The 288,358-nt window shown below is 40.5% G+C and overlaps 13 protein-coding genes and 1 long non-coding RNA gene across 18 annotated transcripts in view; 5 read left to right on the top strand and 9 right to left on the bottom strand.

The window, feature by feature from the left end:
* The window catches only part of LOC129181626 (serine/arginine-rich splicing factor 6-like), an 11,217-nt gene extending 8,403 nt beyond the window's left edge, over positions 1-2,814 (bottom strand). The window contains exons 1-2 of one of the 2 annotated variants that reach the window (XM_054777192.1): positions 2,580-2,814; positions 2,089-2,222 (exon numbers count right to left, since the gene is read on the bottom strand). In XM_054777192.1, coding sequence (XP_054633167.1) covers positions 2,089-2,222; positions 2,580-2,686 — 241 coding nt within the window. In that variant the 5' untranslated portion in view covers positions 2,687-2,814. Of the gene's footprint in view, positions 1-2,082; positions 2,223-2,579 lie in introns of both variants that reach the window. The other variant, XM_054777103.1, reaches the window with a different exon arrangement.
* Positions 2,815-6,003: 3,189 nt separating this feature from the next.
* Positions 6,004-27,400, bottom strand: eif2s2 (eukaryotic translation initiation factor 2, subunit 2 beta). The gene is made up of 9 exons (XM_054791152.1): positions 27,255-27,400; positions 15,760-15,943; positions 14,934-15,034; positions 14,702-14,831; positions 13,597-13,697; positions 9,193-9,341; positions 9,044-9,100; positions 8,850-8,935; positions 6,004-6,550 (listed from the first exon to the last, which is right to left on the bottom strand). Exons 1-9 carry the CDS (start codon positions 27,267-27,269, stop codon positions 6,375-6,377), a joined length of 999 nt encoding a protein of 332 aa, XP_054647127.1. The 5' UTR covers positions 27,270-27,400; the 3' UTR covers positions 6,004-6,374.
* A 1,102-nt stretch (positions 27,401-28,502) lies between these two features.
* On the bottom strand, positions 28,503-36,569 carry LOC129171648 (charged multivesicular body protein 4b-like). Of its 2 annotated transcripts, none has more exons than XM_054761784.1 (5): positions 36,222-36,569; positions 33,600-33,777; positions 33,205-33,319; positions 31,462-31,585; positions 28,503-29,753 (listed from the first exon to the last, which is right to left on the bottom strand). In XM_054761784.1, exons 1-5 carry the CDS (start codon positions 36,400-36,402, stop codon positions 29,692-29,694), a joined length of 660 nt encoding a protein of 219 aa, XP_054617759.1. In that variant the 5' UTR covers positions 36,403-36,569; the 3' UTR covers positions 28,503-29,691. The 2 variants fall into 2 exon arrangements, with proteins under 2 accessions (XP_054617759.1, XP_054616897.1); XM_054760922.1 differs by having other exon boundaries at positions 28,503-29,756; positions 36,222-36,565.
* Positions 36,570-37,638: 1,069 nt separating this feature from the next.
* LOC129170634 (vesicle-associated membrane protein-associated protein B/C-like) lies at positions 37,639-48,038 on the bottom strand. 2 transcript variants are annotated; one of them, XM_054758815.1, is made up of 6 exons: positions 46,614-48,038; positions 44,690-44,842; positions 43,331-43,434; positions 41,276-41,356; positions 40,896-41,078; positions 37,639-38,638 (listed from the first exon to the last, which is right to left on the bottom strand). In XM_054758815.1, exons 1-6 carry the CDS (start codon positions 46,669-46,671, stop codon positions 38,474-38,476), a joined length of 744 nt encoding a protein of 247 aa, XP_054614790.1. In that variant the 5' UTR covers positions 46,672-48,038; the 3' UTR covers positions 37,639-38,473. The 2 variants fall into 2 exon arrangements, with proteins under 2 accessions (XP_054614790.1, XP_054615633.1); XM_054759658.1 differs by having other exon boundaries at positions 40,896-41,027.
* Positions 48,039-48,195: 157 nt separating this feature from the next.
* gnas (GNAS complex locus) lies at positions 48,196-100,562 on the bottom strand. The gene is made up of 12 exons (XM_054757554.1): positions 99,058-100,562; positions 96,238-96,310; positions 79,991-80,045; positions 78,608-78,727; positions 64,376-64,473; positions 58,333-58,387; positions 58,185-58,258; positions 55,700-55,758; positions 55,483-55,603; positions 54,620-54,750; positions 53,372-53,439; positions 48,196-50,200 (listed from the first exon to the last, which is right to left on the bottom strand). Exons 1-12 carry the CDS (start codon positions 99,194-99,196, stop codon positions 50,054-50,056), a joined length of 1,140 nt encoding a protein of 379 aa, XP_054613529.1. The 5' UTR covers positions 99,197-100,562; the 3' UTR covers positions 48,196-50,053.
* Positions 100,563-112,634: 12,072 nt separating this feature from the next.
* On the top strand, positions 112,635-188,192 carry si:dkey-11f4.7 (piezo-type mechanosensitive ion channel component 2). The gene is made up of 56 exons (XM_054778786.1): positions 112,635-112,698; positions 115,494-115,589; positions 124,459-124,560; positions 124,670-124,715; positions 128,299-128,458; positions 128,544-128,745; positions 135,850-136,063; positions 136,143-136,308; positions 136,955-137,053; positions 138,943-138,984; positions 139,070-139,202; positions 139,295-139,440; positions 145,096-145,362; positions 148,604-148,712; positions 148,789-148,910; positions 149,030-149,089; positions 151,634-151,782; positions 151,854-152,018; positions 153,405-153,446; positions 153,610-153,642; positions 155,536-155,666; positions 155,741-155,913; positions 155,973-156,149; positions 156,273-156,437; positions 157,139-157,339; positions 157,567-157,771; positions 158,650-158,751; positions 158,887-159,052; positions 159,213-159,456; positions 160,315-160,411; positions 164,441-164,600; positions 164,749-164,838; positions 168,062-168,150; positions 169,360-169,425; positions 170,290-170,402; positions 170,468-170,588; positions 171,714-171,788; positions 172,788-172,954; positions 173,048-173,247; positions 174,271-174,429; positions 174,484-174,777; positions 174,864-175,122; positions 175,793-175,981; positions 177,398-177,605; positions 177,839-177,968; positions 178,083-178,230; positions 180,041-180,255; positions 180,454-180,612; positions 180,696-180,843; positions 181,567-181,755; positions 182,154-182,246; positions 183,319-183,488; positions 183,572-183,688; positions 183,769-183,848; positions 187,458-187,677; positions 187,854-188,192. Exons 1-56 carry the CDS (start codon positions 112,635-112,637, stop codon positions 188,107-188,109), a joined length of 8,193 nt encoding a protein of 2,730 aa, XP_054634761.1. The 3' UTR covers positions 188,110-188,192.
* On the top strand, positions 143,071-143,923 carry LOC129182541 (uncharacterized). Its single transcript, XR_008570661.1, has 3 exons — positions 143,071-143,203; positions 143,503-143,592; positions 143,725-143,923. It is a non-coding gene; the product is annotated as an uncharacterized LOC129182541 (long non-coding RNA).
* Positions 188,193-189,399: 1,207 nt separating the features above from the next.
* Positions 189,400-190,696, bottom strand: atp5f1e (ATP synthase F1 subunit epsilon). The gene is made up of 3 exons (XM_054792684.1): positions 190,537-190,696; positions 190,078-190,199; positions 189,400-189,593 (listed from the first exon to the last, which is right to left on the bottom strand). Coding segments are annotated over exons 1-3 (156 nt in total). The 5' UTR covers positions 190,569-190,696; the 3' UTR covers positions 189,400-189,591.
* LOC129190186 (PRELI domain containing protein 3B-like) lies at positions 190,679-198,471 on the top strand. Its single transcript, XM_054792671.1, has 7 exons — positions 190,679-190,803; positions 191,010-191,171; positions 191,795-191,963; positions 192,044-192,133; positions 194,608-194,678; positions 196,617-196,719; positions 196,821-198,471. Exons 2-7 carry the CDS (start codon positions 191,140-191,142, stop codon positions 196,935-196,937), a joined length of 582 nt encoding a protein of 193 aa, XP_054648646.1. The 5' UTR covers positions 190,679-190,803; positions 191,010-191,139; the 3' UTR covers positions 196,938-198,471.
* A 29-nt stretch (positions 198,472-198,500) lies between these two features.
* Positions 198,501-214,935, bottom strand: bpifcl (BPI fold containing family C, like). The gene is made up of 15 exons (XM_054792659.1): positions 214,649-214,935; positions 214,454-214,568; positions 212,007-212,138; positions 211,440-211,595; positions 211,298-211,361; positions 209,276-209,336; positions 209,075-209,166; positions 208,813-208,989; positions 208,650-208,709; positions 204,565-204,732; positions 203,408-203,475; positions 203,293-203,335; positions 203,168-203,231; positions 200,215-200,291; positions 198,501-200,137 (listed from the first exon to the last, which is right to left on the bottom strand). The coding sequence occupies exons 1-15, from the start codon at positions 214,746-214,748 to the stop codon at positions 200,066-200,068; spliced, it is 1,449 nt and encodes a 482-aa protein (XP_054648634.1). The 5' UTR covers positions 214,749-214,935; the 3' UTR covers positions 198,501-200,065.
* A 3,484-nt stretch (positions 214,936-218,419) lies between these two features.
* On the bottom strand, positions 218,420-223,888 carry LOC129194186 (vesicular inhibitory amino acid transporter-like). The gene is made up of 2 exons (XM_054799218.1): positions 223,177-223,888; positions 218,420-221,845 (listed from the first exon to the last, which is right to left on the bottom strand). Exons 1-2 carry the CDS (start codon positions 223,549-223,551, stop codon positions 220,658-220,660), a joined length of 1,563 nt encoding a protein of 520 aa, XP_054655193.1. The 5' UTR covers positions 223,552-223,888; the 3' UTR covers positions 218,420-220,657.
* A 6,774-nt stretch (positions 223,889-230,662) lies between these two features.
* actr5 (actin related protein 5) lies at positions 230,663-247,949 on the top strand. 2 transcript variants are annotated; one of them, XM_054798689.1, is made up of 11 exons: positions 230,663-230,671; positions 233,045-233,089; positions 234,466-234,822; positions 236,864-237,102; positions 239,357-239,526; positions 239,595-239,812; positions 241,497-241,661; positions 241,730-241,834; positions 244,224-244,348; positions 244,463-244,595; positions 245,526-247,949. In XM_054798689.1, the coding sequence occupies exons 2-11, from the start codon at positions 233,048-233,050 to the stop codon at positions 245,805-245,807; spliced, it is 1,836 nt and encodes a 611-aa protein (XP_054654664.1). In that variant the 5' UTR covers positions 230,663-230,671; positions 233,045-233,047; the 3' UTR covers positions 245,808-247,949. The 2 variants fall into 2 exon arrangements, with proteins under 2 accessions (XP_054654664.1, XP_054654655.1); XM_054798680.1 differs by having other exon boundaries at positions 244,224-244,363.
* A 3,781-nt stretch (positions 247,950-251,730) lies between these two features.
* On the top strand, positions 251,731-255,638 carry ndufa4l2a (NDUFA4 mitochondrial complex associated like 2a). Its single transcript, XM_054781787.1, has 4 exons — positions 251,731-251,876; positions 253,818-253,903; positions 254,870-254,930; positions 255,034-255,638. The coding sequence occupies exons 1-4, from the start codon at positions 251,832-251,834 to the stop codon at positions 255,088-255,090; spliced, it is 249 nt and encodes an 82-aa protein (XP_054637762.1). The 5' UTR covers positions 251,731-251,831; the 3' UTR covers positions 255,091-255,638.
* Positions 255,639-273,586: 17,948 nt separating this feature from the next.
* Positions 273,587-282,632, bottom strand: LOC129193972 (neurexophilin-4-like). The gene is made up of 2 exons (XM_054798820.1): positions 282,493-282,632; positions 273,587-276,622 (listed from the first exon to the last, which is right to left on the bottom strand). Exons 1-2 carry the CDS (start codon positions 282,568-282,570, stop codon positions 275,807-275,809), a joined length of 894 nt encoding a protein of 297 aa, XP_054654795.1. The 5' UTR covers positions 282,571-282,632; the 3' UTR covers positions 273,587-275,806.
* Positions 282,633-288,358: the final 5,726 nt, after the last annotated feature.

Genomic DNA, 288,358 nt, shown 5'->3' with positions numbered 1-288,358 from the left:
GACGTGTGAACATAGAACCAGAAACTAGGGATGTCCCGATCCACAACTTTGGCTTCCGATCCGATTTTTAAAAAATAAATAAATAGTCTAGCTGTGACCAACAATATTGTTTGACTTTTGGAACAAACATCAGTCAGGTACCTAATCCAATTAAAAAAAAAAAAAAAAGAAAGAAAGAAAGAAAAAAAGTCCATCCAAAAAAAGGATATATTTGGAAAAAATGGGCAAAATACTTTGAGTATGACTAATCATTTGACATGGTTATAGATCAATTTGTGGTGTTTTTTTTTAACAAACTCTTCAGCGCAATAGTAATTTATTGACGGCCCCTAGTGTAAACAACCAGGGGTTAGAGCAAAACTTCCTGTGCAAGAAGTGGCGAAGCCACAAATTTTCCATTGGGGCGGCTAAGGTGAGACCATTACTCACACAGGGGTGGTAATATGTTGATAAATGAAATGTCGAGATGGCCATTGGGCTGGCCACGGCCACCACGGAGCTCCGCCACTGCGTGCAAGCTCCGCGCACAATGACACACCAGTCCAGGCACAGTGAGGGGGATCTACAACTGTAGCTACGGAGACTAATGTCAAACGTCCAACGTGAAACTAAATTCACTACAGTACACTGCGGACATGTCTGCATGGCGGTGTTGAGTTTTCTTCTTGTGGGTGGCGCGAGTCGAGTGGCAACCAGCTTTGAGGCGCATGACCGCACCTACCAAGTTGGAGTGTGGCTCAGAGTTAGAAACATTATACGGCAACTGTATTGTCCCAATCTCATGGCGGACGCCGATATTATCCGATCTTCAAAATGCAGATGATGGGCAGCCGATCCCAATCCTCAAGATCGGATCGGGACATCCCTACCGGAAACTAAACAAATAGCTTACCGGTAGCATAACAATGAGGGTAGTTTGCGGCTTGTCTTGGCTGCTCAGTACAATATGTAAAGCAATAAAGCCAACAACAATAGGAAGTCGTTCTTAATTCAAAAAGACTTGCCTCTGAGGCCCACTACGACACGCTAATTATTTGCTTTTGGAGCCAAATCCTTGATTAAGAAAAACAATTGTTTGATTACATGTGAACCACATTTTTTGTTACTACACAAGTGTAGCGCTAATCTTAAAAAACTCTTTATAAAACAGCCATACTGACATAATTGACTCAAGTGTATTACTGCATTTCTATTACGTTATACTTATTACGTTATATTTAGATTAAGTAAGGGATGTTTGGCTTTCAGGTGAACTTTTAGGATGAACTTAAAATGCACTACCATCTTTACAGGTGAACTTTACCTTCTCTAAACTTTTGAATACACATGTCCATTGTTCAATGTTTCCGTACAACTTGGTGTTCTTCGACAAGGGGCTGAATGACAAAATTCACAACAGGTTAGGGATGGTTGATATGGCCTAAAATCCATAATGATATGTATTGCTGCCTCTTGCAATAACAATGTATAGCACATTATACTCTTTGGTGTATTAATTACAGTAAAACAATTTTAAAACAGCTTACAGATTACAAAGGCTCCTCCTTTGGCTGACAAGAAGCAGTAAGATATTGCATTAAATCCCGCTTTCAGACATGCTCGCTCACAATGTACTGTTCTTCTGTGTAGTTGTTGTAGTCTCCCTTTGGACTCATTACTCTACTTGCTAAATTAATGTTCATAGCTGGTTACTCTCGGCTGTAACATGGTTCCACCTCCAATGATGAAGTATTCTTGATCAACCAGGGTGTTTGTGACCCTTAAGGTTCCACTGTACCAATCAAAGCAAAACTAAACCATTATTGAAAATATACTCTAATCAATTGAATATTTAAAATGCTAACACTCTTATGCAACCTGAACTATGAAAGACAGCCTTTTTCTTTTAAGGGTCAAATAGGCTAAAAGGAGAGTGCTTAAAGCAGGATACACCCTTCTGTAATGTGTGTGGTCTACATTAACAAGCATCAGAATATTAAAACATCAATAAAACCATGTATATAGCCCACATCGACAAGGCTCCCTAGGGTAAAGGGTACGCTTGTTGCAATGGACTTACTGCGCCCACCCCACCCCACTGACCCGCACCGTAGCTTTCCCGATCCCGACGCGGTCCCCGGGCATGCTCGACGATCACCCGCTCGCCGCACAGTTCCTTGCCGTTCAGCTCGTACACGGCGTCGTCTGCGTCCCGGTTGTCTTCGAACTCCACGAAACCATATCTGTTGAAATAAAAGCGAGGCCATTTTTAAATAAAAAGGACACACGCGTGTTAACAAAACACAACAGAAACAGGGAGCATCCATGTGAAACTGATGCTAGCTAGCGTTAGCATGGTAGCAAACACACCAGGCGCCATATTGGCCATGCGGCGTTTAACTGTTAACGGATACCATTTAAGTTACGCAAGCGAGTGTATAGTGTGAGACAACAAGCATCGCACCATTTCACACACGGAAACAACTGTAGTAAGAGTAAAAGAGTGTCCAACGGCTGACACAGTAATGGAAAGTCGGACATGTCGGTTAACGGCGAAGCTAAATAGCTAGCTAGCAGTCACGAACAAGCCAAAAACTCACCCATTTTTTAAATCAATTTCCATCAGCTTTCCAAATCCACCGAAGAACCGCTGGATGTCCTTTTCGCGGACATGGTAGCTAAGTCGTCCTATGTAAACACGGGGCATTCTGTTGTCGCTATTGAATACTTCGAAAAGTTCTTGAGTGTTCCTCACTACTATTCCTGTATCCTCGCTAGCTAGCAAGACTGTGAATGTGAACTCGGCAGTAAAAGAAAAAAAATGTAGAGGTGACGTCATCTTATCCGGAGGTTGCGGATGGCGCGAACGGAGCCAACCAGAGAACAGTAAATAGCAGCTCACTTCCGACATCAATACTTCACATTTAAAGCACTCTAAAGGCACTTTCGATACGAATCAAACCTCTCACAAAACGCACAAATATACACTCCTGATCAAAATTGCTAGAATTTGCATTTTGCACGTTTGGATCTTAATGAGGTTTTAAGTAGAGCTACAATAAAAAATGATCGAGAAGCTATTTAATAACAGGTTGGATAAATGTATTAATAAGAATGAATTACTAGCAGGTAGTCAATACAGTTACAGAGCTAACATTTCAACTTCTATGGCACTGATCGAAATCACGGAGGAAATTACTACTGCTATAGACCACAGAAGATGTGCAGTTGCAGTATTTATGGATCCGACAAAAACCTTCGATACAATTAATCACAATATTTTAACAACAAAATTAAAAGGTACGGAATCAGAGGTGTGGAGTACCTCAGGGGTCCATATTGCGACCAAAACGTCGCACGCAACACACGCACACACTCGTAGCACTTTATTTATTTATTTATTTATGTATTTGTATTATTTATCTGTATTAATGTGTCTTCTGTTGTTGTTGCTTAATTTATTGGTATTTATGTTTCTTATGTTCTTATTCATTTTCTTGTGTTTTCTTTCTTTTCTTGGGAGAATGAACAGAATAAGAATTTCATTGCATAGTATAACTGCCTGTTTTACTATGCATATGACAATAAAACTCTTGAATCTTGAAAACTGTTCCATTTATATATCAATTACATTTGTAAAGTGACAAAGGACTTAAAGTTGGTATTATTTGCAGATGATACCACTGCCTTTTGGTCTGGGGAAAGCACACAAGAACTAATTAAAAAGGTCAAGGATGAAATGGTCATATTAAAGTCATGGTTATATAAAAAGAGATTATCCTTGAACTTAAGTAAAACTAAAATAATGCTATTTGGAAATAGCAGAAAGGATACGTACGATCAAATACAAATAGACAGAATTGAAAATACATTTCTGGGGATCATAATAGATGAAAAAATGAGTTGGAAATCTCATATTAAAAATATACAACAAAAGGTGGCGAAAAATACTTCTATATTGAACAAAGCAAAATTTGTTCTTGATCAAAAATCACTCCACACTCTTTATTGTTCTTTGGTATTACCATATCTAACGTATTGTGTGGAGATATGTGGCAATAATTATAAAAGCAATCTTCACTCACTCAATGAACTGCAAAAAAGATCGTTGAGGATAATTCATAATGCCGCATATAGAGAATATAGAGATATTTCTCTATATCAAGATATTTCAGTATGTGGAATTAAACTATGGAATGGATTGGGTAAGGAACTCAAACAATGTACCGAGATGAGCAAATTCAAAAACAATACAGTACAAGCAGTTGATGTTTGCTAAATATAAGGCAGAAGAGTCTTGATCATTACACTGATTGTTCTGTCATGCTTGTTTTTTGATTTTGTATTATTTATTAGTTATTATGACACAGATTATTATATCAAAAATATAACATGGAATGCAGGAAGTGAATAATATGTACTGTACTAGATGTGGAATGGATGGGAGGTAGGGTTAAATAAGCTTTGCTTCTTCCTACTCCTTTTGGACATGTAGAACTGTGAAAGGATAATTCATGAGATATATTCCATTGTAACCTTCATGTGCAAATAAACTAAACCAAACCAAACCAAAATATGCAAAAACAAGAAGGGGGAGTGAGACAAAAAGCATTTTGAAAAAGTAATTTATTGAAAACAACAATTAAACTAAAATTGGCTGTTTATCAGCTGATCTGCTCAAAATTGTCATTTTCTGTCAAGCATTCACACTGTCATGCCCTCCTGATGGTCCATTAGACACAGGGCAGTCTTCCACCCACATTAAGGCCCTTACTGCAGCACAATAACCATCAGACAGCATCTGCGGGAAAAGGGTTTAAAAAACAAAAAAAGGAATTCAAAGACCTCGTGTCCTTCAACGCCACAAAACTGCCCGTTTAGACTTTGCCAGGGAGCATCAAACATGGAACATTGAAAGGTGGAAAAAAAGTTTTATTCTCTGATGAGAAAAAATGTAACCTTGATGGTCCAGATGGCTTCCAACGTTACTGGCATGACAATGTATGTTCGCTTGATGAAGGACTTCTTCAGGGAGAATAACATCACTCTTTTGGACCATCCTGCATGTTCCCCTCATTTAAATCCCATAGAGAACATTTGGGGATGGATGGCAAGGGAAGTTTATAGAAATGGCCATCAGTTCCAGACAGTTGATGCCCTTCATGAAGCCATCTTCACCACGTGGAGCAATGTTCCCACTATCCTCCTGGAAACACTCGCATCAAGCAAGCCCCAAGCAATTTTTGCAGTGATTAACAAGAACGGTGGAGCTACTCATTACTGAGTCCTACTGAGAACATTTTTTGTTCTGGTTTGGGGAATTTGTTATTTTCTGAGCGATGGTCTTAAACTTTTGATCAGCTGATAAACAGCCTATTTCAGTTTAATTGTTGTTTTCAATAAATGGCTTTTTCAAAATGCTTTTTGTCTCACTCCCCCTTCTTGTTTTTGCATATTGTAGCTCTACTTAAAACTTCATTAAGATCCAAATGTGCAAAACGCAAATTCTAGCAATTTTTCAACTGGTCTTAAAGTTTTTGATCAGCAGGGTATTATGGTAAGTTAATATTAGTCCTTCACAGACCCCCAAAAATATGTATGAAAAACTGTCTCAATGAGGTGTCTGTACTGTCTGTCCATTAATGCATTTTCTATGCTGCTTATCCTAATTAGGTTCGCGGGGATGTGCTGGAGCCTATCCCAGCTGACTTCGGGCGTGGTACTGTACTGTATATCCTCATAAAGTAAGTTTCTGCCCATAAAAGATAAAATAAAATGTAGAATGTAATGAACGTTTGTCCTAAATGCTAATATTCTTAACCTGTACTGTCTTCAAATTAACCGATCATTTTTGGGTTTGTACAAGCACTGAAGGCAATTCAGTTAACATTAACAGTCATGTCAGTGAGTGAAGACGCTCCTGAAATTTGGCGCGTAGTTTCTGTCCAGACAAATGAACCAAAACCAAAGCAGAGATTATTTGGGAGATGTTTTTATAGCAGTTTCAACCTCCCTTAACAACACACACCGCTTGCAGAAAAAGTTGTAGGAGAAAAGAACAGTGAAGATTGAAGCTTTGATAAATCAGATTTTAATTGCAGGAATGAACAATTACAGCAAGAAAAAAAAAAAAGCAGAGGGTTCAAATAATCCAAATGCATCAAATAATGTAGCTGGTGGCCATCTCGCCTCGGCCAACGCAACTGAAACAAGCCAAATCCACCCGCACTTGAATGCATTAAGTCCTTTTTGAAAATGGAGGATTCCCTGCCATAGCCTTGACCTCCCTTCTGAGAAGATCGTGGAAAGCCAGAAGACGGGAAGGTGTGTATGGTGGTGGTGGTGGTGGTGGTGGTGGTGGTGGTGGTGGTGGTGGTGGTGGGGGGGGGCGGCTTTCAGTTGGCTTTGGCGCGAAGCTGCGCCCTCTTGCCCGTCACGGCCTGGAAGCCAGTCTTGATGCTAGCGACAGAGCAGCGCGAGTGGCACGTCTCACATTGCAGGAAATAGAGGCGGGTGTCCTTCTGCAGGATGGTCTCGGGGGAGCGGCAGGTGTGACATGTGACGTATTCCTCTGCGGGGGACACAAATCCAGCTGAATATAAAGCATGAAGGTGCATTCACACACACAAAGTAGCTATAACTATAAATGAAGAGCACCCAAAGATTATAAAATTGTGAAAAGGAACACATTTTCCACGGAAAAAAAAAGAGATGTAACTAATAGACAAATCAATAAAATATTGTGCAAGACTTCCAAGAAATGGAGGAAAAATGTGATGACAACCATAGAACTGATAAAGAAACTTGATCATATCTGTACAGTTAAATGTTTTATGATGGCAACAGTTTGAACCTGGAACAGATTATTTTTAATGAATTCATTATTTCCTATGAGAAAATAGTTTCCAAACAACAAATTAGAAGATCATCAGTGTCCCATCATGGTTTGTGGCTCATCATTGGAGGCTCCACTGGAGTCAGTCTGTAGATGACCATAGCGTACCCCTCAAGACCATACCAGAATAGTTTAACAAAAAGTGATTTAGTATTGAAGTTAGTTATTAAAAAACTCGAGTGCTTGAATGAATTAAATAATCATATATGATATTGTATACTCAGAAAGTTGCTAGAGTTGTGGTTTATATAAACTTTAGAATAAAGTTTATTCTAATAACGTAGTTTAGTATAAATAAATTGGAGGCTAATTGGTTAGCTCGCAAGCATCCATCCATTTTCCTCCGCTTATCCGGGTCCGGGGTTGCATCCAATAACATCACACCGCCCGGGTTCAGATCGGGAGGTTGTTTCTCCTAATCACGCCCCTCCAGGTCACACTGTCATTGCCCACATGGGCATTGTAGAACTATGGAGTCACCAGCTGGGGTGCTCTTCAGCACTCCTGTGATGGACCCGAAAAGGCTGGGTACTCTGAACTGCCATTTGGCGCTTACGCACAAACAACAGTCAGGACCCTTTCCCCGACCCGAAGGCGTTGGGAAATTACCCTCTCGTTCACTGGGGATGACTGGGGATGTCCAACCATATTTAGTCGGAATGTATCAACCTCTTGCACAAGTTTGGGCTCCTTCCCCACCAGAGAAGTGACATTCCATGTCCCAAGAACCAGATTTGGCCGCCAAAGACCAGGTTGCCCAGGCGCCCGCCACCCAAAACACATTGCACAGGACCCTTATGCTTGCCCCTGCAGGTGGTAGAGCTACAGGTGGCAGATCCCGTGTGGCTTCTTCAGGCTGGGCCCTGCTGGGCCCCACGGGTGAAGGCCCGACCACCAGGCGCTCGCCTGCGAGCCCCTCGGCCGGGCCTGGCTCCAGGGTGAGGCCCCGGTATCCCACGTCCGGGCGAGGTGTGGTCCCTCCTCTTGTTGTTGTTCATAGGGTCTTCTGAACCAGTCTTGGTCTGGCCGGTCACCTAGGACCTGTTTGTCTTGGGAGACCCTACCTGGGGCATGTAGCCCCAGGCAACATAGCTCCTAGGACACGTGTCAAACTCGTGCCCTGGAGGGCCGAGACGCTGCAGGTTTTCTCTCCAACCAGTTTCTTCAGCAGGTGATTTAATTGATGAGCTCCTTCCCTCAAACTGAAGGTGTTGATCATTAAAATCACCTGCTTTAGTGACTGGCTGGAAAGAAAACCTGCAGTGTCTCGGCCCTCCATGGCACGAGTTTGACACCCCTGTCCTAGGATCACTTGGGCACTCAAACCTCTCCACCACAACAATGAGGTGATTCACGCAGGAGCTCGCTCGCATGCTATGCTTAAAGCAGTGGTCGTCTCTTGTCCTTGCAGTGATCCCGTAGCCTTCGCATTAGCAATGTAGCTTAAACAAAGAATATTATAGGGGTGTTACCTATTTAGAAAGTTATAAAGATGTTTTCTATGCTCTTAACTACAAAAATATTCCATTTATTACTATTGAATCCTACTGAGCGGAAATTCACTTATCACAGTCGGGCTGGAACCAATTAACCGCAATAAACAAGGGATGACTGCATTCAGTTTTGAAAAAAACGACGAGCGACAAATTTAGTGAAGAGTCTTTTGGACACTCTAAAATGAAAGCACGTATCGCTGTTAACAAGCAGCGAGTGCTGCTGTGCAGTCCTTCTCTGGCTGTAAGCACTCACAGGAAGCTCACGTTTGTCAGTTGTGACATTAAAAAAAAAAACAACAGAAGACGACACAGGACAAAGGCAAAGTAATTTTTGAACTAAATTTCTTTTGCTTTTCATGTTTTTACTCAGTTTTTGTAAATGCGTCACGGCCAATTACACAAATGTGACCATTACATCATCACTCCCCCCATGAAAGTGTTTATCCATATTTCTCCCCACATACTATCACTTTACTTACTGATATATCTTCTCAAGACATTTTCTATCTGTTTCTGTTGAAATCTTCCTTTGATCACAAGCTGATTATTTCCGTCAATGGAACCACTGAAAAGGATGCAAACAAGGTGCTTGTGTTGATTAATGTACCTTTGTTCATAAGGACCATTACAATTCACAAAACAAGTGAAATAAATGTAGAACGCAGAAACTGACCTCGTCCCCAGTTCAGCCAATAGGAAGGCAAGGAGATGCTTAGGCTGACGATGCAAGCTGTATGTATGATATAATACACAGAGAGGTCAATACAATATGTACCAACGTGACGATCACAAATCAAGATTGAGATTGCACAGAGGGCTCACAGTTTGCAGATGTCTGTGAAGTTGACAAAGGAGGTTTTCTTGGTTCCCACTCGGACCACCTGAGGAGGCTTCATGACAAACTTCCTCTTCTCTCCGGCCACCATGTCGGGGTTCTTTTCCCTCATGATGTTGAAAACTCTGTTCAGGAGCTGAGATGGGGCAAAATGACACATAGGTTACAACGCTCTTTTTAATGGGACAGTTTGGATTTTTTTACATTAAGTTTTATGACATCCCCATAAGCAGCGTAGTGCATCAAAAGTGACTCTTCCTCCACTTCATCTGTGAGCAGAGTTCTGGTCAGTTTTTGGTGTTAAAAAAGTAGTTCCGGCTAGTTGGCTGTATATACAGACCCTTTCCAAAAAATTAGAATGTCATGGAAAAGTTGTTTAATTTCCATGATTCCATTCAAAAAGTTAAACTTTCATAGATTATAGATTCAGGGCCCACAATTTAAACGATTTCAAGTGTTTATTTGTTTATTTTTACGTAATTTGGGCTTCCAGCTCATAAAACCCACGAAAACAGGAATTCAAAAAATTTAATACTGTGAAGAAATCACCATTTACTTCTCAGTTTTTGCAGGAAAAAAAAGAAAGAAATTAGGATCACATCAAATCAATGAAAATATGGTACTTTCAAAACAATATGTCAATCTTCAATACTTGGTTGGGAATCCCTTTGCCTTAATCACTGCCTCGATGCGACGTGGCATTGAAGCAATCAGCCTGTGGCATTGCCTGGGAGTTATGGAAGCCCAGATTTCCTTGATGCTTGCTGTCAGTGCTTCTTTGTTGTTGGTCTGGTGCCCCTCATTTTCCTCTTGAGAATACCCCATAGATTCTCAATGGGGTTTAGGTCCGGTGAGTTGGCTGGCCAGTCAAGCACTGTGATGGCATGGGCATCAAACCGGGTTTTGCTGCTTCTGGCGGTATGGGCAGGGGCCAGGTCCTGCTGGAAGATGAAATCTGCATCTCCATACAGATCCTCAGCAGAAGGAATCATGAAGTTCTCTAAAACATTCTGGTAGACTGTTGGGGTGACCTTGGATTTAAGAAAGCAGAGTTTACCAACACCTGTACCGGACATTGCACCCCAAATCATGACGGACTGTGGATATTTCACACTGGACCTCAGGCAGCTTGGGTTCTGTTCCTCACCCGTCTTCCTCCAAACCCTTGGACCTTGATTCCCAAATGAAAGGCACACTTTACTTTCATCGGAAAAGAGGACCTTGGACCACTGGCCAACAGTCCAGTCCTTCTTCTCCTTGGCCCGGTGGAGACGCTTCCTACGTTGGCTCAGGTTCAGAAGTGGCTTGACCCGAGAAACCCGACAGTTGTAGCCCATCTCCCGGATGCGTCTGAATGTGGTGGTTTTTGAAGCTGTGACTCCCGCCTCATTCCACTCTTTCTGGATCTCTGCCAGATTCTTGAATCTTCCCTGTTTGATAATCCGCTGAAGCCCACGGTCATCTCTTTTGCTGGTGCATCTTCTCCTGCCACATTTTGCCCTTCCTCTAGACTTTCCATTGATATGCTTGGACACAGCACTCTGTGGACAACCAGCCTCCTTAGCTATGAACTTTTGTGGCTTACCCATCCTACGGAGGGTATCAATGATGGTCTTCTGGCCAGTTGTCATGTCTGCAGTCTTCCATATTGAACCCAACTGAGACAATTGAACCAAACTGAAGCAATTTAATGACACCTGGGGAAGCCTGTGCAGGTGATTTGAGTTTAGTAGATGATTAGTGTGTGACACTCAGTTTAAAACATTCATGCCCTGCAAAATTTGGGCTGATTTCTTCACAGTATTCTAATTTTTTGAATTCCTGTTTTCGTGGGTTTAATGAGCTGGAAGCCCAAATTATGTAAAAATAAACAAATAAATACTTGAAATTGTTTAAATTGTGGGCCCTGAATCTATAATCTATGAAAGTTTAACTTTTTGAATGGAATTATGGAAATTAAACAACTTTTCCATGATATTCTAATTTTTTGGAAAGGGTCTGCATACAGCTAATATATATATAGTGGTGTGTTAAAGTGTTAGCTCCCTTCCCGAGTCCTTATTTTTCACATGTTTGTCATACTTAAATGTTTGACATCAAACAAATTTAAATATTAGTCAATTACAACACAACTGAACACAAAATGCAGTTTTTAAATTGAACCTTTTTTAAGGGAGAAAAAAATCCAAACCTACATGGCCCTGTGTGAAAAGGTGATTGCCCCTCCTGTAAAACAACTTAAATTAACTGAGATCTATCAGTCTGGAAAAGGTTATAAAGCCTTTTCTAAAGCTTTGGACTCCAGCAAACCACAGTGAGAGCAATTAACCACAAATGGCAAAAACATGGAACAGTGGTTTACCTTCCCAGGAGTGGCCAGCCAACCAAAATTACCCCAAGAGCGCAGCGACGACTCATCACAAAAGACCGCACAACATCATCCAAACACCTGCTGGCCTCACTTGCCTCAGTTAAGTTCAGTGTTCATGACTCTACCATAAGAAAGGCACTGGGCAAAACCGGCTTGCATGGCAGGCGAAAACCACTGATGAACTGAAAAGAACATTAAGGCTTGTCTCAATTTTGCCAGAAAACATCTTGATGATCCCCAAGACCTTTGGTAAAATACTGTGGTCTGATGAGATAAAAGTTGAACTTTTTGGAAGGTGTTCGTCCCATTACATCTGGCATAAAAGTAATGCCGCATTTCAGAAAAAGAACATCATACCAACAGTAAAATATGGTGAATGTCGGGCCATCTATTTGTGACTTCAAGCTGAAACCAACTTGGGTTCTGCAGTAGGACAATGATCAAAACACATCAGCAAGTCCACCTCTGAATGGCTGAAGAAAAACAAAATGAAGACTTTGGAGTGGCCTAATCAAAGTCCTGACCTGAATCCTATTGAGATGCTGTGGCATGACCTTAAAAAGGCGCATCATGCTCGAAAGTCCTCCAATGTGGCTCAACTACAACAATTCTGCCAAGGTAAGTGGGCCAAAAATCCCCCGCAGCGCTGTAAGAGACTCATTGCAAGTTATCACAAACGCCTGATTGCAGTTGTTGCTGCTAAGGGTGGCCCAACCAGTTATTAGGTTTAGGGGGAAATCATTTTATCCACACAGGGTCATGTAGGTTTGGATTTTTCCTCAATAATAAAAAGTTTCATTTACAAGCATTTTATGTTTACTTGTGTTACTACTGACTAATATTTAAATTAGTTTGATGATCTGAAACATTTAAGTGTGACAAACATGCAGAAAATAAGAAATCAGGAAGGGGGCCAACACTTTCACACCACTGTAGATTGCGACTTCAAGCATACTCATAAAAATGTGGAGATGACCACACATTCACATAGTTGCTGACAATAATAAGAGTCATCATATAATTATGTGTTACGTAGAGGCTTCACTGGTAATATGACATTCGGTGATTTGCTGCACACAATGTTACTAGCTGATTCTTGATAGCCTGTTCCGAGTGGAATACTGTACAGTAGTCGTTTTAAACTCAACTTTTATTGGATAATACGGTAGCCTACCTGGGTCACTGAGAGGTCAAGAAGTAAACTTCTCTCCTTTAATCAAATAGTCAGCTAGCTAATTCTGCAGAGCCAACCTTTTGGAGAAGAAGATGGTGAAAAGAAAGAAAGTGCAAAACCATGCAGCACCTGAAGTCGCATTAATGGTAAGAAGTATTTTATTTATTATTGGTGAGCCTCAGTATAACGTTACTAAAAAGAACAAATTCAGATACTTATTATATTCTAAAATTGTTGGTCACGTGTGATCGTCACAACAACAGTATGTGCCAACGTGTTAACCATAGCAAGAAGCAGGAGCGATGTCGGCCTTGCGCAGTATTTTTTGTCCGAAGTCCGAAAAAGATGTTGCAGCTGAGTGCAAAAGGTGTCATGCCTATGTTTCCCATGGTAGCACAGAACTGGGGAAGTTTATTAAGACCAACCTCTCGCATTTGAAGCAGCATCACAAAAAACGCCATGTAGATTTTCACAAGACCATGGCTACATGAAATATCCAGCACATTTGCAAAGTGTGACAAACTCCTATGGGTTGGCAAAAAGTCACTGGCTACAAAAGCAAAGAGCCAGCACCTATCGGTGTTGAGTAATGTGGAGTTTAAATGCCTCATTGAGCACCTCAAGCCTAACTACGTTATGCCTAGCTGTCACTACATTGTGGATAAAATTCTACCTCTGATACATAAATAACTAAACGGGTCAGTTTTTCCTCATACCAACTGTTGCTGACTATTGTTTTCTGTTTGAGTAATACCACTTGATCAAGCATTTTATAACATTCCACAATACAAAGTAAGTAATAAAAGTATCATATTGGATTGACATCGGTATCTGTGTGTTTATTACCTCATCATATGTGTAGTCTCTTTCAGAACCCGCCCATGCAGGTCCTGTGCTGGAGCTGAATGAAATGCCGTCATTATTTTTGCCCTCATCATCCTCCAGTACTGCAAAAACACCATCATGCAAACACGACACATCTCTTATTATTACAATTATCTCACAAAAAATGATAATTGCACTTAAATAAAAAAGTATATTTCAGGACTCTGGTGTCAAATGGACTCGAGAGCTCTAAATGAAATATATAGTCATGGAAAAAATGATTACCGTAAAGCACCGTGTATAAACCACACTTTTTTTCCACTGGTAAGCAGCAAAAAATCGGGGTGCGGTTTATACACGATGACAGGTCTGTGAGCAGACGCAGAAACTGACAAGAAGCCCATTTTTAGAATAGCCGTCTGTGGGTCAGAAAGTTGCTTTGACTTTAGCGCCCTCTGCTGTACAGTTGCTGAAAATGCTTGTGTATGCAACTAACTTATCTGACGGCTGTCTGTATTTTCACACAGTGAAACGATCTCTATATACTCTGAAGCTAACCTAAGCTTCCAATGTAAAATACAATACAACGTTGGAGTTTATTCAAATTCACACTGAAGCAATGCAAAAAATAAATAATAGAGAAAAAGAGAAGCAGTGAAACAATAAGATATCAAAACATCTCTGAAAATTGCAAATTTCTTTATTTTGATTTTTTTTATTATTATTATTAATCTGTGTTTAGCCATAATATAAAAGATCTAGATGCCGAAGTTCAGATTTCTTCTTTATTCTTCTTTTTGAAATTGCTTAGTACCTTTACGCATGTTGATTTGAGATGAAAGAGTTGGCAAGCATTTATGAACTAAACATTTTTTTCCCCCCACAGTGAGCCTGAAAATGGGGGTGCGGTTTAAACACGGGTGCGGTTTATACACGGTGCTTTACGGTAGACCTTTTTTAATGACACCCTTTTATAAAGAATGAGCAGTCCGCTGGGAAAATATTTCCCCATGCAAACGTTCATTCTCACTTCAGAGATTCCGTTAATGTGGAAATGATAGGGCCCCTATAGGGCCCCACCTGATGTGTATTGTGTGAGCTAAGTTCTTAGTGACAAACAAATTACCGTCATCTTTCTCCAAAGGTTCTCCTTCATCAAAATCGACTTTTTTGGCCTTTTTCTTCTTGGCGGGAAGCATCAGGTCCAGGCTGTCCTCCTCCAGCAAGTCGCTCTGTTCCCCCTCAATTTTCAGCTCCTAGTTTAAATTAACAAGAAGACCAGAAAAAAGTTAAATGTTGAAAAACAGAAAGTGTTCATGTAAATTAAAAAAATAATAAAAAAAAAAGACATTACGGACTTTCATCCCCTCCTCGATGTCATTGTCAAAGACTTTCTTAGGTTTCTTCTTCTTCTTCTTCTGGTTGAAGAAGTTGAGGTCATTCAAGTCGTCAGACGTCTCTGCGAGATGAAAAAACACAAAATGATTATTCCAGATGACATCCTAATCACAACCTATACAGTGGAACCTGCTTATGTCAACAACCTGTCTTGTCGACCAACTTTTCAAGTCCCAGTCCACCGTGTTATGTTGTTCTTATTTCTAAAAACTGCCCGCTTCAGTCAACTTCAACATTCATGGTGGACCGCTTTTGCAAATCAGGATTGTGTTGTAGTACTGTCAACTTCATCATTATTGCTAAGCAGCGTAAAACCACAGCAACATACTGTAACTACTGTCTAGTTACACAGCATTAAAATGTGCACAGTGACTTCCCGTTCAGCACAAAGTAAGCTTCACAATAAAAGCAGTACTAACCTGGATTCTACCACAGCAACTAACAAAATGCAGCCGTTTCACTTTTTGTCAAGACTGTTAGACACTGAAAGAAAGATTTGTGCATGTACGAAAGCTTTATTCTCGTTGTAGTCAATATAATGACATTCCTGTAGTAGCTCTGTTGGATAAAAGTATAAAATATGAGAAAACAGAAGAATTTAAATAAAAATATGCACAAACGGAGGACAAGTCTGTGTTAGGTTATGTCTCTGGTAAAAGTCACAAGTAAATAAGCAGGCAAAGGCTGGTTCCGATTTTGGTTATGTCGACAACTGCATATGTCGACGTCAGTCAGCCAGTCTGAGGGGCGTCAACATAAACAGGTTTCACTGTAGTTGGTTATAACCTTTCTTTCTGACGTCTTCTTCATCCAAGTCCAGGTCCTTGTCGTCGCCAGCCTCTGGTTCAACCTCTTTCACCTCCACCTCCTTCACCTCCTCTCCTCCCACCCCGTCTCCTCCTTCCTCATCCAGCATGAAAGGCTTCTTCTTCTTTTTCTTTTTCTTGGTCATGTTGGGGTCGAAAATCATCTGAGGGAGAGAAGTAATAAGAAATCATTTACGATTACGACCATCTACTTAGGTTGTTTCCTTCCTTGTAGGCATGGGCTGGAATGAGACGGTATAACCTTAAGTCCTTAAGACCTTAAGTCAAAAGTCATTTTTAACCTATACAATTGAACATGATGAAAGTGGAACGTATGTATTTAATAGGGATGCTCTGATCAGGGTTTTATGCTGCTGAGTGAGTGAGTGAGATCGGCCGATAACGATCACTTGGATTAATTGAAGATTTTTCAATGTATTTATGATGAGTGTTATTGGCCAGGGGCGCCTCTTGACAATTCCAAGGGCTTTTGGCAAATAGGCAATTTTTGCAATTCTTTTGCCTTTATTTGTGTGAAATTATTTTTGTACTATTTGACACAAACCTGAATTCAATTTGATGCATGTTTTGGAGTAATACGAACACATGGGAAATAAACTGTTAAATATATTTTTTAATGAACAGAATAAAATAATAAATACTTTTAAATACAAATCTGTCCAACATTTAAATTATACACTATATTTAGCAAGCAGATCTCCACTCAAAACGTGGCCATTGTCTTTATGCTATTTTGTGCTCGTCTGTCATTATATACACTCAACAAAAATATAAACACAACACTTTTGTTTTTGCGCCCATTTTTTATGAGATGAACTCAAAGATCTAAAACGTTTTCCCACATACACGATATCACCATTTCTCTCAAACATTGTTCACAAATCTGTCTAAATGTGTGATAGTGAGCACTTCTCCTTTGCTGAGAGAATCCATCCCACCTCACAGGTGTGCCATATCAAGATGCTGATTAGACACCATGATTAGTGCACAGGTGTGCCTTAGACTGCCCACAATAAAAGGCCACTCTGAAACACACACTCCTCTGGAGTAACACACGTATCTATACTGCTAACGGAGCCCATCCACATGCATAAAAAAGATGATTAAATGATTCTGACCGCAATCTTTCCGTCATGTCCCAATTCTAAAAGAACCACTACCCCTTTCTTAACATACTCTATGAGCGTAATATCCACACAAAAAAAAGTCATTTGGAGTCCGAAGACTAGAAGCTAGGCGGATAACTCTTGTTAGAGAACTAGCTTGCTAGTTGCTGCCAGTGACAGCTAAGCAAAGCGTGTTCACAAAGATGCAAGAAAAGTCGAATGGCAATACGTTTGATCATGGAGTTATAAAACACAAGGCCCGTCATGATATATTTTGCTGGACGACAACTGTCCTACAAATTATTGTCCATCCTCTTTTACTTCTTCTTTTCCCTTCAGGAGTCGCCACAGCGAATTAATTGCCTCCATCTAACCCCGTCTTCTGCATCCTCTTCTTACACCAACTACCTTCATGTCCTCTTTCACTACATCCATAAACCTCCTCTTTGGTCTTCCTCTAGGCCTCCTTCCCGACAGTTCAAAACTCAGCATCCTTCTACCTATATATTCCCTATCTCTCCTCTGGACATGTCCAAACCATCTCAGTCTGGCCTCTCTGAAATTATCTCCAAAACCTCTAACACCAACATTTTTCCTTGTGAGAGCTACTTTTACAAAATGAAAATGGCCAAGAGCTACTCATTTTTGTAACATTTATTTTCAGAGCTTATTTTAAACCCAAACAAAGCGAATATGCTTTTTTTTTTTTTTTTTTACCAGAACATTAACAAAATGCTGGTGTCCACAACTCACATTTTGTATTTCAGAATGCATTTCTTTCTACTGTTCTTTCATTATTAACTGAAAACCTGAATGAAAAGCAGGCTTGCGGGCACCTCATGTGGTCATGGGGGGTTACCTGGTGCCCGCGGGCACCACGTTGTTGACCCCTGCTCTAACGTGCTGTCCCTCTGATGTACTCATTCCTGATCCTATCCTTCCTGGTCACTCCCAGAGAGAACCTCAGCATCTTCATCTCTGCTACCTCCAGCTGTGTCTCCTGTCTTTTCCTCATTGACACTGTCTCTAGACCAAACAACATCGCTGGTCTCACCACAGTTTTGTACACCTTTCCTTTCATTTTAGCTGAAACTATTCTATCACACCTGACACTTTTCTCCCCCCCACCATCCTGCCTGTACACGCTTCTTCACCTCTTTTCCACACTCTTCATTGCTCTGGACTGTTGACCCTAAGTACTTAAAATCCTCCACCTTCTTGATCTCTTCTCCCTGTAAGCTCACTCTTCCACTTGGGTCCCTCTCATTCACACACGTGTACTCTGTCTTACTGCGGCTAACCTTCATTCCTCTCCTTTCCAGGGCAAACCTCCACCTCTCCAGCTTCTCCTCCACCTGTTCCCTGCTCTCACTGCAGATCACAATGTCATCTGCAAACATCATAGTCCATGGAGATTCCTGTCTAACCTCGTCTGTCTAGTCTGTCCATCACCATAGCAAACAAGAAGGGGCTTAGAGCTGATCCCTGATGCAGTCCCACCTCCACCTTGAACTCCTCTGTCACACCTACAGCACACCTCACCACTGTCTTACAGTCCTCATACATGTCCTGTACCGCTCTAACATACTTCTCTGCCACTCCAGACTTCCTCATACAATACCACAGTTCCTCTCTGGGCACCCTGTCATAAGCTTTCTACATATCAGGGGTCACCAACGTCGCCCGTAAGGACCACGTGAGTCGCCCGCAGGCCTGTTCTAAAATTAGCTCAAATAACCACACGTATCAGTAACACGTATCACGTATCTATTTATTTTATTTTTGCTATTCTTGATTAAATCACACTTACATGTGAACTGGAAATGACAATATATTAAATAATTATTTTTTTTTTTTTAAGTGATTAATATAAATGAACTCTGACCTACTATAGTTCAAGGGTCAGTATTGTGCGCAGGCCCAATACGTAGCGTTTGTGGAGCAGCAAAAAGACGATGATGGCAGAAAAAAAGAATGAAAACCTATCATTTTCACGATGAATGGGAGGTAGAGTTTTTTTTTTTTTTTTAAAGGAGCCTGCGTGTGTTTCATTTGCAGGGCGACTGTAGCAACGGTGGAGAGACATTTCACAACTTGCCACACAAGCTACCATGCTAACTACCCGCCGGGCAGCGCACTACAAGCACAAAAAGCTTGCGATTTAAAGGCAGCTCTGAGTCAACAGCAATCTTTTTTACGAGACCGGTGAATAGCTCCCGGAAAGCAACCGAAGCCTCATTAAGAGCTACGCAATTCTTGATTCAGAAAAAGAAGGCATTTTCAGATGGGGCTGTTGTCAAGAAGCAATGATGATAATTGCTAAAACTGTGCTTGAAGACGAGAAGTACGGAACCGATGTAATCTCCACTCTCTCTGATGTTGAACTGGGTGCATCGACAATGGTAAGAAGAGTGTTCAACCTATCTTTGTGAATCTGCCTTTTCTGACATGCACTTCATCAAGAACAAACACAGAACACGCCTCACTGATGCACATCTACACATCTGCAAGACTCACTCAGAGACGCAGTGTCAAGTTACACACCAGTGTATAGCACACTGGTGGAGAGCATGCAATGCCAGGCTTCCCACTAACTGACAAAGAAACAGATACCAGATTTGGTGTCCAGTTCAAAATGTGTCATTCATGATTTATTAAATGTGTTTGTAAAATGTAACATTTGATAGCACAACTGTTAAGTGCATTTTTTTTTTCTTAGGCTTGTGCAGGGTGTAAAAATTCTCCGGAGGTACATTGTGATTTCCTAGGACTGTTGTAGAAGTGATGATTTGAAAATGTTCAATTTGAAAAACAATGAAACTTGAAAATATAGAAATAAAGTGCTGCATATTGATATTAATTTATTTCCTATCTTGTTATCATTGTTGATATTTTTTGTGAGAAATCATTAACATAATCAGTGTCTTCACATAGCTAAATACCATTCATTATTAATAACAACATATAATTAAAGCTAAATTGAGCAAATTGGCTATTTCAGAAATGTGTATCAAACTGGTAGCCCTTTGCCTTAATCAGCACCCAGGAAGTAGCCCTCGGTTTCAAAAAGGTTGATGGCCCCTGCTCCAGATCTACAAAAACACAATGCAGCTCCATCTGGCCTTCTCTGTACTTCTCTATCAACATCCTCAAAGCAAATATTGCATCTGTAGTACTCTTTTTTGGCATGAAACCATACTGCTGCTCACAAATGCTCACTTCTGCCCTTAGTCTAGCTTCAACTACTCTTTCCCATAACTTCATTGTATGGCTCATCAGCTTTATTCCTCTGGAGTTGCCACAGCTCTGCACATCATCCTTCCCATCTCTGTCTCATGGCATAAAAATGAAAGTACATCATATCTAAAGCAACAAACATTAATTTCTCAAGAGTGTTTAACATTGTAATTGGAGTGTCAAGAGCTTTTAAATAAAATTACTTTATTAATGTTGGCTATTTTTATGACACCCTTATTTTATTACCACTATTAGACAGGATGTGCGCCGCCCTTATTTTGAAGGCCGGAAATGTGATGAAAATGTGTTTTGACTATGGTTAAGTGAGATAGCTATCGAGTGCCTCTTGAAGCCGTGGCTGTTGTCCCTATTTCACACACAACTTCCACAAAGTAAAACTAAAACACTGGGTTACATTAGCAAGCACTAAAGCACAACTCACAGCCTGAATGACACACACACACACAGCCGCATTAGCGTGTGCTGCTAAACCAAGCTAAACCAGCTAGCTTATACTGGCTATTGTTCGTGAGCTCATGCTCACGTTTGGTGGCTAGTAAGAATATCAGTGTTTTTTCGCTGACTTGGCCAATGTTTCCGGTTGCTGCCTCGACATGTTTACTTTAGGAGAGCACTGGTTAGTGTGCACATGCTGCTGTGAATGAGCGGTCTGCTAGGGAAATATTTCCAAACACTTTTCCCGTGTGAGCTCACCGCGCCATGACAGAACAGTTCGGGCACAGTGAGGGGGAACAACCGCTGTTGCTACGGAGCCAAATAACCAACTGACAACGTGAAATTAACAGCAATGGAGATGAATATCCAACGTGAAACTAACATGAAACTAACTTCACCAATGTGCAGAGTGAACCCTCTTGTCATCCAGCCTGTGCGGTAAAGTGAGGAGAGAGAGGAATACAAACACACATGCACAAGTCAATTTATCGAGGCCAACAAAATGACCGACTTCGATTTTTTATTATCGTTCGATTAATCGATTTATCGATTACTGTGACAGGCCTCTCAAACACAGTCATCGATTGGCGTAGCATGTGTCAAGCTGTCAAACTGATGCCAGTGAGGTTTTCCAGGCTAGTTTTGATTCTCGTGGCAATATGGGACAAAGGGTATGTTCACCCTGCAGTGTATGACGCCCAATTCAGATTTTTTTGTTAAAATACGATTTTTTTTATGTGGCCGTTCACATTACCAAAAAATGTGACCTGTTAAATTGAAAGCAAAGCGTCTGGGAAGTGATGTGCATGTGCAAAAGAACAACGTCATACGCATTTCTGGGTGTTTTTACGGAAGTAAAGATTGCAGCGGTGTATGCCCTCCTACATGTTTGTGGCTATTTCAAGAATTTTGTGCATTTTGTTTTAAGAAGAAAGGGGGGCAAGAATTTTGGCCATGGAAGTTCGCATAGAATTTGCTATAACGTCTATTCCAAGGAGCATGTGGGTGGCAGGAGCCACTTCAGACACTTTTTAAAAATAATTTGACTGACAAGAAGAGCTTTTGCCTACATCGAGCAGTACCTTAGTCTTGCACGGTAAACCAAGCCTTTTGATGACATATAGGTGGATATATGCGATCTGACTGTTCACTGTACTATATCGTATACATATCGGATTTATATCTACATACAAACAAGGCCTGAGTCTAGGCCTGTCACAATGAATATATCAATGAATTGCACAATAAATAAAAACTAACTTGATCATTTTGCCAGCCTCAATACATTGACATGCACATGCGTGTTTGTCAAATAGGGCTGGGGGATATGGACCAAAACTCATATCCCAATATATTTATGTTGAATATCGATATACGATATACTGTATATCCCGATATTTTTTCCACAAAGTCAGTTTAGACAAAGTCAAATATGCGTGCTAAGTTGTTTAATTACATTTTTCTCAAAAATTTAAAAAAAACATAGCCGCTAAAATAAAATAGTCCATTCTCTTTTTGAAATAAATATAGATGTAGAAGTTGAAGAAGTAAAACATAATCATCAATTCCAAAACTTTAGCTATGCTGAAATCCTCAGCTAATACCAAAAGCACAAAATATGAAATAAAGTGCCCCATTTAAGAGGAAATGTTTAAATGTCAGCAACAAATCAAAAATACTTTGAACAGTATTTTTTTTTTTTTTTTTTAGAAAGCAGAACCTTGAAGGAGAAAGAAAAAATTTAGCAAAAACACCATTACGTCAAGAACTACAAATAAAAACTTGATTGTTAGTTTGTTAATTTAAAATAGGCCATCCCTTCATTGAAATAAAACAATTTAAATTTTTGATCTCGGCTAGCGCCTCTCCAAGTCTATACCAGGGGTCACCGACGTTTTTCCTTGTGAGAGCTACTTTTACAAAATGAAAATGGCCAAGAGATACTCATTTTTGTAACATTTATTTTCAGAGCTTATTTTAAACCCAAACAAAGCGAATATGCTTGTTTTACCAGAACATTAACAAAATGCTGGTGTCCACAACTCACATTTTGTATTTCAGAATGCATTTCCTTCTACTGTTCTTTCATTATCAACTGAAAACCTGAATGAAAAGCAGGCTTGCGGGCACCTCATGTGGTCGTGGGGGGCTACCTGGTGCCCACGGGCACCACGTTGGTGACCCCTGGTCTAGACAATGTAATAATTCCATCCAGTCTCGCCCCCAGCCTCTAGCTTTTATTTTGTAGTCAGGACTACTTGTTTATTTATCACACATAGTTTCCATCACATGTTCTGACACAGTGACAGGTTAGTGACCCAGTCCGAATGAGGCTTGAATGTAATGAGTAGTCATTTAATGAAGATTAAAAAACATTTATGTTTTAGATCTTGCTCTGTAAAACAGGGCGAGATTCACCCCGGTGGCATCGTGCCTCGAGGATGCGTGGATCTAATAGTTATTAAAATCAATTTAAATTAAATCTGAATAAATGTGAAATTTTACATGTCAACAAGGGGGCGCCGGCATCAGTGTACACAGTGTTTCCGTTTAAGATTGTGGAAAATAAATTTACTTATTTGGGCATTACAGTTACAAAAAAGCATAAGTGTCTTTTCAAATAAATTTTTTGAGCCGATTAAACCACACGAGGCAGTGTCTCACGCAGTGGTCACCACTTGCCACTACTTTGACCGGTCGAATCAATTCCATATAAATGATCATTCTTCCCAAATTTTTGTATTTTTTTCAGTCCATCCCAATTTTCATTCCAAAGTCTTTTTTTGATACTTTAGACTTAGCTATATCTTCCTATATATGGAAGGGTAAGCGTCCTTAATTGAATAAAATCCATCTCCAAAAACCTAAACAAGATGGTGGGATGGCACTGCCTAATTTTTGCTGTTATTATTGGGCAGTCAATATTGGATGGGTTACATTTTGGTCGTATTATCAGTATCATCCAGATCGGCCGATATAGATGGAGATGGAGATGGAGTTGGATATGGATAAAAACGTTTCTATTCCAGTGTTACTTGGATCTGCACTCCCTTTTTCTGTCAAGCAAACGTATTGATAATCCAGTGGTCTGGCATAAATCAAGGGTGTGGGCCGAGTTCAGGAGGCATTTTGGTTTTGTGGGTTTCTGCCTTTTTAGCCCCATTTCAGACAGTCATCTTTTCCAACCCTCCCTGCTGGATCTGGGGTTCCGGGAGTGGCGTAAACGAGGCATAGGACATTTTCGGGACATTTTCATTAATAATACATTAATATAATTTCAGCAACTAACAGAAAATTATCATCTTTCCAAGTCACATCTTTTTGGGTACTTCCAGGTTAGGCACTTTGTTTATAGTCAGTTACCAAATTCCCTTGAGACTCCTGGTACAAACATTGTTGATGCACTTTTTGACTTGCAACCATCACATAAGGAGTTAATCTACTATTTATAACAAACTGTTGGACATAATAAGACAGACCTCTCTTACTAACATCAAAACAGCAAGACTTGAATATGTCTGACAGATGAAATGTGGCATATAATCTTTATAATGATCAATTCAACCTCTATTTGTGCTCGCCATAGTTTGCTACAATTTAAAGTTGTACACAGGACTCAGATGTCAAAATCCAAACTTGCCCGTGTATACCCAGAGGTTAATACCCGTTGTGATAAATGTTAGAGGGAGGATGCCACACTTATTCACGTGTTTTGGTCTTGTCCTAGTCTGTAGAAGTATTGAAGGGAACTCTTTCAAACTCTTTCTGTGATTGTCAATTTAGATTTGCAACCCAACCCTTTAATAGCGCAGTTTGGCACCACAGGCAAACCGGACTTGCATTTGACCCCCACAAGACAACAAAGTTTGCCCTTCGTTTCTCTTTTGGCCAGATGGGCAATTTTGTTAAGGTGGAAGGATGCCGCTCAGCCTACCCACGCTCAGTGGCTGAGAGATGTCATGTCTTGTTTAAATTGGGAGAAAATACATAACTCAATTTGTAACGCTAAAGAAAAATTCCAAAATGTATGGGGACCATTCTTGGTGAGTTTCCATTTTTAAATTTACATGAGCTCCCTTATATTACTTCCCCTCTCTGGCCCATTTACTGTCACCTATTGTTTTATTCATTTATGCATTTGCTTTGGTTGTTTTACATTTAATTGTCTTATCCTCGCAGACTTGGACCTCTGTCTGAATCTCAATTCCATCTTTCTCAGTGTTGCAACTAAAAAGGAAATCACTGACATTTTCAACAACTTTAAGGCAAAAACATCAACCGATTGTTATGGAATCGAAATGGAAACAAAAGGGTTATCAATGAGATTGTAGAACCGTTAACATATATTAGTAACTTATCATTCCAGACTGGAAAATTTCCTAACAAAAAAAAATTAACTAAAGCGGTTGCAATTTTCAAAAATGGAGATAAACACCAATTTACAAATTACCGACCAGTTTCCTTATTACCTCAATTTTCTATAATTATCGAGAGGCTATTTAATAAACAGGTTGGACAAAAGTATTAATAAGAATGAATTGCTAGCAGGTAATCAATACGGATACAGAGCTAACATTTCAACTTCTATGGCACTGATTGAAATCATGGAGGAAATTACTAACACCATAGACCAGTGATCCCCAACCCCCGGTACCGGGCCGTGGGTCATTTGGTAAAGGGGCCACACAGAAAGAAAAAATAATTTCCATGATGTTTTATTTTGAAAAGTGGCCGGATTCTTTCTGTTACATCCGTCTCACTTAATGGCAAACCGGAAGCAATTTGTAAAGTTAGGAGAATACACATCTGGGAGTTGAAATATTAAGTGTGGAGTACCCCAGGGGTCCATATTGGGACCAAAACTGTTCCATTGGTATATCAATGACATTTGTAAAGTGACAAAGGATTTAAAGTTGGTATTATTTGCAGATGATACCACTGCCTTTTGTTCTGGGCAAAGCACACAAGAACTAATGAAAAAGGTCAAGGATGAAATGGTTATATTAAAGTCATGGTTTGATAAAAACAGATTATAGTAAAACTAAAATAATGCTATTTGGAAATAGCAGAAAGGATACGTACGATCAAATACAAATTGAGTGGATATTGAAAGAGTGAAAGAAAATACATTTCTAGGGATCATAATAGACGAAAAAATGAGTTGGAAATATTATATTATATCTCATATTAAAAATATACAACAAAAGGTGGCGAGAAATACTTCAATATTGAACAAAGCAAAATTTGTTCTTGATCAAAAATCACTCGAGACTCTTTATTGTTCTTTGGTATTACCATATCTAACGTATTGTGTGGAGATATGTGGCAATAATTATAAAAGCAATCTTCACTCACTCAATGAACTGCAAAAAAGATTGGTGAGGATAATTCATAATGCCGAGTATAGAGAACATGCAAACCCTTTATTTTTAAAATCACAGATATTAAAATTTGTTGATTTAGTACATTTTCAAACTGCTAAAATAATGCATAAAGTTAAATAACTTGTTACCCCTGAAAACCCACAGCATTTCAGTATGTGGAATTCAATTATGGAATGGATTGGGTAAGGAACTCAATGTACCGAGAAGAGCAAATTAAAAAAAACAATACAAGCAGTTGTTTGCTAAATATAAGGCAGAAGAGTCTTGATCATAACACTGATTGTTCTGTCATGCTTGTTTTTTTAAATTTTGTATTATTTATTAGTTATTATTACACAGATTATTATATCAAAAATATAACATGGAATGCAGGAAGTGAATAATATGTACTGTACTAGATCTGGAATGGATGGGAGGTAGGGTTAAATAAGCTTTGCTTCTTCCTACTCCTTTTGGACATGTGGAACTGTGAAAGGATGATTCATGAGATGTATTCCATTGTAACCTTCATGCATGTTCAAATAAAATTAAACCAAACCAATTCTATTAGTTTATCATTGTTGTATTATCTTCAGTGTGGCATAAATGAACCCTCTGTAGCATCAAAACCATTATCTTTTGATTTTTAAGATGAATTACTACATGTTGGTGATATGGTTCTAAGATGATATACTGACGTACTAATACTCAAGTTATGTATATTATCTATATTATCTTAACCTTTAATCTGATAAATTATCCAATGTCTTACTAAACAGAATGCTCTATTACATTAGTAGTAGTCGCTGTGGAAACAGCTTTAAAATAGGGAACTCTTAAATGAATATCTTAGTTACATTTTTACAGTAGCTTTAATGACGATACAAGAAAAGCACTTTCATTGTTGTTATTTATTCGTTTTCTTCATTTATGATGCTAACACTAGAACACGACTAGGCTACCACAGGAGAGCTAATACTGGCTAACCACCTGATAGGTTCTCCTTCGGTTTAAACTCCCCATCGGCGATGACATCTCATATTTACGCATATATGTGAATACTCACAATTAACACAATAGTGTAGAGTGTGATATCATAATAAATTAAATAATGTCGTGCTGTTGTAGCGTTATCGCGTCGTTGTTAGCTTGGCATCAGCCATGTGAGACCTGCTGCCGGAGGATCGGGAGGCCCAAAGTCATCCTTCTTTCTGGTCGGCACAGTCCACCCCCCAACATAAACGTGAACTATTAAACAACTACTGAAAAGGAATACAAGCATGATAACTTACCTCGTCTCCGGACATGTTTGTTGGAATAAAAGTGATTTAAAAAGCAGTCTACTTTTCTGTTTCTTGGTGGGTTCCCACACACACACAGTAGATATATCTTGCGTCAGCGCTCGAGAGGCAGTGTGCATGCGTGCATGAATCGTGACGTCATCTGTATGCGACATTCCGAGAGGAAAGGGTGGGTGACAGAAAATGTAATGCAAAATGTGGCTTGTTTTATGTTTTTTTTTACATTTTATTTTAAAAAATCTGAATACATTAATAGAACTATAACGTATAGTGAGGACAGTGCTCAAAAGTAAAAAGGTAATTCACTTGTAGCTAGAGGTCGAAATAATAAGGAATAAGTGCCCCTTTTTTTTCTTTGTGAATAACTTAAATTCGGAATTGTTTGTAATTGTTTTACATGTAGCAGCTGGTGACTAAAATTATTTAAAAAATATATATAGTTAAAAGAAGTTACTGCATGTGAGTTATGCTGTTGAAATAATTAGTTTTTCTCCTAAAATGCATTTATTCTTGTACTATTACAACTTTATTCTACTAAAATGAACAATTTTATTTTATTCAGTTTTATTCTCATATTAGAAGTGTATTCTCCTAATATCACTAATTTGTTCTCATATAATAACATTCTTAAACAATGCTAACTTTATTCTTGCTTTTACAATAATTGCATTTTTGGAAATATTACAATTCATATCAGGATATTACGCATCTATCGTCATATGACAACTTTGTTCTTGGAAAATTAGTTTTTTATTACAATTAATTTAAAATATATATTTTTTTTACTATTTTCATGTCATATTAAAACTGTATTCTAATAGAAATTTGTTCTCATATTACAATTTAATTCTTATAAATTGACAACTTTATTCTTTTTTATACATATGAATTTTTTTGATACTTTAGTCATGTTATGGTGTATTTTTTAAATATTTTGTTCTTTATATTTATTCTTACAACTACATTCAAGTTTTTCTTATTAGAATTTTATTCTTGGAAAAGTATTACTTTTGAAATACAGTATTAGAAATGTATTCTCGCAATATTCTAACTTTACTTTCATAGAATTACACGTACAAATGTCAGTTCAAATAAGGCAGCCAAATTTGATCTTATCAAGTCTCCACATAGCGAACAGACAAGATAAAATTGTCAAGACTATAACTTAAGTGTTTGCCCACAATGACAGTATAGCAATACATGCCAAGGTCAAAGGTTGAAAACAAGAGGTCACACAAATACAAGAATTGACTTCTTTTAATGATTTTTGCAAATAATATTTCTATCTGGATAAATTAAACATACTGTAGAACAGCAAACATGCTTGCCTGTCTGTAAATCACGTGTAGTGCTTTTTTCCCTCAATGTATAAAAAAAATATACATCATGAATCTGAAACCGTAGAGGAACTTTGAAATATGAAAATGTAATGGAACCAACATTAAACATGTTATATAGATTGACAAATATATATTATTAAGATTCCTCCTAAAATCTCCTTTTACTGAAAAGATGGGGCTTGATTCTAACATGATAAAATGTGAAATATTAGACCTTAATAATGAATGAAAGTGAATTCCTGGAACAGAGGGTCTCTGGGGCAATAAAGTACAAAAAGTGACGCACGTGTTGTGGGGGGGGGTGTCGTCTTGGGGGGTATTTACATTGAATAACAAACCACACATGGGGGGGAGGGGGGGGAGATCTGGAGATTGTGGCAAAGACGCAGATGATAACCTTTGAAGAATCAGATCAAATCTCCACAATGAAACACACAAAGGATGAAAAGAACAATTAAAATGTATGCAGACTTTTTCCCGATGACGGTCCCACCACAATAAACGTACAAGCTCAGTGCCAGGTGCGAGTCAAATATTAGGTGTTGTGTCGCCAGAAGGAATTCAAAAAGAAAGACTACAGTAGGGGTGTCCAAACTTTTCCCATCAAGAGTCGCACACAGACATAGTCAGGGAAGCCGGGGCCACTTTGATACATTTTAAGTATTAAAGATAATAAAACCAATCCGATATGAGTCCATATTTGCTAAGCTAATTGAAGAAAACATCCACATCTGTACTATAGGTGACAAAGCATATTTGTGTAATATCTAATAACATCGGTCATTTATAATGAATATATTTTATTTTTACAAATATGCCAAGAGCCAACAATAAATGAGCTGTGGGCAGAAATGGCCCTCGGGCCTGACTTTGGACAACCCTGGACGACAGCATTACCTATTGTTTTGGAGTGTTATATTAAGTCCAGGTGCTCCCCTCAGAGACACATGGCACACACACACACACACACACACACACACACACACACACAAACAGCAACGTTATCAGTCCGTTCAGGCCCTCCAGCTTCTGATACAGGTAAGAGTAAGATGCGGCGGCGATGGCAGCGACGACAGAGCGTGACATGTTTACATGGCTTCTGCCCAGCGCTGCAGGTCGTCCATGTCGTCCTCGTCCTCCACTTTCTTTGCTGCTGTGTAGGGTAGAAAGCAACAAGGCTCAAAATGTTTTCAGCTTATACAAACTCTTTTACTCAGACGTTTGTTGTGTTGTCAAAGTACCAGGTGTTTCCACACACACACGCGCACACACACACACACACACACACACAGTAAAGGCACATGAAAGCACCATTATATATTGAAACTGTAAAGTAACGTTACCTGCCTCTTAAACCCATGTCAGGAAGAGGTAGTCCAGCCTAAAGTAAACTCTGTTATGTTTAATATAATACAGTGGAATCCGTTTATGTCAACGGCCCTCATATTGGCTGATGGACGTCGACATAAGCGGTCGTCAACAGAACCGAAACAAGCCATTCCTTGCACATTTACTTGTGACATAGGCCATAAACATAAGGAGAATGGGTAATAAAGTTTTTTTTGGGGAGGTTTTCCTCCATTTGTGGACACAAGTAGACAGTAGTTATGTTGCTGTTGGCTTTTTACGCTGCTTAGCGGTAATGAAGCTAACAATACTACAACACATGTCGACATAAACAGATCTGGCTCTCAAATTTTATGTCTACAAAAGCGGCTGACGCCACACTTTAGTAATAAGAACAACATGATGGACTGGGACTTGATGACTTCTTCGACAGACAAGTTGTCAACATAAGCAGACCGTCTTAAGCGGGTCCTACTGTATTATTAACCCATAATAGATTATAGGACAGGTGTGTCCAAAGTGTGAACTGGGGACCGTTTGTGTCCCACAGCTCATTTTTGAATCGCCCACGACACATTTGCAAAATAAAATTAAGATTAAAAGTTGTAATGTAAACCAATGTTAACTGTTGTGGTTAGACCTTTAAACAAAAAAAGAGGAAATATCTTCAATATATTTCACTGCTTAGCATATTTTGATCTACATGAGATGAAACATTATGAACATTTTATATCAAGCCATTTTGTCTGTGTTGAATGAATATAGGTGAAATTGGCAGAGTATATTCATTTTTAAAACATTTTTGAATTACTGTCTCTGGTCCTTAAATTAGCCTAAAATGGCAATGGCAAAAAGTGACACATTTGTCCCTTGTGCCCTAAAATAAAAACCATTGACAATATCATTTGTGATACCGTATTTATCTTAACATAAACTAATGCAATCCAAAAAGGGTAAGATTTCAAGTTGGATTGCTGGCTTTACATTTTTTAATGATACTTGTCCACCAGGTGGTGCTACTTTTTCCCCATTCAAAGCAAGCAGCAACATTTACCTTTTCCTCTTTTCTGCAAGGGTGCCTTGCTACTAAAATGCTAAGTCTGTCACTTTTGGTGTTGGATAATGGTGTGTATATAAAAAAAGTGTAGATTATTTTAGCTACGTTTTGTTTATTCGATTTATAAATACAGTGTCATTATGTAAGCATACCGGCCTTTGAATGGTTAAAAAAAAAATATATATCTTAATATGTACATTTCAGGTTTAAGTAGTTTTAAAAGAACCCTGCCTCTCGCTCCAAGTCAGTTGGGATAAGCTTCAGCTCACCTGTGACCTGATTGAGAACGAGTGGTATTGAAAATGGCTAATTTCAAAAGATTGACTCATTTAAATTGGAAATGAATCTCAATATCCATCCATCCATCCATTTTCTATACCGCTTCTTCCTCAATATATAATATGTAAATCAAACATGCATGCTTAATAATTTCCTGAGAAAGAAAAAGTCTCACCAGGTCTGGAAGGTAATGAAGTTGAAGGCACGTTGGGGAGGGGGACGTTCTCTGGCCCGATGTCCAGCAGGTTTTTATCCAGCTCTTCTTGTTCCAGCTCATCCAGCTCAGCAAGAAGCTCATCCTGATCAACACAGCAAACAAACAGGATTAAGATTGGGACTAACAATTGGGAATAACAATTGGGATTGGGAATAACAATAAAACTAAATGAGCCCATAGATCCTCATAGATGGTAGAGCCTCGGTTCCCAAAGTGGGGTACATGTTCCCCTAGATTGTCAAGGGGGTATGTGAGTAGCAATGAATAAATAGATATGCAGGCAGAAGCCTCTCTGCAGTTGCACAAATTCCAAATCGCTAAAGCTTGCCCTCTAGTGGTAAACGCGGGGTAGTACATTGCAAGCCTCCTCCCTCTTTTCCCTCTGCTTTATGATGATCATTTTGTAGTCATTATTTGTGATCAACTGTCATCTGTGACTAGCTATTGAATACCATAGTCGCAATATCACACACATCCAACCACGCTTTTATCGTAGCGATATTCAGTGTTCATTTTGTACTTTTAACTTGATGAAGTGCTTTTTTACATCAGCCAATGACAATAGCATTAGACTACTATTAGGAATGTAAATCTCTTTGTGATAGACAATTTGATTCAAATCTAGATACACAGGTAACAGTAAGATTAAAAAATGATATATTTTAAAAACACACGCACACACACACAACACATTTCCAGCCTTCAAAATAAGAGCGCTCTTTCAAGTAATTTTATTAAAATAAATACTTAACATGAAGATGTTTTTTGAAGTTTTAAACTTCATGCAAGATTCACATTAAAACAATCTTATCTAAGAATAGCCGCTAAAATAAAATAGGCCATTCTCTTTTTTAAATAAATACAGCAAAAGTCAAATAAAGACAAAAAAAGTCAAATATAACAAAGCTTTAGCTATGCTCAAATCCTCAGCTAATAACAAAAGCACAAAAGAACAAAATATGAAGATGTTCCCAGTTTAAGAGGAAATTTTAAAATGTCAGCAACTCAAAAATACTTGAAATTGAACGGCAGTATATTTTATTCTTTTCAACATTCCAGGTAGGTGACAAAGGTGCAACATTTCAAAGTAAACAAGATACAAAGCAAAAAAAATAAGTTTCCATACTCGCCTGGGTTGGTCTGGCTGCTCAAGTTTTGCGCCCTTCTTGTAAAACCCAAAGACTTTCCAAACTTTAGTTTACTTTAGCTAGCTAGCACGCCTGCTACCATTTACATCCCTTCTTGTCTTCAGTTATGGCAAGCTATGGACCATGTGCGACAATCCTTTCACCGGCAGCCCAGGCTCTCGCGTTGTTTAAAACGCAGTCCGTCAACCAATTGCTTCTCTCGCGATACCCGGTGCATGTCTCCACAACTGATTATTCTAAACATCTTTGGCTGATTTTTACCGATACAGGAAGTTGCTATCGGCGCACATGAATCGTTCGCTTGTCAACTCGGATATCCGGTCGCATCGGTTTATCGTTCACATCCCTAATTACTATATTAGATTACTATAACATCTGTACATATTTACAAAAATGTAGGTATGACAGAACCATGCATTATATACAAAATAAGAGTAACAGTCAAGGGAGAAGACGCAGACAGACGAGAAGAATGTATGGACCGTTTCTGACTGCCTCTCTGAATGCGAGCCATTAACATCTAATTTAAACCACAAGACACGGTGCCACCCACCTCATCGTAGTCCTCCCCGAAGCAAACGGGTTTGGAGATGGCGTCTGAGATTTCCTGGGCCAACTCCTGCTGCTCGTTTATATCCTGCATCAAGTCATCCACCTTGTCAATGTCCCTAAGATGACAGGGAGATTCAGGGAGTATCAATGAGGTTATGTCGTATAGTTGGTAAGTGTAGAAGCAATGGAGGATTAATGCATGCTGTTGATTGGCAACAACCAGCAGGGGGTACAATCAGATCAGGCCCAACTCGTTTGCAGCCTAAACGGGCTGGTGTAGCAATGTGATGCTAGCTGGATGTACTGTATTAGATAGAAGGAATGTGATATGATGTTAAATGTTATCTGGAAGGAAGAACATTCATTCAGTCAATCAATCAATGGCCAGCTTCTTACATGTCAGCATGGGCAGACTTCATGGCCTTGGCAGCATAGCCCATGTTCTTCAGCACTTCAGTGTTGGTGTTGGCATTCTCCAGAGCCTCTCTCTGGAACTCAATGGTGGACAACGTTCCGTCAATCTGCTCCAGCTGCTTTTCGTAGCGCTTCTTTCGCTTCAAAGCCTGCAGAGCCGCTGTGGAGACAGTTGGAGAGATAACAGTCCAGCAAGCATCAAAAGGACTGACTTGACTTCATAGTCAACACTCTAACACCTCTGTTCTGCAGTCTTCTTTATGCCCTGTCCACACAGAAGCGTTCTTGGGATTTTTTTGGGGTTTTTTTGCCGGGTTGGGAAAAAGAGTGTCACGTCCACACTGTAGTTGCGTCCAGACGGGAATGGATCACAAATGATTTAATACATAAAAGTAAACCTACTTGAGGCGCTGTCAACAGACAGACAGAACCATACGACTCCAAAACTAAAGAGAACGCATGGGCATAAAGTCCGTCGTCTTCAGCTTTTCAAGGCATGTCTCGAGTAACAGTTGTGAGTCATTTTGGAGTATGAGACAAAAAAAAAAAAAATCAGGAGAATATCAACTGGGGTGAGTCATGCCAGCCACATTATTCAGATATTTTGTTGGCTTGTCACTTCTGGTTGCGTGATGCCGACAAGTGGTGACGTCATTTTCAGAAAGTAGTGGTTTGTCTACACAAAAACAAGCCGGTGTTTGCAAATTTTACCCCACTGTGGAAGCCGTTTTCCCAAAAATACACTTTCAGGCCAAACAGACTGCCCTTTCCGTGTGGATGAAAGGCTGGAAGGATAAAATGCTTTGCCATATTGACCTGAAAATGTTTCCGTGTGAACATCCCCTCAGTTGCCTGGTTAAAAAACATTGGCATTAAAAGGGATTGCTTGGATTTTTTCTTGGAAGTTTTATGACATCCCCATCAGCAGTGTAGTGCATCAACAATGACTTTTCCCCTACTATATCGTCTCGAGAGCCGAGTTCGTATTGTATTGTATTGTATTGTACTTTATTTATCCCACAGCAGGGAAATTCACTTGTTACAGCAGCAAGCAAGATACGCAAGTAAAGAATACATAGTGACACATGGTTCAGGTGGTGCAGGTGTTGTAGAGCCTGACAGCGGTCGGTATGAAGGACCTGCGGAACCTCTCCTTCTTACACCGTGGGTGTAACAGTCTGCTGCTGAAGGAGCTGCTAAGGGAACCCACAGTGTCATGTAGCGGGTGAGAGGTGTTGTCCATGATGGATGTCAGTTTAGCCAACATCCTTCTCTCCCCCACTTCCGTCTTTTTATTCCGCCGCATCTGGGCTTCCATCTGTCTCTTGCTTTGTCCATTTTTGTCTTAAACATTCTTCTTTTTGAAAAGGAAAACAAACAGCATCACTCGGATGCTGTGAATATCCAGCAGTAACACAACGTTTCGGCATGACTACTATTTTGATGAAAAATATACTGAACCAAGTCGACGATCTACCTTAAGAAGCGTTGTTTTACTGTGCTCTAGCTGAGAGGTGTCACCCCAGGGATGTCCGTCAGGGGTGGCAGCTTGAGCCATAAATGTAATTTTTGCGAATTTACCGGTCGCTTTCAAAAATCAAACAATGTAGAACATAATGACAATCAATATATAGCATATTTAAAGTTGATGAATCATGTAGGGGACCCTTTAACATTACATTGTCGTGTGTGATATATGGCATGTATTGCGTTGGACAAGTGCAGAGTTACAGTGGCTATGTTGAAAGTGTATAATGTACACATTAACACTTCTTGGAGTCACACTGTTGGAGACAAGTGTGGACAAACACACAAAACAGCACATTCCCAGGAGGGCTTATTACAAGCAGTTTAAAAATGTTTAAAGGCTACATTTTGGGCAACACACTTCCATTACAGTATTGTTACAGTACAGTACTTTTAAATTGGTCAAAAATACTAGAATACAGGTCATTTAACATACTGTTGCAGTTAACTTCTTTCTACACGTGTATAACAGTGTAGAATACTTGTAGAAAACTACTTGAAACATATGTACTACACATTGAAAATATACCATTATAATATCATTATAGAAACAAACAAAAAACTCATGACTCCAAAGAAGCAGGTGATACCACGTTTTGTCTGTGAACTGCATTCTATTCGTTTGTGAGCGTTCGCGTTGTAGTGTGTACTTTATGACTCATTGCATTTACTTTGGACAGTGTTACACAACACGTCATCAGGACTTACAACCCTTGCTCTGACCCATAAAAGCATCTTTTTAGCTGCTATATATATATACACACACACTATATTTGGTGGATTACTAAGATAGCTGCGACACATAGATAGAGGCGAACACATGTATGCTTTTTTTTTTTTTTTACTAAATGACAAATGTTTGTTTGGACACGCGCGTGCACACACATGAAAAAGCTAACACGTACGCCAAGCCAAAATAAGGTCGCCAGGTGAGGCTGCCAACAGTGACAGCGACCAGTCCGCTAGGCTAGGTGATTAGCCAACTGTGCTAAAATGCTAACTCCCAGCAACCGTGAAAGAACGACTTAAGCGCGAAGTGGTGAATAAATGTGTACGAAACACGTCCTGATATCTCACCTCTTTTGTTTTTCACGCCGTTCTTCTTGGCAATTTGTAACTCCTGCTCGATCTTTTTCTCCAAAAATTCCTGCTTTTTGGTGAGCATTTCCTCTGTCTCGCGGAGTTTCTGGATGGCCTCCTGCGGGCTCGGCCCCTTGCCCCCTTTGTTTCCTCCGAATAGCTTGCCGAACAACGCCATTGGTTGCGATGCTAAACGCTAAATAACTTATAAATAAAAAACAAACTAATAATTCCGTCGGTGAGACTTTTGCTACGTCGCAGCTCAACGCCTCGCCTTGGTAGGGTTGTTGATGTTTCTCCACTTCCGGGACAAGGCCAAATAACGTCACGACTGACGATGACGACGTTGGATGGTTGTCAACAAGTTTGTGGCCCTCTGCTGGACACATGTTTGCAACTGCAGCGTTGCAATTATTTTTTTTAGCGTTTGCAGTATTTTTTGTTCCATTTTGAAACGATGTAAAAAGTTGTGAAAGGCATGTTAAAATAATATTACTAGTAATAACAAAGACATAACATTAATACAAAATAGTAATAATTCTACTAGAAATTCTAAATTAAATACACTCCCTATGTCAGGGTTATTCAAGTAGAAGCCCGTGGGACAAATTCTTGAAAACAGCAGAGCACACGTCACAGAGGATTTTGACTAGCATTTTTGCAGTAAGTCATAGTCCTTAAGAACAGCAAGGCTTTGCAGTACATCCTTAAAAACAGCAGAGCACTCATGCCTTACCATATATAGCAGGGGTCACCAAGGTGGTGCCTGCGGGCACCAGGTTTCCCCCCCACGACCACGAGTTGCCCGCAAGCCTGCTTTTCATTCAGGTTTTCAGTTAGTAATGTGGGAACACTAAAAGAAATGCATTATAAAATACAAAATGTGAGTTGTGGATACCAGCATTTTGTTAATATTCCAATAAAACAAGCATATTCGGTTTGTTTGGGTTGAAATAAGCTGATGAAAATTGGCCATTTTCATTTTTGTAAAAGTAGCTCTCACAAGAAAAAACGTTGGGTACCACTGATATAGAGGATCTTTGACTAGTCTTTTTGCAGTAGATCCTTAATAACTGAACACTCATGCCATATGGAACATCTTTGCCTAGCGTTTTTGCAGTATATCCTTAACAACCACAATGTGGTCCTGTCACATAAAGGATGTTTTACTAGTGCCTTTGTAGTAGGTCCTTAAAACAGCAGCTATATAGTTATTAATCCATAAATACACTTTTAAAAATATGAATTTAACAAATTTTGCAGTTTTGTTATTTCTATTGCATTTCACATTTGAATGAATTAACTGGCAATGTAACATATTAATTCACATTTTAATGATCAATTTAACTGACCTGATATGATATAAAGCCCCCACGGTGCAGTGCAGTGATTGAGAGATAAACATACACATGGGTTCAATACAATAAACATGTGATTTTTATAATAAACAGCAGAAACACTGTGGCTAAAGGAGAATGAGTATAAACAACACTACTAATACAGACGTAGACGCAGCAAAGGTTGAAAGTATATGGTTGCATATTAGTGTTCTTTTTTTATTGAAAAGGTCCACATTTTGCATGAATTTTACTGTTCTTAGTGGAGGGGGCCATCACTGGCAAAAGTGCAGTGTGGGGAAAACCGAATAAATCTTTGAATCACACAAGAGGATGTTGTCGTTGGAATTGCTTTGACTGGACAGCATCTGAAACCAGACGTGTTCTTTTATGCTCACCCTCAACACACACACACACACACACACACACAAAACATACATATGCCCGCAATAGAAATCTGCACATCACTAGTGTTCAATCTCTGTGTGGATTATCAGGAATATGTGGAAAAGAGGATGTTGTGTGTTTTGCTGTTAAGTGACACCGCGCAGAAGGAAGCTTGATCAATGGAAGCCTTGAGCCACATCACCACTAACTGTTACCTGTGCAAGCTCATTTGGGGCTGACAGGGATCGACGGAGCCGCTAGATCGGAGGTCATGATTATTTCAAAAAAAAAAAAAAAAAAAAAAAAAAAAAAAAAAGGAAAAAAAAAAAGGAAAAAAAAGAGAAATTCAAGGTTCTTTTTTTTTTTTTCTTTTAACACATTCAAAACCTTTTTTAAGCTCACCTTAAAGGTTATAAAATAAGAGAGAGAGAAAACTTAAAGACATCCTCATGTTGCTGTCCCTGACATGTCCTTCCAGGCTACCGTCCGTCCGTCAGTGTGCTGTCCGTCCGCCCGTCTGAGCATCTACAGGACGAGCTTGCCGATGATGACTCCGATGACGAAGAAGAGCACACACAGCGCCAGCACGCGGGTGCTCAGACCTTCGTCCCTCGTGGACAAGGTCGACATGATGGAGGAGTCGGGTGTGGCCACAGAGGTCACCTTCCTCTTCCGCAGCCCGTCATTCTCCTGCCATGAAGAGGGAGTGGGCAAATGTAAAAAAATAAATTAATTAAAATGAATGTTGTTGTGACATTGTTTGTCCACCAGTGGACAAACTGTGGAAGTTAAATTTGCTGCATTTAAGGATGCTCGGAAATCCCAAAAATACATTACACTCAAAACATATGAATTAAAATTAAGTTTGGTGGTGTCTTTGAACACAACCCTCCATGGCTCATAATAAAGTCTACTTCAACTTCTGCTACTATTAAAAGCGACTAGCATGACGCAAACACATTTTCAGATGTGTGGTATCTTTGAGCTTGATTTCAATTTTCGGTTGATTTGGAGCTGTGAATACATACAAATATATATTGTGTCAAATATTAACTTATTCACTCCCAGCCATTTTTCCCAAAAGACATCCCCCTCCAGTACCAGCCATTTTAGACGATTTTGACTGATCTTTCAAGGCACACAGAATATTGTGCTCTATGGCTATATACGTAAACATGCAACCGACCAGAAGAAAGATTAGAAATCCCATCTTTCATCAGAAAAAAAGTTTGTTTATACCTATAACATAGGTAAGTTTCAGGAAAATATCAGTTCCCAACTAAAAAGGGAGAAAAACTGCTTTTTGTGAAAAGATACATTTCAAGCATAACTTTCACTTTGACACAAATATTTTTTGCTTTTGGGACAGCGCTAATATATAAACAACTATACCAACATAAACAACACAAAAAGGGGTTGTTTTACATCAAAATAACAATGTATTTACCAATATAACACCATGAACTATTTCCAATTTTCACATTTAGAACTGAACTATGTGTCTGCACCTGTGTGCGTGCGTGCATGCGTGCGTTAAAACTTCCTTAGAATGGGTAACCTTCTGTACGCTACACTCCTCCACGCTCTTTCAGGGAACCGGAATTATAAATTCTAAATAATTAATAGTGTATAATTGTTTCTTGTCATTATATTTCTGTTTAAAATACAGCAAAAATGGGCATATTTCACACAGTGGCAAATGGTGATTAACCATGATTTAATTTGAAAATGCGAATAATTTCATTAAAATTTTTAATCATTTGACATCCATCCATCTTTTATGCCGCTTATCTCCAGGAAGGTCGCGAGTGCTGGAGCCTAGGGCGAGAGACAGGGTACACCCTGGACTGGTCGACAGCCAATCGCAGGGCACATATAGACAAACTCCACAAAGAGATGCCAACAGAGATTCAAACCCAGATCTTCCCGATCTCCTGACTGTGTGACCAACATGCTAACCAATAGGCCACCGCGCGGCTAAATCATTACACAGTCCTACAAAATATATGACCGTCGGCGTCTAGCCAAAAGACACTGCCATTAAAGGGATAGTTTATATTTTTTCACATGAAGTTGTATGACATTCCCATCAATAGTGTAGTGCATCAACTGTGACTTTTCCCCACTTCATCTAGAGATGCCAGTTCTGGTCAATTTGTGGTGTTGAAGAAAGTAGTTCTGGCTAGTTGGAGGGGGTCACAAGTAAAGTTGTTTGCTTCTCAAAAAAATATGCACTCAAAAGTGTAATACTTTTGCATCACAGAACCCTTTTCCACAAAAAAGTCAAGCCTCAAAATTTATTTGTGCTATTTTCTGTCCCTTCATATCACTGTGTGTTGCCACCTGTCAACTGTTGTGCATTTTTCCATCACCCGTTTCACAATTTTTACTGCTGGGATAGTGAAAGTAAACATGTCTGACTATCTGACTTTTTCCTCCTCTCACTTTCAACTTAATGGCAGTGTTTTGGTCTATTTGGGAAGGATTTTAAAGGAGGGCTGTGGAGGCTTTCATTAAGGAGCAGTACGGCCTCTGCTGTCTGCCACCATTATTGTTTCATAATATGAAAAAAAATTGACAAATAAGATATTCTATTATTTAAAAATGCATTTCTCAGTTGAAGCTTTTTCTGTTCCAGTACTTGTTTTAGTGTCAATACATCTTTTTGTACAATGCCAAAACATAATGACCGTGTTCTGGCTCCACAGTTGAGGTTCGTAGATGGAGAAACTTTGATCTGCCACTGTTTTGGTTGTGACATAATCGATGACATGTAAATGTGAAATGGAAAGCCGTCTTTCCATTTCTAAAATGCTCTCATGTGGCCCAATGTCCAAAACAACATTTTTTTAAGTTTAAAAAGCTGTAAACAGTCCCTTAGTGTAAACATCTGTTCACCCAGTCTCATGTGGCATCCAGAGTCAGAATAAAATGTTTGGTGTCTCACCCTGATCTGTTTGTTCTCTTCCCGTAGCCTGTGCACTTCCATCTGCAGGCGCTTGCACTCCTCCATGATCTTCTTCACCTCTCCGTCGTCCAGCGAAGCGCTGGCTGACTTTGGCGGTGCGGCGTGCTCCGCCTGAATAGAAGAGGTAGAGGAATCCACAGTGTTGTAGCTTTCGGGTTCATGCTGAAGCCAGGAGTATGGTGGGAGAGGAAGGGAAGATATGCAGGCATAGGGAAGAAAATGGGAGGAGTGTGGGATGAAAGCAAATAAAAAATATAAGTCAATGAAGTCATGGATATGATGCGTTGCTAATGGTGAGGTAAAAAAATTAAAAAATTAGGATGTGTGAGCATGTGAGACAAGGTGACTTTACAACTTACAGCTTTGTCATTTTCTAGAGGCATCTCGAAGGCACATCTCAACTTGGAATCCATCAGCTCTTCTGGCTTGGCATCCTTCCACTGTGGATGAGGAACCCATGACAGATTTGTTAGCATTTTTTATAGAAAACAACCGACTGACAGTAGCAGGTTTCCTGTACAAATCATGTATTTGTCTTTTTTTGGCCAAATTAACAATGGCTTGACGCCCGGCCCAAGCCACTCAAAGGCTGTGACTGTCATAAAGGATAAAGATGGCATCTTTAAACATGTTAAAGAATCTGCTACTCTGAAAGGTACAGTGATACCTAAGCAGCGTAGTGTTCTCCTTATTGAGACTTAAGCCTGTCTCTCCGTCCCTTGCAACGCCCCTTCCAATGTGCAAGCCACCAACAGAGATACATGGGACAGGGATTTTCTTAAAATGTATTAGTTTCAATTAATTATTGTAATCTTCGTAGGGTTCTGTGTACAGTGTGCGTGACTTAGGTGTTAATGTAGGCCCTGTCCACACATGAATGCTCCTGCCTTTTTTTTGGCAGGTTGGAAAAAAAAAATGTGCATCCACACTGTTCCAGATTAGTAAATAGTTGCATCCAGACGGGAACGGATTACTGAAATGAAAAGATGTAATACACAAGCATACCTGTGTGGCGCTGTGAACTTACACACAGACGGAACCACGTGACATACCATACTATAGAAGAAGAAAGGACGCACGTGCATAAATCCGTCATCGTCCACTTTCCAAGGTTTGTCTAGACTTATGACAGTGGAATTACATGTGCGTCATTTTGGGAGTATAAAACAAGAAAATGTCGACTGCGAGTCATGACACTCGAAATATTCAGATATCACGTTGGCTTGTCGGCAAAACTCACTTCTGGTGACGTGACGGGTCGCTGGCGTCATCGTTTTTGAAAAAGCAGCGGATTGTTTGTCCATACGGAAACAACGAGCTGGCGTTTTCAGATTTTCCCCACTCTGGAAGCCGTTTAAAAAAAAAAACAAACAAAACATTTCAGGGCACCCAGAACGCTGTTTCCGTGTAGATGAGGCTGAATAGGGCGATTATCACGAGTCACCGTCTAGCCACGCAACACGCAAAATTAGTGCATGTGAAAGTTTGTGCACGTGCAAACTCTGGCTTGCAATGCGATCCCAGAAAGTTGAAAAATATTCAACTTTTCATAGCTGTCGCCCAAACGAGGACCAATCAGTGGGAGTTTCATTGATCGATCAATGAGTGGAGAGGATGTAATCAGTACGCTCTCGCAGGTAAACATGGAGGAAAAAAAAAATAACACTTTGCCGTGTCAGATTTCCAGGCGTTATTTGACGTTTCTAGATAGATAGATAGATAGATAGATAGATAGATAGATAGAGATAGAGAGATAGAGATAGAGAGAGAGAGAGAGAGAGAAAAGCAGGAGCATGAGAACTTGTTGGCGCCAGAGTAAACATATCGGCTAAGTTTACAGTACATTCAGGCTCATCTAGATTTACGACGAAGTGGAATTACTTCTACGATTCATTTTGGAGAATAAAACAACAAAATATCAGGAGAATGTCGAATGGTGAGAGTCATGTCCGTCGAAATATTATGTTTGGCTTGTCATCAAACCTCACTTCTGGTCATGTGATGGCAACGGGTCAGTGACTTTTGGGCATATGTTACAAAGTCACACAACAGAGCTTAGTGAGCATATAGAGGATTAATTCCACAAGTGTGTTTTGCATTTTATTCTGCTCCTAGTTTGTGCAGAAGTGCAGCAGTGATGGCAGAAGCAAAAAGTGGCGATGACCATAGAGCCTGAAATGAAACTTAGCAGTAGCTTAGCCAGCAAAGTGGTTCAATGTTACTTAAAACATTGCCTGTACAGTCAATAAAGGTTATAGGATGGTGACAGTTTTACAATGGAACAGATTATTTCTACTTATATTATCTACTATTGAAATATAAAGAAAGTGGCCGTCATGCGAAATTCAATCATCAATAGTGCACTATATGTACTGGCACAACCTGTGAATAGAAGGTACTGTTCGGATACTCACAACGCCCTCCATGTCAGTCATGTCATAGGGAGCCAGCATGGACAGCACCATAAATTTGTGTTTGCTCTTCTCATTGGGGTCGTAGTCGAAAGGCTGCAACATGACTGTGGACGGAGAAACACAACAGACAACATCACAGCAATGCTTAATGTTACAAATGATTATATAATGATATACTGTCAATAAATTATCATTAAAAAAATACCCCTGAAGAGATCGCAGCGACATTTTGTGCCTTTTAGTTATTCTATTGTGAAGCCATTTTGACTGTTGGAATTTGCCAGATGATATTCATTTTTAAAACATAATGTTATAGCTACACAAAAACTGACACATTTGTTCCTTACCAAAAACATCCAATTGACAATTTTTGTATCTTAACATAAACTAATACAATCCTTGTAAAAAATGTACCATTTCAAGTTGGAATTAAATTATTTTAATTAAATTGTAAATAAAAATAATTTGATCATTATTATTTGTGCACCAGATGCTACTTTATTCAAAGAATGCAGCAAAATGTCTCGTCTTTCGCTGTTTTCTGCAAAAGTGTCGCTATTCATGTTGGACAATGGTGAGTATGTAAAAAATAAAAATGTGTGTGCATGTGTGGGTGTGTTATGTGGGAAGCTGACATTTTTGTCCTGAGGACCTTGAGTGAGAGTTTTTGTTAAAAAAAAAAAAGAAACTGTATTCAAATTAATGTTACTGACAATTATTGACCCATTTCAAGGCCTAAAATAATCCATGAAGTGTATTTTATGGAAATTAATTTGACATATGTGTTTTTTGTTTCTTTCTTCAATAAAATAAAATAAAAAATAGTTGGCCCTAGAAGTGTTCAACACCCCCCCCAAATAATTAATATTTGAAATTATATTTTCAGGATGAAGTTTTAAAAGGTTGACTCGTAGAAAAAAACATTAATAAATAAAATGTTTATAGTAGTTTTTGGCAAGCTGACATTTGTTGTTGTTAAGGACAAATGAGTGAAGACACTGAAAGGACATTTAACGAGTTAAAACAGTACTTTTTTCCTGAGGGAGATCAGGGGGAAGCAATTATTTGAAGTGATGCCTTTGTTTATTTTGACGACGCACCCTAAGTTACAGCATCTATTAGAGCGGAGGCCACTATTTGAAGAAATACAGTCAAGGATGCCGTATCTTTCTAAGAAGTGTAATGGTTCCTGCTAAGTGAACCAATCAATTGTGGACCCCCCCTACTCAATAGCCATTTTCCCGTTAGACAACAAGTCCTAAACTATAGCACAAAAAGTAGTGATTATTCCATTATAAATCATCTGATTGGTGTCAATATCAATATACAAGCATGGCTGTGCGTATGCCAGATACAAACCAGAAACATTGATCGAGCTTGTGGCTTCAATGACGCCGCTGTTTGGGCGTACGCAGTATCTGCGAGGGGCGGTGGTCTTGACTTTGAAGCACACATTTCTATCTGTGGGGTTGGTCAGCTTCAGAGTGGCAGTGACGACATCTGTGAAGGGACCTGATGACGACACAGAAGGAAGACACTCAAAAATGATGCTTGTAGCGTGATCTAGGCTCTCGCTTCGCCCCCTTGTATACTATAACAGTATTGATGGACTGATGCATGAGATGAGAGCCACAATTTCACACTGGTAATTCACTCACATCTTTTTGAATTGAGGGAAAGGCTTCTTGAGACGTCATCTGTACTTCTGTGAAGAAGGTGTCAGACGTTTTGCTCCTCATCCGAAGAGCTTCGTCAGCGAACTAATAAGTGCTGGTAGCCTAGGCCTTAAATACAGTAAGAGTGGGCGGAATTGGTGTGCCAACACCCTCCTTCTATTGGTTCCTTACACTAAGCCTGGGCGGAGTAGTGGTATAATCCTCTCCTGCTATTAACACCTCCGATAAAAGGGAAGTGTCGCTCCCTGAGTTGGGTATGAACGACTCTGATACTGGCTCGTTAGCGTCTATTGTTCTGGCTCGGCCCTGGCTTCACCTCATTTGCAAGACTAAGAGCTGTGGGTTTTGGTCTCAGTAACCTGCTGAACACAGGGTCCAAATTAAAGGTTTAATTTGGACTGCACATCATTTAGTGTAAGGAACCAATAGAAGGAGGGTGCTGGCACACCAATTCCGCCCACTCTTACTGTATTTAAGGCCTAGGCTACCAGCACTTATTAGTTCGCTGACGAAGCTCTTCGGATGAGGAGAGAAACGTCCGACACCTTCTTCACAGAAGTACAGATGACGTCTCAAGAAGCCTTTCCCTCGATGGACAACTCCTGTACGACTGAGAGCCTACACAGACGCATCTTTTTGAATTAATTTCTTTCATTTTTTTTAAATAATAGCAATGATGAGTCAAAAGTTTACAATACATTTTAGTTTGCAAGTTATAGCTTTGATGTATTAATTTCAGAGGACAATGAAGTATTAAACTGCAAAATTTCCAATTAAAAAAATAAAAACAGGCTACCTCCCAAAAAAAACGTGTGGTTTCAACAATGGCATAGACAGATAAAGAAAAATACATTCTAATAATTTCCAGACCAATTAAATGAAATTGGATGATTTATCACAGCACACAAATGTGTTGCGGCACAGTGGTTGGGAAACTTTGAACTCGAAGCATGTCAGAAGATACTGCATGGCGCTGCAGAATGCTTCAGAAGCAGTTTTGGTTCTTGGTGTTCTAAAACATTTAAACTGTAGTGTTGTTACTTGCACACACAAAATAAGGATATAAAACTTCAAAAAGGTGTGTCTCTGATGACTTTACTATTGCTTCTAAATGTTCTTGGTAGCCAGATTCAGCCTTGCCCACGAACCGAAGCTGGGCCGCAGCACAATGGTTGGGGACCACTGATTAGGCAATAGGAAAATGACAGCTAGCTTGTAATGATGTGCAGAGGAAAACTCGAGAAGGACAACCTTTTTGACAGCTTGCTTAGGAGCAATACGATAGCATGGATAGGTGCACTGAACTAATGTATGCGTTTTGGCAGAAAATAAAAATACATTTACGGATTTGGGGCATGTCCCTGACGCTGCAATGACGGCTAACTAGCTCCTATGCTAGATGGAAAAATGAGCTAGCATGCTAGCGGTAGCACACCTGTGCCATTTCACCTTTCAACCACAACGTGGTTGCCATGAATGTGCAATTTAGTGACACATTATGACCATATCACCAATTAAAAAACCCTAACAGCAATGCAAAGTGGCGGTGTTGAACCACTCAGCTACCGAGCCGTCACTGTCGGCCCTGCCCTGGTTGGTGGCGTTACCTCTGAATTTGAGTTCGTGTTGCGGTTCCAGCACCAGGACTTGCTCTGGTCTGGCCATGTCCCACAGCTTCTTCCTTGTCGGGACAGCGACGACGACAACAATTGGATCACAGGGTAGCCGAAGAAGCGAGGCGGCAGCAACCAACCGAACCGTCCACGACTTCCTTGGTAGGGAGGGGGCGGACTACAGATCTTAAGAAAGCAGCACCCAGTGAAAACTGGCTGACTGCCACCGACAGCTGCTGGGAGCTAACGTGCTAATGCTAGCTGAGCGGAGGGAGGGGCGGGAAGGACAGGGTGTGGACTTGGCGAAAGGGCGGGGCTTAACGCTTGGAGGGGCGTGGCCGAATTTCGACATTTCAGACCCACAGCCTGGACGTTGGACATGACGTCACACATTTAAAACTTGAGATTTTGTGATTTTAAATTTACCTTTTTCAAATATTATAATATACACACAAACCCTATGTTTGAGCCCCATAAATTTGGTTTGAATTATTTCACACAGCACAACCAAAGCACCTACTGTAACTTTAAGGTGTTTCGCCAAATCAACACATTTGGCAAATATCTTTGGGAGTGTGATATTTTTCTTTTGTAATTTGATATTTTTCTTACATTAGCTCCAAATGGCAAAGCTTCACACACACACACGACAAATTTGGTCCATCCCCCAAAATGTCCCATTTTTGACCCATTCATCTTAACGTAAACTAATGCAATACCTAAGATTCAAATGTTAACCACTGGCTCTCAATTTTCATTGATTCCCATTCAAAGCATGCAACAAAATTCATCTTCTCACCTTGTAATGTTTTTTGCAAGCGTGCCTTGCCATTGAAAATAGGTATGTCACTATTCGTGTTGTATATAAGCAATGACATTATGTAAACATAAAAGATATATAGCATGTGATATGTATATTTCAGGCTGGAGTAATTTTACAAGACTGATGGGGAAAAAAAAATACAGATTTGTGCAGCAGTTTCTGGGAATCTGAGGTTTTTTGTCCCATGGACCTCCAGTGTGAGCTTTTACACCTGACACTGTAGAAAAAATAATAAATAATAATAATAAATGTGTTGCTGCCAATCATTGACCCATCTCAAAGACTAATACCAACAAGAAAACACCCCTTAAACTGTATTTTAATGAAAATATTTTTTTACATTCTGTAAACACTGTCCTTTAATATTATCCTTTAATATTGTATTCCCCCAAAATATAATTTCATAAAACTGATTAATTTTAAGTGGAAAATAATTTAATATATATTTTTACAGCAGTTTTGTCAATAGGGCCAAATGAATCTTAAGTGTTAACTCAGGCCTATATGTAACATATCAGAACACAGTATATTATTATTATTACATATATTAAATTAAATGAAAATGCCAAAGTCCACAATTTGAGCTTCAGGCCAATGGTTCACCTGTCATTTTAGGGCATTTTCATGCTTATGTAACGAGTGCATATCAGAGCAGGAAACAGGAAATTCCACTTGTAAAATGACGGGAGTAGCAACATGCAGCCTGTGTGAGTAAAGTGTTATGTTGTTGCACACGTGCAAGGATGGGCCTGGTTCTGTCTTCACCCCCCCAAGAAAAAACTTTATTTGTCAGAGCTCCGGTTCAGAAGACCCATAAATGACGTATACATAAAACGAGAGATGATTCTGATGTGCAGGCAAGAATAGGAGGACCCACTCCCCTCTTCCTCATCTTTCTTTGTAAATAATGTGAAATTGTTATTTTTTTGGTCTTTTTCTGTGTGGGTATTTTGGTAGCAAAAGAATATGACTTGTGTAAAAACAAGGCAATGTTTTGCATCGGTTCATTTTCCCTTTTTAAACCTTCCAACAACAACAACAACAACAAAAATCTGAGAAACCAAAAGAACTTCAGTTGAAAGGATTTAACTTATAAGCAAAATGCACACTTGTCAAGTGTACAATTTGTCATTTGATTCCTAATAAAATATTTTTTCTTCTTCTTAAAACCTATACATTTCATATATTCATCCTTTGTAGGGGGGGGTATATGGATCCAAAAATAGAAATTTAAATCATAAGGGGAAGGGGAGAAAGGAAACTCCAAAAAAAGCTACAAATGGGTGTCCCCCAGGTCCTAAAGAAAAAGAGCGCCTGGATGCAGAGGGAGATAAAGAAAAAGGAAGGAAGTGGTGAAGGGGGTCCAGGGCATTAGTTGGCCAAGCTTTACAGCGCAGTATGACACCCACTTTAGCTCATTACACACGTACAGTCGTGATCAAGGCACAGGGATCTTCTAAAAGTTATTTTTTTTTTCTCAATAAAGTTGTACAAAATAATACATTTTACAGTCTGTACAAGAATAATAGTTCAGCAGTAACGTAAAGTAAACAGATAGAGAGAGAGGAGCAAAGGGAGGGGGATGGACAAGGGCGGCCAGGGTGGTATGGGGCAGAGCGAGGGGGAATAAGTGTCTCGTTTGTTTCCATTTTCTACCTCCTTTTTAAATTTCTGGATTATTTATTTTCTTTTTAGTGCAGATAGGAGGAGGGAGAAGCCGGAACGATAAAGAAAAAGAGAACACACAGGGCACAATGGCACTAAAGTCCACACAGACCCCCCCACACTTACACACACACAGACAAAAAAACAAGTGTAGACAAAATAAAAGATGTGTCTTTAACTTAAAGATACTGTATTGGATGCTCTTTGTCCCATCGTGTGATGATGATATATATGATGTCAAAGCGGAGGAGGGATTGTTCCTCTCGTCGTTGATTTAAAATCTCAACCGGGGGGAAAAAGAAGAAGAAAAAAAAAAAGAAGCAAAACACGCCTCCTTTTCGTGTTTGCTTGTTCAAAAAAAGTCTGTGACCACCTGCTAACAGTGGGTGTTTAATCTCAAAGCACTGCGGAGGCGGAACAACAACAAAAATAATAATAATCATCAGCGGCTTGTCGATGAGGAGGCCACTCTGCAGATCAATGTTTTCACGAAATCCAGTAAATGCACGTTTGATGTGTTTGTGTGGGTTTTTTTTTTAAGGGGGGATTATCCCGATATGCATATGTGATAGGAAGGACTGCAGTGTGTGTGTGTTGTGTTCATTGTGTCCATATGCTTGCAGTCAAATCCTGAGCACGACGCTAGCTATCAGATGTGTCGATACGGGTTTTTATCATCGAGCGACTCCAGACGGGAAGGAGATCTCTCCAAAAAGTGACCGCCCCCCGACATGTCCATCATCAAAGTGAGGTTAGCAGCGAGGGGAAGTTGGCATCATGTACTGTATGTGTGTGTGTGTGTGTGTGTGTCCAAGTGTCTTTTTGGCATGTCCGTGGAAGAGTTCAAAGACTGTTCCCAAGTTTGTTCTGTTTTTTTTGTTTCTTTTTCCTTTTTTTTTTTTTTTTTTTTTTTTTTTTTTTTTGCCAAAACCTCTTTCTTGTCCCATCACAAGAGCTCGTACTGCCGCAGGTGCATCCTCTGGATGATGTCCCGACAGTCGTTGAACACGCGGCGGATGTTTTCTGTGTCGACGGCGCAGGTGAAGTGGGGGTAGCAGTAGTGGCGCCCGTCCCCGCTCGCTGTGCTGATCCTCTGTGGGAGGAACACACAGTGAACACGTCTCATTATTTACAAGCCTTCACAATATTTTATGATGTGTTCACACCAAGCACAAATACCGTATTGTGCCCCCTTGCATCAGCAATTCACATACATTTACAAAAGAAATTAAACGGCATTGTTTTTACCACTGTCTTTAATTTGTAAAACAATGTCTCTCACAATTTTCCATCCATCCATTCTCTATGCCGCTTATCCTCACTAGGGTCGCGGGTATGCTGGAGCCTATCCCAGCTGACTTCGGGCAAGAGGCGGGGTATCCGCCGTGCGGTCCTTCTCCCAATTTTCATGGTTAACAATTATGAATAAACACAAAAAAAAATCTGAAATGCAATATAAATATGCTTACCGCAAAATACAAATTGTGTAAATGAGTGAATCAATAATAGTAATACATTATAAATACAACAAACAATTTAAGTGGTCTCAGTGCCACTGTTTGATCCTGGACTGTCTTGACGAAAGACTCATACTAGCAGAGCAAACGCACCGCAGTTCCTTTTAACCAGATCAACAATGACAAGTGTGAACGTGATAATCCGAACCCAATTGTGTACCAAACAAGCGCACCCAGACCGCTTGAGAGATGGGTCTCGGCCTGCTGGCAAGTGAAGTGCGTTTCGCTTCATTTGAGCTCAAATGTGAACGCTACACAAACCAAAGACACGGACCAGTGTTAAAATGACAGCATAAAGTATGGAGAAATAACAAATATTAATAAATTTTATATTTTATATTATATAATTTTATATAATAAATTTTTGGTGATATCTAAGCTGGTAATATAACTGAATACCTGTTGATACGTATTCAACCGAGGAGAAAGCATTTTGGTTTGGGATACTTGATTTACATCACATAGGATTGTCACGTCACATAAGCCATCCAATGAAGTGCTTACTTTATGCATATGTTCTTGACTGCACAGCCTACGACTCTGTGATAAAACTAGCAGTGTGAAGCCCAGTGAGTCAGGCAGCTGTTACACTGCGTACCACACGGGGAAAAAAATTACGCATTGCTTATTTTTTAAGAATTACCTATTCGCCAGGTACGCTTGGAATTGTCTAACGGGGGCCCTGGCAAATACCATAAATAAATAAATTGAAAATTGGTATCAGTGGTATCATTGGTATCAGTATTGGCCCATCTCACTCATGGTATTGGAATCGGCAGCATAAAACCCTGATCGGAGCATCCCTAATATTTTTGCTTAGGTTTTGGGTAATTCTTATTGATCTTTATTTAAGTCTATGGAATTTAAACAGTTAATTTTTAAGTGTCTGATTTGATTCATATTTATTCAACTTCTAACATAGACCTAATTAAAAATATTGCGTGCAATCTGTTCCCTCAATTTTAATGATTTTTTTTTTTTTTTTTTTTTACAGTGCAGTTAAAGGTTTTATCAAGAGGAGAATTTGACACTTCAACAGATTACAGTCGTAGCTCTCTACATTGAGGTTCGAACATCGCTCCTTCACTCTACTGTGGTTTTTCCAACATTATTTATTTAATAAATGATGGCTGTTTTACGGTTGACTATGGCCTATTATTATTATTTTAAACACGGCGTTTAAAGTGAAATTCTGAGCGGCGTGGAAGCGATGAATGACAGCTAGCGAACACAGCTTCACTAATAAATTGTGGATGCTTGGGCTAACGTGTCTGATGCACTGTTGTTCAAGCTTTCACAAAAGCCAGCATCATTTCTGAGGCGCCGCACGGCAACGAGACTGGCTGACAATGACGAAGGTGTTTTTGATGGAGAACTTGCCCCGCTGTTCATTTGCAATACAAAAGATGAGGACTTTGATGGATTTGTGGATGAGGATTTATCAAAAATAACGTGAGTACATTGATAAATACTTCAAAAAAGTACAACCCAACTAGTTTTGCTCTCGCTGGCTTTTTAAAAACATACAATGGCACGCATGCTAGCATATTGTAGTGTCGCTGGGAGCACTTCCTGTTCCCCAGCGTGCTTTGCGGTAGTGTTTTGGTGCAAATGCTCTTAAAGTTACATGCTTGAGCTACATAGTTGTTAGTTATTGCTCTGCAAAAATAGCGGTTGTGTCTTGTCTGTTTTTGCGTTGCTGTGTGATGTTTTTAGTTGTGCACCATGACTGAGACTGTTGTGTTGAGTGATGACCATCCTGATTTCAAGTGCGTTTGATAAACTGAATGAGAGTTCTGCTCTTAATTTATCGAAAGAAAGAAAGAGTTGTTGCTTCCTCACTGACTTCTGAGCGACATGGCGTGCATACCTGCGCCCTATAGTATGGTGCGCCTTGTGTATGTGTTAAATATAAAAATAGCACCTGTAACTGAGACTGCGCCTTTTAATATGGTGAAAATACGGTAATTAGACCGACCCCTTTCTCCTGATACGCCTCCATGTCCCTTGGACTACATTAAAGACTACCCTGTTTTCTCACTTGATCTACCATCTATCCCTCTACTCTTATTTTTTTCTATCCGAACCCAAACGGTCGAGACAGACGGTCGCCCCACAGAGCCTGGGTTCTGTTCAAGGCTCCTTCCCCAGAGGAAGTTTTCCCTCCCTCCGTGTCCTTGCTCATGTGTGGTTCAGTTGGTTTGTCTTTTATGGAGGAGCGTGATCATAGACTTCATGTGTAAAATGCCTTGAGATAACGTTTGCTGTAATTTGGTGCATTATAAATAAAATGTAATTGAATCGCAGACCACAACAAGCTAAAACTCAACTCTGAACCCCCAACATCACTTCCTGTCCGCCATCGATTCTGCCCCCTTACAACGTAAACTGTCATAAATGGCTTCTTTTCTTCAATTATATCTATTATATTGGGTAATATGAGTGTAAAGGTGACTATATAGGTGTTATTTCATGTCCAGATGGCTCTAATAATGTTGAAAATGTATTTAGAAAATTGTGAACAGGTTGTCTTTGCCATAATTACAAAAATATTACATGTATAAATGAGGACTCCTACTTCGCAGAAATTCTTATTGCGGTCAGGTCTGGAACCGATTAACCGCGCTAAATGAGGGATTACTCTACTTCTATTCAATTTCATTACTTCATATAGGTGGTGGACCTGGGGCATTTAGTGGCTCACAACATATAAAATCCACACCATCCAAAAAAACATTTGTACTTACTAGGAATTCATCTCTAATGAAGTACTTTGCCCTTGTGACACGAGGATCTTCTCCAGCCTCTGGTGTCGCTGCAAGAGTAAAAAAGATGCATGTTCAAAGTTGAAATAAATGCAAACGCAGCTGGAGGAAGGAAATCAGGAGGAAATCAGACCTGCCAACCCTGGAGACCCCTCCGACAACTCTAAACATTTCTGATGGCCAGGAATGTATGACATTATACAGTATGCATATACAGCACAACCCCATGGTGCCAACCCCATTAATAGGGCAAGAAATTCCACTAGGTAACCCTGACATGGTGCACATGTGAAGTGAAAACCATTTCAGGTTATGACCTCATGAAGCTCAATGAGAAAACACCAGGGGTTTGCAGCGCAATCAAAAAAGCTACTTTGAGAATCTAAAATATAAGACATATTTACAGTTATTTTACACTTTTTTGTTAAATACATAATTCCACATGTTCAATCATAGTTTAGATGCCTTCAGTGATGTGAATCTAGTCATGAAAATAAAAAAACTGCATTTAATGACGAGATGTTTTCCAAACCTTTGGCCTGTACTGTATATAGAAAATATATACATAACAAGTTAACAGAAATTCCCTTTAACAATGTTATTATTATTATTTTTTTTTTTACACACAATTAATGTGCGCACGTCCTGTTTGACTCCCGGCCCGCACTGTAGTTTGAGCTCTAGCACAAGCAGTTGTTGTGATCACGTGCGCACTGCATGCTGAATAGAAGGGCTGCTGCTGGATAGAAGGGCTGATGTGGACACTGTAATGGACTGCTTGTACACGTATGAGTGCCAATATTGGATATTTTAGATGCAGACCAAAATAATCCAATACTGTTTTTAATGCTGATATCAGACTGATATTCAATATCAATATCGAGTCGGGACACCCCTACTGCTTTGCTGTGCAGTATACTTGTTCATAAACACCATATGGTCAAAGATAACTCAGTCTTCCCTGTCCACTTTCTCAAGCACTCCAAATCATCATTAAAGTTAAAAAGTGTAGTTGTTACATATTCAACAACATATTTGGGCAGGTTTTGAAGTGGACAAATGCTTTGATAGCATGTTTAGCTGTCCAGAATCACTTGTGTATAGAGATCTACCTCTACATGCACTTCAAAATGTTGCTACTCAGATTCCTGTGTGATAGTCATGTGTGTTACACTTGCCGTAACATTGTTTACAATTAACTCATCAGCACTGTTAATAATGACAGCTCACCATCGTCAGGTGTAGTGTAGCGAGCAAATTCCGGAAAGTATTCCTCGATTTTGGACTTTCCAGCCAGCACTTTCTCCGCTAGGAGGTCCTGCTTGTTTAGGAACAAGATGACAGAAATGGTCCGCAGCCACCTGAAGACAAAAAACCCCCACTAAGACTGTTTCCATTCCAAAAAGTCATCAAAAGAAGGTGGTAGTGCGCCAGCTATTGTGCAACTCCATGTTGTAAATAAATGACGTGACGTACATTTAATGCTGTTATGCGGTGTTTGTTGCTAGGGAACCCTCACACTGGCTTATGTAATCGCCAAAGAGAAAAAGCAGGACGTTTCACAACTCAGACAGGAAACTAGTGGCTTTTGCCAACAGTTCGAGTGCATTGATAAATGTTTTATATAGTACTGTGCAAAAGTCTTACGCCAACATCACATATGTTGTTAATAAGCACAATTTCTCTCTGTAGAGCGCAGACCTCCACCAAGACTGAATTGTTAACAAAATTGAAAAAAAAAAAAAAAAAAAAGGCCAACAAAAATCAAGTAATAATTATACAATGTATTTGTGTCCATTTGTTTGTTAGCAAGGCTACTTTGTGGATCATGGAGGATGACAAAATGTCTGAAGCTTCCACCATTATCGTTCTTGGGGGTGGTGGACCATTTCCCTTGAAGCCCTTGTGACTCAAAATGTAATAAATTCTCAGCACCTTTTTCCAGATCCACACCAAAAAGTAATTGTTTCTTCCCCTCAACAAAGTTTGATGGAAAGTGGTTTTGTACTTGTAGTGCGATCCTGTAAATTGTATCTGTTTTGTCCTAGTTGCCGTTTTTACTGAGTCAGAAAGATTGCTGTGTGTTTTGTCACCTGTTGTTCCAGATGTTCTTGAAGAGATTGAGGGCCTCCTGTAAACGGTTGGTATGATTGTCCTCTCTGATCACCATGTTGTAGCTGCTACTGGCCACCACGAAGATGATGGCTGTCACGTCTGCAGAAAGTAAAGAAGCACAAGGCAAACAACAGTCAAGACACAGCACAGTGAGGTCATCGAGCAGATGATGTGAAGCGAGGGACTCAACATTACCATTAAAGCATTGGATCCACTTCCTGCGTTCATCTCGTTGGCCGCCAACGTCAAACATGCTGTCAAACAAACAAGAGACAAAAGGAGAAATACTGACACCATGTGGACAAACATGGAAGCCTCTTGAAGATGGCATCTTTTATGCTTAAATGTCCCCAACTACTTAAAGTAGGGGTTGCCAACCCATTGATCGTAGGCTACTAAGTCGATATTTGGGGCTTTGTCGATAGCGAGAACATTTTGAAAAAAATGTATGATCACATCAGTGCTCTCACCACCCTGAGAGCAGCCAACAGGCACGCATTTTGTCCACTGAACACGCCCGTACGATTCGCCGCTATCTAGACAGGAATCTGCGAGCCCCAGCAAGGAGCCCAGTCCCCAGAACCCGGCCGGAGGTACAGTAGTACACCGACTTGCCCCCCCGCGCTAGCAAAAAGGGTGAGCGTGAGAGGGAGGGAGTGACAGAGCACTGCAGCAATGTGCCTGCACACAAAACAGTAATTATTGCACGTTAATAGGGGTCAAAGTCTGCCTTTGCTAACGCAAAGGTAAGGCACAAATATCACTCCACAGACGTGCACCTCCAAAAAAGTCTTTGAGCCGCGCTGCCGCCGCTCGTTAAGGGCTGACTGTTGTCGCGCATTGACCTGCCCCCCTCTCCTCAATCTGCATTGCTTGTCCACTACACTGTGCCAACAAGCCAAATAATTGTGGTTTGCTCATGGAGCCGACGCCATCAGCCCACCTGGACCAACAGCCATAAAAGTAGGGGTTTTGGAGTACCCAAAGTGCGGCTAAGGGGCCATCTGCGGCCTGTGGATCATTCGTCAAATCAGTCATCAGTCAAAATGGCCGATACTGAAGGGGTAGTCTTTTGAAAAATGTCTGGGATTGAATGAGTTAATGATGTTGTAACAGTAACATGTTTAAGTTTATCAAGCCTGTTTATGAGCATCAAATGTGAGAAAAATCTCCCTGACTTGTTTGCTGCACTTTTGAGAGATCGCTCAAATTCTGGCTTTTGAAGTTGCAACTTTTCAACATCATGGAGGAGAATCTTTGTCATGGATATAATATCGCCTCTGACCTGCCTCTAACTGGATGAGCCTGCCCCATGTATACTGCCACGACTTCGCAGAGGACAGCTTTTCAAAACGTAGGCTTAACTACACGTCTTAAAATTTGGCCGATTCTGTTAACGCGGAAATCATAGAGCCCTACATGCTGTGGTACACGTGAGGCGCCAATGCGTCAATACAGTGCACCGCCGCACGCAGTCGCCGGAACAACATTTCAACTCTGCTTTTTTCTGTTTTAAATGATCATTTTTACCGGTATAAGTCAAACACTGTAGGCTTGCCTTTCCCCCACTCTGCTCTGTTGACCGTGTTAGCATGTACAGTATGGCTCCCAGGAAGTGTTTGTTTGGTTGTGCCTACAGAGGCAAGCATCAGGCAGAAGTGGTTGGATTTGCTGATTCCCAGCCAGCAAGTGAAAAACATGCTCATCTGTCAACGACATTTCACACAAGTCTGTTTTGTGAACATGGGCCAATAGGAAGCTGGACTAGCCGCCAAACTGTTGCTGAAGTCCAATGCCTTTCCAACGTTACTTGGTCGTGTTGAAGAGTCCCAACAGCAAGCTATAAATAACAATTTATCAGTGTCCTAACTGTGTTTATTTTGTGTAAGTAATCAGACAAAAGGGGTTCGGCAGCTGTCCGGAAGTCCTCGGTAGCACTTGGGAGTGCGACCAATCACGGTGGAGTGGGCTCGGCAGGAGGTGTAGCTGGAGAAGGGCCGAAGGTGGATTAAATTACACAGACCGTTTGGGCAGGAGGCAGGAAACACTGCAGGAAGAGGCGCAGAGTCTGGAAGATCTAGAAAGCTTTCTGTGCAGGTTATCGTGTGTAGCTGCTCTATAAGAGTCCAGAGCTCAATAAAAAGGCCGAAAAATTTCAAATAGAGTTAAATAAAGGTAAAAGCAATGTTCAGTTATCCATTTGTTATTTGTAATTATTTTTGCATCATTTTATGCACGTAAAATTTAAATTGTCTATAAAATGTGTTTTGAGTTCAAATTTTTGTGTGTCTGGAACGGATTAATTGGATTTACATTATTTTCTATGGGAAAACTTGCCTTGGTTAGAGTCAGTTTTGGTTCGAGTCGGACTGATGCTAACCAAGACACCACTGTATATATAAAACATGTATGAAGTGCACAATAGCACTTCTTGGAGTCACACACACTGTCGGAGACCAGCATGGATGAACAAAGCTTATTAGCATTAAAGCTATAGACACACAATACAGCATGTTGCCAATATGGCTTACTAAAAGCACTTTTAAACTGTCTAAATTACAGCATCAAGGCTAGATTTTGGATAGCACACATCCAATACACTATTGTGGGTCCTTTGAGGCCTACTGAAACACATTAACATAATTTGGGAATTTTGGTCTTCTTTAATTTTTTCACGTACTGAAAATTAACTTTGTCCACTTGGAATCTTGTCTCAAAGATCCCTGACGTTAGGACTCTGCACCGCAGCAAATCCTGAAAAAACAAACAAGTTGTCAAGATCATTCATGAGCTTTGGTAACACACAATTTGTGACACAGCAGACCCACCTGATCTGTTGGAGTGTAGTCGCTCTGCTTCACAATCTCGATCTTGTCTAGGAAGCTGAAAGAAGGAAATCAAGTAAAACAACAGTGATTTTTCAAATAACATGTAAATTACTTTGTGTACATCATGTCTTCAAATTGACACTGTCTGATCATTAAGTGCATGTTTGTACAATCTGCACACAACTCTGAATGTTAGCACAGATGCAAGCGCCGACACAACATGAGGTTTCCTGGCTGGTCCACCTATATTGGAGAGAATTAATGAACCAGTACAACAATCCGTTGATCATGGTTAATTGGTTCCAGACCCGACCGTGATAAGTGAATTTCCACAAAGTAGGGTTCCTACAGTAAGTTATAAATGGAATATTTTCACAGTTAGAGCATTAAAAAACTGTTTCTGACCTTCGAAATGCCTTTTTTAACATTATTAAAGCCCTCTAGACTCTGGTCACCTTTGCACTCATATTACCCAATATAGCAAACATAATGAGAGTAAATAAGCCACTTAAGTCATAAATAAGACTTGTGCTCGTGTGTGTTGCTATAAATGTGTTCTGTAGAGGAGCTGAGTGAAATGCAGACAGAAAGTGACATTGAGGGTTTAAAGTTGAGTTTCAGATTGCTGTGCATTATGTCCGCAACAGTATGCAGTGGTACCTCGATACCTCAATTCAGCGAACAACCAAGGACTAAGTCTGTGTTTTGATTTTTCTTTGGCTTCTGTGCAACAGAAGGAGCAACAATTTCAATACAAGCTGTTAAGAGAATATACACAGCAAGCAACGTGAAGTAAGCACCACCAAATGAGTCGTCTCTAGTTACCAAATTTAAAGTAGTGGTTAGATTCTTTTTGCACATCTAAGAAGAAAAAAAAAAGTTGCGGGAAGTGCATCTGTGAAGCACCTTTGTATTATGTCTTTGTTATTAAACCGAAACTTGTTGACTGTTGCTTTTTGTTTTAATATCTTAATTAGAGGTGTCCATTAGGGATGCTCTGATCAGGGTTTGATGCTGCCGATTCAGATACTGATCATTCATGAATGAAATCGGCCGATACGATCACATACATTAACTTTTTCAGTTTATTTATGGTGAGTGCTATTGGCCAGGAGTGCCGTATTGCGGGGGGGGGGGGGGGGGGTTTAAGGACAATTCCAACGTCCCCTGGCAGTCAGGGGGCCCCCAAAAAACAGGTTATTATCAAAAAAATAAAATGAGTGGGGGCCCAATGTGAATTTTTTTAAGCACAGAATTCCTGGTTGCACCCCTGCTATTGACTATACAGTATGATATGAAAAATGGAACCATAAAATCACCTTCATTAGACAAAAACATATTTGACTTACTTTTTCAAGAGAACATATATCATTTGTGAAACTTACAGAGGATGAGACGCCTTCTTTAAGGAGACTTTGGATGTGAGAGTACATTGTCTGATGGCGCTCCAGCGGGACTTCCAGTAGCACGCAGCGGGGCTCCAAGTGAGAGAGCAGTCGGCAAACCCGGTGTCTTCCACCGCTGAGAGAGGCTGGTCATCTAGTCCGATGAATTCAATTATTTTCGGGTTATTTGCTTTAGATTTGTGACTGTCACGCACATACGGGGGAGTGTTGTTCAGTGTTTTGGCTACATTAGCTGCCGGTTGACTGATCACATAGGGAGTTTTGAAAACTCACCATATTGCGTCAAGTGTTTGTTGTTCAAATGCCGTAGTAAACTGAAGCTTTTTAACGTGCTACTTTTTTAACGTGGCATGTTTTTGCAGGGTGCAAAATTTATATCACTCTCACAAAAGGCAGGTAAGTTCCACACGGCAGACATATTTGTTTAGGGTTTGGCATGCCTCCGCAGTGTGAAGGAAAGTGGGTAGGGGACGATCGCTACAGGCTGCAATAGTACCAGCCAGAGGTGATTGGTTTTTGTGATCGCTGTTGAAAGGCATTTATTGGCATATGCTGATCACATGCTTTTTCATGAAAATCGGCCGATACTAATCGGTGGCTGATCGATCGGAGCATCCCTAGTGTTCATAGTTTTTCCACTGAGGGCCACATACTGAAAAACACGCGCGCGCGCACACACACACACACACACACACACACAGGGTGTCCCAAAAGATGTATACACACTTTAAATAATTGTAAACTAGGTGTTTATCATAATGTTAAATTTTATTTATTTTATAAATTTACAAACATCATTTTATTGTTTTGTCACCGACTGATCTCAAACTGACATCCGTTGTGGTCCAGACACTGCTGACAACGCGAAGCAATGGAATCGCACACATCACGAAACAGTTCCCTTGGTTTTTGTGTGCATTCACGTTCAGTGGCTGCTCTCAATCCAGGGACTGTTGCAACTCTCATAGCGTAGACTTTGGTGTTTAGGTATCCCCATAAAAAAGTCTAGTAGTGTGAGGTCTGGTGAACGCGGAGGGTATTCAACAAAACCCCTCCGTCCAATCCACCTGTTTGGCAAGATCTCATCAAGGAAGGATTTAACATCACGAGAGTAGTGTGGGGGTGATCCATCTTGCTGAAAATAAAACTCCTTGACTTCAAAGTCTTCCCTAACATGTGGTATGACAGACTGTTGCAGCAAGTGTATACATTTTTTTGGGACAACCTGTATATACACAGGTACAGCACGGTGGCTGAGTGGTTAGCATGGGTACACAGTCCCAGACCCAGTCCCTGGGTTTGAATCTCCGCTTGGGCGTCTCTGGGTGGAGTTTGCATGTTCTCCCCGTGCGTGGGTTTTCTCCGGGTACTCCGGTTTCCTCGTTTCCTTCCACATTCCAAAAAGGTGAGGTTAATTGAAAACTCTAAATTGCCCGTAGGTGTGAATGTGAGTGTGAATGATTGTCTATATGTGCCCTGCGATTGGCTGGTGACTATGAACACCCCTGTGTTAATCGGAACAGTGGTTGACATCTTATGAATGTTACAATGTTACATTTTTTATGGGGGACAGTTTGACCCAGGAACAAATAAAAGTGTGTTGCTCAAACTTGGAGGTTGCAGTGTACTTTCAAGCACTTTGCACTTTTTTGCATTTTATCCAACATCTTTCAGAACATTACATCACATTTCAAGCATAATGACAATTTGGGAATGTTTGAATGACAATAAAAATATTGAGCGTATCACTGCAACTCTGCTGCTTATCAGTTAAAATCTGGGTGTGTCTGGAAGGAGAAGATATGGCAGTGTGATGACACGGCGTAAGTGCGAGAATGAAAGCGTAGTGGCGTCTGTCTGACATTACTGAGTACATTTCAAAAATAGCTCCCCGGCGCCCTCGCCTGTGGCATCGTTACCATGGAGACTTGACCACAGGTGCTATTAATAGCCTTATCAGCTCCCAATCTGGTGTAGCTCCAGGGAGGACAGACAGAAAGAGACGTGGCGAGAAGACAGATGGACAGCGAGAGGGGAGGAAGACGAGGCTGTTTTTTTTAGTGTGCTGGACCTGACAGTATGAAGGGTGGGAGGGAACAAAAGACTGGACTGTACCATCACAAGGAGGAACACTGCCATCTCCTTGTCTACTTTTTTCTTTTTTTTTTTTAAACAAACCAACTTTTTAAAGTGTTAAATGACATGTAACTTTAACTTAAACATAGTAGCTAACTGCCGAGATACATTCACCACTTCAAGTGTTTAATATCACCCCTATCCTATTCTCAACATCCTCTGGCCCACAAGATGACTCAGCCTCAGCCATGTTTACTCCCGGATGCGGCTGTTACATAAAGCTACTTTTAATCTGGAATGTTCCCACCTTTCTAGCTGTGTTTTCAACTGCGTTTACATTTTTTTTAAAGCTATTTTGCGATGCCCTTTTGCCGCCACAAAAATGAACTTCTGTTGATCAAGAGAAAAGTGTGAAAATAACTTCGTACACATGAAGCAGATGGAACTGGTAAATGTTTCTGGTCAATATCAGTGATTTTTGTGGCTTACGTTTGGACGCTGCTAGGACAAAATGAGCTAGATTGCAAATGCTGACATACAGTAAACTATGGAGAGAGCGCATATGTTCATGTCTGTCACTAGGTGTCAGCAAAGAGTCAAATCTTGCAAGAACCAATATGATCATGATCTTAAAAGGTGCTGTCCCTCCCTCCAAATTACACCTTTTTAAACCAAAAAAATACAATACCACCACCACTGGCTACCATGTCACCAATAGTAGTGTAAAATAACAGATTGTACAAATAAATGTCTATATTTGTCAAATTCCTAGGTTCATCTTTGTAAAGATTTTCTTTCGGCCCAAATAAAATGATTAGCGTTCATGGCTTTTACTCACTGTTGTCTTGTAAGTACACACCTTTATTTAGTGTGTGCATACACAAAAGCAGTTACACCCCCCAACCTCCAGTACCAAACCAACATAGACAGCACCTTTAATGGGTTTCTGACACAATAAAGGAGTTTGTTATATTGTGTTTTTTTTTGTTTTTTGTCTTTTAAATAATTCACGCTGAACTGATTCATTTTGAGATACAACCGTTCTAATGTTGACGACCAGACAATTCTCACAAATGGAAAATAAAGCCTGACTGTGTTTGGATGATCAGAACATGTTTATTTCCAGATATGTTGCCATAACACAAAGCGGTTTTGTTAAGAGTTTAGCACATACTGTACATTCATTGATTTGACTTCTGGAGCTTTTGATCATGTCGACTTTAAAGGTCCCATATTATACTATTTTTCACCAATTTTAAGTAAGTGTCAGATGTCCCACAAGATTGGCTTGAATGTGTGTTGTCCATGGACGGAGTTTGTCCACGCCTGTCTCCGAGAAGCGCTATTGTGCACTTCATCCACTTTTTACATATGCACTGTAACTCTGCACTTGTCCAACTTAACAGATGCCATACATCACATACAACAACGTAACATTAAGTAGTGGGACAGGACACAAACGTTAGCAACACGAACAGAGCTATGTGAGCTACAGTGCCAACATTACACTCACAGTTTAACAGCAACATCACGCTAGGTTAGACTACTCATCAAAAACAAATACCATGATCCAACATGATACATCATACTTACAGCTTCACTGTCTGTGGCAAACTAACAGACTTGGTAGGCTTTATTTTAAGATGTGCACCAAATCCTACTTTTTTCTTTTCTTGTTTTAATGCAGCTGTCCTCCGTAAAGCGGTGGCTATGTACACGGGGCAGTCTCATGGAGCTAGAAGCGGCAACGTCCATTAAGAAGTAGGTTTTTCATTCATGGCGCCATGAAAAGCCGCAACCTCAAAAGCAAGCACTTGAGCGCCTCTTCTGAAAGAAGTGACGGAGATGAGATTTTTCTCACCTTTGGTGCTCATGAACAAGCTCCAGTGACACATATTACTGTTAGAAGTAGGACTGCAACCAACGATTATTTTCTAAATCTGTTAATCTGAAGTTTGGTGTTTCGATTAATCGAATAATCGGTTAGGTCCTCGATGGACCAAATCAATATGAACCAAATACAAACAATTACTCCTTTGGTCCACAAGATAGATAGATATATATATATATATATATATAAAAAAGGCAAAAATGTTGACCACTGTTTTCCAAAGTCAAAGTTGATGTGTGTGAATACTTTGTTTTGTCTAAAATATAAAGATAACAGGTCTGCTTTCATGAGTGACTAACAAAATTAAAAAATATTCACATTTAAGAGGCTGACAGCAGAGGATTTTTACATTTTCAAAACAAAAAAATTAACCAAATTAATTGTCAATTAACTGGACAATCGATTAATCATCAATTCTTTGATTAATTGTTGCAGTTTTAGTTAGAACATCATTAAAAAGTCACTTATGCGTAATAAGAGACCTTTAATCATTTATTTGTATTTACCACAGTGGCTTAAAAGTCAAGTTACCCTCCACCAAACCAATCCCTCTTACTAACACTTCGAACATTTACAATAAGCGGATTGAGGTGCATTTTGAGCAAAAAAAAGTTGAATCACCGAACTGTATTCTCTTACAGTATGCAACTGTAAATGTCTGGCTACTCACTATTGTGCGCAGTCAATGAGCTGGTACTCGTTGGATCTCTCGAAGCACACCTTGACGCCATCGTCCTGCCACAGTGTTTTTGCATGGTCGTAAAACTCCTGCGATGGGAGGGCAGAGTAAAGACAAATGCGTAAACTCATGGTACATGAAGATATTTATTTTGGTGTTGCATAATGGGAAAACTGTGGCCAAATTACAATATCTGTGAAAATTAAAGGCATAGTTTGGATTTTTTGACATGAAGTTGTTTGACATCCCCATCAGCATTGTAGTCCAATAACAGCGACTTACCCCCACTTGGTCTCCTAAGTCTAGTTCTGGTCAGATTTCTGTGATGAAGAACGTAGTTCCACTTAGTTTCTGGGGACAATTAAGTAAAGAGTTTGGCTTCTCAAAACAATATGTGTTCAAAACATTAAAACATTTGCATCACAAAAATGCCTTCTCAAAAAAAAAAATCAAACCTCACAAAACGCCTGTGCATTCATGTGTATGTGACGAAGACACTCGCGTCTACTTCAGGCGACAGTGCGCAGGGATATGGCGGGAGACAGATATATAACGCCAAGCGTTTTGTGAGGTCTGATTTTTCTGAGAAGGCATTTTTGTGATGCAAATGTATTAATCTTTTGAACGCATATTGTTTTGGGAAGCAAAACTCTTTACTTAACTGTCCCCAGCAACTAAGTGGAACTACGTTCTTCATCACGGAAATCTGACCAGAACTGGACTTAGGAGACCAAGTGGGGGGTAAGTCACTGTTATTGGACTACAATGCTGATGGGGATGTCATACAACTTCATGTCAGAAAATCTGAACTATCCCTTTCACATCTAGCTTGCCAAAATTGTTCGGATTCATTTTCCTGCTCACACGTTTGAATGGCCACTTGTTGCTAGGCTGAGTTTGTGCCGCACTGGACAATTAAGATAAAATGGCACATGCAGACCCGCCAACTTTGAATAAATGTTATGAGAGCGGTTCTAAAGCACCATAGTCCCCACACTGCCCACAACATTGCATGCCGAGTGATGATTTGTTCAATGGCACTACATAATTCAGGCATTCTGCATATGCTCGTCACTCTTGCTACGCTGTTTCCTTGCCAAATTGGGGCATAGGGCTGCTCCACACAGCAAACGGACAGAGACAGTGGCCAAGAACACAGTCAAGACAGTTCAGAATGTCAAAATGCGACTTAAGACATTGCCTGTACAGTTCATAACGCTTTTATGATGGCCACAGTTTCACCACATACCAGATTATTTAGAGTTCCTGTAGGAAAGATGGTTTAAAAATATGAATAAATTGAAGGCAGTTCACTAGGAATTCCACTGTAATAAGACTTTTTTTCCAACACCGTGCTATCTTCTCAATGTTTCCAGGCATTGCTCCACCTGTACCAATGGGCTAAATGGTCGTCCCTCGCCACATGGCGGTTTGAATTTTGCGGCTTCACTCTATCACGGTTTTTCAAAAATATATTCATGCGGTTTTGTACAACCTGTCCAGAGTGTACCCCACCTCTTGACCAAAAACAGCTGGGATAGGCGCCAGCATCCCCACGACTCTAGTGAGGACAAGTGGTATAGAAAATTGTGTGTGTGTGTGCGTGCGAGCGACTGATTTTGGCAGCAGGGGGAATGCGCGCCACATGTATCTGTAGCCTCGACGCAGCTCACACGCAGCGAAAGTTCCTCCTACACTAAAAGTGCTATGTCGTATCCGAGTCTGTACTCACCACGTACAGATCCCCAAATTTTGCCCACGTTTTTGCAAGTAGACAGCACACACTTGCAAGTACAGCGGGTTGTGGCCGAGGCTTTAAGTAAATTGTACACATTTTCTTGCCTAAATGAAGCATTTTCAAGCATAAAAATTTATAAATTAACTAAAACACAAATATAACGCATTAAGAATACACATTCAATGTGTGATGTGCAGTATTCTACATTGTCCGTAGGTGAAACAATCACCAGATCATCGTAACAACAGGCTTTTATTGCAGGTTTGAAATATCTCCTCCACACGTCCGGAACACATTTATTGCAACACACACGAGTACAAGTTTTATTTATGTCTTAAATAGCTATTTTCTCTGATAAAATCTACTATATTGGGTAATACGAGTGTAAAGGGGTGTTATTTCAAGTCCAGAGGGCTCTAGTAAATGTTAAAAAGCATGTTTAGGGGGTCCTTCTAAAGAATGAATCCTACTTTGTAGAAATTCCCTTATCACGGTCGGGTCTGAAACCAATTATCCGCAATAAACGAGGGATGACTGTGGTTTGGTTGGTTTGGTTTGGTTTGGTTTGGTTTGGTTTAGACTGTACATCCCAAATGTGACATTTACTAGATTGGAAGTAGTTAATTTGCGACTGATTTTGGCAGCAGGGGGAACGACTCATTCTAGACATTGTAGACATTCTAGGTTAAAGATGCTCACTCTAATTAAAGAGAAAAAAATGATCTAATGGGAATGGAGTGTTCTGCCAGCTTGTTGACACCACCAGCATGTACATTGTGCCTTGGCGACACCTGCGTACGCGTCTGCCAAAGGTAAATAGAGGCGGGGGTGGGCGGGGCACCACACTGTATATAGTACAGTGCAGATGGACTCTGTGACACACTGCGCCAACTTCCCTCTTGGCCTCACATTTTTTGTAAGACTGAACAACATACGACCTCTGTGCGTTTATTTTCAAGGATACAAGGAAGCTACTTTGGAGAAAGAAGAAAAAAAGAGGCCTCGGCTGTGACCGCAAAAGTTGGCTCCATATATTGTGCACAGCATGTTGTAACCTCAATCGAGGTGTTTTTTTGCAGCCTACTTAAGAGCTTATTTGTCTACTGGATCTATTAAAGCATCACTAATAATGTGCATGCATTGATTGCACAATTTGGCTTTTGCCTTTTTTTTTTTATTGTACTTTGTACTATTCTTATTCTATTTATACCTATTTTATACTACGTGCTGTGCTGCTATTGTGTTGTACACTGCATATGGTGGTGTTGCTGTTGGAACCTTAATTTCCCCAAGGGCACACACCCAAGGGATCAATAAAGTGCTACGTAATCTAATCTAAATATTACTTAATTTTGTTTAAATATTAACAAGTGTGGGAAAAAACTACATTTGAGCTTGTATGTCCATTCATATATTAGCAACTTCCTGGTTCTAAGAAGATCATGGCAGATATTAGCGGATGGGACAGTACCACTAGGGAACGATTCCATTGTGACAGCAGAAATACAAAACAACTGAACAGAAATGAACAAGATCCTGAAGCAACACATTTGTTTTTTCCCCCCATTGATATCGAGGGAAAGGCTTCTTGAGACGTCATCTGTACTTCTGTGAAGAAGGTGTTGGACGTTTCGCTCCTCATCCGAAGAGCTTTGTCCGCGAACTAATAAGTGCTGGTAGCCTAGGCCTTAAATACAGTAAGAGTGGGCGGAATTGGTGTGCCAACACCCTCCTCCTATTGGTTCCTTACACTTGTGTAAGGAACCTTACACTTGTGTAAGGAAGTGTAAGGTTTTGGTTCCTTACAGTTCCTTACACTTGTGTAAGGAACCAATAGGAGGAGGGTGTTGGCACACCAATTCCGCCCACTCTTACTGTATTTAAGGCCACTTATTAGTTCACTGACGAAGCTCTTCGGATGAGGAGCGAAACGTCCGACACCTTCTTCACAGAAGTACAGATGACGTCTCAAGAAGCCTTTCCCTCGATGGACAACTCTTGTACGACTGAGAGCCTACACAGACCCCCCCATTGATATGTTAGCAGGTAACTTGCTGGTTGAAGGATGATGGTGTAGCCAGTGGTTCCCAAATTACAGTTGCGTACCCCTTCAGACATTTGACATGAAGCCATGTACCCCCTACTCCTGCACACTTAAAAAACAAAAACCTTTTTTAATCTTCATTAACTTGAAATATTGAATATGGTTAATTGGTTAATTAATTTTACAGTAAGAAATTAATTCTTAAGTGACTGCTCTTAATTCTAAAGATTAGTATTTTGCACGGTCAAATTTTGATAAAAGTTTTACATGATCACTGATGAATAAGTATTGTTCCTACATATCTTTGATTTCAGCCGGATGTTGGGATCTTTCTCTTTGAAAAAGTTGAACTTCACTTTTGCCCACTTGCAATCATGATGACTTAAGTCTGCATATTAATTTGATACCAAATTGAAAGGGAAAGTTGAACAAACATGATACAGCAGTATCCAATGTACACGAATACATACAACCAACGATAAAGCCTCGTTTTCGGGAATCCCCACTCTCTCATCCTGTCACACACATATTTACAGGTTTTCACAGTACAGGGGATTGAAACACCAAAATAAATGAAATCTTCAAGATTAAACACTTGATGCACAACATAACCATCAAACTTACTTATTTGTTCATATAACTCCCACAGAGCAATGAGCACCTTCATGCTGTCGCCGTTCCTTCTTTCTGCTCTGACTGCGCGCTCTGTGCTGTAAGGCATTCAGGCGCTAATTGTTTTTCATTTTTATTCACGTACCCCCTATGTCTACTGGTATATTCATGAGGCTACACGTACCCCACTTCGTGAACATAGGGTGTACACTATTCTGCGGATGGCACCGTACCGGTTTTCATTTCGGCAGACGGGGTTTGTCTCCATACTGACTCAAAGTAAATGTTTGTTAGTTTCTTTTTGGTCCATATCTTACCAGGCAACTTCCTGGTTCCCGTAGGATGACGCATGACACTATGAATGGGCGGATGAACAAGGGTAAAGGTTCTATTGTGACTCAAACAACAAAAATAGAAAAAAAAATCCGTTATCAAAGCGGGAAAAAACAGAGCACCATATTTGAACTGTTGGCATGCGACTTCTTGGTTAATATAGGATGACACAATGTTATAAATGGGAGGATGGGATCGTAGCATTTTCTATTTCGGGGTGCCGAGGGGGGGTGCGACAGTTCCATAATGAAACAGCAAAGAAATTACTCCTGTAAAAGCGAAAAATCGTGGTGCAATGTACTTTAGTGATGTTATGATGAGTGTTTTAAATGAATAAACCACTCAATTGCGTAAAATAGGTCGGACCTAGCTATTTTCACACCTATAGTTCACTTCTTCAAGTCTGACTTGGCTCATATGTCTGTAAACTTGGTCGGTCTCCCTCTCTAGTTCCGTTTCTTTCCACAACAAACCATGTGACATCGCTCTCACCTTTTGTTGGTCGCAATAATGTAAACAGGAAGGTTTGATGTTTGGACTAGTGAGTCTAACAGTTTAAAAAAAACCCAACATGGAGCAAAAACTCCTTTGTCGACAAGGTTAATAAAGATATGGACAATCTAGCAGGCTATAGTTCACCAGAAAAAAAATCAAGTGCACTTTAAGAAGACGTCTTGGTCAGTGCGCTGTTTTAGTAAACACCAGAATTTGATTTCTGTGTTCACACCTGACTGAACAAACTGTTTTTTTGTAATAAAGAACACATGGGCCACAGCATTTTCCCCCAAATGGTTGCAGCTCTCCATGACAGCAGACTCATCATGTGTTTACCAACACAGCCTTCTTTTATAATCAGTCATGTGCTCAAGCAAAAAAAAAAAAAAAAATTCCCCTATCTGTTCTTCCCTCACTCTCTCAAAGCACGTCATCTCCTCGATATATTCATTGGATCTCAAGATCACACATGACACACGTGACATGGCTCTATTATGGCTGTATTAATTAGTATGTCACATTTCACTGGAATGTAATGCTTGATATAAACACAACATTCACTATCACCACAAGTATATTGCAGAACAGCAAAATACCAATGTTGTACAGTACATCCCTGCCTATTAGCGGTTCAGCCTTGCTCCCCAGCATATCTGGTGATTTCTTTTCTCTGCTTTAAATTGTAATTATGACATGATGTAGTGTAACTGCCCGTTTCGTAAGTACAATATTGTATACTGCCTGACTGTAATTGTTTTGTTTCAAAAATAGGCAATGATAGGGATTTTTGGATGCATCCATTAGTCAAGGTTTTCACATTCTCTGAGGGTCTTGGAATGTATCCTTGAATCATCATCTCAACCCAAATGAATTTTCATCGTTTTAGGTAACTTCAATTAAGAGTGTCTAATGACTTCAATTGTGTTAGTGAATTGTTCTTCCTAAATTCCTACAATATGAAAGTGGGGATAAAGCCCGACCCCATCTTTCCGTGTCCGACCATTACTGCTTGTCCCTCACATATCCTCAAGAAGAGAACTAAGGCAAAAAAAAAAAAAGGACTGCTTTGCAAAGACTGGAGTATTTTTGATTGCCACAACCTTCATGAGTATACGGACATTGCACACTCTTACATCAAAAATTGCATGAACACCATCACAGTTAAATGCATCAGGGTTTTCCCAAATCTGAAACCCTGGATGACCAGTGAGATTCACTCTTCTCAGGAAATGCAACACCGTTTTATGGTCAGAAGCCCTGTACAAGCTTGGCCAGGTCTGGACATGAAAAGAGGCATCAGGGACGCCAAGATTGCCTATAAGATGACTGAGGACCTCTTTGCTGTGAATGATGTGTGGAAAATGTGGCAGGGAATAAACCACATCACAAACTAGAGCGGCAGGAAGTTGATGTCGGCCACGACTAAGGGTGTCACGAGATCCTGCAAGATTAAAATGTAACGAGATTTCTCACTCAGAAAAAAAAACTCTTGTGATAACAAATTAATCACATGATAAATGAAAATGAACTTGATAATTTTGCTGGCCTCCATATATTGCCATGTGCATGCGTGTATGACTGATGCCTCGCTTTGAGGTTCAAGGGATTCAAACCACACCCCCTTGCTTCCAGATACAATACACTAACACTTCAGGAACATGAAGTGAGGTGTGTATTGAGGACAGTAAAACCCTGTAAGGCAACTGGCCCTGACATACTACCTGGAAAGGTACTAACAGAATTTGCAGACAAGCTCTCAAAGAGTTTTAACTGGTATCTTCATATCCTGTGCCCCCTTCTGTACACACTGTACATATGACTGTACCTTAGCCCATTTCTAACAACCTGGTAAAGTTTGCAGACAACATCACAGTGATCAGGCTCATCTCTGGTGGAGATGGGTCAGCCTATCGAGATGAGGTCAGGGAACTATCAGCATGGTGTTTCGGTAAACACCCTCACACTGAACACCATAAAAACAAAGGAAGTAATACTGGAAGAACAGTGTAGACCCTGCGTCACTGTTCATTAATGGGGATGGGTGGAAAGAGCCCACTCCTTCAAATCCCTCAGTCTGCACATCTCCGACAACCTCTCCTGGTCTGCCAAAACCACAGCAGTGAAGAAGGCTCAGCAGCGACTCAATTTCCTGAGAGTGCTCAAGAAAAACAACCTTGAGGAGAAAGTGCTGGTGACATTCTACCGAGCCACTGTTGAAAGCATACTGGCAGACTACATGACAGTACGGTACGCTGGGTGCACAGTGGCAGACAAGAAGGTGCTGCAGAGCGTGATCAACACGGAACAAAAGATCATGGACTGCTCTCTTACTACCTCAGTAGAGCCAAAAACAACATCAAAGACTATTCCCACTCCGGCCATCACCTGTTTGTTCTGCTGCCCTCTGGAAGGTGTGACAGGTCACACAAATCAAGAACAAACAGACTCTGGGATAGCTTCTTTCCCAGAGCTATCATAACCTCGAACTGACACAATAAAAACCCAAACTAAATGTCAATGTTGAAAACAAACAAGACAATACCTTGCACATTTCAGCACAATGCTACATTTTTTGTACTATTTGAGTACAATTTTCACTAAAGTGAAAATGTCTACAGTCAACAGTCCTGCCGCACATATTTTACTTAGTGTCTATGTTTCTCATTTTTGCATTTTCATTTTTATTCCCTTATTTTATATTGTGAAAATGCTACTATGTAAGCGCCTCCTAGTTTTCAGTACATCTAATCTTGTTGTAGGAAAATGCAATGACAAAGTGAATCTTGAATATACCGTGAAACCAATGTTCCCTCAAGTTTTTCAAGTGTCTGAGCATACATACAAATGACTTGAGCATTCCTTGGCTCTCTATGAGCGCCCTCAGACGTGCACACTTGTAGTATCACATCCGTCCAAAACCTGAGAACTTGAGGTAGTCCAACTTCCATTCTGTGGTATTTTGTATAGGAGTGGGTTCAAAAGAACGGCAAAGCCTATTTAACAATGTAGCTTTCTTTATTGTTCACCTCAGACAAATCAAGCCGTAGAACTATCTCATCCAATTCATGATCAGAATCTTGTAGGAAACCCCTAGTTTATCATTTCATTTTCCATGGCTTTCTTGTTTACCATTTATTTTGTATTATGTATACTCAAATTTCCTTTCTGTTTTGAAACAGCCTGTTGTGGCACTATTTCATCCTGGAAATTTACTTGAAATTGATGCCATATTTGTTATATATGTTTACTTTTGTCTAAATAAAACAAACTTAATTAAAAAAATGTCACAAAACAATCTCCTGTCTCTTCGGCAACACTCGGCAAAATTTCCTGTTTCCGGTAAATCTGGCTATCAAAACAAAAGCACGCTAGCACTACATGCACGGTTAAGCTACGCATGCCATTCAGTCTACACTTGCTACTTTAGCTTCGCAGCATGTTTTTCAGAGTAGCTCTTTGTCATCTGAAAAACAAAACAATCTCACCCACTTTCACCTCTTCCAGTCTCCCTTAAAAAAAACGCTTTGGCTTGGTGTGTAAATGTGGTACTGCCCGGTCGTTTCGCCCATAACACGGGTTAGCAAGCAGCCTGTACTTCGCTTAACTCCGCTGCCCCATTAGCTATACCTAACCTGGAAACAACAGATGCTTTGATTGGTTGCGTAAGTAAAAATAAATGTTATCATTGGCTGGACAGCATTCGTCATTGTGTTATATGTTGTTAACGCTTGTTGACACCTGTCACTCACGGAGTTGCATTGCAAAATGGCACAGAATAAAGTGTGTGTTTATTTTATTTACAGTTCATGTTGGATTTTATTTCTTGCTCTGAGAATGCTTGAGCAGGCACACAACTTAGTGGGAACATTGAGTGGAACCTTGGTTAGCGTCATTAATTCGTTCCAGAAGGTCTGACTCTAACCGAAACGGACGCTAACCAAATCAATTATTCCCATAAGAAATAATGTAAATCCAATTAATCCGTTCCAGAAAGCCAAATGTTAACACAAAGCATGTTTTTATAGGTTTCCCATGAAGAAAGCACTTTGAAATGCATATACATACATATAAATTATGAATCAAAGGAATAAATTAACAGTGGTCAAGTGGCTGGCATGTTGGGCACATAGTCAGGAGATTGGGAAGACCTGGGTTCAAATCTCCATTTGGGCATCTGTGTGGAGTATGCATGTTCTCCCCGTGCATGCATGGGTTTTCTCCAGGTACTCCGGTTTCCTCCCACATCCCCAAAACATGCATGTTAGGTTAATTGGCGACTCTAAATTGTCCGTAAGTATGGTTATGGTTTAATTTATGTATCCACACACACACACACACACACGTAAAACTATATTTATTCTCTATAAAAAAGTATATTTTTGTGCTCTGGTTTTGGTACCATTCTGTTTTTGTCTGACCTTTTGGAACACATGAATAACAAAAACCGAAGTACCACTGTACTTGAAGTGATTTTCCGTGCATGCAAAAGAGAAACAGAAATAAATCTGGTGTGACACTGATTAACAGTCTCTTTGGCTTGGACAATTAGCTAATGGGAAAATCCCCAGTGAGAAAATTAGGCCCACAAAGGCATTACCCGCCAAGGTCATTAGTACACCTCAGTTGTTGATACTCTTGTCAAGGGATTATCACTTGGGATTTGGGGACATTTACCTAACATCCGCTGCTAACACCAGAGATTCATACCAGTTCATTAGAATGATGACAAGCAACAGTGCTTTGATGTGCACGTCCTTCATTCTTTGCACATAGGTTTCTGTGCGTTTGTGGTGTGTTCACGTTGCATTCACAACTAGTTCACAAAAAATGTGCATGCCACAAATACATTTTTCCAAATTTCTTTGCACACTGGCACACAGCCCCGCACAGTTTACACATACTTCACACCTGCTAACGACCAATTTCCTCATTGGTATGCAAAACTGCGTACCACAGCGGGGACAAAGTGCGTGCAAGTGTAAACGAGGATTAAGAAGGAGATTGACATGACGCTTACAGTGTGAAAAATCTGCAAAATTCAAATTTCGGGACGCTAAAAGAACAGTTGCCATCAATAACTACAGACCAATGCACACTCCATCACGGCACTAAACTTGCAGCCAATTCTACACGGGCTAAACGCATAACTACGGTAATTTCCGGTGTATAAGATGAAACTTTTTTCTCATGCTTTAAACCAGGGTTGTCAAACTCGTGCCATGGAGGGCCGAGACACTGCAGGTTTTCTTTCCAGCCAGTCACTAAAGCAGGTGATTTTAATGATCAACACCTTCAGTTTGAGGGAAGGAGCTCATCAATTAAATCACCTGCTGAAGAAACTGGTTGGAGAGAAAACCTGCAGCCTCTCGGCCCTCCAGGGCACGAGTTTGACACGTGTTTTAAACCCTACGCCTTATACAGTGATGAGGCTAATTTGTGATCGCGTTTTGGTTTTGTGACATCTCGTGTGCTTCAGAGCAGTCACTTTGCGCTTCATGCACGCGACCTCATGGAGAACTCGTGGCATGGTGCATGTGATGCGGCTTTCAGGCTGGAGGCGATTGATGTAGCGGATTTTGCTCGGGTCTGCCGGTGGATCTTGACAGCGTGGAGCGGTGTCGGGAGGTCCCCTGTCGCCAGCGGGTTTTGGGGGACTGGATTGCGGCTGGGGAGGACAACATAGTCTCGAGGAAGAGGGAACTGTCCAGTTCCAACACTGAAGAGGACGACTTTAGTGGTTTTAGTGCAGGAGGAGGAGGAGGAGGAGGAAGACCGCTATGAATGGCTTTTCTGGTGGGCTACATTTTAACCAGCCATTTTACGCGCACTGTTCGGCACAGTCCGGAAAAAAGCATTTATTTAATTAAAAGTTTTAAAAAATCTCTCTGTAACATCTTTCCATGTACTCAATATCCCATGTTACAACTTGGACACCTGCGGCTTATAGACAGGTGCGGCCTTTACATGTACAAATCTTTTTTTCCTCTTTAAATTGAATGAGTGAGGCTTATATTCAGGTGCGCTCAATAGTACAGACAACTACAGTACTTACATTTTACTTTACTGTATTAACTTTTTCACAGTACTCAACTTGAATCTGCTGATAAGCGAGTACATGTGTGTCATATTTTCATTCTCGGAAATGTTCTCATATAAAATATTTATTTTTTAAGCCACTGATAAGTGCGTACTCATGTTTACTTATGTGAACAGATACTGAACAGTTAAATATTTTTAGGCATTGATAAATGAGAGCTCATATTTTCTTTTGTTGTAAGACATGCAAAACCTTCTCAATTTTTGGCTTCCGAGATGGTCCGATTTTTTTTGTAGTCTTGCCGATCCAATCCGATAATTTTTTTTTTTTAAATTATAAGCTTTTGTTGCAAACAAGAATTTGTGAATATGGTTATGAAATAGCTCTTAAAAGCATTAAAATAATTCAACCAAAGTATTGCTGAATTTACTTTTTTATTACACAGCATGACCAACAATATTGTTTGGCTTTTGTAACAAACCTCTGTGAGTCAGGTCCCTAATCCAATAAAAGTCCATCCAATAAAAGATAAAATTGGAAAAAATGGGCGTGCAAAATACGTTTAGGGTAGAACTAATCATTTGACATGGTTATAGACCAATTTGTGGTGTGATTTACAATATATGACTTTTTTTTGTACAAACTCTGTTAGGGCCCTATGAAATCAGTTTTATTTTTTCCCCAAATTCTGTTTTTATTGTTTAGAAATCTGTTTTTTTTACCTTTTCCACTTATTTTACCAAAATAGAGTGTGTGCTATTTGGGTTAGTGAATGTCAGTTTACCTCTGTGTATTTACAATTTCAGAATCACCTGATTTAACCTTATAAAGTCTCATTTTCTTGGCCATAACCAGTTTTCTATCAAGTAATATAACTATTTCTCAGAGCTGTTTGTCTAGCTTATAAAGGAATGTAGTGCATCCTGGAATTGGCACCCTATGTTGCTTTTTGATCCTTCCATCATTGTGAAGCTTAATTCACCAACCATTGGATTGTCACCCACTAATTGGGAACGTGAGCTGGGGTTAGACCGTTGTGAGACAGGTTAGTTTTACTCTACTGATGTGTTGTTGCAATAGTAAACCTTGTTTTTAAATTGTAAATCGAGAACCGAATTGAAACGAGAATCAATTCTGAAACCAATTGTTAGCCAAAGAATCTGAACTGAATTGGGAGTTAAGATTCACATTCCTAAAATTCAAATGAAAGTTACGTTTTAATTCAATTACATTACATTAAATATGAGCAGGAAAAAAATTCCTCACAATTGAAATTGAGAAACTTTTTTTTTCCCATGTTGAGAAGCATTGTTGATCCAAATAAACGTGATCCAAATAACTCTGTGAATAATCTTCCACTTTGAAGCCACTGCCTTTTGAGAAGGCTAATACATGTCGGCTCACCAACTTTTATGGTCTACAACATCTACAACAAGGGTTTATGAGGCACAGCAGCTCGAGAAAAATAACCTGCAAAGCAAATTTCAGATCATTGTTAATAAATTCTAAATTGCTTTTTGTTTCTATGGTAATCGACATAAACAAAAAAGCCACACAATATGCTCCAGAAAATAATTGTATTTATTTGAGTATTATATTCTCTGAGGGGAGGCTCACTGTGCCACACTTTGAAAAACCTTGGTCTATAATATTAGTGGACCAGCCAGGACACAGTCAACCTTACTGGTAGTGTCTGTGCTAATGTTACTTAGTGCAATGTTTATACAAACACAAAAATGATCAGACAAATCTGTTATCGCCAACAACTAACTAGCATCACTTTAGTTAGTTTGCCAACAAATGTATATTTACTAGGAGTGGGGGAAATAATTGATTCTTAGATGTATCGCGATGCGTACATTGTCGATTATTAATTGATTAATAAAAAAGGCTGAAAGCGGAAATGCCGCCCAGGCAATTTATGGTGGCGTACCTAAGTGTAAAACGCTACCAGAATGGCTGAATGTAAACTCCAACCCGCACCCGCTGGATTTAAAGCGAGCGGCTGGAAGCACGTAGTTGAAGGTAAAAATGAGCTGGACAAGAGCCAGACAATATGCAAGCTTTGTCATACAAGCTTAAAATACGTTGGGAACACGACAAATATGACAAACCACATAGCACGTTTCCACCCAAACCAGGAGGAAAAACAGCCAGCTGAAGTTGCTGCCGACCCGAGAACCATCGAGCAGTTGCTAACTAATTTTCCACCCAACTCGGAAAAGGCGAAGCAAATTATAAAGTCAATCACAACTTTTATTCCGAAGGATTTGTGGCTGTATTCGATTATTTGAGAAGCAGGGCTTTCGTGTTTGTTGCGCACTTTGAAACCCATGTACAACGTCCCATCGCAACGTTATTTCACTGACACTGTGACAACTGAATAAGGGCAGCCTAGTTTTTTTTGGTTTATTCATAATATACTGACATCTGCAAGCATTGTCCTTGTATGAGAGCCGCTGGTACAGAAATCTACATTGTGTACAGTATGTTTTTGACTTTGCTATACAGCAAAAATATTTTGGCAAAGATTCTATGCTCAGGATTTTAGTTTGAATTCAGAAGTCTATTTATTTGTGAATAATGGCAGATTTTTTTATGTAGGTTACTCAGAATATGCTGAAGTTTGTTAATTTTATACATGCTGCTACCGGTGCACTTTACTTTTCCTGCTGGTTCTGTGGAATGGGAAATATGTTGGTTGATGTAACCTTACGATTATTAAACGATAATGGAAATAAATTAACATATTTCATGTTTATTTTAATTGTTTTTACATTACAAATATGCTTTGTTTTAGTAGTGTAGTGAGTAAAAAGAAATATATAGAAAAAAAAGATGCATCGGCTGTTGCTCAATTTTAACAGCACTTAAAAGTGAAAACAAGAATTGTTTAAATCACTTTACACAAGCACTTGATAAACGTGATTAAGTGAGTCTATGTTTGTGTCATGTAATACTCACAGATGGAAACTCAAAGTCCTTCTGGTTGACGAGGTTGAGGATGTATTCGATGCGATACTGGTTTTCCGGAGAGGCCAACTGCACGGGAGGTGTCAGAGTGCTCATGGCAGTTACGATGGTCTGTCATAATAAACACACACACTCAGTCACACAAGTCAAAAAAAGTGACATATCATTGTGCAGTATCACAACAAATAAAGGCAGCTAAAGGAAGTGAAGTGAAGCACTTTTAGGCTGCGCTCACACTTGTGATTTGGTACTCTGATGCCGACCAACAATTAAAAAATAAATAAATAGATACATGGTGCGCACTTTGGTGTGATTCACTTAGCATTCACACTGGTATTTTTGTCATGGGACCAAAGGCTGTGTAGTAAAGAACGTCTGCAAAAAGTGAGGACTGGATTAAGCGGCTTTTGTGACATATGTTACAAATTCCAAACTAAAATGTCAACTGCAGGGTTGAATACGGAGGTTTACTAAAGTTTACTAAAAAATGGCAAAATATACTTTTAAAGAGCTACATTGTTGCACGCATGCATGCACACGCCGTGGCGGTTCTAGCTATGAGCCATATGGCCAATTGCCCAGGGTGGCATCCACAAGGGGGCACCAAGGATGAGGGGAAAGAAATCAAATCATATTTATTAGTGTTCAGCGCTCATTTGCTCATCATGTCAGGATATGGCTGGATGTGGCTGATACAACACCCACAATCCTCCATTTTGCTCAGACTTGATCAAACATCCACCACGTGACGTGGCTCAAATCAAAGCAAATAGTGACGTGGGGTGACACTGGTGAGTTCACCGCTGTGCCTCTGCCCTCAGGTTAACTACAAGGTAAAAATGTAAATTACAATAAAAGATATTTCATTCTTATTATTCTATTAATTATATCTCAGACCAAGAGTCTCAAACATATGTTATTTCACTCTGAAAATATTAAATAAACAGGATGGAATTGTGAGTCAATATGAGTTGGTTTAGCCTGGACTGCTTTTTGAGTGACGGTGGAGGATGATGGTTAACTGTCATTTATGTCAACAAAACACAGAAAAGACAAAGTCAAAGTCATTGGGTGCACTTTAGAAAGAAGAGAAATGAAGATGAGGAGATATGGGTCAAAGATAGAGGTATGGAGCTACATCATCACTTTATGTACACCATATTATGAAATGTGTGTGATCAAATAAGCTAAGCGAGCGGAAAGAGATCCATCTCTCAAGTGGTCTTGTTCCATTTGTTTGGTGCATAGCAGAGTTCTGATGATCGTATTCACACATGACCAAACAAACCGCAATACTACACGTAGCAGAGGAAATGCACCGGAGTTCTCACCAAAGTGTGCGGTATGTTTTTTGACCCGCTGATGATCACTCACCTCAATGGCCTCTTTGATATTATTTTTGATGTCCTGGATTTTTTGCTTCTTCTCTCTGAAAAAGATGATTAACAAAGATGAATACAAAATCTCTGAGCAGTAGAAAAACATTTTAAACATTTTGTCATGTCAATGCATGGTTTGTCACAACTGGACGGGAACATCCTTAGAAGAATAGCTGTCCATCATGAACAACCCATCTTGATATATCTAAAACTGTCGACAGGAAGTTGCACACACGATTTCAAACAAGTGGAACTCCACATTACTATGACATGTACACAAGTCAGTTTGTTTTTCCACAGAGAGAAGGTTAAACAGACCTTCATTGGCCGGGGGGGCTGAGGAATTATGTCTGCATGCTTTGAAGGATAGCACTCTGCTATGAGACATTTGGACTGTCTGCCTCCCACTTGCTTGCTCACTCATGGACAGAAATATTTTGAATAAAAGGTGAGCACAGAGCGCCAGCCGCTCTTTCACCTTGAGTCTCTCAGGACAACACAGCATTGTGTTTACAGTGTCACTTTAATACAAGCGACGCCACTCTGAGCCAAAGGTGGTGCAAGCTTTCACTTTCTTTATACAAGTGAAACCTACACTCAAACGTTGAACTCTTTGGATATCAAAACAAAGACTGCACACTTTGTCAACAACTTCACCATAACAACTAAAATCTGCTCTGACCATTCATTCTTTACTAGTTTAGGACCTATATGTACATTATCGCACAAAAGACAGCACACCCCTCACTTGGCCTAGCATGATAATTAATAAATCAATTAATATGATAAACAAAACCAACCAATAATTTTGCCCGCCTCAATATACTGACACATACATGCGTGATTGTTTTCCAAGTAGGTTGAATGACAAGAGGGTTGACTGTGCATCTGTCTCAACACCTGGGATTGTTGGTTCTATAGCAAGTGTGCACTCGCTAGCTGCGTGTGCACTCCCTAGCTGCGTGTGCACTCCCTAGCTGCGTGTGCACTCGCTAGCTGTGTGTGTCGTGTGCTACACGATCAAATACTTTCTTCGTTCCCGTTGTGTATAAAACCCGATCTGATGTCAATTTCTGCCCGTTTACGGATCGTCGTTTGTTCAAATAAATAATACAAAACGGTGGAACTTATGTTTCAGCTGCCGTGATTCCCAAAGGAAAAAACATTACACCTCATTAAACGTAAACAGTGTATTCCACACAAAATGTATGTAAATAAGGTAATGTAGGCACACAATGTAAACTTCAGAGTATTTCTGGGTTATTTCTCCTTATTTTTGGCAATATTCAGACAATAACAAAAGTGACATTGATTCAAAATTAGAAATATGGCGTAGTGTCCATGACACGCGTTTCCGTTTTTTTTTTTTTTGCTAATCGATACACTTTAGGAAACTAAAACTCTTGACATTCAAATTAAAATGTTAAATACTCTTGACAAACGATAGTTTTTGCTTTTGATACAGTGCACTTGCATTATTATGCCATATATTATCACTACATTAATGAAAAAATGGTCTCAAAAAAATCTTAATATCCATCCATCCAATTTCAATGCCGCTTATCCTCACTAGGGTCGCGGGTATGCTGGAGCCTATCCCAGTTGACTTCGGGCAAGAGGCAGGGTACACCCTGGACTGGTCGCCAGGCAATGGCAGGGCACATATAGACAAACAACCATTCACACTCACATTCATACCTATGGACAATTTAGAGTCTCCAATTAACATGCATCAGCAATAATTTGTAGCACAATTATTATCCAGCATAATTTGTAATCGTGACAGGTCAACCTCTGAAATTTCAGAATTTTATGACAGTATATCTTTTCAAGAGATAATATTACAGTAAGTAGGGATGGGAATCTCTGGTCTCTGCCAGACACGATACATTTAAAATAACTCTCTATCAATTGGTAACTCAATTAGATAAGATTTACCTCCGGATCATGAAGCATTACGATTCAACTGTGGAAACTTTACACTGGACCTCAAGCAAAATGGATTCTGTGCCTCTCCTCTCTTCTCTTTTCTCCTCCTCCAGACTCTGGGACCTTGATTTCCAAAGTGATGTGATGGTTTGGAGTGCCATGTCTTCTGCTGGTGTTGGTCCACTGTGTTTTCTGAGGCCCAAGGTCAGTGCAGCAGTCTACCAAGAAGTTTTAGAGCACTTCATGCTTCCAGTTGCTGACCAATTTTATGGAGATGCAGATTTCATTTTCTAACAGGACATGGCACCTGCACACAGTGCCAAAACTACCAGTACGTTGTTTAAGTACCATGGGATGCCTGTCCTTAAATGGCCAGCAAACTTGCCTGACCTCAACCCCATAGAATATCTATGGCGATCATATATTCATTCATTCAAAAAATGTGATAATCGAACCGCAATACTGCGACGGCCGACTGTATATAGATAGATAATCTTTGCCTTTTGGGTTGATCTTAAGTTGTGTACAAAAGCAGTTTTTGATGGTAGCAATGTCACAACCTGGACAGCCAAAGCGATGTGCACTTCATTTACGACAGAAATACACATATACATTCTAAATACATCAGATTATCCCATATATTGCTCGTTTTGACCTCCCTGGTTCAACAGTATAGTAAGATGGGCTGCTGCACTTTGCTAGCAGACCCATAATGAAAGCTAAAGCAGTAGCAACCTTTCCATCTCAATAAGACCACTAATATCACTAATAAGACCACTACGCTGTTGCTGTTATTATTGTCACTTTCATAGGAGCAGATCATTTAACATGCTCCAAGATACTGTAGTGACCTGGCAGTTACGCGTAGTGCTAAAGGGTTTTGTGATTTCCAAAGGTCTATGTACGTGACATGAGTCCTGACTGTGTGGGTGCAGGAGGCTGCGCAGAGGCCACTGCCTATGTGAGAGAGAGCTAAGAGTAAACACGTTGCGGTAGCAAACAAGGCTGGATGTATATTATATTACAGAGCAGTGCAATTCACGCAGAGCAAAGCGTGTGTCTGGCTGGGCCATTAACTGTAACCAAAAAAAACATACTAGCCAAATAATGATCAACCCAAACGAGCCCCGGGAGTTGAAGAAAGTCACACCACTGATGATGGAGAAGGTCCTCACCAATCATTATTATGGATGAGAATCAAAAAACAGTTCCTGTTTAGAACTGGTTCCCGGTGTTTGCCAATTTCGCAAACAATTCCCTTATATATTCCCGTGGGTGCGAATGATGTCAATAATAATATAAATATCCACTATACAAATCTAGTTTTATCATCATTAGATAAATGGTCAACGACGTATGGATAATTAGTTGCAAAGTCTCACCTTCGCAGCTGCAAAGACATTTGATGGCGGTCATGTTTTTGAACTAAATTTGAGACACATGTGCTTGTCAGTTCCTGAAAAGTGTGTGGCAAATTTTACATTTTGTACAAAATTTTATATTCTTTTTTTTAGTGTGTGTGTGTTTGTGTGTGTGTTTGTGTGTGTGAGAAATTTCAGGTCAGGACAACTTATGGGGTCAAACTTTGGGGTTTAATAACCACACTGCCGTGTAACGTTTTGACAAATTGTCACCCTTTGGTGTCTTACGGTTCAAAAGGTAGACAAGCTAGCTTACACAAACACACTCAAAAATATGAACGCAACACTTATGTTTTTGCTCCCATCTGTACACAAAAGGCCGTTCTCTCAAATATTGTTCACAAATCTGTCAAACCGTTTGTGGCAGCGGGATATGGAACGCGGGGGTGATGGGGGCATACTGTAGATGACGTTGACGTTGCAAAACTCAAGTGTTTGTGTGTGGACAGGTGAAACGACGCTTGTTTGGTTTGTGTCATAAAAAATATGGGCCATTATCTCGTGTTCTCCAACCTTGTTTAAAAACAAAACCTGAAGTAGAACATACAAAATACAACAGGTTTCATTTCGTGCAGTGGTGGACGTGCGAGCCAATCCACAGCATCCCAAATATAAGAATTGTGTACAGATCCTTGCAACATGGGGTCATGCATTTTCTTGTTGCAATATGAGGTGATGGTCGTGGACAAATGGTACAACGATGGGCCTCAAGATCTCATCTGTGCATTCAAAATGCCATCAATAAAATGCACCTGTGTTCGATGTCCATACCATAACTCCACCGCCACCATGAGCTGCTCCATCCACAACGTTGACATCAGCAAACCCACACAAGGCTATAAACACTGTCTGCCATCTGCCTTGTAGAGTGAAAACCGGGATTCATTCGTGAAGAAAACACCTCTTCAAAGTGCCAGACGCCACAGAATGTGAGCATTTCCCCACTCAAGTCGGTTACAACGACAAACTAAAGGCAGGTTGAGACCCTGATGAGGGTGATGAGCATACAGATAAGCTCAACACTTGCGAAATCTGCGACATTGTGCTTTGTGAACGCTAACGCTAATTTTACCGGCCTCCACATATTGCCATGTGTATGCGTGTCTGGTTTCCTCATCTTTCGCTCCAAACAGGCAGAAAGAGGATTCACTCCACCAACACGCCTCATAGAGCAACGACGAACAGTGACACCTGTTGTCAGCCATACAGTCGCTTTGTCTCTGTCAGGGAAGGCGGGGCCGTTAGCAAACACAAGAGCTGTACGATCACAGATGCAAAATGGCATGCATTGTCTTATCTTGCGAAAATTGCGAAAAAAATTTTTCCCCATTTTTAAAAAGGAGGGGTCATACACCTCAAGCTATTTAAAATCAATTTTAACACTAACACTACCTTTATCAGTTTATCAGTTCTTGTCATGGTTCGACAAGAACAGATTATCTCTGAATTTAAGTAAAACTACAATAATGCTATTTGGTAATAGTAGAAAGGACACGTACGACCAAATACAAATTAATGGAGTGGGTATTGAAAAAGTGGAAGAATATAAATTCCTTGGGGTTGTAATAGATGAAAAAATGAGTTGGAAATCTCATATTAAATATATACAACAAAAGGTGGCAAGAAATATATCTATATTGAATAAAGCAAAATATGTTCTTGTCCAAAAATCACTCCACACTCTGTACTGTTCCTTAGTATTACCATATCTAATGTATTGTGTGGAGATATGGGGAAATAATTACAAAAGCAATCTTCACTCACTCACTGTACTGCAAAAAAGATCTGTAAGGATCATTCACAATGCCAAGTATAGAGAACATACAAACCCTCTATTTTTAAAATCACAGATATTAAAATTCGCAGATTTAGTACACTTTCAAACCGCTGGAATAATGTATAAAGTTAATAACAACTCGTTACCCAAAAACCTAATAAAGTATTTCTCAATCAGAGAGGAGAAATATGATCTTAGAGGAAAATTAAACCTAAAACATTTGTATGCGAGAACTATGCTGAAAACCCACAGCATTTCCGTGTGTGGAATTAAATTATGGAACGGATTGAGTAAAGAACTCAAACAATGTACAGAGATGAGCAAATTCAAAAAACAATACAAGCAGTTGATGTTTGCTAAATACAAGGCAGAAGAGTCCTGATTGTTCTGTCAGGTTTGTTATTTTATTTTATTTCTTTTTTCTTTTTTTAATTATTTTTCTTTGTTTTGTTTAAAAAAAGAAAAAAGCTTTGTTCTTTTTTATTTATTTATTTAGTATTGTCATTATTATTATTATTAATGTGTATATATATATTTTTTTTTTCTTTTTTTCTTTTTCTTTTTTTGGGGGGAGGGCTATCTTACCGTTATCTATTATGTATTATCCTGACTATCACTGAAAACATGACATGGAATGCAGGAAGTGAACTACATGTACTGTACAAGATGTAGATTGGAAGGGGGGTAGGATTAAATAAGCTTTGCTTCTTCCTACTCCTTTTGGACATGTAGAACTGTGAAAAAAAAATGATTCATGAGATGTATTCCATTGTAACCTTCATGTTCAAATAAACTAAACTAAATGATGTATATATATTCAAAATGATTGTGATACCTTTCTCTGCCTAACAAGAACCCAATTTGTCAGATTTGCCGTGAGAAAAATATTTACAAATACAACGTGACGTTCAAATTTTCAGTAACTTTCAATCAGCTGTGGAAACTCTGAAACCCAGAAAATGGACCAGCTAATGCGAACATGTAACGTATCTGCCCAAAGTGATTATTTCGCATGAAGTTAATAAACACCCTCATAGAGTGACAAAATGTATTAATGCACAGTTGTCGCTTGCGCGCGCACACGTATTTACGCACGCACGCACACACTCCCACACACAGCTCGCAGTGTTGAGGAGTCATTTGCTGGGTCATGCGCTGTAGTCCGCCTAAGGTGCCGATTTTCAACTTCAAACTTGTAATAATTGTCTGCACCAGGGGTCACCAACCTTTTTGAAACCAAGAGCTACTTCTTGGGTACTGATTAATGAAAAGGGCTACGACTTTAATACACACTTGTGAAATAGCCAATTTGCTCAATTTACCTTTAACTATATGTTATTATTAGTAATGATGATAATAATAATGGTAATAATGATATTCATTGCTAGGAACAAACTGATCATGTTAATGATTCCTCACAATAAACAATGATTTAATAAGAAAATAAACAGATAAATATCAATATGCTACACTTTATTTCTATATTTTCTCTAAGTGCAAGTGTTTTCAAATTGAATATTTTCAAATGATCACTTCTACAACAGTTAGAGGAAATCACAATGTCCTATTTTCACTAGCCACTAATATTTTTTCACAAATCATGAATTACTTTGCACCATTTTTGTACAAATAATAAATCATGAGAAACATCGCCGACACTCTTCTTGTAGTTTCCCACAGTTGAACACCGGAGAGAGTGGACGTTACATCGGTTCCATATTTCTCGTCTTCAAGTACAGTTTTAGCAATTAGCATCATTGCTTCTTTGACAACCTCCCTGTCTGAAAAGGCCTTCTTTTCTTAATCAAGAATTGAGTTGCTCTAAATGAGGCTTTGGATTGCTTTTTTGGGAGTTTTTAACCGGTCTCGTGAAAAAAGATTGTTGTTTGCACAAAGCTGCCTTTAATTCGCGGGCTCTTTCTGCTCGTGGTTAGCATGGTAGCGTGTGTGACACGCGAAAGGTCTCTCTACATTGCGCTGTTAAAAAAAAATTAAAATAAAAAAAAAAAAACTCCTATTCAAAGTGAAAATTATATGCTTTCTTTTTTCTGCCCCTTTTTGGAGTTCAGTCATCTCATTTTCGCTGTACCCGCAAAGGTTGTTCCCACCACGTGTGTATGATCTCCACAAATGCTACGTTTTGGCCATGTGCACAATACTGACCTTTGAACTATACTAGGTCAGAGTTCATTTATATTACAGTAATCATTTTTGAATGCTTTTTGATATACAGTCATTTCCAGTTTACATGTACTGTAAGTGTGATTTAAACAAGAACAGAAACAAAACAAAAATGATGATGCAGCTCGCTGTTAAGTTGCACTATTTGAGCTATTTTAGAAAAGGCTGGCGGGTGACTCATGTGGTCCTTAGGGGTGACATGGTGCCTGTGGGCACCGTGTTGGTGACTCCTGGTCTGCACTCAAAGCTACAGGAGCCGATCGAGACGCTTCTTTCGTGTGAGAATTACTCAAAGCTGCCGTTAAAATCACACTGTTAGAAAACGCTTGTTTGCTTTCTCACATGGCACGTTAATGCAGCAGTGTGATTCATGACAGCATTTCGTCGTTTCATAACAGAAAGCATACAGTGTGCAGAACCAGCCTGTTCCTAACTCAATTTTGAGTTAGTCGATCAAGTTTCGAACATCAAGGGTGTCTTTTCCACCGAAGGTCGCAAAAAGAAAAATTAAAGGATCAGGGGGCCAATTTGATACATTTTGTACAGTAAAGTAGTACCCAATCTAATATACATACTGTAGGTCAGGGGTCACCAACCTTTCGATCGTGATCGACCAGTCAATCTTTGGGCTGCATGGGAGGGCAGACTGACGCTGCTGTGTCGTAACACTGTTGTGTTCGGACTAGATGGCCGAACCACCTCAACTGGCTCCTCTCGATGTGAAGGAGCAGCGGCTTTACTCTGAGCCCCTCCCGTTTGACAGAGCTCCTCACCCTCTGTCTTAGGGTGAGTCCAGCCACCCTATGTAGGAAACTAATTTCAGCCGCTTGTAACCGCGATCTTGCTCTTTCGGTCACGACCCAAAGCTCATGACCATAGGTGAGGGTGGGACCATAGATCGATCGGTAAATTGAGAGCTTTGACTTGCGGCTCAGCTCTCTCTTCACCAAGACGGTCCGATACAGCGACCGCATTACGGCAGACGCTGCGCCGACCCGCCTGTCGACCTCACGCTCCAACCTTCCCTCTCTTGTGAACAAGACCCTGAGATACTTTAACTCTTCCACCTGTGACAGGACCTCATTACCAACCCGGAGGATGCAATCCAACCCTTTTCCGACTGAGACCCATTTCCTCATATTTGGAGGTGCCGAGTCTCATCGCAAAAGCTTCACACTCAGCTGCAAACCTCCCCAGTAAACGCTGAAGGTCAAACCAGATGAGGCAATCAGGACCACACACACACTTTCCCCAACCCGAAGGGAAAGGGAAATCTCCAACACAGAGGCACCGAGCCGAAGGTCTATTAATAAGCCCACACCAGCTTGCCGCTTCTCCCCTGCAGAAACTTCAGAGTAAAACAAGGTCCAGCCCCTCTCAAGGAGATTGGTTCCAGACCCACATAAACTGTGGGTCGAGGTGAGTCCAATTATGTCTAGTCGGAATGTCTCAACCTCTTGCACAAGTTCAGGCTCCTTCCCCACCAGAGAAGTGCCATTCCATGTCCCAAGAACCAGATTTGGCCGCAGAAGACCAGGTCGCCCAGGCGCCCGCCCTCGCTTTTGAGCCAGCAGAGCTGAGTCGATATGACATGGCTGAGATCGAGTGGAAAAATAAAGGTTCTCCTCTCATTCCGTCTGGAAGTGGTAATTTTTTATCTTCTTAGTCCTCCTCCTCCACGCCGCTTCAAAAACTTATGTTTACAATAAATAAATTCGAAAGGCTAACTAGTTAGCTTGGTCGCTTGCTATGCTAATGCCAGCCGTCTGTTATGTCCCTGCAGTGATCCTGTAGCCTGAGTAATCTGATGTAAACAAAGAATAACAGGAGGGTAAAAGTGACTATTGGGGTGTTATTTGATGTCTGCACAGCTCTAATAATCTTAAAACTCGTATTTTGAAAGTCATAAATAGGTTTTCTATGCTGCAACTATGAAAGTATTCCATTTATTAACATTGACTCATATTGCGTAAATTCATTTAACACGGTAGGGTCTGGAACCAATTAACCATGATAAACAAGGGATTACTGTACACTATAACTGTGCACTTGTCCAATGTAATAGATGCCATATACCAACGTAACATTGAAGTGCTTATGATACTAGAACATGAAAGGCATATTTCCTGTGTTAGATATGTGCTCGAATGTTGAACATTTTCGTCACGTCATCCGGGACTGGAGGAGGAGGAAGTGACAGTTACCAGTTACATGAGAAGTTCCGAATGGAAAACTGCTGTCCACCCAAAAACTCCCCCATTGTTATGGTCCAGTTCGGGATGAATTTCTTTTTTTTTTTTTTTTTTATGGCTGTCAAAAAATAACACGTTAACGGCAGAAACAAATTTATTCAATTAATTACGTTAATTTTTTAAATGTAATTAACGCATGTGCACAGAGTCTGATGCTCTTATATAACTTTATTCTGCCCTGAACACAACAGCGGTACAAATCCAACACCATATACTGTATGTATCTCAAACTCACAAACATGTCTCTAGTTCATCCATTCTGGGAACGACACTTCCCCATTCTCATTACAGGAACGTGAGATGCATTCATGGACACTGCGAACACCACAACGGCTTTATAATGCTTGTGTATTGTGTGTGTGTGTGCGTGTAAATAAAAAAAAGAAAAACATGAAGTGGATATTCTTATCTCTCTCTTTGTAACTCTTAATTCGGATGTACAATTTGCTACATTTAAGTATGCTGGAAAACACACCGAAAACAAGTAAATGTACCTTAAATTACATGATGTCTTTGAACGCAACCCACCCTTCATTGCTCATAATACCACGGTTTAAAGTGTGACTCAAATATTCTGCTACTGGTGTTAGACAAATAGATTTTGTGGTAGACTTGTGTGGTATCTTTTAGCTTCATTGACATATTCAGTTGATTTGGAGCTGTTAATACATACAAATACACTCCTGATCAAAATATTAAGAACATCTTAAAATCTGAAGAAATATTGCTAGAATTTGCATTTTGAGAGAAGGGCATTCACACTGTCATGCCCTCCTGATGGCTAAAGCTAAGAGGCTTTCTCTTTTTGAACGTGGTCGGATTGTTGAGCTGCAAAAGCAAGGCCTCTCACAGTGTGCCATTGCTGCTGAGGTTGAGAGCACTAAATCAGTCATTCTAAGTTATTTTTAAAGATCCTGAGCATTATAGAACAAAAAAGTCAAAAGGGGGGGGGGGGGGGGGGGGGGGGGGGGGGGGGGTGTTAACCCCCCCCCCCCCCCCCCCCCCCCCAAATCACACCTGCGCTGAGCCGGAGGATCTGATTGGCTGTCCATCAAGACACAGGGCGGTCTTCCACCCACATTAAGACCCTTACTGGTGCCGACTGCAGTGCAATAACCATCTGACAGCATCTGTGGGAAAAGGGTTTAAAAACCAAAAAAGGAATTCAAAGACCTCGTCTCCTTCAACGCCACAAAACTGCCCGTTTAGACTTTGCCAGGGAGCATCAAACATGGAACATTCAAAGGTAGAAAAAAGTTGTATTATCTGATGAGGAAAAAATGTAACCTTGACGGTCCAGATGGCTTCCAACATTACTGGCATGACAAGGCGATCCCACCTGAGATGTTTTCTACCCGGCACAGTGGAGGGCAGTCCAACATGGTCTAGGGTGCTTTTTCATTCAGTGCAACACCGGAGCTTTAGGTGGTGCAGGGTTGTCAAATGGTGGTTGCTTACGTGCAGATGTTGCAGCGGGCATCCCTCATGACTGAGGGCCCTCGTCTGTGTGGTAACAGCTGGGTTTTTCAACAGGACAACGCTGCAGTTCACAATGCTCGCTTGACCAAGGACTTCTTCAGGGAGAATAACATCACTCTTTTGGACCATCCTGCATGTTCCCCTCATTTAAATCCCATAGAGAACATTTGGGGATGGATGGCAAGGGAAGTTTATAAAAATAGCTATCAGTTCCAGACAGTTGATGCCCTTCTTGAAGCCATCTTCACCACTTGGAGCAATGGTCCCACTAGCCTCCTGGAAACACTCGCATCAAGCATGCCCAAACCAATTTTTGAAGTGATTAACGACAACGGTGGAGCTGGTTTGGAGAATTTTTTGTTATTTTTTGAGCGATGGTCTTTAACTTTTGATCAGCTGATAAACAGCCTATTTCAGTTTAATTGTTGTTTTCAATAAATTACTTTTTCAAAATGCTTTTTGTCTCAGTCCCCCTTCTTGTTTTTTCATATTGTAACTCTACTTAAAACCTCATTAAGATCCAAATGTGCAAAATGCTAATTCTAGCAATTTTTCAACTGGTATTAAGATTTTCATCAGAGTGTATCATCCTGGCAGACAGATGTATCATAGGTTATACCCTGGGGAGGCTACACCATGTATCTATGGCCTTCCAAAAATTCACAAGGAAGGGTTTCCCCTCAGACCCATTGTCTGTAGCATTGACTCTACCACGTACAATGTAGCTAAATATGTAAAAACAGTCTTATCCCCATTGGTAGGCAACACTGATCATCATATAGAGAACACAAAAGGGTTTGTGGCGAGTATCAAAGACCTCAGATTGGAGCCAGAGGAAACTTTGGTGTCTTATGATGTGACTTCACTTTTCACATCTGTCCCCACCTCAGCAGCAGTCTCAGTGGTGAGGAAGAGACTGCTTGAGGACTCAACTCTGCATCGGAGAACAAAACTTAGTGCTGACCACATCTGCCAATTATTGGAAATTTGCCTTAACAGTACATATTTTCAGTTTAGAGGGAAATTTTACAGACAAATTCATGGTTGCTATGGGCTCACCAGTCTCACCCATAGTGGCGAATCTGTACATGGAAGAGATGGAGAAACAGGCTCTCACATCCTTCTCAGGGACAAAACCAAGGCACTGGTTTAGATACGTGGATGACACCTTTGTCATAATCAAAAAACAGGAAATTCAGTCTTTCACAGATCATATCAATGCGATGGACACCAATATCAAATTTACTCGCGAGGACGCTAAACAGAACCAACTAGCCTTCTTAGACTGCGAGGTAATTATAGGAGAGGACAGACAGCTACTTACAGAGGTCTTTAGAAAGGCCACACACACTGACCAATACCTGCTTTTTGAATCAAACCATCCACTACAACATAAACTAGGGGTTATTAGGACCCTCCAACATAGAGCGGAACAAATACCAACTAGTGCTGAGGGAAGGAAAAAGGAGACACAACATGTCCAGAGAGCGCTCTCAACCTGTGAGTACCCGCGGTGGGCTTTTAACAAATGTCAAAAGAAGAGAGTAGGGAAAGAAACCCAAAAGTCCACAGAAGCAAAAGGGAGAGGAGGGGTAGTCCCTTATGTAGCGGGGGTCTCCGAAAAACTCCAGAGGATCTTATGGCAACACAAAATTCCTACCTATTTCAAACCAGTAAATACCCTGAGACAAAAGTTAGTGTATCCTAAAGACAAGGCTCCAAACCAAAAACAGAGCAATGTGGTCTATTCCATCCACTGTAAAGATGAGGAATGCAAAGAGTACTACATTGGGGAAATTAAGCAAATGCTCCAAAAAAGGCTTTATCAACATCGCAGGGACAATTCTAGTGGGCCTCAATCAGCAGTACATCTACACCTTAAAGCAACCAATCACTCTTTTCAGGACAGCGATGTAAAGATTTTGGCCAAAGAAAACAGATGGTTTGAAAGAGTAGTAAAAGAAGCTATTTTTGTCAAACAACAAAACCCATCATTGAATCGGAATGGTGGTTTGAGGTTTAATTTGGACCCTGTGTTCAGCAGGTTACGGAGACCAAAACCCACAGCTCTTAGTCTTGCAAATGAGGTGAAGCCAGGGCCGAGCCAGAACAATATATGCTAACGAGCCAGTATCAGAGTCGTTCATACCCAACTCAGGGAGCGACACTTCCCTTTTATCGGAGGTGCCAATAGCAGGAGAGGATTATACCACTACTCCGCCCAGGCTTAGTGTAAGGAACCAATAGAAGGAGGGTGTTGGCACACCAATTCCGCCCACTCTTACTGTATTTAAGGCCTAGGCTACCAGCACTTATTAGTTCGCTGACGAAGCTCTTTGGATGAGGAGCGAAACGTCCGACACCTTCTTCATAGAAGTACAGATGACGTCTCAAGAAGCCTTTCCCTCGATGGACAACTCCTGTACGACTGAGAGCCTACACAGACGTAATCCTGGCATAGTTGCTAATGGTGATTAATCATGATTAATTATTTCAAAACTGATGAATCTGATTACAATGTTTAATCATTGACAGCCTTAGTTCTAAGACTAGATTATAGATTATAGTAGCTTTTCAAACGTGTGGTATCTTTTACCTTGATTTGAATTTTCAGTCATTTGGAGCTGTTTAAACATACATTTCATGTAATTTATCTTGCTGTTCATAAAATTCAGTAAAGATTTCACACATTCAGTAGTTGCAAATGGTGATTAATCATGATTATTTAATTTGAAAACTTTTGAAAAATTTTAACCATTTGACAGACCTGCTTTTTTTTATTATGCCTGCTTGTTGTGTTGAAGGCTTTTGCCTGGAACACTCGAGGAGAGAGTAATTTCAATCATTTCCAAAAGACACCATTCGCCTCGTCTGATGATCGTCAAACTTCACAAACGTTTCAATACTATTCGAGATGGAAATAAAAAACCCACAAGATGTTCGACCGTGGAAAAGCGTGCCAAGGTGGCAGTAATTCAATCCACATCTTCCGCTAATATTCTCAATAGTTGCCAGCTTAATGCTCACAGCTAATGCAGTGTTGATTTGTAACTGGCTTGGGTATGATGAGCTAGCTCGGTGGCTAATGAGCTACCTGTTGTAGGGTGCAACAATAAATCCAAAGGGTCATCTTTGATTACAGCGTAGAATATATGGGTTAATAATGTGGGTTTTCATGCCAAACTGCTTGTTAAACAACAAGTGCTGTCACCTTCTATGCTGCTTATTCTCAAATCTATTGCGTATAACTTGAAAGTGTCATCATATTCATTTCTTTGTGTATTTTCTATGATGGAAGCTTGTCACTACGAATGCACAACGCGTCTACATTCCGGTACTGTAGGTGGCGGCATGCACCTAAACGCTGTTTGAGACCCACCATAAACATTCCGGTACAATAGGTGGCGGTATGCTCCTAAAAGTTGGCTGCGACCCGCCATAAACAAAAAGAAGAACGTCTACATCCGGTGGCCTCTTTTCGGCAGTCAGGGTTATGTGGATAGATTTAGACCTTATTCATCTCCAAGAGAACACCTCATCATTTTGTTTTCTTTTATATGCGTTATTGTATCTGTATTTCTATTTATTGATGTATAGTATACCTAAGCGGATATGATGTGTACGCCTGTGGCGCTACGTACATTGCGTAAGTATTACGTAAGGTCACTTGGAAAAAATTGCTGGATATTACACACTATTTCTGCTGGAGTTATCCTCTGGACTTCATGAGAACCACAGTACAGTGGCACCTTTGTGGCCGCCTTTGAGTCATCATAGTGCGTGGATTCTCCTGGATGCAGGTACTGTACGTCACGCTTTTATGTGTTACATTTCCTTTTTGTTTTCATTCATCATAACAGGCTTTGCAATCTTGGCGGTATATTTTTGGTGTTTATTGAATAATTTCAAATCCAACAATGTTTTCCATTTGGTCTTAGTATGAATTTGCGATTTGGGTCAAGACCCAATCGGCCCCCTGGCTGGTGGGTGATTGCGTTTGACTGGGCTGCTTCGCCCACACATTGAAAACTTCCCTGTTATATATGCCTGTCATGTGCTACTGTCGTGAAGGACATTTAACAAGGACAATTTCCAACAAGTTCTGTCTTGACCAATAAAATTAACTACACAGCATTGTACTAATAATCAGCATCTTCTACATTTTAACATGTTTCATACATTTTCAGTTCTATGTTCAATAAATTTTGCTGAAATAAACTACTGAAAAGGAACGCTACTTTTCCTGCCAATCGCCATGTTATGGTGCTGTCTACGGAAATGACGTCATTTGTGCTTCTGATCGGTTAAAATTGCCTCAACAGTCCATGGCCACCATTATTTTGGCATGCATGTGACAGTCTGTGAATGCGTAAACATGCTACTTTGAAAATATCCGTGTTCTTGAGGACACGGTCTTAGAATAATAGTATGGGGGTCTCATGCCAGAGCTGTCAGTGTCACTTACTGTCACTTTTACTTTTTCACTTTCATTATTAGAAAAAAAATTGGATTCCCGGAAAGTGATCTGGTCATGACGTCACAGCCAAGATGGAGTTGGTTCAGAAAACTTGCTGTTTTTTTTTTTTTTAAATAGCTGACAGCATAAACCTTCAATGTTCCAATCATATTTTGTTAAAATACATTGAACAATACCTGTGAAACAATACAAACTTGTTTTAACTGCACAAGGTAGCTCAAATATAAATGACAAGTTTAGAATGTTACTGTTCAAGCTACTAAAATTATCAGTTATTATTATCAGTTCCTTTCGTCCTTTAATTTTCACATTTTAAAAAAACAAACAAAACTTGCACAACAGGTTACACCTCAGATGTGATTTGAAGCTCTTACTAAAAAAAAGTGTATAGCGACCGGAAAAGGCTGGTCGCCCAATGCCATGAACGGTATCATTTTCCTTGTAGTGGCTTTGTTCCTTTCACTACTCATAAGCGCCAACAACGGGCTCTTTGCTCCGGCTAGCTTTAGCCTTAGCTTGATTGCTAGCTGTCAGTCAGGCAAGGTAAAAGGGGACAGTGGCTAACTTTCAGAACTTTGCAGAGGTAGATAAGAGGGGTGGATAAAATCGGTTTCATATATGAGGATCGGCCAATCGCCGATCTGAGATCTGGCAGCGATGAGCTTCGACCAGGACACATCCCCCCAACCCAACAAGGAGCAACTTCTCTCTCTGCATATTACTCACTCTGCATTGAAGCCATTGACGTGGAGGATTCTCATCTGTTTCACTATTGTGCTCTTTCCTGACTCACCAGCTCCTAAAAAGAGACCAAAAAAACGTTAGGGATGACTTGACGTGCCAACACAAGAAATACGACACACAACGACATTTGTCTCAAAATGCAAAGCGCAGATTTGACAAGAGGAAAGGTTTTGTGTGCTCTGGCTTCATCTTTCCAATGCCAGAAACTTTAAGTGAACAGCACATTTCATTCTTTGCCGACACTTTCTAGTTGGGACAAGTGAAGGCAAGGACAGAGCTGACATGGTCACGGCTGAAATAATAAACTGGATATTTTCCGCTGGATGCAGTGATCAAAAGGACAAGATGGCATATTTAGACTTGAACCTCTTCCTTCAAATGGCTTCACTGATACCTAATGTATTATCAATAACTTCAGTCAACTCCATCCATGCAACAGTTACAGCAGCTTTACATGCAACATGTACAGTATATCAGCAGGCGTCTTTTTAGCTTTAACATTCTCTGAAACAAAAATGTCAAGACCTTTGGTTAAGAAAGCCAAATCAATTATTGTCTGGATAATGGGACATTTGTCGAGGTACAGCAAACGGAAAAGTTTTCTAGTTTGGATTTATCATTACTGGAATTCCTCCATAAGGAAAACATTCCACATTTCAACACAGCTTGTTTTTTAACCAAATATATATTCAACACACAATAGATTTTTTTTCTACAAAAATGTGCGATAACTAGCCGTGTTTGGATGGATGTATGCTGCTTGGGGAGCACTATGGCTGCATACATACACCATGGAGGAATTTACATCACATTTTTTCTACATTCGTTTTACTGTTGACTAAAAACTGTTTTGATATATTTCTATTTGCTTACCCATTTACTTCGTATGGTAATAAAATGTTAAATTAATCTCTACAGATTCTTTACAAGTTAAAAACTATATAAACATTTGTGATAATAATCAGACAATATGAAACATAGATTGTTTTTGCCATGTCGCCCAGCCCTACTAGATACATGTTATTGTTAGAACATCATGAAAAGTCACTTTTGCATAATAGGCATACAGGCGGCCCTCAGTTTACGACATTCCGTGTTAAGTTTCATGGTTAAGAACTTAATTCCATAAATTCATTAAAAAAGTCATATTTATTAATTCATTATGACAGTATTTTATATGTCTTGTGTATTCTGTGTACAATGCGAGTGACTTAGGAGTTAATTTAGGTATAAGTTCTGAATTCCACGAAAACTCGACTTGCATCTGTCTAGGAACAGGACTTGTTTGTTACCCGAGGACTACCTGTAGTCACGTTATCTTTAATGATGACCCTTTTAATCAGAAGAAGAAGAAAGGCGTAAAATAGAACTATATGTTAATGGTATCACTTGACACCATGCAAATACTCCCCGGGAGGCTGTGAACATTATCGGGCCAAGTTCAAAATAACTTGACTGAATGCCAGTCAGTACTTGCGGTGGTGCCTTATAATCAATGGCACATCATTGCCTTTCTATGATCTGTCCTTTCATTTTCTTGTACATCAACAATGACGGCCCGTCACCCAACATCCACAGTGTTAGACGAACGGCTGCCATTTTTGTTATTCATTTTTATTTATTAACATAAATTTGGGCGTGTCTGTCGCACAATTTGCACCATCTGTTGACGATGTGGACTATTAACACAAGTAACTTTGAAATGCCTACAAATGGACACAGGAGGAGAAGACAGACACCTTATTTTCGCTTATGAGACCCTGCACCCCTTTTAACACACACACACACACACACACACACACACACACACACACACAACCACATGTTGAGTGTGTCTGCTCACTTCTGCATGGAGCTACAGTCAAAATACAGTAAAGTACAGTAGGACAACATTCCTGTAAAAACGGCATCTAGTGTAGTAAAATAGGAGACCCCACATTTGCTTCCAATGCAGAGACACACGAAAATAACTGAATTGATGCCATATTGCCAACAAGGCTGTGCTACAACATATCTGGCCAATTTTAAAAGTAGACAAATGGTTTGATAGCATATTTATCTGTCCAAAATTAAATTAACATCCATATCTACCTCTACATATGCTTTAAAATGTTGGTTTCTCAGTGGTGTGATGCTCATGCATGTTACACTGATTTACGACAAACTCATCAGCAATATTAATGCTGGCTGAGTAGCTCGCTCCTTCCAGCTATGACAATACTGGTTCCATCGTTGCTGTGTTGTGCGATATAATTATTAATAAATTCCCAAGTGGTATGTTTTGCTTTCCAATTTCTCATGCAGTCCAAATCATTACTACAGTTTTTAAAAAGTTACATATATTTATTCTACAACATATTTGGGTACTTTTGGATGGTGACAAATGGTTTGATAAAGTATTTAGCGGTCGGAAACATCCAAAGACATAATTTATCTCTGCATGTGCTTTAAAACGTTGGTTGCACTACACTGCTGTCGGTGTGAAACTCATGCGTGTTACTTACTGTGCTGTTGTTTACAATAAACTCCTCAGCGTTATTAATGCTGGCTAAGCGGTTACCACTTACTGCTATTCTAACATTGGTTCTGTTCCAGCTGTGTTGTGCCACATACTTGGTAATAAATGGCCATGTGGTCAAAGAGGTCATTGTTTTCCTTTCCACATTCTCATAAACTCCAAGTCATTCATTTAAATGAGCTGTTATATTCCAACATATTTGGGCACTTTTGATAGTTGATTAATGGTTTGATAGTGTAATTAGCTTGACAAAACAACATCACAGGACAAATGAGCCGACTTACCTAAAAGCAATAGTCTGTGTGTTGCTCTGTAGATTTGTTTGTCCTTTTGGAGCTGCTTCTCTATCTTTTTGTTTGCTTCTCTCTGTGCCTTCTCCTCATTTCTCTGGTCTTCAGTCTTACTGTTGCCCAAACAACCCATCTTCCCACAGGCACAACAGAAAGGGGGGTTCCAAATGGAAGAAGAAAAGAAGGTGGTGCGAAATGTGCAAAGAAATATTTGAAGTGGCTCAAGCTTGACCAACAGAGTTCACACGGAACAAGGTCTTCCCAAAGGCCTGGTCCAAACAAAATCTGTACTCAAGTATAGGCTCTCAGGCCTGGTCCAGAATTGATTTGTAGTCCAGAATGAAGGCAAGCAAACTGTGTTCAGGCCAGATCCTCTCTTTTTTGTGGGGTTTTCCTCCTTCACGTTCACGGTAACCTAACCTTAGACGTTAAAACCCGCAGCGTCCTTTAAGACTGAAACCGTTGGTCGACCACGAAGATGAAAACGAAGAAGATCCAAACACGAGTCTTGCGTCTCACTGCTGCCGGCGACAGGGCACTGAACTCGGCGAGTGTGTGGCGCTCACCCGCATGGTGGCCCGGCTCGGTTCCAAGCCTCCATTTGGAACATGCATTTAGAAAAAAAATACAGGTCCAACTGGTTCGGTGTTGTTAAGTAGGGGGATCCAGTCAAGCAGCAGGAAGTCAATGAATAACACCCAAACGAGCTACATGTGTGATATTTTCATTGCTTCCGGCCCACTTCTCTGCAGCTAGCCGAGTCAGTGAGCAGCCTTCTGGACCGCCGGATCCGAACTTACACTTCTTTATTTTGTCTTGCTTTTATGGTTTTCTCCTTCCAAAAAACAATCATCTCAAATGTGTGTGTCCCCTCTCCGTATGTGTGCGTCTTGTGTTATCAGCCCCTCACATCACAACCGCGACACTTTTCCACTCCGTCTGGAATCCAAATAATCCACAACAGTGACACTTACAACAAAAATGGAGGTTATGACTCCCCAGGTTTGTTGTTTTTAGGGGGTTAGGGGAAAGCAGCTGGTTGTCAAAAGACTGGCCTTGTAGGAGCCTACATGAGGCCTGTATGTGCACGCACACGCACGCTCGTACACATACATGCATATTTCTCCTCCATGGTTGCAATCCTGGGTGAAATAAACTATAGGCTAACAGACTAGCATTTGAATCTAAATCCGGCGGAAAGCAAATAAATACACAGGAAAAACCAATTAGCACCACAAAGCTAGCTAGTCGTAGCAGAACCGAGGCCGCCCTCCTCCTTCTCCTTCTTCTTCTTCTTCTCCTCCTCGTCGTCCTGCTCCTCCTCCGCTACGCTCCTGAAGGCGAAAAAAGGACCCGAAGAAGCGATTCTTCTTCTTCTTGGAGCGTATTCTTTTTTCTGTTCTCTCCGTTTTCCGAGAACAGCAGCCTACATTGAAGCAGCGACCAAGCAAGCGTCGGGGAGAGACGGGGTGGGGCCACGCCACCGCGCTCGGTGAACCCTGGGAAGGCAGAGAGAGAGAGGCGGTGACAGTGTAGTGGTGGAGACAAGGGGCGGTGACGTGGGTACGGTTACGTACTCAGAAGTCAGTTGCGTAAGCTTGCGTCCAAAATGGCGCCCGGTTCAAATGCAGTCGAACCCCTAGAGTAGAAAACCATCTTCTCCACAATCAATCGAGGGTCACCATAAAAACTTGAATGACTGGGCAGTTAATGTACCTGTCATTCAAGTTTTAGAAGAGCTTAAAAAACCCAAAGTGAAGTAAAAAATGACAAGCGGTTTAAGTAGCTGGGTGTAGCAGTTAAAGAAATAGTTCGGCTTTTTTGACTTGAAGTCGTGTGACATCCCCATCAACAGTGTAGTGAATCAACAGTGACTTACCGCTCACTTCGTCCAGTGAGCTGAGTTCTGGTTGGATTTCGAGGATGAGGAACGTAGTTCGGGTTAGTTGGTGGGGCCACTTAAAGGGATAGTTCGGATTTTTTGACATGATGTTGTATGACATTCCCATCAGAAGTGTAGTACATCAACAGTGACTTACCCCACACTTGGTCCCGTGAGTCCAGCTCAAGTTGGATTTCGGTGATAATAAACGCAGTTCTGGGTAGTTATTGGGATTCCTGAAGTAAAGAGTTTGGCTTCTCAAAACAATATGCAGTCGAAAGAGTAATACATTTATACATATTTATACATTAATGCACGCTCTCGGCTGTCCATTGCTGCGTATGTGATGAAAATGGCTGCAACTTTATCCTCTGTGGAACACATACACTCCTCATCAAAATCTTAATACCAGGGGGAGTGAGACAAAAAGCATTTTGAAAAAGTAATTTATTGAAAACAACAATTAAACTGAAATAGGCTGTTTACTGTATCAGCTGATCAAAAGTTTAAGACCACAGGCTATAAAAGCCAAAGTCTGCTCAAAATGTTCATTTTCTGTCAGGCATTCACACTGTCATGCCCTCCTGATGGCTAAAGCTAAGAAGCTTTCTCTTTTTCAAAGTGGTCGGATTGTCGAGCTGCAAAAGCAAGGCCTCTCGCAGCGTGCCATTGCTGCTGAGGTTGGGCGCAATATCACAGTCATTCAAAATTTTTTGAAAGATCCATTATAGCTTTATAGAACAAAAAAGTCAAGTGCTAGACCCAAAAAAATCACACCTGCGCTGAGCCGGAGGATCCGATTGACTGTCCATCAAGATACACGGCGGTCTTCAACCCACATTAAGGCCCTTACTGGTGCCGACTGCAGCGCAATAAACATCAGACGGCATCTGCAGGAAAAGGGTTTAAAAAACAAATTCAAAGACCTCGTCTCCTGCCTGTTTAGACTTTGCCAAGGAGCATCAAACATGCGACATTGAAAGGTGGAAAAAAGTTTTATTCTCTGATGAGAAAAAATGTAACCTTGACGGTCCAGATGGCTTCCAAAATTACTGGCATGACAAGGAGATCGCACCTGAGATGTTTTCTACCCGGCACAGTGGAGGGGGGTCCAACATGGTCTGGGGTGCTTTTACATTCAGTGCAACACCGGAGCTTCAGGTGGTGCAGGGTCGTCAAACGGCAGCTGCTTACATGCAGATGTTGCAGCGGGCATCCCTCATGACTGAGGGCCCTCGTCTGTGTGGTAACAGCTGGGTTTTTCAACAGGACAATGCTGCAGTTCACAATGCTCGCTTGACCAAGGACTTCTTCAGGGAGAATAACATCACTCTTTTGGACCATCCTGCATGTTCCCCTCCTTTAAATAACATAGAGAACATTTGGGGATGGATGGCAAGGGAAGTTTAAAAAAATAGCATCTGAAGCCATCTTCACCACTGGGAGCAATGTTCCCACTAGCCTCCTGGAAACACTCGCATCAAGCATGCCCAAACCAATTTTTGAAGTGATTAACAAGAACGGTGGAGCTACTCATTACTGAGTCCTACTGAGAACATATTTTGTTTTGTTTTTGGAGAGTTTTTTGTTATTTTTTTGAGTGATGGTCTTAAATTTTTTGATCAGCTGATAAACAACCTATAGTCAAACCTGTCTATAGCGACCACTAAAGGGAAACGGCAAAAGTGGCCGCTATAGGCAGGTAGCCGTCATAGACAGGTTGGCGGCCATTTTGAATTTGTGCGCGCACATATTAACATATCTGTGATTAGAAGCTTGTTGTGTTTGCAGATACATATAATTATACTGTTACATGTTGACCAGTAGAGGGCACTGTGGGACTGCGGAAAAACGTTGTAAAGAACAACTAGGCTTGTTATTCTACACCACCCACAGAACAAAGCTGTGCTACTATATACACGGCAGAGTGTCATTACAGCTTTAGTTCATCAGGAAGTGACGTGAAGTGACGGTGCGACGTCACGAGCAGGAGAGCTAGGCTGAGTGCTAGCTGTGAGTGTCGAGAGAGTTGGGAAGTGTGTTTATGTTGGCGTGGATGTAAAGTCCTGCAGTGTTCTCCGCTGTTAATAAAGCGATTAAAGTGCATCGGCGACGTGAGTCTCTCCTTCCCCACAACAAGCGGCATTACAGTATTGACACACATTGTGCACATTGTCTCACACCAGGAAATAAATGGTGTCACTGTCTGCAACAAGCTCCAAAGAAGACGGGTTTTTTTATGTCGAACAACTGACAGTTTGTGTGGATCTTGTGAATGATTGTGACTGAGCTAGGACTCAGTAATTAAAGTCAACACACGACGGCTTCATTGATTAAAAAACAAAACTTTTTTCGTGCATGAAGCTTTGTTTAAATTACAATCTCCAAATGTTTTTTGTCTCACTCCCCCTTCTTGTTTTTGCATATTGTAGCTCTACTTAAAACCTCATTAAGATCCAAATGTGCAGAATGCAAACTCTAGCAATTTTTCAACTGGTCTCAAGATTTTGATCAGGAGTGTACATAAACAAGATGGCTGCGACGTCGCGGCGGATGCATCTTCATCACACACTACAATGGACAGCCGATAGCACGCATTAATACGACGTCAGAGAAACTAAAGCCGAGCCATTTCTGAGGTCTGATTTTTTCGAGGAGGCATTTTTGTTATGCAAATGTATTACTCTTTCTAACGCATAAGTAAGCCCAATAACTAATCGGAACTATGTTTCTCATCACCAAAATCTGACTAGAACTGGACTCACAGGACAAAGTGCGGGGTAAGTCTTTGTTAATTAACTACACTGCTGATGGGGATACCATACAACTTCAACTAAAAAAATCTGAATTATCCCTTCAAGTAAAGAGTTTGGCTTCTCAAAACAATATGCGTTCATAAGAAAATACTTCTGCATCACAAAAATGCCACCTCAAAAAAATCAGACCTCGCAATCGCTTGGCATTTCTCTCCCGTCGTATCACTGCATGCGGTCGCCTGTCCATTGTTGTGTATGTGTTCCACAGTGTTTACGGGGGCGGATGAAGTCTTCATCCGCTGTGGAACACATACACAACAATGGACAGGCGACACCACGCACTGATAAATGGAACCATGAATTCTGCTGTCTACCAAAAATGCTGAAGGAGAATGTCCTCAAGATGAAACCAACTTGGGTTCTTCAGCAGGACAATGACCCAAAACACACCAGCAAGTCCACCTCTGAATGGCTGAAGAAAAACAAAATGTTTGGACTGGCCTTGTCAAAGTCCTGACCTGAATCCTATTGAGATGCTGTGGCATGACCTTAAAAAGGCGCTTTATGCTGGAAAACCCTCCAATATGACTGAATTACAAAAATTCTGCAAAGATAAGTGCTCCAAAATTCCTCCACAGCACTGTTGGAGACTCATTGCAAGTTATCACAAACGCTTGATTGCAGTTGTTGCTGCAACCAGCAATCACTTTTTCACACAGGGCCATGTAGGTTTGGATTGTTTCTCCCTTAATATTAAAAAGTTCACTTAAAACCTGCATTTTGTGTTAATTTGTGTTGTCATTGACTAATATTGAAGTTTGCTTGATGATCTGGAACATTTTAGTTTAGCAAACATGCAAAAAAATATGAAATCAGGAAGACGGCAAACACTTTTACACACCACTGTATGTCACAAAAGACGCAAGAAAGCTATATACAGGTAGTCCTTGGGCTACAAATGTTCCTAGACTGTGATGTAAGTCTTTTACCAAAATTATAGCAAAATGAACACCTAAGTCATACAGTAATAAAAAGATTAACTACAAAAAAAGGAAGAGCAAGTGCATTGGCTTATTGGGAGGAGGAAGTAGAAGAGGCAGGAAAACAAATAAAATAATCCCTTAGCCTTCTAATGAATCAACATAAGGCTCACCATGATATTGATCTGGTCCTCCAATAATAAGAGCACTGAGCAATGCTGAACATGCTCAAGGATATACTTGTAATATTTATCTCTAATAATGACCGCAACAGTTGAACAGTTCAGACCCGAAGACCACCTCTATCTATCTATCTAGCTACAAAACTCCTCACATTTAAGCAAGCATTTTATGATGTCTTCTCAAGGGCCAATACTATACAAAGTAAACTTACATATACAGTGGTGCCTTGGTTAGAGTCATTAATCCGTTCCTGAATGACCGACAAACCAAAACAAACTCTAACCAAGGCAAGTTTTCCCATAGAAAATAATGTAAATCCAATTAATCCGTTCCAGACACTCAAAATGTTTTACCACAAAACACACTTTATTGACCATAATTATAGTTTTACATGCAAAAAAAGCCAAAATAATTACAAATGACAAATTAATGGACAACTAAAAAATGTCACCACAACACACATTTTATAGCCCATAATTATTGTTTTACATGCAAAAAGTAATTACAAATGAATGGACAACTGAACGTTTAACATCACTTTTACCTTTATTTAACTCTTTGCAAACAACAACCTGAGAGAGGAGGGCTGGAGAGGAGTTTGGCAGAGAGGGAGGTGGAGGAGAGGTGTCACGAGTGGCTGTAAGCCAAGTGTTGGAACCTAAAATGCAGACGGGAAATGCGCTGGGTGAAAAAATATACGCTTTATTACCGTAGGTAATAAATATACTAAAATACAACAAAAGTACAAAACAACACAACTAAGAAGCTCAGGGCTAAGGCCAAAAAGTCCAACAAAAACACTGCAAGGCAGGAAGAAAAGACACACGCGATAAATAAGGAAGCTGTAGCATAAACGGCATACAGAGCAGGAAAAATGCACGATACTAGGAATCACAGAGGTAACAAGGCAAATAGTAATAAAGACCAGTTGGGAGCCAGGGAAAGAAGGTGCAGGAAGCAGGGTTGGCAAAGGAATAACTGGCAACTGGTTGTGGTCTGGCAGCAGCTGATAAAGGCCCAGGTAATTGGTCACAGGTGATTCACATGAGTAATTTGGGTATGGTATGCACTGCAACAGAAAACAGATAGGCCGCAGCAAAGTGATAACACTGAACATGACAAGAGAAAATTATCCTTGGAGGTCAATCCTTTTTTTTTTAACTTTCACTGCACTCATGTGGCACAAAACATCTATGTAGCGAAGTCGACTAAAGGCTTTTTAACATGTACAGTTTTACATTCAGAAAACAAATGATGAAATGGAGAAATGAAGATTTAACATTATTTTACCTGTAGTGGACACCCTTTTCAAACAACAACCAGAAAGAGGAAGGATGGAGGAGTCTGTGGGCACGTTTGCAAACTTCTACTACTACTACAGGCTCACGCTACTCACGTTACTCCTTTCGCTAATGTTGCGAGAGGAGAACATTAATTATGTTGTTATTCTTCATGATGGCACTTTCAGGATTGTTGATGAGGGCTTCCAGTACATCCTGGCTAGATTGGCAACATGGATGCCATCTTCGAACTTTGCAATGACTTCTTCCTTGAATTCAATAGTGGTCTTCACCCTCTTTGGAATTGTGCTGTCATTCGCAACCTTCTTTGGACTCATAGCAGCTTATTTAGAGTTTGTGACACTCCATGAAAAAATGCATGAACAGGAGTCATCAATGTTTAAGGTCCATTGTTAGGCCACTTGATTCCAGATGCCTTACATGGATGTGCCTTACAGGCTGCCGTAGTAAAGTGTGAACTAAGTATCGCAAGATTTCGTCTTGGGCGCGTGAGCCAAGAAGATTGCGTAAATTACCAAGCACAAATACAAAAGTTTGTTACGTGTGCCATATTGCACACTTACCAGGCGAGAAAAATAAATTTTAGCATACATGTTGGATGTTGACTGAAAAATGTCTACAAATAGTAGTCAGTGTGCAGTATCAATTTACGATCCACTGAAAATGACTAGACACACAGCCATTGTTTTCTAAATCGCTGGCAACACAAGTAAGTACCAAGGTGGTTGTAGCATCACAGTCTGAGACTGCATGAGTGCTGCCGGCACTGGGGAGCTGCGTTTCATTGAGGGGAAACATTAATTACAACAAGTATTGTGGCATTGTGGAGCTAAAACTGGGCAACGTGACAGTTTGCCAACATGATAAGGAGCCCAAACACACCTCCAAGATGACAAGTGTCTTGCTAAGGAAGCTGAAGGGGAAGGTGATAGAATGACCAACTACTTATGTCTCCTCCAGACCTGAACACATTTAAATGAGCAGTGGGGCATTCTCAAGCAAAAGCAAAAAGTGGCTGCTATATCAGCTGTACACTGACAGGTCTAAAGCCTATCCAAGTTTACTTTTGTCCCATGAGAAGATACACTGTAATTTAAGAAAAAAATGCTCACTAAAATGTGAGGGATGTACTCACTTTTGGGAGTATCAGAGTCTACACTATTGATCCACACTTGGCTGTACTGCAAACAATATAATCTTGATTCCCTCTGTATAATTGAGTTCCTTCATTAAATATTCAGGTTTGAAGAATGTGAATGCTCTTACACAAGGTGGCAGCAGTCTTCCAACTCTGTGCAGAAAAGCACAACAGGAACCTTCAGCAACTTATTGATCCAGCTACATACTGATATTCCAAACGTCAGCATAAGAAATTGTACCTGATCTGCTACTGATGACTTTATTAAAAACCTGAGTCATACTGCCATGTGAAGGGTGTGAGCTCATGCCCATTGGTCCTTGTGCTGGTTTTAGAGGTTCTCAGTGTGACTCCAAAATGACAACACTGGCACGGTTTTTTAAACACGGGCGCTTTACTTTGGCTTATTAAACGCTGTGAAAACTAAGAGGAAATAAAATACAAAGACTTTAGGCATCGCCCCTTGCGCAAGCACGATTTATGGATGCGTAGAGCTCCACTATGCTCTCAGTGTGCTGTGGAAGGTTACAGTGGACTGACGGCTTGTGACTGCTTTGGGGCGGGGTGGACCGCTCAGCAGCACCCGCTGCTGCTCAGTGAGATCAGAAACTGCAGGACAATACGTGCTTTCACTTACAAGTCCCCAAATACCAGAAAACTCTCCAACGCCAGAAAAACTTGCTAGATTTGTCGCTAGTTGCTTTTGAGAAAAAGCCTCACAAGAACAGACCACATGCAACCACACCAGCCCTGTTCCTCCACATCCAGGATGTTCACCTCAAAGATTGTGTGAGACCAGCCACCCGGACAGCTGCTACAACAATTGCTTTGCATAACTAAAGAATTTCTGCACAAATGCTAAACACCTTGACCTAACTGCAGTATGTCATTGTAACTGACTTGAGTGTGTAAAGGCTCACATTCTATGGCATCTGTAACTTTGGAGAGGTGTTCGGACCTTCTGAAACACAGTAAAACTGCACAGTTTGGCTTTTTATTGTGGCCAGCCTAAGGTACACCTGTGTAATAATCATGCTGTCTAATCAGCATCTTGATTGCCAGACCTGTGAGATGGATGGATTATCTCTGCAAAAGAGAAGTGCTCACTGACACAGATTTAGACACATGCGTGAACAATATTTGAGAGAAATAGGTATTTTGTGTACAAAGAAAAAGTTTTAGATCTTTGAGTTCAGCTCATGAAAGATATGAGCAAAAACAAAAGTGTTTTTGTTTATATTTTTGTTTAGTGTAAACATTTTTAGCAATTCTAACAATTTATGGCGGTATTCTACGAAGCGAGTTTAGTGGGTTAGCGAGCCAGACTTGCCTGTTCGACGAAGGAAGCTCTCTTTTACAGCAGCAGTATCACCATGGTAACTTAAGCTAAACTCATAACCTGGTCCCGACCATGTTGTGTCCAGGCTTTCAGCTTAAAATCATTTATGAAAGTGCCACTGTTCACTGTTCATCTAATTCTGAGATGGCGTTTATTGAGCACCTATGAAGCCTGTGAGGGGACATGGAGGAAAAAGAAATTGAAAAAAAAGAGCATTCCCTGATGATATTATCCATATGTAAGCGAGATAGATTTTCAACTGAGTAAATACGCTAGATATGCTCACTTTTTGAGCCCAGCACCAGGAATAAAATGCAACATGAAATATTAATAATTAGGCCAATGTTAGCAGACATATATGTCACAGCAGTCCTTTTGTGAGCACTCAGCCTGTTAGTCTTCTACAATAAGCACTCTGAGGCATCAATCAACTGGAAGACCACCTCTATATGATAACAAGGAAAAGATTGTCACAAATTAAAAAGGTTGCCACAACACGTCAACACTGCCATCTACGTCAACACTGCCACTTAGTGGTCACTTGCGCATTCACACGCTGCATGCTGGCATGCCAGCGGTCCTGTGTCACTCTACTGGCGGGGACACTGTTTCTTTTAGCAGTCATAATGTCATAATGCTCTATAATAATTACTTGTGCATTACAAAAAAGTGTAAAATGCCGCACGGTGTATGAGTGGTTAGCATGTTGGCCACACAGTTAGGAGATCGGGAAGACCTAGGTTCGAATCTCTGCTTGGACATCTCTGTGTGGAGTTTGCATGTTCTCCCCGTGCGTGTGTGGGGTTTTCTCCGGGTACTCCGGTTTCCTCCCACATTCCAAAAACATGCATGTTAGGTTAATTGGAGACTCTAAATTGTCCATAGGTATGAATGTGAGTGTGAATGGTTGTTTGTCTATATGTGCCCTGCCATTGGCTGGCGACCAGTCACTGGCTGGGACCGCTTCACTTTTCAGCGGAAGTATAGAATAAATATGACGTCAAACGCCCCTTTTTATGTGAACATGCACTTAGCACAAAGCCGAAATCGGACTTAACAAAGTAAGTTGATAACCAATTAATTAATGGGACCAATTAAGTCTGATTGCGGATGTTAGGTTCTGGTGTGCTGTGCACAAAGCCTGGGTTGGTTGAGCCACTTTCGCGGAATACCCCCGAAGTCTCAGAGGTCCTACAGTAGTGTTTTGGAAGTAAATCTTGCCATAATGCTGGAAATTAGATACTTTGAAAGTACTTTTTCATAAGCCCTACTGGGAACTTTTGTGTGTCTGTAGCTTTAATGCTCATGAGCTGTGTTTGTCCACTGCTGTCTCCAACACAATGTGTAGTTCCAAGAAGTGCTATTGTGCACTTTATCCAATTTTTACACGAACAGTACACTGCAACTCTGCACTCTGTCCAACGTAATAGATAGCATATATCACATACAGTGGTATGAAAAAGTATCTGAACCTTTTGGAATTTCTCACATTTCTGCATAAAATCACCATCAAATGTGATCTGATCTTTGTCAAAATTACACAGATAAAAAAAACAGTGTCTGCTTTAACTAAAACCACCCAAACATTTATAGGTTTTTATATTTTAATGAGGATAGCATGCAAACAATGACAGAAGGGGGAGGAATAAGTAATTGAACCCTCTGCCTAAGGAGACTTAAAGAGCAATTGAAACCAATTTTTACCAAACAATTCAAGTCAGGTGTGTGCCCAGTCACTGATGAGTGGTTTAAAGCTGCCCTGCCCACTATAAAACACACAGAATTGGTAAGAATTGTCTTGATGAGAAGCATTGTCTGATGTGCACCATGGCTCGCTCAAAAGAGCTGTCTGAAGACCTGCGATCAAGAATTGTTGATTTGTATAAAGCTGGGAAAGGATACAAAACCATCTCTAAAAGTCTGGATGTTCATCAATCGACAGTCAGAGAAGTTGTCTACAAATGGAGAGAGTTTGGCAACGTTGCTTCTCTCCCAAGGAGTGGCCGTCCACCAAAGATGACGCCAAGAGTTCAGCGCAGAATCCTCAGAGAGGTAAAAAAGAACCCTAGAGTGTCTGCTAAAGACTTACAGAAATCACTGGCACAGTCCAATATCTCTGTGCACACATCAACTATATGTAAAACAATGGCCAAGAATGGTGTTCATGGGAGGACTCCACGAATGAAGCCACTGCTGTCTAAAAAAACATTGTTGCTCGTTTAATGTTCGCAAAAAGGCACTTGGACACTCCACAGAAGTTTTGGCAAAATATTTTGTGGACTGATGAAACCAAAGTTGAATTGTTTGGGAGGAACACACAACGTCATGTGTGGAGGAAAAATGGAACAGCTCACCAAACTCAACACCTCATCCCCACCGTGAAGCATGATGGAGGGTGCATCATGGTTTGGGGCTGTTTTTCTGCCTCGGGGCCTGGACAGCTTGCAATCATTCATGGAAAAATGAATTCAAAAGTTTATCAGGATGTTTTGCAGGAAAACCTGAGGCCGTCTGTCAGACAGTGGAAGCTAAAAAGAGGATGGATGCTGCAAAAAGACAATGATCGAAAACACAGAAGTAAATCAACTTCAGAATGGTTTCAGAAGAACAAAATACACGTTCTGGAGTGGCCAAGTCAAAGTCCACACTTGAACCCCATTGAGATGCTGTGGCATGACCTCAAGACAGCGATTCATGCCAGACATCCCAGGAATCTGACTGAACTACAGCAGTTTTGTAGAAAAGAATGGGCCAAGGTTAGTCTTGATCGATGTGCCAGACTGATCTGCAGCTACAGGAAGTGTCTGGTTGAAGTTATTGCTGCCAAAGGGGGGGCCACAAAATATTAAATGTGAGGGTTCAGTTACTTATTCCTCCCCCTTCTGTCATTGTTTGCATGCCATCCTCATTAAAATATAAAAACCTATAAATGTTTGGGTGGTTTTAGTTAAAGCAGACACTGTGTTTTCATCTGTGTGATTTTGACAAAGATCAGATCACATTTGATGGTGATTTTATGCAGAAATGTGAGAAATTCCAAAAGGTTCAGATACTTTTTCATACCACTGTACAACAACAGAACATTAAGGAATGGGACAGAAAGAGACAAATATTAGCAGCACTAGCATAGCTATGTGAGCTACAGTGCTAACATTACACTCACATTTTAACAGCATGCTAGGTTAGCTGAAGAAAAACAAAATGCTCTCATGTCTGTAGCTGACTAGCCGTCAATCCAAGCTTGCAAAGCCTGCTTTTCCTCCTCAGTAATGAAACAGCATGTATAGTTTCCATCTTAATCATTGTTCAAACAAGAGACATTTATACCCAAAAATTCTATAAATAAAGTTTTGTTTTTGTTTTTGTTTTTTTTACTCCGAGCATTGATCGTTCATCTGTAGTCACACCAGTGCTTAATGGCCTGGCAGCCATGAATATTAGATACACTTCCCCTCACCCTGCAGCTCAAATGTGATGAGCCAGCCTTACGGAACTGTAAGCAAATACAAGTGCAGTTTGATTATCAGCCTGGTGTCAGAAATGAACGCAGAAGATTTGCTCATTCAAAGCGAATAAAGACTAAAGTGAAGGCTGGCACAGATATTAGACAAACAGGAGCAGGGAGACGGTCGTAATAGCAAATTCATCAGGTCACTCAGTTTTATGAGAGTTTTATTGACGATTGTTAGCGACGTAATGACAGCAGACCGTCCCTGGAGGGAGATTTACCCTCAGTTTCAGCATACTAGCAGGGATGCTTGGTCACAAGCCATTAGGAGGTTTGAGAGCGAAAGAGGTGAGGGAGGGGGAAGGAGATGGATTGAAGAGGAGCATCCTCACACATGAGATGCTCACTTCTTCTCATTGAGCGCCAAGGAACTTTATTCCGAGTCAATCTCTCCGTGCATGCCACCATGCATGTTTTTAACAATTTGACTGTCTTGCGAGGAAAGCTGTAGTGTTGTGAAGAAGTGAAGAAGGAGCAAAGAGTCATGGCGGGGGACATGGTGGTCGGGATGCTCTACAACTTATTGCTGCCGCTCAGCCTGCTAGCTGGTGAGTCTTGTAATGCTTTTTCTGTAATAGTAAATAAATAACCCAAATTACTTTATGAATTTCTGCAAAATTTTAACAGAAAGCTAGAAATGCATGCTTGAAGAGAGCCACAATGTATCCCACAGTGCATATTCAAGAACATCCTTATGCATTTTTTAAAAAAGTGGATAAAAGTAAAAGATAAATAAAATATAAACACATTTTAAGTGTAAAAAGAAGTTACTGGTATGAGTACGCTGATCCTTAACTTAAATGACACTTAAATGACAAGGCGTAATACAAGTTGTGTGTCAGGTATTGTCACACACGTCCCATGATTTAACAGTCTTGTACGTAAAATAGTACGTAACACGTTAAACACAAGAAGTGAACAGACTACATGCCGACTCATGGAGAAGGTGTAGGATTAAATAAACTCTGCTTCTTCCTTGTCCTTTTCGGACATGTTGAATTGTGCAATTTTGATGTTCCTTAATGTGACTTTGTTAAGCATTTCCTAAACAAATACGCGCATTACCATGACCACAAATGTAAAAAGAAGTTAACCACTGAAAAATGTATTAACAATAAAACATGCTACCGTTACTTTGATAGCAAGAAGTGACAAGCATTATGGTTGAGTGGATGAAAAAAAAGTTTAAAAAGCCTTATCTGACTATGTAAAAAGGAAAAATAATTCGGACATAAAAGCCCTTAATCTGATTATCATCAATGTGTAACGTTTTTTTTGTTTTGACCATGCCGCACCCATCCGCAATGTTTTCTGGAAATTGGTGATACAATTTTATACATAACCCTGCTAATTAAAAGTGACGATAGCAGAAGAGCAAAGAGGCTAAGCTCTAATCTGTGACAGACGCAAAGAAAGTAGATCTTTTTAAGATACAATTTTTGTTTTGACCATACAAAACGCTGCAAACAAAGTCTGCTTTTTCTTACCTCTCCAAGTAAATGCGATTATCCTCCAATTTCGTACTTCCCAAGCGTTTCATTAGTTTTGAATATTTCTATTGTGTCTATTTCTAAGCCTGTGTGTGTGTGTGTGTGTGTTGAAACAGTGTGGGACCAATAATATGAGCTGCAGTGGAAGTTAAGTTAATGTGGCCTTGTCGTGAGTAAAAAGCGCAGCACTGAGTCAAACGTGCTTGTTCAAGTTCATATCCCATGATAGATGAGTTGGCAAGATTAATCAGTTTTGCAGGCTATTGTTATCTATATTTTCTTACAGATTTTCCTTTAGATGTGGGGCAAAAGCCACAGTTTGATTGCCTGAGTGATCCTAGGGGTTTTGTCGTCTGTGGCTATATGCCCCTGGTAGGGTCTCCCAAGGCAAACAGCTCCTAGGTGACGGGCCAGACCAACAGTGATTCAGAACACCCTATGAACAAACACAAGGGGAGGGACCGCACCTCACCCGGATGTGGAATACCGGGGCCTCACCCTGGATCCAGGCCCGGGTGAGGGGCTAGCAGGCGAGTGCCTTTTTCGTCGAGCCTTCACCCGCCGGGACCAGCCTGAAGAAGCCACTAGACTAGACTCACCCTAAGACATAGGGTGAGGGGCTCAGTCGTCTGAGAGGGGGTCAGAGTAGGGGGTCAGAGTAGAGCCACTGCGCCTTCACATTGAGAGGAGCCAGTTGAGGTGGCTCGGGCATCTAGCCTCCCTAGTGAGATTTTCCAGGCATGCCCAGCCGGGAGAAGAGCCCAGGGCAGACCTAGCACACACTGGATGGATTATGTCTCACAGCTGGCCTGGGAAGGCCTTGGTGTCCTCCCGGTGGAACTGCAAGAGGTGGCCGGGGACTAGAAAGTCTGGAATTCCCAACTGAGACTGCTGCCCCCACGACCCGTATCAGCAGAAGAAAATGAATGGATGAATGGATTATTTTTCAATGTGCATTGCATGGCAAACCAGAAGGGAACAGAAAGGAATTCCTGTAATAATTACAACAATGTTACATTTTGGGTTTAGCTTTTCATTTTAATAATTAATTATTTTTTAAATAATAAAAATGTAAGAAAATGTTAAATATATATAGATTAGAATAATCCTTTATTACTCCTGCAATGGGGAAATGCAAATATAATTTATTATACTTCATTAATTGTCGTAAGTGTTTAATTATAGTAATACTAATATTGTTTTACTTGTTTTTGTCATATAATTTCAATAATCTAAATTAAATTTAATTAGTACTTACATTATACATAATAATGGAGCATTATTTTTACTCGCACTGTAAATACTGAAACATAACTGTCTGTTAAGACAATATTGGCTAATATAATTATCATATAATATAATACAATACAATACAATACAACAATATATTTATTGTTTGGGTGTGAATTGTGATGTTTGTAAGTATGTGTGTGTAAATTTATGAAAACATCGATTGTCATTTTCCTCTTGCGGTATGATAGATTTAAATTGCATTTAAAGAAATGTAGCATAAAATAAAATACAATTATATCATTGTATATAATATAATTTACTAAGTTCATATCATCTGCAAAGGAAGTATAAGCATGGAGTAGTGTAGAGCAATCATTAAATATAAAGTGCTGTATGAATATCTTGGGGCACAATGCCAAACCTCGTGAAGTGCCAAAGGTTAATTTTAGTAATGTCCTCTTTGGTGCTGTTCCATGTGATGTTCCAGGAATGGGCTCAGTCCAGCTAATTCCATACTAAGCTGCATGATGTTCTTTCCAAGTGGATGGCCCAATGCTGTCAAAAAGTGTGGTGTTGCTGATTTAATTTAACAGACCGAATGTTTTCCCTTTCTCACATAGCATCCTCGTTCCGTTACAATGGACTGTCGGTGGTCTATTTCCTGTTTCTGCTCACGTTGCCGCTGCTGCCCAACCCAAGTCTGCTCACAATGAAAGGTGAGAGTGTGAGCTCTTTGAAGAAAATCTACGCCTCATTCACACATCACATTTTAAAACAATCACAAACCTTAGCAACACTAGCGTAGCTATGCGAGCTGCAGTGCTAACATTACGCTCACATTTTAACGGCAACATATGTTAGGTAAGCCTATTCTCTGAAGAAAAATAAAATGTTCAAACTTACAGCTCCCACGTCTGTCGCTGACTGACGGATAGTTGACAGAGCTACAGGCTTTATTTTAAGGTGTGTAGCAAAGCCTGCTTAAAAAAAATACGTTTTTTGTTTACATGCATACATGGAGCAGGTCAGAGGTGGTATCATTTCCATGAAGAAGGAAGTTTTTCCTTCATGAAGTCATGAAAAGTTGCAACATTTGAGCACCTATTCTCTAACCTAAAAGCGGTGCAAACAAGTGAGGGCGATAATAAAGTTTTCTCTAGTTTGGTGCTCACTAACAGACCTAGCATCATTAAAAAGTCCCTTTTGCATGATAAAAGGACCTGTAAGCAACATATTTTTTTGATTGTAAACTGTTATACACTCCTGATCAAAATCTTAAGACCAGTTGAAAAATTGCTAGAATTTGCATTTTGCACATTTGGATCTTAATGAGGCTTTAAGAAGAGCTACAATATGCAAAAACAAGAAGGGGGAGTGAGACAATTAGCATTTTTAAAAAGTAATTTATTGAAAACAACAATTTTTCAACCAGTCTTAAGATTTTGATCAGGAGTGCATCAGTGTTGTTGCTGTTGTTATTGTTCGTCCTTCCTACGGGATGAGAACCATGTTCATGCGTCATCCATCTTTGGGGTGGAATGGGTACGAGGATGGATGATGGAGACAAAACCCTGCTTCTTGGACAGGGACGGCAGGGCCATCCAGTCAAAGCTTGTGGTTTGCCGGTAACACAATACTTGTGTGATATACACTTTAACTAAGTTTTGATGCGCTGTGCCTTGTGTGCTGTTTTCCTGATTACCCCTTGCAATGCTGAACAATTCCTGCGCGAGAGTCTCACAGGAGTTGTGGTCTATGTTGAAGTCTTTCAGAGAGGCTTTCAGGGGTCTTGAAACGCTTCTTCTGGCCACCTTGGGAGCGCGCTCCAGCCTGCAGTTCTCCATAAAGGACATGCTGGGGACATTCTTGTGACATGCTCCGCCAATCTAAGTTGAGACTGACGAAGTATGGTGAAGACAGTGGGCTTGCCGTTCTGTTCAAGGATCTCTGTGTCAAGGACTTCTTGCCATTTCACTCTGAGCAACCTGTGGCAGCAGTTTACATAGAAGTGGATGAGCACCTTAGTGTGCCTTTGGTATACAGTCCATGTTTCACATATATACAGTAATGTTGCCTCACGATATTATACAATGGCTCAGCTTTGTTCAGAGGTTGATCCCTTTGCATTCCCACACTGATGAACGCAGTCGGCCGAAGGCTGAGCTGTCTTTGGCTGTTCTGTATCTGATGTTGATGCCTTGGCCTGTGTCATGGAAGGCATCTGTCAGCATTGCTGAGAACATGATACTGAAGAGTGTCGGTGCCAGCACATAGCCTTGTTTTTGTCTAGAACAATGTGAGCCGGTGTAGGATTCCAAACTGAGAGGAGACACAGTCCGATGTGTAACAAAAAAGTTTTAATTAAAAAAAGGGTCTTCACAAGGAAGTAAAGATACATTCAACAGAAATAGAATAATAGTCCGAGTCCAAAATGAACTCACAAAGCAGAGATACTCAAAATACAAAACAGAAAACCATTCCCAGGGAAAAAAGGCAGGCAGGGAAAAAAACTAAGCAGGGAACTGAAGACACTGTTGGAAAAACCAAGCAGGAAACAAGTTTAGCTGAAGCTCAAAAACGAAGCGCCACTGGAGAAGCCAAGCGGGAATCATGTACTAACGAAAATAGAAAACCTAAAAGCCAGAAAGTAGAATCACGGATCAAGTTGGAACCACAAAGCCGAGCGTAGCGGAGAGCAGGTGAAGCGTGAGGTACAATGTGGCAACGAGTGACTCCTGTCGCCATGCTGTCCCCTCTGCAGGACAGCAGTGCACTGCAACAAAATGACAGACAGGCGGCAGCAGAGCGACAAACACAGAACATGACAGTTTCACTCCTTTTGTGACTGAGAAGGGGGTGGACGACTCTCAGTCATGAAGGACCTCATGGAACTCATCATGGAACTGGCGGATGACTTCGATGAAGTTATCCTTACATCCAAATCTACTCATGATTTTGATTCCGACTGACTGTATCAAAGGCTTTTGTCGGGTCAACAAAAGTGGTTCGAGCTTGTTTGGTTTTTGGGTCAGGTCAGGTCAAACCTGTGACAATCGAATGATCATCTCCTCATTGAAGTGAGATAGTCTGTTGAGGACAGCGTCAAAGTGTTCCACCAGTCTCTTCAAGATGCTGGATCTCTCGGTTAAAAATGTTTGTCCGTGTTGAGAACTCGAGAAGGGGTAGCAGATTATGGACCGTAGACTGCTTTGGTGGCCTTCTTCAAAAGCTTCATGTCTTTAATTCATGTCTGCGTGCTGAATTTCCTCTGCTTTCTGGCTCAGCCATGAGTCCTGGATTTGGCAAAGTCTGCTTTGTACCATCCTGCGTATGTTGTGAAAGGCAGCTTTACTTGCAGTTATTGCTAAGACCCTGTGTAATCTGTGTTTTTCTTCCAGCAATTCTGTGATTTCTTCATTTTCTTTTTCACCGAATCTTGATGCTTGCACTGAGCTGCTGCATATCCAGTGTGGAAGTAGAAGGAGGTCTTGTCTTCCACATGGTGATCTGTATGTGATCTATGTGTTTGTGAATTTAGTATATAGATAAATAGATAGGTAATTATGTAGGTAGGTAGGTAGGTAGGTAGGTACTGTCGGTGGATAGATAAATGGATAGATAGATAGATAGATAGATAGATAGATAGAGAGATAGATAGATAGATAGATAGAGATACTTCAGTAGAGTCATCTCCAAGAGAAATTCACATTTCCAGCAGCTCTGCAAAAAATATGTTGTATATTGTTTGTAATTATGTTGTACATTGTTCGATTTTTGAAAGCCAACGGTAAATCCGCACAAAATACATTTATAGTTGATGGCGCCAGCCATGACGATTCTAGCTCGCAGCTCAGCCTCATTTCTGGTGTGACATAATCGGGTTAACACCTCTCAATTAAAGCAGAGTAAACAAACGCTTCTCGAGGTAGATCTTTGACTTGGTTCGGTATATTTTTCATCAAAATAGTAGTCGTGCCAAAATTGTTGTGTTGCTGCTGGATGTTCATAATATCCGAGTGATGCTGTAAGCTTTTCTTTTCCAAAAGAGGGCGGTTTAAGACAATAATTGACGAGGCAAGAGAATGAGAGACAGATGGACGTCCACCTCGAGTTCTGTTGCAGTGTTCATTTCACTGACGACTGCTTCGAAGGAACAGCTTGACAAGAAGCATTTGGCTTGAAAGTACAGTATAAACGCATTTTGAAAAACTATGCTATTCCGCCGATACACAGGAAAAAACAACGAAAAGACAACGAAGAACGAACACTACGTCAAAGTTGACAGAAGAGAGTAAGTCATGTCTTGTTTACATGATGTCTTCTAAACACTATTATACGATAGCGACAATGGTGCAAAGCATTATACACGTTAGATAAACATCTTTTGACAGTGATATGTTTACTATGGGGAGCGGCAGGGCGGCGGCAACGAACATTCATCCTCAACATATATAACAGGCTATAAAAAACCCTTTGCGCTCATTAAGAAGCCGATTTAAAATAATAATGCAATAATAAGCAACTCCAGAGTCATTTACATTTTTCATTTTTTGTTTTTAAGGCGACCGATCTTCATCTCCAAGTTCTCTCTTTCATCTCCAAATGTTTCTTCCTCCTCTATTGACACATCGCTCAAATCTTCGCCACAATCACTGTAAACATCTTTTGTCTCGTACGCTGCTATGTTTGTTTACCTGGGCGATAGTACCCCGATAGCGTCACTTCTGGAAATGAGGCTCAACTGCGAGAACTCGTTCATCATGCGTGGCGCCACGAACTATAAATGTAATTTTTGAGAATTTACTGTCCGCTTTCAAAAATGGAACAATGTAGAGCATAATTACAAACAATATATGAGATATTTAAACAAAGTGGATGAATCATGTCAGGGACCCTTTAAAAATAAAACAAACAAAGCAAGATAGAAGCGATAAGAAAAATCATAGAATAGGAATACATAAATAAATACGGAACAGATGCCTTCAAATTCGTAGTACATACATACTAAGGTCATAGGTCCATCCTTGTGTGTGGTTTTATTGCTCCTCCTCTGTTGTGTCGAAAAGCATAACAGAAAAGGGAAGGAATGATCTGCTCAGTTTTTCAGTGGAGCAGGACAGTGATAGTAATCTGCCACTGAAACTGCTCTTCTGTCGAGAGATGAAGCTGTTGTCCAGCTGGTTGGATGATGGATGGTGCTGGTTGTCCATGATGGAGAGGAGCCTCCTTTGCTCTGCCACAGATGTCAGGTAGTCTAGCTCAGTGCAAATGACAGAGCCTGCCTTCCTCACCAGTTTGTCCAGGTAATGTTCACCACTGTTCCATGTTTTCACCATTTGTGGTTTGCTGGAGTGCCATAGCTTTATAACCTTTTCCAGACTGATAGATCTTAACGGAGGGGGGGATTTTTTTTTCTCCCTTTATAATGAAAATTTTCATTTAAAAACTGCATTTTTGTTCAATTGTGTTGTCATTGTCACACCAGTTTTTGTATTCATCCGCCTGTCCCCTTATGATACATACCACGATGGCCGTGTCATCCACGAACTTCTGTACATGGCAGAGCTCAGAGTTGTACTAATAGTCGAACTGAGAGTCCTGGTGTATTTGTGGCATTGTGGCAATTTCAAGGATTTTATGCAGCCGGAGTCGAGATGTTCTTAACCAAATTATTTTGCGTAGGATATTAAGAAGGAAGAGTGCAAATATTTTGGCCATGGCAGTTTGTGGGGCAGTTTGTGGGGCATTTTGAGGAGCATGTGGTGTGGTGGGAGTGGTGGGACATTGATGTGAGTAATCAGTTCCAAAACATTTTTTTGCCACTGACTGTTTTCTGCCACTTCATTTGCCATTTTTCTTCATGCCTGTCAATTTCGGCGACGAATTGTAACGTTTGTCACTTTTTGATGGTGAGTCATACATGACCCGAATGTTCAGACTGCATTTGAAAAAATCGGAAGTGTACGCTTCACACTGACATGAAAAAAATCAGATTCAGGTCACATTTGAGCTAAAATTGGAATTGAACTGCAGTATGAATGTAGCGATAGAGGGTAGGCTCAGCTCGCAGAGCCTCATCTCAGCTTTCTGCCCTGTATTTTATCAGGAAATGTGCAAATTCAGCGTCATTTTTTACGCCTTACGACTTTTAAAAACACCATAGTTCAACGGAAAAAGAAATTCTACTTATTTTATGTTATCATTATTTTTTTTGTACTTTTTCATGAGGCCTCATCTGCCTCCCCTGACCACACATCACTGGTGCTACACTTCACATAACTTCCTGTGTGTATCTTCTTGATTTACTTACATGGTTTCAAGGACAAATATAATACAACAATGGCTTTATATCATATTAGATGTCATCCTGTTCCCCACAATCAAACACAAAACATCATTAATATTGTTGCGTGTTAACTTAATAGAACTGCATCAGAAGGTCAACTTTACGGTGTGCCAACCTGTTTGTACACTGCATTGTGTGTTTGCCTTTTTTTGTACTGAGGAACCGCAGGGGTGTCCAAACCTTTTCTAGAGAGGGTCACATCCAGAAAAATTGAAAGATGTGCAGGGGCCACTTTGATATATTTTGTGAATTGAAGATGCTAAAACCAATCCATTGTTGGTCAATATATGCTAAACTATCTAAACAAAGTATCCACATCTTAGCTTTTTGCTGTTGCAATGCAAATTAGTATGATATGGCCCATTAATAATGATTTATTTACATTTTTGGAATATGCAGAGGGCCAATAAAAAACGAGCTCCGGGTCAAAAATGTCGCATTTTGGACACACCTGGATTATTGCATTTTGATGAATTAAAGTCTCAGCAGCCCCCCCTGTACACACACACGTGCACGCTTTGTAAAGGGGATGTGGTTTGGAATAGTCAAATCAATTATACATAGCTTGGTAATTACAGCGAGGAATTAAAAGATGTGATGTCAGCATGCTGCGAATCTTTCCCTGGCCATCAAAAAACTGTTTGCCTTTCAGTCTTTGTGTCTCTTAAAGCTCCATCCAGCCCACAATGATGCTCTCCCTCCCCAATATGAGCTCAGCCTAAGTGCTCAAGTGTGCCTGCAACATCCTGCATGCGTGTGTGTGTGTGTGTGTGTGTGTATGTGTGCTTCTTGAGTTTTTGTGCGTCCACCATATACTCAAAGAGTGTATGTATGTTGTTTATAGTGCAGAGATGGAAGTGAAATGAAGCTTTTAGTAAAAAAAAAAAAAACAACCCTCAGCATCAATAGCATACGTGCTGCCTCAGCAATAGACAATGATGGCATGTCATTAATACTACTCATTAGAAACACACAACAACCCCCCCAGTGGAACCTCTAAGGTCAAACACTATCTGTTACAGGACGCTGGTGAAACTATTTTTCCCATAGGATGTAACAAAAATAGAAATGATCTGCTCCAGGGTCAAACTGTGGCCATGATAAAAGCGTTATTAAGTGAACAGGCAATGTTTTAAGTAACATTTTATCATTCTTAACTGTCATACAAGTGTATAAAGAAGTTAACCCTGCTCTAAGTAACATTTTAAAAGATAACAAGTGACAATGCGTATATAGTGCAGACACAATAAAAGTCTAAAAAATAAGCCAACTTCTTGCAGGGGTGTAGCTCCAAATTCTGGTCCTCCTGAAGGGCCCCCAACTCCACTCTAAAACCACCCCGCCCCCCATACACATGCGCTGTAGTCTATCCTCAACTTGTTTTACTGTGGTTTGTGAATTGTGTTGATTTAAGTTTCAGCTCAGCTCAGCTCAGCTCAAACTTAAAACAACACAAATAAACAGTGTGGGCACATTTATTTGTGCTGTTGAACATAACCGCTGCGAAACAATCATTAAATAACGTGTTATTGATCTCATTCACCACTCCCTCTCTTCATTCACTCTGTACCTTGCTCCACCACAGCTAATACGACAGCATCCAAGTAGCAAGGCTAATGTAAGCTGCTCCTCGCCTACGCTGGTGCAGTGGGACATGGGTTCCTCCTGGTCCACGACAATGCCCGACCTCATGTGGCTAGTGTATGCAGGTAGTTCCTGGAGGATGAAGGAATTGATACCATTGACTGGCCCCCACGTTCACCTGACCTAAACCCAATAGAACACCTCTGGGACATTATGTTTAAGTCCATCCGGCGCCGCCAGGTTGCTCCTCAGACTGTCCAGGAGCTCATTGATGCCCTGGTCCAGATCCGGGAGGAGATCCCCCAGGACACCATCCGTAGTCTCATTAGGAGCATGCCCCGACGTTGTCAGGCATGCGTACAAGCACATGGGGGCCACACAAACTATTGAGAATCATTTTGAGTTGCTACAATGACATTTTAGCAAAATGGACCAGTGTGCTGCATCATTTTTTCACTTTCATTTTTGGGGTGTCTTGATTTCCCCCCTTTATAGGGTGATCATTTTCATTTCTATCAAATTATGTGGCATCATTTTGTTACTAATACATCACCCAATTATTGTCAGGAAAGATATTCAAGATCATTTTTCCCCCAGTTTAGATCTGATGTGATTTTGAAGTGTTCCTCTAGTTTTTTTGAGCAGTGTATATATTTTAGTGAGATGTTGGCTAACACAACATGCTAACACTTTGCTAGCTTATTTCATGGTGGACATGAAGCTAGACAGGCTAGGCTACAAAAAAACGGGTCACATATTGACACAATTTTCTTTTGCCTCTCCTCTCTCACGTTTCTCTCTGTCCTTTTTTGACTCCAAGGCTTTTTTTTTTACCAGGCACTGGCAGCATTGTAGACCAAAACCCACAGCTCTTAGTCATGCAAATGAGGTGGAGCCAGGGCCGAGCCAGAACAATAGATGCTAACGAGCCAGTATCAGAGTCGTTCATACCCAACTACAGGGAGCTACACTTCCCTTTTATCAGAGGTGCTAATGGAAGGAGAGGATTATACCACTACTCCGCCCAGGCTTAGTGTAAGGAACCAATAAGGAGAAGAGGGTGTTGGCACACCAATTCCGCCCACTCTTACTGTATTTAAGGCCTAGGCTACCAGCACTTGTTAGTTTGCTGACGAAGCTCTTCGGATGAGGAGCGAAACGTCCGACACCTTCTTCACAGAAGTACAGATGACGTCTCAAGAAGCCTTTGCCTCATTGGCACACAACATTTGGGAACAAATATGACGTAAAAAAACAAACAGGAAAAATACAGTATCGTAGTCTATCTGTGCAGCGTTGGAGAAAATTAGCACACCCACACGCTCTATGGTGCATTCACTGACAGTTGAACAATGTGGGACGGGTCGCAACTCATGGAAACACAATGAAACAAAACAACATAACTATGCAAAAACTGTGGGATATCTAACTGTATATAATTTTTGGAATAAAGTAACAGCCCAAATTTCCAATATTTAAATGCCTTAACATAAAATTTCATGTAGTTATTTAAAACATTTTTTAAAATGTATTTTTAAAAAATAATTCAGCCTGAAACTTTCCTGCGGCCTGATTTGGCACCACCCATGGACTGATACCATCCCCATGGTTGGGTATCCCTGCTTTACAGTGCTTCCTCTTATTTGTGTCTTCAGGTAAAACTGGTCAGTTCCTACGCTGGATAATCTACACTTGTGTGACCTTTGTGACCCTGCAGTGCTTCATGCAGATCCCCTTTGCCTACATCACTCCACAGGGTAAAGCAACATATGGAGCATTGTGGTTTTTCTATGTGTGTTCCAAAAATGACACCTTGTTAGCATCATGTCATTTTTGTGCTCTTTACCTGGTGATTTTTCTCAACAGTGAGTGGCCACTGGGAGGATTTCCTCTACCATGTGGGCATCGTGAGGTATTTATCTGCTGTAGTGCACACAGTAAATTTAAATTCCATCCGTTAGATTTACATATACTGCAGTACGAATGAGGTTGACAATCAGTTGTTTCTATAGGAAATAATGGAACTAGAAATAATCAGTCGCTGTGGCCATCATAACAAACTTTATAAACTGTACGGGCAAGGTTTTAAGTAAAATTCTAACATTCTTAACTGTCGTACAAGTGTAAAAATAAGTTAACCCCTGATTTAAAACAATACAAAATCCCAGAATGGGATGACAATGGTGTAATGTAAACATGACTAGCATCACAGATGCGTCACATGCACTTCAAGTTTCATTGTTAATGGTATACAATTATTAAAATAATTTAACCATTGTTAATACAAGTAAAAGCAACAAAAAAAAACCTTGGATATGTGTACCAACACTATAATCACACCCCGTGCTGGGGGTGCTGATTCTTTTGGAATAAATGTCACAAAAAAGTCCAAAAAAAAAGCAGAACGCCTAGTTGAACTGAGTTCTGGTGAGGTGTGCTGATGTCTGATTAGGGTTTGAAGAACCTTGGAGGTCTAGAGTTTTTGCCTTAATTCTAAATTGAATTTTGCACTGTTGGATCTTAAGGAGTTTCTAAATAGAGTTTCAAAATGCAGAAAGAACAAATGGGAGTGAGACAAAAAAATGAGTAAGCAGTTTATTGCAAACAACTAGGGATGTCTTAGAATAGTCGATCATTCGACGATTTGACTTGGAGGATTTTGATTTGACTATCAAGCTAGGCAGAAGCATATAAAAATGTCATGTGACTACATTGGGGGTAGCCACGGCTGCTGCTGTGCGTACATTTTTACAAAGAATGTCTTTGTTTTTGTTACGAATAGCCTATTTTGATTGGCACCAGTAACAACCTTAATTTGGGCCGAGAATCGTCCCGCGTCTTGACGAACAACTAATCAGATCCTTCAGCTCACGTCCGGTGAAATTATTTTGGGTCTACCACTTCACCTTTTTGTTCCATAATGCTCAGGATCTTTCAAAAAATGTAGAATGACCGTCTTACTGCGTCCAATCTCAGCAGCAATGGCACGCTACGAGAGGCCTTGCTTATGCAGCTCAACAATACGACCATGTTCAAATTGAGAAAGCTTTTTTTGCCTTTGCCATCAAGGGATCATGACAGTGTGAATACCTGACAGAAAATAACATTAGGTCCACATTTTTGCCCAGATTTTGTCTTTTAAAGCTTGTGGTCTTAAATGTTTCAGTTAATGGGTTTTCAGGGTTTTTTTCTCACTCCCATTTCTTCTTTTTGCATTTTGAGGCTCTACTTAGAACCTCCTTAAGATCCAACAGTACAAAATGTAAATTCTTACAATTTTTAAACTGGTCTTAAAATGTTAATCAGGAGTGCATTCTGATTAGTGCAAAGGCCATTTTGGAATTACTTTGTTTCTTTATCTTGTCTATTTAAAAGCTTCTTTTTTTAAGCACTGAAACATAAAAAAAAACTCCTTTGTACACACCTTTAAACTTACGGTACCTCTTTTACACATCCAATAAATGTAATCTATGCAACAAGTGTGCTCAATTGCTTACCACACAAAAAAAAATCATTTTCAATTCTAATGAGGCACAGATACGCCAAAAAATTGAAAAAAAACTCCACTTTCCCAGAAATATGCTTTAATAGAGCTTTAATTACAAATAATTTAATTCATTTGTCTAGACTGTTGCAGAAATCAACCTTGATCCATCTTTTTTGGGTCTCTAAATGAAAATGTCAGATAGTGCTGACAAACAGGGACAGGAGGACATGGTCTACATCACAGGATCACATCCCGCAGAGACACATTATATATCCATCCATTTTCTATGCCGCCTCTCCTCATTAGGGTCACGGGGGCATGCTGAAGCCTATCCCAGCTAAGTATGGGCGACAGGCGGGGTACATCCTGGACTGGTCACCAGCCAATCGCAGGGCACATATAGACAAACAACCATTCACACTCACATTCATACCTATGGACAATTTAGAGTCGCCAATTAACCTAACATGCATGTTTTTGGAATGTGGGAGGAAACCGGAGTACCCGGAGAAAACCCACGCAAGCACGGGGAGAACATGTCAGTATTAACATTCTAATATAATTATTAGACCACCCTTGTTTCTTCAGCTTGTTGTTCATTTTAATGCCTGATACAACTAAAGGTACCTTTGTTTGGACAAATATAACATACAACATACAATACAACAAAAATAGCTCATAAGAGTTCCTTTTTTTTGCTGTACAATGCTATAGCTATTCATGTAAGACGGGGGTGTCAAACTCGTTTTCACTGAGGGCCACATGGCAGTTATGGCTGCCTTCATAGGGCCACTTGTAACTGTTATTATATATGAATATAAATATAACCTCATGATATTATTACACAATTGCCCATGCATTAGATTATTATATTTTTCCTAACAAAGTGATGGATAAGTTGCTTTGAATTGAGAAGTGAAGTGAACATGTCAAGGTGACAAGCAGACATTCAGGGATTTATTTTTGATAACAAGAAATGCTTGGTATCTGATCAGATAATATTGAAGTTTAGAAAAACTGCATACAGTACAATTGTTCAGTCAAAATGAAAGAATAAATACATTTAAAAGGAAAAAGATGAAGTGCATTATTGACACACATTATTCCCAGGCTTTTGCGGGCCACATAAAATGATGTGGCGGGCCACATCTGGCCCCCGGGCCTTGAGTTTGACACTTGTGATGTAAGAACTTAAGTGATTTTGGTTATTAACAAGAAAAAGTTGCTAGATATCAGCTCAGCCTTAAAGGGATAGTTCAGATTTTTTGACGTGAAGTTGTATGACATCCCCATCAGCATTGTAGTCCAATAACAGTGACTTACCCCCCACTTGGTCTCCTAAGTCCAGTTCTGGTCAGATTTCTGTGATGAAGAAAGTCGTTCCACTTAGTTGCTGGGGACAATTAAGTAAAGAGTTTGGCTTCTCAAAACAATATGCGTTCAAAAGATTAACACATATTCATCACAAAAATGCCTTCTCAAAAAAATCAAACCTCACAAAACGCTTGGCGATATATCTGTCTCCCGCCATATCCGTGTGCACTGTCTCCTGTGTGTTCATGTGAATGTGACGAAGACACTCGCATCTTCTTCCGCTGTGGAACGCATACGTGAACAAGATGGCCGCGGCACAAAAGACTGCACAGGCGACAGTACGCAGGAATACAGTTGGAGACAAATAAACGCAGTGTTTTGTGAGGCCGAATTTTTTTGAGAAGGCATTTTTGAAGCCAATACATTTGAGAAGCCAAACTCTTTCCTTAACTGTCCCCAGCAACTAAGTAGAACTACGTTCTTCATCACGGAAATCTGACCAGAACTGGACTTAGGAGACCAAGTGGGGGCTAAGTCGCTGTTATTGGACTACAATGCTGATGGGGATGTCATACAACTTCATGTCAAAAAATCCAAACTATCCCTTTAATAGGTGTAGTGTATCATTGTTTTTCTTATTGATGCACGTTTAAAGGATACCTGTGCGTATGCATGTGTGTGTGTGTGTTTCCAGATTCAGCTCCGTAGATCCAGGGAATATTATGCGCTTCCTGGCACCCGATGTGGGCCTTCTCATCTCCACCCTCTTCATAGTAAGACTCTGTAAAAAGCTACTACGCGCCACGCCTCAAGTTAACCTCCACGAAAACGGGATCCCACCCTCTGACCCTGAGGTAGGAAGCATACAAGGCTATACAACATGGCTGCACAAAGCCAAGGACCAGACATAGTGACATCTGTCTGATTGGCCTCTGACAGGAGCCGGAGACGTCTGACACAGAGTCGGAGGGAGGGAGTGAGACCTCTGACAGCTCGGATGAGAGCACGGTGCCAGTGCAGACAGGTCCACCTCAGTTTGTTCAAAAGCTGTTGATGTTCGCAGCTGGACTGAGGCTGCTGTTATCAGCTATCATGAACACAGCTGGAAAAGTGGTCGTCACCTTACTACTGGGATTGGCAGGTAGACTGCACAACTATTTGGACGCAGGATGTAGAAATGGAAGAAAACATAAAGTAGGTCCACTTTTTACATATAGAGTAGATCCTCGCTATTTGTGGAGTTTACATTCCAGAAACATCAAACAAATGGCGAAAAACTGTGAATAATGCATGCACCCATTAAAAACCTTAATAATGCCTATTTTTGATACTAAACCTTATAATATGCCTCTCACATTTATTAAACACATTTTAAATTTGGTTTTACACATTACAAAACAGGTACGCTGTAACAAGTTTGTTCATTATAATTGGCTGATGTAATGTAGCAGCTTGGGCTTGGGCCAGTATCAGAAGATAACGGTGAGACTCAGGGAGGGAGGACAAATAACCAAGATGCACAGACTGGATTTTAGTGCATTAATGTTTTCGGAGTCTGTTTGAACTCCTTTCTCCGAAACTATGTGGCCCAGATAACGTACTGATGTCTGGAAAAAAAATTTTCTGGAGGAAGTTTAAGTCCATATTCTTTAAGTCGATTCAGCACTTTTAATAGTTGTTGCCCATGTTCTTCCAATGTGTTTGAAAAAATGATCAAGTCATCAAGAAACACTAAGACTTCCTTCAAATGGAGGTCTCCCTTACATTTCTCCATTAATCTTTGGACCGTACACGGTGCGTATGTCACACCTCGTGGCATCCGATTAAATTCCTAAAATCCAATGGGTGTTACAAATGCAGTTTTAGCTTTATCGGCTTCACTCATTTTGATTTGATGATATCCAGATTTAAGATCAAGGACACTGAACCAGCGGGAACTAGTTCAAGCTGAAAATTATTCTTCCAGATTTCGCAGGACATAAGCATCTTTAATGGTTTGAAGGTTCCGCTTCCGATAATCAACACACAATTGAATATCGCCGTTCTTCTAATGGACAACGACTCTGGGTGAAAAAGGTGACTCAGATTCTCTTATTACACCAGCCTCCAAAAGATCTCTTAAATGTTGTCTAACTGCTTCGATGTGTTGAGGATGAAGAGGTCTGGCTCTGCTTAGTCAAGGAGCTCTGAGCCTCTTGTGGACTGGTGCTTGAGGCTTTCCAACTCCAGGGGTTCAGGCTCACATTCTTCCACTGCTGCAACAGCAGTGGGCTCCACATTGTTCGGTAAATGGCATTTAGACTTCACAGCAGAGGATTCCCCGTCATCAGAGTTTGTCACCATAGTTGGATGTGCTTGCTCTGTAGGAATGCACTCAACGGGCGAAGGACTAAGTCAGCCTGGGGTTGAGCCTGAGAGCCATGTTCTATTGAAACTGCATACCTGGATCTAAATACGGTTGGTGGGATTACTGCCTGAGCAAAATCCCAACAGTCATTTTCATCTGGGTGTTCATTAGTGTTTGTTTGCTCAGGTTTCTGACTTCTGGTTTGGGGTCTATGAAGAGGTGTTCTTGGTTGAATGTCTGAGTCGTTACTTGCTCTAGGAGCGGGCAAGGTAGAAGAAGGTCACAGTGGAGAGTACAAGTTGGTCCATCTGAGTTTTTTTCTGGACTCACAGTGTAAACTGGTAACTCTCCAGCCCTCTTTACAACCACGTAGCTCCCATTTGTCTTTGAGGTTGTGTTTCCGTCAAAATCTGACCCTTCGAACAAGGACTCTATCTTCTTCCTCCAGTTTTGATGGTGTCACTCGCTGGTCGAAACTGTACAGCAAATTTGGCAGAATCCTGTGAATAATCTAAAAACTTTCATCCAACCGGGACCGCAAATTCTTAACATACTGAGAGTGGGATGTGGACTGAGGCTCTCATACAGGAAAACCAAAATGCTATGTCGACAAGCTGTGGTGATCAACCGAACATCAATTCATATGGTGTAAAACCGGTGACTTCACTTTTGGTGAAGCATGCACTAAACGGTTTTACATATTCCTTCCAGGTGGTTTTCTGTTTGTGCTCAAGCAGGCCCACCGCAAGTTCCATTACTTTGGTCGAGTCTTTAAGCATGTCCGTTGACGCTGTTCCTGATGCCTACACGAGTGAGAACTCTGATTCACTAATCATGCCGTTTATTTCATACCTCGAAAAGCAACAAGCTGATCCAGTGATCAAAGAGGCCGAATACTGGAGGTATACAGTATTGTACAACATCAAGTAAAACATAAAATGACAACATCACGTCTTGTCATAGTATCTACCTGCTGGAAAATTCAAGATTCAAGAGTTTTATTGTCATATGCACAGTAAAACAGGTAGTTATGCTATGCAATGAAATTATTGTTCTGTTCATTCTGTTCTGTTCTGTTCACTCAGTCCAAAAGCAGCAGGGCCAGACAACATCTCAGGACGTGCACTTCGGGTTTGCTCATCAGAGCTAGCTGATGTGCTTGCTGACATATTTAACCTGTCGCTTGCACAAGCATCTGTACCGACCTGCTTTAAGTCCACCACCATAGTGCCCATACCCAAGAAGAGCAACGTGACCTGCTTGAATGACTATCGCCCTATAGCACTCACTCCTATTGTTATGAAGTGCTTTGAAAGAATAGTCATGACCCACATCAAAAAGAGCATCCCGGCGGCAACTGTGGACCCTCTACAGTTTGCATATCGCCAGAACCGGTCCACGGATGATGCAGTCAACACTGCCATCCACACAGCCCTTTCTCACCTACAGGGCCAGGACACATACGTCAGAATGCTATTTATAGACTATAGCTCTGCTTTTAATACAGTCTGCCCCCACAAACTCACAAATAAGCTCCTCACACTTGGCCTGTCTCCCTCCCTCTGTAACTGGGTGTTTAACTTTCTCACAGGCAGACCCCAGTCAGTCAGAGTCCACAATCGCACATCCAGCTCAAGAATTGTGAGCACTGGGACCCCACAGGGGTGTGTGCTGAGTCCACTCCTCTACACGCTCTTCACCTACGATTGCGTGGCCTCCCAGAACAACACCAGCATCATTAAATTTGCAGATGACACTACAGTCATCGGACTGATCACTGGTGGTGTTGAAACATCATACAGAAGAGAGGTGGTGGACCTCATAGCTTGGTGTCGTGATAACAATCTCCTTCTCAATACAGATAAGACTAAAGAGATGATCATCGACCCAAGAACAAGGGAAAAGGAGCCGCACAGACCCCTGTTTATTGATGAGACTGAGGTGGAGAGGGTGAAAACCTTCAAGTTCCTTGGCACACACATCAGCGAGGACCTCACCTGGTCTCACAACACCCAACAAATTCTGAAGAAGTCCCAAAGGAGACTGTACTTCCTGAGAAGACTGAGGAAATTCGGCATGTCCACCACAATCCTGAGTTGCTTCTACAGATGCACTATCGAAAGTGTCCTTACCGCCTCCATCACTGTTTGGTACGGTAACTGTACAACACGTGATAGGAAGGCACTCCAGCGGGTGATCAAGACCTCACAGAACATTGTTGGGGCAGCCCTCCCCTCACTGCAAGACATTTATAAATCTAGAGTCCTACGCAGAACACACAACCTCATCAAGGACAGCACACATCCACAACACTCATTATTCACACTCCTACCGTCAGGCAGACGCTACAGGAGTTTGAAGTCCAGGACCACAAGGCTGACAAACAGCTTTTACCCACAGGCCATCAGGCTCCTCAACGAAGCACTCGCACACGCCACACGCAACACACGCACACACTCATAGCACTTTATTTATTTATTTGTATTATTTATTTGTATTAATGTCTCTTCTGTTGTTGTTGCTTAATTTATTGGTATATATGTTTATGTGTTTATGTTTCTTATGTTCTTATTCTTTCATTTGTTTTCTTTCTTTTCTTGGGAGAATTAACAGAATAAGATTTTCATTGCATGGTATAACTGCTGTTGTACTATGCACATGACAATAAAACTCTCTTGAATCTTGAATCTTGAATCTTGAATTCAAAAAAAGAAAGAAAAACACAAGAAAATGAATAAGAACAAAAGAAACATTAATACCAATAAATTAAGCAACAAGAACAGATGTTAAGTGAATTGACTTTTGAGACACACCCATTGTTGGATTCATTTATAGCGCTGTCAAACTATGTTAAGTTACCATCAAAAAACTAATTATTTACAATTTAAAGCAGAGAAAATAAATCTGCACGTATCTCTCTGCCCTTGTCCAACAAAATAGATGCCATACAGTATATCGTATACAACAATGTAAAATTAAAGGGATACTTCGGATTTTTTTACATGAAGTTGTATGACATACCCATCAGCAGTGCAGTGCATCAAGGGTGACTTTCCCCCCACTTTGAGTCCTAGGGCCTCATCTATAAAAATGAGCGTGGAATTCTGACTAAAAGTCTGCATAGAAACCCAAAATGTGCGTCCAGACAAAAATATTCAGTTATGAAAAGTGGCGTACGCACACATTCACACAATTTGTGATTGATACATTCCACCTTGAGTAGAAGTGTGCGTACGCAACTCCGCCTCAAGTCACGCCCACTTCACCATAGAAGGTCAGTGCAAAGTGACTCATGAATGTGGCGTCCATATTAAAGCGCCTTGATTGCATTGTTACAATGGCATCTGTCATTCAGAGTCACGGCTGGTGGGAAGACGACGAGGACGAAGAAGTGGAATGTCACGGAAATGGAGGTGAAAATACTGGACAAAGTGCTATATATGGAAGACACAGCAGTGGCATAACAAATAAAACATGACAGCTCATCTACTGTCAATGGTGTGAATGGAGCAGGCCGAACCGAGGCAAAAAAAGAAAAAAAAAATCAGATATCAAGGCACACATTTCCATTTTTAGTGAGCATGTTTCTACGTTTTTCCTAATTGATAACACATTTTAGATTAATATAAGATTAGCAAAATCTGAATTTAAAGGCGGACAGAAAGACTCAAAACGGGGATGAAGTTATCTGGAAAATTAATTGCTGTAATTCCAGACGGATATTTTAAAAATATTTAACGTAATGATGACATTGACACCGTGAAAATACAGTATTAGGTATGTTATAATTATTTTATGAATAACTAATGTTGTGTGTTAGATCAAAGCACAACAAAACAAAACCCTATCATTTGTGGAAAGGAAAACTAATCTTTATGCACACAGACACACAAATAAAGGCCGTGGTAAGACAAATACATTTTTCTTTTTTTTTTACTGCTTTATTTGACAGGGATGGTGTACATTAAATAGCATTGCTGCAAATGCACCAGAATTAGCCAAAAGACTATTTTTCATCTGTTGTCTCTGGACAGATGTTAAGAATAGTCTCTCTAAAACAACAGTAAAAGAATTATAAAAAGAACAGTGCAAATATAAAAGATTAGTCCAAAATAGATGCAACTACACAAACCCTGTTAAAAGATACAGTGTGCATGCAAAATTGACCACAAATTTTCAAAAACACTTAAACATAAAAATACTTAAACCTAAATTAAGTAAACGGAGACGCAAGTGACAGCATGTGCTATTGATGACATACCTGACGTATACAACAAAGAACTTTTTTTTGATAAATTGTCAAAAGAAAAGGGAGAAACGGAGCACCAAGAACATATTAGCTCTGTGTCTTGTAAACTTAAACCCTATAGAATTACTTAATTGACAGCTTGATGTGCCCTATAATTAATAGTAATCGAACACATAATATTCTCATGATGTTAAAATAAAGAGGTGCTGCCTTGGGTCTTTCATGTATCTTTTAATCCGGATATGACACTGGTGCATATATGGTGTTTATGATAAATGACAAATGATATCTGTCAGTGTCATGTAAAATAGCAACACTTTCCACAAATGTTTTTAAGTCAATAATGGCATGATGTTTTCATGCAAAGATGGATAAATCTTTATGGGCTTCCATTGCATGTTTATTTCTAACATATGATTTCACTTCATCAGTTAAAAAATGTGTGTCACCTTTTTGCCATGGCTCCAAAAAGTGCATACGCCAGCTGCAAAGGTGCCCTCCCAGTGCACATATTCTTACGCAAGGCTGTGTTTTTATAGATCACATACTTTGTGTGGAAAACAGCGTACGCAACTTTTCGGCCCTGTTGCGTACGCAAGCTTTACAGATGAGATCCCTGGTAGGTTTTTGGTGTTTCAGAAAGTAGTTCCGGCTATTTGGGGGGGGCAGTAAAGTAAGGCATTTTGCTTCTCAAAACAAAAGAGTAAAACATTTGCATCACAAAACCACAAAAAAGTCAGACTTCACAATCGATCTGTATTATTTTCTCTCCCTTCGTATCACTGCGCGCTGACGCCAGCTGTCAACTGTTGAGCAGCTTTCCATCACCGGTGTTTACTGCTGGGATAGTGAAAGTAAACACGTCTGACTGCGAAACAAGTGATGGTGGCATTCCTTTTAGCACAAAGTCAAAAGGATATCCTTATGAACCGGAATGCACTGATGCTGAACTTCGGTCAGATGGCGTTAGAACGTGCAGAGAGAAAGGAGGAGCTGGAGCTGGACCCTCAGCTGTAGCTGTGAGTAGACTATACCTAGATTTACTTGTTTCCATGTTATTTTGACTGATTTCCAAATGACACTGGGCATCTATGTCAGTTTATTTAAAAACTCGCATAAAGCTAACATATATATTGCGACTGGAAGCATACTCATAGAAAGGTGGAATCACATCTCACAATCACTCAGCATTACTTTCTTCTGTCGTATCACTGCGTGCTGTCACCTGTCCATTGTTGTGTTTGAGTTCCACAGTGTTTACATGCAAGGATGAAGACGCTGCCAAAGCCGCTGTGACGCGAGACTCTCACATCTTCATCCGCTGTGGAACACACACACAACAATGGACAGGAAATAGCGCGCATTGATACGAACGACGATGCATTACTCTTTTGAACGCATATTGTTTTGAGACGCCAAACTCTTTACTTGAGTGGCCCTAGCAACTAACCGGAACTACGTTCCTCATCACCAAAATCTGACCAGAACTCGGCTCATGAGACGAAGTGGGGGGTAAGTCACTGTTGATGCACTACACTGCTGATGGGGATGTCATACAACTTCATGTCACGCTACGTTGTCTTTGAAAGGATGGTTGTGTTAATGTTCAAATGTTATCCTGTACGTTTTTCTTTTTTTACTTTGTGTAGGTATAATACTTCCGTCCATCACCTCTGGTGTGTATTTTGGGACCTTCCTGGGACTGGTGTGGTGGTGGGTATTTGGTCGCTCCATCAGTCTTCTCCTCTTCAGCTCCCTGTGTGTGATGATGGCCATCTTCAGTGGTGGACACCTTTTAGCGCTTTACATCTACCAGCTGCCCCTATCCCAGCAGGTGGTGCCGCCTGAGGATGTCTATGCAAGGTAGCACGCGAGCCAAAAAGCAGAATCAATAGCTACAGAGCAGAGAACTGACACTCAATCACCATCTCATCTGTTTTAGGTTGTTTGGAATGACGGGAGTGATCCGAACCAACAGTTCTGAACCGTACATGCTCCGTCTGCAGCCCAATGTCAGCTGGCCTGATTTCATCAACCCTCTGGTTATACTGCTGCTCTATTACACGCTGGTGGCTCTGCTACACAAATGGGTCCAAATCACAGAGGAGGTTGGCTGGACAATATTTATTTATGCGCCTTTTAACTAAGTGTAGTAAATATGTTTCAGCAAGTTTGCAGATGTTATTGCAGATTTGTAGGATGATGCTAAATAAAAATAAATGGCATCCATGCATGTTCCGTTGCATCACAGTAGAAAAGGACAGAGAGAGGCAGCAGCAACAGTAAGTCAGAAGTTCTTGGTCATGTCAGGTTGTTGCTAGGCAGAATACAAAGAGTACATTGCAATTATTTGTGACCTGAAATCTAGTAAAAGAAATGTGATCCATGGTAGTTCCACTGCATCACACAGCAAAGAAAGCACAGGAGAAGGGTAGTAAGTCAGAAATATGGTCCAAAAGGGGTTTTCCTGGTCATGGCACGTTGCTGCTAGGCAGAATACACACAGCACAATTATTTGTGTCCCCAGTCCCAGCTAAAAATGACTTCCATTATAGTTCCACGACATCACACAGCAAATAAAGGACAGAGAGAGGGTGCAGGAGCAGTAAGTCAGAAATATGGTCCAAAAGGTTTTTTCCTGGTCATGTCAGATTGTTGCTAGGCAGAATACATATGAGGTTACATACTGTACATTCATGCAGACAGTAGTATTAAAGAAGAAACTTCTAATTGAGCTACTGTGCTTTCTTTTAGGATAATATTGAGGTTGATGACAGGCTACTATACACTCCAGATGTAGATGTTCCTCCAAGCTTCTCTAGAGTGGTGTACATCTCAGGAGATAAGAATGAAGTAAGGTCATGCATGTGTTCAGATACGTTGTTGTTAAAAGTTACTCTTCTTAATTTACTGTCCTTATCTTTACGGAAATAAAAGTTTGAGATTTAAGGTCCTGAATGTTTATTTTTCATGTATTAATGTGCATTTTAACCTAGTGAGGGTATTAATGTAATTATTTTCTAAATTATATGTAATACATCTAAAAAAAACATTTTTGTTTTGTTGTACCTTCTGTTTCCATGTAACATAATCTATAATTTACTTTTGACCACCTATGCTTTTCATGCAGTTATTTTTCATTATAATGTATTATCATTTGTTATAATATTCATTAGGATTATTAATTGACAATGTTGTTTATTTTTTCTGAATTTTCTACATGGTTTAAATGTGTGAAATAATAATAAATACAACAACTAATGTAAAAGGTTATTATTATTATTATTATTATTATTATTATTATTATCATGATTTCTTGTATTATGTTGCTGAATATCAGGAAAAAAATCGAATCAAAATTAATTAATTGTAGTCCCACTCTTTATCACATGTGATTACTATTATTATTATTATTATTATTATTATTATTATTATTATCAAGATTTCTTGTATTATGTTGCTGAATATCAGGAAAAAAATCGAATCAAAATTAATTAATTGTAGTCCCACTCTTTATCACATGTGATTACTATTATTATTATTATTATTATTATTATTATTATTATTATTATTATTATTATTATTATTATTATTATTATTATTATCAAGATTTCTTGTATTATGTTGCTGAATATCAGGAAAAAAATCAAATCAAAATTAATTAATTGTAGTTCCACTCTTTATCCCATGTGATTACTACAGACAGGTGACATAAATTGTTTTGCTCTAGATCAGTGGTTCTCAACTGGTTTGGCTCAAGGACTCACCATCACCCAAATTGCAGAATTTTTTTAATGTAAACTTTTCAAGTATCTTATTTATTTAATAAAATAATATTCGTCTAGTTACATTTTAAATGTAAAATGACTGTTTGCGACAGTTACGTGGCTGCCTACAGGGCGCTAACTTCTGCCCACTTCCCGCTTTGCCCCAGGGAACACGCACAAGCAAGAGCTGGTGGTGTAATTTCAAGCCAGTAGCAAACAGTCCCTTTAATGAAAATACATTCAAGTGCAGTTTGAATTTGAGGTAGTGCAAAATAACACAATGTACCAGTACAAAACAAGTTTCATGATCAGTTCAGCAACAACACATTTTACCCCCAAATCGATAAATTATTTGGGAAAAAGTGTGTTTAAAGGTTTTCATTACTTGTTACATCCAGGGAGCTGAATCAGAGCATTTGCACAAGTCCTTGGATGAGAAGTGAAAGAAGAAGTTAAAATTGAAGCTAGTTCAGTTGCTCTGATTCAACAGTTCACAGGTAGGTTTCATAATAATAGGAGGACCGTTTCTTCTGTACACCACCTCTCTGCCTGGGCCGACAGATCTAATTGGCCATTAAATACTGTAGTACCCTCATACTGTACCCGGTGGTCCACATTGTGGGCGGAATTTCCCCTTACAAACAACGCAGGGCTTTAGCTTTATGCCGCGCTCTTCTCCAGCTATCTAGCTGTATGTCGGGCGGACGGCACTTAAATTCACATGTCCTTCCCCTCCCGCTGAAGCTTGACCAAACATAAACATGGGACGCACCTCGCAAGCGAATAGCGCAGACACGAGGTGGCGTTCACGGACATTGGGTCATTACCCAATTTTTTGGGCAAAAACCCCGCAACTCGCTGAAAACAGCTCCGCAACCCAAAAGTTGAGAATCCTGTTCTACATGAGTTATTTTGGGAAAAAAAATAGCTACTGTTTTTAATTAAAAAGAAATGATTTCCCCCTCATTGTTTCAGCTTTTGAACAGTACAGAGGAGGAAACGTATCTACCAAATGAGGTACAAGTGAAAAATATATATTTTTATTTTACCATTTTTTTTACCTGATATTTAATTTTCACAATAATATGCTTTTTTTCCACAGCCAATGATCTTAATGCGGGCGAGTTCCTGGCAGGATGTTTATGCGGACGACCAAGGAAGCCTACTGGGGGGCGCCGGATACACCAACTGTTACCCTCTCTCACAGTACGATGGCAAAAATTCACCATCACATGGTAAACACATTGAATCTAATCTCAGCAAATGATGCGTTCACTCATCTGTAGTTGTCTATATATTACTAATCCTTGTATAACCTCATTCACAGGAAGCCAAGGTGACATGGAGAAGACTGACCAAGGCTTGGAGAGTCTGACAGAAACATCTCCTCCTAAGTCAGGCCCAAGTGGTCTGGTCATCTTTGGACGTCTGGCTCAAAAACATAGCTATGTCAGCGGCCTCATCATCATGATGGTAGGAAGGCCATTAATTACAGTATAATAAATAGCTTTAAAATTAAGTAAAAGAAAACTAGCCAGAAAGGCTCCCAAAGGTCTCAGTAAATACATCTCACACTTTTATTTTTTTTTAGCTGTTATGCTTTTGAGACAATGGAGCAAATATATAAATAAATAAATTCACAGGTCCTTGTTGCTAGGCAGAATGCGTAGGGTACGATCATTTGCTAGCCATGATAGCAAGGCCAAAGTGTCATAAAAATCTTTGATTGAGATAACATTAGCAAAATACACAAACAATTCAATTGCAAGTCAATTTATTTGTTGTTTAGCCAACAGGCTGTAATTGTGACAGCTACCTTTTGACTGGTTAGCGCTAAATAAAGAAAAAAAATCATTTACTACAGTGAGTCATTGTTAGGCAGTAGGGCACCATCATTTGGTACTAATGATAGCCACGCTAACACTTAGAAAGAAATGGTTAATAAAGTAGCATTAGCAAAAAATACAAACAAATTATTTGCAAGTAAATGTATTATTTTAGTAAGTTTCTTTTTAGCTAGTTTACCCAACTAGCTATAATTATGACAGCTAGCTTTTGACACGTTAGCATAAATGTAGAAAAAAGTATTTCATTTAGTACAGTGGGCCATTGTTGCTAGGTAGAATACACAGGGCACATCAATTGCTAGCCATTGTAGCAGCACTAATGTTTCGAACCAAAGAATAAATAAAGTAACATTAGCTAACAATGCTGATTGTTGTGTAAATTAATAATAATAATAATAATGCATTTTATTGTAAGCGCCTTTCAAGGAACCGTAGAATCAATCGCGTAGGCGATTGATGTTGTATAGATGGAAGTATGCAGACCGCGTAATGTTATTGATTTGGGAATGGAATGACACCAAGCTATCGAGGATGACACCCAGACTCTTAACCTGAGGGGACGGGAAGACTATGGTGCTGTCGATATTGAGGGAGACACAATCAACTTCGGATCTTGTAGATTTAGAGCCGACCAGACGGACTTCTGTTTTTTCACAGCTGAGTTTAAGAAAATTTGTGGTGAGCCAGGATTCGATTTCACTTAAGCAGGGGTTGAGGGAGGAGGAGGCAGGGAGGCTCGAATTTGGTTTTCTACAGAGGTAGACCTGGGTGTAATCATCATCCGCAAAGCAATGGACATGGATGTTGAATTTATGGAAGATATTGCCGAGAGGCACAAGGTCGATGATGAAAAGGAGGGGTCCTAGGATAGAGCCTTGAGGCACGCCTGAAGTAACAGGGGAGGACTGGGATATGTGGAACTTGAGCCGACTTGAGCTGCAGCCTGAGAGATAAGAATGAAACCAGCTAACGGGGGGTGTGGCTGATGCCGATGAAGAAAAGTCTCGCGAGAGATTGTGTCAAAAGCCGCACTCAGATCGAGGAGGATGAGGATGGTAAGTAGGCTGGAATCCGCTGCAATGGTTGATCAACTAACGAGAACAAGACATTAACTCTCACTGGAGGTCAGTTGGACAGAACAGAAGTGCCATAAAAGCTCTAAAAACCTAAAAGTTGACTGTGAACACTGGCAGCAAGTCATGCCAGCGTCCTCTCAGCCGGAAGTTGTGCTGAACAGTCGTTTCCCAGTAAACCACGTATCCGTCGGCACAAACCTGACAGGATAGCGCTTCCACATAGTGGCATAGTTGACGTCCTAAGTAGGACGATTAATCGCTGGAGTAATCCGTCAGGCCAAATGCAACAGGACAGCTCTTCCAGAAGAAGACCACAACGTCAGCTTTATTGTTCGTAAAGAAGAGGTAAGTCACAGAGCAATTCAGAAAACCAATGTGCATTTCGAGCTGACAAACGTAGCCTTGTGTTAGCACGGTTAGCTTTTCACTTGTTGTACCTCAAGCTATAGCTAACGGAGAGAAGTTGTATGAAAAAGTACGCCAGCTAAGGAGCCAGACTTTCTAGAGTCAAGAACAATAACATTGCTTGGGTGATGGCGTATTGCCACCTCTTGCCGGCAAGATCATTTTAGAAGCCATGAGAAGAACAATTCATAGATATTTCTGAATGAAGTAGTCCTCTTTATTGTTAGCACATCCTACATCCTACAAAGCTATACCCATAAATGCATGAAAGTGTTATTAATGGTTATATATTGTTTAGACTCCACATGGCACAGATTCAGACAGACATCAGTACCACACTAGTGCACCAGTATTACTGTATTTCTTATCGTTTTTGTGTCCTCAACACATTCCATGCCAATTCTTCCCCTTTGTTCAAGTTTAATCCATAACCCACACTCCTGTCAGACAATTTTTTCAATAAGTATTACTCTTTTTCTTGTCACTCTTTGTACCTTTTGTCTCGTGAAAGGGTTGATATTTTGTCATATTATTGCTTGCGTTTGTACATGAGCTTATGCATTCCAATATCCTTTGAGGTCAGATATCACGGGAATATGGCAGGTGAAAAAACTGAGGGAAAAGGTTCACCGTGATTGGTGTGGATCTACTACAAAACAAGATGGTTCTCCTGCCCACACACAGATGTCATGTTCCCAGTTCTTTCCTTTGAAGGTATGTTTGAATTAAAATCTTCAAAACTCATGGATTTCAGATTTCCATAGAGGACTGTTATACTAACATAGTTTCAATTAACATGTTTACTTCATGTACATTTCACTGTCAGACAATGTAAGAAATGAACAGAGAGTACAATGCATGTATTCACATTTTCCTCAAACTATTTGACAGATGCAGAGGTGTGTAGTGGTGATCGAACTTTTAACCTTTTAACTCACAAGAAGATGATGCTTGCTGGTTTTAATATGAATATATTTGCTACAACTTACACCAGTTGAGTAAAACTTCATGCAAACTTCTAGCTGGTGAGTTTGTCATCAATATTCGTTTGTATTTGCTTGTTTTTTATTGGCCCACGGCACGTTGTTGAAATAAAAGTAAACCCCGAAGCAAACCTGGAAGAATAGAAATGTAAAGAGAACCCAACCGGTCCCTGCCTCTCGCCCAAAGTCAGCTGGGATAGGCTCCAGCACACCCCTGCAACCCTAATGAGGATAAGTGGCATAGAAGATGAATGGATGGATGGTAAAGAGAACCAGCTGAAATGTTGACACTAATAACTAATATTGCAAACGTTTTGTCTTTAAATATAGAGGGTTTTTTAAATATATATACATTCAAAAATACCACATTAAAAAATACGTAAAAATATCAAAGTGGTCCCCTGAATCCTTTGATTTTCAGTATGCAACCCTGTGTGGAAAAGGTTTGGCCACCCCTGGTGTAAAATATTGTGACTGACATGCCTGGTTGGACTGTCCATTTGGTACTTCCAGCAGTGACGATGGTGATCATAAGGCAGATTTTGAGACATGTGCAAGAAAATACACGCATGCTGAAGCTTCTGCCGGGAAAGAAGGAACAGGAAGTTCTGGAGGATCTCGCCCTCCCCGTACAAAGTCTGGAGGAGCTAGATATGGTGGAAGGGAAACTACGACAGAGGACAACCTTCCACATACTAGTGCGTATACAACTTACCTTATATATATTGTTGGTTATTATTACCTTTTAACATTTGCATTCTATTGTAGGTGCAGCACCTATCTACAACTGGGAACGGGAAACCGATATGGCTACCATGTGTAATGTGCATGTGTAAGCGTGGCATGTGGACAGAAGCAGGCACACTGTGCAACTAGGCGTGTAGCCGCTACAAATGTGTGATGGAGCTGACGCATGCGGTGATTGGTGAGACATAACTTGATAGGTTTATATGTATTTATCGATGACTTTGTACAATGCACATTCTCTATCACATTATATCACAAACCCAGCGACTGATTTCAGGCACATATATGATATTGGTAACCATTTTGTCATTCGACATCTGATCATCCCATTTTCATACCCTTAGTAATGTGACGTAGCAAGCGTTGATGGACAAAAGAAATGCCTGGAGATGTAGTTGTTGGATATAACATACACCATTATATGCTGACAATCTCATAATTTGTAGAACTCATCATGTTTTTATACTGACATTGCAGAAGCGGGCAAGGAGGAAACCTCAAAGAAAATAATAAAAGGGTGGTTGAAGCACTCCTTTGATCGAGAGAGTGGTCGTCGAAGGAGGGCAGGTGTGAAACATTTGTATGGAGAATGGACTCCTGAATTTTGTTGGCCTTGTCAAAGTAATGGTTTCTGTGAGCTTCACTATTGCATTTTGTCATGTCTTAATTCGTTCTTTTTGTTTGACATTTGTTCGACAGAAAGAAGGCAGGTCAAGTCTGGAGACTCTGTTGGCTGCAAGCAGTGATTCAGACGTCTAGATTGATTCAGATGTCTAGTTTGCTATGTTTTGTTTTACCTCATTATCTATTTCATCTATTTTGAGGAATTGCTTGCTATGCAAGTGTTTTTCCCCTATGCTCAAATGTTTCCAATACTTTCCTCTTTGTCTTAATTCAGAAGATGCAGTTTATGTAATGGCGATCTGCAATAAAGGGGTTTTATCACATTTAGGTTTTGTTTATAATTGCAATTACAGAGCAAAGTGCATCTTCTGAATTAAGACGAGGTACGTATTGAAAACATTTCAGCATAGGAGTAAAATTTCTTCTTGTTCACAAGACGTGTTTCAGATGATGTGTTATGCAATTTTTTACTGATCTTTCTATTTTATTTTCTATTTTCAACTTTTATCTCATTGTCTAATTTAGGAGTTGTTTGCTACGCAAGTGTTTATTTCTCCGATGCTGAAATGGTTTCGATACTTCACTACCTCATTGTCTTAATTCAGAAGATGCAGTTTATGTAATTGCAATCTGATCTGCAATAAGAGTGGCATTTTATCACATTTATATTGGTTTATGTTGTTTTGTTTGTAATTGCAATTACGATTACATTTCAGCATAGGAGAAAATTTGCTTTTCGTTGTTGAAGATGTGGTTCAGAAAATGTCTAGTTTGCTATGCAATTTTTGACTGATCCTATGTGTTCAATACTTAGGATTGAAACGGAAACTCTCCCTGAGAGCATCAGTATAGAAAGATTTTCATTCAGGCTGTATCTGTTTGTGATGGAGATCAATTGTATAGCCATTTGTGTATTTGAATTAAACGGTCTGTGTGATCCAGTATGGAATACCTGACAAGATAGATATTGGACCACCACCAAGGGCTCTTCATTGACTGTTCTATCTGCATTTAATGTTCCATATAAGCCGGCCCACGTTGCAGCGGTAGCAGCGGTATTGTATGTCATGCTATATCATTGCATTGTAACATATAAGCGGGCCCTATTGTAGCAGCGGGAGGAAGAACCAACTGTACCTGTAGCCAATATCCTAATATCATATAGTCTTTATCAAAGCTTGAAAAATGGTAGCTCCCAATTAAGAAAAAGCCGTACTAATCAGGACAACTGGTACAGAAAATAAATGGATGGCTTGATGTTTTGAGCGTGTTGGTTGTCATGTATGGTAAGTACAAAAAGAACTTAATTCCAAACTGTTAGACCGTCATTTAAGATGACAAATTAAAGGAGCTAACAAAAGTAACTAAAAAGAAATGACGTCATAATCCTACTGTCCCAACCAAAACAGTCAGCTGACTAGCTTAGCTTATGTGCTGCGTCCCCAGGTGTGGAGTATTACCTACAACAACTGGCTGACCTTTTCCCTGCTGGTGTGGTCATGCATCATTTGGATGATGCGCGACCGCCGCCGTTACGCCATGATGTCTGCCCCCTTCCTGGCCGTGTATGGCACAGTCCTGGTGGCGCTGGGCTTTGTGAGCGGGCTGCGTCTGAACCGAACCGAGCTGTACCCGGGCCTGCCCCCAGCTGTCATAGAGGATTTTGACCTGAACAGCTACCATCCTGCACCCTGCATCCACTTAGGAGCCAAGGTAAGCACTTCGCCACTGAATATTGCAATATTCAGTGAGACATAACATGAAATGTCTAAAAATGCATTATCTTGTAGGGATACGCCGTTCTGGATAATGCATTTTTGCAGAGTATGAGCACAACTCGTCATTATCCATAATCGTGATGAAAGCAAATCCTCGTTACGTATTCACTCTTCACGCGCTGTGATTGGCCAGTCATACACAGCGACTGCCCCTCCCGAGATAAACTCTGCAGTTTGCAGGCAGTAGGCACACATTCTAACCCCCCTTGATGACATATTTTCTCTAAAGCGACTAGCGCCAAATCTAGCGACTTTTTCTGATGTCGTTGGGATGTTTTCTAATATGGTGAAAGCACGTAATGTTCTGCATATTCTGTGTTCTCACTGAGCATTGGGTACTGTTGACAGATCCGCCCTGCCCAAAGGCAGTCGCAAGTCATGATGTGGAGCTCTACACATTGAAAGTGCAAATGAATTGCTATTCCATATATTCACCAGACGAGTGTGCTCCTCACAAACCACACCTGTCATGTTAATGTGAGCCATGGAATAATCACAGCATAACCTGCATTGACTGGCCACATCAGGTACACCTGTACAATGGCTGCATCAAACATTCTGCCTGTATGGCTATCATACTACATTATATGCATAAGCATGGTAAAATATTACACCCCTCTCAATACGTTGCAGCATGCATGTTGCAATCTTAAACTTGTTTTGTGCATTTCACAAGACAGCTGTATACGGCTCGCATCAGTCACTGCCGCCGTTTTTTTTTTTATGTCTACTTGCTTATAATTTGGCTGGTGATATAAAGTCAACTGGAAAACTTTGCTCGTAGTACTGAAAGCGGTGCTTTTGGAAAACTACAGTGAACAAGGCTGACATATTATTTCTCTGTTTGCCATCAGTGGATGTTTGTATGAATCACCAACTTCACACAGATCATTAAAAAATAATGAAATAATAAAGTCTTACAGATCACTTACACACATACACAGTACACATAGGGCTGAATAATAAACAATAAATATAGCAACTTCTGATCAATCCATGCCCATTTCAGACCTAAAATTATGTACCGATTTAAGCTCCACCCATGTCTGGTTAAACCACGCCCAATTCCGGTTTATGCCCCACCCATTCCGAGTACAGATATGGATACATATCATTTAGATGGGTGAACAGATACAGATACAGATACAGATAGTGGTGTCCTAGCTCATCCCTACTATCTTGCAACATGAACAAGGGTCATGGGCGTCAGTTTTTGGACAATCCTGTTGGCGGGCAGAGGCTCCACTCTATTGTATCCTAACAATCGTCATTTGACACCACTAAAGAGCCAGCCATTCCTGTCTGGACCTGCCTCCTCCTTTAAAGGATAAAAACATTGGCTCTTGCACTAGGATGTCAGACTAGAGCTGTCCTATCTAGTCTGTCTGGTGTGCTTCCCACCTAGTTTTTGAGCATGGACCGATGAAGCCTGCTTGGATGAGAGGTAAAATGTCTTCCAAGACAACTTGAACAGTCCAGCTGCGATCGACTCAATTCCCTGAGAATACAATGACCTGGATGAATGAGAATATTCACAGGTTTGGGTTTGATACCCGCAAAATGATGCAGGAGTATGAAAAGATGGCCCGTAAAGTTGCAGATTACTGAACCCATCTCAGGTTTAACCTGAGATGTAGTCAAAACAAAACAGCCTCATACCTACAAGCCAATGCCTATGTTCCACTATGAAAGGCTACGGGACAGACAAAATCCTGAAAAAGGCGCAAAAACAACTCTTGAATGAGAGAGTAAGGCAAGTCAATTTTACCATTGAAAGCTTCAAGGTAAAATTAGAGAAAATACTCCTCAAATTACAAACAATTTTGCCTGAGGAAGTCTGTGAAAATGTGATTAATTTCACCAATAAAGCCAAAGCCAAAAGACAAACAAGAAAGTTTCAGAAATTACAACTGAGACACAGCAGTTCTGCATCACAATTGCTCACCTGGCAGCAAAAAACTGAACTCAAGCAAGGGGGGTGTCTATGGCACCACCTTTCTCCCACATACAACGCTGTCCTTTCAACCCTTCCTAAAAGACTCAGTCATTTGGCCTCTAAGAAATAAACAGGGCAAAACCACCTTGGTTTTAGATGGGTCCATGACCATCATTACACTTGAATTGGATGTTAACGAAGGTGATGCCATCCAAATGACCATCGGCGGCGGCAGAGGCCCCACTCCATTTGACACCACTAAAAAGCCAAACATTCCTGGCTGGACCTGCCTCCTCCTTAGGAGGATAAATAGATTGGATCTTGCACCATGCACTCAGACTAGAGCTGTCCTATCTAATCTGACTAGTGTGTGTCCCACACAGTCTTTGAGCATGAATTGATGAAGCCTACTCGGATGAGAGGTGAAACGTCATCTAAGACAACCTGAACAGTCCAGTTGCGATCAATTGAATGCCCTGAGAATACAATGATGGATGGATGAATGACAATATGAATGACAATATTCGGAGGCATACTCCTTTGAGGAGGTAATGCAGTGCCTCCATAATGTATTAATTTTATTATGTCATAGCCATTTCCCCAAATATATTCTTTTTTATGCAAAATGACACACAAAATATCCCATAATGAAAAAAATCATTAACAATTTATTTATTAAAAATAGAAAATAAATTAAATGTGTAAAAAAATGTACAAACACTAAATAGCAAGATGCTTCATTTTTTTAAAATGCTTTTATCATGTCTGAAACAGAACCCTACCATTGTTGGTCTGTTTTTGTGATCACATGTTATAACATTAACTCAATTTGAAAAAAAAAAACAATAATGAAGAAAACAATACAAAAATAAAATTCAATTCAATATTACTCTGTAATAAATACATGAAAAATTATAACAAAAATTTAAATACATAAATTATATGTATTATAAGATGGAAAGATTTTTTTGACTGTGTTGCTATGGCTTTGTTTTGGCACCAAAAGCAAATGTAGAATGTGTATGGGGATGTACTGGACATAATGGGATAACCACATGCGCTGTCCCCCTATGAAAAACCTGGTAACCCTAATTGATTACCTTAATTGATAAAGAAGGTTCTTGTAGTTTACAACAAAAAAACATTCATGAATTCAATGCATGGCAGGTTGAAAGGATACTTCAATGCATAAATGTAATAAAAGCGGAAAAGTGCATTTATCCTGCACATTTGTTTGCAGGTTTTTTACACCTTTAGTTTCTGGCTGATGTTTCGTCAGCAGCTGAAGGAGAGACAAGAGGAGCTGAGCCTGAAGGGAAGATCTCTCGATGACGTCAAAGTTATCCAACGTAATTACATTCAATCTGGTTTCCATGCTTTTGGCTGGCTGCATTTGCTCTGTTTCTTCAATTTCCTTTTGTTGTGCAGAGGAAAATCAGCCGTCGCCGGTTGTAGCCATGCTGATTTCAGGAGTGAAAGGGGTCCTGGTCAAGTACTGGATCCTCTTCTGTTGCTCTATGTTCTTTGTGGTCAGCTTCTCTGGAAAGGTATGCATGTGCTAACAATGCACATAACAACGTTACCTCTAATAGTGGTACTAGTGGAATACAGTATAATGATGCGCAATGGTGATTCAAATGTGACTACTATTATTTCACTTGTTCAGGTGGTGGTCTACAAGATTCTTTACATTGTCCTCTTCCTGTCCTTCGTTGTCCTCTACCAGGTATGTGATCCAGCTCATAAATGACAGGGTCACACCACTGCAATTGTAAATCTTCCCTAGAAGGTCTTTTAAGGCAGTGATTCCCAACTACTATACACAGCAGTGTGCAGTGAGAGATCTTTAGGTGTGCCACAGAAAATGATCCAATTTCACTTAATTGGACTGAAAATGATGATTTATTTACTACAAATAATGTATCATATATCTATGCCAGCGACGAATAGTGAAAGGCAAAAGAATTAAATGATTTCCCACAAGATGACAGAGGGGTTATAATTAACCTGTGTACTGTATATACTTTTTGTTTTTTGTTTTGTTTTGTTTTTGTTTCTTGTTTGGTGGTGTGCCGTGAGATTTTTCTAATGTAAAATATGTGCCTTGGCTTGAAAAAGGTTGGGAAACACTGTTTCAAGGTACCTAAACACCCCCACTCTGTATTGATTTTATGTCAGAAATGCACGCATAACCATTTTTTTTGCTGCTATTTCATGGTTTTCCTCACCCGTGTTACGTTTCTGCTGACCTTTTCAAAACATGCTAGGCACTTAGCACACAAGAAGCCTAATGGCCGCAGAGGTGGCAGGTGCAATATGCACCATTAGTTCTCTCTTTGGATATCGTCAGCAAGCTTGTGGTCTTTTTTATATATTCTGGAGTAAGGATGGGCATTTCAAGAAATGTCCATGATCTATTAATGATTCATTATCGATTGACAGTTTTTTGGTATGATTTTACTAAACGTCTTCACATCCAAAAGGATCCCTAACATGATTCATCAACTTTGCTTAAATATGTTGTTATATATTGCTTTAATTATGTTCTATGCTGTTTGATTTTTGAAAGCGAACAGTAAATTCACAAAAATTACATTTATAGTTCATGGCGCCACCAATGACAAACGAACTCTCGCAGTTCAGGCTCATTCCGGTGTGACATCATTGGGGTGACACCTCTGTTGTTTGCAGTGTTAATTTCACTGATGACTGCTTTGAAGGAACACATTTATAAGAAGCATTTGGCTTGAAAGTATGGTATAAACACGTTTTGAAAAAGAATGGTATTCCGCCGGCGGAATAGTACCGGATAGTAAACAAAAACAAGAAAAGAATGACCACTACATCAAAATTGCCACAGAACAATGTAAGTCATGTCTTGTTTACATATTGCATTCGAAACACTTTTCCACCATAGCGACAAGCCCGCAAAGCATCATACATATAATATGAACATCTTTTCACAGCAATATGTTGACGTGGGGGGCAGGGGCAGCGGCTGCGACAGTGGCGAAATATACAATCAAACAGGCTATAAAGACCCCCACACTCATTAAGAAGCCGATTTAAAACAACAGGTGAAGGATAAGCAACTCCAGAGTAATTTACACTTACTATTCTGTGTTTTGAAGGCGACCGATGTTCATCTCCATGTCTTAAGGCTTAAGTCCGTGTTCTGCAAGTTCTCCATTTCATCTCCAAATGTTTCTTCCTTGTTTTCTATTTGAAAACTATTGACACATCGCTCAAATCTTTGCTATAATCCCAACATCCTCTGCCTAGTACACTGCCATGTTTGTTTACCTGAGTGACAGTACTCCGCGTCACTTCCGGAAAAGAGGCTGAATTGCGAGAATGCATGTATTAACATCCAATCAGGTTTAAGAACAAACAACGAGAGTGTGGCTGCTGGAGAATGGCAATGACTAACACCGACTAATGACATTCTACCAAGAGAAATTTAATTTGCATTCACAAATTACGAGGTCACTGAATTTTTGGGGGGTAAACACTCAACAGTGCTTATGACTTGTAAGGAAAATTTCAAGCCTATGAGTTGTGACTTGATTCGACCTGTCCTGTCTTGACTTGAGACTTCATTTGGACTTGCACGTGTTTACTTGAAACTTGACTACAGACTTGGGAATATTTCAGACTTGCAAACACTGGTTTTCTCCCACCTCTGCCATGCACGCAGCTACTATTGGAAACTCAGTGGTTAATTGAATAGAGGCGTTAAGTGGAGAATTTACGGTATCTGACAGGACATTTATATTAGTGACATTTGTTTTGTGTCTTTTTTGTCCCACTTAGCAAAGAAGAGCTTAGTGCTTGTTTTTACTTTTTGTTTGTATTTCTTTTTGCCGCCTTTTAGGCGGCAAACCAGTTTGACCTGAATGGATGGCACACTCTGCTGGTTGCTTCGAAGTAGTGAAATTCATTTTGCCTCCATTACATTATAATAAGACTAGATAAAAACTAAAATAAAGCAAAAGTACTCATTGGAATACCTTCAGTATAATGGACAGCAATGGACAGTAGAAATGTGCCAATTTCTCTGTGCGTTTTCATACTAGTCATTGGCCATTATGCTATTCAGCATCTACTTGGTAAATTATCTTTATGTATGCAATTAGTATTTGATGAATTGATTGTACTGTACTGAACAACCATACTCTTTCTTGTGCCATAGGTTCCAAATCTGGTTTTATGGTTATCATCACACTTGCCTTCTTTGCTATCCTTCTTACCCTTCTCTGGTGATTCTCAGGTTCGTTTTGACCTGTGGCGTCGATACCTGAAGACCTTCTGGGCGGTGGTGGTTGGCTACTCCATGGTGGTGTTGATCGCCATCTACATGTATCAGTTCCGAAGCGTGTCGGCGCTCTTCCGCCAAATCATGGGCATGTCTGAGGAAGGGTGAGTAACACGTAAAAAAAAAAACACATTTTGAGTTTTTGTGTCACCTTTAAATGTGTCTCCTACGTCAGTCTACGGGATCTGGGTTTGGAACGCTATGACACGGTGGAGCTCTTTGCCCGGATCCTGCTTCCTGCAGCGTTCCTGTTGGCTTGTATTCTCCAGCTGCATTACTTCAATTCTGACTTCCTGACCCTCAGTAACATTGATGACGTTCCCATCAGGGAGGCTACAAGGTGAGAAAGCGTTACGACACAGTATGTAGTAAGTATTTAAGTATGTATGCAGCAGTATGTATGTATGTACATGTATGTTTCTTTTATTTGATTATCATAAATGTTCTAATTATAGCTGGGGTGTTTATTTACTAGGGCTGAGCCAGGTACTTGTTTTAGCCGAATATCCGTTACGGATAATGCATTTTTGCCGAGTACGAGCATGAAATGAGCACAGCTCGTCATCATCCATTCCCGTGCTGAAGGAAAATCCTCATTGGATAAATACTTATGTATTCACTCTACAAGCGCTGTGATTGGCCAGTCACACACAGCGACTGCCTCTCCCAACAAAGACTTGCTGCTGCCGGAGGAGCTGTGCCTCACTCTTTCACACACAGACAGTGACTGATGATCTCTCTGTGCTTGCTTGGCTTGACTCCAGGTGACGTTGCTCGAATCAGTACTCAGTTTTCATCAGCTCGCCTCTATTTCGAATTGTATGATATTTAAAGTTAGCTGGTAAACTAGTTTATAAACGGCTTGTGTTACGTCGGTCAGTGCCTGTGTTTGTTTTTTTTTCGTCTGCTTGCTTCTAATTTGGCTGGTGATATAGTCAGTTGGAAAACTTTGCTCGTAGTGCTGAATGCAGTGATTTTGAGAAAAATATAGTGAACAAGTCGGACAGATTACGATTGTGTTGAAACTCAGTTCTGAAACTGGTCTGTAAATATTCATTCATACAGTTAAGAATATTCATGTTCTTTAAAAAATGGCACAAAAAAACATGTTCTGTAAGCGGCTCTTTTACTTTTATGATCAAAAACATAATTTGAATCTCAATTTTGCTTTCAAATAAACAATAAATATAGCAACTTCTGATCAATCTATTTTAATTTCAGACTTTAAAAGTACTGATTTCCGGTTAAGCCATGCCCATTTCTGGTTTATGCCCCGCCCACTCCGAGTACAGCTACAGATATAGATAATTTAGATGGGTGAACAGATACAGATGCAGATAGTGGCTATTTGCCTAAACTGCAAAGAGGAGTAAGCATTAAATGGAAGTAGGTGACGTTTGGAGGGTGGTTGTTATTTCTCAAATTGAAAAGTCATTATATACTGTATAATAACGTAATTTATTTTAACTGCAGAAGCAGTTACTGCCATCTTGTGGCGTTACTAAAAAAAACTATATCAGGAGTTTGCCTACAGCCACAGCTGTTAATGCCATGTTTTTTGGCCCAGTGCGAATTAGAGACCCCGGCGGTCATTTGCTTGTCTAGACCACGCACACGGCAACTATAGCAGACTCCAAGGTGAATTAAGCAGAAGAGTTCATTTAGCGGTACATAGCTGTACCATTTCTGTTACGGAACTTCATTTTTTTCTGTTTTTCCAACTTAGAGAAGAAGAGCTTAGAAGTTCAGTCACCGTGGTATCTGACATGTAAGTGCCATCCTCCTCTCTTACTGCATGTTTTAAGATCATTTACATCTTTCTTCTTATGTATCTGTTTGATTACTTTATTGCCATTCAGCAGACTTCTAACATTGACAGCAGCCCATGTAGTAACCTCACACACTCTCTGTTTTACATTTCACATTTGCAGTATTAAAGAAAACATTGAAAAGTTCAAAAGCAGGTAAGAAAATGTTACTCGGATTAAATGGCATCTATCATGTATTTCGCTTGCACTGAAAAGAAGGGTTTATTAACTTTAACTGATATTATTTTTTTGCATGTATTTGTAAAATTTAGGTAACAAACTAGAATCACACACAAAAAGGCAAAAGAAAAAGAAAAAAAAGAAAAACACACTGTGGAGATACAGTCAATTCTGGTGTATAAGCCGCTACTTTTTTCTCCAACTTTGAACCCTGCCGCTTATACACCGGTGCGGCTAATGTGGCTAAACACTACATTTCCCATGATGCTCGGTGTGGTCATGTTCTAATCTGGTGACATCTCCTATACTTCAAAACTCCTACTAATCGTTTAAATATGTATTTCGGAAAACACTATTACTAAGATAGTCCACCATAAGAGAAAAAAAAGGTCAGGAAACAATCAAAACACGCCGAGAAGCCACCATTCTTGTGCTAAACCTGTCTCTCTACATTAGTGGACCTTGGTATGGACACGCTGCAGTTTACAGTGAACAACAACAAGCACAATTTATACTAAAACCAAATGTTAAACATTTGGATTATTCAATAAACACCATAAATATAATGCCAAGATTGCAAAGCCTCTTATGTTGAGTGAAAATTAAAAAAAAGAGGGGAAGTATTGGAAGTTGTGCAGCGATCGAGTTGACACATACCTGCATCTCTCGGGGAGATCCACGCACTATGATGACTCAAAGGTGGCCACAAAGGTGCCACTGTACCGTGGTTCTTATGAAGTCCAGAGGACAATTCCAGCAGAAATAATGTGTAATATCCAGCAATTTCACAAGTGACCCTACGTAAACCTTATGCAATGTACGAAGCGCCACAGGCGTACACTTTATCTCCGGTCACGCATACTATACATCAATAAATAGATATACAGATACAATAAAGCATATAAAACAAAACATAAAATGCCGTTTTGTTCCTTTGGAGATAAATAAAGTATTTATTTATCCATCTCACACTGACTACCAAAAATAAATGACTGGATATAGACGTTCTTCTTCTTGTTTATGGCGGGTCGCAACCAACCTTTGGGTGTATACAGCTGCTGTGCACGTTCGCACTAACAACCCGGTCTCGTGACAAGCTTCCATCATAGAACATACATGAAAAAATGAAATTTATTCCGCTTTGAAGTTAAAGGGAGTGGATTTGAGGATAAGCGGCAGAGAAGATGGGTGGGTGGCAGTGGATTTGGCTGTCAATACAAGGAAACATGGATTCTTTGCATAGGACTACTGTCCGTTTAAGACCATTATCATGCTGCTACATACAGACACCCCACCTTGTCTCTGTTCCTCATCAACTTGCGAATTTTCCTCCATCTCCACTGCATTTTTCCCAAACGTGCTCCCACTCCTTCACCTGACTTTCGTCACTATCCCACACCGAACGTGAGAGAGAGCCGACAACGTGTGTGATGAAGGAATTAGGACGCTGTTCAATTCTGACACGGAAGATGGTAGGCTATTGTTGTCTACTGTATGTTACATGCACTATTCGGCACTGTTTTTAACTAGCTGTGTACTGTTCTGCACTGTTAATTAGCAGTTTTGCATCACAGTCTAGCATGCACTGTTTGAAAAAAAAAACATTTATTTTGTTAAAAGTTAAAAAAATCTTTCTGTGTAACATCTTTCTGTGCACTAAATATCCCATATTATGACGTGCATACCTGCGGCTTACATAAGAACAAATCTGTTTTTTCTTTCGTGAGTGCGGCTTATACACCAGAATTTACAGTAATTCTCAAAAACCACAGCACACAAGGTCTAGAAGTCTCACGTGATTTTCCTGAAATCTCAGGTGACTCCACATTTGAGGGAAGTTCCACCCTTCATTGTTTTCTTATGGTACAGACTGGTGAAGGAGAGTATGGGCAGTGGAAAAAGTCAGGAGACTCTGGACATCACTGAGTTGCAGACCTCAGAGGGCGGCAATGAGGAGAAGGAAAAGGAGGAGGAAGAGGAGGAGGCCACGAGGGCAGAAGGTAGCCTCTGTAGGGCTATGTGTGCCACATGAAGCTTTCATCACCTTCATTTCTGTTGTTTTTCATTCTTACAGAAACTATGACCAATTGTGAGGACAAGTGGGTTGTGATTGTGGACCGCGCCAGTCTCCTGCTCATTCAGGCTCTGCTAGGCCTCCAGAGGCTACAGGAGCTCAGCTGGAGACTAATGGAGCTCCATGGCTTCAAAATCGTTTCTTCTGGCATCATCTGGGTGTCACTGAGAGAGGTGGGACATTGAATAAAGGGTCTGATTCATTCATTGTGACTGTCCCTGGACTTCGACAGGTTTCTCTCATGAACTCGCTCTTCCTGGTTCTGTGGGTGTTTGCCATCCCGTTCCCACGGTTACGGCCCACGGCATCCAGCGTGTCGGCTGTGTGGGCCTGTGTCATGGTGGTGTGCAAGATGTTTTACCAGCTGAAGGTCATCAAACCACTAGACTACTCCTCCAACTGCACCGCTGTGAGTGCCCCTGCTTGTGTGCTGTTTATTATGATTTGGGTTTAGACAAGAACTCTTATCACATACAGTCCAATTCTGAATTTAAATTAATAAGTTTTTCAATGTATTTTTTTTATATCCCAGAGTATGATGTCATCCAACTTCTCAGGCCTGGATGTTGGTGTGGAGATGAGGAAGAACATGATGGAGCTTCTGAAGAGGTCCATCCTCTACATGGAGCCCGTGGATCCAGTCTACTGGTGTGGAGCGCTGCTCAAGTGTGAAGGGAGAATCCTTCCCTGCCTCAGGGTGCGTCTGCTTGCACTACATTTATACTGTTGTCCTACAACAAAAGGTGTCTTAGGATACACACCAGAGTTTTGGGTGGTAGCACGTAGGGTGACAAAATACTTTCCATGGGGATTAATGGGAGTTATAGGGGGAACATACAGTACATTTACTTTATACATGTATTAGTTTTCTGAATTGTTTTATTTTGACTATGTGTTTCAAATCAAGGTATATCATTATTACAGTCATGACCAAACATTTTGGAATGCCAAAGATACCAATATTTTTGGCCACGCCTGTATGGAATACAACCAAATCAGCGTAATGTATACAGTCATGGCCAAAAACATTGGCCAAAGATCTTACATGGAAATGTAATTAAAATATTAGTACTGTACATTAAATTGTCCATTAATTAATTCGAATTTTGAACATGATTGATTATTTTATGACATGTATATATTTTTAACAGTTAATTTTTAATTTTAATAGTTAATTGGTATTTTCATTTAATTGGCTGTATATTTATTTAATTTTGGCACAAAAAAACATATTTTGCAATTTTAGTAGCACATTCTATAGACTAGACACCCAATATATCCTCTTTTTTTGTTTGTTTTTGCTAGCGACACATACAACATCATGTGTCCCAGTACTTTTACCCATGTCAGTTGTACATCCATGACATTGCTTTATCTTCTGTCACTTGTGTGCGGTAGAATCATCTCATGGTTTTGGGTCTGCTGGTGTTTGAGGCAACAGTCCATCGCCACCAGCTCTATTTTCGTCTCCATAACAAACTGAAGCCGCCGCCCTTTAGCATCATCTTCCACGGCATCACCAGGCAGCATCTGGACCACGGTATCAGGCCCTGCGTCAAGTATTTCATCAACTTCTTCTTCTACAAATTTGGACTGGAGGTGAGTTTAAAGGAAAACTGCCCTTTTTTTGGAATTTTGCCCACTTCGTGCTAGCAGTTTTTCTCTATTTAGAACGCACAGAAAAGGGAACGACGCGTGTTCGTGTCTCCACAAGTATTGTGGATGATGTTCAAGATGTTTATAAAAAGTTGAATTTCCTTTAAGTGTTTGACGTTTTCCAATGCCTCCTCAACATCCTTTTTGAAATACAGTTTTGTTTTTTTTAGGTTAGCTTAATCGTGGCAGTCAATGTGATTGGTCAGAGGATGGATTTCTATGCCTTGCTCCACTCCTGCGCTTTGATGGCGGTTGTGTCGCGGCGCCGCAGGAAGGCAATAGGGGAGGTGTGGCCAAAATACTGCTGCTTCACGGCAGGACTCATGGTGCTGCAATACCTCCTCTGCATTGGCATACCTCCTGCTCTCTGTGTTGGTACGGCTTCATTGTTCATTAAAGTTTTAATGTATTAAATCATCGATACCGCAAATGTACCACAATCCCCAAATAAATAAAAAAACATTGGTATTAACAGCTGTGGCTGTAGGCAACCTTCTGCTGTAGTTTTTTTTTAACTCTACAAGATGGCGGTAGTTGCACTTGAAGTATAATGAGTCAGCATCCAGCAACTTTATCTACCTCTGCTTTAAAATGTTGCAATTCAGCGGTTAGTGTGAAAGTCATTCATGTTACACTTGCCATACCGTTGTTTACAATGAACTCATCAGCGCTATTAATGCTGGCTTGTAATAGCAGAAAGGAAGAAACTGCTGGCTGAGCAGTTTCTTCCTTTCTGCTATAACAACATTGGTTCTGTTGCTGCTGTGTTATGCAATATACTTGTTAATAAATAACCATGTGGTCAAAGAGTGCAACATTTTCCTTTCCACTTTGTCATGCACTCTTAAATTATTCAAGTAAAATTAAATAAATAACTTGTTATAAATGTATATTACATTTTCAAATTTGACAAATAACAGCCTCTCCCCAGTTATTGCTTGTTTCCATTTAACACCCTGTCCTCTTTGCGGTTTAGGTAAATAAATGCCCTGGCTGTAATTAGGGCATTTATTTACGGTGGTCAGAATTCGCCTGAATTGCTTGGATGCTTGTTGCTAGGCAAAATTCATGGATGTAAGTTCCCCAAAGACCAATACAAAAAATTATTACACCCATTGAACTGAGAATGAGCAGAGTCTCTGCTATCCCACAAAGTAGAGAAAGGACAGGGAGAGGCGGCAAAGCACACAAACTAAGGCCGTATATTTTTAGATGTTTACCTTCTATTAATATTTGCTTTTGCTCCTTTATAGATTACCCATGGAGGACTGCATTTGAACCTTTGAGCTCCAATGTCATCAAATGGTTTTATCTGCCTGATTTCGCCATGAGTCCCAATCCTTCATTCATATTTTGTGAGTCCTATCTACTTTTCTTATCTGTCCATTCATCTACCTACCTATCTATCCATCTATATTTCTATCCTTCAGCCCATCTAGTGTAGTGATAATTGTCAACATTCTCAACTCTCTTTCTGGCACGCTGTGCAGACGACTACCTCCTGCTGCTGTGCTCCTCCTTGCAGTGGCAGGTGTTTGAGGAGGAGAACCGGGCGGCAGTACGACTGCTGGCTGGCGACAACGTGGAGATCAGCCGCAGTCTTGATCCCAGCTGCTGCAACCAGTTCATACCTGTGGATAACTTCCTTCACTGCAGGTTGGGTGCTGGATGCTGACCACTCATAATTAAAAACTCCAAAAGGAGGTGGCCTACAGCATATGGAGACTAATGGAGTCCCCCGTGGTTATTTGCTTTTGCAGAGTCAGCATTTAATTGAATAGAAGCGTCATTTGCAGTGTTTCCCTCTGTCCCCCAGGTCATACCTTGACATGGTTAAGGTGTTTGTGTTCAGCTACTTCTTCTGGTTGGTGCTGTGCCTCATCTTCATCACAGGCACCACGCGCATCAATATCTTCTGCATGGGCTACCTGGTGGCCTGCTTCTACTTCATGCTGTTCGGAAGCAGCGTGCTGATGCAGCCCGTCAAGTACATCCTGCGCTTGTGGGATTGGCTTATCGGCTACACTTGCTTTGTGATTGCCATGAAGAACGTTGTGTCCGTGAGTCCATCAGCCTTTGCAGACACATCACACATTACCTCAATGAAAAAAACAGACCATATCTTATCATCTTACCGTTCTTGGGTATGCACGCAAAAATATAGAAAAGAGAAGAGCACAAATGTTCATCAAATCAATACAATACATTAATCTCAATATAAATAACAATAAATAATAAAATCATATTGTGTAGCAGTAACAATAATCCTAATTTGGATCAGCACCAAATTGCGCACTTACATTGACATTGACATCTATTGTATACAGTATGTTGACTAAAGTGAGTACACTTCTCACATTTCAGCAAGCATTTTAATTGCAATTTTATTGTCAAGGGACAATACCATACAAAGTACATTTAGATGCAGTGTTTCCTGGTTTATCGTGGGGATAGGATGCCAAAATAGTAGCCAACTTCATTTTTTTTTTTTTTACAATGATTATATATGTTTTAAGGCTGTAAAACCCCTGACCATACAATTTATACACTTTTCTCAGACAGGTACACTCAAATTCCCACAGTGCAATTCTTCTTAAAGGTCCAGGCTCAGCCTGTAACAGTGTTCATACGCTGTAATAAAAAAAAAAAAGCACAAAAAAAAACTGCGAATCTTTGTGAACTTGTATAGCAATGTAGATTTACTATCTACTGAACATGACACATCACACAGCCATTATTGTCTAAACAGCTGGAAATACAAGTGACTAGCAAGATCACTGTATCTTACCTACAGTCGAGCATGGTGGTGGCGTCATGATCGGGGCTGCACAAGTCCTGCCAGCACTGGGGAGTTCATAGACTGAAACATGAATTATGTTTCTATATCTGACGTGTCTTGGTTTTCTCCTTCTGTTTAGCTTGGTTCCTGTGCCTACTTGGACAGCTTGTTGAAGAATGGCTGCTGGTTAATTCAGGCCTTCAGCATGTTCTGCACCATAAAAGGCTACGATGTCCGTGAGTAGCGCAATGAGAACCGGATCAACATTACTAATATAATGGAAGTAAACGTAAATACATCATATAACAAATTCAACAAACAAACAATAAAATAGCCAATGCTAACTTTGCTAACAAGTGAGAACATGTTACCTTGTACCATACAATACCATGTATGGTGAAACTCAAGTCTTACCGCTTTGACTGTGAGCCCAAATCACGCAACTTCTGTTAGGGTTGCGTGTGCGGAGGATCACAGAATGTGGAGACAAGGTGAGTTGCCGACAACGTTTAATTGTCTTTCAGTATCGAGATAGTTGCAGGAGTAAACAGAAAGTAAACAGGAGTAAACAGAAAGCTCCAGGAAAAAAATTCAAAAAAACACAACAGGCTTGCAAAAGGGTCGAGTCAGAGGGACAACTGGAGCACCAGCTGTGGAGACGCCGAATCTTGAAAGGCCTGTGTTGACGAGCCGCAAGTGCGCTGTTCGAGCAGTAAGGAAGGAACCGGCGTCTCACAGCTGCCCCTACTCAGGGTTAAGTAGGGGGAAGGATAATTAGCTTCCGGTGTGTCCAGTTGTCCCGGCTCCTGCTGTGCGCCCAGCTGTGTCTTCCACAGCTGGCCGCACAGAGAGAGGGAGAGAGAGAACGAGGCGCAGCAGCAGGTGACCGTCACAGTATCCCCTCCCCCTTAACGTGCGTCTCCTGGCCGCTTACCTGGTTTGTCGGGAAACCTGATATAAAAATCGGTGAGGAGACGTGGGTCGAGGATGAATGCTCTCGAGACCCAAGAACGTTCTTGGGGCCGTACCCTTCCCAGTCCACCAGGTACTGGAAAACCCTGCCCCTTCTTCTCACGTCCAAGATTGCCTTGACCGTAAACGCCGGATGACTGTCAACCAGCCGAGGAGGAGGAGGCACTTCTGGGGGACTGAGGGGGCTGAGGGTGACGGGCTTGATGCGGGAGACATGGAAGACTGGGTTGCAATGAAGTGAGTCCGGGAGGCGCAATTTGACCGCTACACGGTTGTTGATTCTTGTTATGGGGTACGGTCCGACAAATCTGGGGGAGATTTTTTTGGAATCAACAGCCAAGGGGAGGTCACGGGAGGACAGCCACACCTTCTGGCCCACCTGGTAGCGAGGTGCGGGCGTGCGGTGGCGGTTGGCCACCCTCTGGTTCCGCTCGGAGGTCCTAGTGAGGGCAGCCCTGGTGTTGCGCCAGGCAAGGCGTGCTCGGCGTAGGTGTGCCGTCACTGATGGGACTCTGGATTCCAGGTCTTGGGAGGGAAATGCGGGTGGCTGGAAGCTGTAAGAAGCGTGAAAGGGGGATAATCCAGTGGCGGAGCTGATGAGGGAATTGTGTGCGTATTCAATCCAAGGCAGATCCGATGACCATGTGGTGGGCTGTTGGTGGCATACACACCGGATTGCTGCCTCCAGGTCTTGGTTCGTTCGCTCCGTCTGTCCGTTGCTCTGGGGGTGGTACCCGGAGGATAAGCAAGGGGTTGTGCCCAGGGTCTTGCAAAACGCCCTCCATACTGCCGACGTGAACTGGGGGCCCCTGTCTGATACCACCTCTGTGGGTATGCCGTGGAGGCGGAATGCGTGGCGGACCAGTAGTTGTGCTGTCTCCAAGGCTGATGGTAATTTTGGCAGGGCCACGAAGTGAGACATCTTGGAGAATCTGTCTACAATTGTCAGGATGGTGAAGTTACCCCGGGAGGGGGGCAAGCCGGTTATGAAATCTAGGGCAATGTGTGACCAAGGCCGGGGTTGAATGGGCAGAGGGTGGAGGAGCCCTGCCGGTGGTTGGTGGGAGGCCTTGTTTCTGGCACAGACCGTGCAGGCGGCCACGAACCTCTTGGTGTCCCTAAGGAGCGTGGGCCACCAAAAGTGTTGTCTGAGGAGGAAGACTGTACGGTTCACGCCTGGGTGACAGGCCAGCTTGGACTCATGAGACCAGCGCAGTGCCTCTGAGCGGAGTTTGGGGATGACAAAAAGGCGTCCCGCAGGGCATCCGTTGGGGGGTGTGACTGTCTGAAGGGACTCCTTGACCCGCTTCTCTATGTCCCATTGGAGAGCCCCGATGATGTGTGCGTCCGGGACGATGGGTTCTCGATGGGTGGGCTCGGTGGGAGGGGCGTGGATGTGAGAGAGGGCATCCGGCTTGACATTCCGGGACCCAGGACGGAAGGTGATAATGAAGTTGAATCGGGTGAATAGCAGGGCCCACCTGGCTTGACGGGGGTTGAGTCTCTGTGCCGAGCGTAGGTAGGTCAGGTTTTTGTGGTCCGTAAGTACAGTAAATGGAAGTTCCGTCCCCTCCAGCCAGTGCCTCCACTCCTGAAGGGCCAGGACGACAGCCAGGAGTTCCCTATTGCCAATGTCGTAATTTCTCTCTGCCGGGGTCAGGCGTCTAGAGATGAAGGCGCAGGGGTGCAGCTTCTGGTCAGTGGCCGAACGCTGGGAAAGGACGGCCCCCGCGCCGGTATCGGATGCATCCACCTCCACAAAAAACGGAACAGAGGGGTTAGGGTGAATTAGGACAAGTGCGGAAGTGAAGAGGAATTTAAGTTTGTTAAAAGCGGACTCAGCCTCTGGGGTCCAGGAAAAAGGGATTTTAGGAGATGTGAGCTTAGTCAAAGGTTCTGCGACTCGACTGAAGTTCCGGATGAAACGGCGATAAAAGTTAGCGAATCCCAGAAACCTTTGTAAATGCTTCCTTGATATAGGAGCAGGCCAGTCGACCACAGCCTGAATCTTGGCAGGGTCGGCTCTGAGCTGGCCTCTCTCCACTATGAACCCCAGGAAGGGAATGGAGGACGAGTGGAACGAACATTTTTCGGCTTTGACAAATAATCTGTTCTCTAGTAGCCTTTGGAGGACCAGGCGGACATGTTGGATATGCTCCTCCAAGGAGGCAGAACAAATAAGGATGTCGTCAAGGTAAATAAAAATAAAACGGCCTAGCATGTCTCTTAGGATGTCGTTGACGAGGTTTTGGAAGACGGCGGGGGCGTTGGTCAGGCGGGGTAGGTCATACTGGAGGGAGTGTGGCGATTCCACTCCGCCGTAGCCCATGCGCTGCCTCGGCCCGTGAGGTGTGAGACGACGAACGCCACCTTGGCGCGTTCTGTGGGGAAGGTGACAGCGTGCAGCTCAAAGTGCAGCTCGCACTGCGTGAGGAAGGGGCGGACGTCACCTGAGTCCCCCGAGAACCTCTCCGGTCTGGATACCGGCATGCCGGATGCGAGAGTCGCTTGGATTGGTGGGGCCGGCGGGATGGCAGGTGTGGAGTCGTGGCCCTGGGGAAGCGCTGCAAGCAGCATGTTGATTCGAGAGCCCAGGCTCTCCATCATCGCCTCCTGGCGCGCTGACAGTTCTTGGAGGCATGTACCCATGGTGCTGAGCTGCTCTTCCTGTTTGCCTGTTTTCTTTACGGGGTCTTTCTCCGCGTGATCCATATTACTGGCCGGTTCCTTCTGTTAGGGTTGCGTGTGCGGAGGATCACAGAATGCCGCAAGTGCGCTGTTCGAGCAGTAAGGAAGGAACCGGCGTCTCACAGCTGCCCCTACTCGGAGTTAAGTAGGGGGAAGGATAATTAGCTGCCGGTGTGTCCAGTTGTCCCGGCTCCTGCTGTGTGCCCAGCTGTGGAAGAGAGAGAGGGAGAGAGAGAACGAGGCGCAGCAGCAGGTGACCGTCACAACTTCCTGTCAATTCTACTCTGTTTGTTGTTTCTTCCTTGGAATAAGTGATGCAAAAAAGAGCCACAAAAAGTCATATAAAAACGCAAGTTAATTCCTTTATGCTGGCTGAACTGTGGTCTTGTGAGCTATGAGGTCTTACATAGCAGTGGTTCAAACTCCCTAGGTTTTGTGGTACTTACAGCCAGAAAGATCCACTTTAGTTCCACTTCATTATGTGTTGACATCTTGTGCAAATGGTAACATTTTTCAAAGAAAAACACTATTTCTGTAGTTAAGGTCAGAAAAAAATGTTATTCATTGTATAACAACTATACTTACATTTTCTTGGTATGTTTCAGCCGAGCCGGATGAGGAGTGCGAGCTGCCGGAGGGTGAGGCTGGCATTGTGTGGGATGCAATCTGTTTCACCGTGCTTTTAGCACAGCGAAGAGTGTTCCTCAGCTACTACTTCCTGTACGTGGTGGCCGACCTCAAGTCATCAAAGATACTGGCCTCCAGGTCTGTGGAATTCAACACAAACAAGGAAAATGAGCGCTATCTAGGGAACTTTAGTTCATTTGCTTATAAATTGTACAATTGTACAACCTCTTGTTTATAGTTTTGGAGTCTTCTTTCCTTTTCCTAAATCCCTCTTCTGGTTTCTAAGGGGTGCAGAGCTGTTTGAGGCCAAGGTGAAAAAGCAGGTTGCAGCCCGGCTGGAAATGGAGAAGAAGTCCGTGGAGACGCTGAAGAAACAGTAAGACACAGTGTAGACAGTGTTGCCAACTTGGCGACTTTGTCGCTAAATCTGACGACATTCCAAACACTCTTGGCGACATTTTTTCTCAAAAACACCAAATCTAGCGACTTTTTACGGCGTCATTGGAGAGTTTTCTGGTATTTGGGGACTTATAAGTGAAAGCATATATTGTTCTGCAGTTTCTGTTCTTACTGAGCAGCAACTGGTGCTGTTGAGAAGTCGGCCCTGCTCGAAGTCACGAGCTGTTAGTGCACAGTCAGCTCCCGCGGCACACTGAGAGCATAGTGGAGCTCTACGCACCCATGAATCACACATGCACGAGGCGCGATGCTGTAGGAAAAAGGCTGGCAGGAAAATAACAATATTAATAATACAAAGCGCTGCTGGAAAAAGCCAGACAGGACAACAGATGCACGAGGAAAAAACGCAAGGCGCTGCTGGAATGCCGAGCAGAAATAAGATGACCATTGCATGAAACAAGAGCCAGAACAAAGAAAGTACACTACACCACAACTACTCGGACCTCGGACTCCGAGTGGAGTCCGAGGTACGATCTGGCAACGAGGGAATGCCTCAACCATGCTTAAGAAGCCAGTGGTAATTGCCGACAGGTGTGCTTGTGGCTCCATCCCTGCGGGCCAGCGGTGCACTGCAACACAGGGCAGATAGGTGGCAGCAAAGCAATACCACAGGACATGACAATGCCAAGGGCCAGTAAAAACCTCTGGTGGAAAATGGCTCATGTCTGCACTTTGGACACTGTTAGATAATAAGTAAAATAATGTCCTACACTAAAGTATGTGGAATTAATTGCTGTGTTCACACAAATATAAAACAGCCCTGAGTGTAAGATGGCCCCTCTTTAAGACTAAAAGTTTAAGACAAAATCATAGACTAAATTAATCTATTTTTAAAGTAATGTATTTCCACAACTCAGAAATAAAAAAGGATGATATATTTGATGATTCTGCTTCACTAAAATTAGCATCATATCTCCTCCACTGTTGTTTGCTAAGTGACCCAGCGGTTCTGGATGTTGCGGCTGCATCTCTCTAGGACATTAGTGTGTGTGAGTTACAGTACGAAAAGCTCTGACTTGCTTGGGGAAAAGTCATTTGGTGCCATCTGTTGGTTTGCATGTGTAAATCTATAGACCCTGAACATAACACGACTTGTCTTTCTCAGACTGTTTTTGAAGGGAAGAAAAGGCTTTATGGTAATCAATGAAACAATATATACATATACGTTCAGCTTTGTGGGAACAGTTCCAAGAAGGCCTTTTTTTTTGTTCCTAGTGCACAAAGCAACCTCCATAATGACATATTTTCATATATTAAAAACAAATATTTAAATATTAACTATATTAATATAAAATGTGAATATTTGTGTTATTCTTAGTTATTCGTATCAATATTTCAGTGTTATCTTGTTATATTATGCCTTTTGTTCTATTTTTATGTTTTTTTAAATTACATTTTATTCCTACAACATGCCACAGGCCGCAAATGGCCCCTGAAACGCACTTTGGACACCCCTGCTTTTAGAGCTCTTAGTCCGGGATGAGCGTGTGACGTGATGTGAACCCAGAGAGCAACCACAGTGTGGAGTAGACTATTTAGCTTATTAATTCCTTCATTGCAAGTAAACAATGGTACTTACAGAGAGAAGGAAAGTGTTAACTAATCACTGCATTACATTTGTTTTTATTGCAAATTTTGATCTGAAACCTTGCGGAGATGGTCTGTACGCCAGTGACGTGCGGCCTATGGTGTCGCAAAGGCAGATTTTGAGCACAGAAATGTCGCAGAAACATTTATTATACACCATGACTTTCTACAGCAAGTGTACTGTTTTTAATGTAATCGGACAATAAAATATAAATATAAGGGGTGGGGCTGTGCGTGAGCTGGAAGGTGCTTGTCATTTCCTTGCACAGAGGAAAAGCCAGCATTTTTTTAAACTTTATTGAAATACACAAACAGCCGTGCTAGCTAGAGCTAGATTCACAAACAAGTCAAGCGCAATATATTTTTTTGCTCTGCTGAATGAATGTATGAATTTGCCAAGATTGAGGATTATATACCCAGGCTCACCAGGAGGTGATCAGAGATTTACAACCAAGTATCAGAACTTTTCCTGAAGAAGAATAGAGTGCATGTACTTCAAAAGGTAAGAAGACAAATGTTTTTCAAGGAATAAAAATAAATAAATAAATGGGACAAAGAAGTATCTGAAAAAAAATTAAAAACAATTTTTTAACCTTAATTCTCCTCTTTTTTGGTTGTCCTCTTACTGAACAACCTGTATTAACATAAAAAGCCCCAAAAGAGTCGGTGCCTCACTAGCCACAAACCTCACTGCACGTTGCTGCTGTACGCCCTCTGAACAAAGTCGTATACGCTAGTGGTACCCAACCTTTTTGGACCCACGGACCGGCTGATATTCCCACAAATCACGGGGTGGGCGATATGAGCCCAGTATGAGCCCCCCAGAAAGAGTTATACATCGCTGTTTGATGTGTGTGGTAACAGGCAGCGTGCTAGCATGAATTAAGTTGAAGTTGTGCATAGAACAAATATGGACATTAACACTCAATAACGTCATCAAATCTTACCTCTGTGCATTCCCACATAGTATCAGCATTTGGGATCAAATATGAAGTGAAACAAAAGAAACAGTAAAAATACAGTATAGAAGACTGTGCAGCGTGGGAGAAAGTTAGCACACATACAAGGTGCGTTCAAGGACCATTGAACAAAGTGGCACAGTTCGACATTTTAAATAAAATAATTTGATAGTTTATTAATTGATTAATTGATATGCATTTACATAAAATTTGATGTAGTTACAGTATTTACACCGGGTTTAAACCGGGCTGCGGCCCGGTGGTTGGGAACCCAAGCCGACAAATCACAGCAATAGCAATTACAGTCAAGGGTAGATGTTTATGGAGGTGCATGCCACGCTACACTAGTGTGCGCTGGTTATCCAGGTTTCTGAGACCTGACCAGAGAAAATGTACAAGCGTATTCAAGGGTCCAAATGCATGCAGTATGAAAAATGTGTTGATGTTGGCACGTCTGTGGCATGCTTGGATGAGTTTGGTGTGGAGGAACAAGCCCATTTTAGATATTATGTGAAGCATGGCCTCTGTCGGGTTCCAACATCAGTGACATCTGACCTGCCAGGCGTCCCAATAATTAAAATAATCTTCTTGTAGAATGGAGAAGATCAAATCCAAACAGAGGGGTCGGCCGATGGCGTCGGACAAAGCAGGACTCCCTGTTGCTCAGAAGCCAGAGACACTGGGTAACACAACACTATTAGCTTTTTGGTAATGGTAATCGTAATGGTTTAATTTTATTTTGAACATACATACAGGTTACAAAAAGAAGTAGGAAGAAGCAGAAGAAGTTTATTCAATCGTACCCTCTTTCCGTTTTACATCAATTGCTAATACATTTGTTTGTGCACATCCTGTATTCAACATGTACCATTTACCAATTATGAAATAGAAAACAAATTGAAATACCATAAGTATATGAAGGGGCAGTATCACATTGTGTTACAATAGGAGGTAAGGGTTGTGATATATTGATAATGTATGTAACATTGAAATAGCTCATTATACTGCATTGTTTGAGTTCTTTGCTCAATCCGTTCCAGAATTACATTCCACATACTGATATGCTGAAGGTTTTTAGTGTTGTTCGTTCATATAAATGTTTTAAGTAAAAATTTTCCCTGAGGTCATATTTCTCCTCTCTTGTTGAGAAGAACTGTATCACATTTTGGGTAGCAGATTTTTGTTTGCTTTATGCATAATTTAACTGTTTGAAGGTTTACCAGATCAGCAAATTTTAATAATTGTGATTTTAAGAATAAAGGGTTGTTATAAAGGGTGGATATTTCCACCTCATTTTGTCATCTATTATAACACCTAGAAATGTATTTCCGCTCACCCTGTCAATGTCTACGTTGTCTATTTGTATTCGTGCATAAATGTCCTTTCTGCTATTACCAAATAGTATTATTTTAGTTTTACTTAGGTTCGGGGATAATCTGTTTTTATCAAACCGTCTTTTTAGTATACTCATTTCACCTGTGACTTTATTAGCTCTTGCGTACTTTCTCCAGAACAAAATGCAGTAGTATCGCCTGCTAATAATACTAGCTTTAGGTCTTTTGTGATGTTACAGATGTCATTTATATATAGGGTGGACAGTTTTGGTCCCAGCATTGACCCATGGGGTACGCCGCACAAAATATTTAAACTTGCAGATGTATATTCTCTGAGCTTCACATATTGCTCCCTGTTTGCTAAGTAGCTTTCCTCTCATTTCAAAACTGGCCCTCTGATTCCATGTCGTTCTAGTATGTAAATTAAGCTATTGTGATTAATCGATTAATTAATTAATCAAATTGTACCAACCATTGCTTTATATTATTATATTATTTTACAGACAATTGACACAAAAGGAATGCAGATAGATGATCAGACTTATCCATATTTTCCAGATACTGAAGAGAAGGCAAAGAGGGATGCAGGAAAATGGTGGAAGCCTTGGGTCTCGAGGCCTGGAGGTAACGTACTTGCAGTAAACATCACACAACCTACACAAACACCTACTTCCCGTCCTCTTGTTGTGTTGAAAGCAATTGTCACTGTTCACTGAACAGATGTCATGTAATTATGTGATTGCGGAATTGCATGTTGTCCATGTTGCAGAGTTTTGTGTGAATAGCACAAATGAGACAATCTGTTAAGATGCAGCAATTTTGCTGAGACTCTGTGTGAAAGAGGTTTGCCATCAAGTAGAGATCCCAATGATTGCATCACTGAGAAGTTGGCCAATGATGTATCTGATTGTGCAGGAAGTTTGGATTCAAACGGAAACATAAGCCACAGTGCAGTGGAAGAATACATGCCGACTTAAGTTAAATCATTTTTGGCGATTGTAAAATCTTGGTCGGAAGCTTTCTCTAGATCCAAAAACAGGTCATGTCCAATAAAAAGGGCCAGTGATGTGACTAGTTTTTGCAAACACATGAATTTTCCTGTTGAATCTTTGCTCTTTATTGAATATAAAACACATTCTTAAATATCATGCAGTGCACTGAAAGGGATAGTTCAGAATTTTTGACATGAAGTTGTATGACAGCCCCATCAGCAGTGTAGTGCCTCAACAGTGATTTACCCCCCACTTTGTCCTTTGAGGCGAGTTCTGGTCGGATTTTGGTGATGAGGAACGCAGAATGGATTGTGAGGTCTGATTTTTTTCTTGAGGAGGCATTTTTGTGATGCAAATGTATACTCCTTTGAGCACATATTGCTTTGAGAAGCCAAACTCTTCACTAAAGTGGTCCCACCAACTAACCGGAAGTCATCACGGAAATCCGACCAGAACCCTTTAAAATCATAGGTTTTGACACTGCTCTTTCATATAGTGGAGAACAACTGCGGCTACCACCTGTTTGAGAGTGACAGCGAGGAAGAGGAGGATGAGGCGCCAGAGAAAAAAGACGAGGAAGTGCCCCCAAAGAAGAAATCTGCTTTCCAGGTTAGAAAAAGACCAGACGAAAAAGAACTTAAATGCTGAAGTGCATGAGTCTGTGTTCTTCCCAGCTGGCCTACGAGGCCTGGGTCACCAGCTCCAAAGCAGCTTTGAAGGACCTGAGTAGGGAGAAGAGGCGGATGAAGAAGGAGGAGAAGAAGAGAGCCAAGAGAGAGCTTCAGACACAACAGAGTGAGGAGTTTCTTTTCAAATGCTATATTTTGTTATTTAGCTACAAAAAAGTGTAGAGTTAAATATTTGGACAAACACTATGTCCCATTGTAGCCTGTTCCGGGGAGAATTTAGTAGGATTTGGAACCAATAAGTAGTGTACAGTACTGCAATACGGGATGGATATGAATGGAAATATAGTATATGGGGAATTAATTGGAAAAATCGATTAGTCTATAATACAGAACCTATTCAAATATGTCCATGTATGCAGCATAACTTTCATTACAACAAACATACAGTATGTACTGCAAATAGAATACATCTTTTTATTTGTATTAATACAATTAAATGTTACCCCTAAATGCTCCTAAGTACCTAGATAATAATAATATATAACAATTATTATTTATTACCAATATATTATTATAACAATACACTCCTTATCAAAATCTTAAGACCAGTTGAAAAATTGCTAGAATTTACATTTTGCACATTTGGATCTTAATGAGGTTTTAAGTAGAGCTACAATATGCAAAAGCAAGAAGGGGGAGTGAGACAAAAAGCATTTTGAAAAAGTAATTTATTGAAAACAACAATTATTTATTTGTTTATCAGCTAATCAAAAGTTAAAGACCACAGGCTATAAAAGTCAAAATCTGCTCAAAATTTTCATTTTCTGTCAGGCATTCACACTGTCATGCCCTCCTGCTGGCTAAAGCTAAGAAGCTTTCTCTTTTTGAACGTGGTCCGATTGGCCATAAGCAAGGCCTCTCGCAGCGTGCCATTGCTGCTGAGGTTGGGTGCAGTAAATCAGTCATTCTACATTTTTTGAAAAATCCTGAGCATTATGGAACAAAAAAGTCAAGTGGTAGACCCAAAAAAATCACACCTGCGCTGAGCCGGAGGATCCGATTGGCTGTCCATCAAGACACAGGGCGGTCTCCCACATTAAGGCCCTTACTGGTGCCGACTGCAGCGCAATAACCATCAGACGGCATCTGCAGGAAAAGGGTTTAAAAAACAAAAAAGGAATTCAAAGACCTCGTCTCCTGCAACGCCACAAAACTGGCCGTTTAGACTTTGCCAGGGAGCATCAAACATGGAACATCAAAATGTTAAGACCAGTAAACTCTTACATCCTAGGTGTTGATAGAGTCGACTCAAGTGAGGATGACCTGGATGAAAGCACCACGAGGGAGGAGGGTGAAGAAGATAAAGGTAATGTGTTTTTTGTAGGGCTGTCAAGTGATTACAAATTTTAATCAGTTTAATCACAGTTTTAAAATGAATTTATCATGATTAATCACCATGAGCAACTACGTGTGAAATTTGACCATTTTTACTGTATTTAATTAACAGAAAGATAAATGACAGGACAGAATTATATGTATTTTTAAGTATTAACAGTTCCAAATGAACTGAACATGTAAATCAAGCTATAATATAACACACAAGTCTAAAAATGTGTTTGTCTAATACTAGTCTCTTCAATAGTAACAGAACATTTGAATCACACTTTAAACCGTGTTATTATGAGCAATGAGGGGTTGCGTTCAAAGACATCACGTACTTTAAGGTAAATTGACTTGCTTTCAGTGTATTTCCCAGTATATTTAAATGTAGCAAATTGTACATTCGAATTGAGAGATACGAAGACAGTGATAAGAATAATCACTTCATGTTTTTCTTTGTCTTCATGTTTATTTATACATACACACACACACACACACACATTATAAAGCAGTTTTTGTGATGTTTGGAGTGTCCCTGAATGCATCTCGTGTTCTTTTCATGAGAATGAGGAAGTGTCGTTTGCAGGATCAACGGATTAGAGACGTGTTTGTGAGTTGGAGATACATACATATATACATGTATATGGTATATATACATATATACAGTATATACACCATATCTATACATATATGGTGTTGGAATTGTACTGCTGTTGGTGTGTTCAGGTCAGAAAGAAGTTATAAAAGAGCGTCAGAGTCTGTGTGACTGTGTGGGGACGCTCCACTGTGCGTCCGTCTGCCATCATAACTGAGAGGCGTGCTTGCTCTGGTCGTAAATTACACTAAAAAATGTAACGTAATTAATGAAATAAATGAGCTACTGCCGTTAATGCGTAATTTTTGACAGCCCTATTTTTTTTTGTGTTTCTATTCAACTAGACTTGGAAGAAAAGGGTGTCTAAGAGACGTTTTTTTTCTTTTACAGAAAACATTCTGCAGCGCCTCATCAACACTCTGAAATTCGGCATCGTGTTCTTGCAGTCGCTTCTGGACGACCTGACTCAGGGCCTGAACTCGTTCTGCAAAGATAATTTGGATATTTCCAAGGTGTTGCTCCTTGAGAGAGCACTGCTTAGTCAGCAGCAAAAGAAGGTGAGAGGCTATGAGATGAGATGGGATGAGATGAAACATGCATCATGGACAGCACACAAATATGCTGCTGGTGTCTCCTCTGTTCTTCTGCAGGGCAAAGAGGTCAGCCAGGAGAGCGTGAAGCAGTTTTATGACAGCTGGCTGTCACGTCAGAACACGCTGTCATCCCAGGGAGACATAGATGACACTCTGAGTCCACCTTCCCCACCACCTGTTGTGCCCTCTTCCCGCCACGCCTATGCCAAGCTCAAGAACCAAGCCTCCAAGATGTCCTGGGCCAGCAGTGTCTCCAGGTAGCTACACTGAAGACTCACTTGTCCTCAGTGTTGATGCAAATCCAAATGTTAGGTTCACTGACCAAACACAAGTACATTCAAATGATGCTGTTAGGTTCCTTGGGATAAAATTGTCTTCAATGTTTACGAAAACACACACAATAGATTCACTGAAACCATTCAATCAAAAATATATACATTTAAAGGAAATCTGTACTTTTTTTAAATGTTGCCCATCATCCACAATCCTTTAGTGAGCCATGAACACATGTCTTTCTTGTTTCTGTGCATTCTAAGGATATATGAATCCGGAGGTGTTTAATCTTGTAAAGGGTGTACCCTCCTATGCAGTATATGATGGCTTTGCAAATGTTGCACGCCGCCAACCGTTCTTTTTTTAGCAAAATTTATGTTTATTGATAAGTTGGTTTTCAGTGTTATGAGCACATGAACATTGAGTTTGTTGATTGAGTTGAACACTCAAAATTGTATTTTTTGTTTTTTTTTACAAAAATGTATATGTTTTTGTTCTTGAATTTTCTGCTTTGGGTTCATAGAAAACTAAATCGTTTTCAAAGTTTATGAAAAAATACGAACGCATGTAGGTTTCCGTATTCATGGTTTACATTCAGTTTGTCAAGAGTAGAAATTGTTATTGTTTATGAAAACACTTACGTTGGCTTTGTTGGTCTTCAGTGTTTGCCAAAACACATACATAATATTTGTTAGCGAGTGTAAATTGTCGTCTTTGTTTACGAAAACACTTACGTCGAGTTTATTGGTCTTTAAAGTTTACAAAATTCATTGAAATTGTCTTAAACAAGTACATTTGGTTGGCAAAAGACTAGATCTTTTTCAGTGTTTTACAAAAACATACATTAGGTTGTATGGTCGTCTGTGTTACGGAAACAAACTGAATGGCTTTCCATTTTTACAAAAACAAGTAATTTAGTTTTTGTTTATAAACATATGTAAAGTATGTTAGGTTCATTGAAGACTAAATGTTTTTTTTTATTTGCCTCTTCTCTTGTGGACCGTCAGCTGTTTAACTGAGGAGACCATGCTGGGGTCCAGGCAGCCGACCCAGGAGGAGCTGGATGAGCCTCCTGTGATGCCTGCTGCCGACCATCTCAGAAGGAGGCTCCTGAAGTCTGCAAACATTGACTGGACCTCCTGCGAAGCTGATGAGCTCAGCCCAAGGTACATGGATGGATGGATGGATAGTCCAGTTGTTCTAACTGTATTTTTTGTCAGTAGCTGTGAGGCAAACATGGAAGACTATCAAGGCAACGTGGAGGAGGACAAAATGAGACATGATGAAGAGGAGTATGATGAAATGGAGCTACAACGTCATCAGGAAGTTAAGGAGGAGGACCTGTATGGAGAATGCCTGCAAAGTGAGGAAGATTACTGCATAGAGTGCCCACAGTGCACCTCTCTGGGCTTCAGGGAGGACGCCACAGAAATAAGCATGGATGACACCGGTTGTCCCAGACCTCTAAGTCAGGAAACAAGGAACCTCACTGCCAGCGAGTTGCTGCTCAACAAGTCAGTTAACACAAAAGAAAAGAATGTCTGGTATGTGAAAGTGTTCATTAGCATCTCTTCTTTTCCCTTCCTTCCTTATCCCGCAGAATGTTTGAGAACGACGAGATCTCAGAGTCCGACAAGTTCTTTCTGACGCTGCCCAGGCCACTGAAGCTGATCTTCGCCCTCTACAACACCATGGTGTCGAAGTCGGAGATGTTGTGCTACTTTGTCATAATCCTCAACCACATCGTGTCGGCGTCGCTCCTCTCCCTCATCCTGCCCATCCTCATCTTCCTCTGGGCCATGCTGTCCGTCCCCCGGCCGACTAAACGCTTCTGGATGACCGCCATTATCTACACAGAGGTACTGCCCTGTGAGACATCCTCATCTTTAGATTACGCAATGTAGCATAATTGGTGCTTAGTTGTCCCCGATTCTGACATTTGTATGCTTCCAACAGTAAGTTTGGATTTCAAAAACTTAAGTAAGACGTAAGACACTTTGTCATTGTAGTGAAACAAGAAAACATACAGGTTACATACAGTAGTATAAAATACAGTACAAATGCAAATACTGTTGTGCAAAAGCTTATAACTGAATGAGTTAGCTGTAATACTAGACATTATATACCATCGTATTATAATAGTTAAGGTCACCAGAGTAATGTGGCAGGACATATCAGTAGTAAATACAGTAAAGTAAACACATTTTCTCCTAGGATATAATCTGTTATCTGTTCCAGGGTCAGACCTCACCATCATCGAACCTTTAATTGAAATGTTGCTGAAATGTTCATTTTTAATTCACCACTTACGCTCACATACCAAACCGTGATAAATGTAGGTGGCAAAAATGGTGGTATGCACTTGCAGAGCCAAATATCGTTTAGGTGGTACTTGTAAAAACTTTGAGAATCATTGCACTAAAGTATTTAATAGTGATCACTGATGTTTTATCATTTTTTAACTTTGAAATATCCAGTCAGAGTTAACCACTACACAATCGCTGACATGATTGATGCTTCTTCTTCCAGCTGAATGTGGTTGTGAAGTACTTCTTCCAGTTCGGCTTCTTCCCATGGACCACTTCCGCCTACCGAGGGATTAACGCTGAGCGGCCCTTTGCCCTGCCCAACATCATCGGCGTGGAGAAGAAGGACGGCTACGTCCTGTTTGACCTCATTCAGTTGCTCGCTCTGTTCTTCCACCGCTCCATTCTCAAGGTGCACCATCAACAATCATCACTCTTAACAGACGATATTGCACAAACTTCAAATATCCCTGCCTCCATCTGTGCAATGCATAATTGAATACAGTATCTCACAAAACAAGACTACATCTGTCACATTTGTGCAATAATTCTTATTACAAAATACAGTGTCATGGTTTGGAGCTGCATGAGTGCTGGCGGCACTGCAGAGCTGCAGTTCATTGGCAATAACACTGGTGCTCACATTCAACATTGATATTGATGTGATGTTTTTTTTTCAGGTGATAGTAAAACTACACTGCAATACAAGCTGTACAACGACTACTCTTTTTTTTACAACAAATAATGCATTAAGCCTAATGATAAAAATGTGTTTGTGCTCGTTATCATATTGGAAAACTAACATACGACTACACCTGTCACGATAATAACAATAGAAAAAAACAAGATTGATAACTTTGACACCTCGATAAATTGTGTGCGAATAAATGTGCGACATGTACATATGCCTGTTCTATTCCCTCAACTTGCTGTAGCACACAGGCTGGATGACAAGTGTCTGAGCGCATTGGTTGTATAGTCAAGGGGAAGAGTGAGCCTCATGTCTGCTATTCAGCGTCTTTGTCACAGTAGGTGGAGGCGGGGGCTAGCTATGTAATGATTGAATACACAAAAGCGATGCCTAAGTTCCAGTGTGGCTGTGCTGTGGGGCATTCGTCCCGGCGGTTGCCGCTTTCTGGGGCGTTTGATCGGCGAAGTGAATGTATAGTGCCGGGCGGCGTGAGCTCGCGATACCCAGGGTATGTGAAGTGGTGACGCCCTGCGATTTGTAAGTGCTGTAGTAGGCATCTTCTGTGCCTCTTACAGATACACTACACTTGAGTACCATCTAGTGGCTTAAATGTGACATGACACAGTGATCATTGAACGCTAAACTTAATGATAATATGGTAAAAAAAAAATAATTATCTATTATCGTCGATAATTCATAGCACAATTATCGACCAGCAAAATTTGTTATCGTGACAGGCATACATATGACCCAGTTTCCCAAAGGAGGGATTCATGCTCTGCTTCACAACGTCACAATACATGTCAGAATTCATGTTTCCCCTCAATTAACCACATTCCCCCAATACCAGCAGCACTCATGCACCCCAGACCATGACGCTACCCATACTTGACCAAGGCAAGACACACTTACCTTCTACAATAATGGCTGTATGTTGAGTCATTTTGAGTGGGTCATACAGTAAATCTATACTACTATACAAGTTGTACACTGACTACTGTAAAAGTATATATCCAAGTTGTCCCTTGACATGATAATAAACATGGTTACTGAAATGAGAGGGCTGTAGTCACTTTTGGGAGATACTGTAGTAATAGTGAGTTAAACATCAAATATACTCTACATGTGTTCGCACAGTGCCATGGGCTGTGGGACAACAAGGAAGTGGAGATGCCTGATTTCTTCAAGAAGCTGAAGAAGAAAGCGGACAAGAAGAAAATGATGGGAGGAGAAAAAATGAGTGACAGGGAGAAACAAGCCCGTCGACTCAGGTTCCTCCCTCTCCAGTCGTCCACCACCTCCATCTTCAGTAGGCTGAAAAGAGGAGACTCTGCAGAATCTGATGGTGAACAGTCACTTTTACACCTACAGTTGAATCTCTTATGTTTCCATCCTGGAATGCGGATTGACCTCCAATTTGGTTTGAATTTAAAAACAATTTCCCATACTGGCCATGCTACAACCTTTATTAACTGTACAGGAAATTTAAGTCACATTTTAACATGTTTAACTGTGTCTCAACAAGTGTAAAAATAGGTTAACCATTGTTGAGGTAAAATCAACAACACTCTTGAGCAGGCAAGCCCAAGAGGCAGAACAACAAGAAAAAGAGCCGGCGTCGAAACAAGCCTCCTCTGACCAGGAAGCAGAGGATCAGACAGCTGATCAGAGAGAAGATGCTGCGGGCTAAAACCACCATCATAGAAGTGTGAGTCCACATACTGAGCCACTGTGTTTTGGAGATTTTTGTCCATGGCGTGAAATAGATGGCAGTAGACGACCACAATGTCTTTCTTCCATGCATTGTTTGTTTGTGTTTCAGTGCCCTTCACATCTACTTACCCATAAGACAGTTTTTCTATGACATCATCCACCCAGACTACAGCCCTGTGTGTGACGTCTACGCCCTCATGTTTCTCATTGACGTTGTCAACTTCATCGTCACCATATACGGTTACTGGGCTTTTGGGGTAAGCTCACCTTACAGATCTTACCACCTTATGGCGCTATCTTGCTAAGAATACTGTATACTGTAACTGCAGCATTTAAAGGGACGGCTGACGTCTAGCTCAATATTGCATTTTTTTAAACCAAAAAATATGGGAGGAACACTGCTTGCTTGCATATGTCGCCATTAGTGGTTTTAAGCAACAGGAAAGGAAAACTTTATATTTTTAATAATTGCAAATGAAATTGAGGGGAAATTGTCATTCGGCCTGATGCACACTTTTTCCTGTACTACTGTGTAAAAAAAGTGGCAGTAGGTTTGGGAGTTAAGTTTGAGTCCATCTTCAACCTGAAAAGGCCCAACAAGCTCCATCCATCCATTTTCTATACCGCTTCATCCTCATTAGGGTCGCGGGGGCATGCTGGAGCCTATCCCAGCTGACTTCGGGCGACAGGCGGGGTACACCCTGGACTGGTCGCCAGCCAATCGCAGGGCACATATAGACAAACAACCATTCACACTCACGGACAATTTAGAGTCTCCAATTAACCTAACATGCATGTTTTTGGGAATGTGGGAAGAAGCCGGAGTGCCCGGAGAAAACCCACGCGCACACGGGGAGAACATGCAAACTCCACACAGAAATGCCCAGGGGAGAATCGAATCCAGGTCTTCCCGATCTCCAGGCTGTTCCTGTATTGGCCAACGTGCTAACCACTAGACCACCGTGCGGCAAGCTCATCTTTGCCCAACAAGCTCATCTTTGATAATTCCAGCCCTTACCAGTACCCCACCTCCACCTTGCTGGCATCTGAGTTGGAGGGGAGCTCTCTGCCCATTGCTGATGCAGCCACGGGCCCATCCCATAAAACTTTTGAAAAATCTGTCTTCAGATATTTTTTGGCCAAGTCATTCCCTTTCAACTTGTGTGTCTTGTTCAGTGGTGGTCAGGTTTCAGCCTTTCTTACCTTGGCCATGTCTGTGAACACTGAACACCGCGTACCGTACTTCTGGACACTCCAGGTAGATTACAGTTCTGGAATGTGACAGTACTGGAGGATAATGGGTTCCTGAAAGCTTCACGTAAATTACCAAATGGCAGTAAATTAGCATGTTCTTCTGTGCCACGACGTTTCTTGCGACCCTTTTGTGCACTTGCAACAAAACATTTATTGGTTGTGTGGTCACATTGTAATATCTTGGCAGAATATGGTGGAATATGGGCGGAATATGGTGCTTTCGAAACGTTTGGTTGCAAACAGTCCCTATAAGGGCTCTATCCAATTAACTATCCAGTCTCATATCATTGGCAGGTGTGGGGTCTCTAATTAGCTCCGGGGCTGAAGACACTGGCATAACAGCTGTGGCTGTAGGCAACCTCCTGATGTAGTTTTTAAAATTAACTCCACAACATGACAATAGCTGCAATTGAAGTATCATGAGTGGTCATCCAGGGGTTTTACCACTGCATGTGCTTTACAGTGTTTGTATAGCTACTCAGCTGTTGGTGTGAAAGTCATGCGTGCATGCATGTTACACTTGCAGTACTGTTGTGCAAAATGAACTCATCAGTATTAATGCTGGCTGAAGAGTTTGCTCCTTACTACTATTACAGCATCAGTTCTGTTGCTGCTGTTGTGCACTATTTTTGTTAATAAATTACCATGTGGTCAAAGAGAACTATTGCACATTTTCCTTTCCATTTTCTCATGCTTTCCAAATCATTATTAAAGTTGAAAAAATACGTTATAAATAATGACCTTTCACATTTCAGAAATAATAGCCTCAATGAATGCCCCATCTTCTTCTTTGTGCTAATCTTTGTGTGGTAGAAATACTCGGCGGCGGCAGACATCACAGAGTCCTTGTCAGAGGACCAGGTCCCCGAGGCCTTCCTGGTCATGCTGCTCATCCAGTTCGGCACCATGATAGTGGACCGGGCCCTCTACTTAAAGAAGTCGCTGTTGGGAAAGTGTGTTTTCCAGGTGGTGCTGGTGTTCGGCATTCACTTTTGGATGTTCTTCATCCTTCCCGGAGTCACTGAAAGGTTATCCGTCAATTTATTCTTTTACAATGCTCAACTTATAGGATGTAGTCTGTTCCAGGGTTAAACTGTCACACTCAAAAAAAACTTTTATTAACTGCACTGGCAAATTTCAAAGTTAACATTTTAACATCTCTGTAAGTGTAAAAATATTTTAACCACCACTAATATCTCCTTTAATGTCTTCTGTGCCGCACATAGGAGATTCAACCGCAATCCCGTGGCGCAGCTGTGGTACTTTGTCAAGTGTATTTACTTCGGCCTGTCCGCATACCAGATCAAGTGTGGCTACCCCAACCGCATCCTGGGAAACTTTCTCACTAAGAACTACAACTACCTCAACCTCTTCCTATTCCAAGGGTATACACGGACGGGGTGGCTTCCTTTAACCAGAAAATGTCAGCTTTTCTTTTATTTCATCCTCCCCTCATCAACTTCTTCAGATTTCGCTTGGTCCCCTTCTTGACGGAGTTGAGGGCTGTGATGGACTGGGTCTGGACCGACACCACTCTGTCCCTGTCCAGCTGGATCTGTGTGGAAGACATCTATGCCAATATATTCATCCTTAAGTGCTGGAGGGAGTCTGAAAAAGTAAGTATAGTAAATGCTCCAATGTGCCTCTATTCAATTAATTGTACCCTATATATACCGGGTGTGTGGTCTACCGAAGCAAATAGCCGCCGGGGTCTCTAATTAACAATAAACATTGGCTGTAGGCAACCTTCTGATGTAGTGTAGTGTGTTTTATTTTTATGTTTATTTATTTTTGTATTAACTCCACAGGATTGCAGTAGCTGCATTGGAAGTGTCAGCATCCGCCAGCTTTATTTAGCTCTGCGTGCACCTTAAAATGTTGCTACTCAGCTGTTGGTGTGAAAGTCATGCATGTTACACTTGCCGTACTGTTGTTTACAATGAACTCCTCAGTGCTATTAAGGCAGTTTGCTCCTTACCACTATTACAACAATGGGGGTGTTGTGCAATATACTTATTCATAAATGGCCATGTGGTCAAAGAGAGCTACATTTATTTCCACTTTCTCATGTACTCCAAAGTATTATTAACATTTGGGTTTTTTTATTACTTTACATTTTGAGGCTTTTTTCAAATTTATTTTGTATTGTTTATGTGTCTGTTAACATAATTTTTGCCATTACTATTTATAGATTTCCACATAATTTTGTGGAGGCAATAAAGAAACAATTACATTTTGGTACAGATCTAGATAAAAGTGAAGATCCAGGACTATAAACCTGAACATATGAGGACTACTGAATATGTATACAACATTTGTTAATGACTGTCCTGTTCCAGAAATACCCCCACCCACCGGGACAGAAGAAGAAGAAGGTGGTAAAATACGGCATGGGAGGATTCCTCATCTTTGCCCTCATCAGCATCATCTGGTTTCCGCTGCTTTTCATGTCTCTCGTCCAATCGGCAGCCGGCGTCACCAATCAGCCAGTGGACGTCTCCATCCAGCTCAGTATTGCGGGATATGAGGTCAGGAGGAGTCGATTGCTTCTTGTTTTAGTGTTACCACAAGGATAAGTATCTTAAATAGTAGGAATAGACAATTTTGGTCTAGTCAGACCTAAATCCATTGGAAAGCTGTGAGGTGACCTGAAGGGGGAATGCGCCCTCACAGTCTTATACATTAGGAGCACTTTTGTAAAGAACAATGCAATGAGCAATACTTGCCAATTCCAGATGTGCAATATGCTATACACTGTATACAACTCCTGTTTCCCTTTTTCAGTTGATTTGAACAGGCAGTAATTGACATGATTTTATTTTATTTCTTTTTATTAAATAATTGATCATGGTATTCACTTTTCTTTCACCTCAGAAAACCGCTGTTAATTTAACTGCATAACTGTGTTTACTTTCTATATCTATAGCCTCTATTCACCATGAGTGCCCAAGAGCAGAACTTGGTTTCCTACTCAGAAGCGGGATTCAACAGACTCACCAAACTCTATGCAACTTACCCGGTGAGATCCTTTTGACAGAAAACCAAATGTCAAAATTTTATTTAAAAAAAAGTCTGTGGTTCACTGTGGCCAAGAAACAAATCACAGTAACCTGCACATGTAGAAAAATAACAACTTAGGTCCACTTTAGTAGACTAAATACACTGCAAAAACTAAAACATTAGCAAAATGAAATATCAATCAAGAATCAAATGAAATCAAGGCCAAAATGTATTTGTTTGTGACTAAAAATATATTATACTACAGTTATAGTAAAGTGGCCTCAGCCATCTTCTATGCTGTGGGCTGCTGGAGAGGGGGCAGCACGGACAGGGACAGGAGCGAGCTCTGTCCTGGACGGTCCTCTGGACTCCGTGGAGGAAGTGGGGGAGAGAAGGATGTTGGCTAAGCTGACATCCATCATGAACAACACCTCTCACCCCCTACATGACACTGTGGGTTCCCTTAGCAGCTCCTTCAGCAGCAGACTGTTACACCCACGGTGTAAGAAGGAGAGGTTCCGCAGGTCCTTCATACCGACCGCTGTCAGGCTCTACAACACCTGCACCACCTGAACCATGTGTCACTATGTATTCTTTACTTGCGTATCTTGCTTGCTGCTGTAACAAGTGAATTTCCCTGCTGTGGGATAAATAAAGTACAATACAATACAATACAATAAATCAATTTTATCTCCAGTAATATGACATGCCAAAGCACTTTAGACAAGTAAAATGGTGTTTTGAACCAACAAGTCTACCAATTTTTCTTGTAATTATCTTTTTACATTTATGAGGTGTTCACTGAACATTGTGTTTATTATGGTGTTTGTCAATTGAGGTGCAGCTGCACTGCATCATACTGACATAATAATTCCTAAAGGTTCCATATTATACTATTTTTCAATGACGTCATAAACAGCCACAACTTCAAAACCGACCGGCTTCTCTCAAGAGTGTAGCAAACAAGTGGGAGTATAGATTTTTCTCACGTTTGGTGCTCATAAACAGGCTGGAGGGACACATGTTAGTGTTAGACCATCATTAAAACCTTACTTTTGTATAATGGTGATTTTATATTCTCCCTCCTGCAGGGTGCCATGCAGTTCATTATGAACTATGAGGCTGAAGACATCATCGTTGCAAAGATAAAGAGTGATGCCAGTCTGCTGTGGAGCATCAGCCCAGCCAGTCGGGAGGCCATGATCCAGGAGCTCAGCAGCTCCCCTCACTTATACATGACGCTACGCTGGACACTCCTCAGGTCAGTCTGACCGCCTGTTAGACCTGCATTGCATCTGGACTGCTTGGTGAAAACGTGGCGTATCATTATTATAACTATAACAGAAATGCCTCCATATCAATGAATCCCGAGACGGTGGGAGAACACACGGTGAAGTTTGAGGACAAGGCGTTGAAGGATGGAATAGTACACATGCTCAAAGGCGACAGCAGCAATCATGTGTGAGTCACAAAGAAAAAAGTGGATCTTTTGTCCAAATAATTGTAGTATAAATGATAATTGTGACTTTATGTCCTTCCAGGATCATCAACTCTTTGCTGCCAAAGTACCTCAGGGGTCCCAAGGGACCAGAGTCCAAAATGGCCACCAGGATGAACATAGGTCAGTTGTTACCGTACCATTAGGTGTGTGTAGTGACTATCTAGTCCTACCCCTTTTAGTCACTTCTGGGTGCGGGGAATCCAGGTCATAACATGCTCCAAATAAACAAAGTCCAAACAGATGATTAGGTATAGTCCCGTTTATTGCACAATGATGAACGAATGAATCAGATTATACTGTATGTACGCCAAATGTGGAGGTATGGTGCAGCGAGCATGAGTGGAGCTGATTGTCCAGGTGAGTCTGTATTTCATGAGCGGTAAAAACCATGTGACCTCCTGTCATGCCAACCCGTGCCCTGTCACTTCCGCGCTTAAATAGTGTGCCTCCATACTGCCACCAGTGGTCAAACTAAATATAATTCCTCCAACAAAACTAAAGACCAGCACCAAAATAAGCCAAATAAACTACAGCAAAACAATGCATAAATGGCTCCTACACACCGGCCCCAAATGTGCACACAGTACAATTCAGACGAAATAGAAGGAGCCAAAAAGTGTATAGTGCCATCCATATTTCTTCTTCCTTATGAAAGGGCTTCTTGCAGGACGAAGATCTTGTAGGTAGCTCATTCCAGTTGTCCAGTCTTTGAGCATCAGAAAGTCCAAATCTCTGGGGGTCATCTTCATTGCCATTAGCTCCTCTCAGCTGGGCTTTGAGGTGGCGCACCTCCTCCTCCTTCTTGTCAAACTGCTCCCAGATAGCCGTGGTGCTGATTTTTGCCTTCTTATGAATCCATACGTACTCTGGGTCTTTAGAGCTAAGCTGATCCAGGTCTTTAACAGACTTTGTCTGCGTGGCATCTGGCATGTCTTGGGGAGCTTTGTGTTGATGAAGCCCATGTCCAGGATGCCATCGGCTTCATCTGATGCCAACATGTGCAGGTTGAAGGTGTGTGTGCTGGACCGTGTGCACCCCGGGGTGCAAATGTCACTGTTGGTCTGGTAGATCTTCTCATAATGGATCTTCTATGACTCACCCTTCAGCTCCTTTCTGCTGATACTGTGCTCTTGGCAGGTGGAGTGGAACGCTTGGAGACCTTGATATCTTTGAGCCACTGCCTAATACTTCTTACATTGTAAATTCAGGTGCTCCTGTAGCTCCTGTGGTCAAGCTGTTCCGGTTTCCTGCTGAGCACTGTGTTAGCCTCCACATGCTCTGAGAGGCTCTTAAGGACCACCTTCCTCTCCTCATCCAGTGCTTTTGTATTACATCCCTGCTAGTCCTGGGATTCAAACAGCTCCTCCAGTTTGACAATGAAAACCCTGTTCACCGAAACAGTTGGGCAGCTTCTCTGACCACTGATTCCACTCAAGCGTCCGCTTATGACCCATCCCAACAGGGTCTCCACGGCATATGGTCCATGGCCTTGGCTGTTTATAATCTTCCTTGGCTTCATTAACTTTGATGCATTCATCCCAATCAAAAGCCCCACATGCTGATCCCAAGTCTGGGATCTTAATGCCGTTGAAATATTCCCTTTTTTTTTTTTTTTTACATCTTGCTTACGGGGAATGTCGCCTTTTGAAACAGGAATGGTGTTCTGTGTATAGACCCCTGGAAGCTCAATGAAGTGGTTTCCTCCTAGTTCAGAGATCTCCAACCCCACAACACAATGACTGGCAACCAGTCTCTCTTGAGCCATAATCTGCAATATAATGTTGGTCCTTGTGCCTTGCAGGTTCAGCTCCTTTGCGAGTGTGCAGATGATGAAGGTAGCTGTGCTCCCAGGATGTAAGAAGGCACAGGTTTTCAGCACTTTATCTGCTTTTTTAGCCTTGATCTCAACAAGTACGATGGAAAATGTACAATCCGAGTCCGATGAGAGACTAGCGCACTGCTCACTGGTGTCTAGGCTGGTTTTGCCGGCTGTTCTCTTTCCACGTGGGATGTTTGATGTTGTGTGTGCGATGTTTGACGTTGGGTCTCAAGTTAGCAAACTCCTACCGTCCCTGCTGATGTGACCGACCCTTGAACATCCAAAACATGCTCCTTTTCCTTTAGGGAATTCAATTCTTTCATTTCGAGGAATTCTGTTTAGCTTAGGACATTCTAGCAGGGAATGAAGCTGCTTTTCTTGCTCAGGCACTGTGGGTGGAGAGGCTGCAGCATCGGTAACGGCTGTGATGGATGTTGCAAAACTGCTGCCTTGATGCTATTCTTTGGTAGTGTCTTTGATGGCAATACAACTGAACACAAAATGCAGTTTTTAAATGAAACGTTTTCATATTAAGGAAGAGAAAAAATCCAAACCTACATCGCTCTGTGTGGAAAAAGTTATTGCCCCCCTGTTAGAACAAAACTTAACTGAGATTAATTGTGATCTGTCAGTCTGGAAAAGGTTATAAAGCCATTTCTAAACCTTTGGGACTCCAGCAAACCACAGCGAGAGCCATTATCCGCAAATGGCGAAAACATGGTACAGTGGTGAACCTTCCCAGGAGGGCCCGGGCAACCAAAATTGCCTCAAGAGCGCAGCGACGACTCACCCAAGATGTCACAAAAGACCCCACAACAACATCCAAAAAACTGCAGGCCTCACTTACCGCAGTTAAGGTTAGTGTTCATGACTCCACCATAACAAAGACACTGGGAAAAACGAAAGACGAAAACCACTGCTGAACAAAAAGAACATTAAGGCGCATCCAATTTTGCCAGAAAAAATCTTGATGATCCCCAAGACCTTTGGGAAAATGCTCTGTAGTCTGACGAGACAAAAGTTTAACTTTTGGAAGGTGTGTGTCCCATTAAATCTGGCACAAAAGTAACCGCATTTCAGAAAAAGAACATCATACCAACAGTAAGATATGTTGGTGGTAGTGTAGTGGTCTGGGGCTGTTTTGCTGCTTCAGGATCAGGAATACTTGCTGTGGAAATGGAACCATGAATTCTGCTATCTACCAAAAACTCTTGAAAGACAATGTTCGTAACCCCCAAGCTGAAACCAAACTTGGGTTCTGCAGCAAGACAATGATCCAAAACACACCAGCAAGTCCACCTCTGAATGGCTGAAGAAAAACAACATGAAGACTTTGGAGTGGCCTCGTCAAAGTCCTGACCTGAATCCTATTGAGATGCTGTGGCATGACCTTAAAAAGGCGGCTCATGCTGGAAAACCCTCCAATGTGGCTGAATTACAACAATTCTGCAAAGATGAGTGGGCCAAAATTCCTCCACAGCGCTGTAAGAGACTCACTGCAAGTTAGCGCAAACGCTGTTGCTGCTAAGGGTGGCCTCACCAGTTATTAGGTTTGGGGGCAATCACTTTTTCACACAGGGCCATGTCGGTTTGAATTTTTTTTCTCCCTTTATAATAAAAAGTTTAATTTAAAAACTGCATTTTGTGTTCAGTTGTGTTGCCATTGACTAATATTTAAGTTTGATGCTCTGAAGACATGCAAAATAAAATTGAGGAAGGGGGCAAACACTTTTTCACACCACTGTACAGTAGGAGGTTGAGTTTGAGTGACAGAGGTATTACTTTACCAATATGTTTATTACTGTGTTTGCAGTTTCCAGTAGTGTCCAACTGTTTGCAAGTATTGTTGTACATCCACAATGGTAACAACATACTACAAGTATATTGCACTGTATGTTTTCCCCTGTAAGGCCATACCGAGCGTCCAGAACTCCTGGCTTTCTTCAGACCCCTGTCAATCAAACTCCAAAAGGTCAACGGCACTTCGGAGCGGGAGGCCGACCAGTGGTGGGTGGTGCAGGAGTGCTCACCGGCTCCCATCAAACACGAGCACAAGTGTCACAGCATTGAGATGGTGGTCTTCAGTGACAAGGTCAGCCCCTCAAGTCTGGGCTTTCTGGCTGGACATGGGTAAGTCGGGGCCGAGTCTTTGACATGCATTTTTGCAGTTGGTCCTTAAAAACAAGTCTTTCTGTCATTTAAAAAATATGCGTTAAAATAATGATGTAGCGTATGCTGCAAATACTCACTGATCCAATAACTGTTCAGTCATGTTGACCCTCACTGACCCTCTCCTTCCTACTCAGCATCGTGGGCCTCTATATGTCCGTGGTGTTGGTCATTGGAAAGTTTGTGCGGGAATTCTTCAATGGCATCTCTCGCTCCATCATGTTCGAGGAGCTGCCGTGCGTAGACCGCGTACTCAAGCTATGCACGGACATCTTTGTGGTGCGCGAGACTGGCGAGATGGAGCTGGAGGAGACACTCTTCGAGAAGCTCATCTTTCTCTACAGGTCACCAGAGACCATGATCAAGATGACCAGAGAGAAGAAGGACAGCTAGCTACATGACACAAAGCTGTTTTCTTTTTCAGACATGTCAACTGGACCTTATGAAAGGCTTTCTTTTTCTTTAAACTTTTCCAGTTGGGGACTTAAAAACATGAACATTGTGCATCGTACCTGGTGTCATGTTACCTTTGAATGAATAATTGCATGCATTTCTAATAAGGATGAACATCATTATCAGTTGAAAGAGAATTATGTTGTTGGTTTGAGGCCAAATGAAATGCGCCGCTTGGCTGCAAACAGCAGAGGTGCTGTTGATTCAGTCTCAATTAGTCTTAAATAGTCCACACTTTTTAATATTTTCAGCCATTTCAAATGAATAAAAAATCCTAAAAATGTACACTTAATAGTCCATGTTCCCCCTCATCAATAAAGGAAATAGTTACTCACAAGTACTAAACAGACCCTATGAACAAACACAAGAGGAGGGACCGCACCACTGCTCCTTCACATCAAGGTGCCAGCTGAGGTGGCTCAGGCATCTATTCCGGATGCCTCCCAGACGCCTCCCTGGAGAGGTGTTCTGGGCATTCCCAACCGGTAGAAGGCCCCAGCTTAGACCTAGGACACACTGGAGGGAGTATGTCTCACAGATGGCCTGAGAACACCTTGGTGTCCTACCGGTGGAACTGGAAGAGGTGGCCAGGGACTGGGAATCTGGACTTCATTACTGAGACTGCTGCCAACGCAACCCGGAAAAGCAGGAGAAAATGGATGGAAGTACTAAATAAGGCCCGGACACCACCTGTGTAATACTGAATTTTTCATTTTTGTGCCAAAATTAAAATTTAAAACTGGATCCCAGGTACCACCTCTTTGATGACTTTGACAGGTTGATTTAATTCAAGCTTTTTTTGCAGTGCGCTGCAGCCTCATTAAGGCACCACCGAATACATGTCATTAAATGAAAATGTAATTGACTAAATTGGGAACTTTAAAAAAGGTCAAAAATAATTTAAAGGCTATAAAATATTAACTCATGAAATCTAGAAAAGTGTTTCAATATAGGTAAGTTCATGTCAATTGACTTATTACATAAATTGTTTTAAATAAAAAAAAAAATTGAATTACTTTGTTTCTTCATCTTGTCGACTAAAATGTTTAAGCACTAACATTTAAAAACTCTTTTGTACACACCTTTAAACTTACCTCCTTTACACATGTCCAATAAATGTAATATACCCATGTATGCTCTGTTGCTTACCACACAAAAAGTGCAAAAATAATTTCAATGTTTTTATTTTTACTGAGGCGCAGATACACCAATAATTGAACAAAACTCCACTTTCCCCATGAATCTTCTTTAATAGAGCTTTAATTACAAATAACAGCAATGGAAATGTCAGTAATTCATTTGTCTGGACTGTTGCAGAAATCAATCTTGATGTCATCCATATTTTTTGGGTCTCTAAATAAAAATAGCAGATGGTGCTGACAGACAGGGACAGGAGGAAATGGTCTACATCAGAGGATCACATCCTGCAGAGACACAATGTAGGATTTTTCTACAACATGATAAATCATATGCAATCAACATCTAAAACAAAGAGGAAAAAATAGCTCTGAATACTAAAATGAGTAACTTTGTTGACGAAAAACACATAAGGCCACTCACAGATGTAATTTTTCATGTTTTAGAATCAATTAATTATAAACACAATACACAATTATATACACAATTGTACACAGAAACACCGTGTATGGTTGAATTAGCCTGATAAGGATAAAGACACTTCATTAGGTACCCCTGCACACATTAGAAAACATTGTACTGACAAGCCCATAAAATATTTGTTGTACGTTACATTTGGCACCTCAATAAATCACTGTTTTGCATTAAACAGTATCTATTATCTTTGATATGATAAAGTGTCTTAATTAAAACGTACCTAATGAAGTGTCCACTGTCTCCTTCTCCATTACGCTATTATTCATTCATAAACCATAGATTCCTATAACTTACATGCAGTTTTGGGTTTTACAACTTTGACGCTGGCTTCTGCAGCCTTCATCGCCTCACTTTTCACCTGCGGCTTGAGGGCGGCCCGCACTGCACTGGCGCAGATGGCCGAAAAGCGGATGTAGCTGCATAACAGAGGACTTACGTTAGTAACATGGCAAAGGACAAGCCATTCTTCTCATTTCATACCTAAAAATAAAATCACCACCATTGACAAACGAACAGTACATGTAACTTATGAACACAGTATTGTTAAGATAATTGGTGTTAAGTAACAGAAAATAAATCGCCAAAGTGCGGATAGGAGGACTAGCATTAGCATGGTGGCAAAATAGCACACTTCCGTCAACGCTGTATGTCTGATGAGTCACAAACAAAACACTTATTCATGCATAAAGGAAACAACATCACAAGATAAACGTGACTTTCAATAGTTACATTCAATATTTTTATATTTTTTACCTGAGTCCTGCTTGTCTCCAGTATGCAACCATTTTGTCAGTCGAGTGGTAGCTTCAAGGACAGGTCGGACGCGTGCGCGATGACGTCATTTACAAGCGCGGAGCATTGTAGAGTGACAGCTCTTTAACCTACGCCCCAATTTTGGCAACAAAAAAACAGAGCCTCTCGGATAGGTTCCAGCATACCCGCGACTCTGGTGAGGATAAGCGGCATAGAAGATTGATGGATAGATGGATGGATAGATAATTACGTGTGGTTAACATTAAGGTAAGAAATTACGTTTTAATGCGAGGCAAAAATATTTTTCAATCTATAACAAATTATTCTATTAATCAACAAAAACCCAACTATAATTTTAAAAGTAAGACTTACAATTTCTACCTTCCTTTGGAGATGTCACACAATAAATATAAATAAATCAGAAATAAATAAGTTAAACGCTGTATACAAACAATTCCTGTCTCTCCCGATAGGGGGAGTGTGCTTGTCGTGCCCCCATCAAAGAGGACTTTTTCGTCCGACCGTCCTTCCTTCCTTCCTTCCTCACCGCGGTCACGCTGTCGTTAGCAGCCGGCTCCCAAGTTCTGACAAGCCTGCCAAAACATGAAGATCTGGGCGTCAGAGCACATTTTCAAGTGAGCTTGCTGTCTTTTCCTGTCCCACTTCTATTATTGTGTAGTTTCTTACACGTTTTCCTCCTTTAGACGTTTCTTTTGCAGCTTTTTAGCAGCAAGGCTAATAACTTTGGCTACATGTTAAAGTATCCAAAGTGGTAACTAGTGTCATTACTGTGGACACTGTAGTCGCATTTACTGTTATTCTCTGGGACTTTAGTGTTTGTGTTACGAAGGAATAAGCAAGCTAGCTGTAAACTAGCGTAAACGTAGCTCAGTGTTAGCATCGCGCTGCTAGCACATGTCAGCTGACTAGTTGTCAAGCTTTTAAAAGAAAATACAGAGATTTGTCTGCATTTTCTTTGGTATGTCGATAAAACTATTGTTACATGCCAGTCAAACTGGCCGTTATGTTGTCAAATCTGACATCGCTTATCATCAAGATAGGAGCTGGCATAACTCCTATTGCATAACAGGCTGTCATGTGAGAATGCCAGAGCAGAAAATGCACCGTAAAGACTCATGTTTTTTTTTGTGTATGTCGTGCATTCATCGTAGTTCAGAATAATTTTGAATTATGTGTTTTTATCATGTGTGTTACCAGTGTGTTAACATGCTGAACTAAACTATCAATGTTTCAACAGCCATCCATGGGAGACCGTGACCAAGGCGGCCATGCAGAAGTACCCCAACCCCATGAACCCCAGTGTGTTTGGCGTGGACGTTCTGGACAGAAATGTGGACAAAGATGGACGGTTACACAGTAAAAGACTGCTGAGCACAGAGTGGGGTCTCCCCGCCATTGCAAAATCTGTAAGTGCAATTAAGTAAAGCTCTTCAAACGGCAAATGTATAAAGTTTATTAATGATTTTATGTGTTCCTTTTCCTGTAGATCATTGGAGTAACAAGAACACACACCTATGTCCAAGAACACTCAGTAGTGGACCCCCACCAAAAGATCTTTGAGCTCAAGTCTACAAACGTGAGTAGCGCTGACATCATTTATCATTGACTCAAAATGAGTATTTATTTATTCATTTCTTTTCCTAATTTACCATAAATTCTAGACGCACCCACCAAATTTATAGAGAATTTTTTTTGTACATATACAGTATAGGCTTAACTTGTCCACGCTGTAACATGGGATATTTACACAGAAAGACACACTGAACATTGCAATCCTACCTACATTCGGTGTTCCTAGTGTCACTTGTTAGCTCCAATGAGTGAGACACTTTTTTTCAATGGAGTTCAACAGCTGCAGCTGTCCAAGCAGTCCAAGCAGAAGCTGTAGTAATTCTATACTTGGTCAAACTCATTTAAGATTTGTCAGATCAAAACACGATCACTGCATAAGGCTTCAAAATGGGCTATTAGTGTCCACTACTCCAATTCACTACTTCCTGAATCTGCACTCTAAGCATCAAGGGAACTGTAGTTTTTTGCCATAAATTAGCCGCATGTGAAAAAAGTTGTGACTTATAGTCCGGAATTTACAGTATTACGTTTGTATACTACATTTTATTATAGCTTGTCAAGGGACAATACTACAGAAAGAAATTGGCTATATTTAGAGTGGTCAGTGTGCAGCTTGTATAGCAGTATAGATTGACAGTGCACTGAAAATGAGTCAACGCAGCCATTATTGTTTAAATGGCTACACAAACACAAGTGTGAAGGTAATTGTGTAATGTAGACAGTCAAGCATGGTGGTGGTAGTGTCATGGTCTGGCGTGGTGCATGAGTGCCGCTGGCCCCAGGAAGCTGCGATTCACTGAGGGGAAACATGAATTCCAACATACACTGTGAAGCAGAAACTGGGCTGCATGGCGGTTTAAGGAGCCCAAATACACCTACAAGTGCCTTGCTGAGGAAGCTGCAGGTGAAGGTGATGGAGTGGCCAAGAATGTCTCCTCCAGACCTGAACCCAATTTAGCATCTGTGGGGCATCCTCAAGCACAAGGTGGAGTTGTGCACGGTATCTAACACACCACCAGCTCCACCTACGGCTGGCCAATATATCGATATTTTTAAAAAGTCAATATTTCTTTTAAGCACGATATCAAAAACAAACATATCACTCATATCGATATAGGCTGCATTTGCGCTGTTCTCTTGTATCTTGACACGGATGTCTCACTCTTCACTCTGCTGTGTGTGTCAGTGCTCTGAGCGGGGCCCCCTCTGTGCATAAGGAAGAGGAGAGAGGAGGGCCAGAGCAGAAGCTCTTGGCGACAAATCTAGTGACTTTTTCTTTTGTTGGAGAGTTTTCTGGTATGTGGGGACTTAAAAGTGAAAGTAGGTATTGTTGTGCAGTTTGTGTGTTGTCACTGAGCAGCAGCGGGTTTTCCTGCGACGTCCACACCGCCCCCAAAGCAGTCAAAAGCCGTCCGTGCAGTCGTTAACTCCCTCAAGGCGCGGTGCCTCCGAGGTGGATCTCGCCCTGTCTTACATAGCGGGATCTAAAAAGTAAATTTTTTTTCATCTTCAATAAAAGACTAATCATTACGCTCAAGCCTCAAGAGTGTGATGGAAGAACGATGTGTGATAAATAAACAAGTAGTCCTAACTACAAAATAAAAGCTAGAGGCTGGGGGCGAGTCCAGATGTAATTATTACGCTGTCGTACGGCCCTTACTGGTGCCGACTGCATGGCAATAACCATCAGAAGACATCTGCGGGAAAAGGGTTTAAAAAAACAAATTCAAAGACTTTGTCTCCTTCAACACCACAAAACTGCCTGTTTAGACTTTGCCAGGGAGCATCAAACATGGGACATTGAAAGGTGGAAAAAAGTTTTATTCTCTGATGAGAAAAAATGTAACCTTGACGGTCCAGATGGCTTCCAACGTTACTGGCATGACAAGGAGATCCCACCTGAGATGTTTTCTACCTGGCCCAGTGGAGGGGGTCCATCATGATCTGGGGTGCTTTTTCATTCAGTGGAACGCTGGAGCTTCAGGTGGTGTGGGGTCATCAAAATTTTTCAACTGGTCTTAATATTTTGATCAGGAGTGTATATTATATATTGATATTCAATATAAATATATTGGGATATGAGTTTTAGTCCATATCGCCTCGCCCTAGCTCCTCCAGTGATGTTATCATAGAGAAGCAGAAGAGGGTTCCAGTCACAACCTGTGCAGCTCTGATGAATTCTATGCCTAAGAGGATTATAGCATGGTGCTCATATTCACACCAAGTACAAAAGTTTGACATGTTCACTGTGAGGTGTACTCACTATGTGTTGCCAGCTATTTAGGCAATAATGGCTGTGTTGACTCATTTTCAGTGGATATTAAATCTGTAGTGCTATACAAGCTGTACAGTAACTACTATAAATTATATCCAACTTCAATTTCTGTAGTATTGTCCCTTGACAAGATATAATAAAATGCTTGCGGAAATATGTACAGTATTTGATGTCTAAAGGATTAACTCGTTTGCTCCCTTCAGATCTCCTTCACCAACTTGGTGTCTGTGGATGAGAAGTTGACATACAAGCCACATCCGCAGGACCCTGACAAGTAATTACCTTTATTTTTAATTTTGTCATGTTTAAACACTTGACACAGCAACTAAACGGGAAGAAAGCAAATATGGTGCAGGACCATGTCAATATTGGAACATCATTTATACATACAACACACTTGCTGCAGTGTTAATTTTGACAGCAGTTTTTAATTTAGCTTTAGTCATCCTTTTTTTTGTTGTTGTTTTTTTTTTTTGCTCAAATGTAGTTTTAGTCATAGTTTAGTTATCTAAATTGATTCAGTTTGTCTAGTCTAGTAAGTCACCCCTCACCCCCTCTCTCATATGCATCTAAGATACTGTAGCTGTGAGTGCATGTATTCCTAACTCGTCCCTACAAGACGAAAATAGATGTGTTCTTTCGTTTTTATTTGACACACCGTCAGTTAATTTCATCATAGTTTTTGTCAACATGCATTGGTTTTGGTTAGTCACTGTCTTGTTTTTCCTCATTTTGTCAACAAAATTAACACTAAGTAGCTGTATGTAATCTCATAGTTGCTCAAGACTTGCTCATATTTGTCAGGAAGACTGGACCTAACTTTATTTTGGTAGTTTTGGAGCCTGAGGCCTCAGAAAATTATATTTACGGACAGCCAAAATTAATATCAATCCACTGTTTTTTTTTTACTTTCTCTTTGCGTCTGTGTAGGCTCTCAGTCGTTGGTGTGCCAACACCCTCGTAAGGAACCAATAGGAGGAGGGTGTTGGCACACCAATTCCGCCCACTCTTACTGTATTTAAGGCCTAGGCTACCAGCACTTGTTAGTTCGCTGACAAAGCTCTTCGGATGAGGAGCAAAAGGTCCGACACCTTCTTCACATAAGTACAGATGACGTCTCAAGAAGCCTTTCCCTCGATACTTTCTCTTTGATTAACTCTAATACAGAGGAATCGCTAACATTCAAACACAGTTTTCCCAATTGGAAATATTAGACATAGAAATAATTAGTGTCAAACTTTGGCCTGCATTAATAGCTCTAATGTTTTAAGTAACATTTTAACATTCTTAACTGCCATACAAATGTAAAAAAAAAAAAAAAAAGTTCCCTACTGTTAATATTACTGCCTAAAAGCAAAAAAAAAAAAAAAATCAAAGAAAACAATCAAGGGAATAGGAAATAATGTTTGAATTCTGGCGCCTTATTAACTGTACTGGTGTTTGTTTAAAGTAACTTTTTAAAATTCTTAACCCTTTAGGCGCCGGAGCTTTTTTCAGTTTTGACATTACTATTTCAAAAGGTGGTAGCTTGAAAGTGGTTAGAGATAAAGGCATACTGTAAATGAGAAAAATCATCAGTATGACCCAAAGTTTGTAATGGGAGGAAATTTATTAATCTAATGTGCATGTTATGACATCACCGTGTTCACAATTTGTCACATCCCTGTCTTCATGATTCCGGCTCATCAAAATGTCTGATCCAGTTGTGATACTCTTCCTCATCTCTCAAGCAAACCCAGCCATCATCATAGTCATTTACAGCAGGGGATCTTGAACACCACTGCTGCCTCAACGGCTATAATATCTCTTATGCCTGTGAATATTGTCATTCATCCAAGTCATCAGAATACCTGAGGTCATATCTATCTATTAGCAGCGTATTTTTTGCAGAGGAGTCTCCCGCGGATTGTACCACGTATGCCGCTATTTCTGCAGGGTTTTATTTTTTTTTTTTTTTACATTCTGCTATTTTTTACATTCCGCAAATGGCATGATTTATTAATGAATATAAAACTGATAGAGTGAAGCGGCCAAATTTGAACCACAAAGTGGCGAGGGTCAACTGATAGAGTGAAGCGGCCAAATTTGAACCACAAAGTGGCGAGGGTCAACTGAATTCCAAATTGTTTGTTTAGCATTAGCAGTTTCTCATTTTTCGGTGATGATTTTCCAAGTAGTTTAGTTAGCTAAGTTGGGATCTTGTGTTGACTAGGACTGTGCTGACCCAGGAGGCTCTGATCAGCGTGAAAGGTGTCAGCCTGAGCAGCTACTTGGAGGGTCTCATGGCCAACACCATCTCTGTCAACGCTGGCAAGGTGAAGTCCACCTTGGTTTAAAAAAAAAAAAAAAAAACAAAACCTCCACCTACCACACATCAATGTTTTTCTAACTTTTTTTTTTTTTTAAATTGCCTCAGGGACGTGAGGCAATGGAGTGGGTCATCCGGCGGTTGAACACAGAAATCGAGGAGCTGGCAGCGACGGCGCGCAGCACCATGCGTGTATCCATGGCGGCGGCCGTGACGGACGAATGATAGCGGGTCTCCTCCATCATGAACTGACGCACTTGGTTCCCTCATCGTCCAGGGGGAGCTCACCTCATCTGCCAGTAAAGCCTAATGCCACAGCCTAGCCCCACTTTATGCCCTTTTACTTCTATTTGTCTTTTCTTGTCGTTCTACCTTTTCCACCCTTGACATCCCAGCTTCTTTGTGGGACATTTTGGCAGGTCCACACAAGAAAATGCGAGGATGGACTAATTTTACCTCGTTGGACTGTGTAAGTGTGAATGTTCTTGACCTTAGACAGTATCTTTGTGTGGCAACACCCTTGCCGGACATTTTGGTGGTTCACACAAGAAAAATGCGAGAATGAGTTCCTTTTATTCTACTGTATGTGTGTGTGCATGCGTCTGCTGTTGTCTTTCTGCCTTTGTATGGCACCACCCTGGACATCTTACCTTTTTAATAAGCTCCTACTCATATTTTTCTGGTGTGGACCTGCCAAAATGGCCACGTAAAGAAAAATGTTGGCACAATAAATATATGATGGCAAGGGTGGTGCCAAATATACAAAGACAACAGTACACACACACACACACAAATAGTGTAATTGGTGCTCATCCTTGCATTTTTCTTATGTGGTCCAGCCAAAATGTCCCCACACAGGCCAATGTCCACAATACTAACAGTGGAATGCTGCACAAAGAAAGACAAGCCAGTGTTTGTGCCACTTTTCTCACTCCTGGAGTAAGGATGTAAATAAGCACGGTAAAACCCAATCATCCATCCATTTTCTATGCCACTTGTCCTAGGGTTCAGGGGTATGTTGGAGCCTATCCCAGCTACACCTTGGACTGGTCGGCACTATAAAACATCCCATTTAAAAGTCACGTTCTTTGTACGTCTCTTGTGTGGTCAGGAGAGGCTGTTTTCTTTTAACGTCAGCTGACCTCATTCTACTGAGCGTTTGCAACTTATCCTAACATTGTCCTTTTTACTTTGGATGCCTATTGTACTTTGTTAGCTTGACTTCTCGCTATCTTTTATTCTGCAGTGCCGCTCACTCAAGCATCGAGAGCGGCCATTTTGAATGTAAAAATGTGGCAGGAAGGATTCTAAATAGCCACGTTTTAGTTTGTTCGGGGTGCCGTTGAATGTGCCAACATTACAGGTATGTGTCATGCTCGTTTCATTTATTTCGCAGCTGTCCTGCCCCAAAATGATTCAACACTCCCATTGTAAATTGTAACTGCAACTTATTAAAGAACAATTTCAAAAGCTCCATATTTATTGTAAGTGGCCATGAATTGAAAGTCAGTATTACATTTACAGTGTGGGGGTTGAATCGTTTTCCAGGTGCAGCTGCATGTTACCCACCCATCCATCCATGCAGTATCTCCTTTAATAAACTGATGTTTCTCTTATGAGAAGCATTTTAAGACCCGGGGCTGTGAATAGGTTTATATTTATATTGTCATGGTGTTACATTCCACGAATGTCAACCTGTAACTAAAAAAAAAAAAAAAAAGAATGCACAAATGTGAATAATAAACCTGTCATTGTTTCATGACACTGGTGGTGGTGAAATCTTTTGATGGTCACAGTTTATATTGAAAATATATATTTAAAGAAAATATTAAAAACATTTAGTGGTTAGGTATGAAGTGAGAGGGACCAGAGGAAACGTTTTACTGTTAAATTCAAATAAAACTGAAATCATACTCCTTGGTTCCCAGAACCTCAGAGACAAGATTGCAAATGATATTACTATCACTCACCCTCCACAAAACAGTCAGAAACCTTGGTGTCATTTTCGATCAGGACCTTTCCTTTAGTTCCCAAATGAGTGTCAAGAACAGCATTTTTTCATTCAGAAAATTCCTGCCACTAGCAGATGCAGAAAAACATGTCCATGTTTTTGTGACCTCCAGGTGGGATTATTTTAAATCTGTTAATAGGTTGCCCTAAGAAATCTTTCAAGACCCCTCAGTTAGTTCAAAATAGTGCCGCACGAGTCTTAAAGGGATAGTTTGGATTTTTTGACATGAAGTTGTATGACATCCCCATCAGCAGTGTAGTGCATCAATGGTGACTTTTCTATCTCAACCCAACCGGTTGAGACAGATGGCGGCCCACAGAGCGCGGCATCTTTTCAAGGTTTCTTCCCCAGAGGGAGTTTTCCTTGCCTCTGTCATCAAGTGTTTTGCTCATGTGGGGTTTCAGTTGGTTCTGTTTTCATTTACGAGTGTGACCTTTATGCGAAAAGTGCCATGAAATAACTGTTGTTGTGATTTGGCGCTTTATAAATAAATTTAATTAAAGTTTGGGACCTAAGGGTAGAGAGAGTAAGTTTATCTAAATCAATTATTGACCTCGTCAAGGCTGTAATAGCCTCAAACATTCTATTTTGCACAGAATTTTTTTTTTTAATGTTGCATTACCTTTTAGTTTTTCCCTTTAGAAGAAAATCAGGGGTTCTTGTTCAAAAAATAGCAGAAAAACATTTAAAAATATATATTTTTAAATAACTTTTAATGGTTAGACTTCAATGGTTCATCAAGACTTTAATAACCTCAAAGATTCCATGAGAGGCCTTGCTTATGCAGCTCGACAATCCGACCACATTCAAAAAGAGAAAGCTTCTTAGCTTTAGCCATCAGGAGGGCATGACAGTGTGAATGCCTGACAGAAAATGAACATTTTGAGCAGATTTTGGCTTTTATAGCCTGTGGTCTTAAACTTTTGATCAGGTGATAAACAACCTATTTCAGTTTTTGTTGTTTAAATTACAAGTTCCAAATGTTTTTTGTCTCACTCCCCCTTCTTGCTTTTGCATATTGTAGCTCTACTTAAAACCTCATTAAGATCCAAATGTGCAAAATGCAAATTCTAGCAATTTTTTCAAGATTTTGATCAGGAGTGTATATAATGATTGACAAAGTTGTAATGCGTTAATTTCACCACTAGGCGGAGCATTCCTTATTGTACTGTCATACACTAAAATATGTCCTGTGAGATACATTGTGGTAATCTACAGCCATGCCTTGCCAGTTCTTCATTGTGCAGTTCCCACTGAGGCCTTAACTGTGTAATCGTTCCTGCAGTCCTAATGCATATGTACGGCGTGGAAAAGTAAAAATGCAAGACATGTTAAAAAGCTGCTAAAATGTGTGTTCATTAAGATGGTGGTCACTTGGCTGCAGTTTGGCATCTGAACAGAAAGCAATGAATCCCTGTTGGAAAGTGGGGGACAGAAATCAACAATACTCAAAAATCAATTCCAACAATTGTGTGTATCAGTGGTACTCACCTCTTCCACTGTCAGAACTGAGTTGACCAGCTGTGCATGTCTTGTTCGCGGTAAAGCAAAGCCTGTGGACAGTTTGTCTGAAAAACAATCAACATCCACTGTGACGGCTTGGTGATTAACAAAAGAGCACACAAGTACAACTACTGAGCTTATTGTTATTATTAAACTTATTTCAAACGAAGGGGCAGGAGAGGGGTGTATGGTGCTTTATTGTAGAAATAATGTATTCCAGGATAAATACGGACAAACAGCCGGAACAAGGCCAGACAGAGAGCGGACTTAATATCGAGCAGTAAGTTACCCGGCCAGAAGCAATCATTTCTGCAAAGTGCACTGCGCTGTTTTCGGGTGCACTTTTCCTGTAGTTGTTTTTCTGCACTGTTTGACATGAAAAAGCATGCTTAGATATTTATTGTTGTTCTGTTAAGTCAGGGGTCCCCAACCACTGGTACCGGTCCATGGGTGTGGCGGGAAGCTTTCAGGTGAAATGATAAATAAAAAAAATACACTTGTCAATAAATACATACAATTTTATGTGAATGCATATCAATTTCGGAAATAAGGGTCATTATTTTATTTTAAAAATAATATACCGTTACAAATCACATAGTTTGGGCATTTATATGTTGTTTGTCACAAGCGGCGACTCGTCCACTTTGTTCGACGGTCCCTGAACGTGATCGTGCGTGTGCTAACTTTATCTCATGCCGCACAGATAGACTACTACTGTATTTTTACCATTTTTCTTTCACCTCATATTTGGTGTCAAATGCTGATACTATGTGGGAATGCATAAAGGTAAGTTTTGATGACTTATTGAGTGCTAATGTGCACATTTGTCTCAAGTTAATTCATGCTAGCACACTGCCTTTTACCACACACGTCAAACAGGATGTAATAATCTCTCTGGAAAACAAACTCCAGGCTTGTACTGGTGGATGGTGGGTAAAAAAAGGCATTACAGAGAGAGAGGCATTTTGTCTATTGGGGATGAATACCGTTATTACTAAGGCAGGTAACCCAGTTAACCCTTTATTTTTGATTACATCGTCACTGATACCCGGAGTTACATTTCTGCTACTTGTAGTAACTTCAAGCACTACATAACTTGGTGGTCATTGGTAAAAACTGCCCGTAGATTTTGCGCTCGACCAAATGTAAGAAGCTTCAGACAACTCCAAACCTGTATACCAGTGGTTCTCAACTAGTGAGTTGTGAACCCATTTTCAGTGGGTTGCGGGTCTTTCCTGGACAAAAAAAATGTAAAAATAATGTTGCACTGTTATGGGCGCCACACACGGGAGGTGACGTTGCCTAGTCCATTCATTTTCAATGGACCCTGCACCACAGGGTGATTAACGCCAGTCACCTCTCAGCCAAGTGACAAGCGAAATTTGTGCTTGTTAAATTATGTGCTCGTGCATGTCATTGTGCACACGCTGGCTTGCCACGCAATTCCAGAAAGTTGAAAACCTTTTTGATCGCTGTCGCCCAGACGAGGACCAATCAGAGGGAGTTTCATTGATCAACCAATGAGCGCACAGGATGCTATTCTGTACACTCTCACAGGTAAACAGGAGGAAAAATAATACTTGCACTGTCAAATTTCCCGGAGCTATTTGACATTTGATTATTTGACACACCCGTGTGTGGAGCCGAGGGTCCGAAAATGGGAGGCAACAAACGACTATAATTGGCGAAACTCATCGCCAACGCATAGCAATCCCTGCACACGGGTGAGCAATGAGTTCACATCCAGAGCGAATTACAAGTCACGGTTTTGATTGGCTGTCAGATTTATAATAGATTTAATAGATTTAATATTAATATAAAATGTTGAAAGTGTTTGCGTTTAAGTACTTTATACTGATTAAATATCACCTGTATATCTTTGTTATCTATTTAATTGTCACATTTGGAAATTCGCCATGTTAATTCACTAATGCTAATCGATAGCGTGTATATGGGATTGTCAATGTAAATTAGCATTGAGCTAGCGCATGTGTTTAAACGTATTTTGTTGATGTTGAATGTCGCAGAGAAATGATTTTTTATTATAGGTAAATTACAAATGACATGCTTTAATTCTGTATGTTGAGTTTTACAGTGCTTCAGATTAAAGGCTCTATAATGGAACTCAACTGGAGTCTTTGTTGAGAACTTATTATCTGTCTGCTGAGCTAGCAAGTAAAAGACCAAACGTTAGCAGGAGCAAAACAGAAAACCTTGACAGACACTTTCTGACGTTATTGTGGGCCAGATAGCTGTTCTTGTGAGGAGAATCTGAAATCTGATTGGTTAATGAAACAGCCCCATTAGTGTGTGTGTGACATGGGCCAGCGCTACTGATTCTGAAGGCCCTGGGCAGATTACATCGACATAGCAACACATAGAAGCTGAAACCAGATTGTACAAAAAAATCTAATATTCACATGCATGTACTGGAAGTAGTACAGCCAATAGACGTACTACTAAATGAAGATAATAAACTGGTGGGAATAAATTAATACAATTATGGAACAAATACTACAATTTAAGTTGTAAATGTCTGTCAGTGCTTCTGATATTGTTTAGACCAGCAGAGAAGGCCTTTCTGGCCCTGACGGCACACCACTGGATAATTGTAACATTGAGCTACTATTATCTTAAATTGAGCATCGTGTACTGTATATATACCCTTATAGGTTCTATTGTGAGGAAGCTTTTTAATATGTACGTCTGGGCACTGACGTAAACTATGTACGGTGCCGCCATATTTGTTGACGCCTGTTGTTCCTGTGTTTTAAATGTATATTTTCTGTTCATTTTGTTTGATTACTTCGTTGTATCATCATTGACCAGCAACGTAATTGTAATTGACCGGAATCCTGAGCGAGGAAACCTTTCAAATAAAACAAACAAACAAAAAAAGGAAACAAACGGCTTGGTTGGTTGAGTGGAATCCATGACTCACCATTGAGCCGAGGCAAGACAAACATTTTCATCGCCATCTTTGCCAAGTTTTCCAAAGCAGTAGTCTGCAAAGAGAAGATCTTTTTATTTGGGGCGCCAACATTTTATGCTGAAGCAAGCGTTTACCTTAAAGGGTCCTATTACTGTAGCTGCCAGAGTCAGAGTGATACTGTTTGAAAAGAGGTCATTGCTTTTTAATAAAATCAGACACCATGATTGTACTGTTTGCTCTGATGCTCACCTGTCCATTGTCACCGAGCCCTTCACGCATCCATCATCTGTCCACACTCTGCCCTGGAAGCTTGAATCCTTCATTAAGAAAAGAGAAGTTTAATGTCCCACCAGATGGTCTTTTTTTTAACATAAATTTGATACTGAATACAGTGCGGTGATTCAGATTTGTAGAAATAAACGTCGCCAATCCCTAACCTTTCTTAAACTCCTAATTCAGTGGCGTCAAACTCGTTTTCACCGTGGGCCACATCCCAGTTATGGTTATCCTCAGAGGGCCACTTTTTATAATTCTATTTTAGAATTTGGTTAATTAATTATGACATTAATTTTTCATTAATAACTAACAAAAAATTGTCATTTTAAATTGGATTTGACAACAAAAAATGTAAGGTTTTCTGTCAATATTGATAACAAATACATGATAAAAAAAATATATTTTTTAAAGCTGTTTTTGTTGGTATAATATTTTTGTTGGTTAATATTTTTTATGTATTGTAAATGTAACGGTAAATGTTTATTAAATTCTTGTAAAAATGTTTTAAATACTACATTTTTTTATATTATTGTACAATTTTTTTTTATATATTAACATTTTTACTAATTTAAATATATTTATATTAAGTAAAAAATATATAAAAATTTGCATACAGCATACATATAAAAATATAATAATATAAATATAATTTTACAATAGTAGAAAAGTAAAATAATGAAAAATAAAGCTTAAAAAAGTAAAGACAAAATTAATGTTAATAACAAAATTACAATATATATACTAATATATTTTTTTTAATTATATTAAAATAAGTGTCCTTTTGACATGCATTATTTCATGGCTTTCGCGGGCCACATAAAATGATACGGCAGGCCAAATTTGGCCCCCGGGCCTTGAGTTTGACATCTGTGTCCTAATTTTTCTTTCAATATTACATCCAATACAATATAATTGTCTGAACAGATCAACATAATTGCTCAAAAATATTTTTTTCCCTGGACACGTTGGGTCAGTCACTTGTTGCTAGGCAGAGTTCATATTTCAGAAAAAGAAAATAATGATTTTGACAAAATAAATAATAATAAAAATAAATAAATACTATAAATAAAATCAAGTTTTAATTAAATGAAAATAAAATTTAGTGGGCCCGAGGCCAGTGTAGTGCTCACCACGTGGAGTTTAAACAGCGGGGTCAGTGTGGCATTGGGCTGGATGGCGAAGGCCTTCACCGAGCTGGGCAAGCTCAGCGTGATGGCCCCGGGGTGGAAGGAGAATACCGGGAAGTGTCTGGCGTAAGTGTGCAGAACCATGGGCAGGTCTGGAAACATCTTGGGCAGCTGCGGAAGAATCATTTTCCCATCAGAGGGTCTGAGAAGACTTTTAAAAGTGACCTGATGTCAGTGACTAGCAGTAAAGCTTCATATTAAATGGCTTGTGTTTTTGTGGAGCGCAGACCTCCTCTTAGGCTATGGATCAGATGTCCAGCGGGCTACACTGTGGTCATCTACAACCACCCATTGCTAGTAATAATAGTAATTTTGACACACATATATATATATATGAATTTTCTTTTTACATATTCTTTTTATTAGGGCTGTCACAAATAGCGCGTTGACGGCGGTTACTAATATATTTCATTAATTACATAAAAAATGTTTAGCATAATTAACGTATAGGCATCATGGCAAGCCACGGCTCTCTGTTATGACGACAGACGGCGGCACAGTGTAGCTCCCCATGGAGTAACAGAGTCTGACGCTCTTTTTTTTTTTACCTTATTCCGACCTGAACACATAAACAGCAGTGCAATGCCAACGCCATATATGTATCTCCAACTCCAAACAAACATGTCTCTAGTACATTGGTCATTGCAACAACACTTCCTCATTGTCACTAGACAGACCGCGAGATACATTCAAAGACACGCCGAACATCACAGCAACGTGTATGGGTGGCCAAAATAAACCGAAACGCAAAGAAAATCAATAAGCGGATATTCTTATCACTCACTTTGTAACTCTTAACGCGGAAGTACAATTTTCTGCATTTAAGTATGCTCGGAAATTCCAGAAAATTCACTCAAAACATTCAATTTAAATGACATGGTGTCTTTGAACGCAACTCCTCATTGGTCATAATAACAGTTAAAGTCTGATTCAAATATGCTTCTATTAAAGAAACCAGTGTTAGGTCAATAGAGTTCCAGACATGTGTGCCATCGCTTAACTTGATTTAAATGCTAAACTAATTTGGTGTCGTTAATACATACAAATATATATCTAATCCTAATCATTCAGTAAAATACAGTAAAAATGGGCATATTTCAGACACGGTAATGGTTTAATTGATTTTGAACATGCATACAAGTTACATTGGAATACATCACCTAGTACAATTCACAGTTCTACATGTCCTAAAAGGAGTAGGAAGAAGCAAATTTTATTAATCCAACCCCCCATCTGTTTCACATCAATTGCAAGACATTTGTTCCCTTCCCGTATTCCAAATGTTCTCTTTCCTAGTTTAAAATACACAGGAAAATGATCAGGTAATATGATAAGGTAATGCAAGGTAAAATGGTGATTAATCATGATTAATTATTTAAAAACTGTGATCAATCTGATTACAATTTTTAATCATTTGACAGCCCTACTTTTTTACACTTTATTATGCTCAGTTACACAGTACATGATAATCATCATAATAAAACAGTTAATTAAATAAGATGGCCACAGTTTCACCCTGGAACAGATTCAAAGACACTAGTATCTCTCATTACATCAGGTCAGTTTGACCTTATTTTAGTAGTATAACACAGTTGTTAATGTTTCTCTCTCGTGTACATGTATGATGGTTAAGAATGTATAAACTGTTACTCAAAACATTATCTGTGCCATTAATAGAAGTTTTATGACGGCCAGAATTATTATTATCATTTTAGTTATATAACACAGTGGTTAATGTTTACATGAATGACAGTTAAGAATGTTAAAATGTTCCCCTTACATTTAATAAACGTTTTATCAATGCCACAGTTGCACTGTGGAACTGTTTTATTTCTTGTGTTCCTGGAAAATAGTGTAGTTTGAACAAAATACAGTGCTGAACTTCTCACATGATTTCCTTCTAAATTTGGACAAGAAAAAAGTGTGTATACCTAAAAGAAATTTGACTCGTCATTCAAATGTTCCCATAAAGTAAATAATAATGTTCCAGGGTCAAACTGTGGCTATCATAAAACCTGAAGCAAAGGCATACTTTAACATTCTTAACTGTCCTACAAATGTAAAGAAATGTTAACCAAAGCTTAACCCATCTAAATGGAATTAAAATACAGTAAAAGAAACAGTTAATAAAGACGGAAGGTGTTTGCAGCGCAATATACTGTCATCTACTGGCCTTTTTAGGTATTGCTGGAAGTAATAATTGTAATACAGTAGACGCCCCTACAACGTAAATAATCATAAACCTTTATGTTATAGGGATTTTATGTTATACGAAGCGTAAAATACATCTAAATAGCCTCATCCCTTCCAAGATCTTCCCAAGCTCACCCCTTGGCCCTTCAAAATATTCAAAGTCCACCAAATATGGTAGAAAATATAACAAAACAGCATAAACAAAGTAGAGTAACATTCCAATATAAAATAAGGTAAATAAGGTATAATGGTCAATGGGGAACGGCCTAGTCAAGCAACATCACTTAATTTCATACCACCGTCATGCTTCTGGATCATTTCCTGCTTTGTTTCTATCGACAACTTTTCCCTGTTTTTCTTATCACTTACACTTGGTTTAGGGCCCATGACTCCGGTAATTTTAACACAAAGAAAAGTAAACAAATTAAAAAGAGATTTCAATGCGTGCGAACTAGTTTAAGGGCGACTACGATGAGGAACAGAGCAGCATGTCTCTCATAAACACACACACGCGCGCTGGATTAGTCAGCCAATGAGATGAGAGCGTAGGCGGTGCTCCGATAGTCAGCCAATGAGAGCATGAAGCGTCAGAATTTCTGCATAACTTCCTGCTTCCTTTCGATAGACAAATTTTCCCTTTTTTCGTATCACTTACACTTGGTTTAGGGCCCATGACTACGGTAATTTTAACACAAAGAAAGGTGATGAAATTAAGAAGAGATTTCATTGCGTGCAAACTAGTTTAAGGGCGACTACGATGAGGAAGGGCGCTCACATACAAACTGGACGTGCTAGATAAGTCAGCCAATGAGATAAGAGTATAGGTGGTGCACCGGTAATCAGCCAATGAGATGAGAGCGTAGGCAGTGCCCCGGTAATCAGCTAATGAGAGCGTGAAGCCAGAAGGCGTCACCAAGTGTACTCTGTTAGTCTCTCTGTCACTTGCACGGACTTGACGCTTTACGTTATATAGAATTCCTTATGTAATACAATGCGAATAATTTACATAAATTCTTTACGTTCAGTGGAATTTACGTAAAAGGATGTTTACGTTATGCGAGGTACTACTGTACAGTCAAACCTGTCTATAGCGGCCACTAAAGGGAAACGGCAAAAGTGGCCGCTACAGACAGGTGGCCGCTATGACAGGTTGGCGGCCATTTTGAATTTGTGCGCGCACATATTAACATGTCTGTGATTAGAAGCTTTCTGTGTTTGCAGATACATATAATTATACTGTTACATGTTGACCAGTAGAGGGCACTGTGGGACTGCGAATAAAAGTTGGAAAGAACGTTAATAAACCGCTGTTAATAAAGCGATTAAAGTGCATCGGCGACGTGAGTCTATCCTTCCCCACAACAAGGGACATTATAATATTGACCAGTGCACATTGTCTCACATCAGGAAATAAACGGTGTCACTGTCTGCAACAAGCTCCAAAGAAAACAGCTTTTTTTAATGTGGAACAACTGACAGTTTGTGTGGATGTTGTGAATGATTGTGACTGAGCTTGGACTCAGTAATTAAAGTCTACACATGACGGCTTCATTGATAAAAACCCAAAACTTTTTAGTGCATGAAGCTTCTGCTTGAGTCGGCATTTTGGCCGCTATATGCAGTCAGATATTGACCAAGGGATACAAAATGGGTGGCCGCTGGCCGCGTTAGACAGGTGACTGCTATACACAGGGTCTACAACACGTAAATTTTCTGCGGGGGATTTTTCATTGGCCGCTATAGGCAGGTGGCCGCTCTATACAGGTGGCCGCTAAGACAGGTTTGACTGTATTTCTATTATTTTCTTGGTGACATGTGACCAGATGTTGGCTTACCTGAGGAATGAAGGGACCCAGTGAACGGGTGTTAAGGTGCACAGGTGAGCTGGGAGGTATCTGAATAGAGAAAACAACAATTTAAAATAATAACATTATAGTAACATTTATAAGAAATACGCTGTTGAACAAGCGGCCATTTGGTCTTTTCAGATGAGCTCACCATGCTGTCATCGATGAAGGCCTGCAGTAAACCTGCTGAGAAGTATCCAAAGGAGGCGGAGTTGAGCGTGAAGTCAGACAGGCCCACTGACAGCATGTAGCCCGGATGCTCAGGTACCACGAAAGGCTGGGCCTCAAAGGGCGGCTCCTTTGGGCTTTTGATACTGTAGAATTCTCCCTTAAAATGTATGTCAGATATTGTGTTTGACTGTTTGATATGTGTTTAACTTAAACACATAAAAACAATGTGTATATTTCCTGACCTGAAAACCAAGGCGAATACTTGAAGCATCAATGACAGGTAGGCCAGTGAGAGGCAGGTCCAGAATCAGGTCTTGATTCACCTGAAAAATGACTAAGAGAACTGAAATGTTCAGTTTTTGTCTAAAATTTTTGGCGATTAATTACATTTTCCAATAACTCTCAGCCCTTTTGTATCAGCATCAATTAACAGGCTGCAGTACCTTTCATGGCCTGTAGATGGTGGTCCAAGTTCACGATAAGTTCTTCCACAGCGGCGCAAAGCTGGGGAGAATGGAAACAACGCAAACGCGTTTTTATTTGAACATTATCCAATGACAACACATATCTAATCCAGATATAAACATAAAGTTTTGTAGTTTTTAAGGCCCTTCTGCTAAAGCAGAGCAGGAACAACTCAAATCCGCCATTTCTGACCATTGCAAAAGGGAAAAACACATGGATTGGAATGGAGCAAACATCATTGGGATCAAAGAGGCAACTGAAACGTGCCCACAGGACCTTAAAGCCTTTTTTATTATCTCACACCTGGGATGTGGTCTTGAAGAAGTAGGACAGCAGATGGCGCTATTGCCCTGCCTTCACTAGCAGGAAGAGCTAATATCGTCATAAATCAGCTGACAAGAGACGTCACAGGAACGTCACGTGACCACTCTGAATAAGACTGCAAGCAGTGTTGCCAACTTGGCGATTTTGTCGCTAGATCTGGCGACATTCCGACCCCCCATATTTTCTCAAAAGCGACTAGCGACAAATCTAGTGACTTTTTCTGACGTCGTTGGGGAGTTTTCTAATATGGTGAACGCACGTATTGTTCTGCATTTGTGTTCTCACTGAGCAGCAGCGGGTGCTGTTGACAGGTCCTGCCCCACCCAAAGGCAGTCACCAGCCATGATGTGGAGCTCTACGCGTCGAAATTGCAAATGAATTGCTATTCCATATATTCACCAGAAGAGTGTGCTACTCACGAACCACATCTGTCATGTTAATATGAGCCACAGAATAATCACAGCATAATCTGTTTTTCGCTGTTCAGTTGTGCTGATTTAAAAAAGTTCTCAATTGCCAACGTGTGATGGAAGAACTTTGAGAGGCGCTGGCCGAGATAAAATATTAGTTCTTTTTATTTTTGATGAAATGATGGACAATTTTAAATGAACAGACCAAGAATCAAGTTTATTCGTAGTTCTAAACGCAATTAAGGTGTTTTTACTCACTTTTTTGTCTCTCCTACGAGATTATGCTTTTTTCCTACAGTATTTTACAACATCGTATGCAAATTTTATGCTAATTAGATAACGTCATCTAGCGACATCTAGGACAGCCAATAGCTACTTTCTTACTGAAAAGTTGGCAACAGTGACTGCAAGTGTGCAGTCGAAACGGTCAGGTATGAAAAAACATTACTATTGAAAGTTTCACACGCTGTGTGTGACGCAGATCGAGACTTACGTGTATGACTTTCTCCGACGCTGCACAGACAGACATGTATTTTCTGTTCTTCCCATCACCTCGTCCTTGTTTACAAATGTTAATGCTGTGCGTAAATGCACAGATGTTAGGTTTTATAATCTTACCTCCGTGCTGCTATGCATTTTCGCTTTGTGCATAATCTCATGCTATGTGTGCTCATATGTCCATTTGGCTCAGTAATAAGCCTTGTACTGAATTAATTTCCTTATTGATTTCGGTACGCTGTGTGCCTTTGTTTTCCTAATTATTTACACGTTTACGTGGAACATTAGTTGCATTGTACTGATTATTTCCATGTTGTTGCAGACCAAAGCACAGCAAAAGAGCCTAAAGATCACAGTCACCACATCTTACCACAGCTTGTCACCACCTGTTATAAATAAATTCACCAAACAGAAGACAAACCCACCAGGAGGTATCTTAGCCCTCTAAAACCCTCTCAGTTTTAAATTAGTAGCCTATGTGTGCAGTAAAATAAGACACATGATGTTTTAATATAATGCCATAATATATAATATATTTAATAATATATCAAGGATTTATGTAAGTGTGCAGGAGTATGGGGTACATGACTTCCAGTGAGATGTCTGAAGGGGCAAGCGACCGAAAAGTTTGGGAAATCACTGCTCTATAGTATATGACAGGAGAGCTCTGCTGTTTTTAAGGGAATACTGAAAAAAATACTTGTCAAAGATCCACACATGTCTAAGCATAATTTAACAACCGTTAAAAAGCAGAAGAACATTACTTACTTTGGCCTCTGTTTGACTTATGATTCGTGCTTTGAGATGCTTCACAAAAGGCTGGAGGATCCAACTGCAGACATGCATGTGTTTATTTTTTTTACAATCTCTACAAACTACAACTATGATGAAATGAGGTTGTATGTGCTACCTGGAGCCGCCATAGAAACGCAAGTCCACGTCTCTAGTTTGAGTATCACAGCTCACGTTGATTAAAGACAAGTGTCCATCACCATCGCTCCCCAAGTGCACTACTGAGACCAAGTCTACTCCAAACAGGGCCAGGTCGAAAGAGCCACCTCCATATCTGAAAATACATGTGAAACCATAAATAATCATAATAATACTAGTATAGTAAACATATATGACTTCAATTTCAGATTTTTGTTTGTAGCATTGAATTTCATTCATTAAGGTTCGACATATCCACATTAAAGTTACACAAAAAAATAAACATATTACTCAAATTTGCAAATGTGCAGTAGCCCCTTAATAATTTGCACTTGCAATTTGCAAATTTGTATAAATGTGAATCTAGCAAACATCTATCTATCAATCTGCTTCTTCCTACTCCTTTTTGGACATGTAGAACTGTGAATTGTACTATGTGATGTATTCCAATGTAACGTGTATGCATGTTCAAAATAAATGAAACCATTACCATCTATCTACTGTATCTAGATCACTAGTAAAATAAAGAATGTCATTTCTCACTCACATTATCCCGCAGTGAGCCCGCCAAGCTCCTGTCAGTGCGATGCTGAGACCTGCAATGGACATCTTCAGTCCTGAGACATCCTGGTAGAACTCTAGGGACGGGTCTGGAAAGTCACACTTGGGTATAGTGACACTGGAAGAAGCAGGGAAAAGACAAGAAAAAAAATCAAGTTAAGTACACACTCCTGTAAATAAAATATCGCAACATGTTTTGCATGAACAGATGATGTAAAACTGTAGAAAATGACTGATTTCATATACTTTTTATATCCTTTTTCTGTCATACATCATATCATAGTCATAATGGTTCCAGCAATATCTATGAAATTGAGTAAATTGCTTTGGATACACCTTCCCTCTTCATTACGTCTCCGGTTTTACTTTATTTAATTTTATTTAGCTGTATTACATAGTGGTTTGCATTTGTTTATGCCTGAATGTGTAAAATGTGACTTCAAACATCGCCTGTACTAGGTTTTATGATGGCCACAGTTTGACCCTGGAACAGATGATGTCTCTTTCCATTGTTTCCTGTGGGAAAAACTAGAAAGAACAATCAAAGTACCGATAACTATAATTTTTTTTCTTGGCCAAATTTAGTAGGAAATCATGCGAAAAGTTAAGCACACTATTGTGTTGAAATTGGACTGGTTTCCAGAAACATAGGAAATAAATTAAATATAAAGCATCTGAGTGAAATCGGGGCAATTATAAAAGCTTTATTAACTGTACCGGTTGTGTGTTGGGTGGCGGTTGTGGGCGGGCGCCTGGGTGACCTGATCTTCGGCAGCTAAATCTGGACTTGGAACATGGAATGGAACTTCTATGGTGGGGAAGGAGCCTGATCTTGTGCGAGAGGTTGAGACATTCTGACTAGAAATAGTCAAACTCATCTCGACCCATCGTTTGGGTTCTGGAACCAAATACCTCGAGAGGTCCTGCACCTTGTTCTACTCTGGAGTTAACAACAGGGGAGAGTCAGCAAGCTGGTGTGGGCTTATTAATAGCCCTCCAGCTTGGTGCCTGTGTTGGAGTCATCCCCGGTGAATGAGAGGGTCTTTTCCCGACGCCTACGGGTTGGGGAAAGAGTCTTGGCTGTTGGTTGTGCGTACGCGCCAAACGGCAGTTCTGAGTACCCAGCCTTCTTGGGGTCCATTGTCGGGTGCTGGAGAGCATGCCTCCTGGCGACTCCATCGTTCTACTGAGAGACTTCAACGCCCCTGTGCGCAATAACAGTGTGACCTGGAGGGACATGATTGGGAGGAACGGCGTCAGCTATGTGAATTGGTGCGATTTGTGTCGACGTTATTGGAGTTCTGTGCTAACCATAGTTTATCCCGAACAAACACCATGATCGAACTTAAGGACGTCCATAGGTGCACCTGTCACCAGGACACCCTAGGCTGCAGGTCTATGATTAACTTTGTAGTTGTAGCATCAGACCTGCGTCCGCATGTTTTGGACAAACAGCTTAAGAGATGGGCTGAGCGGTCAACTGATCACCACCTGGTGATGAGTTGCATTAGATGGTGGGGGAGAATGCCGGACAGAACAGACCCAAACGTGTAGTGAGGGTGTGGTGGGAATGTCTGGCAGAGTCTCCTGTTCTTTGAGTCTTTGAGTCTTTGAGTCTTGAGTCAAGGGTGGGTTGCACCCTTTCGGTTTGGGAATGAGGGAAGGCTGGACTGTAAGATTGACAGACGGATCGGCGCAGCGTCTGCAGTAATGCGGTCCATGTACCACCATCGTGGTGAAGAGAAAGCTGAGCCGGAGGGCAAAGCCCTCAGTTTATTGGTCGATATATGTTCCCACACTCACCTATGGTCACGGGGGAGGACGAGGGTATTGAGTCCGAATGCGCTGTATTCATTCTGTGCCTTTATTGAGGCCGCAAGGTGCTTGATGCCAGTCATGGCGGCAAACTCCGACTCAATGGTGGACACCGGAGGTTAGGGCTGCCGTTAAGATGAAGAAAGAGTCTTATTGAGCATGGATGGCTTGTGGGACTCCTGAAGCGTCTGACAGGTACCGGCAGCCCAAGCAGCACACACACGTTGGGACGGAGGCCTGCTGACCTCGACTGAGGACATAGTCGGATGTACCACCATCGTGGTGAAGAGAAAGCTGAGCCGGAGGGCAAAGCCCTCAGTTTATTGGTCGATATATGTTCCCACACTCACCTATGGTCACAAGCCTCGGGTCTTGACCGAAAGAATGAGATCGTGGATACAAGCGACCAAAATGCATTTACCCGTTATACAACTAAGTAAAATTAAAATAAAGTGTGGCCACCATATAGCCACAGGCAATGTTTTAGTTAACATTTTTGTTGAATGGAAGTTATACACGTTACTATCGATAACAGTACTACATGGTGCAAAATGTTACCTTTGTTAATTTGGTATCTTGTGATACAACTACAAGCAAAATGGTTATATGACGTCCTACCCAGTTAGAGTGTAGCCTATGTGGCCCAGAAAGCCAATGGGTATTTCACCGTCCACATCAGGGAGTGTGACGACCTCCAGCTTTTCCTGAATCCAGTCTGCAGCCACGTTTCGTCCTGCATGTCAGAGACAAAAACACACAAAACATGCATGGAGCTCTTTGTTAGCACATGGAAAATGATATAGATCTACTTACCATACTGAAGTCCTTTGTTGGTCAAGACGACTTGTACTGCAGGGTTTTTTTCTCCATATGTGCAAAAGATGAGTGCAGTTATCATGCTTAAAAGAAGCATTTTGATATCAGAATAGAGGCTACTTTATTTAAATGCGATTGCTTTTAATGGTCGTTTCTGAAATAATGCAGTTTTATTTCCTGCATGAGTGAGAAGTGAAACCTTGTAACTTATGACTTGCGTGTTTGTGTGGGTGTCTGTCAAAAAAAGCTGCTAAACTGAAGTGAAACTGTGCTTACTTCTTAGTTCTTCATCAAAGCAACACTGTTTTTTTCCTAATAAGTATTAGTCAAAGGCAGGGGCGGATCTACCATTAAGGCAAAGTACGCATGTAGCTACGTATGCAGCTACAATGGACTGTTCCATGATAACGGCGGTAATGCGCCTTTGTGAGAAGCGAAGTGTCAAGCTACTTAAAATGAAGCAAATTTACCAGAGCGGGTTTGAGAAGCGGAAACGGCGAAAGCATGCCAAAAAATATATTGCCTTATTGTTGAACGTCTCAGGATTCTTTATGGTGTCGGTAGAAAAAATGTCAACAAGCCGGCGCTAACTACCGCTGACTGTGAGCCAAGTTCCAGTCCACTGCGGGATGCTGAGTTTGGTGCTGCGACACCTCACCTACAGTATGTGTGAAGTCCAGTGAGAAACTACAGCAACAAGTAGGACTTTCTTTCTTTGACATTTATGCAATGAAAAACATGGACAACAATATGGATGGACTTCAACCAGATAATGAGCATCCACATTATGTATTTGTACAAATATGAAAAACATGCATGTTAAGTTTATTGCCGACTCTAAATTGTCCATAGGTATGAATGTGAATGTGAATGGTTGTTTGTCTATATGTGCCCTGTGATTGGCTGGCGACCAGTCCAGGTTGTACCCCGCCTGTCGCCCGAAGTCAGCTGGGATAGGCTCCAGCATACCCAATGATGAGAAGCGGTATAGAAAATGGATGGATCTTCTTCTTTTTTTTTCCTTTCGGCTTTTCCCTTCAGGGGTCGCCACAGCGAATCAATTGCCTCCATCTAACCCTGTCTTCTGCATCCTCTTCTCTCACACCTCTCAACTACCTTCATGTCCTCTTTCACTACATCCGTAAACCTCCTCTTTGGTCTTCCTCTAGGCCTCCTGCCTGGCAGTTCCAAACTCAGCATCCTTCTACCTATATATTCCCTATCTCTCCTCTGGACATGTCCAAACCATCTCTGTCTGGCCTCTCTGACTTTATCTTTAAAACCTCTAACATGTGCTGTCCCTCTGATGTACTCATTCCTGATCCTATCCTTCCTGGTCACTCCCACAGAGAACCTCAGCATCTTCATCTCTGCTACCTCCAGCTCTGTCTCCTGTCTTTTCCTCATTGACACTGTCTCTAGACCAAACAACATCGCTGGTCTCACCACAGTTTTGTACACCTTTCCTTTCATTTTAGCTGAAACTCTTCTATCACACATCACACCTGACACTTTTCTCCCCCCGTACCATCCTGCCTGTACACGCTTCTTCACCTCTTTTCCACACTCTCCATTGCTCTGGACTGTTGACCCTAAGTACTTAAAATCCTCCACCTTCTTGATCTCTTCTCCCTGTAACCTCAATCTTCCACTTGGGTCCCTCTCATTCACACACATGTACTCTGTCTTACTGCGGCTAACCTTCATTCCTTCATAGAAAATGGATGGATGGATGGATGAAAAACCTCCATTTGACTTCTCTCCCATGAAAGGCATGGAATTGGGGAGAAAGCAATCGTTTGAAAAGTGTTTATGTCCGTGAGAGACCAAAACAGGGAGAGTGTGTGTTTAAAAAGAAAGGTGTTCGTGTTCGTGTCTCTCTGAAAACACACACACACACACACATCTGTCGTGATGATGTCTGGGTTGTTTTTGTTCAAAAATAAATACCTGACATTTTGACACTGGTTTTATATCTGAAACTTTATTCTCTTATTCTGTTCACCCTGTATTCATTTAGTTTTTGGTTGTATATTCATAGGGGCCTTTGATGCTGCCTTTCCTGATTTTTTCTGTTAAAAGAACATATGACGAGGGCCCCTGGCTGTGCTCGGCTTAGGCCCCAAAATTGTTAAGTCCGCCACTGGCCAAAGGTAGGGGTGCAACGATTCATCTACTACATTGATGTATGGATTTATATTCCTATGATCCAACTACATTGATCTGTGTTTGTTAAGTTGCCATTCCGGATGACATATCGATCTAACATTGTTTAAAAGGTAGCCAATCGATTTCATCGATACTAGGAAATAAAGCTTTGGATTTAAACACGGCAGGCTTTATGTGTATGGGTTTTTTTTTTAGCACTTTTAATGATAAAGACGTTAAACTTTACCCAATTGAGTCCGCCTGTCTGTGACGCCATCGCCACGCACCAGCAGACAACAAAACGTAGCATGGCGGATGGCAGAGGACAAGCCGGCGAGCAATAAATAGTTAAGCCACCATCGCGGTCCAGTTTGTGAAAACGCTTTGGCTTTTGCAAACACTGTTAATTCAACCTGAAGAGATGTTGGTTGCACTTTATTTTTGATATTAATATTGTATTACTTTTATGTTGAAAAAGAAAAGAAGAAGTAGCAGGTGAACCTGCTGTTGGAATGTTGCTTGCACTTACTGTCCTTTTATTGAAAATGTATAGAATGTTGAAAATGAGAGCAGAAAAGGTTAACATCCTGTTAATTCAACCAGAAGTGGTGGTTGCACTTTAGTCAAATAAAATGTGAATGCATTTGCCATTAAATGTTGTGCACTTGTTTGTTTATATCCATAGTTACTTAATACCTGTTTCTCTTGCAAAAAACAACAAGAATCTAGGAAACTTCACCTGCACTTTCCACTATCCAGGTATTTATTTCACAATCACACTGGTTGAATTTTTGCCTAAAAAGTTACTGAATCATTTTAGATTGTATCGTTCTAAATGAACCAGTGTGGTCCGTGAATCATATCAGCAACCTTGAATCATGATAGGAATCAAATTGTTATTAAAACGAATCGTTACACCCCGAGTCAAAGGTCATCTATATGACGGGAGCGCTCTGCTGCTATTAAGGACCTACTACTAAAATGCCTCGTCAAAGATCCTTTATATGACGGCACTGCTCTGCTGTTTTTAACCCTTTAGCTACTGCAAACATGCGAGTCAAAGATAATATATGTGATGGGAGGGCTCTGGTGTTTTTAAGGACCTACTGCAGAAACACTAGTCAGAAATCATCTACAGTATATGACAGGAGCGCCCTGCTGTTTTTACTGCAAAAGTGCTAGTCAAAGATCTTCTTTATGTCAGAAGCAGTCAGTCTTTGAGGATCTACTGGCAAAAACACTGGCTGAAGATCATTTGTTGATCATTTTTGATCACTCTGCTGTGTTTACAAATCTGGGTAACACTTTACAATAAGGTATGCAAAATGAAAGTAGTTAATGAGGAATGAACCACTATTCATTAGTTAGTCATTAGTTCTTCATTAGTTCCTCAGTAACTACTCTAAATGTATTTGCCTCAGTTCCTCAGTAACTACTTTACTCATTAGTTCCTCATTAGTTCATCAGTACTGTAACTAGTCTAAATTTATGTGCCTTAATCATTAGTCCCTCATTAGTTTTTCATTAGTTCCTCAGTCACTACTGTATTTTTGTGTACCTTATTTTAAAGTGTGACCCAAATCTGCAAACATTTTCTGCAAGGAAACATTGGAATCAGCAGCCATAAAATATTTGATTTATTTATCTCTTCGTTCTACAAATACTCTTTGTCTCACACACCATGATTAGTTGCATTAAATCACAAGTTGACAGGTTCCACAGGGAGAGAATATCATCCGACAGACAGAATACTTTTTCATACGACACGAAGAGGAGCCACTTGCTTGCACATTTTTAAATTCACGCCATCCAGAATGACACAGAGAAAACAAACAATCTCTACCCAGTTGGAAAAAAAAATCACAAAACAAACTTGTATTTAAAAATAAAAGAGTAAAGTATTAGTCAAACAACTACACAGAATATATTCACGGTTGGTTATGACCATCACCTGGACTGTTCCTGCTGGAACGCTTCTACCAAGCACGTAGTAGCACCTTCTACACGTTAGTTCAGAGTTTTGTCATTCCCATATGGCATCGACATAGTCTCCAATTAACACCTCCATTCTTTTACCTACAGCGTCTCCTATAGTCGTGGTGTGTTATCTACAAAATCAAATATTAATTACCAAATTAATAATAATTACCGAGGAGTCAGATTGTCAATAACAATTGTGGATGTAGGCAACCTCCTGATGAGTTTTTTTCTTTTAATTAACTGCACAAAATGGCAGTAGCTGCATATGAAGTATCATGAGTGGTTGGTCTCCAGCAGCTTCATCTACCTCTGCACGTGCTTTAAAATGTTGTTGCTTAGCTGTCGGTGTGAAAGTCATGCGTGCTACACTTGGCGTGCTATTGTTCGCAACATCAGCTCTATTAATGCGGTCTGCAGGGCCTCGTGAAAAAAATAACATTGGGACCGCCTTGGAGAGCAGTTATGACAGGGGCCCTTAGACTTGTCTTAACTTTTCACCCGCTATATGCCAACCCTGGCTGCCTGAGCAGTTTGCTCCTTGCTGCTATTACAGCATTTGTTCTGTTGTCGCAAAAACTTGCTAATAAATGACGATGTCGGTCAAAGAGCTACATTTTACCTTTCCACTTTCTCATGCACTCCCAACCATTATTAAAGTTAAAAAATGATCTTGTTATACATAATGACTTTTCAACACCCTTTCCCAATTATCTCCTGCTTATAAATTAACACTTTGTTGTAAATAAAATTTGTATAATTAGAGCATTTACAGTATTGCATCAATATCACGATATACTGCATTGTTATCACTCACAATACACCAACATACTGAAAGTATCCGACATCCAAGTATATTGTTGAATTAAATGAATATTGTGAAGTATCGTTAATGCCCCCCCCCCCAGTATATTGAATATCACATAATGTTTGTATCGTGATATTACCATTATCGTAGACAAAATATCATTCAGCGTATGGCCATCTTCTTCTTCGTTGAATACACTGAAGCCTTACGTAGTTTAGCCACGGAACATCCTGCCTAAGCACCCCACTCTGGATTTAATGTTCCAACCTGTACCGAACTATACCACTTGGTAGAAAGTCTTGTCCACTCATAGACACGTACTCATGTATCTAAAGTACACAAGCTGTGTCTCAAATCGAATACTTCCATCAGTACACTTCAATATGTATTCTATGTAAACCACATACTTAGATCCCTGGTGGTACGGTTTTGCCGTACCTGTCAGTGTCAATGCACTTATGCACATAAAATGACAAGTATAAGTATGGAAGCACGCAAATTGAGACACAGACATAGTATGCACAGTATACTTATTGAAGTGTGCTAATGGTAGTATTCCATTTGAGACAGCATTGGTTAACTTGACACTTGTATGACAGTTAAGCATGTTAAAATGTCAGTTAAAACATAAAGGTGGCCGCAGTTTGACCACAGAACAGATTATTTCCAATGGTGAAAAATCATTGAAGAGGTTCCAGTGTGAAGATTTCTCAAAAATACTTGTTTATGTGTGGACGTAAAGCCTAGTAGCAGCTCAAATAGGTAACAACAGCAAACAAACGCCTTTGTTTTGCACATACGTGACATACGCAGCCCAACTATAAACACATACACACGTGACTTGAGGACACAGTGTCTTCGCCGTCCACAAAGGAGACTATTTTACACCATGATTGTAGAGTTTATTATTGCACGTCATCACAAAAGGCAAAATAAAAAGATGTACAATTCACACAACATAATCCTCCTTGTGAGCTTCTTCTTCCTCTCGACGAGTGCTCCCACCTGCCTGGTCAGGTAGCGATGGGGCAGGTTTGGGATTAAAGGTGAAAAACAACAACGAAAAAAAGCTCTCAGTCTTGGATATTGTACTTGAAAGCTTCTATGAGCCCTTCAATGGAGTGGATGAAGCCCGATACGGCGCAAATGCCCCCGATGACAAAGATAGCCACGTCGAAGAAGACGTGATGCCACAGCAGGTTCCTCCACTGCAGCTTCAGGTGAAAGAGGCTGGGAAGCAGGAAGCACAGGCCGGCGCCTGTCAGGCTCCCGGTGAGGCCCATGAGGAGGGCAAAATGCGGGACAAAGACGGCCATAAGCAGAGTGAACACCACCAAGCCCACACGGAGCCCCAGACCCCAGGACTTGAGCTGGCCGCTCGGGCCATAGCAGTTGGGGAACAAGGCTTGCCCGCCATCCTGGAACAGCGACTTCTCCAGGACTTCCACAGCAGCGAAAAAAGGCAGCGGGTAGGAGAGCAACGCCTTGGCCACCAGGAAGATGTTGACCACGGCACGGATGGCGGAGGGCAGGTTATCTGTGATGACCTCCTTGGTGGCGTCAGCCCACGTCAGGTAGGCCACCAGGGCGAAGAGGCCCTTGAGGACACAGGCGGCGATGTGCGTCCACTCCATCATGCAGTGGAACTCGGAAGGCCGTTGCATGTTGCCCTCCAGCGACGGCAGGAAGATCTGCGAAGTGTAGCTGAAGACAATGATGCCAATGGAGATGGGGAACTTCTTGACATCGATGTAGAACTTGACCTTCTCCCAGGCCCACTCCCGCGCACGGGAGAGGCAGTAGGCGATCACAAGGACGTTGATGACGATGTGGGCCACCGTGCATAGAAGGCTGAACTTGGATACGGCTTTCAGGTTTTTGAGGAAGGCGCAGGGCAGGAGCGCCGCCGTGGCCACCACCGACCAGGCCTTCTGAGAGACGGGCAGACCCGGGAAGCTGTTGTACATCAGGTTGCCACTCACCACCACATACAAGATGCACGTCATCACCAGCTCAATAATCTGCGCCACATTGACCACGTGGCCGCCCAGCGCAGGGAAGCGTGGTGTGCAACAGGCGTTGGCCACATCCACGTAGGAGTCGCGGACGCGCACCTTGACACCGTCCTCGTTCTCCTCGTACAGACAGGCGATGAGGATCTTGCCTGTGTAGCAGCACACCACCGCCGCGAAGATGATGAGAAAGAGGCCCAGGTAGCCGCCGTGCAGGATGGCGTAGGGCAGGCCGAGGACGAACATGCCCTGCAGGGGGGAGGACAGACAAGCACGGCCGAACGGTCACAAAACATGCAGCCTGCGCCTTACATAATCTTTTCACTGTACGCCAACAAATGACATTTAATACTGGTGAGAAAGTAATAAAATGTGTTTTTTCCATTTTAAGAAATGCATTTTAAATTGTTTAGTTATACCAGAGATGAAGCATGGAAACAACAAACTCATTTTCATCAATATTTATTTTATGAAACTGTGTATTTTTTAAGTTTTTTTGAGCACATAACAAAAACTATAGCACTGTTGATAAAATGATTTAATTCCCCCTTATCACCATTCACCAGTAGCTTGACCCTTTCATTCAAATTCATGCATTTATAGTATTTAAAAATGTATTATAGACTTTATAACAGTGGGTTTCTGCTGTTTTTTTTTTTATTATAATTGTTTGCCCCCCATGGTGCCTTGAGCTACAGCACTGATAAAAGGATTTACATAATTTCCCTTATCACCAATCACCAATACATCGGTTTAATTATAATTCATGCATTTAAAGTAACTAAACATATACATTTAACACTAAAAGCAAGCATTATTTTTGAACAGTTGATTTCTGTTACTTGTTTACATTTGCATGTTTACTGCAAAACAAAATTCCCACCCTGAGGGTACTATAAAGATAAAATGATTGACGTGATTTCACTCATCATCAATACATTTGATTTGATTCAATAGACTATTTAAATATTACTGATTTTAAAACACTGCATTTATGTTGCTTTTTAAAAATGTTTTTTTTGACTGCACAACAAAATGTTCCCCTTAGGACTTATTAGCTAATTTTGATCAAATTCATGCATTTATACGTTTTTTTAATGTCCTTGTTTTATATTAAACATGCATAAGAGCCATTATTTTATATAGTGGATTTTTATGCTCGTTTATATGTCTTTTTTTAATCGAATAGTCAGGCATTTTATTTGTCCGTTCATTGCGGTTTTTAGCTACTGTTGGAATATTTATTTGTGTTCTGTTGCTAGACTACGTTTTTGGTAAACGTATGACTTTTTGTATTAACATATGTTAAAATCGTATAACATTATTTTTTGGTTTATTTGTATTTTTATTTTAATTTGTAAAGGCTTAAGAGAAATCAGGCAGCTCTTGAAGGCGCAGGGATGGGAACACCCACTCATCAAACGTGGTATAGGCTCGACAAAGAATACATTTGAATTCATGTAGAGTTGTGTGTTAATTGTGTGAATATTCAAAATGCGCATGCTTAAAACTATGCATTTAACTGTGCTTGCGTGCCATATCTTCAAGGTGACTTTAGGCCTAATCCACACGACGTGTACCTGAATGGCATTAGTGACGTTCCATCCAGCCTCCCAGGACGTGATTTTGGGCTTGTCCTCATCCAGGGAACCCCCAGTCTTGAGGGACGGGGGCCTGGGTCCGGTGCCATCCCTCTGGTAGTGGCTGTCCCCGGCCTCGAGGCCTTCCTGTCCGCCGTCGTCATCCCCTCCCTGGAAGGTGTCCATTTGCATGCCTTGCCGGTAGTCATAGTCCAGGTCGTCGCACTCGGCGAAGCCCACGCCCTCTTCGTCCGTGGCGGCCTGGAAGCCGAGGCGGGCGAACACGCCACTGACCTTGGCCTGGGACTTGTTGGAGACTGTGTGGGCCGCGTTAGTCAGCTTGTTGGTCAGCTTGTGGCGGATCAGGTGAGCCATCGTGTCCAATTAATAGTCAAAATCCAGAAAGCGACGAGATGAAAATAAAGATGCTGGATTATTTATTGCTTTTTTCCCTTTTTTTAATGCCGCTGCTGGTGCTGCAAAGTCATGTCGTCGAGTCCCAACACCGCACTCCCCAAAAAAATCCTCTGGGCTCGCTCGTCCATCATCCAGCTCCCCCACTAAAAAAAATAACAAAAAAACAACGTTAAAAATATATCCTCGTTCGTCCCAATATAAACACAATAATTGTTAAATATATGAAACTGGAAGCAGGGAATGTGTGACTGCTACGTCGCACAAGGACAAGGAGAGAAAGAGAGGGGGAGGCAGTCACGACAAATCACGTGGAAAAGTAAAAAAAAAAAAAAAACAGGCAATTGACAGTGTTGGACCAACACAATGTGACATTATGAATGAAGCAATGACGACACCTTACCTCCCGTCCACATTATTTACCTATATCTATCTAAATATCTACAGTATTTGACATTTTTTGTGCACAATTGTGATTTTTTTAAAGATACAAATTAGTCCAATTTCAATGTTACACATTTCTGTGTGATATAATTCGGGACCCTACAGGCCTACATATCATTTTAAAAACCTTACTAAAATTTGAAAAACCTTTCCTTCTGAATTGTATCCTATTATTAACCATTTATTGGGCACTTGTTTACCAGAAAGGTATTTTCGTGTGTTATACTACTCAAGTGACTTTGTCCACAAAAGCCAATAATCATTCATTTTATTATACCAATAATACAGTTTTCATATATTTTATTTTAATATTTTCTCATTTTTCTACTCATTTCTTTTGTTCATTCGTACACGGAGATCACATGATTCTACACCGCCCTAGGCGTCAATTTTGACTCAATTTACCAAATATGGTTACCCCGTTGCTCTATAGAAGGATTTTACAGGACGTTTTTTGCGATGTTTCTTATTTGACGTTTTATTTTGCACCCTGCTGCAGGGAGTCGAAAATGAATAGGTCGATGTCTCACACACAAGATGACTCACCAAACGCACAGATATATGCTGAGCACGTCAATTCCACAGCACATCTATCCAAATCCATCTAATTATCGCCAAATCTTGCTTCTAAAACGAACATTCCAATGGAAAACACGAGTATGAGTGAGAATTTGTGTCCAATTTTCTTTCTAAAAGCAAAGCTTCCTGTATAGTCATTTACTGTTTGATCTTGTATGCATGCATGCACTTTGCAGTTTCTTTTTTTTATGAAACATCTTGTATTCCAGATTAGCAACAGCAGCAGCAGCAGGCTGCGAGAATGCAACTCGTTGCTGATATGATGAGCATGATGGCCCGCAGCAAGCGAGCAAGCATGCAACCGTGGACAGCTCCCACCCGCACGCACATCTTCATGCATCTTCGTAAGCCGTATTGTTTTAATTAAGTATCGCATTATATAATGCATTTTTATGTTAAAATATAAAAAGATATTTTGTTCTTAATTGAAGACACACACGCGCGCGCACACACAAATATATATAGGATAAATCACAGTGTGAAGATGAGTATTTCTTCCCCACCTCAGCTCTCTGCATGCAGCCTGCATAATCTGCTGTGACAAGGCTGAGCATCGTTTTTTTCTTCCTATAGCAAAAAAATGAGTGGGTGGGGGAACACGAAGGCAGCCAGACACGATTTTGTGTGAACATTTTTTAAAACTGCTATATTCTTGAATAGATATTACACCGCTAAATTAGCACATAAAACACATATGGATGATTGACTTAGGTGAATTCAAGTTGTGCATATTTTCATGCTTGGCTTTGCATGCATGCATGCAGCTGCTGTTTGCTCTCTGGCTCACACAGTGTTTGTTGTTTAGTGTGTCACCCACGTCTGACTAGGGCTGTGCGTGTGCGTCTGTGTGTATGCGTGTGTGTGTGTGTGTGGAGTTACGAGATAGCCAGGGTCCTTCAGGCATCTCACCCATCCCCCCGCATTTCTCCCTCCCTCATCATCGTCACATCATGCACAAACTGGATCGGCTGCAAATGTCACATGTGCACGCTTACGTACACACGCACAAAAATAGACACACACTGCAATTGGATGCAAAATATCTTCTTTAATAAGATAATATCCAACATATATTCTGTAGGTATTTATTCACTGTACATTGATTATGTAGCCTATTACTGAATAAGCTATCTTTTACTATTACTATTATGCAGTTATACATATAATATTTTTAGTTTTTATATTCTATTATGTTCTACATTTTTATACAAATCATACATCAAACTATATTTTTATTTCTTGACTTTTTTCCCCCAAACTCCTGAAAAAGAATTTTGACAAATGAAAATATTTGTGTGTGCCTTCTTTCAAAAGGTATTTTAAATTGGTTGCCAGGTTGCCAGGGTGACTAGTGTAGCTCTATGCTACAAAAAGAAGGATTAATTCCACACCGCGTGTGTGTGTAGGCCTGATACGGAGAGGCTTATAACTGCATTTTAACACTGCTGACTGGGAGCCATAATCTCTGATAGTTGCCATGGTCACAGCAATTGGACAGGGTGTGTGTGTGTGCGCGTGTGTGTTGATATGTTATTGTGAAAATTGATTTTTCTTCAGACTTTTCCCCTTGTCTTTTAAAGCCTTGATCATCACTTACAAACTGAAACCATTTGAGAGCACACAGCCTTTTAATATGAAATGTAAGTAAATAGCTGGGAAAATGTATTAATTTTTTTTACAATTAAAAAGACATAAACATAAAAATCATACACAAAAAAGCAGAGATTTAATACAGTATGTCCATACAAAAGTAACAAGAGAAAAATGTAATATTTATGCATTATGATACACATAAATGCGTAGACAGTGGCAGGTGCACAAACACATTAATCACCCCGTGGCACAAAAAAACCCAAACAGTGCAGCATGGCTCAAAGGGGCCACAGAGTGAAGAGAGCTGCAGTGACAGACTCTGTTGTGTGTGTGTGTGTGCGTGTGTGTGTGGAGGAGAGATAAAGGTTATAGTGCACGTTTCTCAGAGTGAAGTGTGTGTTTTTGTGTTTGCATGCATGGCGTGGAGGAAAGTCACAGAGGTTGAAGATGAGGTTGGGGGTGTCTGCAGTTCTTGTACTTCATCTCCTGTCTATCATCAGCAGCATAAAAGTGCTATCAGGCCTGAGGCTAATGCTAATTGCCATGCTCTCACAATAATTATACAGTATATAGGATGATATTGTGATATCATATTGACAGGTTGAGGTTAGTGTCAAAAGCTTTACATGAAATGAATGCCTCCTAATTACTAACCGTATTATGAATACAGTAATGCACCATGTCTGCCATGATCGTGGCTTGTGTGCAACACACCCACCATGCATGTTTGTGGGTTGCTTTGCGCTGTATCCACCATGCTTGTCAATTATGTTGCAGCATGTCCTCCATATTTGTGGATTTTGTGGCAGCATCTTCTCCATGTTTGTGGATTGTTTTGCAATTTGTCCATCATGTATGTTGATTATGTTCTAGCATAGTGGTTCTCAGCTGGAAGAAAAAGTGTGTGTAAAGGTTTTCAGTACATGGAGTATCTGAGGACTGAAATGAGAGCAACTGGCTTGGACCTGGATGAAAGGTAAAACATCGTTCAGAAAATCAAGCTTGTATGATTGCTCTGATTCAACACCTCATATAAACAAAAGATACAATTCAAAAAGATTTAAATGTACAACTTTAGCCTTTTTTCTGATTAACTCGGCAGGTTAACTTTAATAAAAATAGGAGGTCCATTTCTTCTGTACACCACCCCTCTGCCTGAGTCAGTAAATCAAACTGGGCATGAAACTGCACCTGCGAGTCTACATTGTGGGCGGAATTCCCTACACTACAGTACGTGAGCTGCAGCTGTGAGATGCTCTTCTTTTTGTAGTGCGCTCTTCTCAAGTAGATCTAGAGGCTAACTGTGTGTCGGATGGACGGCACACTCGATTTCCTTCCCCTCTTTCTCAGGCTTGGACCAGTCGCCCATTGCACCTCGTGATGGCGTAGCAAGCTAATACCACAGACGTGAAGTGCATTCACGGACATATATATATACTGCTCAAAAAAATTAAAGGAACACTTCGAAAACACATCAGATCTAAACTGGGGGAAAAATGATCTTGAATATCTTTCCTGATAATAAGTGGGTGATGTATTAGTAACAAAATGATGTCACATAATTTGATAGAAATGAAAATGATCACCCTATAGAGGGGGGAAATCAAAGACACCCCAAAAATGAAAGTGAAAAAATGATGCAGCACACTGGTCCATTTTGCTAAAATGTCATTGTAGCAACTCAAAATGATTCTCAGTAGTTTGTGTGGCCCCCACGTGCTTGTACGCATGCCTGACAACGTCGGGGCATGCTCCTAATGAGACTACGGATGGTGTCCTGGGGGATCTCCTCCCAGATCTGGACCAGAGCATCAATGAGCTCCTGGACAGTCTGAGGAGCAACCTGGCGGCGCCGGATGGACCTAAACATAATGTCCCAGAGGTGTTCTATTGGGTTTAGGTCAGGTGAACGTGGGAGCCAGTCAGTGGTATCAATTCCTTCATCCTCCAGGAACTACCTGCATACACTAGCCACATGAGGTCGGGCATTGTCGTGGACCAGGAGGAACCCAGGTCCCACTGCACCAGAGTAGGTTCTGACAATGGGTCCAAGGATTTTATCCCGGTGCCTAATAGCAGTCAGGGTACCATTATCTAACCTGTAGAGGTCTGTGCATCCTTCCAGGGATATGCCTCCCCAGACCATCACTGACCCACCACCAAACCGGTCATGCTGAATGATGTTGCAGGTAGCATAACATTCTCCACGGCATCTCCAGACCCTTTCACGTCTGTCGCATGTGCTCAGGTTGAACTTGCTCTCATCAGTGAAGAGCACAGGGCACCAGTGGTGTAGTTGCCAATTCTGGTGGTCTATGGCAAATGCCAGCCAAGCTCTACGGTGCTGGGCAGTGAGCACAGGGCCCACTACAGGACGTCAGGCCCTCAGGCCACCCTCATGGAGCCTGTTTCTGATTGTTTGGTCAGAAACATTCACACCAGTGGCCTGCTGGAGGTCATTTTGTAGGGCTCCGGCAGTGCTCATCCTGTTCCTCCTTGCGCAAAGGAGCAGATACCGATCCTGCTGAGGGTTGAAGGACCTTCTACGGCCCTGTCCAGCTCTCCTGGAGTAACTACCTGTCTCCTGGAATCTCCTTCATGCGTCCAGGTACCGCAGTGATGCCCTGGTCCAGATCTGGGAAGAGATCCCCCAGGACACCATCCGTAGTCTCATTAGGAGCATGCCCCGACGTTGTCAGGTATGCGTACAAGCACGTGGGGGCCACACAAACTACTGAGAATCATTTTGAGTTGCTACAATGACATTTTAGAAAATGGACCAGTGTGCTGCATCATTTTTTCACTTTCATTTTTGGGGTGTCTTTGATTTCCCCCCCCTATAGGGTGATCATTTTCATTTCTATCAAATTATGTGGCATCATTTTGTTACTAATACATCACCCACTTATTATCAGGAAAGATATTCAAGATCATTTTTCCCCCAGTTTAGATCTGATGTGTTTTCTAAGTGTTCCTTTAATTTTTTTGAGCAGTGTATATATATATATATATATATAGTGACATTACACATATTTTTTCACTTTTGGGTCGCAACCCACCAGCTGAGAATCACTGTTCTAGAATGTCAGCATGTCCTCCACATTTATGGATTTCTTTGCAACTTCTGCGCCATGTTTGTTGATTATAATGTAGCACCTAGGTTTCTAATGCGCAACTAGTGCAGTGCAGTGCAGAAAAAAGGTGACAGCATGAAGTTGTTCATTGTTGTGTGTGTGTTAGACGAACAAATAAGCAACTTTGATGATGACGTTGTGCATTATAAGTGTTTAATCTGGAATATTTTTCAAGATCGTTTAAATTGTGTGCTAAATGAGAGCTGGTCTTCTTACATGAAGCTGTGACTAATTAGTTATTTTTCTGAGCTGTCATTTGTTTGTTGACTGACCTCACTGACTATGTTAGAAAGCCCCAATTTTGCATGCTTACGTGTTTACGATGAATGTGTCTTTGTTCGGCGGTCCTTGAACACATCGTGTGTGACGCTGATCGAGTTTTATGTGTATGACTTTCTCCGACGCTGCACAGACAGACATGTATTTTCTATTCTTCCTTTCACCTCGTCCTTGTTCACAAATATTAAAGGGATAGTTAGGATTTTTTGACATGAAGTTGTATGACATCCCCATCAGCATTGTAGTCCAATAACAGCGATTTACCCCCCACTTGGTCTCCTAAGTCCAGTTCTGGTCAGATTTCCGTGATGAAGAACGTAGTTCCACAATTAAGTAATTAAGACAATTCGTCACATTAACATGAACAGGCGACAGTGCGCAGGGATACGGCGGGAGACAGATATAACGCGCCGAGCCTTTTGTGAGGTTGAGTTTTTTGGGAACACATTTTTGTGATGCAGATGTATTAATCTTTTGAACACAGATTGTTTTGAGAAGCCAAACTCTTTACTTAATTGTCCCCAGCAACTAAGTGGAACTACGTTCTTCATCACAGAAATGTGACCAGAACTGGACTTAGGAGACCAAGTGGGGGGTAAGTCACTGTTATTGGACTACAATGCTGATGGGGATGTCATACAACTTCATGTCAAAAAATCTGAAGTATCCCTTTAATGCTGTGCGTTAGGTTTAATAATGTTACCTGTCTGCTGCAGGTCCATAATCTCATGCTATATGTGCTCATATGTCATTTGGCTTAGTAATAAGCCTTTTAGTGAATTAATTTCCTTATTGATTTCGATACGCTGTGTGCCTTTGTTTTCCATGATGTTGCAGACCCAAGCACAGCAAAAGAGCATAGAGTTCACAGTTCGCCACATCGTACCAGACCCTCTCTGTTTTAAATTAGTAGTATATGTGTGCAGTTGAAAAAGAAGATTCATGATGTTTTAATATAATGTCATAGTATTTAATATAGTGTGGTTTCATTGTGTGGTTTATGTTTTTTAAATGTGCAGGAGTAGGGGGTACATGACTTCCAGTCTGAAGGGGTACGCCACTGAGATAAGTTTGGGAACCACTGATGTAGCGTGACCACCATGTTTGTCTGTGCACCATGTTTGTCAATAGTTTGTTAATTGTGTTGCAGCATGTCCTCCATGATAATTAATTACGTTTTAGCATGTCCGGCATGTTTGTGGAGTTTGTTGCAACACACTCGCCATGCATGTTTGTGGATTGTGTTGCAACATGTCCGCTACATTTGATAGTGTCCAATACATCCGCTGTGATTTTGGACTGTGTTGGAACACGTGCGCCGTGTTGGTAGGTGGTGTGCAACAGGTCCACCGTGTTTTTTTGGAACAATGTGTTCACCATTTTGTGGCTTGTGTTATAGCATTTCCGCCATGTTTGTGAAGTGTGACACACATCACCCTGTGTTTGTAGATAGTTTGTTACTTATATTGCAGCATGTGTGCCATGATTATAAATGCTGTTTTTGGATTGTGTCCAGCACATTTATGAATTTAATTATTAATATAAAGATTATAAAATATTTTACTTTTGCATTCATCTTGTCCACCTACCATTTATTCATTGTACAGAGTATCATTATGACACATTTGAGTATATATTATACACTTATACAGTATTTAGTGTAATTGTTCATCTCCTTCATTTTGTTGTCTCTTTGTGTCTGTACAAAATGGAGGCATGACAACACCACTCAGCTGTAAGCAGCGTGCATGTCATGCCTTGGAGGGGTGGACCCCGAGTGTGTATTGAGAGGGCATGTTTTGTGACCCTATGTGTGTGTGTTGGTCTTGTAAGCAAGTATGGCACTATGTGTGTGTGTGTTTGTAGAGGGTGAGTTGACCCAGATCTGCTTATTAGCATCAGGAGGAGGGTGGAGGAGGGGGTGGGCATCAGTCACTTAGAGCTTTGTGGCTGAGCAGTGAACTGTGCTCGTGTTTCGGTGACACACCATCATACAGTAACCCCCCCTCCTAACACACCAATACGCCGTTTCCTTCCTTAATCCTCTTCATCTCCTGTGCCCTAAAACATCAGCGCTATCCAAGAAATAACAGCAGAAAACACCACTGCATGCTATATTGCTAATTTCTCATTCTCAGTCATACTGAGAGAGCCTGAAAGTTAAATTTCATTACAACTACATTTAAATTCAAATTATAATCTATTAAAAATGTAACTTAATCATAGCTGTGTGTTACAAAAAAGGCCATATTGTCTCTCCCTTGTCATTTCTCTCCATTCCTCATTTAATTGAAGACAAAACACAAAGGAAATAATTGTGATAGATTTTGGGCGGATTAAAAATTAAATTAAAAAAATATTTTTAAAAATTCACAAATTCGGAGCTACGTGATTTTCAATGGACAATGATGATATCCAGCATGTAACATCCATCCATCCATCTTCTACCGCTTATCCGAGATCGGGTCGCGGGGGCAACAGCCTAAGCAGGGAGGCCCAGATTTTCCTCTCCCCGGCCACTTCGTCCAGCTCCTCCCGGCGGATCCCGAGGCGTTCCCGGGCCAGTTGGGAAACAAAGTCTCTCCAAAGTGTCCTGGGTCTTCCCCGAGGCCTTTTACCGGTCGGACTTGCCCTGAACACCTCCCCAGGGAGGCGTCCGGGAGGCATCCTGACCAGATGCCCAAGCCACCTCATCTGGCTCCTCTCAATGCGGAGGAGCAGCGGTTCTACTCCGAGTCTCTCCCGGATGACAGTGCTTCTCACCCTATCTCTAAGGGAGAGCCCAGCCACCCTACGGAGAAAACTCATTTCGGCCGCTTGTACCTGCGATCTTGTCCTTTCGGTCATTACCCAAAGCTCATGACCATAGGTGAGGGTAGGAACGTAGATCGACCGGTAAATTGAGAGCTTTGCCTTTTGGCTTAGCTCTCTCTTCACCACAACAGACCGATGTAGAGTCTGCATCACTGCAGACGCTGCACCAATTCACTTATCGACAGCATGTAACATAACACCTTAAATGTAATGTAAAGCTCTTAACCATAATTTACTTTAATTACCCGATTTCAGTTTGGACAACATCAAGTTAATGTGGTATAACCATATTTACAATAAAAAATAATCAAATAATTTATTGGAAATACACTTTTGGCAGAAGCTGTCTTTGTGTGGGGCAACTGTGCAAATGCATGGAAATGTAACTTCCCTTTTTTTAAATTTATTTTATTAAAAAAAATATTATTATGTTTTTAAATTCAATTATTGTACTGCTATTTTTATTTATTAATTAATTTAATATAATTATTTGTTATGTGATAATTAATTGAATAAATTATCACTTTTCTTTGTCAATTATCTTAAAATATTTAAAACATCTTAAAATTGTGTGTTTTTGCTTTCCACTTTCTGATGCTGTTGCTGTGCAGGAAATGGGCACCATAGGACATAAACACTATCTGATTGAATGCTTGGTAAGTGCTATGATTTTCCTATACCATGCCTGAGATAATTGTCTGTATGTGTTCTACAGCTATGGAAATCTTTATGTGATTTCATCAATGCAATGCAGCTAACGCTTTCAAATGGTGTTTCATCATTTATTGATATCGCCTCCAGTGTTGATGATCAGAGTATACAGTATATTTTTGGTACTCCTTTGAGCCTCAGCTGAACTAGTTTGTGCATGTGAGATCTGCGCAGAGTCAGATGAGATATTACAAAATGACAAATATGAGGGGACAATGTCAGTGTTGCTTTTACAAGAATTCTCTGTACAGTGCTGTTTACTGGGTTTGCTAACACTGCGACCTCTGGTGGTAAATGTCGGGATTCCCCCCCACAAGTCATAATAACACGTTCTGTAAAAGATGACACAAGCTACCTGTACATAATTGCGTAAATGATCAGAGTGAAGCATGTTGTTGATGTATGTATGTATTTATGTGTGTTAATAATGTTGCATTTTATTGATATGATTAGTCATCATTCAGTTATTATAGTGGGACTCTCCCCCACAGAAAATGAGATTATGAGCACAAAAGCAGTTTTGTGGCACTAATAACAAATCCATTCAAATACATAGTATATATACACACACACACACACACACACACACACACATATACTCTCTCTCTCTCTCTCTCTCTACATATATACAGCTTATATATATATATATATATATATATATACTGCTCGAAAAATAAAGGGAACACTAAATTAACACATCCTAGGTAGGTCTGAATGAATGGAATATTATTAATTAAATACTTTGTTCTTTAAATAGTTGAATGTGCTGACAACAAAATCAAACAATACTTATCAATTGAAATGAAATATATTATTATTATTATTATTATTATTATTATTACTGGGAGTGTCTTGCTGTCCACCTGTTGTCTATTCCATACAACAGTATGTGAAACTGATTGTCAATGTGTATTGCTTCCTTAGTGGACAATTTGATTTGATTTCACAGAAGAGTGATTGACATTGTGATCTATTAAGTGTTTCCTTTATTTTTTGGAGCAGTATATATATATACTGTAATATAACAATTTGAAGAAGTTAAATTGCCGTGATGTTATTCCAATACTGCTCACAGCCGCTAGAAAGCTATATATTACACGTTAATTCTTTTACTTCCTTCTTGAAAGAATGGCAAGTTATATTAAATATTTTTATAGTCGAATTAATTTAGTTCTAATTATATTTATTTGTTAAACATCTGTTTATTTACGAATTATTTGTTTCTGTTGACGCTCATGCCAACAGGAAACGGAAACTGTGAAATGCCGGTTTTACTGGGGTCTATTTTGTTGTAACACCATCCAAAATGGCCGCTCCGCAGCAACCGGTGTGCCAGATTTTCTCATTCCGAGACTGCAAAACTGTTCCGGATCCAGTATTGGACCTCCCGACCTCACGTGGGACCTCGACCGCGATCGTGATAGACAATGGCTCCTTCCAAACGAGGGCTGACTGGGCGACGGCGGACTTGGACGCTCCGCGACTGCTCTTCAGGTCCGTGGCGGCGCGCAGCAGAGGGGCCGCCCGCAGCGAGACCCAGATTGGCAACGACATCCCCAACCTGGAGCCTCTGCGGTGGCTGCTCAAAAGCCAGTTCGACCGGGATGTGGTGGTGAACTTTGAGATCCAAGAGCTGATTTTCGACCATGTGTTTAGTCACCTGGGCATCACCTCGGAGGTTAGTGTCCTTCCATTGCTCACTTTATTCAGAATTCAGAATGGCCTTTACTCGTCATTTATACAGAGGTGCAAGCAAAATGGTGCAATCACCCGTCCGCACATATACAAAATACAGGACAGAATGACTGGCCGGTAAAAGGGGGAGAGGAAAGGGGAGGACAAGAGTAGAGGGGAGGACAACATAGTAGTAGTAGTAGTAGTAGTAGTAGTACTTTATTAATCCCAAAGCAGGGAAATTCATCTGTTACAGCAGCAAGCAAGATACACAAGTATGTACACAAGTAAAGAATGCATAGTCATTGACAATGCATGCAATGCATAGACATACTGTAGTGAATACAAAATGGTTCAGGTGTTGTAGAGCCTGATAGCGGTCGGTATGAAGGACCTGCGGAACCTCTCCTTCTTACACCGTGGGTGTAACAGTCTGCTGCTGAAGGAGCTGCCAAGGGAAACAACAGTGTCATGTAGCGGGTGAGAGGTGTTGTCCATGATGGATGTCAGCTTAGCCAACATCCTTCTCTCCCCCACTTCCTCCACAGAGTCCAAAGGACCGTCCAGGACAGACGTAGGCAACATAGCCACCAATAAGCACACTTTAGAACAGGGGTGCTCACACTGTTTTAGCCTGCGAGCTACTTTTAAAGAGACCAAGTCCCAAAGATCTACCTACTACTATAAATATAGAAAGTATATATATTTACTATATTTATTTAAAAAAATAGGAGTACATATTTATGTACATGTACTGTATATCAGGAGTGCACGCACTTTCTCAGCATGTAAGTACAAGTCAAAATTATCTACCTCTTTCTACAAAACATATAACATGCAAAATGTAACCAGTAAACTCTGAAATTCTATTGTAAATATTAATGATTAGTATTTCACGTTCACATTTTCAAAGTTTACAGGTGATCAAAGTAGTTGCTATCATAATTCACTTCAATATGGAAATAAAGATAATTCCACATAACTCCTAAATAGTTGTGTACATAACCTGAGTACTGGTAATATGTCAGTCACATTAGCTATGTAACGTTCATTAGGGCACACATCATGTATTACATCCAGTTAGCATTTGCTATCAAACATTACCCATATACAAGAATTTAAAATGGTTATGCAAAAGACAATGCAGCCGAAGTCAAGGCAACATATTGAAAAGGTTTCACCAACGGGCACATATTTAATTTCATCATGAAATAATAGTTTAAGAAGCGAACATGTCAAAAACACTGATTTCTGTAGTAGAGTTCATGACGCCAAGCAAAGCCAGTAAACAATACACTTTTTTTTCTACGTAACTAGCCGCTACAAGTGAACAGATAACTTTTGTTATAGATATAGACAGAGTTAGTTCATCCATAATACACAATAATAAAGATCAAAGTTGCATCTTTGTGTGTAGCTTGAAATGCTGCGGGGGAGCAAGCGCGAATCAGGAGGGGAGCTTAATGTCAGCTGACTGATGTCATATGACAACTACAAAGTGACGTTTACACGATCGACCCGGAGCCAGCAAGTTTATATTCACATATATACATTTACATATATCACATTTTGTCTCAAAGGTCCCACAAATTAGAGTATTGGAAGGGCATTGCACAACGTCTTGCCATGATGCTGGAATTTAGTTTGAAAGTGCTTTTAGTAAGCCCTCCTAGGAACATGCCGTTTTGTGTGTTCGTGGCTTTAATGCTAATAGCCTATTTTTTATCGCCACTAGGTCACGAGAATGTGCCCCTGTTGGACACTTGAAACACTTTTTACATATACTGTAAACTGTAACGCTGCACTTGTCCAACATAGTAAAAGCCATATACTCTTGGTCAAAATGGCAAAAAAATGGCAAGAATTTACATTTTGCACTGCTGGATCTTAAAGGGATAGTTCAGATTTTTTGACAAGAAGCTCATACAACAGACTTAATGTCTACAGCGGATGAAGACCGTTGAAGACTCTCAAACGTGGAGAAAAACAAGTGATGAATTCAAGCTTGGGTATTATCTTTGAGCTTCATCTACCATGTGTTTTAGGGCCGTGTGGAGCATCCCATCGTGCTGACCGAAGCGGCATGCAACCCTTTGCACTGCCGCCAGATGATGTCAGAGTTGCTGTTCGAGTGCTACGGCGTCCCTCATGTTTCTTACGGCGTGGATGCCCTGTACAGTTTCCATCACGACAGCAAACAGAGGAACCCGCGGCCTCCACAGACAGGCATCGTTTTGTCCTCGGGGTACCATTGCTCACACATCCTGCCTGTTATCGAGGGAAGGTGAGGATACGCAATCATCATCAGCAAACCACAATAAAATACATTAAATCATATTTAATCATAGCAATACAAATCTTAACATTCTAAAATTGAATTAATGGGAATTTTGCTGTAATTTATACAAATTGAATGAACAGTTTGATTTGTCACCAGCAGCCACTATTATTAAACTACTATAAATTCTAAAAATGACATTTAAAAATATATAACAACAAAAACAGTATATTTTACATTAAATGACTATTAATTAATATTGAGCATTCAAAATGTTTCAAATATAATTATTCATACATTTTACAATGTATGTATAGAATTGTATTTACTGTAATTTCCGGTGTATAAGCCGCATCCACTAAATTTAGAGGGAAAAAACAGATTTGTTCTTATATAAGCCGCATGTGTCCATGTCATAAAGTGGCATATTGTGGCGCACATGAGTTTGTGAGGACCAGTCAGCTCTGTATTTGCCAGGCGGCAGTTATGAGCTATGAATAAACTCAACGAGCTTGTCAACCCATTGGAAATTGCAGGAGGTCATTACTCAATATAACAATCTCACTCGCTGTGTCATCTTAGAGACAGCATTAAAATGATCACACAGCAACTACACTCAATTGTTATACCTCAGAAATATAGAAAATGTAAAATGAGATATTTAGTGCACAGACAGATCTTTTTAAAGTTTTCATGCAACAGAACACATCATCAATAGGGTGAAACGACAGTATAATCTCAGCTCATGTTCCTATTAGTGGGTGAACAATCCAACGTTTGGTGAATCCGTGTCAGAAATGAACAGCGTCCTAATTCTGTTAAAACGTCGGTTCTCCCTCTTTCGGTGAGCTGTTTCCTTCAATGGCAGTAGTCCTACGCCAAACAGCCATGTTTCCTTGTCTTGACAACCATATCCATTGCCATCCATCCATCCATCTTCTATGCTGCTCATCCTCAAATGCATTGCCTTAACTTCGAAGCGGCATCATATCCATTTGCTCGTGTGTGTTCTGTGATGGAAGCCTGTCACTGCGGGTTCAATGAGAATGTGCCCAACGCGTCTACATTCTGGTACAGTAGGTGGAGGTACATTGCGGAAGGTTTACGTAGTGTCACTTCGGAAATTTAGATGGATAGAGAAGCAGTATAGAAAATGGATGGATGGATGGATAGATACTTTATGCATTTCCAAGAGAACAACGCGGCATTTTATGTTAAATATTTTATATGTACGATATATTTAATGTATCTGTAATTCTGTTTAATTATGTCAGCTGATATGACATGTATGCCTGTGGTGCCACGTACGTTACCGTGCGTAAGGTTTACGTAGGGTCACTTGTAGGGTCACTTGCTGGATATTACCCATTATTTCTGCTGGATTTATCCTCTGGACTTCATAAGAACCACGGTACAGTGGCACCTTTTGTGGCCGCCTTTGAGTCATCGTAGGGCGTGGATCCCGAAGGTGGATTCTCCTGGGTCCAGGAATGTCTCTGCTTTTATACATGTTACATTTCATTTTTGTTTTCAAGTGTGTGCAACGACAGCAACAGGGTTAGCAAACGCAGAGAATGATGGCTTCTCTGCGTGTTTTGGTTGTTTGCTGATCTTTTTTTTGTCCTTAAGATGGACTATCTTAGTAATAGTGTTCTCCGAATTACATATTTGAACGATTAGTAGTAGTTCTGAAGTATAGGAGATGTCACGAGATTAGAACATGACCACACCAAGCACCATGTGAAAAAAGTAGCGGCTTATACACCGGAATTTCTGGTAATGTATTTGATTAAAAATAAAAAAAAAATGTAATTAAAATAAATACTTTTCATTGATGGCTTTCTTAAGTACCAAAAATATCATTGTTACATTTAATATTGTTAAATATGTTACACACAACACATTTGACAAATTTGTCAGCAGGATTTTAATGAATTTCTTTTATTGAACAAAATATTAGAGTTAAATAAAATTCATACAGTTGACATTTGTATTAATTTGTGAATAGAATGTTCATTTTGCTTGATATTTTCAATATAAATATTAATACATATTGTTCAATATGGTTAATAAGGATTATGGTTAACAAAACAAAACAATCTACACTTATATTTATTTGTGAATTGAATGTGAATGAATTCATTTAATTGAACATTGAAAATGTTAGTGTTCAATCTTTTGTAATGGCTGAATTTATTTTTGACTGAGCGAGCGTTGCTCTGTCTGAATTGTTTTCATTTTGCTGCGGTGTACCATCCAGGTTAGATGCAGTGAACTGCAAGCGAGTGAATGTGGCTGGAGGCCAGGCGGCAACTTACCTGCAGAGGCTGCTGCAGCTCAAATACCCTGGTCACCTGGCCGCCATCACACTCAGCCGCATGGAGGAGCTCCTGCACGAGCACAGCTACACTGCTGTGGACTATCAAGAAGGTGCACCAAGACAACATCTTCATCAATAGATTAAGAGCTTATTTTTGTATTTTTTAAACTTTATGCAGAGCTAGAAAAGTGGCGCAGCCCTGAGTTCTATGAGCGTGAGGTCCACAGGATGCAGCTTACCTTCTCGGGTAAGTTGCCTGGCGGCTGTGTGAGTGCTGAGGAGAGGCAAGAGAGGCGAGCTCAGCAGCTGAGGCGTCTTCAGGAGATCAATGCTCGGCGACGCGGCGAGAAACTGCAGCAGGACCAAGAAAGACTGGACAGACTGATGGCGGTGCAGGTAAGATGTGTTGTTATTGTGGTGTGTAATGGTATTCCATAGTCAGGGTTATGTGCGTTCCTTGGTTTTAAGGTCACGGTTCAGTTAACTATGCGTACGGTCAGGGAACAAGCTTTTGTGTAAACAGCTTTAATGACTTTTAAAATGAAACATAAAAACTCCTAGCAGGTTATTTGCTAATAAATCTAAAAAATGAAATAAATAATACACACTGGAATAGTCAGCCCCGCTTTTGTCTACAACCCTATGTCTACTGTATGTGGACCAACTCATCAAATCCCAATCAACCATGTTCTCATTATTGCTAAAAATGCCTACTTAAGTCGACATTGACATTGACATTGACATATGTGGTCGACTGCTTATGTTGACATAAAATTTGAGACCCGGTGGGGTCATCTCTATGAAAATGGGTCAACATGTGTTGTAGTATTGTTAACTTCATCATTATCGCTAAACACTGTGGAACAACAGCAACATAACTCCTGTTCATTTCAGGGGTTGGTTTTTTTATCCTTATGCTGTGGCTCTAGCTGGTTTATGCTTTTGTGTAGTCACTTTGCCGTCCCTCCTGATGCAGCCATGATCCTTTCAGAGTTCTGCGTAGGAGTTGAGTGCGTGCCGTGCAGTTCTCCATCGAAGCGCTAGGGCAAATGTTCTCTGATTAGTCAACTTGGTGAGAAACCATGACGCTGGTCAAGTATTTATTTTCTTAGCTTCCTTTGTCGTTATTGAACAATGGCAACTAAAGCGATACGGAGAGTAGTACTGGAACTGGAGCTAATCTATGTGTAACAACACTTTTGTTGCAAATGTTGATCTGAAATTGGTGGAGAAGGCTTAAGAAAATGAAATAAAATTGCCAGGTGGCAACAGGTGTGGCTTGTCACACTGGAGGACAGAAAAGGAACATGACCTCAATTTAGTGGGCAAGTAGATTAAGTGGCTCCAAGTGGGTTTCAATTTGGTGGAAAAGGGCCCAAATGGCTCTTCTGATGCTCAAAGTTGCCGACCTCCGTTCTAGTTACACAGAAGCCTGTTCAGTGCAAAGTAAACTTGTGGGTGCGATGTATACAGCATTGTACAAAGTGTCTTTATTTTATGGCTCGAAATAAACAATCAGTCAAATAAAAGCATGGCAGTATTAACCAGGATCTACAACAGCAACTCACAAAAGGCAACTCTTTAATTTTTTTCTTTACATTGTTAGCCACTAGGTAATTGCACATGTACAAAAGCTTTATTGTATCACTATTGTCAAAATTACTGCTATAAAATATTACATGAAAACACAGGAATCATAATAACAATATGCGCAAATGGAGAAAAATATTGTCAACAATCTGCTGTTGCTTAAAAAAATCCATGTTTACTGCTCATTGTCCGTATGTCTGTGGTCAAAAAGTCACAAATAAACGTGCAAGCTATGTTTAGTTTGGGTTTTAGTTGTAGTCAACAACCGCATATGTCGACGTGATCCAGCCAGTTCGACAGGCGTCAACATAGACAGATTCCACTGTAATTGTTTACGAAGTAGACGCATGACTATATAGCAAGGCACTTACACTTTCTGTCCCAAATTTAAACCTTTCCAAGTTGGAGTCTACCCCAGCTGTCTTGTGCACCTTTTCTACTGCACGGTTCCATCTTTTGCAGACAGTTTAGCTTTTTTCTGTATGTGCAGGAGCTGCTGGAGGACGGCCTGTTGGATCAGTTCCACAAGAGTCTGGTGGAGCTCAACATGGACTCGGCCGAGGAGCTCCAGTCATACATCAACAAACTCCAGCAGGCCGTGGAGCAGGGCAGACACAAGCTGCTGCACAGCGACGCCACGGAGGGAAAGACAGAAGTAGGCGGATGCCGGCTGGAGAAATGGCTGTCATGTGACATGTGATGTTCTACTGCTCTTCTTGCCAGGTGTCAGAGCTGGAGCAGCCTATGGAGGAAGGCGAAGGCATGGCCATAATGTATCCGGACTTCCCAGAGGACGCCCTGCCGGAAAAACCTCTTAATGTAGTCCAGGTAGGACAGAACTTCCCCAAATTACGAAATAATGATCATTTCTGGAAACTGCAAATCTTTGAATCAAAATATTTAATAATATAAATAACAATATCAATACTTTGAATTGTACTACATGGAAATTAACTGGAAATTTGGGGCAATTTACACAAAATACATACAGTATGTCACAAAAGTGAGTACACCCCTCACATTTCTGCAAATATTTTATTATATCTTTTCATGGGACAACACTGAAGAAATGAAACTTTGCTACAATGTAAAGTAGTCAGTGTACAGCTTGTATAACAGTGTAAATTTACTGTTCCCTTCAAAATAACTCAATACACAGACCTTAATGTCTAAACTGCAGGCAACAAAAGTGAATACACCCCTAAGTGAAAATGTCCAAATTGGGCCCAATTAGCCATTTTCTTTCCCCAGTGTCATGTGACCCATTAGTGTTACAAGGTCTCAGGTGTGAATGGGGAGCAGGTGTGTTAAATTTGGTTTTATCACTCTCACACTCTCTCATACTGGTCACTGGAAGTTTAACATGGCACCTCATGGCAAAGAACTCTCTGAGGATCTGAAAAAAAGAATTGTTGCGCTACACGAAGATGGCTTAGGCTATAAGAAGATTGCCAACACTCTGAAACTGAGCAGCAGCACGGTGGCCAAGACCATACAGCGGTTTAACATCACAGGTTCCACTCAGAACAGGCCTCGCCATGGTCGACCAAAGAAGTTGCGTGCACGTGCCCAGCGTCATATCCAGAGGTTGTCTTTGGAAAATAGACGCCTGAGTGCTGCCAGCACTGCTGCAGAGGTTGAAGGGATGGGTGGTCAACCTGTCAGTGCTCAGACCATACGTCGCACTCTGCATCAAATTGGTCTGCATGGCTGTCATCCCAGAAAGAAGCCTCTTCTAAAGATGATGCATAAGAAAGCCCGCAAACAGTTTGCTGAAGATAAGCAGACTAAAGACATGGATTACTGGAACCATGTCCTGTGGTCTGATGAGACCAAGATAAACTTATTTGGTTCAGATGGTGTCAAGCGTGTGTGGCGGAAACCAGGTGAAGAGTACAAAGACGAGTGTGTTTTACCTACAGTCAAACATGGTGGTGGGAGTGTCATGGTCTGGGGCTGCATGAGTGCTGCCGGCACTGGGGAGCTACAGTTCATTGAGGGAACCATGAATGCCAACATGTACTGTGACATCCTGAAGCAGAGCATGATCCCCTCCCTTCGGAAACTGGGCCGCAGGGCAGTATTCCAACATGACAACGACCCCAAACACACCTCCAAGACAACCACTGCTTTGCTAAAGAAGTTAAGGGTGAATGTGATGGACTGGCCAAGCATGTCTCCGGACCTAAATCCTATTGAGCATCTGTGGGGCATCCTCAAACTGAAGGTGAAGGAGCACAAGGTCTCTAACATCCACCAGCTCCGTGATGTCGTCATGGAGGAGTGGAAGAGGACTCCAGTGGCAACCTGTGAAGCTCTGGTGAACTCCATGCCCAAGAGGGTTAAGGCAGTGCTGGAAAATAATGGTGGCCACACAAAATATTGACACTTTTGGCCCAATTTGGACATTTTCACTTGGGGTGTATTCACTTTTGTTGCCTGCAGTTTAGACATTAAGGTCTGTGTATTGAGTTATTTTGAGGGGACAGTAAATTTACACTGTTATACAAGCTGTACACTGACTACTTTACATTGTAGCAAAGTTTCATTTCTTCAGTGTTGTCCCATGAAAAGATATAATAAAATATTTGCAGAAATGTGAAGGGTGTACTCACTTTTGTGACATACTGTATATGAACATTTAGACTTGTTACATGCATGCAAACCAATATAACTGGTACAGTGTAACAAAATTACATTTTTCACTTTTATTTAATTTTTTTAGAAAATTAATCACTTCTACTGAACAACGGCAAAAAGTAAAATATTAAATAAATTATTTTTGCTGTATTTGACTTTTATTTATGTCTGCATTTCATTTTGTACAATTATTTTATGGAACATAACAATATAAAAATATAGAAGTACTATATATGGAATGAAATAATTTGTTTAGGATTTTGATTAATTTATTTAATTGAATGACAAAAAGCATACACGTTTTTCACTTTTATTCACTGTTGGATTGAACGTTAATCAATTTCTTAAGTTTTGAACAACATTTTATATTTATCTGTGGGTTTAATTTTCTTGTCTTTCATTGAACATGAAAAAATATTAATTTTAAATAATGTGGAATTTGAATAGAAGTGTAATTATTGTTTTCATTGAACAAAACATAAATGTTAGATAAAATAACACATTTTCTTAGGGTTCCCCCTATAAAAAGTCTCATCCATCATCAGGTTTCTGTGTTATTTTCTTAAACTTGGTCCAGCCGGCCTTCAATATGGCGGAATACCACCAACTGTTTGTGGGCACGGAGCGCCTGCGCTGCCCGGAGATCCTCTTCCAGCCCTCGCTGACTGGCGAGGACCAGATGGGACTGATGGAAACGCTTCAGTACGTGTTGGCCATGTAAGGGTGTTTACCGACATAAGGTTGCCAAAAAGCAGTAGTTTTGCTTTCAAATACAGTAGAAAGGCTGAGAATGAAATCCTTCCTGTTCATGTTCAGGTACACTCCAGAGCAGCAGGAGGCACTGGTCAGCAACGTGTTCCTGACAGGAGGCAACATGCAGTATCCTGGCATGAAGGAGAGAATGGAGAGAGAGTTGCTGGCCATAAGACCCTTTCAGTCGCACTTTAAGGTACAAACTAAACACTTTGTTGAGTAATGCTTGGGAATTTTTTTTTTTTTAATACGATGTGTCACACAATGATAATATGACTAAACAATAACTGACGTACCTCTAGGAAGTTTTGTTTAAAGGAAGAGTCGCACCTCACTGGAGGGTTAAGAATGCAGCGAGACAGACATGTTAAAAGCATTATTTTTATCTGCAACATCATTATGTCTGATGCGTAAGATAAGCTTTCACGGCTGTTTGATCGCCTTATTTTCAACCATTTCATGTCTTTATGCCACACATAACGTACACTCACACAAACAGAGCTAATACAGACGGCATGTATTGTTATTGTCTTTACTAAATTCATTTGCCAAACATTGCACGAAGATACTGAGTTTGTTTGTGGTCACGGTGGTGATATGGTCAAACGTGCTCCCCAGTGGAAGTGATGCGGATGCCTGTAGGTCACATGGTTGCATCCGAGCAATACAAAAGCAAATAACTGCCGGTCTTTCCAATTAGCGCTTGTTCAAAAAACACTGGCATTTATCAGTCCTGATGTAGTTTTTGAACGCCACACGATGGCAGTAGTTCCATTTGAAGTATCATGAGTGGTCGGCCTTCGGCAGCTTTATCTACCTCTGCATGTGCTTTAAAGTGGTGCTACTCAGCTGTTGGCGTGAAAGTCATGTGTGTTTCACTTTTTACTGTTGTTTACAATGAACTCATCAGCGCTATTAATGCTGGTTGAGCAGTTTGCTCCTTAACGCCATTACAGCATTGGTTCTGTTGCTGCTGTGTTGTGCAATATACTTTTTGATTAAATGACCATGTGGTCAAAGAGAGCTACTTTTTCATTTTCACTTTCTCATGTACTACAAATCATCATTAAGGCAAACATATTTTGATTATTATGTGTTTCCATTAAATGTCTCTCTAATCTCCCAGGTGACAATGGCGTCACGGCCAGCCGTGGACGCCTGGTTAGGGGCCAGAGACTGGGCCCTGGAGCACTCCCCTAATGGTGGAGAGGAGGGCTGGATCAGCCGGCAAGACTATGAGGAGAAAGGGGGCGAGTATCTCAGCGAGCACTGCGCCTCCAACATCTTCATCCCAATGAAGGTCAACAAAAATGGTCCCGCTCGGCCGGCCGAAGTTCCCGTCACCATAGTTACATCAGCTCTGACAGCCTCTTCTTCTGCAGCTGATGTTGCCATGGTTACGTCCTAAACTTACATGTGATGAGTGTCGTTAGTTTGAGTGCAGGGTTGTACCACCACTGCTTCAATAGAAGCGTATTTGGCAGCTCAGCCAAAATGGCCATCATGTGATCTCTCCCAGCCAATCAGCAAAGAGAGGTGGATGTACAGTGTTGCTCATTTACTATTTCCAAGCTCTTGTTTGTACATTTGTAAATATACTTTTTACTGTTCATTTACAAGTTCACGTTGTGTTTTTACAAAAAAGATGATCAGACGATCTGCAGTACAACGCTTTCACCACTAGATGTCAAAAATGTACACTGAATGTCATCAGAGCACAGTCACTCTTACACTTAGATTTCATGAGAAGACACTTTCAACACCAATTTAAACTGCAAAAATGTATAGTTAAGTTTGCCATGTAACTAATATTTATAGTTAGAAATTGACAAAATGGTAAACAGCCTTTTCACAAGAACAAATATGTGTGGCCACAGTAGAAAAAGGTATTGGGGAACATAAATTAACATTGTTGTATACATGTATGTAATACTGTATTGTGTGTGTATATATATCTGTGTATGTTTATCTGTGTGTGTGTGTGTGTGTGCGTATACAGTGGTGTGCGAAAGTGTTTGCCCCCTTCCTGATTTCTTATTTGTTTGCATGTTTGTCACACTTAAATGTTTCAGATCATCAAACAATTTAAATATTAGTCAATGTCAACACAACTGAACACAAAATACACTTTTTAAATGAAACTTTTTATTGTTAAGGGAAAAAAAAATCCTGTGTGAAAAAGTGATTGCCCCCTAAACCTAATAATTGGTTGGGCCACAACAAGCAACAACTGCAATCAAGCATTTGCAGTGAGTCTCTTACAGCGCTGTGGAGGAATTTTGTCCCACTCATCTTTGCAGAATTGTGTAATTCAGCTACATTGGAGGGTTTTTGAGCATGAAGAGTCTTTTTAAGGTCATGCCACAGCATCTCAATAGGGTTCAGGTCAGGACTTTTGACTAGGCCACTCCAAAGTCTTCATTTTGTTTTTCTTCAGCCATTCAGAGGTGGACTTGCTGGTGTGTTTTGGATCATTGTCCTGCTGCAGAACCCAAGTTTGCTTTATCTTGAGGTCACCAATAGATGGCCGGACATTCTCCCTCAGGATTTTTTGGTAGACAGCAGAATTCATGGTTCCATTTATCACAGCAGGTCTTCCAGGTCTTGAAGCAGCAAAAAACGCCTCATACCGTCACACTACCACCACCATATTTTACTGTTGGTATTATGTTCTTTTTCTGAAATGCAGCATTACTTTTACGGCAGATGTAATGGGACACACATCTTCCAAAAATGTCAACTTTTGTCTCGTAAGACCACAGAGTATTTTCCAAAAGGTCTTGGGGATCATCAAGATGTTTTCTGGCAAAACGGAGATGAGCCTTAATGTTCATTTTTGTTCAGCAGTGGTTTTCATCTTGGAACTCTGCCATGCAAGCCATTTTTGTCCAGCGTCTTTCTTATGGTGCAGTCATGGACACTGACCTTCACTGAGGCAGGTGAGGCTTGCATTTATTTGGATGTTGTTGTGGGGTCTTTTGTGACCTCTTGGATGAGTGGTCACTGTGTTCTTGGGGTCATTTTGGTTGGCCGGCCACTCCTGGGAAGGCTCACCACTTTCCTATGTTTTCACCATTTGTGGATAATGGCTCCCACTGTGGACTTAAAATGACATGTTAAATAGCCATCACAACACAAACACAACTTTAGCTTCCAGTAAGGTGCTAAAAAACTCAACATAAATCATTTCAGCACAGTTTAAAAAAATGTTTTTCCAAGGACAGGATGAAAACTTTGAACATGCCCAGTCAGAGCCCAGACCTAAATCCAACAGTGAGCAAGGAGATTAAAATACTGCATTTGTAATACAGTATATTTATTTTATTGTAATTCATATTGTATATTTGACCTTGTATTGTTTGTTTTTACTCTCTTTATGGTCACTGTGAGCATCACAGGCACTTAAATTACAATGAGTACTACTGTAATATTATACATGAAATGGTAAATAACTTTACAAATAAATTATTTTTCAACCGAGTTTCTTTTTATGTATATTTTTTCTTTTAAAAAGATACAGCAATCAATGAAACAGAAGTGCAATTAAGTAAAACAGTACAAATAATTAAAAAAACATGTATTTCAAGTGTTTCCACCTATAAATTGTATGAAAAAATAAAATTGTATTTGTTGTTTTTTTAGTTTTTGTTTTCATTAATTTTTTCAATTTTGTCGTTCATTTTCCTCTACATTTTAAAAATAGAAATACCTGGTATTTTTATGGGCGCTGTGGCACATTACCTGCACCGAGAAGTCAATTACACTTACCGACAATGGGTGGAGGCTGCAAGCAAAGAGAACAACTAATGTATTGTATTAGTCACACGTTTTGACATACTAGTGTATTAAATCTGGAATGCACATACGTTATAGACTATATATTGTAGAGTTTAATGTGAGCTCTCGTGTCATTTATAAGAATTAATTGTGTTTAGTGTTCAGTGCAGATGAATATGCTCCTCCAGTGCACGTTATTAAGGTAGCAGACATCTGCAGTCTAATAGTATTAAGCTGTATGAAAGTGTGCCACAGCTCAGGCTTCAAACCCTTGCTAGCCTGTTCTGTTTCTCCTCAAGACACGCACGCACGCACGCACAGAGCAGGGGCATAGAGAGGCTAATCGTAGCCAAAGCAGTCGTGTGACTGCAGGATGTTTGGCTCAAATGTAACGAGCGATTAAAAGAGGGAAAACAAGGTAATATCCATGAGCGCGCGAGGAAGTAAACATTACTTCTTTTCCTGCATTCCTGATGATGGGAGGAACAGTGCATGGTGCAAAATGGCTGATGTCAAGATTCAAGATTCAAGATTCAAGAGAGTTTTATTGTCATGTGCATAGTACAACAGCAGTTATACCATGCAATGAAAATCTTATTCTGTTCATTCTCCCAAGAAAAGAAAGAAAACAAATGAAAGAATAAGAACATAAGAAACATAAACACATAAACATCAGCTAGCTCTGATGAGCAAACCCGAAGTGCACGTCCTGAGATGTTGTCTGGGCCTGCTGCTTTTCGTGGGTTTGTTTTGTTTAGAACCCTGCGCACATCAGCTGATGTCACCATGAGAGGTGAGTCCTGTGTGCTCCCCAGGTTCAGCCACCCTCTCTGCTCATCAGGAGTTTGGGTGTCAAAGCGGGCATAGAACTCATTCAACTCATCAGGAAGTGTGGTTTGGCTGGACGTGGCTACGCTACTCTGCTGTCGATAGTCTGTGATGTGCTGGAGCCCCGCCCACATGCGCCGAGGGTCTGAGGTGGAGTAGTAGCCCTCCAGCTTCTGTCTGTACTGTCTTTTGGCCTCCCGTATGGACCTCCTCAGGTCATATCTGGCCTTTTTGTAGTCATCAGCGGTGCCCATGACAAATGCAGTCGAACGAGCACGTAGCTTAGCCCTTACATCACAGTTCATCCACTGTTTTTGGTTAGGGTATTTTCTGTAATACTTGGTGGTGGTAACAGTCTCTATACATGTGCTAATGTAGCCAGTAACAGCAGAAGCATATTCATCCAAATCAACAGTACAATCTTCCCTCCCCGCTGCAGTTTTAAACACATCCCAGTTTGTGCAGCCAAAGCAGTCCTGAAGTACTTGATCAGTGTCTTCATGCCATACTTTAACTGCTGTACGTACAGGGGGAGCTTTTTTAAGAAGTTGTCTGTATGTTGGATAAAGGAATATCCAGTCCCATATACTATGGCAATGTGACATTGCCACATCGTCACGCGGACTTTAGATTTGTGCTACATCATGCAGGTTGTGTGCATTTTGAAACAGGGCCATGATGTCAATTAGGAGGATTAATCTCTGTAGGCCATCTAAGCAAATGGTTAGCACACAGTCAATGCAGTGGATAACAGTATGTAGACCACCACAATGTGTCACACATGGCATCTTTTGGGTTTTCATTCACTTATGTGTGTTGTGTGTAAATGGATAGGCAGATGTTGACATTATGTGTGTGTGAACAGACAGCCCATAATATTTTTGATTTGTGGTTACCTTGGATACTAAGAAGACTACAGTATTCACAATAAATCTGTCATTGATAAGTAGAAAGTTACCATTAACACTTTACTGTATGCCTGCTTTTATTACTTTCATTTGACTTTGTTAATTGAGTATCAGTATAAGTGTTGTGGAGAAAGTTTTATTTTTCTTTATCTGACTTTATGGTTCTGTAATGTACTTTACAGTAGTTGGTTTACTTTGCCTTCTTTCTTTACTCTATTGTATGTACGGTACTCTACTCTACCGTACTCTACTCTACTTATGTACTTTATTACGTACTTTACTTTATTGTCCTGCTTTTTTTATGCACTACTTTGTTACTTTATTGTACTTTACATCACTATACTGTACTTAACCTATCTTTACCTTTGTCTTTACTTTCCTTTACAGTCGTCCCTTGCTGCATCGTGCCTTCACTCATTGCGTTTTTTAAAAAAATGATTAATAAATGAGTGCTGTTTTGTGGTTTAATGCTATTATTATTCATAAATATGCATATTTGAGCAAATTGTAAGTATTTTTGGACTACATTAAGCATTCTGAAGCATAAAAATGGCTGTATGAATGAAAATACAAATGTAAGACATTCAGAAGACGTGATGTGTCGTGTAATATCTGTGACTTGTGTGCGCCTCTAAGGAAAGGGCCTGGGAAATGGCGCGTGTGACATCAGCTAGCTAGAGTTGACAGTTGTGCTTAGCTGATTGTTAGCAGCAGCGTCTTTGATTAGCAGTGTGGAGAGAGCAGATGCTGGCGTGAGTTGTGGCCGACAGCAGCTCCTGTGTGACTGATCGCTGCATTTGTGTTCTCGGCTCGTTAATAAAGCGATGGAAGTGCATCGTGAGTCTCCCCTTAACCACAAACAGAATTCTAAACTGGTCGCTAGGTGTCAGTAATGTTACATGTTACAGGAAGTAGGCTGTCAATGCTCATGTGTGAGTCTGTGTTATGTTATTTATGTCTAAAAGGTCATATTTTCTATCATGTCTAATATATTGGGTAATGCAAGTGTTCAAGTAACTATAGGGGTGTTATTTCATATCTTGAGGGCTTTAATCATGCTAAACCATGTATTTAGAAGGTTGTAAACAGGTTTTGTATGCTCTCACTATGAAAATATTCCATTTATAAATAAGGAATTCTACTTTGCGGAAATACACCTATCGCAGTCGAGTCTGGAACCAATTAACCGCGATACACGTGGGATTACTGTACTTCACAACACTTTTTAAACCTTTCTTTACGCGGCTTCACTTAACGCTACTTTGCATTGCTTTACTTTGCTGTACTTTACTATGCTTTACTTTAATTTGTGCGTCTTCACTGTACTTTACTAAGCTTTACTTTTTGCCACTTCCAAACACTTTTCTTTGCGCTACTTTACCTTTCTTTACTCAACTCTACTTATGCAACGTCACTTCACACTGCCTTACGTTGCTGTACTTTGCTATATTGTACTTTGCTTTACTTTACTTGTCTTTACTCCACTTTGCTTTACTTCGCTTCACTACACTTGACAACACTTTCAAATGTTTGAAGCTGCAGAGTATCCCTGCCTCACGTTTTGTTTGGTTTTGCTGCTCTCAGTTGAACTGCTGTTGCACACAAGCCTTCCCATTTCCTCTGGGTAGCTCCCAAAGGGCACAAAAGTGAGTGAAACCAGGGCGCAAACGATCCTCTAATCTTTGCACAACAGCACCCTCACAAAATATTATTACAGTACAAATATTGCTTTAAAAAAAAAAAAAGCCAACGTGATGAGAGAGCAGCTGTAATCAGATGGAAATGATCTGTTTCTCCGCCCACTCTCTGCCTTCTCCCTCCTCCTTGTGCAGTGCAACAGGTCTACAACTAACTACCATTACCTACACTCCAGCAAACACAAGCGATTGCTATAATATTTGAGTAAATATTAATTTGCAATGATATTTCGGGCAGCGGTGGAGCATGCCAAGAAGCACCCTGGCGTAAGTAATCACATATTTTATATTATTCATGCATTTGTCATAAGCTATCCTATGTGTTTATAACACATTCATTGCTGTTTTACTTAGATATGCATGCAATGCATCTACTTGAAGTTGATTATAATTGTAGCCTTTTTAAAGGGGAAGGAGCCATAGTTGGTAACCTTTAGGTTTTAATAGTTAGTGAAAAAAGTGCCATGATTGTATGATAAAATGCCAATCAAAGAAAACCTGTCTGATATATTTTATTTATATTTATTTATTATTTTATTGTATTGTATGAGGACTTTTTCCAACCAGCAGGAGCTTCATTCCTGTTGCATTATATGCAATTATGACCAAAAAAACAAGAAAATACATTTTTAAAAATGTAAATAAAGACAATGATGAAAATAATTTTCAGAGGTTATGGGTTTCTGTTTTAATTATGAATTATTTCAGTGAGTGCTCACATACAGTAAACCTCGAGCCTGATCGATCCCTTTATGAATTTAGTGCTGAAATATCATTAAAGAAATAATTATGATAATTAATACAAATATAGAAGGTTAAAAACAACCAAAAGCCTTCAGTCTCTTAATGATCCCTTTAAGAATTTAGACTAACTAATAAGAGGATGATGTTAAAATGCATTACCTCCTCTCATGACAATGATACCAGTTTCCTTATCTCTTCACTTGTCAAAACAAGGGATGAGTTTGGACAGCTAATCTCATTTGATCTGACTGCTTAAGCACTGTGTGTGTGTGTGAGAGAGAGTGGCTTATATAAGACTTAAAAAGAAGCTCTCAGCCAGCTATGACCAGTACAAAAAAACTGACAAAATGATTTAAGAAGAAAAAAAATGCAAGTCTGCACCTGCAGGGGAGAGGATTAATTTTTTTTTCAAGCTGCTCTGCTGACAGAGCGCTCTTATTTTGTGACTGTTTTTTCTTCCTGTCATTAAGAGGAGGGTTGCAAACGGTGGGAGGCCCACCCCACTGCCTCTTCAAGCACCCTCACATCACATCACTACATAGGAGACAGAAAGACAAAAAGACAAGCCGGCGGTTAGAAGAAAAGCTTATATTTGCTTATGGTATGGGTTAGTTATGTAAAGGTGTTACGTTGTACGTCACCTTTACACTTAACAATTTGACATGAAGCGCAGCTTATACAGTATTTGTCTGTGAAGTGTCGATAGAACACCTTTAAATAAAGTACACTGGAATTTTGAAGGTGTTGTATGTCTTTGGTTCCAAATTACATTTTTTTGGAACCAAAAAAATATAAGAACACCGCCACCAGCTAGCATATGTTACCAATAGTGGGTTAAAAGGTCAGATTGTACAAAAATGCCTAGATTTTCCAACAATTACGAGTTTTTTTTTTTCTGGTTTTGTTTTTTTTTTTGGAATAATTGTATTAAGTAATTATCATTATTGTTATTATTATTATTATCATTATTATTACTATTATTATTATTATTATTATTATTAGTAGTAGTAGTAGTAGTAGTAGTAGTAGTAGTTGTATTAAATTCCATTGTACTATAAACTGGTGGTTATAGTTAATATTGTATTGATTATTATTATGATTATTATTCCTTCCATCCATTTTCTCTACCGCTTGTCCTCACTGGGGACGCAGGTATGATTATTATTATATTCAGGAAGGGGATACTCCTTTTTATATTTTGATTGTTGCTTTTTAAATATTTTATTATTGAACATAATTTATTATATATTTTATTGAATTGTATTTGATTGTAAATGAACACTAGTATGCATAGTATCTGCTGTTATTATGTTTATTATCTTGTTGGCTATTGTTATGCCATTACAAGTGACATACATACTGTATACTGCATGTATACCGTACATTATCACATTTCCATATATTCCAATTATTTTAAGGAATGTGTTTTTTTTAATCTAACACATTTCTGTCGGTGTCCCTCAGCTGATCCCCCAGTTCTTCTTCATCTGTTTGGGAATGGGCGGGGCTTGTCTTTACCTGATCCGATTGGCCAAAGGACCTCATGTGACGTAAGGACTCAGTTTTACTCAGCATGTCCTAAAACTCTCTTTTGCATACAACAAGAAGACCTGACTGTTTGAAAAGGTGCACTCTGAACAGACCACTTACTACATACTAGATGCAGTAGACGCCCCTACAACGTAAATAATCCGTTCCGAGAACCTTTATGTGATAGGGTTTTTATGTTATACGAAGTGTAAAATACATGTAAATAGCCTAATCCGTTCCAAGATCTTCCCAAACTCACCCCTTTGGCCCTTCAAAATATTCAAAGTCCACCAAATATGGTGCAAAAATATTATAAAACGTTAGCATAAACATAGTAGAGTAACATCCCAATATAAAATAAGGTAATAAATCAGATTACTGTAAATGAATAAAACTGAAAAACAAAAACAATCCTACCGTTCACGAGATGTCTTGATCAGGAGCGCAAGTGGAGGCAGGAGAATTTTTTCCTGCTTGGTTTCTATCGACAACTTTTCCCTTTTTTTCTTCTCACTTACACTTGGTTTAGGGCCCATGACTACGGTAACTTTAACACAAAGAAAAGTAAACAAATTAAGAAGAGATTTCAATGCGTGCGAACTAGTTTAAGGGCGACTACGATGAGGAAGTTGAAGGGAAGCAGCATATCTCACACAAACACACGGACGCGCAGGATAAATCAGCCAATGAGATGAGAGCGTAGGCGGTGCCCCGATAATCAGCTAATGAGAGCGTGAAGCGTCAGAAGGTGTCACCAAGTGTACTCCGTTAGTCTCTCTGTCGCTTGCACCGACTTGACGCTTTACGTTATATGGAATTCCTTACGTAATACGATGCAAAAACTTTACATAAATTCTTTACGTTCAGTGGAATTTACGTAAAAGGAGGTTTACGGTATGCGAGGTACTACTGTACTAGTCTACTACTACAGTTCTACTGCTAGTGCTACCTTTGACAACAACATTGATCATCACGTGTGTTTGTAGCTGGGACAAGACCAATAATCCAGAACCCTGGAATAAACTTGATCCCACGTACCAGTACAAGGTGATGTAATACGCATATATGCACTACTCAGTATATACAGTACGTATACTCATTCACAATGCTATCAACCATCTAAAGCTCCTTTCTCTGTTTCTATTTTTAGTTTGTGGCTATCACTACTGACTACAAGAACCTGAAGAAGGAGGGACCAGAATTCTGAATTTGACCACCATCCATCACTACACTAACTAATCAATGCAATTAACCAACTAACTAACTAACTATCCACTTTCATTTCAATACTGAATAAGTCACAGAATTGATAACATCATGGTCATTGTGTTCATCTCAGAGAATAAAATACAAAATGAACATGACATCCCTCATGCTCTCATCTGACTTAATAATGATGAAGTCAATGTGTCATTCTATCAAGACATGTGGTGAGGTTCACTGCTGGTCTGGCACTGACTCTTTTTTTAAATGTTAATACAGGTTGCTCATTAAGAAGATGACAAGGAAAAGAAGAGAATAATTCAGTTTGGTTAAAAACATTGTTTCCAAATGCTTCTTAGTTCCATTTATTTAGCTTTATGAACTGAAAAACATTTGTGTTCTTACCTAGCTCGATTAGGTTCATGTTGTCTTCGAAAATGAAAGTTCAATTTCTTATGTTCAGACTTTTTTTAAGGTATGTTGAGTGGAAAATTGACCTCGACGATGTTTTGACCATCATCTGCAGTCTTCAGAAGGGTCAGCCGGCGCTTATGAGCTATACTGTACTTCCTAGGCGTGGCCAACTGGGCAAACCTGACAGGTCCACCTGGTTGGCCGCATGCTCCCTCATCTCTATTAATGGTGGCCAATGAAAAAACCTTAAGACAAACCTGAAATAAACAACAAAGACATCATAACCTTAACATACATCAGAGCAGTAGCAGAAATGAAAAAACAACATGAACACAGTAAAACCTTCCATAAAAACCAGACATACTCGTACACCCAAAGGACAGAATAGAACAGGACAAAAAATGCAATGAAATCATGCAGCAAATCAAGTGGGAGAAACAGGAAGAACATTGAACACGGGAAAAAAAAAAAGAACACCAAAAAGAACGCGAAAAAGAGACAACTGGAAACTCACAAGAAGGCTAAAAAAAACAAGAAACTTTCAAATCAGTCACATCGGCTCACTGTAAAATAAATAACCATATCATGGATTGGGACAGCGCCAAAATCATCAAGACAGAAACCAACAAACACAGACAATGGATCAAGGAGATAACGAAGCGACCCGAAAACACCATAAATCGAGATGGGGGAGCATATATTTCACATTTCACCCCTGGGACTCTCTCCTCCAGACACCAGCAAGCGGCGAGGGGCGTGGCCAACCACGTGCACCTGTCAGGTTTGCCCAGCTGGCCACGCCAAGGAAGTACAGCTTATAAACGGCATGTCACAAGGGCCAGCCTACCCTTCTGAAGACATCAGGTGACAGTCGAAACATGCCAAAGTACCTTTTATCTACATATCAAGTACATGCACCCTATCCTCCAGAAAAGTTCTTATACTTTGTTGGAAAAGTCTGATCACCTCCTGTTGAGTTTGGGGATATAATCCTCCAAAAATGTCTTGCATTTAACTTGTTGCTCTCCAGCTGTCCAAGAAAACACGCTGGCTTTTCATCTCTATGAAAGGACGGCAGTGACAAGCACTTTCCAGATCACCCATGCCTGATGTCTTCAGGATGCAGCGGTACTGCAAGTGCCTCCCGTATGACACATCTATGTATTTTATTGTGCGATTAGCAAATAATGACATCACACTTACATTAAAGACATTACATGGGCTGTAGAAAGTCATGGTGCAAGATAAATGTTTCTGCAACATTATGTTACTATTATTGGCGACATACTGACACACTAAGCCGAGAAGAGGCTCTCACGGCAGCCTCATTGTAGGTTTCTGCCCTGTATTTGATCAGGAAATATGCAAATTCAGCAATTTTTACTTAAGAAAATGTTAAAACTATTGGAATCAGACAGAAAATAAATTAAAATACAGTTAAATGGACAAATATTCATATTTATTTTGTTATTGTTTTTTTCCCCCTGCCTTTTATTTTATGCTCTGCCTCCGCTGACCACACATCACCGTTATGTGTGCATTTGTAGGTATTAGGGGTGTCACAGGATCTTGCGACATCAAAATGTGACAAGATATCTCGTTCAGAAAAAATCTCTTGATAATAAATAAATAAATCATATGATAAATGAAAATTATGTGGATCATTTTGCCAGCTTCTATATATTGCCGTGTGCATGCGTGTCAGTTTCAAACAGGCAGGAAGAGGATTCAATTGTTCAGCACCTACACGCTTCATAAAACAATGGCTTGAGATGGAGTGAGACTCTTTTTAGTCAAACAGACTCTGTCTCTGTGGGGAGAGGCGGGGCCGCTAGCATAAACACAGCAAAAGAGTGGGGCCTCGTGAGGAGCAATGCAAGGTAATGTTGGAATTAAGAGGATAAAAGACGATTGCAAAGCCAAATAGCACAACCCCCATGTGGGAATATTAATAATGAGCAAAGTGAGCCCATCAACACGAACAAGCCAGTATGCCGAATTTGTTCGAAAGTGGTCGCAACATAAAGAAAACGAACTTACCCACCTCAAACACATCCACCAGACCCAGCTTTCTCATCTGGGAAAAAACTACACATCATCTTTTACACATATTTTAAAAGACTTTAAATTTTAAAACACAATAGTCCCACAGTAGTGTATTGGAAGTGTGTTGTCCAAAATCTACGCTTGATTCTGGAATTTTGACTTTTAGTAAACCCTACTGGGAACACACTGCTTTGTGTGTTTGTAGCTTTAATGCTAATGAGCTTTGTTTGTCCACATCCGTGTCCGACAGAGTGTGTGTCTCCAACAAGCACTGTTGTGGACTTTATCCCCTTTTTACAAATACAGTGTAACTCTGCACTTGTCCAACATAATAGACGTCATACATCACAGACAACAACATAATATTAAAGAGGACACAAATGTAAGCAATACTAGCATAGCCATGTGCGCTACAGTGCTAACATCACGCTCACATTTTAACAGCAACATCAATGCAGGTTAGCTTATTTTCTGAAGGAAAAAAAACAAAAAAACTTGTGGCTCCCATGTCCGTAGCTCATCGACAGATAGAGCTTTATTTTAAGATGTGCAGAGAAGCCCACTACCACTTCAGCGCCTCTTCTCTGGAGCAAACAAGTGAGGGAAATTATAGATTTTTCAGTAAAGTACACAATATTTGGATTTAATGTTTGTGGCAGTATCAGATCAGGTAATCTTTTTCCATATTCCGCTCTAGAACATCTGTTAGCATGTGTCTGTTAGTACCCTGAGTCGTGCAAAAAGCACAACTTCCTGTGCTTTATGTGTGTGTTTTCCATTCATTCAAGTTTGTTTAGTCAGCAGGCCAGACGCAGCATGATCTTGACATAACAGACTGAATTAACACACAGACACGCACACACACACTCACATGCAAGACTAAAAGCGCAACAAGAACAACTGTATTATTAACAAACTATTTTTCCTTTAGGACATAGGAATGATCTTTTCCAGGGTCAAACTGTGGCCTTGACAAAAAAAAAAAATCTTGCTTAATGTTAAAAATTTTTGACCAACCAGAAATGAAATGTCTACAGAAGCAGCAAGAATCTTCTCACTTTCAATGATTTTTAGCCATCTCAACTTCATTTCCGGTGTACAAGCCGCTACTTTTTTCTTAAACTTTGAAACCTGCGGCTTATACAGCAGTGCCTCCTGCCTCCGGCTCCCTTTTAAACTCGTATTGGTACTTGTATTGTATATTTCTGAGCTACATTTTGACTGTTAAGTTGCTGTGTGATGAGTTTAGCATTCTTTGTAAGATGACACAGTGAGTCAGACTGTTATATTGAGTAATGACCTCCTGTGATTTCCAATGGGTTGTCAAGGTCGTCGTGAGTTTTTTCATAGCTCGTGATTGGATCCTGTCAAATAAAGATCTACCTGGTCCTCACGGACTAGTGCGTGCCACAATATGTTATTTTATGATGTGGACACGTGCAGCTTATAGTCCGGTGCGGCCTATATATACAGTGGTGTGAAAAAGTGAGCCCCTTCTGAAAAAGCCCCCCTTCTTGATTTCTTATTTTTTGCATGTTTGTCACACTTAAACGTTTCAGATCATCGAACAAATGTAAATATTAGTCAATGACAACACAAGTGAAGACAAAATACAGTTTTTAAATGAATCTTTAAACAAAGAACCTACATGACCCCATGTGAAAAAGTGATTGTCCCCTAAACCTAATAATTGGTTAGGCCACCCTTAGCAGCAACAACTGCAATCAAGCGTTTGCGATTACTTGCAATGAGTCTCTTACAGCGCTGTGAAGGAATTTTGGCACACTCTTCTTTGCAGAATTGTTGTGCAGTGTTCCCTCGTTTATCGGTGACTTAAAACATATTGCTGAAGTCCTCTTCCTTTGAACTGAAGATTAATTTATACTGTAAGGTGGCAAGCAAGCAGGCTAGCGATGACACAGGTGACGCGCGCGGCGGTGCGAAAGAGATTGACTGACAATGGTCTACAGCCAATCAGTATGCAGAAAACAACGGGCGGTGCAGACAGACGAGCGAGAGAGGAGAGACTCTCAATCTTCCCACAATGCAATTCTTCTTAAAGGGCCATGCTCGGCCTTTAACAGTGTTCATACGCTGTAATAAAAAAAAAAAAGAAGCCCGAAAAAAATTCCACACCCCAATAGAGTGAGGGAACGTCAGCCACACTGGAGGGTTTTCCAGCATTTTTAAGGTCATGCCACAGCATCTCAATAGGATTCAGGTCAGGACTTTGACTAGGCCACTCCAAAGTCTTCATTTTGTTTTTCTTCAGCCATTCAGAGGTGGACTTGCTGGTGTGTTTGGATCATTGTCCTGCTGCAGAACCCAAGTTGGTTTCAGCTTGAGGTCACAAACAGATGGCTGGACATTCTCCTTCAGGATTTTTTGGTAGACAGCACAATTCATGGTTCTATTTATCACAGCAAGTCTCCCAGGTCCCGAAGCAGCAAAAAAGCCCCAGACCATCACACTACCACCACCATATTTTAATGTTTGGTATGATGTTCTTTTTCTAGAATGCAGTGTTACTTTTACGGCAGATGTAATGAGACACATACCCTCCAAAAAGTTCAGCTTTTGTCTCGTCAGACCACAGAGTATTTTCACAAAGGTCTTGGGGATAATCAAGATGTTTTCTGGCAAAATTGAGATGAGCCTTTATGTTCTTTTTGGTCAGCTGTGGTTTTGGTCTTGGAACTCTGCCATGCAGGTCGTTTTTGCCCAGTGTCTTTGTTATCGTGGAGTCATGAACACTGACCTTAACTGAGGCAAGTGAGGCCTGCAGTTCTTTGGATGTTGTTGTGGGGTCTTGTTGACCTCTTGGATGAGTCGTCGTGGCGCTGTTGGGGTCATTTTGATCGGCCGGCCCCTCCTGGCAAGGTTCACCACTGTTCCATGATTTCACCATTTGTGGATAATGGCTCTCACTGTGGTTCGCTGGAGTCCCAAAGCTTTAGAAATGGCTTTATAACCTTTTCCAGACTGATAGACTTCAATTAATCCCAGTTATGTTTTAACGGGGGGGGGGGGATCACTTTTTCAGACAGGGCCCTGTAGGTTTGAAATATTTTTCTCCCTGAAAAAAAATGTCACATTTGTGCATGGTCGTGACCCCAGGATGCAGAGACAGCAGGGTAGTGCAGGTAATTTAGCCACAAACAGTTCCCGGTATTCACAATAGTAGGAGCCTCATTCCAAAGTGGCAAAAGGAAACAATATATAATGTAGCGTACAGCATCAAATCCTCTAAGAAGACATTTGCAATGAACCAGCAAACGACAAAGAACACACACTCTCCTGAAGATGCCAACTAATTACAAATGAGGACCAGTTGGCAGCCTCCTCAGAAAGAGGTAAAGGTGACTGAAAACAGCACACAACAGAAAGTGCTCACAAAATAAAACAGGAAATAATGAGAACCAACACAAAAGAATTCAATAAGTCAATCAGAGCGTGACAAAAAAAGTTTGATTTAAAAACTGCATTTTGTGTTCAATTGTGTTGTCATTGACTAATATTTACATTTGTTTGATGATCTGAAACATTTAAGTGTGACAAACATGCAATAAAATAATTATAGTTAAAATTAGCACAAAAAATACAGAATGTATAAAGATAAAAATAATAATCATCTATGTTTTAAATATAAATTCTAACAGAAAATCTACATGAAAATATTATTAGATTTATTTTTTGCAACACAGTTGAGCCTCTTTCAAGTGTACTGCATTGACATCAAATATATTATATTTTAATTTATTAAAATGTCCCAAAAGTAAAAGGAAAAGTAAGTACTGCAACGGTGTGAGCTAATTGAAAGTTCCTTCTTCATATCCCAAGTGTCGCCGTAAAAAAAATGCTCACATGCTCAGAATGTTAGCAGGTTTAAACGTCATCCCTGAGGGACGCCCACATGCCGTGTCAAAGCAGCAGTCAGGTCATGAGAACAGGCCCGCAGATGTGAAGCGGATGAGACCAGTATTTGTTTGCTGATGCTGCTCGAGCGTCTCCGTGGACGTGCGTCCTTGCGTGTGTTTGTATGCGTTTGCAGAGGACAAGGCTGAAAGCTTCTACTGACCTTTGACCTGCGCTTCAGCTGGTTAGTCTCTGTGGACAGGACACATTCCTCCGGAAAATGAAAAAAATACGGGAAAGACTTAGTTTGGACACAAACAAAGGTCCATTTGTTTCTTGGCCAAAATGAATATTAGATGCTCCAGTAGGCAGCAGCATGGCCTTGTGTTCAGTTTTCAAAGGAGAAATATAGTGAAAATAATACATATTAAAGATTTAGATCAGCACCAAATTGTACGCCCATAAGAGACCCACTTTTTGTATATACAGTATGTGATTTTTTTACAGTAAGATTTGTGCATTACTTGCTGAGAAATAACTGCATTATATAGAAAAATGTGAAAAATATAGAATCATTTATTTTAAAATATGATTTTATATAATTATATTTATATTAGCATATTATAGTATTCATGTGGTTAAAAAAAAAACTTACAATTGAGAATTTAAAATATATACATGAATATAGATCTGATGAAAATCTTAAGACCAGTTGACAAATTGCTTGGATTAGCATTTTGCACATTTGGATCTTAATGAGGTTTTAAGTAGAGCTACAATATGCAAAAGCAAGAAGGGGGAGTGAGACAAAAAGCACTTTAAAAAAGTAATTTATTGATAACAACAATTAAACTGAAATAGGCTGTTTATCACCTGATCAAAAGTTTAAGACCATCACTCAAAAAAATAACAAAAAACTCTCCAAACCAGAACAAAAAATGTTCTCAGTGCTTGCTTGCTTTGGGCTTGCTTGATGCGACTGTTTCCAGGAGGCTAGTGGGAACATTGCTCCAAGTGGTGAAAATGGGCATCAACTGTTTGGAACTGATGGCCATTTTTATAAACCTCCCTTGCCGTCCATCCCCAAATGTTCTCTATGGGATTTAAATGAGGGGAACATACAGGATGGTCCAAAAGAGTGATGTTATTCTCCCTGAAGAAGTCCTTGGTCAAGCGAGCATTGTGAACTGCAGCGTTGTCCTGTTGAAAAACCCAGCTGTTACCACACAGACGAGGGCCCTCAGTCATGAGGGATGCCCGCTGCAACATCTGCACCGCCATTTGACGACCCTGCACCACCTGAAGCTCCAGTGTTCCACTGAATGAAAAAGCAGCCCAGATCATGATGGAACCCCCCTCCACTGTGTCGGGTAGAAAACATCTCAGGTGGGATCTCCTTGTCATGCCAGTAATATTGGAAGCCATCTGGACCGTCAAGGTTACATTTTTTCTCATCAGAGAATAAAACTTTTTTCCACCTTTCAATGTCCCATGTTTGATGCTCCCTGGCAAAGTCTAAACGGGCAGTTTTGTGGCGTTGAAAGAGACGAGGTCTTTGAATTTGTTTTTTAAACCCTTTCCCGCAGATGCCGTCTGATGGTTATTGCACTGCAGTCGGCACCAGTAAGGGTCTTAATGTGTGTGGACTACTACCACTTGACTTTTTTGTTCCATAATGCTCAGGATCTTTCAAAAAATGTAGAATGACTGATTTACTGCTCCCAACCTCAGCAGCAATGGCACGCTGCGAGAGGTCTTGCTTATGCAGCTCGACAATCCGACCACGTTTAAAAGGAGAAAGCTTCTTAGCTTTAGCCATCAGGAGGGCATGACAGTGTGAATGCCTGACAGAAAATTAAAAAATTTAGCAGATTTTGGCTTTTATAGCCTGTGGTCTTAAACTTTTGATCAGGTGATAAACAACAGATTTTTTGGGGGGTTTAAATTACAAGTTCCAAATGTTTTTTGTCTCACTCCCCCTTCTTGTTTTTGCATATTGTAGCTCTACTTAAATAAAAAAAAAGTAAATATAAATATAAATGTATGAATTATAAAGAATCATTGTTATATTAATATATAATATTATTTTTGTTGTCATCAGCATCATTATTATCCATCCATCCATTTTCTATGCCGCTTCTCCTCATTAGGGTCGCGGGGCATGCTGGAGCCTATCCCAGCTGGCTTCGGGCAACAGGCGGGGTACACCCTGGACTGGTCGCCAGCCAACCACAGGGCACATATAGACAAACAACCATTCACACTCACATTCATACAATTTAGAGTCACCAATTAACCTAACATGCATGTTTTTGGAATGTGGGAGGAAGCCGGACTACCCAGAGAAAACCCACGCGCACACGGGGAGAACATGCAAACTCCACACAGAAATGCCCAAGGGAGAATCGAAACCAGGTCTTCCCGATCCAGGCTGTTACTGTGTTGGCCAACGTGCTAACCACTAGACCACCGTGCGGCCCCATCATTATTATGATTGTTATTATTTTGGTGACTATTATTTCATTTAAAAATGCAGTATAAATTCCCTTAAGGGATTAAAATCAGTGGCAGTGCATTTGGTACCTGGGCCTTCAGTGTGCCGACCAGAATCTTTTTCACCAGACACCGTGAGAGCCAGGATCAAAAACCAAAACAGTAATGATAGTAAAATGTGCCATAGCAGGGTTTTGAACAGGTCACAGGTCACCAGTGTAGAGCAACACAGTTACTAGCGTTAGTTGCTGTAAGATTTCTACAATACCGATTTTCTATTGATAATAATATACAGTGCATGTTTGTCACTACTTAAATGTTTCAGATCATCATGAGTTCTGCTGTCTACCAAAAAATCCTAAGGGAGAATGTACGGCCATCTGTCGGTGACCTCAAGCTGAAACCAACTTGGGTTCTTCAGCAGGACAATGATCCAAAACAATCCAGCAAGTCCACCTCTGAATGGCTGAAGAAAAACAAAATGAAGACTTTGGAGTGGCCTAGTCAAAGTCCTGACCTGAACCCTATTGAGATGCTGTGGCATGACCTTAAAAAGGCACTTCATGCTGGAAATCCCTCCAATGTGGCTGAATTACAACAATTCTGCAAAGATGAGTGGGCTAAAATTCCTCCACAGCGCTGTAAGAGACTCACTGCAAGTTATTGCAAATGCTTGATTGCAGTTGTTGCAGCAAAGGGTGGCCCAACCAGTTATTAGGTTTAGGGGGCGATTACTTTTTCACACATGGCCATGTAGCTATGGATGTTTTTCTCCCTTAATAATAAAATGTTTCATTTAAAACTGCATTTTGTGTTCAGTTGTGTTGTCATTGACTAACATTTAAATTTGTTTGATGATCTGAAACATTTAAGTGTGACAAACATGCAAAAAAATAAGAACCCAGAAAGGGGGCCAAACACTTTTTCACACCACTGTAAGTCCCATTGTGTTCGCATACATTATCACCAATACACCTGACTTACATTGCTGCTGGTGACTTTGAGTTAGAGACTAATTTCCACCGGAATCAGCGGTCCACCAGTGCATGCAAAGATGGTGCATACAGCTCGGTGATTAAGCGTTCAGATAGCTCCAGACATCTACACCACAACATCATCTGAAGCAGTTCAAAATCAATGTTTATCTAGTAACATGACAAAAATATAAAACAATGATGAACTGATGAAGTTATTTATTGATCTGATAAACCTAGATTAGGATTGGATTCAAACTTGTTGTCATTACACATGCACAAGTACAGGGTAACAAAAAAATGTCAGTTGCTAGCCAGCTTTATTATGCAAAATGGACTAAATGAGCTATGGAGGAATCAATTAAATGCACTAATAAACCTATCTTAAAAGTATTTTTCAAAAAATGAGCGACATTATCTTTGCAAAAAGCAAAGTTTTTAAACTTGCATTGAATCTCATAACACTGCAAGCGTACCTAAAGAAGTTAATTTCTTTTCACCAGCTGAAGTCCTGAAGTAAGCATCTCCAGTGAAGTTATAATGTTGTCCTACTTATGTTTGTTGCTGTGATTTTCCATTTCTATTTATTTATTAAATAGGAAAAGACTTAAAACAAACCTGGCCTGCTCAGTGGCCAATGATATTCAGCAGGTTCCTGCTCTCTGGTTCTAGCTATCTCATGTCGCTTTTATTTTCTCTCAGCAGTGCTATGTTGTTGTTGTAATGAGAGGAAATGAGAGGAGGAAATGCCAGCAGTGTAAAGCACAGCTTTGTGTTCATCTTCTACAAGAGCACCAAAGCATATTTTTGGGGGAAAAAAAGTGTTTGAAAAAAAATAATAAAACGATATTTTTGGAAAACAAACTTGTCTTATTTAAAAAATAATAATTACAAATAATTTTGGAAAAATGCGTTGTTTTTTTAGCATCTAAAAATTAAGGAAAAAACGGTGTACAGTTAGTCTTAAAAAAGAGCTGTTGGAGTACTTGTATTAATAATATAATAAATACCAATATAAGCAGAAATTGATGAGTGAGACAGCTAGAATGTGGGACTAGTATAGTCAGTTGTCCACAAAAATGAGATCAGGAGGTCCTAGCAGTAGGACGGGCACGGCAAACAACTTCACCTGCTGGTCAAACACTGCAATGCACAATCAGTGAAATACAGCCCTTCTAGTTTGGAACAGCTGCCACTCTAACAGTTGCCCCTTAGTTAGCGACAAAACTCACTTTTTCTTTGTTAAATTCAAAGTTTGAGTAAATATATTAATACATTTGGTCAACTGTAAAATTAAACTTGTGATGTACTTAATAGCATGACAATACAGCACGAATGCATGCTGTGTACCTGTACATGTACATGCTTGCAGCCCACAGGCTTGATTTATATGCAATATATTGAACACGCTGCAAAGAAAAAAAAGAACAAAGGTTACACTGTGTTTAAAAAGTAAAAAAGATGCCAGGGCTGCGGCGTGAGCCGGCATGGATCCCAAAATGCAGAGAGACAGTTTAAGTGACAAAAGATATTTAATAACAAAAAAATCACCTCAAACACAGGGAAAAAAGTCCAAAACATCCAAAAATAAGGGTAGCAAAAGTCCAAATTTACAAGTACACAAAAGAAAGTGTTGGCCTCAATTAGAATATTCAAAAAATAATTTAAACAAAATTGCAACTGAAACAATTTTGAAAAAAGTAACAGTCCTCATTTTTCAACATTCTTAACTGCCACACAAGTGCAAAAAGAAGTTAACCATAGTTAATATTAAAACAAACTAACAAAACACAGTATTTAATGACAAATATGACAAAAGTGAGACGTTGCAATCACTTTTAAAACATTCTTTAAAACTTTCATACAAGTCTAAAAAGAAGTTAAAGTGTTTGCAACTGTTATGTGGCTGTCTAGATGGCGCAATCTTTTGAATGTGCTGCAAGCACCATATCTCGCCCTCTTCCTCCAAGCATGCAAGCTTCACCCCACACAACACACACGCACACACTAGCCACATTTGTTGTCAGATAATGATAGTGACTCGGCAAAGTTTAGATACCAACGGTAGCCATCACTGACCACTCCGGTGCATGCGTGGACGAGGCAGCTGTGGGTGACAGCAATGAACGAGTCTCCTTTTTCAGGCCAAACGACAATTTATATTCAATCTAATTTGCGATTGTGAAAAATATAGACTGGGGATGTCCGATATTGACTTATTTGCCGATGTCCGATATTGTCCAACTCTCAATTTCCGATTCCAATATCAACCCATATTGATACTGACATGTGTAACATACAGTAGATATATATATATATGTATATATATATATTTTTTTTTACCGGCGCCGCCATCGTGACTTATTACAAAAGGTATGTATTATTATTATATTGAATGTATTATTATTATTTTGTATTATTGAAATTGTGAAAGTGATCTTTTACGTAGTTTATTTTTTGTTATTCTTTTGAACATGCATTTTTCTTGCAGATAAATAAAGTATCAATCAATGAATCAATCTATCTATCTATCTATCTATCTATCTATCTATCTATCTATCTATCTATCTATCAAGCAGCTCTGTTTGTTCTCCTACTATTATCATCATTTAAGTAATATATTCTGTCCTATGGATATGGAATAGTGATTCGATACGATTACGATTCAGCGGCCTGCAATGCAATAAAACCATTATTGATGCATCATGATGCAAACTGTGATCGTGATCAATATTGTGATCAATAGTTTGCCAATTTTTTCATGCATACTTTTTTTCTATATATAATTTATTTAGGCTTCAACTTGGACTGGTGATAGGCACAGCTTTGCCAGAATAAACAAATAATAAGTGCTGCCACTGCAAGGCAAGCTAACAGGCTAGCCGCCGAACAGCAGTCCCTCAGAAACACTGCCACAGTTTTAGGCTGTCTTCTTGATCATATATCACATCTTTGTGACGTGTGTGCTGATATCTCGAGCTTCAACTTGGACTGGTGGGAGGTATGACCTTGCCGGGATAAAAGAAGAATAAGGCTAGTCAAAGCTAACCACTGCACGGTGGTCGCTTAGCAACAGCCACAGCAACAACAATGCAGAGTGGAAAATTAGTAGACGCTGATTTGGGGAGTTTGGGTCGAAGTATCCCGGAAAGGCCACCCCAACACAACCATCAGATGAGTGGCTTACGAACGTGGAATCACCCAGGAGGCAGGAAAAGGCGGTACCTACACCTCTCCCGCCGTTGCGGCCACCCAGGGTAAGCATCAAGTTAAATGGAGGACCAAAGGCCAGGGTGCTTGCTGTCAAAGACATCAAGGATCTGGACCAGTACTAAAGACCACATCAACAAGACAACATGGAAAAGGAACACAACTCACAAACAAGAACGAAGCAGAGGGAAGGAGGACAAGGACACGGACCTTGAGCTGGAAGGTTATGAAATGATCTGCATTAACAGGAACAACAAAAGTGGAGGAGGAGTGGCTGTGTATGTGGACAAACATCTGAACTACAAAACGGTAAAGAACATGTCATGTGTTATCGATAACATTCTTCAATAATTAACGATCGAAATCTGTATAGAAAAAAGCAAAAATGTATTAATAAGTTGTTTATGTAGAACACCTAAGTCAAGCATTGAAATGTTCGAGGACTGGATCAAAGCAATCTTCACAGACAGTAGGCAAACAATAATCTTCGGATTTGGAAACTTCTATATTGACTTCTGAATCCACACAAGAACAAAATAATAGATGACTTCATAGATACAATGTACATACAGCTTAAGTCTATATCCTAAAATCACCAGACCAAGCAGAATAACAGACTACTGTACCGCGCTAATTGATAATATAGTCACCAATGACTTTGATAAAAACTGCTAATGTATCAGTGACCATCTTCCAGTGTTCACAGTTTACAACAAAAGCTATAATATGAGGGAAATGAAAGACAAAATGACTTCCCAAAGACAGAGGACAGCATCAACACTTAAGAAAGATCTGGAAGAACAAAAATGGGAGCGGGTGTACGATGATGAAGCATATGAACACTTTCTAAATACTTATATGAAGCTCTATGATAAGCACTGTCCCTTGAGAGAAATGTCCAATAAGCAAAAGAAAAATAATCAATTATTTATTAGTGAGAACAACGCTAAAAACCTTCAGCATTTCAGTATGTGGAATCAAACTATGGAACAGATTGAGCAAGGAAGTTAAACAGTGCACTAACATGAGCGGTTTGAAGAAATAATACGAGCAGTGGATGTTTGCAAAGTACAAGGAAGAAGAGTCCTGAAACACTGTGTACATACAATACTACAGTATGTCTAAACACTACTACACTCACTACTAACCCTTCATTCTTGTCACTTACTACTCTTCATTCTTCATTCATGTGAGTTCATTGTCAGTACTCACCCATTAGTGCATTTGGAATAGAGGAAGTGAACAAATGTATTGCAATTGATGTAAAATGGATGGGGGGGAGGTTTAAATAGGCTTTGCTTCTTCCTACTCCTTTTGGATATGCAGAACTGGGAATTGTAATATGTGATGTATTCCAATGTAACTTGTATGCGTGTTCGAATAAATTAAAGGTGGCGGTCTAGCGCTATTATATCACAAGAGTTTAAAGATCGTCCCTGTTCAAGTTAATGAAACCTCCTCACTTGAAGCCCTTGCCGTCCAGTTAAAGGGACACACACCAACTATTATTGCAACGGTTTATCATCCTCCTGAAGCAACTTCCACTTTCATAGCCAAACTTTCATTGCTTTTAAGAGGTTTGTGTGCCATTACTCCAAATATTATTTTAATTGGAGATTTTAACGTTCATGTGGACAAACCTAATGACACACGATCCAAGGATTTTAATTCCACCTTAGACAGCTTTGATCTTACCCAATTTATTAATTTCCCCACACACAACAAAGTGCACCTGAACACCTCATGGTTCAAGAACGGAGCAGAAAGGAGACAGCGCATTAAGTTGTTCATTGCTCTGTTTGCATTATATGAACAAATAAGTAAGGTTGATGATTATTTTGTGCATTAAGAGTGTTAAATCTTAAAGATTGCGTTTATATTGGTGTTCCAATCCAGCGGTGAAAACCTTCCACTGTGAGTTGGAGGTATTATCCTTGGTTGTATGTATTTTTGTACTTGGAATACTGCTTTTTCATACGGAAGGATGCCAACATCAACCTGGAATCAAAGATATATAGGATGATGTAGGATGAAACTTTATCAAAATGTGACCATGCAAAATACACATTTTTGACCCGGAAGTATAAAATTAGAACAGTTACAGGGTATGTTATGTTATGTTACGTTCAATATTTCAAGCTAATTAAGATAAAAAGGATAATTTTTTTTTAATGTGCAGAAGTAAGGGGTACATGACACCAGGTCAAATGTCTGACAGGGTGACTGTAAAAAGTTTGTGAACTGTCATGTTCCGCAGGACAGGAGCGAGCACTTCCTGTCCTGCGCGCTTACTCTGGCGGGCTGCACTTCCTGCTGGGAGAAAACTGCAGCCGCTTTACCCCAGGTGGTTGCTGCACAGCTGGCAGCGATGAACATTTGTGGGGTTTAAAGGCCTAGCACCGCCTTGAGTATTCTCCTCACCTGTACTGTATTGTGAGTTCCTGCACCTACTCGTGCACAATTAAAGCCTTTTATTTGCACGCTGCTGCCTCGTTCTCTGCATACCAGGAACATGCAAACTCCACACTGAGATGCCCAACGGAGATTGGAACCAGAAGCCCACCTTCTTTTACGCAAAGCTACACAGTAAAATGTTATTTTTTTAAAAAATCAAACACTGCTAACCATGCAAACAAAACTGGTGAAATGGAGTCCAATTAATGCATCTAAAAATGTACGAAATGAGCGGAGGGTGCAAGTGTCAAGTCCCAGTTTGAGGAACAGATGGTGAGATGGAAGTGCAAGAAATAGGAAGCTAAAGGATTTTTTTCTTCTCGCTGTCATCTCAGTCAATTTTTGTCTCTTGCCTTCCAAACTGCTAGGGACGCCTCAGCCTTTCCACTGGGAGTGATGAAACTTCTCCCCAACTGTCATGAAAAACCAACTAACACAGCAGCAGACATAAGTCTGGCCACACCATGTAGAAACTCTAGGAAGAAGCTCTGGATTTTAAGCAGATTTTAAGATTTTAAACATTCAACACCTCTCTCTGCCCACAATGCAACACACCATAATTAGTAGCATGTGCTATATTCACAGCACACAGAGGTGTGACCATGTCGTGCATTGCTATTTACAGTATATGCTGCACATTCATCAGTACTGTGTAACCTCTAACGCTTTGAGGATGATCGACAGGAGCAGCCTTAACAGGAGTCTATTAAGAAGGAAGAACATACGCAGGAAGTTACAAGTGCATTCAAAGCAGCTAAGACTCCGAGATCAGTGTTACACTCGAGTGTTTTGTTGTTTTTACAGTGGTTAACGTCTTTTTTCACTTGCGTGAGAATGCTCGAAAATGAGATGTGATGCAACTCACTGCCATTTATCACTAATATTAAGACTTGAGTGTTTTTTGTTTTAACATTAACTCCTTTTTACACTTGCGCCACAGTTCAAGTTTTAAAAAGGAGATGCGACTCACGTTTGTCAATTGTGATTGAGTGTTTGATTGTTTTTACACTATAATAACAGCACATTTTTTTTCTACACACGAGAAAATTAAGAATATTAAAGAAATGCAACGTGACTCACCTTTTCCACTTGTTATTTAAAGTGCTAATGACACCAAAAAAGTTTGAAATAAACAATAACAGAATGAAAGTACTCCCCTAATGAAACATTGTTGTCACGCTGACACCTGTTTGCCTCTTTCTTGTTTTTCGGTATTTGTAGTGGTTGTTCTGTATTGCTTGGTTGTACCTCCTATTGCTTCTTCTGTTTTGTGTCTCTCAGACGCTGGTTCTCCTGAGTCGGGCGGCGCTACGGGATGAGCACAGCTGCCTTCCATCGAAACCTCTTCTTATTCACTTCAGCTGCGGCAGGAAGGTGTGGGATTATTCCTTTGTTTGGACGCTTCTGGGCACACTTCATGCTGCCTCGTCTTCCAAGACATCTGTTTTGCGTCTTCATTAGCTCCTCTCGTATTTTGCCATTTTTGTTTGCCTACTGCCTAACTAACTGCTCATCCAGAAGACGTTCCGGGAATTGAATGCAAACAAATGCAGGCATGAACTCACAGCAAAGCCAAGAAAGTGACATAGAGTACAGTAATAACATTCACTGATATTGGGTTGTGATGACACACACAAAAAAGTATGTTTTTTTGTCAGTAAAGTGGCAGCTCTATGCACACTGCCAAATAAAAGACCAGTGAGCAGCCCTGGCATGAAACCCCATCCTATTATAAGATTCGTAGACTAGATCTAGGAAAGAAATTTGGATTTATTTACAGAAACTGACAGATCGACTGCAAGACGAGAGACAGCGATTGTTGTTCAGATAACAATTTGGCATGACGCGGCAATCAAAAGGGATCCTGTGGATTTATTGCTGCATGTTGCAACAGATACCGCATTAGCTGCCTGGAGCAACATATGCAGGCCAGTTATGAATAAACATTACATTAGCTCAGCACTAGGCTGGCTACTATAGAGAATATTAGTAGAAAAAATGTGGATTTACCTCCTGCCACGTTGACATGCATTTCCACGGTCAAAAGTTGTAATGGGTTTTTGACTTCTTATTTCCATCTGAAAGTATCAAAACAATTATTGTTTGCCAAAATGCCAAAGCATCTGACGAGGTGAATGGTGTCTTTTGGAAATGTAAACAAGCTTTCTCCGTCTCCTGGAGTGTTACAGCAAAAGCCTTCAACACAATGAGCGGGTATAATATAAAAAACATATAACAAACATAAGAAATTCATCCAGAACTGGACCATAACAACTGAGAAAGTAATGGTTTGAACAATAGCGTCTGTGTGGGAACTTCTGGTTTAAACGTCACTTGCTCCTCCTCCTCCAGATTCCGGAAGAAGTGATGAAAATTGTAAAAAATTGTAAATATTTCAACGTTTGTGCACACATCTAATACAGGAAATATGTCTTCAATATTATTTTTCACAGCAATAATGGTGCCCTGAGCACTGCGTGTTTTATTTTGTAGCTAATATTAACAGTGGTTAACTTCTTTTTATACTTGTATGGCAGTTCATTATGGTAAGAAATTAGATGCAAATATGACTCACTTTTGGCATTTTTGTCATTAAAGTTAAAGACTGTGTGTATTGTTAGTTTTATTATTTACAGCTGTTAACTTCTTTTTCCACCTGCGTGACAGTTAAGAATATTAAAAACGTAGCTGCGACCCGACTCATCTTTGCATTATAAAACGATAAAACGTTGGAGTTTTTTGGAGGTGCTTTAATAGCGGACTTTGTAGGCAGAATAGGTGTGTCCCATTACGTGCCTTAATTAGCTGCCTTTTTTTTAGCTGTTTTTATTATCTTTAGAACGCACAGAAGAAAGATTGTGGATGATGGACAAAATTCCCCACAAAAGTGTGGTTTTCCTTTAAGATCCAGCAGCGCAAAATGTAAATTCTTGCCATTTACCAAGTGGTCTTAAAATTTTTATCAGGAGTGTATATTATCATTAAGGTTTTACGTTAAAGCTGCTTTAAAAAAAAAAAAAGCCCAAAAGTCTCATGCAAGCAATTAGGCTTTAAACAGACTAGAATAAAAAAAGCTTCACAAAGTGCTCATTGTGTCGTTGTTGTTATTTTGTGTGATTGCCAAGCGAGCTTGTTCCAAAAAACACTTTCATCACTCCGCATTATAATATTTGGCACCGGGGGGGCGTTGGAAACAAGGCAGTGGGACTAATGGGCCTTTTGAAGTTCTAAACAATCCGCTGAATAAAAGGCAACAAATGTGTGCTCAGATTATAGGCAAAGTCTCACAGTAAATGCTAAAGGCTTGTTTGTTCTAGTCAGCTGGTAGTTGTGTACGCCTTTGCCCAAACACACTCCATTTTTGTTCCACAACACTTTCATCTTTATTGCGTTTAATGTCTTTTATAATACTTAAGGCCACCATCTGGAGATGTGTTTTCCTCCCTCACAGATAATCAGTGCTATCACGCCAACCGTATGACGCAAGCATGGCGTTTACAGCAAAGTTACCAAGATCTCAAGTTGTGTCGCAAAGATCAGTCAATGTTGGCAAGAAAGACGCAATGGACATGTTGTGTCGTGCATCTCATCAGGAAACGACTCAATCAAAAACTATTGTCTTTCAAACACCGATGAGTTTATTTTCCAATGATATGTAAATATATACATATACATATCTATATTTTTTTATACAGGATATGTATATATATATATGTATTGTATATATGTATATATATATTTTTATAGATATATATACACAGGACAGTTCTGGGCCCCATGAGAAATAATCACCTAGCGCCCCCCCCCACGCATTTTAACTGAGCCAACAAGACAATTAACATAAGTTAAATTCTGAAGGTTTGCAAATGTCTTGCTTCTTCTTGTTCAATACTGACAGTGCAATATTTACAGCTAGTCCATGCAACAGTCTGCATACTGTATAGCAGTGGTTCCCAAAATGTTTGCAATCGTGTACCCCTTCAGACATTTGACTTGAAGCCATGTAGCCCCTACTGCTGCACAGTTAACAAACATAAACCATTTTTACATTTAATTAAATTGAAATATTAAACATGATTAACTGGTTAATTAATTTTATAGTACCGGAAGTAATTGTGGTTCAAAAATGTCTACTGTGCGCGGTAAAATTTGGATAAAAGGTGAGCACTGATAAATAGATACATATCTTTTATTTGGCATGCCAGTGTTTTGGGCCATGACTGCATGGGGCCAAACTGGGGGGTTTAATCCAAGCACCAAACTGTAATGGATTTGTCAGAAAAATAAGAGCACAAGCAACACAGTGCATGTTTTGACAAATTATCACCCTTTTGTGTGCAGCGGTAACACAAATAAATACAGTCAAAAATGACCCCCGCCTGTATGTGGCCATCGGCAGAAAAAGTTTGGACATGCCTAGAAGAGCAAACACGCCCAAATTCCTTTTAACCGAACCAAACATGACAAATGTGAACACACCCTTAGTTCTTTGTCTAACATTTGACATTCTATCGGTGACAATTTGACCCCAACACCAGATGAATTCCACTCTTTCTTAAGCCAAGGTCGCAACCGGTCATACGGGCTCCTACGGCCCGTGTGCGTACAAAATAAAAGCCAGAAACACACAGAGGGTGTGCGTGTGACTCGCTGATTTCCAAGCCGTAGACTGGCCGCAAAGGTTCTTTGTCAAGTCAAACAATCTCTACGGCCGCTTATGTTTTTTTCAGGTTGCAAGACTAACTTACGCACTTGGTACATCTTTGTGCGTCGCTCGTACGGCCAATGTGTGTCTTTTGTACATTTTGCTGGTGTCAGGTTTGGGTGAAAAGTAAAATATTTTCGGATGTCGCACTTACAGTCTCCAATGTGTGTCGTGTGCCACACATGCACCCCACATAGTGCGGCCAACGAACATTGAGATATTTTGTACGTCCTCCAACTATTACTCCTTCATTGTCACCACAAGTACGTTCTTCACAAACAAAAAGAACACAGCGATTTGGGGAAAGCCAAAAATCGCACGGCCAAAAAAAATTGTACATCCGGTTGTGACCTAAGCTTTAGGGGAAATCCAAATAAATTAAAGGCCTACTGCATTGTTATGGATGGTTGCTGAGGTCAACTCTTGTAACTAGCCCCGTAACTAGCCCCAAGATTTGAAAAACAAATTGTTGATTCACCAATAAAACCCCCAAAAACAATTGGACACTGTGTATAAAACAGTTGGTTCATCTCCAAGCTACCTTGCAGTCATCATTGTCTGGATAACAGTCATCCAAAGTGCTGCTGGCTCTGCTCAGCCTGAAAGTTGCGGTCCGGGCACACCTTCTGCACCAGCCTGTAGTCTGTCCCAGTGAAGGCAATAAAAATGCATATGACCTTAAAGGGTTTGGCGCAGATCCACGCTGCCTGTGACTGGGTGTTTTCCGAGTAGCAGGTTTGGCCCGGGTCGTACATGCAGGGCTTGGTCTTCTTGGACCGATTGGTTCTTTGGTACTCCACGCGGCAGTTGAGCTCGGTCATGACCATCAAATCCTGCTGCTGCTTGGGAAGGTCTGGAGGGGTTGAACTGGTGGATTGAAACTGGGATGCTAGGTCTGGTAATAGGACAGAGTTCCTGGTGTGAATGCTTGGAATTCCCGGATCCAGAACCTCCAAGGCAAGCGCCTTAGAAGGTGGCACAATGCTGACGGTTATATTGCCCAAATGCGAGGAGTTATGGCGGAAATAGACGCTGAACGTGCCGTTGATGTGGTCCACAATCTTCCCGGTCACCAGAAGGCTGAATTTCAGTGTTTTCACATTGAAGTAAAAATCGCCCCAACCCAAAATCTTCTTGGACTTGGGGGACACTTTTGGATGAGGCTTGGATTTGGATGGAGGGTTGTACAGATGTTGATCGAGGGAGAAGTTCCGAGGCCACCCGTACGGGCCTAGAGAGCCATATGCGGGGGTTTTGTATTTGGTGGAGATGATCTGTAAGTCCTTGGAGATGTGTTTGACCTTGAAAGACACTCCAACAGCGTCTACTCTTCCTTCTTCATCTGCTCGCCGTTGTTGGCTTGAGGCTTTGGTTGTTTCTTGGACCTGTGGAGAACCAAACATGAATTGATTTAATGACGTTTTAACGATGTTCTAACAGTAGTAGCCTTTGTTAAAGGCTGGGGTATAGCTTTATAAAAAATTAACGTGCCAACCCAGCATGATGTTGCTGCTAGAATGTGAGTGTAAAGTTAGCACTGCAGCTCACATAGCTATGCTAGTGTTGCTAACGTTTGTGTCCTCCTGTCCCGCTCCTTAATGTTGCGTTGTTGTACGTGATATATGGCATCTATTACATTGGACAAGTGCAGAGTTATAGTGTATATGTAAAAAGTGGATAAAGTACACAATAGCACTTCTTGGAGACATGGACCCATTGGGCAACCATAGATCATTAGCATTAAAGCTAGAGACACCAAATCCATGCAAGAAACCTTCATTCAACAATAAATGTGTGTGTGGGTGTGTGTGTGTGTGTGTGTGTGTGTGTGTGCGTGTGTGTGTGTCTGTGTGTGTGTGTGTGTGTGGGTGGGTGTGTGTTTGTGTGTGTATACAGTAAAAGGGACAAAGAGGACATACAGTATTTCACTGCATCAACGTAACAAGGTACAGAGGTAATCAATTCAAATAATGACACTGTGTAATGCCAGTGATGAAATTGGCTGCGATCAATAGGTCGTCTCCTTCAGGACTAGAAGGACTAGAAGTAACAAGCCTATGTCAACCTGTCAATCAAAATGCTCAGGTTGAACATACGCTCATCATAAATATTACAAGACCAGTTGAAAAATTGCAAGAATTTACATTTTGCCCTGTTGGATCTTAAGGCGCTTATAGAGCTTCAAAATGCAAAAAGAAGAATGACAGTCCTGATGGCTTTCAATGTTACTGGTATGACAAAGACACCCCGTCTGAGATGTTTTCCACATGGCACAGTGGAGGAGGCGCATGACCTTGCTTGCTTGCTTTTTCCTTCAATGGCACAATGGAGCTTCAGGTTGTGCAGGGGCGTCAAATGGCAGCTGGCTATGTGGAGATGTTGCAGGGGGAACCCCTGATGACTGAAGGCCCTCGTCTGTGTGGTAATGACTGGGTTTTTCAACAGTACAAGGCTGCAGTTATTTATTGGGCAACAATTATTTCAATGATCTTGGGCTGAAGTGAAATTTGAGCAGTAAATGTGTTGGTAGCTTCTGTTTCAGATGACATTCAGCCAGTGATGAGCATAATACAGTACACGGGCCGCATGCGGCCCACTGTGTTGTTCAAAATGGCCCGTCTGGCTTTTCATTGTATTGTATGTTAAAAGTTAGGCTATCTAAGGGTATATTGTTTTTGTCCTGCCATTGATTCCATATATATATATATATTTTTTTTAATAGAATTATTTGTCACACTCCTCTTGACAGTCTTCACTCTTGTTTTGGTTTTCCTATGTTTTCACCATCATTTCCTGTTTAGGACTTTTACTTTGTGTTTTTGTATTTACTGTTTGGTACAGTATAGAATACTACCTGTATACTTTTGATGTATTATCATTATTATTGCTATTTTATAAATGCATATTTATTGGTTCCATTAGACTGATTTGACATGTATCTATGTAACTATGTTTTTAGCTTATTTTTCCACTTCAAAAAGTCAACCTCTGGTGAAATTTTTTAAGAAGGTAAAAGAGCAGTAAACATTTTTGAATGTGTCATTTCAAGTAAATGAGACAGAGTATTTTAATCTGTATTGTGTCTGTTTTAATGTTGGAAATCTCATTGCATCAAGTTTACAGAGAGTCACCATCCTAAAATAGCAAAGCTGACACCAAATGCATTGTGCACTTCCACTTGTCAGACTCCAGCTCCTCTCATTAAAAACTCCAATTTTAAGTAAAACATGTGGCTGCAGAGTGGGCGACAGCTTCGACTTTTTAATGTGAGGCAAAACTTTTTCCCCGTGAAACTTTGCATTCCATATTTCCAGGGAAGAAAAAAACAGCTCCCATGGAGGATGTCATTCAGCAGCATCCCTTCCAGCCACCTCGACCACGCTATCACAGTTGTTGTCATTGTGTCACAGGCACTGCAGCGACAGAATACTGTATGTGTGCTGCTCTCAGCTAGCCCAATTAGAGCCTTTCAGTGTGACAGCCATGTCAGTGCCTCTGTGACAGCATACCGGCTCAAGTGATGGTGGAATAAACACCTGAGGAAACCCAAACCCCAGAGAGGTCTGAGATGTGTAATTGTTTCGTGAATGATATGGTCACTGGCTATAAAAAACTGGTTATAATTGGTTCCAGACCAATCTTTTCTTAGTTCAAGCATAGAAAAACTGTTTATGACTTTCTAAATATGTTTTTTCCATTAATAGAGCCATGAAATAACACCCCTATATTCACCTTTACCCGCCTACGATTCTTTGTTTACACCACATTGCTAATGCACAGGCTATGGGATCACTGCAGGGACACAAGAGACAGCTACGGCTTTAAGCACAGCATGCTAGAGAGCTAACTAGTTAGCTTCCAATTTATTTATTCTAACCTTAAGAAAGGCTTTCAATAGGAGTCGGAAGTAGGACAAAGTAAAAAGCCAAAAAATTCCCACTGCCACACGGAATGGGAGGAGAACTTTTTTTCACTCTGTCATGTCGACATGCTATGGCTGACTACATGCAGTCTTAATGGCATGTCACGTCTCAGCAATGTTTTGTAGTAACCAGAATACGACGTAAGACTTACTTTCTATATTTTTGATTAATAATGGGCCATAGTCAACCACGAAACAGTGATCGTTTATTAATTAATCCATTTTTGAAAAACCGTAATCAAGTGAAGCAGCAATGTTTGTACTGCAATGCAGTGACGGACGACTGTAAATTTTTGATGAACTGATGAACAACCTATTTCATTTTAATGGTTGGTTGCAATAAATTGCTTAGTTAAAATTTTAATGCCCATTTCTTCTTTCTGCATTTTGAAGCTCTACCTCCTTAAGATCCAAAAGTGCAAAATGTAAATTCTTGCAATTTTACAACTGGTCTTAAAATTGAATCAGGAGTGTATATATTTTTATACTTGTGTTTGTCCATCCATCCATTTCCTTTGCCGCTAATCCTCACTAGGGTCACGGGGGCATGCTGGAGCCTATCCCAGCTGACTTGGGGCACGAGGCAGGGTACACCCTGGTCGCCAGCCAATCGCAGGGCACATATAGACAAACAACCATTCACACTCACATTCATACCTATGGACAATTTAGAGTCTCCAATTAACCTAACATGCATGTGTGAGGAAACCAGAGCACACGGAGGAAACATGCAAACGCCACACAGAGATGCCCAAACAGAGATTCGAACCCAGATCTTCCGGATCTCCTGACTGTGTGGCTAACTTGCTAACCACTAGGTCACCGTGCGGCCCCACACTTGTGTTTGTAAATGTGAGTTTTGTACATTTGCATTGTCCGTATGCAGTGACATCTGGTGAGGTTCATGGCTGATGAGGCACTGACTCCTTTGGAGTTTTTGTTTCACTTTCTTGTACTTTAATCAATGTTAACACAGTTAATACAAGAAAAAGAAGAAAAAGAAGAGAATAATTCACTATTGTTAAAAATGTTGTTTTCAAGATATTTTCTGAGACCTGGAACCCCATCATTGAATATGTGAAAACTTTTTTTTTCTTTCAAAGTCTAAAAATGCCTAAATGATTGATGATCATAATGAACTGAATCACACTGCACGAAAAACTGTTGTGTATTTGTAGTTTTATGTGTTTATTTATTTATTTGTATTTTTATTTTCCCACGGGAGAGACATGGGGATATTTTATCACACTACAGCAAACAATTGTGTGAAATTTGACAATGTTTTCAAATACTTACTAATCTTATTTATTATTATAAAACTGAAAACAATTTGTGGTCTTACCTTTATTTGTATCCAAAGTACAAGCGCCTATCCTCCATGAAAACTTGTTCCTTTGTTGTAAAAGTCTGTTTATCTTCTGTTTTTGGTATATATGTTTATGTGTTTATGTTTCTTATGTTCTTATTTCTTGTGTTTTCTTTCTTTTCTTGGGAGAATGAACAGAATAAGATTTTCATTGCATGGTATAACTGCTGTTTTACCATGCACATGACAATAAAACTCTCTTGAATCTCTTGAATCTTGAATCTTGAATCTTGTTTCGTTTACAAGTCCAGATTAGATACATTTTTGACCATGAATATATAATCAATCTTGGAAGTCAGATTCATTCATTCAGCACAGCATAAAAATATCTTTATTGCATTTGACTTGTTGCTGACTCCAGCTGATACATTGATGCTGGCGCTGCTGTTTGTGTCTTTCAAGAAATTTCCTCTCTGTAGAAGCATGGCAGCGACAAGCACCTGCCAGCTCACATACGCCCCCGCCCCTTCACGGTGAAGAGTATACTGTGCGCCTGGCCATATGATTTCATTGTATTTTATTGTCCGACTAGCAAGAATAATGATGTCACACATTAAAGACATTACAGACACTTCTGAAAGCTATGGTGTGCAATAACTGTTTGTACAACATCACATGCTGACAAACAGAAATCACCATCGAACTCAGTGTTGTGCGCTCAGAGTGTTGCAGAAGAAGTTAACATTATTCTTTTTTTTACTTTTTCATCTTAAAAGGTGCCTCCCCTGGTACTCATACATGCAAATTACAGTACATATGCGTGCATGTGTTATACATAGATATACCTTTACAAATATTATACTGCATTTTAAAGTATCTATCCTAACTACAGTAATAGGCCAGGCGTGTCCAGACGTTTTCCACCGTGGGCCGCATACTGAAAACTCTAAAAAAGCCTTTGGGGGCCATTTTAATGTTTAAAAATAGTTTCAACAGGCTAAAACCAACCCATGTAGATATGTTAAGAGGTTATGTACAGTATATATTTAAAGAAAAAACAGCTACATGTCAGATTTGTTTTGTAGGTGACAAAGCTATTGGTATTAGCGTTGTTACTCTCACCATTTCTAATTTTTCTCATTATGTTACACCTCATTTTTTTTCTTTTTTCAAATATTGTTGGATTTTTCTTTGTGTGGTATTTTTAGAATGTGCCACAAGCCAATAATGAAAAATGAGCTGCAAATGGCCCCCAGGAACAGGAACTCAAACAAACACATACTAAGGAAATGAGTCCAGAAACAGCATTATAAGTCTTTATTGTACTACATATTGATATGGTATTTACATCACTAAACCGTATTCATATTAATTAAATGATATTTCGGAAAGAAAGAAGTACTAAGTTGTCCCTCCTGTGTAGTACCTCGCATAAGTGAGTCCACTCCTCGCATTTCGGCAAGCATTTTTACTACACTGTATCTTCACAGGGGACAATACTAGAACAAAAATAAGCTTGGATATACTTTAGAGTAGTCAGTACACAGCTTATATATCAGTATAGATTTACTATCCAAAGAAAATGAGTCAACAGTTAGACATTATTGTCTAAATAACTGCATGTCCATTGTCATTGTCTAAATAACTGCATGTCCATCAGCGTTGAGTTAGTAATTCAAACAGCCTTGCGGCCTATGGGGCAGTTACGATGGAGCCCAGTGAACTCTGCATAGCCCCGGCAAGTGGCCGGCCAAATGTGAGAAGAATACAAGCAATTCTGTTAATCTATGTTCATGATAAATAGTTTAAATGTTATTTGATTTATGAAAAAAACATTTCAGGGAGTATATTTTGTCCGCTATGCATTCTACATAAGTGGTTTATTAGTTTTGTCCAAATATGCCAGTGGGCTCGAGCACATCCACCATCAAAGCTCAAATCAAAAACTGTCATTTTGAAAATGTCCAGTGCATCACAACGACATTGCCTTCATAATCAGGAGTAACAAGCCGAGGTTGTGTACTCACCACAGAGGGAAAAAGCCACAAGCAGGTGACGGTCAGCTTCCAACACAAAGACTTCATCTCGGACCAGCAAACATCCATTCAGTGAACTCAAGGAGGAGGATGCTTTCACTGAGAGCCTCCAGAAGAAGCGCAGGACATTCTGCAATGAGAGCCCCCCACCCCCAAAGTGAGTTCCCTCAACAAGCACACATACAGTACACACACATCTCTGGTGAGCTCAGTCTGACAGTCATCCACTGTCCTCGCACATTTAAAACCACCACGAGCCTGCTAAAGTGGATTCATCCAAATAAGAGGATTTGTACAAATGATACTGACAAGTCAGCTAATATTCTGACAAATCCTAAAAATACTGTACATATTCATGGAAAGTCGTTACATTAGCAATAACCAGACAAGACTGTTTTAAATGTTGTGTTAGCTTGCCATATAACTATTGCTAATATGATAAGGAACCTCAGTAAAAGACAAAGCTGTACTTAAAAACATAATTAAATATAATATTACATTATTATGGCGCAACCAAAAAGCAAGTTATGAAGTCTTAATAGTAGAAAGCAAATATATTAATAAATAAATGTAGTATCCCCCAAAAATGAGTGCACCCCTCACATCTAAACAAGAATCTTAATCAAAGTTGATCAATTACAGTATATATCTTCTCAAGGCACAATATTATAGAAAGTAAACTTGGATATGTGGTGATGGGGGTATGGGGGGGGCGTAATGTTTTTAACTCTGTAAATTTGTGTTTCATTTCATGTGCACTACAAATGCTTTATAAATCAATTTTGATTTGATTGGATTTGATTTGATTTGAATGTTGCCGGCACTGTGGCAGCTGCGATTCACTGATGGAATGAACATTGGATAGTAGGGGTGTCACAAGATCTCGTGTCACAAGATCTCGCAAGATCGCAAAAAAATGTCTTGTGGGCACAAGGCCTGGGATGATAATTAATAAATAAATTAATCACACAATAAATGAAAATTAACTTGACAATTTTACCGACCTCAATATATTGCCATGTACATATGTGTCTGTTTTTTGTGTGATAACAAAATTTATATTTTAGCAATGTTTTCTTCTCCTGAGTTTAGTCTAAATAGTCCAACAGCCCTTATATATTTCTTCCAGTGTCTCTTCTGTGAGGTGAACAGGGTCACGTGACCCCGGTCAGTGGTGCTTGGCGGTTTGACTGATTTATTGTTCATTATCTGGGAAGAAGAAGTGTCTGTTTTGTATGAAAAGCTTCAGTGTATGTGCTTTACGTCCTTATGATATAAGCCTGCATGTTTCTTTGTTTCGGGACACTTTCCAGCAGACAGCAACAATGAATGGTCTCTCTCAAAGCTTCAATGATAAAATAGATAAAAGACCATTTGTTCCTGTGGACAATATTAAATGATTACAAACACTGCCAAAACAAATTTTGGTGTGAGAAGTGGGATTCCTGGATCGATCTATGGCCCGGCGACTGAGAGTGACTGATTATCCGGATTACCAAATTTGATCTGCCTCCTTCCCAGCATATTTTGGATGGGGGGACCGCACGTAAACCGGACTGCGACTGGGTGCCACGGGATTCTACCAAACCCTTTTTGGGACAATCCTAAATTATAGGGGTGAGTAAATTTGTTGATATTTTGTCCAGCTGAAACATTTTGGCATACAGTGGCTGAATTTCCATGTGACACCACTCCATGCCGAAAAAAATAAGAAGGACTCTTATTTTGGTATAACAATGACAACTTAGGCTGTCTTAGGACACCTACAAATTCAGACGTAATTTCTTTAAGTGCAAGAGATCCGTGACTTATTTTATGTAAGTCCGGCCATGAGCTTCGCACAGAGACAGGGTCCTGTTGCGTAGGGCATTCAGTGTTGTTGTTGGGGTGGGGAAGACGTTCCTGGCCTGGTAACTTTGGTTATTTTGGTAACAACGACAACTTAGGCTGTCTTCGGACACCTAGAAATTCAGACGTCATTTCCTGTGCAAGAGATCCGGGACTTATTTTATGGAAGTCTGGCCTTGAACTCTGCACAGGGAGTCCTATTAAGCACCTATTTAAGGCCCACCCATTTCCATTCAAACCACGCCCACTTCAGTCTGATGACCCGCCCACTCCGAATACAGATTTGGATATGGATAATTTAGATGGGTGAACAGATACAGATACAGATACAGATACAGATACAGATTCAGATACAGATAGTGGTGTTCTCGCTCATCCCTAATTATAAGTGGCAAACTTACCTGGAAACCATCTATTAAACATGCACAGAGCAAAATATCAAGAAACACTGTAATACATAAAGCAAAGAAGGTCTTAGATAATAAATCCCACCACACTCTATACTGTTCACTAGTCTCATCTTATTTGCAGTACTGTGCTGAGGTTTGGGGTAACAACTACAAAACATCATTGTATTCATTAACTATTCTTCAGAAGAGAACAATACAGATCATCAGGAACACAAGTCAAAGCTACTCAAGCTTACTGACATTGTACAATACCAAACAGCACAAATGATGTTCAGTGTAAAAAATAAACTAATACCAGGGAATATCCAGCAGAGTGTTACAATCTAAGGAAAAAATGTAACTTTAAAGAACCAAGATTTCGTACTACCAGAAAACGTTTTTGTTGATCAGTATACTAGGTGAGACATCTGAAGGGATTTAGTGTGGAATTGAAGCAATGTACAAATATGAGACAGTTTAAAATGATGTATCAAAATATTATTATTAAAAGATATGAGGATGAAGGAGGTGTGGCCAATCATTAGGTGCTTTATGCGTCTGTGTAGGCTCTCAGTCGTACAGGAGTTGTCCATCGAGGAAAAGGCTTCTTGAGACGTCATCTGTACTTCTGTGTAGAAGGTGTCGGACGTTTCGCTCCTCATCCGAAGAGCTTCGTCAGCAAACTAATAAGTGCTGGTAGCTTAGGCCTTAAATACAGTAAGAGTGGGCGGAATTGGTGTGCCAACACCCTCCTCCTATTGGTTCGTTACACTAAGCCTGGGCGGAGCAGTGGTATAATCCTATCCTGTTATTCACACCTACGATAAAAGGGAAGTGTCGCTCCCTGAATTGGGTATGAACGACTCTGATACTGGCTTGTTAGCATCTATTGTTCTGGCTCGGCCCTGCCTTCACCTCATTTGCAAGACTAAGAGCTGTGGGTTTTGGTCTCAGTAACCTGCTGAATACAGGGTCCAAATTAAACCTCAAACCACCATTCCGATTCAATGATGGGTTCTGTTGTTTGACAAAAATAGCTTCCTTTACTCCTCTTTCAAACCATCTGTTTTCTTTGGCCAAAATCTTTACCTCGCTGTCCTGAAAAGAGTGATTGGTAGCTTTCAGGTGTAGATGTACTGCTGATTGAGGACCACTAGCATTGTCCCTGCGATGTTGATAAAGCCTTTTTTGGAGCATTTGCTTAGTTTCCCCAATGTAGTGCTCTTTGCATTCCTCATCTTTACAGTGGATGGAATAGACCACATTGCTCTGTTTCTGGTTTGGAGCCTTGTCTTTAGGATGCACTAATTTTTGTCTCAGGGTATTTACTGGTTTGAAATAGGTAGGAATTTTGTGTTGCCATAAGATCCTCTGGAGTTTTTCGGAGACCCCCGCTACATAAGGGACTACCACTCCTCTCCTTTTTGCTTCTGTGGGCTTTTGGGTTTCTTTCCCTACTCTCTTCTTTTGACATTTGTTAAAAGCCCACCGTGGGTACCCACAGGTTGAGAGCGCTCTCTGGACATGTTGTGTCTCCTTTTTCTTTCCCTCAGCACTAGTTGGTATTTGTTCCGCTCTATGTTGGAGGGTCCTAATAACCCCTAGTTTATGTTGTAGTGGATGGTTTGATTCAAAAAGCAGGTATTGGTCAGTGTGTGTGGCCTTTCTAAAGACCTCTGTAAGTAGCTGTCTGTCCTTTCCTATAATTACCTTGCAGTCTAAGAAGGCTAGTTGGTTTTCTTTAGTGTCCTCGCGAGTAAATTTGATATTGGTGAGGTTTAATTTGGACCCTGTGTTCAGCAGGTTACTGAGACCAAAACCCACAGCTCTTAGTCTTGCAAATGAGGTGAAGGCAGGGCCGAGCCAGAACAATAGATGCTAACAAGCCAGTATCAGAGTCGTTCATACCCAATTCAGGGAGCGACACTTCCCTTTTATCGTAGGTGTGAATAACAGGATAGGATTATACCACTGCTCCGCCCAGGCTTAGTGTAACGAACCAATAGGAGGAGGGTGTTGGCACACCAATTCCGCCCACTCTTACTGTATTTAAGGCCTAAGCTACCAGCACTTATTAGTTTGCTGACGAAGCTCTTCGGATGAGGAGCGAAACGTCCGACACCTTCTACACAGAAGTACAGATGACGTCTCAAGAAGCCTTTTCCTCGATGCTTTATGTGTTGTTATTTATTTTTGGTTATTATATTTATTTAGTTTTGTTTTTGTGTGCATTATGAATGTGTGGTGCGTTATATGTCTGACTGTACTACATGGATATACTACTGTACATGATGTGCATGGGGCTACGAATGTAAGTACTGTATGTCTGTAAGTATGTGTGTATGTATGGATGTGTTAGAGATGGAAGGAAGTTGATTTGATATTTGCTTAAGGACAGGAAGTGGGAGTAAATAAGTTTTACTTCTTCCCACTCCTTTTCAAATATACAAGTGATTATGTTTCTTTTCATTTATTCTTTTTAGAGGAAAACTGTGCTTTCTTTATTGTTTGTTTTGCGCCTGATTAAAAAATATTCGAAACAAAAATTTCAATCAATCAAAAGTAATCCTCACAGGGCACCGAATTACAAAAATTAGGTCAAAAAATAGGGCAATCCAAAACAGAGGAGAGGAGAACCAGATGCAATGGATGTTGCTTCAACAAAGCAACAAATTGCCAACTTCTTACAATCAAAGGAGGTGGACATAGATATCAACACCAACGACACTTGTATCCCACTGTATGGCAGAAACAACACCACACCCATCATCATTGTTAAGTTCACCAAGAGGGAATTCAAAACCGCACTGCTGAAGCAGGGAAAGAAGCTGAGAGGCACAACCTTCTCCATCAGCCATCGCCAAATGGCGGACCTCGGCACAGATCCGAACCTAGTGTTGGCCCTTTAAGGACCCCTTACCAATTAAAGGGAATGGGAAATATAGTAATTATAATCATGTTCGCGGACCGATCACAGTGGCAGTTTGCGGGCGTAATTACTTCAATTGTTATGGTTAACTGGACAGAAACGCGGTCACATCAGTCAAAATGAGCCAATGAAATCGTTTGTTTACTTGCCGAGGGAATGACAACCATGGCTTGCTCAAAAGTAAGACAATTTCTTAGAGAAAACCGAACATTTAAAAGTGAATGGACAGAGCAATATGTGCTCATTCTTCCAGAATCTAGTGCCAAACCGCTGTGTCTCATATGCTTTGAAACTGGAGCGCTGGACAAAAGCGGGAATGTGACGTGCTATTATGAGACAAAACACAGATCATTCGAGGGGAAGTGTCCACCGAAGTCTGGTATGAGAGCACAGATAACAACGTATAGCCGAGTGTGAAATATCTACAACAGTCATAGCACATTCATTTACAGCACAGCAACATGCAAATGAGTGTTCACTAAGGACTGTGTGGGTATTGGAGCAAAACAAAACATCTTTCACTGAGTTGTTGAGTGCTTCTGCTGCAGAGATCTTACACAAAGGTAAACAAAATGAGGAATTGTGTGACAAATTCACGCAAATCCCAATGTCAGCTACAACAATTACAAGAAAATGTGAAACTTTAAGAGAATGTACCGTTGCAGCTTTTCTGTTAATGAGACACTTATTA

This window comes from Dunckerocampus dactyliophorus, chromosome 1, assembly GCF_027744805.1.
Source record: "Dunckerocampus dactyliophorus isolate RoL2022-P2 chromosome 1, RoL_Ddac_1.1, whole genome shotgun sequence".
NCBI classification, from domain to species: domain Eukaryota; kingdom Metazoa; phylum Chordata; class Actinopteri; order Syngnathiformes; family Syngnathidae; genus Dunckerocampus; species Dunckerocampus dactyliophorus.
This window is presented reverse-complemented; position numbering and strand designations above follow the sequence as displayed.

Coding starts and splice junctions, on each gene's coding strand:
- eif2s2 (XM_054791152.1), bottom strand. Junction 14,832..14,933: donor ACATCGAGGAGGGGATGAAA/GTCCGTAATGTC, acceptor AATTTAAACTAG/GAGCTGAAAATTGAGGGGGA. Junction 6,551..8,849: donor TGTCTTGAGAAGATATATCA/GTAAGTAAAGTG, acceptor TGTCCCCCGCAG/AGGAATACGTCACATGTCAC.
- LOC129171648 (XM_054760922.1), bottom strand. CDS start 36,402: ATGGCGTTGTTCGGCAAGCTATTCGGAGGAAACAAAGGGGGCAAGGGG. Junction 31,586..33,204: donor TCGGGGAGGACTACGATGAG/GTGGGTGGCACC, acceptor TGTGTTGATCAG/GATGAGCTTCTTGCTGAGCT. Junction 29,757..31,461: donor TTCATTACCTTCCAGACCTG/GTGAGACTTTTT, acceptor TACCCTACACAG/CAGCAAAGAAAGTGGAGGAC.
- LOC129170634 (XM_054758815.1), bottom strand. CDS start 46,671: ATGGCCAGACCAGAGCAAGTCCTGGTGCTGGAACCGCAACACGAACTC. Junction 44,843..46,613: donor ACACGAACTCAAATTCAGAG/GTAACGCCACCA, acceptor TGTCGTCATCAG/GTCCCTTCACAGATGTCGTC. Junction 43,435..44,689: donor AAGCTCGATCAATGTTTCTG/GTTTGTATCTGG, acceptor CTCCGTCCACAG/TCATGTTGCAGCCTTTCGAC.
- gnas (XM_054757554.1), bottom strand. CDS start 99,196: ATGGGTTGTTTGGGCAACAGTAAGACTGAAGACCAGAGAAATGAGGAG. Junction 58,259..58,332: donor ACTACACTCCAACAGATCAG/GTGGGTCTGCTG, acceptor TTGTTTTTTCAG/GATTTGCTGCGGTGCAGAGT. Junction 53,440..54,619: donor CTACACTACACCTGACGATG/GTGAGCTGTCAT, acceptor TTACTCTTGCAG/CGACACCAGAGGCTGGAGAA.
- si:dkey-11f4.7 (XM_054778786.1), top strand. CDS start 112,635: ATGGCGGGGGACATGGTGGTCGGGATGCTCTACAACTTATTGCTGCCG. Junction 158,752..158,886: donor CAATCCTTCATTCATATTTT/GTGAGTCCTATC, acceptor CACGCTGTGCAG/ACGACTACCTCCTGCTGCTG. Junction 181,756..182,153: donor TCAGTATTGCGGGATATGAG/GTCAGGAGGAGT, acceptor CTATATCTATAG/CCTCTATTCACCATGAGTGC.
- atp5f1e (XM_054792684.1), bottom strand. CDS start 190,568: ATGGTTGCATACTGGAGACAAGCAGGACTCAG. Junction 190,200..190,536: donor TGGAGACAAGCAGGACTCAG/GTAAAAAATATA, acceptor TCTGTTATGCAG/CTACATCCGCTTTTCGGCCA.
- LOC129190186 (XM_054792671.1), top strand. CDS start 191,140: ATGAAGATCTGGGCGTCAGAGCACATTTTCAA. Junction 191,172..191,794: donor GCGTCAGAGCACATTTTCAA/GTGAGCTTGCTG, acceptor ATGTTTCAACAG/CCATCCATGGGAGACCGTGA. Junction 192,134..194,607: donor TTGAGCTCAAGTCTACAAAC/GTGAGTAGCGCT, acceptor TGCTCCCTTCAG/ATCTCCTTCACCAACTTGGT.
- bpifcl (XM_054792659.1), bottom strand. CDS start 214,748: ATGCTTCTTTTAAGCATGATAACTGCACTCATCTTTTGCACATATGGA. Junction 208,710..208,812: donor CCTTCATCGATGACAGCATG/GTGAGCTCATCT, acceptor TTCTCTATTCAG/ATACCTCCCAGCTCACCTGT. Junction 203,232..203,292: donor CAGTAATAGGACCCTTTAAG/GTAAACGCTTGC, acceptor TTCTCTTTGCAG/ACTACTGCTTTGGAAAACTT.
- LOC129194186 (XM_054799218.1), bottom strand. CDS start 223,551: ATGGCTCACCTGATCCGCCACAAGCTGACCAACAAGCTGACTAACGCG. Junction 221,846..223,176: donor ACGTCACTAATGCCATTCAG/GTACACGTCGTG, acceptor TCCCCCCTGCAG/GGCATGTTCGTCCTCGGCCT.
- actr5 (XM_054798680.1), top strand. CDS start 233,048: ATGGGCACCATAGGACATAAACACTATCTGATTGAATGCTTG. Junction 241,662..241,729: donor CCACGGAGGGAAAGACAGAA/GTAGGCGGATGC, acceptor TCTTCTTGCCAG/GTGTCAGAGCTGGAGCAGCC. Junction 241,835..244,223: donor AACCTCTTAATGTAGTCCAG/GTAGGACAGAAC, acceptor AACTTGGTCCAG/CCGGCCTTCAATATGGCGGA.
- ndufa4l2a (XM_054781787.1), top strand. CDS start 251,832: ATGATATTTCGGGCAGCGGTGGAGCATGCCAAGAAGCACCCTGGC. Junction 251,877..253,817: donor ATGCCAAGAAGCACCCTGGC/GTAAGTAATCAC, acceptor GGTGTCCCTCAG/CTGATCCCCCAGTTCTTCTT. Junction 253,904..254,869: donor GCCAAAGGACCTCATGTGAC/GTAAGGACTCAG, acceptor GTGTGTTTGTAG/CTGGGACAAGACCAATAATC.
- LOC129193972 (XM_054798820.1), bottom strand. CDS start 282,570: ATGGATGTTTGCTGGTCCGAGATGAAGTCTTTGTGTTGGAAGCTGACC. Junction 276,623..282,492: donor TGTGGCTTTTTCCCTCTGTG/GTGAGTACACAA, acceptor GGTTCTCCACAG/GTCCAAGAAACAACCAAAGC.